The sequence below is a fragment of the Leopardus geoffroyi genome, chromosome A1, assembly GCF_018350155.1.
Source record: "Leopardus geoffroyi isolate Oge1 chromosome A1, O.geoffroyi_Oge1_pat1.0, whole genome shotgun sequence".
Lineage (NCBI taxonomy): Eukaryota > Metazoa > Chordata > Mammalia > Carnivora > Felidae > Leopardus > Leopardus geoffroyi.
Window position 1 is genome coordinate 200,046,888 of NC_059326.1, and position 288,358 is coordinate 200,335,245.

The 288,358-nt window shown below is 37.0% G+C and overlaps 2 protein-coding genes and 1 long non-coding RNA gene across 4 annotated transcripts; 1 reads left to right on the forward strand and 2 right to left on the reverse strand.

Moving 5' to 3' along the window:
- Positions 1 to 11,793: 11,793 nt before the first annotated feature.
- Positions 11,794 to 176,171, reverse strand: ITGA1 (integrin subunit alpha 1). Of its 2 annotated transcripts, none has more exons than XM_045438298.1 (29): positions 175,458 to 176,171; positions 117,685 to 117,805; positions 104,168 to 104,280; positions 101,464 to 101,552; positions 101,247 to 101,358; positions 100,502 to 100,629; positions 84,163 to 84,311; positions 80,694 to 80,844; positions 71,982 to 72,147; positions 67,198 to 67,271; positions 66,350 to 66,494; positions 61,329 to 61,471; positions 58,320 to 58,463; positions 56,836 to 57,093; positions 54,104 to 54,234; positions 49,411 to 49,577; positions 47,848 to 47,984; positions 45,823 to 45,933; positions 43,773 to 43,982; positions 41,936 to 42,016; positions 37,518 to 37,594; positions 34,557 to 34,646; positions 33,095 to 33,197; positions 29,591 to 29,704; positions 27,670 to 27,774; positions 27,404 to 27,508; positions 26,166 to 26,258; positions 23,127 to 23,243; positions 11,794 to 17,338 (listed from the first exon to the last, which is right to left on the reverse strand). In XM_045438298.1, the coding sequence occupies exons 1-29, from the start codon at positions 175,516 to 175,518 to the stop codon at positions 17,294 to 17,296; spliced, it is 3,540 nt and encodes a 1,179-aa protein (XP_045294254.1). In that variant the 5' UTR covers positions 175,519 to 176,171; the 3' UTR covers positions 11,794 to 17,293. The 2 variants fall into 2 exon arrangements, with proteins under 2 accessions (XP_045294254.1, XP_045294244.1); XM_045438288.1 differs by lacking the exon at positions 175,458 to 176,171 and adding an exon at positions 158,078 to 158,173.
- PELO (pelota mRNA surveillance and ribosome rescue factor) lies at positions 157,367 to 161,991 on the reverse strand. The gene is made up of 2 exons (XM_045438314.1): positions 160,734 to 161,991; positions 157,367 to 160,437 (listed from the first exon to the last, which is right to left on the reverse strand). The coding sequence occupies exons 1-2, from the start codon at positions 161,457 to 161,459 to the stop codon at positions 160,006 to 160,008; spliced, it is 1,158 nt and encodes a 385-aa protein (XP_045294270.1). The 5' UTR covers positions 161,460 to 161,991; the 3' UTR covers positions 157,367 to 160,005.
- A 50,622-nt stretch (positions 176,172 to 226,793) lies between the features above and the next one.
- On the forward strand, positions 226,794 to 229,365 carry LOC123576861. The gene is made up of 4 exons (XR_006701614.1): positions 226,794 to 226,907; positions 227,256 to 227,326; positions 228,959 to 229,077; positions 229,175 to 229,365. It is a non-coding gene; the product is annotated as an uncharacterized LOC123576861 (long non-coding RNA).
- Positions 229,366 to 288,358: the final 58,993 nt, after the last annotated feature.

Genomic DNA, 288,358 nt, shown 5'->3' on the forward strand with positions numbered 1-288,358 from the left:
AAGTTACCACATTAAATCCAGAAATACTATTTCCTTTTGACCTTTGGCTCTGTTTTTGAGTCTGGCTCAGAATTTTTTCCACCATATTTCCTTGCAAGTTGGCTTCTGTTCTTTTCCATTCTCCACTTTCTCCTTCTCTAGCTACCTAATTCCACATGACATATATGACTAAATCTCAGCTCCAGCCCCAGCACAAACTTCTTCCATACATCTATGTAAACATTTTTAAGTATAAGATTTTAGAAGGGATTATAGTTGTGTTTTCTTTAACAGCTACACTGAGATATAACTAACATACAGTAAACTGTACAACTTTAAGTTGTTCAATTTGATAAGTCAGCATTACATATTTATATTTTTAATGCACTTTTAAATAATATTAGAAGATTTTTGAAAATATGTTGTGTATGGGTATGTGTGTATGTACTCACACATGCATGAATATTTGTATGTCCTCCAACTAGAGGGCCCAGAGGAGGCACTCATAGAAGGCAAGCTAACTTAAGATCCCAGACAGAGACTGGAGGGCTAGTCTGGCAGACCCATACATCTATTTGACCTATGAGACATCCATGGAAGGAATTACCCCTAGGAGACAGTAAGGTGTAAAACATTAACCCAAGAAACAAGAGGTTTTCAAGGGGCAAGGTTAATTTGAGTAAAGCAAGGTGTCAGTTCTAAATCATGGAGGGCAGTGTGGATAGTAAAAGGATTATAAAACAAAATGGTAAACATGGTTCTATCATCCCAGTGATAGAGTAAAAGATAGTGCTATATTTTGGGCTAAGTTATGACATAAATGTAGTGGTAAATATTCTTCTCATTTAAATTGAAACATTACTGGATCATGAACCAGAAGAGGGACTGACTACAAGTCACTGAAAGGGTTCCAAGTACACCACCCCAAAATACGCTACTTTGATATAAGGATCATTTTGAGCTAAAGGCCATAGAGAATAAGCAGAAACAAGAAAGTCTCTCTAGTTTTTCCTTTCTACCAGGAAAGGCAGGACAATTCTTAATCACCAGAGACAACTCTAGACTCTTATCAGCCTGGAGAGGGCACCAGAGAAATCTATATAACCAACCTTCTTCATTAGCCCTTAACTTTTATGAGTTTCTCCATATATTTACCTTTCCATTATTTGCCCCCTGCTACAAGCCCAAACCATTTTTCGTCTATCTTGTCATTTGTCTACAAAATTGTTGTTCTTTGTTAAGGTGCTATATAATCCCCAAATTCTAACCAGCCCTTTGAGTTACCATAATGAGTTTCCCATGTGTACATGGATATACGTGTTAATAAACTTGTTTTTCTTGGTAATCTGTTCTTTGCCCCTCTAACTCATGGGGCCCTAGTCATAGCACCTAGGAGAGTAGAGGGAAAAAGTTTTTTCCTCCCCCAAACCACCAAACCTGTTCAGGTGATCAACAAGAGAAGACAACAATGATAGGGGCGCCATGTCATGCAGTCTGGGTTGAAAGTTGGGACCACCATGGTAGTTAGAGCAATCAAAGAAATGACATGAGGACAGTGTTGCTAATTGATATCTGTGAGATACACATTCTGGTAATCCACAGAAGATCAGGAAGAAAGATTTGGCCCAGAGTTCCTATACATCTCCAAGTAGCACTTGAGTCAGAGAAATCTTACTGTAATACTATAAGCTAACTACTGCATGCTTCAGGCTGAGAATCCAAGATATACACACATCTTCTTGGTATGTTATACATTATTGTGTATAAGTTGCCTTTTATTTTTATTGATAGTATATTTCCATCCCTACCTCCGAAATTAAGGTTACCTTATATGTTCCTCTTATTGGTTCTCCATATTTGTAGCAAAGCAGCAGAACTTCCTGTATTTATCATCTTTGGCTTGTAGGCTGCAGAGATGAATTGGTGGATGAAGAAGAAGATAAGCGACAAACACCAGAGCTGATAAGAAAAGCTTAGGTCAACCAGTTCTGGAGTCACTTGTCTATACATTAATATATAACTTAATTGGAACCAAAATAAAACCCAGCTATTGCCATTTTACATGGTTACAATAAGGATGCATGTTCTATAAACTGTGGCAAAAAGAAAATGTGCAAATTTTTTACTAAAAAATAATCATATTTGTTATTGCCAACCACAGTGAGAATTACAATGAACCATTTCAGATAGTTTAAATATGTTACTTGGAACTTAAAGGAAAAGCCCTAAATTGTTGCCCTAAATTATGACAAATTACAAATCTATATATATCAAAAAGACTACTCAGGATAGGGAGCTGAGAAGAAGGTAGTAAGATAACAATTTACTATCTAGCAAGTGCCAAGAATGCTACGAGTATTATTATTTTACGCTTGTCTTATTTTGACTTCTCATCACAATTTATGGGCGTGAAGAAGCTCACTTTTAGAAAGCCAAGGTCAGGACACTTGTCCAAGCAAGTGCAGCTAGCAATGGCAGAGCGGGCATGTGGGCCCAAGTCTCCTTGACTCCAAGGTTCATTCTTTTTTCCACCACATTATGTGGCCAAATTATACTTTGAGATACAGACTTTCAGATCACACTCTTCAAAGCTGTTTTTTGTATGGAAAAGAATCACATACGTTTATTAGGTTGTTTATATAGTCTATAAAATTTGAGTGCGTTCATTCAGTACTAGGCATGATTCTCTTTCAAGGCCATATTGTCTCATAGGAATACAAAATGAAAACAGCCAACTATAATATAATCACAATCCCTTCCTGCCCACCACACATGTAATTTTCAAAGACAAGGAAAACTAACTAGTAAATATATCATTATCACAAAATATATCCATACAATGGAATTCTCTTCAGCAATAAAAAGGAATGCACTGATATATAAGCAACATATAACTGGCAAACATGCTGAATGAGAAAAAGCAGATACTTTATGAATCCTTTGATACGACCTTCTGGAAAAAGCAAAACTAAAGGGACAGGAATCAGATCCGTTGAGGAGGCTGGGGATGAGGAGAGGAAAAGTGACTATAAGGGGCATGAGGAAATATTTAGGGTGATAGAAATATTTTATATCTTTTTAAAAATTTTTTAATGTTTATTTTTTTTGACGAGGGATACAGAGAGAGGGAGACACAGCATCCCAAGCAGGCTCCAGGCTCTGAGCTGTCAGCACGGAGCCTGATGCAGGGCTTGAACTCATGAGCCATGAGATCATGACCTGAACTGAAGTTGGACACTTAACCAACTGAGCCACCCAGGCACCCCAGAAATATTTTATATCTTGATTGTGGTGGTGGTTACTTGACTTTGTTCATTGTTCACAACCTGTAGCACTATTTACTTGAAATGGATAAACTGCTGCATGTAAATTATATCTCAATCATCACGACTTAAAGACCTTTAAAATCCAAATTAGAGAGAGACTATAAGTTTTTAGAAAGGGAGACAGATGGGGTGAAGTCTGGGCTACAGAAATGCCACCTGAGGAAGGAGCCTTGGTGGAAGTGAACTTAGGATGTGAATTAAGGAAATGAAATGCCAATGTTTATGCCACAATGTCTACGAAAGGAAAGAAGAGAGACTAATCCTTCATATTTAATTACATCTTTAAAAGGCATTTTCAGTGTAAGCACATTTGCCTGCCTTGACTAAAAATTGATTGAAGAGAATGGATGTTTCCTTTTATAGTCAGTGGAAATAATGCTTAACCATAATGCAAATGCCTCATTGGAGAGCTAGGTAGTCCTAGGATGTCTGAGCAGTCCCTCTTCGTCTATTATTTCTGTCAGTTCAAGGCTGCCTCCCTGATAATGCCATCAAATGCAATTCAAGCAACATTTTGGGGAAAATCTTGCATTCATTTTCGTTTTTGTTTCAGCTAACTTCTGAACTCTGCAGTGAGAAAAGTTACTCTCTTCATGCTAAATAGGTCCTGTCACATTCAAGCACAGGTTTACTGGGTACCTGTTGTGGCTCACTAGCGCACAGAAAATAGGCAGAGCAACACAGAAGTATAATGCATCCTGCCCTCAAGAAGCTCATGGGCCGCTTGCAGGGTCAGAGGTACTCACCCAATAAAGGGCCCCTGCTTTGACTTTGCTTGTGCAGGTCTGGAGGACCGATGGGAGAATTCACTGGGCGTTATTTTGCATTCAGGTTTGAGGAGCTTTATAAATGAAGTTAGCCTAATGGAGGAGGTAGATAAAACAAGACCTGGCATCTCAAAGGAGGGCAACTTTGATTATGGAAAAGTGTCTCTCCTGGCTCCTGTTGGTGGGTTAAAATAAAAAGCGTGTTTTTGTTTGTTTTGCTTTGTTTTTATTTTGGGGGGCTTTTTTTTTAGGAGTGAGAGGACAAGGGCATCTGAGAGAAGGTATTCTCATCCCCATTTCAGAAGAGAAGACAGCAGAGCACCTTTGTATTGAGGATGCCATCAGCAAAAGATGCCACCATCAAGAACTAGAGGAAGAAAATGGCAGACACCACTGGACAACCAGGAAGTTGTGCTCATGAGCATGAGACAGCCCCTTTGGGGATTCCAGAAAGAATTGGAGGGGGACTATTTTTAAGGGCCTGGACTAGGTAGACTGTAGGTCAAAGAACAAAGGGTTCAATTCATCGAAGGATATTTGTAACTGTTAATGTGAGCCCAGTTTTATCCTCAGAAGGGCCTGGAATAGGTATAGATGGGTAAATGTGTATGTATAAAATTAAAATGTCATTTAGTGTCATATGAACTGGGACAGACTATAAATTACTGTAGGAATTTAGAGAAAGGAGAAATCATAGTGTGGCATACAGTAGGACTTCCTTGGAAAAGAGAGACTGGAGCTTGAGAATAAACATATTTAATTCACAACTCTGCTGAAAACACTTGCCAAAGAATTGTCAGAAAACAATTAGCCTCAGATTAAAAAGTATCTTTTGATATCTCTTTGAGAGAAGGGTGACTGCTTCTCAGTTTTCAGGTGTAAAATTACTTGCATACAGTAGATACTTAATACATGTCTGTTAATTTAACATTTTGATAAATGAATAAATATTAAATATTTTACATATTTTAAAAATTTTAAATATTTTAAAACAATGTACAGTTTTAGAATTCTAAATGTCAGATAAGTCTTACAAAGACAATGTACAGATTCATGATATATTGTGAGGAACATCTGTTAAATCATCTTTAAAAATATTTTAAAGTTTTCCCTTGTACTTTCATAGAATTTTGGAGTTGGAAAGGCTCTCAGAGATCTTTCCTGGTCTGAGGTTCCATTCATATAAGAATAAGCTTGATAGTATTCACGTTGATTATATTTGAAATACCATTTGAGTGGACATTACAAATTTAATTACTTAATACCCTATCCCACCCACTCATCTCTTGCTTCTGTTATAGAGGCTGGAAGTTAAATATTCTATTTCCCTTGCCATTAGGAATGGTCATGTAACACTGTTAGGATGGACAAGGTGTAAGTGGAAGTCTGCTGGGAATCTTTTGTAATTCTAATTTAAAAAAAAATTTTTTTAAACAAAGACAGAATGGCCTTCTACCTAACTTCTTCCAGCTTAGGACACAGATATCATTCTGTAGGGGGCAACAGACTGGCTTGTGACCAAGGCCAGCAAAAAGGCCAAGAGAATCAGAATTTCCAAGAACTGACCATTATATCTAAGAAGTAAAATAAGTGGTACTAATTTTTTTTTACCTATGGCAGTGCCATACATCAGCTAATATGTTCTTTGTAAAACGCATTCTTTCATTTTATAAACTTTCATAATTCTATCAAGAACCCACTTGTATTGTCAATATGAGAAAAGATTGTTAGATGCAAAATGCATTGTAGCTGTGTTGTATTTTATGTTTGCATTGCCATATGTTGTCTTGATTTTTAAAAAAAAATTTTTTTTTACTGTTTGTTTTATTTTTCAGAGAGAGAGAGAGAGAGAGAGAGAGAGAGAGAGACAGAGCACGAGCGGGGGAGGGGCAGAGAGGGAGGGAGATACAGAATCCGAAGCAGGCTCCAGGCTCCGAGCTCCGAGCTCTCCGCACGGATCCCGACGCTGGGCTGGAACTCACAGACTGCGAGATCATGACCTGAGCCAAAGTCGGACGCCCAACCGACTGAGCCACCCAGGCGCCCCAATTTTTAAAATAGTTTATCATATAGTAATGATCTTAATATCATAATATCCAATTTTATAGATTGGACTTTTTAAATTTTTGGATAAGTTAAAACATTCGTCTAAGGGTCCTGACAGTTGGTAGAAGGAAAATACATTGAAAGACATTAACTAGAGAGGCAATTTTAGATATTGAAATAATATGGAGACAGAAAAATTAAATTAAGTATTGCACTGCACAAGAGTAGTAAGTTTATGGGAATCATTACTCTAAGATATAATTAATAGGTTAAAGGAGATTTAGATAAATGCACCCATGCTGTTGTTAATACAGAATTAATATCAGAATTTGAGATATAAGGGCATGCTTTCAAGCAATTAACACCTCTCAGAACCCAGAGCAGGGTTTCCAGATGGAATAGTGAAAACCTCACTCTTGGAAGAGTCTGAGCTAGGCTGGATCATACTATCAAGGATGTAAAGAAATATCCAGTACTGGATGATTTTTAATTTTTTTCCAAATATATGAGTCTATTATTACTAGTGATCATACTATATCTTCATGGTTTTCCTCCCAGAGAGATATAATAGCTGTGTAAGTAAAACTTTACTCAGTTTATCAATTCTTGCATTCAGTCAATAATAAAGAAGTACCTACTATGTGTTAGGTACTACAAAGATAGATGTGTGCTCTCCTGCACCTCTGTGTTTTCATTTTTCTTACCATGACCTCCTCTGAAGTCTTTGCTGTTGGGGGGAATGACTTTGAAGCCAGATAGAGCATGGTTCCTATGTCAGCATTACCACTTGCTAGCTTTATAACCTTGAAGTAGCCCCTGAACTCCTTTGAGTCTGTTATAGCACCTGTAAAACAAAAACAATAATAGTATCACCACAGTGTTATTGATAAGATTAAACAACATGTTAGGAAATTGCCTGGCACGTGGAATGTAGACAATAAATCTTCCTTTTTTTCCCCCTCTTGTAGAAAATTGGGAGATTTAACCCAGCCCCATCAGTTCCATTCAAAAGTACCTGCTTCACATGTGCCAATTCTTATAGCTCTTGTAGAATACAAATGACTCTTCATTTAAACATACAATCTTCATTTATGAAGATATGGCCCATCCTAGAAGGTGAACAACTGCTGTGATGTGAAATAACACACTAATTGGAATCTTTGCAGAATTACCCACATTATAATGATGAGGTATGCCGAATGGGCAGGAATGAAAGACGGGTTTGAAAAGTGTATGAAAAGGAATAGCAGATGGTACTTGGGTGCTAATAGAATAGAAAAGTCTGAAAGTAAAGGAAGGAAGAAAATAGAAAATGAGAAACTAGGCATGTGAAACTAAAGAGCCCTGGGCATTTCATCAAGGACGGTTAGAGTCTCTGGCATGGCTAACTTCCAGCTCCACTAATTACAGTCTGATGACCAATTCTGGATACTATTCTTTATTTACCAGGTTGAGGCATTTCCACTCTTGCCTTTGGAATGCCATTCGGGATTGTGGTATCTAAGTGAATTCATGCCACACATGCTCGGTTGAAAGATACTACAAAAACAAAAAAATAGCTGAGCAAAGTGGAAGTTAAAGACCAAACCTGCAGATGTTTCAATGATGCTTTTATTAATTCAAGCCAGTTCTTGCCAGTCAAGTTACTAAATGGAGCACTGGCAAATGACCAAACTGCATTCATCTGTGAAGTGGCTGGCAGCCTGGGTGCCTACAGACAATGGTGCTTGCCCTATTATTCCTGCCATAAGGGAGCAATTGGGCCATTGTAACTGGAATTTGTGCAGGTCAGGGACCCTATACATTGATTTAAGACTCAACTCTCAGAGTGGGATGACTCCATGATTCTGCTCTAATCCACACAGAAGTTTCATTTCAGCCACCAATGAGTCCTTAAAAACCTGCAAGACATCAAAGTCAACTCAAGTATAAATTTGGATTTCTGTATACTTAGAAGAATTCCAGGGGTCTCCTTCTTTCTTACAAGATAAGAATCTTCCCAAGTCTGGAATTGCACACACCTCTTTTTTTTAAATTTTTTTTTTTTTTTGAGGGAGGGAGAGAGAGAGAAAGACAGACAGACAGACAGATGGAATGTGAGCAGGGGAGGGGCAGAAGGAGAGGAGACACAGGATCTGAAGCAGGCTCCAAACTCTGAACTGTCAGCACAGAGCCTGACTCTGGGCTTGAACTCATGAACTGCAAGATCATGATCTGAGCCGAAGTCAGACTCTTAACCAACTGGGTCAATTCCAGCACAACTGGTATTACACACATCTTAAAGTTCATTCAGTTTGATAGTAATATAGCTACCTCCAGCTCTCTTATGGTAACTGCATGGCATATCTTTTTTTCTATCATTTTCCTTTCAACTTATTTGTGCCTTTGAAGCTAAAGTCTGTCTCTTTTAGAGGGCATATAAATGGACCTTATTTATCCACCTGAAAATCTCTGCTTTTTGACTTGAGAGTTTAGACCATTCACCTGTAACATAATTACTGATACGGTTGGAGTTACTTTTGTCATATTTGCTATGTGTTTCTATATGTCGCCTGTTTTCTTACTTCTGTTTTCCCTTTGCTGAATTCATTTTGTTAATGCTTATAATGTAATGATTACAAGTCTTATTTTTGGCAAAAAATTCTTTCTTTTTCAAGACTGTTAATAAAATAACCCAGTTGATTTTGCATAATCAATAGGGCCACACTTGCTTTTATTCTTAGTGATGCTACCTTTCCCATCTTTCCTCATCCACTCCTTGCTGTCTGGCCATCCCACCCCTGCTTGAAGAAGTAGGTAAAAAAAGTAAGTATTTGACATCTGGACAATGGAGAATTCTAGTTCACATGTATATGTGTGTATAATGGTTATTAACATAGAGAGAATGGGGGAGGGGATAATTTTTCTTATTGTCAGCTCCAGAGTAAGGGGAGGAATTTGATAGATATCACTACTTTAATACTAAAGAAAAATTAAAAATATAATGTCACATTTTTAGAAGATACAGGGTACCATGTTCTCTGTGATTTGAAGTATGTCAAAATAGAAATGTGTAAAAAAATAAGCATGTATGCCCAGAAAAAGGACAATTTGAAGTTGGTAATTTCTGGTGCCAATGTTATGATTGTTTTTAAATTATTTCTCTGTTTTGCAAATTTTCTACAATGTGTATATATTACCTTTTACTCTAATTTTTTCCTGATTTAAAAATTGATACTCATGTATTTAAAAACAATTCAAATAATATAACTATTCCAAAGAATAAAATAGAAGTCACCTCCAGTCCTCCTTGATCACTTCTATTTGGTGAACTCTTCGTGACATCTGCTTGTGGATGATCAAATGAATTTTACAAAAGTAAAAAAAGACACCACAAAGGATAGGAAAGTGAAAATTGTGCCTATGCTCTATACCTGAAAATAAAAAATTCCATTGTATGCCATTTATTTTATAGTGAATATATCCAGATTTTTTTCTAGTAACTTCACCGTGTATTCTCATCCTGGGTAAAGGGTAAGTGGGAGAAACACTACTTATCTCACAATAGAGAGAAAAGACAGGGCATTGGAGACTGTGCTGACACAAATTAGTACAGGACCTTGTAAACAGCCTCTTTGTAACTCAGTCGGTTTCTTCTGTAAAAATACCTCCTCAGTCCTCCTGCAGCATGGTTTGAGGATGAACCCTTTTACAAGATGAACATGTGTGACTGCTACTAACACTCCTTCCTACATTTTTCTTCTAGCCCTTATATATTAAGTAATTTTATTACTTATTAAATAAATAAAATAACTTTTTTCACTTCTTAGTATTTTTTTCTCACTATGTGGTCCAATATGTTGTTATACAACAGGTAATTCATTATTAAAACATCTCATCAGAAGAAGATATACAGTAATATGGATTCTGTGGTTTTTGTGTCAAGTTTGCAAAAGACTAATCACATTGCTATACTGTGCACAGGAAACACCACAGACACACTTAATTTGTTTTTGTTTTTTCTTTTTAGACCATCAAAGTGAAAAACTGCGAAGGAGCTAAAAAAAAAAAAGTTGGAGCTCTGGGAAAAATACTAATCTTGGATAAAACTAATGTACTTAAAATTACAACAATCACATTCTTCTTTGAGTCATTTTTTAAAAAGTTAATAGACAAGACAGGATGCTCCTTTACCTTGACGTAAGATACACAGCTGATGCACAGGATAAGATAAGAATTAGACCAAAAATACCAAACCTCTGACCTCAAATCAGTGTACAGGATACACCATATGTTGGATATTCAAAATACTCTTTTACTCTCTCAGCTATTTCTAATTATATCAGGTTAATAACTGTTACCTGAAAAAAAAAAAACGGGTTTAAGTTAGGCACCTATAAAATTATTAGTGTCAACAAAGGTTGTGCTTTTTTGTTCTTGAAGGTGATTAGAACATTTTCTTCTAATGAGTTTGTCCAATAAAAGTCTTGCAGAAATGCATACACCCTTAAGCTATTCATTTTAATAAGTTTATTCTGAGGTAAGTAAAAAAACAAGCAATGCAATATACGTTATGTTAGGTGATGCAAAAACTTTATTGGAGTGATATGATACATGTTTCAGGGCAGTAATTATATACAGCATTTTTCTTTTTAATCAAATGTTTACGATTCTTCACACTGTCTGTTAACAATTTTAAAACCTCACAGTAGTAAAATACAGTACACCATTCTCTTCACAGGCCAATGTTTCCTAATGAAGAACACAGAGAGACAGCTGTTGCATCCTGAAATAAGGCCAGGAGGTGTCAGGATTACATGCTAAGTATCAGGATGTCCTGTGTGAAATGATTCTGGTATGAAGAAGATCTGATGTGCTGCTGCTTCAAATGATTGTTTTTACTTGAGACAGTGTATCAAACTTGGAAATTCGCCCCAGCTAAAAGACAAGTAAGAATATACTTAAAAAAAATTTTTTTAATGTTTATTTACTTTTGACAGAGAGAGAGAGAGAGAGAGAGAGAGAGAGAATGAACGGGGGAGGAGCAGAGAGAGAGGGAGACACAGAATCTGAAACAGGCTCCAGGCTCTGAACTGTCAGCACAGAGCACGACGTAAGGCTTGAACTCACAAACCGCAAAATTATGACCTGAGCCAAAGTCGGAGGCTCAACCGACTGAGCCACCCAGGCACCCCAAGAATATACTTTTATTTAATCAACAATTCACTTGTGCAAAGAACATGTGTTAGTATTGTGTGTGGGTACAATGTGGTCTAAGGGAGCTTGTGGTATTTTAAGGAGGAAGGATGCATATATAAAAGATAAAGAACTTCATTTCCTCTCCCCTTCCCCCCCCAATTTTTTTCTTTCTGTCTTTCAAGATGCAAGATGCCTGAGGGGCATGACAGGAAGATGGCCGCCTGGCATTGGACCTACCATGCAGCTATCTCCCAGAAAGCCATCATTAGCTTTTGTGTGGGGCTTCCCTTTTGCTTGGCTACTCTGTGGAGGAACAATTATGTCACTCAGTTTTCCTCATTCAATCTCTCTCTTAAAAAATGGGGGTGGGAACAGGTAATGTCAACTGGGAATTGTTCAAGAGGATACCTGGCTTTCAGTCGTTATTATTTGGAAGATTCCTTTAAAATTTTTTTTTCCCCAGTCTATACGCACAGATCAAGCATTGAGTCTCAGTATTTTGCAGAAGAGCTTGTAAGATTCCGCTTAGTCTTTTTTTTTTTTTTTTCATAAAGATGTGACTTGAAATATGGTAAAATCAAATATCATCATAGTTAGGAGTGTCACCAGTCCCTAGTTTACTGCCATGCTTTCCATGATGTGTCAGGTAATTAAAGGATTTCTGAGTGTCAACTCATCAGAAAGAACATGCAACTACTCAAGGACCTGCCAGGGGCACAAGACTTACAGTGGCCTTGCCAAGGAAGTTCCAAATCGAAACTAAACATCCCCACTGTGCAGAAGAAACCAACTGGAAGGCAGAAGGCAGAGACATCCTGCAAATGGACTCCGGCTCATTTCAATGCCCAGTCCTTAAGGCATTCAAATTCGCCAGCTTGTGGCAGGAGAGAAATGCAAGGAAGTCTTACATCAAGTTCTGAATTCATTGGTCATGGTAGAAAGGTTTTGATATATTTAAAAAGGCAAAAAAAAAAAAAAAAAAAGAAAGAAAGAAAGAAAGGAAGAAAGAAAAAAAAGAAAAGAAAGGCTGACCTCAAAGCAGAGTACATTTGAAGTGATAACTCACCCTTGTGTATTTTTCAGTATGGTAAATTTTCAGCAAGAAGTGCTTCTGTGTATATCTGATATGAGGTGGGGCCAGGCTGATCCTGGGGTGTAGTGGATTCAGGGGTTAAACTCAGTCCTTTTAGCCTTTTTTAGAGGCAGAAGCATCCATTCCCATCAGTTGAGAAATGGACCTCTTGGTGCCAGATGTCGTCGGGGACAAGGGGGCTGGGGCTTAAGGGCCAACATAGGGTCCTTTAGATTTCCTCAAGCTTAATGGTTACAGGCTGTTACTTGGAATTTCTAAATTCAAGGTTACATTTTAATATGAGGATCAAAGATACTGACTTGTTCACCAGATTACAAGGTCAGTTGTTAGCTCTATTTTTATTTTACATAAGATGTTGCACAATAGTGCTTCCATTTGGGAGACAGCAGAATATAGCCTTTTGTAATGTACTACAGAGTTAACTTCTTGGGATGGTTTCAGAAGTTCTACATTGGAGAGGTTTAGCGACAGCAGTTTAACATTAAAAGGGGTTGCCCAGTGGACTCACCTTAAAGATGTGTTTGCATTAAAAAATCTGCTGTTAACAAATTAAGCTAAAAATAGCATCAGTCTGAAGATTTTAGAGTCTTCTTTTTAATTTTTTGGATTATTATGTCCATGGGTGAGGATGGGGATTGTGGGGTGCTGATAGCTATATCCTAGAAGCCCTTCCTTCAACCCTTGGCATAGTTGCTGATGGTGTCCCATAAAGGTTTGTAAATCTGTTAAAGATGTCCCATCTCTGAAGTACAAGGCATTTTGTCCCTATTACATTATACCTATACCATGTCATCCCTTGATTGTGTCACAGAAGAACCGAGGACTGAAATTCTATATAAATGATCAGTTCACTGAAGCTGGTATTCACAGCAAACAGAGAGCACATGTTTTGAACAGATTTTTCTCCAATAGTCCTCTAGAAAATCTCCCTTGGTGGGGGCTGGGACGGGTAACTAATGAGGAGAACTTGAGAACTGCCGAAAATAAATGAAGGATGCAGAGGATACTATTTTTTAAAAATAACTTTCCAGAAGTCTCTCTCTGGACAACAACGTGATTGCACCTAGCACATGAACCATGTTCTGAGCCTGGGTCTTCCCTAGTTTTCTCAGTGTTGTGCAAAGCACGATAGTTAATTCACACAGAACAGATTACAACATGTTTGATAAAGACATTACCCCCTACGAAGGCACACTGTACGGAATGGCGGGGCAGCCATTCACACTGTACAAGCTGTGGCCCTTCCAGAGAATGCCTAGAGAGATGTGCGCACGGCTTCTCACAGCCGCTACAACCCAGCTCTACTCCAGCACTGTGCAGCCACCTTTGCTTTTGGCGCAGATTTGTTTTCCAATTGAGTCTACATACTGGTTTCGTAAAAGGAAAAGAGAATATATATACATATATATACATATATGTGTGTGTGTGTATATATATATATATATATGTATATATATACACATATATTTATAGGTATTTGCATATATAGGTACATTTATCATGGTTGAGTAAGCATCAAATTTTGCAAAAAATTCTCCCCCACAAGACTCATTTCAAGTGTATTTATGACATGGAAATATTCAGATTAAACTGCCCATGACTTTACAGCTCAGAGAAAATAAGTGAATAAATTGGACCACTGAATTTCAAATTGGATCATAGAAATTACAAATATTTGCAAAGGATGAACTTTCACACTATTGCTCCAGGGCAATGGACTCCTAGAGAAGGTGAAGCAGCTTCTTAGTGGTTTTGAAGTTCCGATTTTCACTGTGTCACCCTTCAGATTTTCTTGGTTTCAATTCTTGCTTCTTCTGAAAGTTTATATAATTTTAATAATATTAAAGGAAGGCTATAATTTTAGAAGTTGAAGTTAAAGAATGGGAAACCATGTAGCATTATGTCTGCTTGAGATGAGCATTTTAAGGATAATTTGAAATATGATGATATTGTGTGTATTTGTGTATCTATCTATATATATATATTCAACATGTTATATCTCTGTATATCTATATCTATTTATCTATCATCTATCTATTGCCTATTATTGTCATCTAATCTATTTCAATGGTGTGCTGAAGCCAGTTCATACTGGTTCACGGGACCTGACAGATTAATTTTCAGGAGTTTTGTTAAGATGGTAGGGTTATATCAGTAGCTTGAAAATGGCCATGACAAGACTATTTAGGTCATGGAAATTGGCAAATGACACAAATCAGGGAATTTGTTTTCCTCCTGGAGAGCCAGTTATTGAATAATTTACCAATATACTTTTCTAACTTTAGTCTGGAAAGGGACTTCATACATATGTAAGTTCACAATGGAAGAAATAGTCAATTTTATAAAATACCAAAGTTAAAAAAAGTTTCTGGAATAAACTCATAGTTTTAAAAAGCACTCACTTTTCTTATTAAGTGCTTTAGAATAAAATGGTAGAGGTTAGTATATTTCTTGATCATTGACTATGTTTTAGAACATATGTACTGCTGACTTATTCTAATCAGAACCTCCACATTTGCATCTTTTACATAGTTGCAGAACTGTACATTAAAGTTAAATATTAATAAAAATGAAAACTACATGCAAAGTGGATGAATCAAACTTTCCTTGGTGGTGTAGCTTTTGTGTTTATTTTTTGTCCTTTTTGTCAAACCCTGTCATTTGGTATTATTGAGATATTTTGTATTTGATTTATGTTTGCACATTCATGTGGGTGTGTGTACATGTGTGTTTACACACACAGATGCTCACACACATAAAGCTCAACAAGTTATAGTATTAGGGATGATGGATATCTGGTCCATTAAATTCTATTTAAAAACTGGGAATGATTGATGTTAAAAACTGTGCCATGATTATAAGTACCTATTTGATCTGGCCCAGCAGTTCTCCCTGTCTTTTCTAAAAAATTCAAAATGACATGGTTTCCATCTTTTCCCTCTGGGTCAACACCATATTTAGTTAAGATGTACACACTCCTGGTTTGGTGAATGCTTTGCCTAGCAGTCATGGAGGCCACGTGTGAATTTAAGTTTACCTGCTAGATTTATTTCTGAGAATGTGTTGAGATTGGAGCAGAGCTGCTGAATAGGCTATGCACAGGAGTTGTGCAGCATGGTGACTGAACAAGAGAGACCTGAGTTTTATTGGGCAAAGAAATAATAGGTGGAAAGCATGATTTCTGAACCCGAGATAGATAGTGGGAATGAAGGAAATTCCCAAAGTAGACTTTTCTCAACAATGACAGGCCAGCAGGAGGCTATCAAACCTCTGGAAAGATTGCGCTTTTCTTAGGGTACTGATGACCTGGGCACTCCCCAGGTGCAAGGTTTTGATCGTCAGGATCTTAGATGTAGATGTGGAGCACCACGAGGCAGGCCGATGTTGAGTTCTCAGATAATTCCTTGGAAATTATATTAAAAAATTAAATCTATGGCATTTAATTTCTCCCTTGATTTGATGTTTTTTGAGAAAAGTAGAGTCCAGAACTTTCTGAATAAGGTTCTGGACAGATGCTGGTCTTGTGATGGTCAGCCAGGTGGAGAGATGGAGTTGTTGCAGAAGAATCAGCTAATTTTACAGCAGTAGTTCACACATGCGGCTACGATACATTCATTCATTGTTATTTTCCTAAGCAACGGAGCAACCCAGGAGCTTATGCTACAGTAGAGTCCAAGGCACCGTGATAATTACTTCAGGAGCAAAGAAGCTCATAAAGAGGTGTGATCTCTTTCTGTCGGTGCGAGGTTTCAAAGCTAAAGTTCTTTAAAATTCATTTCTGGAGTTCTATTTAAATATTGATATGCCACACTTATAAAGCAGTGTCTTCTTGGTAAAATGCAATATTGAAATGGAATACTGCCTTTCATAAACGTAAGAAATGTGTTTCAAAAGTTAAATACCTTTTAAAAAATGAAAAATAAACATACTTTCACAGCTTGAGGGTTTAAATGAACCATGTACCAAGGAGCTGAGAAAACTCCTACTTTTGGTACATCCTGGAACCCCTAACGTTCAAAAGTTGCCCAGCAATGATGACTTCAGCATTTCCGTGGCATCTGCCTAAGCTGCCATGTTCCGTTCAGAAGCCATCTTATTATATCCCATACACAACATGGCTTTTCATGACAAATCGCGGGTATGCCACACAAAACTGCCGTGAAGCGTTGTTTTCGGCATAAAGTTTTGAGTTTTAGGGCTCAATATCAAAATGAAACATGTTCTGTGAAAGCTTAAATTAAGCCATTCAGTGCACTGCTTTTAATCAAGTCACTCTTGGTTTTCCTTCAGCTCAAAGTTTCCAAACACTTTGGAAAACAAATTTTTTTCCAAGTACAGAACCCAACACAAAGATGCTAACGTATTCTCTGTGATTTAATTATATTTTCAGTCCATATTTTATATATACTTTACCCAGGAAAAATTTCTCATTTGAATAGGGGGAAGTTATCTTTTTCAGTTAACTCTTTTCTTGTCATTTACAAATGTTGACTATCATGCTGAATGTGAATATCCATCAGGAATCAATGGAAAAAAGCTTAACTTATCAATGATCATAAAAGTCTTTTTATGCATTCCTTAAATACTCTGAATGCTGATTTAATATGTAAACATATTTGTACAGGTTAATCTTCATCTTCAAAACACTTTGTAATTTTACTTAAATAATACACATGAGTAATTATTTTAAAATATTTTTCATCATTTTATAAAATATATTTTTATGGTATTGTTTTTGGATCTTCTTTGACTTATCACTTTCCAAGTGATTAATCCCTGATGGATTACATAAAGTTATGTGACTATGTCTTTAATTGTATCTATACATTTCTTGTCACATATTTGAGGCAAACCTGAGGATAGATCATCAAATAATTATTATTATTTTTCTCCTGTAAAATATGTCATTTTTCCATTTTCTTCTTTAGTGGTCTTTTGAAGAATCCAATCTGTTAAGAAAATATCAAACACAATACAATTAATTATTTCAATTTAAGTAATAAATACTAAAGCCCTTGGATAAAATTTAATACTATGCTAGGGATTTGGGGCAGGCAAATAATTAATAATACAAATAATTAATAAAATTGAGAAAGGTTTTTTTTTGATTGACCTATTAAGTAATATTGAATGTCAAGAAATGACATTTATTAAGTTGTTATTTCATTTTAAACTTTTTTTGTTGGTTAAATATATCATGTCTCCCAGTAAGAACTAGTACATGTGGTGAATTAACTTAAAAATGTTTTGGGAAAATATTTGGGAAGCATGCAAACTACAGTCAGCTGGCACTAAATGGCATTTTGCCGTCATCTTTTTTTTTCAGGGATGTGGCAGAGAAATTCCATCAAATAACCTCATAAATTGAGGTCTTTAGAGCTGGTGGGGAATCTGGTACATGCATTATGACTGAGAGGTTAGGGAGATATGAATTGTCTGGATAACTTTAAATGTGTCAGGACATCTGCCTTTATAGACTTGACAGGAAATACCTCTTGAAAACATGCTGGATAATTTGGATATAAGAAACATATTTCTGAACATATAAGAAATTTCACATAGGGGTGAATGTGGGTAACTTTTCATTATACCTTGTAATTTGGGACATTATAAAAATTATAAGTACTTTATATATTTCCTATTGTATATTATAATAAAAGTAAGTATAGGGGCTGGAAGGGACCTTTGTAATAATCTAATCCAAAATGTGGGTATTGTATTTTATTTTTAAAGTTTATTTATTTAGGGGCGCCTGGGTGGCGCAGTCGGTTAAGCGTCCGACTTCAGCCAGGTCACGATCTCGCGGTCCGTGAGTTCGAGCCCCGCGTCGGGCTCTGGGCTGATGGCTCAGAGCCTGGAGCCTGTTTCCGATTCTGTGTCTCCCTCTCTCTCTGCCCCTCCCCTTTCATGCTCTGTCTCTCTCTGTCCCAAAAATAAATAAACGTTGAAAAAAAAAATAAAAAAAAATAAAGTTTATTTATTTATTTTGAGAGAGCGCTAGTGAGCATGACTGGGCGAAGGGCAGAGAGAAAGAGAGGGAGAGAGAAAATCCCAAGAAGACTCCCCACTGTCAGCACAGAGCCCAATGCAGGGCTCAATCCCACGAACTGTGAGATCATGACTTGAACAGAAATAGAGTTGGATGCTTAACCGAGTGAGCCACCCAGGCACCCCACATGTGGACATTTTAAATAAGAGGAAATTGGGGTGCCTGGGTCAGTCGGTTGAGCATCTGACTTCAGCTCAGGTCGTGATCTCATGGTCTGTGTGTTCGAGCCCCGAATCGGGCTCTGTGCTGACGGCTTAGAGCCTGGAGCCTGCTTTGGATTCTGTGTCCCTCTCTCGCTCTGCTTCTCCCCTGCTCATGCTCTGTCTCTCTCTCTCTCTCAAGAATAAATAAAAACATTTTTTTTTTAAAAAGGAAATTAAGGGTCTTTCTATTTTTTTGTAAATTTCAGAGTAGATTATAATAGTTCAAGCAGACAACAAGTTAGTTCTTTGAAAGTGTGATACGCTCATATTATTTTAATCAGGAAGTTATGGTAAATTTGCAAGGGAATGATATATTCAAAAATAATTATTGAATAACTGAGGGCTTACAAGGCATAAATGGTCAAAAGTATGCATTTTTAAGTGAGAGAAGTTAACTTTTTTATGTTTTCCATCATGCCAGAATCTAGTTGAGGCATCTAGTGGTAGATGAGGCAAAGACAACAGAACAAATAAGCACGAGAAAAAACCAATGAATCTGTCCCTCTTCTAATGGCAGTTCTATATGTCTCAGGTTTTTTCTTTGAGCCAACAATAAAAGTACTGGATTCACAAACCATCAGGCCCCTTAACTTGTGCCCGCATGTCCTAAGTCAAAAATTAACCAGATGAGGCTTTCACAGAAATAGGTGGTGAATTGTAAGACTTTTCTCTCTCCTGCTCTACCCTGCTCTTTATCTCCTGTCCTTTCCCTCTTAAGTCTTTTTGCATCTTTCCAACTTTCCTTTGCTTTCACACACTAAATGCTCTGTTTTAAAACTTAATTGTGCTATCTGAACTTTTCCACCCAACGAATTCTATTAAGTTGGGTCCTTAGTGGAAGTTGGGTCATAGGAGTGGAGAGTAGGTGAATATAGAACATAGCTTCAAACCAGTGAAGGTTAATACTAGCCAAGGTTAAAAACAAGTTAAGTTTGTTTTCAGTGTCCAGACTTACAACTTTCACTTTCCTTCTTTGTCTTTTCATATTTACTTATCAGTAAGTGCTAGATCTTATTTATGCTTCCCTAGTTCAAAACCCTATGGCAAAGGGTCAAAGTAAATAGTACCCGGTAGAAAGTATGTGCTTATTGGCTATAATATGCAATAAATGTTGAATGGATAAATTGATACTAATATACCAAAAACTAAAAAATTGTAGTGCTATTCCCTATCCACATCCACCAAAGATAGGAATATTGGATGAGGAACAAAGCTTTAGGACTTGTAAATAAATCATCAGTGATGGAACCTCAGGCATTGCTATGAAATCAAGCTAAGAGAGAGATGTTCTTCTTTCTTAGGGTTCCTCTGTGGGCTGAGTCTCATTCCATTCTATTGGTTATATTGGCCTGACTGAGTTTCCCCCTCAACATGTGGTACTATATTCCAGGACATGTTTCTCAGTCTATTTAGATCTGTGCCCCCTAAAAGCCTTCTCTCTTCAATATTAAGTGTCTTAAGCTGTTTACTAAGATTTTGTCAAATTTCTATTTCTGCCATGTGTACTATAGGGATAAATTATATAAAGACTGTGCCTTTTGAAATAGATTCACAGATCCAGTAAGAATCTTTGGCCTGTCTCCTGTATGGAGCCAGGAAGTTCCCATGAACTTCTAGAGTGCTCAGATTTGGAAGGAGGAGAAAGAAGGGACAGTCCTGGGGTTTCTGCTCAAGGTATAATTAGTATAAAAAGATCCCTGGGAATAACAGTAGCTTTTCTGAGTCTACTATAGACCAAATACATGCTTCAGGGATGTTCAAAATGGCTTTAAAACAGGAGGAGGGGCAATTAATCTTTTTAGCATAATGGATCTGCTGAAAGACTGAATCCAACTAGAGACTCTCATTCTAAAACAAAATATTTTTATACATTTCAGAGAGTTCATGACCTTCTTGAACAAAACCCAATTCCTGGAGCTCCAGAATGAAGAGCCCTGCCTCATAGCCTGCAGCAGTGGGATGTATTGGAAAAAGGATGGGTGTTGCTGAAAGATCATTGCTTGAATCCGGTCCCTTAGTAGCTGATAATCTTGGGAGATTTACTTAACCTCTCTTTGCTTTAATGTTATCAAGTATAAAATGTAGTCAAAGTACTCAGTTGAAAAGGTTGTAAGGACAACAGAGTGAACAAAAGACAGAGAGAACATAGAGCAAGGGGTTCATAGTGTTGGCAATGAAGTGAAATGGTCTGGGTTGAGGTCCTTACTATGAACCTGATAAACCATGTGGCCTCGGGAACATATGTATGCCTCAAATTTCTCATTAAGAAAATGAGGTTCACAGTAGTGTCTTTCTCAAGGGTTGATGTTAATATTACAGTGGAAAAGCTGAAAACAGTTCCTGGCACGCAGAAAGCTCTCAGGAAGTCCTAATTCCTTTGTTTCTGTGGAGTCACAGTTCTCATTGAGGCATCTCCCACTGAACTGGTTGAACTAAATGTACCTACTGGTTACAGCAGTCCAAAGGTTGCTAAATTACCTTCCTTCCTGGGCCTAAAAAGATCTAAGAAGCCAGAAGAATGTATCAAAAAAGCGCTGACTGTATGGAAGGATGTGTTTATTTTTACTTTTATGCTTTTTCAGATTGGTGGCCAAAAAACCAAATAAGTGGATAAAACTTATTTGTTTTAAGCAGACATGCCACCGGAGAAAACCTATCCAAATATCAGCTCTGGCTTTCCTTTTCTCTTGTCAGCCAGGTCCTAAGTCTATATGGGCAAGTGCAGTGCTCAGAATAGATCACACTGGAAGAAATCAACAATAAAACACTCTCTGTAACAGAGGTGCATGTAAATGAAGAAACCACATTCTAGGTTTCAAGCACAACCTCAGCACCACTAAGTCAGGTCTTGGGTACCACAGTGTGGCAAAGCCAGGTATTACAGACACAGCACTGGTAACGCCTAAGAGCTGGAGGTTTGAGAAAGCAAGGAATTAATCCTGTCTTAGAGACTTTGCTGGAAATGCTACAGGTCTACATCTCTAACATGGTTTTGTTTGTCATCCCCTCTCAGTGTAAACCACCCCCCAAAAGAGGAAGTTATTTATTTTAAGAGAGTCAAAAGGATAGGAACAGCTGGAAATTTGATAGGACAGAAATTTATTATTTGAACTGTTTGATTAAAAGAGAATTCTAATGCTCAGGGATTAGAAAAAGGAATATATAGCCATATCCTGCATTTTTAACAGAGTTTAGCGATTTAATAAAACAATTTGATAAAATATAGGGTGATACTATGTTAGAATAAATACCAATTTGATGTTTAATTGGAAGAACATTAAATTCAACTTTTCTACGGGATTTTATTCTCTATTAAATTTGGTGCAAATGCTGTCATCTAAGTTCTGCTTAATTTTATTTTATTTATTTAACTTTTCAAAATTTTATTTATTTCTTTTGAGAGAGACAGAGCACACACAGGGGAGGGGTGGAGAGAGAGAGAGACAGAGACAGAGACAGAGAATCCAAAGCAGGCTCTGTGCTGACAGCAGAGAGCCTGATGCGGGGCTCGAACCCACGAACCATGAGATCATGACCTGAGCCGAAGTCAGATGCTTAACCAACTGAGCCACCCAGGCACCCCTCAGTTCTGCTTAATTTTAAAATGATGCAACTAAGAGTTTGAAAAATCTCACATACCTCAGTATAAGCAAACATCTATGTAAATATGCAGATTTATCCAACAGAAATAGTTTCACAAGAGGATATGAAATAGGAGTCAGTGAAACAGTAATCTTTCTCTTTCCATCAACTAATTAATAAATTTCTCATCTCTTACTCAGGCACACAACTATTGCATAAAATGTGGTATATTTCTTTATATATTAAAGAAATCTTAGTTTTTAAGATGCATAGAGGTATGTGATTAGGATAATGCTCATCCTAACTATTCTATTGCTTATATATTCTTAAACTGATAGAGGAATTCATTCTTTTCTTTTATTTTTTTTTAATAAAAGAGAGGTTTCATTCTTCTTTCCTTATAAACATTTACAATTCCCAATATTATAGACATATAAAGGTCCCTTATAAGCCCAACCTCTAGAGAGATCCATCATGATTTTTGGATTTTTTTTTCTTTTACAAAACTGAGATTAAATTGTGCATAGTGTTTGAGATACACATTTTAAAAAAATTTGTCTTGGTCCCATCATTTCAATATTTTTATTTCCTTTTTATTTTAGAGAGAGAGAGAGAGACAGCACTAGTGAGGGAGAGAGGCAGAGGAAGAGAGAGAGAATCTTAAACAGGCTCCATGTTCCACATGGAGCCCAACGCAGGGCTCTATCCCATGACCCTGGGATTATGAACTGAGCCGAAACCAAAAGTTGGACACCCAGCCGACTGAGCCACCCAGATGTCCCTCAGTATTTTTAATGGCTGTCTAATTAATATTGTATTGCACAGCACGGATAAATCATAATTCATTTCACCAATTTGCTGTTGGTAGTTGAAATAGGAAATCAAAGGAACTTCGGTGCTTACCTTCCACAGTGCTAATATGAGCAGCATTAACAGCAACAATCCAGCAAAGGCACTCAACAGGATGACCCATAATGGCACTCTGCCTGGTAGTCCATCTTTGGATATTTGAATAGCAAACTGAAAATCATTAAACAAGACTGTTAACATCAATAAACACCTATTATAACTCCTGGTACATTGAGTTCTTACAGGGTATAATTTTATACCAAACAATGTACTCAATCTGATTACTACATACAGAAAAAACATTGAGTTTACATTTAGAAATGCCCTTCCTCTATTCAACACCTCTAACCGTGTCAAATTTATTGTTACCAAAAATATTTATAATATCATGCTTTAGAAATTTATATATACAGAGTAAATTGCCTATGAATCAGAATGTTCAGGAGCAGAGGTGAATTTAACTCAGTGAGAACAATAAGTATTATTGATTCATTGATTCATTGATCGACTTTAGTGCATGGTCACAGTCGTAAAAATTTAGGCTGAAATGTCACCACAGGTTGACATAAAATCCTGAGTAGGTCTTCTTCTAATTTTAATTCTAATGTGATTTTTTTTTGTCTACAAATTTATATATAACTTTCATATAGCAAAATGCATAAATCTCAAGTGTACAAATAAATTAATTTTTGCACATATATTCACCTTCATGTACATTTTATTATACCACACTGTCTCTCCCAGTACTTATCTTTAGTCAATATCTATAAATCAGTTCTTTTTAAATTTTTTTATGTTTGTTATTGAGAGAGAAAAAGAGAGAGAGAAAGAGAGACAGAGCTTGAGTGGGGAAGGGGTAGAGAGAGAAGAAGGCACAGAATATGAAGCAGGTTCCAGGCTCCGAGCTGTCAGCAGAGAGCCCAATGCAGGGCTCGAACTCAAACTGTGAGATCATGACCTGAACCAAAATGGGAAGTTTAACCGACTGAACCACTTAGGTGTCCCAATATAAATCAGGCCTTAATTGAAAGAAAACTTTGAAGAAACGGCTTTTAATGTTCCAGCTACTCAATGTGGCAGTCAAACTGCTATGAAACTTGTCTGCCCTGTGTCTCATCCCTAGGCTTCTGAGAAAAAAAACTATTTCAGAGTAGGTGTCAATAACTAATAATAGCTCAAGTTTCTGTATTTGCTTGTCACAGGGAATGTCTCAATTCCTTAAGCTAGAGGGAAGACTGGAGGTAAAAGGAGGAAACTAACAGGGGCGATATTTACATATTTTAGAGACTGATGTAAACTCTTCAGATTGCTCCCTGTGGGTCCCTGCTGACACCTTGGGAATACAGAGCTTGCAACAGTATACATATGTACAGAGTAAGACGGTTTAAGACAGATTTTAAAAACATCTAAAACAATTCCCTCAACTTACAAATACAGAAACTGAAATCTGGATGGGATCGGTGACTAAGATCACACAATTACAAAATGATCATTTTGTAATTTAACAATGCAGGTATAGTTTTCCTTTAGGATGAGCTATTGAATAAAAAGCTTCATAGGGAATTTTAAACTAACACCTAGGGGAAATAAAACTAATTATAAAATTTTAACAAACTATATCTAGGAATCAAATGTACTCTTTTCCAATATAATATATACTCATTTTGGGGGCTTGGTGCTGACTGGTAATATTTTGGCTTCTCTGAATGTGGAGCAACTTTGCATTTATCAGTGCTCTTTATTTTATTTTATTTTATTTTATTTTATTTTATTTTATTTATTAAACAACTTTTTATGTTTATTCATTTTTTTTTTTTTGAGAGAGAGAGAGAGAGAGAGAGAGAGCGCGAGCTGGGGAGGGGCAGAGAGAGAGAGGGAGACACAGAGTCCTAAGTAGGCTCCAGGCTCTGAGCCGTCAGTGCAGAGCCCGATGCGAGGCTTGAACTTGTGAACCGCGACATCATGACCTGAGCTGAAGTGGGATGCTTAACCAACAGAGCCACCCAGATGCCCTTGTCAGTACTCTTTATAACATAAGTAAACATTATATGTATATGTTGTATACATTATATGCATATATTCCTTAAAGGTGAATACTTACTAGAGTTCATTGGGATTATTTGAAATACATATTAGTGGGAAATAATTTTTTAAAAATGTTTATTTATTTATTTTTGAGAGACAGAGAGAGAGACAGACAGACAGAGAGAGAGTGTGAGCAGAAGAGGAGCAGAGAGAGAGAGGGAGAGAGAGAATCCCAAGCAGGTTCCATATTCAGTGTGGAGCCTGATGTGGGGCTCGATCCCACAATCCACCATGAGATTATGACCTGAGGTGAAACCAAGAGTTGGACTCTTAATTGACTGAGCCACCCAGGCGCCCCTGAAATAAGAAATTTTTAAGCAACATCTGAATGTTAGGTAGCTCTTAAATAAAATTTAAAGATTTATGACTCACACTATCCACATGGGATATTTAAACTCTCCATGAGAAGAGGAGAAATCATGCTTATATATCCACATCTATAATTAGTATTCTGGCCTTATTTTAAATTAATACAGTAGGAAAAAACTCAAACCATTTTATTTTTACCAATGACTAAAGTGTGAATTTGTATGAGGGAATAATATCTCATTTTTGCTTCATATTTCCCAATGACTAAATGAAGAAAACCTTTAAAAATTTACATTTATTTCTGTACAGTGTACCATTACTTTCTGTAAAGCATTTTTCAAGTTTGCTCTTCAAATGTCAATTGCATTTTATAACGTTGGTTTTTAAGGAGGTAAATTACAAATGCATCATTTGTTATCAAGGTGAAAGTAAAAACATCAATTTATTGTGATAGTTACTTACAAGCAGTAAAGTCAAACGTGGCATGTTAATTGTAAATATCATGGCTTTTTCCCAGTTTCTTACAAAGAAGACTGAAATCACACTTGAAGCTGATTAAGTATAATTTGAAGCCAAAAGTGTCTGTTACTCAGTGACTAGCTAGTCACTGTTTTAGGGACTATAAGCAATTACAAAACGTTGTGTCACAAAATCCAGAGTGAAATGTATAAGGCTTTCAAAACTTAGAGTTGTACTTACCTCTCTTTTTTGATTGCCAGTACTTAAAATCAGTAATGTATTTTCACTCTGAAGGTCTGCCCTTACAGTAAGATTTAAGCTGGAAAAACGTGCCTGAAAAGCAAACAGGATTTATTTTCAATACATTATGCTAATCACAGTGAGAGCGAGTCATGCTTGAGCTAGTGCGATTTTTAAAATTGAGATTTTCCTGAGAGACTAAAAACACTGGTTTTGTTAACATCCAGATGGGAATGGCGGTTTCAAATGATCACCCTCCCCTCCTCTCTGCACTCGAACTGTCACTTAGATCCTTGTTATAGAATGAAAAATTTTCAAAATCATTTTCTTCAGATTTATCCTTAGCAAAACCAAATCTCAAACCATGCCCCACTTTCATGTAGCTAGCTAGGTATGAAACAGCTATGCTCTGGTAACAAAGTTTATACAGAAGCTTTTTAGGATTAAACGTGAAATTGCCAATACCCAATAGTTTGTGATTTACAAAATAGCAACTTAATATGGTCAAACCTAAAAATGGAAATTTTATATAATTCACCACTTATAATAGAGACACAAATCACACAAAATACAATGGATTAAGTTTTAAAGTAGTTTGTTGCCAGACAGATTTGACTACTAGGAGCTAAAAAATGTCCTAAATATAAATATATTTATATTTATATATGTCATATTATATAAATATAATATATACATAAATTACATAAATGTATCAATACATATAAAATATATATAATATAAAAATAAATATATATATGTAAGTATATATACATAGTACATATAAATGTGTATGCATGTGTGTGTGTGTATATATATATGTAAAGTCTGATCTAATACAATGAATCCATAATACATGTTAGATCTATTTGTTGTTAATGGTGTCAAGGATTGTCCCTTTATAATTCCTTGTCCCTTAACTGAGTTCTAAAGTAGAAAGATAAATTCAAACTTTAATACTGCATAGGTATTTATTTCTAGATGTGCAAAAAAAAAAAATAATAAGAGAGACTGATAAAAGAGTATATATCTGAAAGGGTACCTTTGAGATAACTTAGTTGCTAACAGACAAGGAAAAATGAGACCCAAATCGTTGGTTCAATAGAGCTGGAGCTTGGACCACATTTTAAAAAATATTTCTAGTTCTTTCTACAGAAGCACTCTGCCTTGCACATACTAAGTAATGAACAAATATTTGTTAAAATAATTCAATAATGGCAGAGAACAATGCAATCACTTACTTTTATAAAAGTTGGTTTCCATAAGATAAGTGAAACATTCACTTGGCTCATGTCAGAAGGAATCAAATTACATGTGATTGTAGCAAATTTACATGTGCTGCAGTCCTGTTTAAATGTCCAGAGGTATATATTAGTATCTTTGCCATTTAATAAAAAGATAACATATTAAAATATTCTAAAAGATAGTAATTTTTAGATTGATATTGAATTTGTTCACTTAAAAAGCATGAGATAAAAGTAGCACTTGTCTTGTTATCTGAATTTACCAGAATTGTGCCTCGTTTGAGATCTTCAGATTTTGATATAATCATTTGCTTCCCAGAGTTGATACCAAGCGGGTCCTGAAGGCTACTGGGTCTGCAGTTTGCATTCTAAGAAATGAAAGTATTTCTTTTATCAGACAATGCCAGATGTCAGAGGGAAAAATGACTTAGTACAATAATGTGAAGAATCTGTGAATGACAGCCATTGTCAGAGATGAAAGATGCATCTTCGTAAATGTGCAATATGGAAGAAGCTATTCTGTAGCAGCCATATACACCCACTCCCAGATAATAATTATGCTAGCATGCTACTTTTGAATTTTGATAGATATCACTGAGGTTGTTTTGGAAACAGAAGGATGTTAGTAGAAAGCACTATTGCATAATTCATACACTCATTAAATTATTTTTTTTCATGGGTGGCTCAGTCGGTTGGGTGTCTGACTTCCTTGCCTAGCTCAGGTCATGATCTTGTGGTTTGTGGGTTCGAGCCCTGTGTCGGGCTCCGTGCTGACAGCTCGGAGCCTGGAGCCTGCTTCAGATTCTGTGTTTCCCTGTCTTTCTGCTCTGTTTCTCTCTCTCTCTCTCTCTCTCTCTCTCTCTCAAAAATAAATACACATTAGAAAAAATTTTTAAAAAATTATTGTTTTCATCAAACATTAGTTTGTAAATTCCCATAATACAAAGGGAGAAAAGAACTTAAAAACTCTACTGAAAAAAAAAGGGGTTAGCATTTGTTATTCAATATGATGGCTCATATGGTGGTTTGTGAAACAAACAAAAAAGAGAGGAACTTTTGTCTGTATTTATGTATCCATCCAATAATATTTTGTGAGTCTCTAAACACCAAGAACAAGACACTTGGTCTATGTGGGAGGAAGATGTAAGTAACCTATAAAGGTTAAAATGGCAGGTTTACAAGACAGCTAGTGCTTGGATTGGTTTTCTAGACTTGCTCTAATAAAGCTCTTGCTCATCAAGACTCTCTACATCCTTGATAAAAGGTAGTAAGGATAAAGGTTCATAAGTAATAGGAAAGGTACAATTTTAATTTTTCCACATGCTCACAAATCTTCTTTTTTGGGATTAGAGAGAAATGGTAGAGCTTTAATTTTTCCTTGCTTATAGGAGAGCATTTAAATATTATAATCCAACTATCACTATTGCTATTTTTTGATTTCTGAGAACAATTTAACTTAAATCTCTGTAAAGAAGACAGATTGTTAAATGTTGAAAATATGCATGCATTACTTGAATATTTATTACAATTCTCTATGTCTTAGAGACTGAACCATAACAATTTACCGCATTGACTCATTCGAAGCTATGGGTACAAAGTGGGTGTGATATTGCTACTGTTCGGGATAAGTGAGTAAATAGTACTGTGCTGTTTTATGTGCAGCTGTGTGTGTTCTTAGGAGCAATCAAGAAGTCTTCTTACAAAGCTGTTTGATCACCTCAAACAAATAAAAGCTATAACAATATAACACACATTTTAAGGCACAAGTCAACAAGTAGTTATCTAAAATCTACTCTGGTGGATATGATTTCAAAAACATATGCCCAAGTCCTAGCACCTGGAACCTGTGAATGTGACCTTGTTTGGAAACAGGGTCCTTGCAGGGGGAACGAACATTGTTGACACCTTGATTTTAGACACTGGCCTCCAGAACCGTGCGAAAATAAATTTCTGTTGTTTCTAGCCACCCAATTGGGGTAATTTGTTACCACAGCAGTTGTAGGAAACTAACATACCTACTAAGTAGTCAATGGAAGTCATTATTATTATTTAAAATTTTCTAACTGCTTCTCCATGTTACTTTGGTAAATTCTTTATCAGAAATGGCACGCAAAACAAAAGGCTTTAAATACATACTGAAAAGGATAACAATAATGATGTAATTCCAAGGCACACATGACTTACATTAGAAGATGACCATCCACTTGGGTATAGCACAGGATAACCGTCTGATGTCAAGTTGGGAAATGAAATTGACAGCTTAAGTTCTGGCATCGGAAAATGTCCACTTTTTCTAATCTACAGGAAAAAAAATAGAAAGGTAATCCTCTCTTCCTCTTCCAATAGCACCCTTTCTGTATTATGCAGAATGCCTGTTCTTAATTGATGAATTAAATTGTGAAATATTTTGAACCCGAAAGTGAATTCAGACAGTTGATGGCACTGGACAGAGAACTGAAATAACTAAGCAAAAAATAGGGATGTTCAATAGTGGCCATATGTATCAGCTACAAATATATATTGTTCCTTCATGCTCCCGCTCCCACTCCCAAAATAGGACTGGGATTAAGGAAATTCAGAATTAATTTTTTTTTTGTCAATTTACCATCCTTATCATCTTTTTGGACATACTAGTTAGACTTTTGGAGGTGGGAAGGAAGGAGAACATTTATTTACTCGATCGACTCAGAACAAGAGAGCATATTTTGTTTGCTTCAATGTGCTTGCCATAATTTCCTAAGACCACAAATCGTCCCTCAGCCCAGCTACATGGGATCTGTCACCACTGCACAGGCAAACCAGATATGCACCTGCTTCCTTGCATAACTGTATCCCCAGCTATGGCTACTGGGTCAATAACAATCGATAATCTGGTTGGATGAGAGTCACATTGCCTCTCCTCTCAACGCCCCTCTATTTTTATCCATTAAGCTGAAATTCAAACTTACTATCACAGCATGCCACCAAAGGTGAGTGTAGCCCATAGAGAGGGGTGCTCAAAGTTGGGCAGGATGAGGTTCAGCAGGAACCTGAATTTACTGTTCAAAAGTCCTCACAGGTAGAAGAGGTGCAATCGAATTGGAGCAACCAGGTGCTATAGCCCTCTCTTCTTCCATGCAAGCATAATTTCCAGGATCTATGCCTTCTTCACAGCCTTCCTGGGCCAAATCCTTAGGGGAGTAGGAAGCTTCTTAATCTACAGATGCCAGGAAATCCAACTGATCTACCTAACTGAAACTTCTAGACTGAGAGCTACACAGATCTGAAACAATTCCCTGTGGTTGCCAAATCTAAATGCATCCCTTAATCTTGGAATTCTAGAAATTCCTGACCAGCAGTGCCTGGCTTCTTAACCATGCTCTTTGACACTTGCCTTCTTATTGTAATATGCCCTGAACTTCCCTGCCATGGCCTCCCAGTCTAATTCCATCTGTTTTCTTCCAAAATGTAAAAAAAAATCATGTAATTTGTAATTAACATTCATTTTCTCTGATTAAAAACAAAGTTCTTTACAGAAATATTGGAAAATATTGAAAATAAACAGAAGTTTCCTACAGTTGTACTACATTGGTGACATTTTAGTGTACAATTTACCTATCATTTACATTTATGCATATATTATAAAATTTGTATCATATAAAATATAAAATTTGGCATCTCACTTGTAAAATGTATTGTCATGGTATTTTCCTATAAACTTAAAGAATATTTAAGAATATGACTTTTATTAGCTGCTTAATAATAATCACAGTATCAATATTTATTTATGTTAAACATTTATTTATATTCCGGGCACTGCTTGCATTATTGCCTTTAACCCTTTAACAGCCCTATGAGGTAGATTCTCTTATTACCCCTATTTTACCTATGAGGAAACAAGGTTAGAATGAGAATAAAGAACTTCCATGATCACAGAGCTTATAGATAGCAGAATCAAGATTTCTTTAACCTAAAATATGCCCTCTGTGGGGCATCTGGGTGGCTCAGTTGATGGAGCATCCAACTCCTGATTTCACTCAGGTCATGATTCCAGGGTCCTGGGATGGCACCATGTGTTAGGTGTGGGGCCTTCTTAACATTCTTTCTCTCTCTCTCTCTCTCTCTCTCTCTCTCCCCTGCTTATATGCTCTCTCTCTCTAAAATAAAAAAATTAAATTAAATTAAATTGGCCCTCTGAACTATTATTAATAGCTGTCTCTCCATTGAATATATGATAATTTATTTAAGCAATTTCATGTGGTTAAGCTTTTAGATTGTGCCCAGGTTTCAATTTTTAAACTACTATAAATGACACTGATAAGAGTATCTCCCAGGGGTGCTTGGCTGGTTCAGTCAGAAGAGCATGTGACTCTTGATCTTGGGGTTGTGAGCTTGAGCCCCATGTTGGGTGTAGACATTACTTAAAAATAAATAAATAAACTAAAAAAAAAAAAAGAATATCTCTGAGAATAAATCTTTCTACCACCAGTAATTTCCTATAGTAAATTTCTAGCAGTAAATTCACTGGCTCTCACCTAAGAAAATGTTCACATTATTTTTTATTCCATTACTCCAATTTTAGATTTTATTCAAGAAAAAATAATCAGACATACAAAAGATTATGCTCAAGGATATTCTTAACAATGTTATTTCTATCAACATTATTTACAATAGTTTGAGAGTACATGTTTCAAGTTTGGTCCCTAATAAGTAACAACATATGAAGATCTATAATATTAAAAATTCCTCTCTTTTTTCTCTCCTTCCTTGTGTTTTGCTGAATTCTTTAATCTGGGAATAGCAAATGGAGTTAGAAGAACTTGGCAGCCTAAATTTCAAAGATTTATCTCAGTAATGAAGTGACTGGCATTCATGCTAATTTCTAGAATATGGCTTGTCATAGGAATTTCAGCAAGGAGCACAGATAAAAACAATGGAACGCATCTTGAGAGTATACAATTATTTCACTTTGTAAGAGAACTTCCTGTCTCACTGGAAAGAGATTGAGACCATTTTCACCTATAATAACATTGCATTATTCATACTTCTGAATATATATTTAAATTCATCATTTGAATTGGACCCTCTTTTACTTGAATAACATACTTGAGTCTGTGTCTGTAAGTAGGCATTACCTAAAATGCAAGTCTGGCTCAATTCCGTAATTGTTTGCTATAGTGGTTAGGAAAGTTCATTATGATGAATTCAAAGAGAAAAATAAATGTAACAGAAAACATCACTTAAGGATGTGGTACAAGGAACATATGAAAGGTAGCAATGAGCTGAAGGAGATACATATTTATTTGTTGAGTAAAGGAAAATATTACCAAGACATCTGAAGTAATCAATTTTCTGAAATAGTCATAATTATTTTTTAAAGTGTTTTTTTCACTCACACTTGCAATGCAAATAAAGTCTACAGGTTTATAGGTAGTATCTCTTTGGTTTTAGAAGTTTAGTTTTTCTAGGAAGTCATCTAACTGTGTCTTAGGAGGAAATTAGAAATTTAGATTTTTAAAATTGCTTCAAAGTATAATTATCAATAATTATTTAAATAAAATTACTTCAAAATAGTGAAATTATAAAAAAATATTCTGGAATATAGGGATTAACTGTTGAATCAGCAGGTTTCTATGTGTCTGTTAATACTTTAATTTATAAACTTACAAATTATTCCTTTACTATACTAATTTAGAGGTAATTTCTTACCAAGTAGAAGACATTAATTTCATTTCCAATGTCCTCAGTAGAATTAATAACTTCAGGGACTGTCTCATTGGCCGCAATTGAAATATGGTATTCACTCGCAGAGCTGAGAATTAATTGAAAGAAGAAAAACAAAACACAACAAAGCTTAACTTTTATTTGACCTCATTCTTTTTCTTTATACTAGGTAATCCCACAAAAAGTACTTGTAGAAATTTCAAATTGGAGGCAAATTCTTCTACTCTGAAACCTAAAATTAAATCTTTGAGGGGGATGAGAAAGATTATATAATTTCACTCAATAATCACTAATGTTTATTTGGTCTTAAAGTGCTAAAATATATACAGTTTTTAAACTGAAAGTTTCATTGTTACCAAGTAAAAAGTTTCCACTAATTCACTAATATCATTTACATTTAATGAATAATGAGACTAAAAGTTGGTCTTTTTCATAGTGCTGAAATTTAAATAGATTTAAAAAATTGTTAACCTTTTCACATTAAAGTCTTTTATTACTGCCAAACTTAAAAATTCAATCTTTTCCATAAAATTCTCCATGTTCTTTGGATGAACTTGGTGGAATTTAGTACAATAAAACAAATAGGTATTTGCCAAAATTCTATTTCAATAAAATGAAAAATTCTTGGAAAATCATTGTACCAAGAGAAGTGGTAACAGCAAGATAGAAAACAGCAAATAGAATTTGGAGGCTAAGTAATATACACAAAATTTATGTGTATATCCTATACTCCTCACATTTTTGTTGTTTGTTATCAGAAAAAGCAAAGTGCCATAGAAAATAAATTAATAAAATGATCAGACTTTCACACTAAACTGTGAAAGTATAAGAATCATATACTTACACTTTCTGTATACATTGCACATATTTATTTAACAGGAGCTTGGAATCTTGCTTAAGCAAGAGAAATTATAGTGGGAAATTTTGCCAATACGATTTGTGTTTGGATAGATCAGAAGTTCTTAGGGGAAAGGACAGTTTAGAATAATGCAAGAAATAAACAGCTCTGGTCAATGAGAAATGATTTAATCTTGTGTGTCCAGAATGGGCAGGCTGACTAGATCCCTCACAATGAGAATGATGGTCAAGAAACATGCTGGTGCCCTCTAAGAACAGTGCCATTTGTGATGTACTTCTAGATCTGCAGCTTGCATTTATGACAGAAGACTGGACTGCTAATGTAATCCAGGATCATTAGCACCTCACATTTAAAATTATTTAGTAGGCTTGGCCTCTGACTTTTGAGTGCAGGAGAATTACCCGGGGGGCTTGTTTGACACAGATTTCTGGGCCCCAGAGTTTCTGATTCAGTGGATTGGGGTGGGGCTAAGAATCTGCCTTTCTAACAAGTTTCCAGGTGCTTCTGATGCCCTTGGCCAGAGACCACACTTTGAGAACCATTGGGTTTATAGACTGACATCAACATAAAAATGCAGTTTCCTCCTACCTGTAAAACTGAAGTCCAACTTCATATTTTACTGGGATAGAAATATTAACTTCATTATCAAAAAGGGCTTCAGGAGGCTCTTCACTGTCACTAGGAAATACACAGCACATTTGGACAAATCATTAAACCATTGACTATTTAGAGACATTTCTGAGCATTTGAAAGGGAAGTTTATTTTGGCAACTAAATAAAAGGATAAACAGGTAGAATTCTTAAAAAAATTTTTTTAACGTTTATTCATTTTTTAGAGACAGGAAGAGACAGAGTGCAAGTGGGGGAGGGTCAGGAGAGAGGGAGACACAGAATCTGAAGCAAGCTCCAGGCTCTGATCTGTCAGCACAGAGCCCGACGCGGGGCTTGAACTCATGGACCGTGAGATCATGACCTGAGCCGAAGTCGGACGCTTAACTGACTGAGCCACCCAGGCGCCCCAAGGATAGAATTCTTGTTTCTGTTGTTGTTGTCATTTTTAAACCAGGGTGGGGAGGGGGGTGGGTATTATTAAATTTTCTAAGCTGATTCTGAGCTGCAGCTTGGGTTGAAAACTACATCAATTTAGTCCAAGGTTTCTCAAACTTCTTTAGAAGGATTATGATAAATATCCTTGGGTCAATTGTTAAATACAGATTATTGGGTTTCTCTTCTTGAAATACAGATTTAGTAGATCTGAGTTGGGGCCTAGGAATTTGTGTTTTTAACACAAATCATACAAGTGATTCTTATTTATTCTTTATAGACAAGGACCTCACCAAAAGACTCAACTAGGGTCACATGGTGGAGAGTCAATATAAAATCTTTGATCTTCTTGTTTTAATAGTCTTTCTGTGCTTATTGCTTGATGCTTATGTTATTTGTTCAGAATATATTTATTCCCTTGATTTAAGTTGTCATTTCAATTATGTATTATGTAAACACATATGTATGTTTATACATACATATGCGTATCTCATACTCCCCTCTATTAAAAAAAAACACACATGTGAGGTGAGGTATGTAACAGTTACCAACACTGGCTCTGGGGCCAGAGTGCATGGGATTGTTCTTAAACATTGACACACTTTAATCTCTCTTTGCCAAGGTTTCTTAAAATTATTTAATCTTTCTTTGCCAAGGTTTCTTAATCTATAAAACAGGGATTTATCAATAAATAAATGATTATAATAAGTGCCAAGTGTTTAACATTGTGCCTAGATGTAAGAAATATCTAATGAGAGTTAGATTTCATTATTTTTATCACATACCCCCTCCACCGAGTGACCAAGCACCTAGCATCTGGTCCCACAGAATGGACAACAAGGACATTTTAATGGCTCTGCTATTCCCAAGTGTATTAAGTGGCTTTGTGCAAGCTAAAGGGCAGTGAAGACAGCACCTTGCTTTGGGTGATAGATATTTATGTGACTGGGCTTTTGCTATGGATGGTCTTCTCTTCTCCCACCTGTTCCCTGCTGTAGCTAAATTAATCTTCCTAAGAAACAGCTCTGTATATATGACTTCACCCCTCAAAAACTTTTCTGGCTTCTTAGGACTTGCTCAGTTAAGAAAAAATGCCTCATCCTGACATTTCAATACATTTCAACACACATTACCACAACATGGTAAAATGTACACCTTCTGTTTATCTTCTGTTACTCCTTTATGTATTCTCTATATGTGAGCTACAATGGATTATCTAGTATTCCACCAATAGATCTAATGGTTCATCTTTGAGTTTTTGCTCAAGCTCTATATTTTGTCTAAAATGTTCTACCTAATTCTATTTACCAACCTCTCTGTGAATTGCTACCCACCCCTTAAGGTCTTTCTCAATTACAATCATCTTGATAAAGTTTTCTTGGGGTCTCATTGCCCAGTAGATATAATTTCAACCTCTGTTTAAAATTTCTGATACATGGTTTACATTTTTTGAATGAATTTTCCTTGTTCTACCCTATATTATAATAATTTATATACTAGTCTCAGTGCCCTGCTATAATTTTCACCCTATGAGGAGGTTCATGCCCATATTAATTTTTATATTCCCTATTGTGGACTAATTCAATGCCTTGTCCATAGATGTCAAATAAATATTTGTTGAGTTAAACTGAGCATACAGAATTCATTTACACATTATTTTCTCACTTATTCATTCACTCTATATTAATTCAGTATGAGGGATCATGCTAGTTACTGGGGAGTAAAGCAACAAAAGATAGAACTTTATCTCAAGTTTATGGTCCAGTGGATGATTACACTTAGAAGAAAGTTAAGACACTATTTCAATTTCCTCATGAGCCTTTCATTTTTAGTCTGGGTATTCTATGATATCTTTCAGAAGCTCTGACTTCTTTGTATAAAATATATTAAACTATAAAAAGGTATCATAAAACTTTAAGTCTAGGTGTGCCTGGGTGATTCAGTCGGTTAAACGTCTGATTCTTGATTTCAGTTCAGGTCATGATCTGATGGTTTGTAGGATCAACCCCTGTGTCGGGCTCCAAGCTGACAGCATGGAGCCTGCTTGGGGTTCTCTCTCTCGCTCTCTCTCTGCCCCTTCCCCATTCATGTGCTCTCTCTCTAAACAAATAAAATAAACTTAAAAAAAAAAGAGCCTTTAAGGACATCTAACGATTCAGTTGACTCTATGGGCTGCCAGTAAAAATTAAATTAGCAATCCTGTAAACTTCTAAATAAATTTAAATGAAATTTGGCAGATATAAGTGATGTATGATTACAATATGTTTTACAGCTCCTAGACCAATGGCTTAATCTAGTTAGGTATATTAGTTCCATTAAATAAAAATTTCTTTATTTTTAATTATTCATAAGGATGTTTTTGTTAACTAAAGGGGTTCATTGCCTTCTACTTTTACTGATCCTCATAAAAGTTGTAAGTTCCAGTGAATCTATAAAGCAAAATATTCTAAATAAATGGAAGAAATTATATACTTATAACACAGTCATGCATACATATCGACCAACCTTGTTGCACTTAAATGAATGGTCACATTTTCCATGAGATAAGATGTGTTAAACTGAAATAATATTTTGAAAGTAACCTATGAAATAAAAATATTTTTAGTTTAGTAGCAGATAAAGAAGTAGAATGTTTACATTGATTAAAATATTTAATTACATTAATGATATTACTTAGACTCAAATTATAAAGTTATTTACAAAATCTTACCTTATAAAATAAAACCTCATCACATCTCAAAAATTGAACAAGATATACATGTACTTTTAAACTTTGATTTTAAAGCTCTTTTAATCAATTTAGGCTCATTCATAGAAGGGATGACTAGAATTCAGGTGTCATGAGATTTGTATGGTTGTACCATATATGTGTGGAGTTTTCTTCTGTATTTTCTTCTCTCACATATATTTTGAGCTACATTAAAAAACATTTTTTTAAAGAATCTTCAGCTCTGCTGTTTTCTTCTTGCTTTGAAGTAGCAATCATAATTCCAATAGAAGCTTTATTGGGTGGGCTTGAACTACAATACTTCACAAAGGGTCAAACTGCCAGAGTCTCTCAGTGAGCTCCTTTTTGTTCTGCTTTTCCTGAGCTCCCTGACTGGTGTGCACATATAAGTCTTGGAATTTTTTATGAGTCTTCAGAACTAGGAAAGATGCTAGCAGAAAAGTAAGGCTAAAGAAGGTGCCCATTCCATTTTGACCTGATACTGAAATGCTTAAACTATAAATATAGATTTTGAAATCAAAGTATATTCTAAGTGCAAAGCCCATGCAAAAATTACTTGAAAATTATCTTCCCATTTCTCTATTGATGGCATGAGAAACTTTGATTTGAGCTTTTAGCAAGGAATTTCTAAAGAAAGAAAAAAAATGCTTGAGAAATAATTAAGATTGCAATCAATATCTCTAAATGGCTGAAATGTAACATTTTTATTTCCATGTCATTATTCTTTAAGAAATGGACATAATTCTATGGTTAATTAAAGTGGTCAGGGGAAAGTGTAGACATGAGTCGACATTCACTATTTCCATGTAAAAATGGAAATTATGGGTGTACTTTTTCAAATATGATATATGCTTTATGGATTGATAGGGAAGAAATGCAATTTCACAGTAAATTTTATTTGGGATAGTGAAGAAATAGATTCCAAAAGTAAACTGGCACATCTAGTTAGTTTCATAGCTAAACTGATTTATTGAATTCAATGATAATTACAGTCATTTGTAGTTTCTTCAATCACCAGTAGCCATGCCACATGTGTCAAGGGAAAAGGCCTTTCATAATTCTCATTTGCAAAAGAAAAGCTAAGTGACTTCGTTATATATGTGTCATTTCCAGATGTCCAACTCCGTTTATCAACTTCTTAGGATGTGCGATGAAGATGACAAAGATCTGTTTTGAAGTCTTATATTACAAAATATTATAATGTAAAGAAGCTGAAATAAGTATTTGGGATAGTATTTCTCTCTCTCTCCCTTTTTAAAGACTAAGGCATGTAAGTAAAGTATCTTCTTATCTCAATCACTTTGACTAAATATTTCCCTCATTAACTCCATATGAATGGAGGAGGAAATATTCATACTGAAAAGCAACATATATGCAAATATGTTGTTTATCATTAAATGAAATAATTATTCTCTGTTTTTCATGGAAATGAATATGGTCTTTAAAAAGACATGAAGGCACTCTCCTCACTTGTGTTCAACTACTACTGTAGGTTCTAGCCAGGGCATTTAGGTAAGAAAAAAAAGAGTGCTTCTATTTGCAGATGACATGATCTTGTATACAGAATATCCTATGGAATCCTCTAAAGAACTATTAGAACTAATAAATAATTTCAGCAAGATTTCAGGATAAAAGATTAGTATTAAAAATCATTCATATTTCTATACATTAGCAATAAATAATCTGAAGACAAATTTAAGAAAAGAATTTCATCCAAAACAGCATTAAAAAGAATAAAATGCTTAGAAATATATTTAACAAAGGAAGTGCAAAAGTTGTATTTTGAAAAATAGAAAGCATTTTTGAAAATAATTAAATATCTAAATAAATAGAAAGACATCCCATGGTAATGGATCAAAGACTTAATATTTTTAAGATGGCAATACTTCCCAAATTGATACACAGATTCAATGTAATTCCTATCAAACTCCTAGCTGGCTTTTTTTTTTTTTTTTGTAGAAAATGACAAGCTGACCCTCAATTCCAAATGAAAATACAGGGGACTGGAACAGCAAAACAATTTTGAAAAAGAGAACATAGCTAAAAGACTTACATTTTCAGGTTTCAAAACTTACCAAGAAGTTATAGTAATAAAAACAGTGTGCACTAACAAGGGTGCCTAGGTGGGGTGCCTCAGTTGGTTAAGCGTCTGACTCTTGATTTTGGCTCAGGTGGTGATCTCATGGTCAGTTGTGAGAACCAGCCTCCCATCAGGCTCTGTGCTGAGCTTAAAGCCTGCTTGGCATTCTCTGTCTCCCTCTCTCTCTGCCCCTCCCCCACTCACACACACATGCACATGCTCTCTCTCTCTTTCTCTCTCTCAGAATAAATAAATAAACATTCAAAAACAAAACAAAATGGGGCACTTGGGTGGCTCAGTCAGTTGAGCGTCCAGCTCTTGATTTCGGCTCAGGTCAAGATCTCACGGTATGTGAGGTTGAGCCCTGCGTCAGGCTGACAGCACAAAACCTGCTTGGGATTCTCTCTCTCCCTCTCTCTGCCCCTCCCCTGCTGATGCTCTTTCTCTCAAAATAAAAATAAATAAATAAATAAATAAATAAATAAATAAATAAAAACAAAACATGTGTACTGACATAAAGATAGACATATAGATCAATGAATACAATTGAGTCAAAAAATAAACAGACTTTCAATAAAAGTGCCAAGACAATGGGGGAATGAATAACCTTTTCAACAGATGGTGTGGGGCAATTTAATACACACACACACAAAATGAAGTTGGACTCTTTCTTACACCATACACAGAAATTCATCAAAATGGATCATAGACCAAAATGTAAGAGCTAAAAGTATACAGCTCCTGGAAAGAAACATAGGAGTAAATCTTTTGATCTTGGGTTAGCAAAGCACAAGTGACAAAAGAATAAATACATTAATTGGACTTCATCAAGGTTAAAAACTTCTGTGTTTCAAAAGACATCATCAAGAAAGTGAAAAGACAACAGAATGGGAGAAAATATTTACAAATCATATATCTGATAAGTGACTTGAATGCAGAATACATGAAGAGCTCTTATAACTCAGTAATAAAAAAAGACATCCCAATTGAAATATAAGTAAAGGATCTGAATAGATATCTGTCCAAAGAAGATATATGCACAGTCAGTAAGCACATGAAAAGATGCTCAACATCATTAGCCATTAAGCAAATGCAGATCAAAACGACAATGAGATACTACGTCACACCCACTAGGAGGGCTATAATCAAAAAGATAGGCGATAACAATGTTGAGAAACACATACATCGCTGATAGGAATGAAAAATGGTGCGGTCACTTTGGAAAACAGTTTTCCAGTTTCTCAAAATGTTATATGTAATTATCATATAACCCAGGAATTCCACCCAAAGAGAACTGAAAAACATATGTCCACACCACAATCTGTGCACAAATATTCATAGTATTATTCATAGTAGCCAAAAAGTAGAAACAAATGCCCATCACCTGATAGATGACTAAATAAAATAGGATACATCCATAAAATGGAATATTATTTGGAAATGAAAAGGAACTACTGATACATGGATGAGCCTTGAAAACATCATGCTAAGTGAAAAAAGCCAGTCACAAATGACCACAGAATATATGATTCTATTTATAAGAAATGTCCAGGACAGACAAATCCATAAAGAAAGTAGGTTAGTGGTTGCCTGAGGTTGGGGGAAGGACTGGAGGAGAAGAAAGACAAGTAATTGGTAAGGTGTACAGAGTTTCTTTTGGAGATGTGAAATGTTTTAACAATGATTGTGGTGATGGCTGTACAATTCACTATCTGGTGAATATATAAAAACACACTGAATTGTGCACTTGAATGAGTGAATTTTATGGTACGTGAATTATATCTCAGTGAGGATATTATTAAAAAAGAGAGAGAAATGAAAAAAAAATTCTATACAAAGTTCTAAACCAACCTGTTTGAAAGATTCGTCTTTTCTACAGGCCAGAAAAGCCTACTACTATCAGATAAATTATTAAGTATAAATGTTTAATTTGGTTTTAATATTTGAGTTTGACTCATGCCATAATTGACTTTTGATTCCAATATCTCAATATTGTGAACTCAAACTTCTCATCTATATCAGGCTAAAATACCATTAGAGGGATTTATATATTTAACTTTGAACACGGTATTTTTCATATCAAATTGCCACATGTATGTTTTATAATCTGCTTACCTCTTCTTCTCTTCTCAGGAAGGGATATCTAATTTTACATGTGAGATTATGATTGGATTCACAACTGTCTTTTTGGATAGCCTTGGAAGAAAGAGTAAACATAATTAGAGCAGACACACAGGTGAAATACTGGAACTTGGTTTTCTAGAATTTTTCCAGGTATGCCTTGGATTCTGCCTTGCTAAGATCTGTCCCTCAATTTAGTTGGGAGAGTCACATTATTCTGTGATCACCTGTCTCACCATCCATGGAAAATCTGAAAACATCATGTAAGTTAAGGGAAACTGAGGGACAATGCACATCACATCTTATCCTGTCTAGACTTTCCAATGTAAAATGGAGGTACTAACAGCATGTACTGCACAGGTGACTAAATAATCCACACATATTACTCAGCCACATGGAAGCCCACAGTGAATACCTATCATAAGAAGAGTTCAGTGAAGTGGTAAGACCATGAGCTCTGATGTGAGACCCCCAGAATTTAAATTCTGACTCCATCACTGTTAGCTTTCTCCTTGCCAAGACTCCTCACTTCTCTGAGCCTGATTTTCTGTCAGGTGAGGCTAGTGATACTCTATTTCATCAAATCGAAAATGCCACTGAGACTCACCATTATTTTGTGTACCAATAAGAAGGAAAAATAATGCTGCCAGCTAAATAAACATATCAACTGTAAAATGCAGTTATAGAAAGGTTAAAACATGACAGAAAGAGATTTTATTAGAATCTCTGTAGTATAATAATACCTATTTGCTTAATGAGAATTGAATAAGTGGGACCCTGAGAACAGTGTCTGGAATATAATATGACTCAAGAAAAGACTGTCATTATTATTATTATTGTTGTTACTGTTAAAAGATGTAGAGGCCTCTCTACCGAGGCCATGAAGTCAGTTGAAGAGAATACTGGCAATAATTTTTAATATAGTCCCCTTTCCAGAAAAAAATTCAGTGGTAATATTTTCCCAGTATCACTTTGCACATTTGGATTTATAATTAACATTCTTGACTGAATCTAAAATATGTGGTAGTAATGAAGGACATATTTTTAAGCTCTGTTAGTCATCATGTCCTTAAATGATATCCTAATAAATGGAGAGACATATCAGTGAAAGTCTGAATTTACAGAAATTAGACAATGGAGTTTTAATATTATATTAATAAGGGTACTGGTTTTTAATATGAATCACATATATTACTAATTCATACATAAACAGAATCTTAAATAAAGGGGATTAATTCAGAGATAAGAATTAAAAGAAAAGTTCAAATTTGGAAGTGTTCATTATTATTCCTGATATAGCATCTTATGCAGCTATGTTATTGCCAAGATAAATATTCTGTCATGACAATGAGACATTACAAGTTAACACCTCTTTTAACAATGTAAGGATTTTACATAGAAAATGAAAAATGGTATCTTGATGCTTCTTTATGTAAACATGGGGTTTTTTTTGTTCCATGCATGCGTTACTCTCTCTGTACGTCTATTAAACTATTTGACTTTGATTGTTATTTTGATATTTTTCCTTGACTTCGTCTCAATTTCACTGCATAATGCCTCCATGAAACATGATTTTGCTGCATCACAGTGATCCTCGCCTCATACTGAATCTGAAAAGAGTCACAGATCTCTACAGAAATCTATCAAAACAAAACCTTTTTAAAAAAAGTTTGGCACTTTCACCATTTGTGAGTACTAATTTTTACAAAATGCTCTCTGTTCTTCTAAACCCAATTATTAGTTCTTCTAAAACAATTAGTTCAGTAGCAGGAAAAGTAGACTTAATAAATAATGATTATATGAATAGACAAACATAAAACTAAAAGTTTACCTCAATTCCTGAAAAAATTAGGTTTGGAGAATAATGCACTATGGTTCTGGTGTTATAGGCACTGTCCTTTTTGTTTTTGACTGTGAGACTAACATTGAATTTGTCATTGTGGGACCTGACAATAAGCAGGCCCTTTGCTGTGGTGGATACTTGCAGGGCGAGGTCCGAGATACATTTTTCCTTGTTTCCACAATCTTTGGCAAAGGGAATCTGAAATGGTCACAGAAAAGTATTTTTTGAAATTTAGTTAAGCATGATTGAAGATTAATTATTAACTTGCTGAGAAGAGAAAACATATTGCCAAACTTAGTTAAGCAAGTCACAAAGAGGACAGATTCCACTGTAGAAATCATAAGGAATTTTAGATTTATTCCTATAATTTATAGGGAAAAATAATAAACTTCTGGATATAAATTCTTCTAGTCCTTTAAATAATGCAGTTTTCACAGATGTTTTTCACTGGCTTTAGTCTGCCAGACTAGAACAGTTTCAAGAAAATCAAGTCAAGTACTCTAAGATCCAAATCTATGAGAGAATACTTTAATGCTCAACTCTGATTATGAGATTTCCTATTGAAAAGAATCAAATACTTAGGAATGTAACAGAGCTCAGTCAGAGGGTAGAAAATGGTCAAGCCACATAACTGGGAGCTTTCCCCGACTCCTCTTCTCATTAGTCACACGCCGTTATCCAAACCTTCATTAAGAGCTATCCATTCTACCTTTCTTCTAAGCATCTTCCAACTATCTTCTCACCTCTAGTTACCATCACCTCTAGTCTAGTCATCCTTATTTCCTCCCTGAACTAATGCAACAGCTTCCTAAGTGGTCTCCTGCACCCACTCTAATTCCAATCATTTCCCTTCAATCATTTTCCACACTGCAGCTGGAGTAATCCTGAAAAAAATACAAATCCAGTGCTATCACTGAACAAATTAAAGGCATCCATAGCATTCTATTGCTCTTCAAAATATCTGTGCAGTAGCACAAAGTCCTGAATGATCTGGTTCCTGCCTATGCCTCCCACCTCATCCCATATCACCTTCCCCCCTTGCTCTTTAGCTTCAGCCACACTAGAGAGTTTAGTTTAGTTCCTTTATGCCTCAGAACTTTTACACATATCCCTGTGCATGAAACACTGCTCCCTCCACTCCTCTGAATAGGATGGAAAATCCTCCTATGCTTCAGATCTCAATTTAAATATCACAACTTCAGGAGAGCACCCCCTGGCTCTCTGCCTAGGCAAAAGTTCCCAGAGAACAATGAAGTTCTCCTCCAGAGCACATGCTTTACTTCCCACCTAATACTTGTTTCCTGGGTTGGTCTGTAAGCTCTGAAATCTGGTACATGTAAGACACACAGTAAATATATTTGAAAGGAAGAAAGGGACAGTGAAAGATACGGGTATGGGGAAAACTAATTCCCCATCCTTAATGTCTCCTCCATTGGTGCTACCCCATCCTTCTACTTGCTCACTTACTCCTTCTCAGGGGTGGGACACCAGATTTTGTGAATTTGGAAGCAGGAACATGGTGAACACAGCTCAGTCCCTTCCCGTCTCTCCTGCTCTTGGGGCAGCAGTGTGCCCATGGAAAGCATACATTCTTGCTCTATATCTCCATTCTGCAAGTTTTATGAGGTGAGCCCACAAGAAAAAGGCCTGAGATTGATGAGCACTGCTGATGATATATTTGGTAATCTGTGGTCTAAGCCTTGTTCAGTAGGAAGACACCCAGTATGCTGAAACCAAGCCCTGCCACTCAGTGTTTGTTGGTAACAAAGGGAGTTCCAGTAGGCCAACCCATGTCTTTCTTTCTATTGGTCTTAAATTCAGGAGAGATAAAAAAAAAAATAGGTGGTATTTATAAGTTTCCTTGAGTTCCAACAATAGGAAGTAGAAGAGTTGAGAAAAGTCTAGAAGAGTCTCATTCTTTTTGTAAAAAAAAAAAAAAAATGATTTAGGGTTGTGTGTGTATGTCTGTGTGTTACAGGTTTCTCTCCCCAAGTATATTTACATATACGTATTCTGAATTTTAAAAAATCTGACTTACATATTCATGTACTGAATTTGGTAGGGAATCATCAAGAACAGGCCCGTTTTCTGGATCAGTAAGATTAAAATCCAAAGTTATCCTCACAGAGTCCCGAAAGTCATGCTTGTCCTACAGGTTGAAACATAAAATACTTTATCATTGGTATCACATTACTGGATGCTCTGACCTTGTCATGGCTTCTTTCCTGTTGCTTCACTGGAGAGAGGTGGCCTTCTGCCTTGATAAGGGACATGGCTGGAATGCACAGGCTTCAGAGTATGACCAGTTGATTCACCTCTAGCTTCTTAGGGAGCCCTGCTGGAGTGATCGGGTGTGCCGTACTTTGCATAACAATATCTTTTCTCTTGAGACCTTAGGCTAAAAATTGCCATGTAATACTTCCAGGAAAGTCTCCCAACTTCAAAAGAGCAAACTTTATTTAAATTGAGTTGAATTTAATTAGCATAATATATGCATGGAGTTGTAAGAATTTCATAATATAAAGTGATATGTAAGTAGTATGAATGCAATCAATATTGTTTTATACTATCATCAGCAATGGCCATTATTTATGGCATGTCCAGAATTATGAACTTTACAGACATTATTGAGAAGTATTTCAACATCCTCCAAGATGAATGACTCTTACAGTCATTATTTTACATTTGAAAAACTGGGCCTCTAAGAGACTAAACAAGTTGGTGAAAATCACTTGGAATGTGAGGAAGCCTTGCTATAAATTCCATCCTGCCTGACTCTGGAATAAATGTTAAAGTATCCATTTAAATGCAAAAAATTTTTGGAAATTTTGAAACTGGTTCACACATAGTGCACAGACATAGCTAGATTCTAAATTTTGGAGAAATATATACTACAGTTACTTCTATTAGGTTGGAGGCGGTGCCACATCTGGTTTCACGCCCTTTCGGATTTTATACAAGTTCGAACTCCTAAACGCTCAGTTCTGATGAAATAGATAGGAGGATAACTCCAATTGTTTTTTCTGATTATAGATTGATGTTAGTGTTGACAGATAAATTAATTTCAATGTATGTTGTGGGGAATATTAACTTGAAAATCACTGAGGAGAAATACAGTACACCAGCAGGGCATGTTTTCTGTCACTTCCCTACCCCAACTATAATATTTTAAACATGTAGAATATGAATACATCAATAATACAGAAATAAGTCAAAGGTGGGAGAAACCTGGCCTGTTTCCTTTAAAATTCCAAGATCATGTACAAGCTCCAGGTCTGTCTCAGTCACTAAAATCAGTGTCTTCTCATAATATCCATTCTTCTCTCACTCTGTCTCTCTCTCTTTTTTTAAGTACCATGTACATTATAAGAAAATGTTTAAGAAACTCCTGCCCTTATTGGGAATGTTCCCCATTTACACAATGACTCAATAAAATGCATTTTAAATGGTTCAAAAGGGTTTCCTAGCCATCTCTGGAGATTAAGAATTTGCTTTCTAAGGCTCCCTCATCACTGTAATAGAAAGAAACTTAGGTATCATAAAGAAACTTAGGTTATCATGAAATAAAAAATAACAGATTTTTTCCTCTTCAATTTAAAGTCAAAGAGCAACATACAAAATTCAGTGGATAAGAAGGGACCCGGGAAAGCATATGGCCCAAAAGTTTTCAGGGCATGTAGCCACTTATCTACATTTGACAGATGAGGCCCACAAAAGTTAAATGATGTTTTCAAGTTGAAAGAATAAATGAATGGATACAAGAAATGAGTAAGTGAATGAAGGCAGAAGGTCTCTTATCAACCAGTGCACTGTGCCTTTTGCTATTCCATAATATATGGGTATCTGATAACATACACACAGGGAAGATGAAAGATAGTCTTATGAAATGTATTTGGAAATGAGAAGATCAGGTCTGTGATTTTCTGATAAAAGTGACCAAATAAAATGAAGGTTACTTTGTGATGTGCACTCCAAAATGAAATAATATGGGTGACTTGAAATAAGACATCTGTGCTTTATTCTTGATTTGGAATAAAGCAACTATAACATATGATTTACTTGCCAACATGTAGAAGGAAAGCTTAGTGCATTCTGATTCTTGAACTGTGATGTTTCTTTGAATCTTTCTTTCTTGAGTTCCAGAGAAAAAACTTCGTGATATCTGTCTTAGTGAATCTAGTGTGACACGGTACTGTATATCTGGGGAAAAAAAATGACAAGAAACATTTACTTGGGGTAACTTTCATATGGTCCAGTTCATTAAATTAGTGTTATAGAAAAACCTTGTGAGCAATCAATCAACAAATAGTTTCTATTATTCAGCTTATCCCCATTACTGTAGTACAATGGTACTCACAGTCATAAAGATAATCTTTAGGAACTCTACAGAACCACCTTCAGAGTTCACTCTGCTTTTAATGTTTAATTACACTTATTTCATAATGTATATGTACATATGCACACACACATACGTGTACACCTACATATCAACTAATTTCCTGACCATGCATGTGTTTACTGGGTTTTCACTTAAATTAGTATTATTATTTTTAGTTTAACAATGTTGAAGTCCTGCTTAGAATATTGAATATGTTTCAAAAGACACACACAAAAAATACACTATTGAATTTTTACCTATTTTGTGAAAAGGTCATTTTAGATTATGTTCAAAGCACATAGTAAAATAAGTTTAAGAAAATAGGTGTACCAAAATAAAAAAACAAGTTAAACCTTACACTTTCTAAAAAGGCAACAATCCTACTCATTTGAACCCTCAGTTACTGTACAGAAATCAAATGAGACTGAAATAATATTGTATGTGAAAATGTAAATCATTATTTTACACTCCTATAGCTAATTATCTTCTAATCAGAGGACCATTGCAGAGCATAATTATGCACATGTAGAGCAAACTAAGAAAAACAGATTTTAAGGATTAATGATTTTTCGTATTTCACTTACCCTTGGTTTGTAGAGTAAACTACTCTTTTGCAGCCAATGGCCTCCACAGTTTTGAATCTAACACGTTTTAATATCTTTAAAAAAACACCTTAGGAAGTGTGCGTGTAGGGAGGAGGAGACACCCAGGCTGTGCCTGAGAACTCACACATGGAGCATGTCTGATTCTCAAAAGCCAGGGTCACCTTCTGAGTAGAGCAAAGAAACCTCAGTCAGGTGGGGGTGGCAAAGCATTCAGGTCCCCTGCAATATCAGTCTTACCAAAGAGGGGGCAGAAGAAGGAAGAGAGGGTTTGTGAAAACCCACAGGAAGGAAAACTGGGCTCCTCTGGAGCCCAGTTTCCAAACTCTAATCTCCAAACTTGTATTATTATTATTGTTTTTAGTACCTGGTTGTTTGCGGTAAAGGGGAGAGCCAGAGGGGAACCATGGACTGTTGAGGCCATTGCATATAACCATACAGTGTCTGCTACAGAACTTACTGGGTTCCATAACATATTCTTTCTTCAGTAGATTTTTTTTTTCAAGGTTCAGCATGTTCACAGGGGCAAGGGTGAAATGCAGATCCCTATCACAGAGGAAATACAATATCTTACTGGATTTCCTGATGTGGGAGAAAATGTATTGTCCTCCTGCCCCAAAGTACTTGGTATACATATTATACTCACCAGCTGTGTAAATTCTGTCTTCTTTGGACTTTAATTTCACATCAAAACACACTGTAGCATTTATGCATACTGTTTCCTTTCCTTCCACATGGCAGTTTTTCTTTTGGATATTCACTTTATTGGGTTCAAAATTCATGGTCACTTTAACTACAGCCACATCTCGGGACCTACAAACATAAACGGTGATGACTGCTCACATACTGTCACATTTAATGAATGCCGTCACTATGCCAGTGCAGTGTGAATGCACTGATGGGGATTCTTCTTTGTGTATGGTTGGCCTCTCAGGACTCCATTTCTTTGGTGAGTTTTCGATACAGAATAGGTGGTATATGAGGTTCCGAGGACACCCAGGATGTTTTGGAACCATCTTCAACTTCTGGTGCTAAATGGTAGGAGAATATGCCACCCCAAAATGTGATTACAGGAGTTTAGGACATGTCACCCCAAAACATATCACTTTGGTATATTGATTATTTTGAGCTATAGGCACTTGATAAACAGTAAATACAGGAAGAAGCTTTCTCTGAAATTTCCTTCTACCTAAAGATAGATACTCCAAAAGGGACTCAACTCGAGTTCATCAACCAGAGAGGACTGACTCTTATCACAACGTAAGAGACACCACACTGGTCACAGTGTGAACTTGGTCACAAACTATCATATCACCCATTTATTTTTTTCCAAGGCCCACTCATTTTTCTTAAAAATCATTTACTGTCCCCGTAGAGGCCTACATACCTTCTCTCTTGTCTCTATTAAAATGATATTTAAGTCTGGGGTTCCTGGGTGGCTCAGTTGGTTAAGCGTCTGACTCTTGATTTCAACTCAGGTCATGATCTCATGGTTCATGAGTTCCAGCCCCACATCGGGCTCCATGTTTACAGTGCAGAACCTGCTTGGGATTCTGTCTCTCTCCTTCTCTCTCTGCCCCTCCTATAATCTCTCTCTCAAAATAAATAAACTTAAAAAATAAACAAAATGGATTTAAGTCTGAATTCTAAACCACCTCAAGGAATTACTCATTTTTCTTTGGGTATCTCCCATGTATACATGAGATATACAAATTTATAAATCTCCATTTTTCTCTTGTTAATCTTTTATAACAGGGATCTCAGCCAAGAACTTAGAAGGTTGAAGGAAAATTATTTTTCATTCCTTACAGTTCATAAGCCAAAAATCTGTTTTCTTGTGATGGAAAAAAGATGGAACCAAGTGCTCAGATGCAACTTCAGAACCAAAACCATATTTTGGGAATTTTCAAGTTTGTTTCCAATCTGGAAAGAGTCCAAAGGCCCATGGACAGCTTCTGTCCACTGTGATACTTGTACAGACAAGTACAGGTCCTGTAGCTAGGTAGCTTGTGAATACATAGGTCCCCGATTTGATTTTGCATTAAAAAAAACTATAGTTACTTTTCTTTTAAAACATTTTACCCAAAGAAAACATGGAAACATAAAAAAGGAAACAAAGAAAACAGAAATCACTTGTAATTTTACTACTCAGCCATAATCACCATTAACATTTGATATGCTTTTTTTCTTTGCAGAAGAATATATTATCTATAGATATGGATATGTGTGTGTGCGTATGTGAGTGGGAAAAAGAGACATACACACACATGCATGTACATATGTATCCATACATACTTTTAAAACTTATCATGATATAATGAACAGCCTTATAATATTTGTATTTTTCTGGGAACATTATTTTTAATGACAATAAATTATTCCAGCATACACATGTATTGTAACCTATTTACTCAATCCTTTCTTATGGTACATTTGTGTTAATTTGTTTTTTATTAAAAAAGCTTTTTTAACGTTTATTTTTATCTTTGAAAGAGAAAGAGAGACAGAGAGTGAGCAGGGGAGGAGCAGAGAGAGAAGGAGATACAGAATTTGAAGCAGGAGCCAGGATCCATGCTGTCAGCACAGAGCCCAACGGGGGGCTCAAACTCACAAACCAGGAGAACGTGACCTGAGCCCAAGTTGGGCGCTGAAAAAACTGAGCCACCCAGGCACTCCTGTACTAATTTGTTTTTTAAAAAGTTGCTAGCACAGTGCTGTGATGGCTCTAAAGATTATATATCTTAGATAAAGATTAGAGTTTTAAAAATTTTTCAGAAATTGGGACGCCTGGGTGGCTCAGTCAGTTAAGCGTCTGACTTTGGCTCAGGTCAGGATCTTGCAGTTCCTGAATTCAAGCCCTGCATTGTGCTCTGTGCTGACAGATCGGAGCCTGGAGCCTGCTTTGGATTCTTTGTCTCTCTCTCTCTCTGCCCCTCCCCCACTCACGCCCTATCTCTCTCTGTCTCTCAAAACTAAATAAACACTAAAAACTTCTTTTTTTTTTAAATTTTAGGAACTAAATTCTGTGTTAAAAAGTGTAAATATTTTAAGGCTTTTTAACACTTATTGGCAAATACCTTCTAATGTGTTTTAACCAGTTTACTCTTTCATCAGCAATGAATGAGCATGTCTAATTTCCTGCATAGTAGTTTGGATACTCCAAGAATGAAGCTCCCCACTGCACATCTCTCTGCCCCAACCAGGTCTTTAAAGGGGTTATGGTGCAATCTATTCCACATGATAGGGCTCTCAATATCTGTTCCTGGACGTCCCTGACTGCTGGTGGGCCTGTTTATTGCCTGCCATCTATATCCACTCTCAATCCCTCCTTCAGCATTGTGAAGTCTTGGTCTTTGTGTCCCTGTATGCTGGTTTGGTCCATTCTGCTGGGAGTGACAGGGACCCAACTCTGTCATTTTGGCCCATTAATGATAAAGCACTGACCGGCAGCAAAAGAGGTCATAAGTTAGTCTTCAGAGCTTTGTAAGAAGGCTTTGAAACAAAACTGGAGAGTAAAAATTGCCCTTATTGTATGTACGTATGTGTATATATATATGTAGCATATATACATATATATGTGCATATTGCATATATATTCATATTGCATATACATAAAAATAGATACATATATTTAATATGAGAGTGAATACAATAAATATGTTTGAGTTAAGGTTATAATAAATTAATTCATGATTACCAGTTCATACAAAAAGTAAATATACCCTTTGTTGCTGACACTGGTGATTTCAGCTGGTTTTGGGTCTGTCATCCCCAAAGTCACAGCTACTTGCTGCCTGGCATTCTCCTTTCCTAGGCATCACCTTACAGTTTTCTTTCTCCCTCTCACCCCCCACCCCCGCACTGTACAGTTAAAACATTTCTTAACATAATAGTTATTATCTGCGTACAGTTTGATATGCAATTTGTATTTGGCCATTAGTTCTTAAACAGTATCTTTTTTTAAAATGTTTCTTTTCCTTGAGTTTTTTAAGGTGAACTATAGTTGGCATATAATTTTATATTATAAATGTGTAACATAGTGATTCAACAATTATATTCATCACCTTACGCTCACTACAATAAGTACAATTGCCATCTGTCACCATACAATGCTATTACAATGTTATAAATTGTAATTATAGTTGCAATTAGTTATCTTAAATTATGAAAAAGTCATCTAGTTTCAGGTCTCTATCTTCACTACTTTTCTAGATAATATTTTTGGGGAAAAGACCATTGATATTTGTTTCCATCTAAATTACTTTAAACTAATGATTGATTTGGAAGAATCAATATATGGACTTGCCATCAAAGCACATGGCATAAATATAAATATATTTTTATATTAAATATTTCCATTGTATGTATTTTTAATTTCTTTTTTTTTAAGTTTATTTATTTTGAGAGAGAGAGAGAGACAGAGAGAGCGCCACAAGCAGGGGAGAGGGGCAGAGAGGAGAGACAGAATCCCAAGCAGGCTCCATGCCATCAGTGCAGAGCCTGATGTGGGGCTCAAACTCACAAACTGGGAGATAATGACCTGAGCTGAGATGAAGAGTCAGATGCTTAGCCAGCTGAGCCACCCAGGTGCCCTTTTAATTATATTTCTTAATGAAGTTTGAAACACTTAAAAAAATTATCACATGAAATTTATCTTGATTATCCTTGATTTTTTAGTCACTTTTCCTCCCAAAAGAACCCTTTTTGAAATTGTGATTTTTAACTAGTTAAAATGGGGTTATTAATGACATTACCCAATAAATTATTTTATTAATAAATAAGTTAATAAGTAAAATGGTATTAATATATATATCTGACCATTGACTAGAATTTTAGAATGAACTGAAATTAATTTGAGGATTCAGACATTTTAAAGGCTGAGTAGAGATATCATTGAAGATGCTTCTATGCTTGACCAACAATGTATATACAGACAATGACGTACAATTGTCTAATTACATGTATTAGGTAAATGAAGAATGAAGAATCAATTACCATAAAAGTCTGTGAACAACTCAAAGTTAGGGATGGTTTCTTATTTATATAATTCTCTATGAGGCCCTCTTTCTCTCCTATGCTGCTCCCTAAAACAGAATACCTACCTTCGTGCTGAGCACATAATAGATACCCCAAATTAAGGGTTGATTCTACTTGTTTCTTTAATATGGTTTCTTTATTTTTAAGATTTATTGACTTCTCCAGCTTCTTGAACTACATAACTTTTATCTAAATAACAGAGCATAAAGGAAAATATTTGGTATGAATGAGCTCTAGTCATACCGAGCTCTGGAACTATTTGTGAAATGTTATGACTAATAGGATGTTATTAAAATACATACCAGAAGAGGGCAGCACCACCAAGGCCCCCAATAGTCACATCAGTCAGACCGTCCCCATTTAGATCCATTTCTCCATGGATAGACTGGCCAAAAAATTTCAGTGTCTTGCCATCTCCACCTGATGCAATACGCTGTGAAAGTACCAACAGAGAGGTTTTATGCCAGAAGAGTATATTCAAAAACAGTTTTAAATAAATCTGAGAACTTGGATTGGTTAACATAATATTAAATTTAAAGACCTTTTGGAAAACTGCCCAAGAAGCCCCTCATGTGGAGACAAGATGAATTACTCAGATGTTACCAAAAGTTATTCTTTTTATAGTACAGACAAAATAATTTCAGGGTCACTGACACCAGAGAGAAAAAAATTATATAACGTCATCTTGTCTAATGCTCAAGGAAAACATTAGTGAGTAACTGGCTCTTCCTTTCTAGTTTCCACTCAGTCCCATAACACAGAGTTATTTGAAGATACTGGAACCTTGAAAACACATCATACAAGCAAGAGGGGGAGTAGAAGTTTGTCCTAGGGGTCAGTTTAGGGGTCAATGAATTGGGGGGCTGGGTATAAATAGCACATTCCATCAGATACATTTTCCAATATATGATCTTCTTTGTTAAAGGTCAAGGGCACTATAAAATCGATAGGCACAAATGAATATGGAGTTCTTGAACATTGATTTGTGCACACTGTGTACACCCATACATAGTGTGTTTAAAAGTTGTACTTCCTGGTTTAGCTTTGACTCAAGCTGATAACATATATATTTTTAATTTTAGAGAGAGGGAGAGTGAGAGAGAGACAGAGGAGATTCCTGAGCAGGCTACACACTTAGGGAGGAGCCTGACACGGAGCTTAATCCCACAACCCTGGGATCATGACCTGAGCTAAAATGGAGAGTTGGACGCTCAACCATCCAGAGGCCCCTAAGCTGATAATATTTTCATAGAACTGATAGCAAGAAGAAAGGACTGACAGACGCTCCCTAAACGTGGGGGTCTTCTTATCCTCTTGTTTTTCACTTAAAAACCATAAATTCAGAAGCCAAACAAGGCAAACCAATAGAAACATTTTTCATGCTTAAATATTTGTGGCTCATTGGGAAATATTTCCTTATGTTTTCAGGAAACAAATCAGGAGATATCAGCCTCATTGGTTCTGGAGGAGTTCATTCAGTTTGATTCTGGATTATTCCCCACACAAGCAGCACCTCTGGTTACCATGGAAACAGGTGAGCACGTCCTCACCTATCCTTGGGAAAGCGTTTTTCCAATAATTAAGCAAAATCAACTCTAATATTCTTTCTTGTGGTTATTTAAAGCTGCATCTTGAGTTAGCCACCATTTTACAAAATAAATTTCTTATGACAGTCTATTCCTATTATTAGTGATTTAAATATCCTCTTGTTTCTACTGCAAATGCCATTCCACTGAATTTTCAGGATTAGTAGTGAAGGAATAAAGTGGTAGGACACAAGAAAGAAACTCCTTCCTGCAATTCCTAATTGCGTCACATTCCCGCGGTTAATATTGTCTGTTTTCAGTTAAGTAATACCATGAAATATTTGCTTTGAAAGAAACAAATAATTTACTGAATGGATGGAAGTGTTGTTACTGAAACATGCCCTTTATTGTTTCATTAATGTCATTATGGCTTTATGAAAAATTAAGTACAACTTCACAATACATGAATGGATTTTGAGAATTCTCTTGACTACAGTATGGAGAGAACAGTCAAATATAAAAAGAAATAATTGATGACCCAATTTTCTTTTCATGTTATATAAGTAGTTCAATGCCTAACTACCATGGTTACTTAAAAATCAATTACATTAGAAGAATTCCTTTAAACTCTTCTGTAAATTTGTATTTTGCTCATGTAGGAAAAAATTACATTTATGGATTAGAATCATTAACTGACAATAAATTTAAACAAGAACAACAGAAAATCCCTTGTAGGTTAAGCTTAGTTATTCAGATTTTTTTCCAGGAGGGATTACTTGTGAGGAAATTATAAACCTTTAGGAACACAAATTCATTTGATGAAAATATACTAATTTAATTCATAAATATAAATGTAATGCAATTTCATTACAACAGCATGGATACTGAATATAAATACAATAATCTCATCTTCTTTATTGGCTAAATTATATCATTATTGTTCTTTTATTTAGAAAGTGGTATCCTCTGGGGTGCCTCAGTGGCTCAGTCGGTTGGGCATCCAACTCTTGATTTTGGCTCGGGTCATGATCTCACGGTTCATGGGTTTAAGCCTCGTGTTGGGCACCATGTTGACAGCACAGAGTCTGCTTTGGATTCCCTCTCTTTCCCTCGCTCTCTGCCCCTCACCTGCTTGCTTTCTCTCTCTCTCTCTCTCAAAATAAATAAATAAGCTTTTAAAAAATAAATAAAAAGAAAGTGGTAACCTCTGTTTAGGATCAGGCACATTGCAAATGTTAAATAGTGTCATCATAAAGTGTTCTTTTGTTTTTTACCATTTTGAAAGCTCAGATCATGGAGCCATGGCAAAAGAAAAAGCAGAAAAAAATAGAAAAGAGGATAAAATACAAAAAAATGCTTCTATAAAGAAAACTTAAAAAGGAATTAAATCTAGTTTTCCAATAGAGTCAGAAGAAAAAAAAAATAACTCATGAAGCAAGACAAGAAGCAAGCCTAGCATTGAACCCGCTTAATGTTTAAGGGTGGGAATAGTAGGTTGAACTTCTTACTTGTGCATACTCTTGCCTTATAGTCTTTCCACTCCCATGATAAATGTACACGGCTCCCCCATGATCATCTTCCAGGGGAGCTCCTATCACAATGTCATCAAATCCATCAAGATTGAGGTCTCTCACAGCAGCAATAGCTGTTCCAAAACGAGCCCCACACGGCTCATTTTTGTTTTCTTTTGTGCATGAATTGTGCTTCAGAGATGAACAACAAGTCTGCTTAATGGGTTCCAGGCTCATTTGATATTCAAACCTTGTCTGGAAGAAAGATAAACAGGATACTTATGAATTTCTATCGTTATGACAGCACAGTGAAATTTTTAAGTACGTACTAAATCAGAGCTATTAAAAACCATTTGTACATCAACAGTAAAGTTTGTAAAATTTCTTAAAAATTGTGGTTATCTGAGAGCAAAGTTAAAGATTTTAAAGAACAGATTGTAGAAATGTGGGGAAGAAGACATATTGAGCATTTTAATGGATTCTCTTTTTAATGCAATCAAGTGACTATATAACTCACAGCATGCTTTTAAAACCAAATAACTGAATTTTTAAACCCTCAGTTCAGGTTGTTATCCTTTCTTCATCCAATATTTGCTTCTTTGAAAAGTCTCTATACAGTCTCCTCCACAGGGTAAAGAGAAAATTTACTCTATTCAAAAAGTAAGCGTTTCCCAAAGCTATCTAGGGCAACCCCCGTGAGCCCCCCCCCCCCCCAAACTCAGTAAAGGTCAGAAAGTACTAGTAATGATGGACAGGAACACACTTTCTAGGAAAACAAGGAAAAACAGCAAGGACCAAAGAAATTTATGGGAGGAAGCAAACAAAATGATAGGAAGAAAGGTATACAATTTATGAATTAAAATAATTAATATGGAGAGACTCTAAGAATTTAAAAAGCTAAAGAGATAAGTACCGACTTTGCTGTAAAAAGCAAAAACCCTTCTAACAAAGACATCAAGAATTATTTCATCTACAAATGATGTGGAAAGTCAGGAGTGGAAAACAAAACCTCACTCCAGCCCAATGAAGTATTCCAAAGACCAAAGTAGTTTACTGTAACTGTCTGATGTCACTGCCTTAAAATTCACTACTCCACAGTCTCTCTGCTTCCCCAGCTTTTTTGGACAGCTAATGCAGTTTTAACTGCTAATGTTCCCAACACCTCCAGGCCAGAGCCTTGAATGGTTGCCCTGTGAGTTTATTTAGCAGTTTAGTGAGATTTATATTTATCTCTATATATTCTGCTAAAAAAGGATAGTTCACATTTCCAAGCAGAAAGCATCCAATGGTTTGAACTACTTTATTAGAACTGTAAAATATTCATTTAGAAATGGAGGAGTTGGTGACGGTAAAGGGGTCCTGAAAGATTCTTTGCTCCTTTTTCCAAAGTGAGTACAAAATTAGAACTGCATTATTTATTTGAAATTGAAAAAAAGGAAGAGATATTCACGAATTTCTACCAAATGCAGAGTGATCATTACCTGATTCAGGGCATACACATACACTTTTCCTTGTTCCTCTTTCTCTGTTCCCATGTACATGGGAGCCCCAACCAGAAGAATGTCAGTATTAGAATCTTTATCAACATCAAGTGTGGTTAAAACACTGCCAAAGTAGGAACCAATCTAAGGTACAAAACAAAACAAAATAGTGTGATGAACATCAGAAATTCTCAAGAGAGCTAAAGGCTGCATGCCTTTTACTTATAGTAATCTAGAAGAGTATTTGAAATTCAGATATACATAGAAATAGAAATAAAATACAGAAACAGATTCTACCTGGAAGCTCTTTATTGGTTCTTGTGGGAGGCTAATAAATAGACCCATCCCTGAGGATGAGCAGCTGTCATAGATTCTGCAGCTTGAGAGTAAGAGAAATGGCTTCCTTTAGATTTCATCCTAAACACTCTTTCTTCTCCAAAAAGCAGAAAAGATCAGTAATGCCACCATGATTTTGTTAAAGAAAATAAAATGAGAAAAACAATAAAAGGCATTCTGGGATGGCTTCAATATGTTTATTTACAGTAATACGAAAATGTGAAAAATATACAGTATGAAGAACTGATTTGTCTTGGAACACTGATGTAGCATTTCACCTTGTAGATTTAGAAAGTTGTTTATTCGACAAAATGGCTAAGTCTTGTCCTAGCACTTGTGGAAGATAGAGAAATATAAAAGGATTGCAGAGGGACCATCTTTTAAAGATACGGATGTATTTTAGGGAAATGCAGGAGACTTACACTTCATTATCTAAATGCAATAACCTTCCCAAATATTGACCTGGGTTTAATATTTGATGCTCTTGATAATTCTCTTACTGAAACTTCCTGTCTTGGCTTCTATGATTTTAATTTTGGTCTCTTGATTCTGCCACTGTATCATAGGCCACCCTTTGTTTTCATCTTTGCTGTCTCCTTTTCCTCCTCCCATGCCCTAGATTTTGGCTTCCCAAAAGCTATGACCTGCATTCCTCCCCCACCCCCACCACTCACCCTGCCATCTCTTATCCTAGACGGCCAATCCTTCCAAACACTTCCATTACTGAAAATTGCAAATTTCTTTCTATCTTCCTTCTCAAGGCTCCAGTGCTACATTCCCAGACATTGGTAGACACTTAGAGAACTGCTAGACATTGACTTTCGAATGTCCTTTTCTCATAGGTTGTGAAGGGCTTAAAAGGTTTTTTTTTTTTTTTTAAGTTGAATAATTACAAACATAAATAAAATGCTGTAAGATCTGGCAACCTTGGGCCTTTATTCCCACAGGGCGATAGCCGTCTGGAGCTGAGTGGGAACTAAATGTTTAGATGGCTCAGGAACTGTCTAGGCCATGGTTCCCACCATTTCCTGTTGTCCTCTGTGCAATAGCTTTATTTATTTACTTTACCTTCCTGGCACCCATAATCATTTGAATTTGTGCTCACTGTTACAGGAAACATGTAAAACCAAATACCATTAAAAACATACCTAAACCACTTGAGTTGCTGACATTCTAATCATGGTGCCACCTTTCTCCCGGATTCCCAGGCTTGAAACTTAAACCATTCATAATACAAATCATTTGTGACTTTCACAAGCAATTCTTCACTTCCTGTCTCGTAAACCATTAATAGAGTAATATCAGACGTACGATGTCATACAGGATGCGTCATTTTAGAGTCCTGTCAGTTCCTCCTCATTTGTGTCTACTCTAGTCCTTCCTTTTCCATTTTTATTGGTGATACATCATTTTAGGCTCTCCTCACCTTATCCTTGAGCGACAATAATAGCCTTGTTTTTATTGTTGATGCATTTTCTGATTACAAATGTGGGCAAAGTGCTAATAAAACCCTTTAACAAGACATATATATATATATATATATATATATGAATCTAGATATGAGATTCTGACTTTTGGTTTACTCTCTGCTCCCCCAGACATCTGATGGGGAAAGGATTTCAATTATATTATTAAGCAATCCTGAGTGTGGTAAAAATAATCTCTGATCGGGGATGCCGCATTTAGGCTGTGGGGAACTATAAATGCCTGATGGGCTTCCCAGGATGCAGTGACTATCACAACTACGTGCCCTCAGCAGGAGCCCTGGAAGCTGTATCTATGGTGTTGTTATAAAAGATATTGGCTCCTATAAAGAGAGGGTAGCTCTGCGCCTGCCTGACATGTCTGTCTCCTCACACCAAAGCGGTTCTGCTAGGCTGGGCAGCTATGAGCGTGCCTGCAGGAGAGGCAGGCTCACACTGCCCTGCCTTTTGGAGTGGTTGGTGATGGCAGGAGGGTGGCCGGGGCGTCTAGTAAGCTGGGATACTTAGCAAAGCCCAAGTGATTGCTGTGCAATAATAACCAACAGCGTAGATGTTTCTTTTAGTTTAACAATATTTGCACATATTTATGTTTGCATATTGTGTGAATAACTTCTTAAACTACTTTTGGTATTTAATATCATCTAACAAGAAGTTTTTGATTTTACATGTTATCACTTTCCACTACCTCCAGGAGAAAATCCAAATTCTTTAGTTTGCCATTCAGAACCTCAACAATCAGGGTCCACATTATCTTTTTAACTGGCTCTTCTGCTCTTTCTACTTATCTACGGTCTACCTTTCCCTCTAGACAAGCACAAATGTTACCTGGTATTAAGACTTCTGGCACCAATCCTAGAGTAAAACAATCTTTCCATCTTTAAGATGTACTGTCTGTGCCACAGGCATTTTCATGCTTCTTAATGTTTTAGAACTTTTTTCCTGTATGTATATATCTATCCATTTGTAGCTACAGCATCATCTCTACGTTTTACCTCCATTTCCGTGCAACTGAAATGTTCCGGAAGCCAAATATGCAGATATTTTACATTCCTACAAGGAACCCAACACGGGGCCCTGTTTAAGTTTGATGTTGAATATGACAGGACTTTTTGAAGTTTAGGACAATAGATGGGTAATTTAAATTTACATAGAGTGTAAATGGATTAAAACAATACTTTTTCAAGCTTACCTGCTCTCCACTGAGTGTCTGGAGAATCCTGATGTCTCCATCTTCCATCCTGTAGATGACAACCTGGCCCGTGTGATTGTACCGTGGCTGTCCGGCAATGTAGAGCACATCTCCCGAAACCGTGGCGGAGTTCACTGTGTAACCTAACAAAAGAGAGATGTCAGATATACTATCTGACTCCTTAATGTCTACACAGAATAAATTAAGATCCACTTTAAAGGGCTGGGAGGATCATTTGTGTATTTTTACAGACTTCTCTTTTTTTAAAAAATGATTTTTTTTAAGGCAGGTAAGTTTGTCTTGGTGGAAGCTTTTAGCATGCTCTCTGATTATCTACAGCAACTGCTTTGTCCACCCCCCACCTCAGGTTTTCATTGTTTAAAGGCACAAATGATATAACAATCGTGACAGAAGAAGAAAATAAAAAAAAAAAAAACCTTCATAAACTCAATTCACCACTTTGTAATAAATCAATTGTGCTTCATTTGGACAGATATGTCTGTGCTACAGAAATTAAACATTTTATATAGGGGAATCATAGCAAATGTAAGCCTTTTCTGCATTATTGCTGTAGATTTTTAAGCAGTAATGTGAAGTAACTGAAGTTTATCACTCCTAGTTAAGGCATAAAGGCATTGAGTTTCTACCGCAGGACCATTCCGCAATAGAGTAGTAGAATTTTTAGGTGGTTTTTAATTTTCTGATATTATACTTACGCCTGCAAAGACATCCTTGAACACTTAACATTTTTACTTCTTTTGGATTTTCTTTGATGATAAATTTCAAGGAATAGATTACTGGATCAAATTTTCAGTTCTTTCAGTGTCTGGCAAATTGTTTCCAGAACATTTGTACTAATTTATTCCATGCACAGCCAAAGGACAGACTAGTTTCATCAAACTCTCCCAAACATTGGGTATCATTACTATTATTCAAATTTGTGGATGTTCTAATAGATATTAAGCATAATGTAACAATAATACTTCACTGTGATTTTAACTTGTATTTGTTTGATTACAAAGAGGTGTAGGGTGGGTGGGTTACACAGGTGATGAGGATTAAGGACGGCAATTGTTGTGATGAGGACCAGGTGCTGTAGGGAAGTGTGGAATCACTATATTGTACACCTGAAACTAAAATTACACTGTTTGTTAGCTAACTGGAATTTAAATTTAAAAAGTGAGCTTCGACATTCCTCTTTTTTAATTGGGTTTTCTTGCCCATTACATTTTTTTGTGTCTTGAAGGGAAACTATTGTTAATTTTTGAGTGAAGAGTTAGATTTATTCCTTGTGCTTGTAGGGAACAGTGCTAAATCAGTGAATAACAATTCTCCTGGGCTGATTTCAACTTTACAGAAGGAAGAAGTGTTCTTATAACCAGATCTGTCCATCAGTGGATCAGAGGGCAGATTATTTTTCCAAAGGCCACAGAACCGCATTTCTTACTAAGAAAAAAGATTACATTGATAATTTATTTTCCAAGTGTTTTCCTGCAAGGCAATAGTTTCACTTTCTTACAGAACTTTTGAGGAGGAACAGAGGTTTTTGTACTAAAATATGTTTAATCTTACAAGTGCAAAAGGAACACAATTCCTCAGGCATATTTTCCTTCAGGCATATTTTCTCCCATTCTCATTTCTTCATCTTTCTTTTAGCTTCTAAAAAAATTATACATAATAAATTGTAGACTGTTCTTTTTCAAACAATTAATGTGTCATAATTCTTCTGTTACTAACCACAATATTGCTTAAAAAATAAAAACTTTAAGGTCATGTTTATATATAAATAAAATAAAGAAGAATGTGCAAAGCAAAGGCTGTTTTATTTCATGTCATTCTACTAAGAAATATTAAGCAAGGATTGGCCTAAGAGAGTTAGTACACTTTGTTTTTGTTTTTTGTTTTTGTTTTTGTTTTTTTGTTTTTTTGTTTTACCTTACAGAGCTATGAATGCAAACTGATAAAAGAACCTTTAAAAAAATTAAAAATTATGTTTGAGGTTTGGAGTTGTGTGATAATTTAGTTAGTTTTGATAACTTGATAACTAAAACTATTAGCTGAAATCTTCCCAGAGACAGTACCTACTGGTCAGGTAGTTACTGGGTGGAAGCTTAGGAATCCAAAGACAATAAAGAGGGAGAAAAAAAGGAGGCCATGTAAATAAAGTCTAGTTTTCATGAAAGGAAAATGATTATACACAACTAAGTTTAATGTTGTTTTCTGAAAGAAAAAAAGAATTGAAGAGAAAGGAAAATTCATGGCATAGCCTGCTGCATGGATTTATAAAGAATAAATCCTGTCAGCTTTCACAATTCACTTCCTGGGAAAAGTGCTAGGACCTAGTGAGGTAATGGGAAACAGGTATGCTCTGCTTTGATGTCATGTGTTTGTTTGCCTCACATCTTTACATTTTTTTTTAATTTGTCTGGCATGATTAGAAGTGGGAAGACTGTAGGTGGAGGAGGCAGGGAACTTCGACTGTATTCTCACCATCAAAAACACTTGCTAAGCGCATACTGGCCTAAAGCAGTTCCTGGATGAGTGACTATATCCTGAGAGGTTCGACAACTTCTGTTCCTACTTCTTTCTGGTCATTATTAGTATGAGATTTTTTTGTTTTCTCCATAAGATTTTCCATTGCCTAATGACTTACAATCCACATAGATTTCAGACTAACACATTCAAGCTCTTTTTATTTTTCTTTAAAAAAAATGTCTATTTATTTAGTTTTGGAGAGGGAGAGAGAGAGTGTGTGAGCGGGTGAGGGGCAGAGAAAGAGGGTGAGAGAATCCCAAGCAGACTATAGGTGTGCTGTCAGCAAAGAGCCTGACTTGGGGCTTGATCTTACAAATCCTGAGATCATGAACTGAGATGAAATCAAGAGTCTGATCTGACTCTTAAGTTACTGAGCCACCCAGGCACCTTCAAACACTTCCTAATTCGTAATCCACACAGGCAGACATTTTGAAATTCTCATTTCAGATTTAGATTAATATTTGGGGTACAAAGCTATTTTTCTCCCCTATCCCCTTTCTGGGTGCTTTTCTATTTTAAAATAAATTTTATATATCTTAAATGTTATGTTGGCAAAATATCTTATGTGCTAACCTGTGATTAATCTAATGAAATGAATTCTAAAATATAAAAACATCATCTTAGTACACTGTAGACAAAGTACCCCCAAATTTCCTTTTTTGGGAAGAAAGGAATCATATGTTATAAATACTGTGGTCAGGAATGAAGGTTCTCTTAATTTTGTCTTGCTCCAGTGATATCTTTAAGTCTTGAATTCTCCAAGTCTGCTTTAAGCACCATGAATCCAAGCTTTTGGGGGATAATGGATTTAGGCTTCCTAAGACTACTTGGTTTTAAGGAATTTCATCACATAACAAGAAGTCAGAATATAAAAAAATACTACAGTATTATTAAAATGTGTGAACTTAAGATCTGTGGACTTCATGCTGTATCTTTAGTTTTTTAAATGTTGTTAATTTTGAAATGAACACTGGAATAAGAATCAAGATACCTAGATTCTAGTTTCAGGCATGTCATAGGTAGCTGTGACATCATTTTTCAATTCCTTAATATCTTAATTTGGAAAATTGGATATTAACCATATGCTAAGATTTCTTTTAATGCATATGAATTTTAGGCCCACCCTCTTTGTGTTACAGCACAATCCTCCAAATATTTAAAAGATATGCAGTGTATATTTTGTTTCCTAACCATCAATTTCTTCAAATTTTGCAGACATTGGGGAAGGAAAGAAAGGAATCTTTTCTAGATCAGTATCCTTTAGATAATCATTTATTGGCACATCCTAGTTTAGCATTTTCTTTTGTAATATGTGATGTTTAGAACAATGGAATGCTCTAGCTGCTCTCTGACCAGGACAGAATGTAATAGGAATTTTATGAGAAATAAACTAGACTTTCATGAATGCAGTTCAGCATGTGTTAAGGGGTTTAACACTCACATTGTATGTACTGCTTACCACTGTAGTTTTAATTATCTAAATCCCTCAGGCCTTTCATTTTTAAGTCCTACCTGCCTCTACAGTTTTAAGATGTGTCTTTGAATAAGGAAATGTATGGACCTACCAGTAAAGACCTCCTACCTTCCTCATAAAATAGAAAGAAGCTGGATAGAGAGAAAAAGACTTGCCTCCAGGACAGAAAGATCCCAGAGAGGAATGCTAACATACTAAAATATGAACACTGAAAAGTATTTGTTTCCTTAACCGCTGCACCTCCAGCACCAAGAAAATACCTGGGGCAAAACAGGTGTCCCTCAAACATTTGTTGAGTGAGTAAAGTGTTGGGAAACCATATTCTGAGGGTTCTTTTCATCCTAGGCCCTAATTGTTTACTGAGATCATTTAGTGATAGAACACTTCCCTGGTATCCCCTAGGCAGCTCAGTACAGATGGAGAATAAGGTGATAACAGACACATACCTCCTCATTCCAGAAAAGTCTTTGAAAAATAAGATGACATTACATCACTGGGCTTAAGTTCAATATTTGTCTGGTTGTGAATAGAACTATTAAAGAAGAAGCTATATGACAAGACAAATTAAAATTTTATTTCCAAAATTAGGACTTATAGAAAGAAATGATATAGGATGTTTTAGAAAATATGGGAGTCTGATCTGCAGGATATTAGCTGTGTCAAGGTTTCTCTTTTTACCATCATTTCCTGTCCACCAGGTGCAAAGCTCTTCTTGAAGTTAATGAGAATACCAGACACAGGGAGACTTCAAAAAGTGCACATATCAGCCTAAATCATTCCTGCACTAGGGAGCCCTTCTGAGAAAGTGTGATCTCCATGTTCTAAGACTGCTCAGAAATTAAGGCTGCTTGGGAACTTTCAGGGCTCCTACAAAATGTCTAGCTCTTGGACGTTATCAGTCTTCACATGGTTATAAGTAAACCTATGTAAATATAAGCAAATAATGCTAAAAATAAAAACAAAACCAAAAATAAACCACAATAATTTTCTATCAATTACATCTAAACTTTACCTAAATAAGAAGCAAGAGGTTCATTCTTTTTGGTAGACTCAACATTAAAGGTTGTGTTTTGAGGGATTATGATTCGATTAGCTTTCTGCATGACGACTGTTCCATTCCAATCATAGGCTCCTACTGCTCCAAGCATGACCCAGTCCTTATATCCAAATAGAAAAAACAAATGACATTTAACAAAGTAGCAAGAACACAGCATTAACAATATGATAGATTCTATTCAAAGTGCTTTACATATATTAACTTAGAATCCTCACAGTAATACTATGGTAACCTGGTAGAGTAACTTGCTCTCGGTTATACAGTACAATTGCCCACTGAAATGTCAATATTCCTTTGCAGGGAATATTGCATTTTGTTTTCATCAGATGCATTTTTTTTTCATCAGCTCAGATGCATTTTTTTTTAATCAGCTACAAATGATATATTTCCTAATCTTGTCTTTCTGTTTAATTCTGGGTGACAAGAATCCTAGGTCTTGAATATGGTATTCTAATAAGATCTTTAAATACAATGAGATTGAGAAAAAGATACAATTCATATCATTAGCAACCATTTTAAATTAAGTATTTCATTTAGCCAGATGTATAATTACATAAGGCAGACCTCAAAATGTTTGATTCACAATTATTAGTACGATATAGTGAACTGTGGGATATAACATGTTTTCTTAATATGCTTGTGAAATGCCATTTTCCTATTTCGATTAGAAACATCATCACAGTCTGAATAACTGGGCAAGCCATGAACTGCTAGTTGCACTTATAATGGTGATGCCTGGCATTGTTTTTGGGAGCAGAAACCTTAAAAAAAATATTTCATTTTCTACCAAGTGGTCAATATACCTGTGAATAATGAGCACTGAAGCCAGTCTGAGACATTTCCATTTCAAATGAAGCTGCTGACTGGTCAGCTGTAGCTATAACAGAAAAATAAATGACTTTTAGCACACTTGATTTGGAGAAGACAGAAACAAATTACAGACTGGGCTCTTTACCAACCAGAATTTCCAACATCTTTTGGGTATGTTCAGCCACACATTTCTCAACCCCAAATTCCTATGTAGGGCTGGGTAAAGGACAGAGAAGGTTAGCAGAAGGGCCGTGGCTAGATTCTTGACCATTGGCTTCCCCACCCTTGCTGGAGAAGTTGAGAAATCTCCATTCATGCTTCTCTTCCTATACTCTAGCATACTTGTGGATGATATGGCACTTTGGATCCATGTGGTTAAATTCAAAAGTACTGAAGTTGAAAACCTCCTTCTTCTTCTCACATTGTGGGAATCCTGTTCAGACATTAGCCTAAACTTACCCGATATGTTACAGGGCTAAAAAATCTTTATTCACATATTTAAAGAAGTCTCTTGACTACCAGGTCCACTTGCATTTCCAGGTACAGATCCTCTTGGAATTCCATGATGTGATAAAGACTGTAGGGATTCTGGGATTGTGTTTTCTCTAATTTCTGGTGGTAGGTATCACTCACAAATTCGAAGGGGACTTTTTGATGGGTTTTTGGCCACATACCATTCAATCACATATTTTTTAAAGAATCTGTGCCCTCTTTCTTTCTTTCTTTCTTTCTTTCTTTCTTTCTTTCTTTCTTTCTTTCTTAATGCTATGTAAAAGTTTCAGGAGCAAGCATTAGGTATTTAAGCTCTTTACTGAAATACAGAGATAGTCCAGAGCATTCCATGGAAAAATATGCTACTCTCAAAATATTTACCGACCCAAAGCCACAACCTCCTAAGGGGATCGAGGGAATGTTGATTCATTTGCTTTCAGTGGGGAGTTACTGATTTATTTGGCTTTGAAAATAAGTTAAAAATAGTGCATAATTTTAAGAAAGTCAGTCTGCCTTCTCATTGAGGCATGAGAATAATTAAATTTGTGAAATCAAACTTATTTACTAGTTATTTCCTGGCATAAATTTGTTAACAAATATATCAGTGATTGCTTTTTTATAGGACTAGGTTAAATGGGGATATCAATCAAGAATTCCAATACATCATTTTTTTAAATTTTTTTTTTCAACGTTTATTCATTTTTGGGACAGAGAGAGACAGAGCATGAACGGGGGAGGGGCAGAGAGAGAGGGAGACACAGAATCGGAAACAGGCTCCAGGCTCTGAGCCATCAGCCCAGAGCCCGACGCGGGGCTCGAACTCACGGACCGCGAGATCGTGACCTGGCTGAAGTCGGACGCTTAACCGACTGCGCCACCCAGGCGCCCCCCAATACATCATTTTAATCTCACGTATGAATTATCCCCTAATTTAAATGACAGAGGTGCACTTTAACTTTATTTTAAATCTGATTTATTTATTTTAAATAAATATTTATTTATTTATTTATTTTAAGTCCACAGTACTTTATGGTGCCTTCTTATTTATCTGTGCAAGCCTATTGCAAGAGCACAGCAGTGAATACCTTCATGCTTCCAGTACCTTCTCCTGCTGCTGTTCTGCTTATAGCTGAGAATAGAGAGAAGGGAGTTTTGTGACAATCCTCCTGCTGAATCATTATCATGGTAATAGCCCTTGAGCATCCCTGAACTTCTTGCTGTCAACTCCTCCCCGAACTGTTCATAAGTACTGACATAACCACTCTCCCACTGTGCAGGTTAGGCATTTTAGCATTTCTCCCACGTGCTGGGAAAGGAAGACATGGAACCTTTCTGAGTTCATTGGGCAAGTTGGTGACCTGTTCTCTTCACTAGGTGGCACTGTCGTTGGCAAGGAGGAATTTCATAATTGCTGCTCTTTACCATCTAAAGATAAATGTTGATAGGAAATGGACACTTCCCAAGTAACAAGGAAATGAAATCCTTTCTGATCCCAGTTATGAAGAAAATCAGTCAAAACACTGCATTTGATTAGCACTGAAAGTGTATCAGTAAAGATGTGGTAGACATTTTAATCCGAGGACATTTTTTAAAAAATTCACTTTATGTATTTAGTTTTATTTATTTATTTATTTATTTATTTATTTATTTATTTTGAGAGAGAAAGAGAGTCAGCACGAGCATGTGCATGTGAGTGGGGGATGGGTAGAGGGAGAGAGAATCTTAAGCAGGCTCCACGCCTAGTGCAGAACCCAATGCAGGTTCAATCTCATGAATGTGAGATCATGACCTGAATTGAAATCAAGAGTCAGAGGCTTAACTGACTGACCCACACAGATGCCCCCCCAGATAATTTTGCTTTTAAATATACAGACTTCTTAAAGTGTCTGGGCATTCCAACATGTAACCTTTAATTCATGGTATGGTTAGTTTAGAAGCAACACAAAAATGTCATTTAAGGTAAATTGGGCCCTTCTTCCCCCAGTAGCTGATGTAGGTAGACTTCATTTATAGAAGTCCTACCAGGTTATACTTACTTGCTTACTTAAGATGAGTTTAAAAATGAGACTGTATTGTACTTAACTATTAATGTAACTAAGTAATTTTTCATTTAAATGGTCTTTACAGATTGTTTATATCACATCTTAAAACTTATTACAATTATTAAAAATTAAAAGTGCACAATGACTTGGAAAACTTTGTATATTTCCTTCCTTAAGGCCAGCAAAGCTTATGGTCTGGCCTATTAGTAAATGCCACTGGGAGCTGCTGTGAGACCAAAGCCACTTAAAACTGACTTGTGCACAGAATGCAGGACAGCCAAGTTCTTCAGAAGCAGCTGTGACTTCAGACAGATAAGTAATTCAAGAGGTCTGTTTCTAAAGGCACAGGGGAAAAGCAGCCAGGGCAGAAGGGAAGAGAATGAAGTCTGCATGGGCTATAGCTGTTCATCAAATCTAACCCAAATCTCCTACTTACTAGTCGTGATCCAGTCATGAAATCGGCTGGGTGAGTCACCACCAGCATTTTTTTAATTAAAAGAGAAGAGAAAATGAAAACGAGAACCTATCAGAGTGCTTTGCATATAATAAGGGTTATTCTGTTAAAGGTTGTTTTATTTTTATATGTATACATGTATGTGCACTGGGTCATGCAGAAGTGGAAAAATTTTCCCTTCTTCTCTTCTAGATTCCGTGGCTGGTTTAATAATTAAATTGAGCTAAAAAATTAGTCAATTTAATTTTTAGAGGAAAATTTAATTTCATATGGGAACCCCCAAACTATGAGACTGAAGGGCAAGTGGGGGTGGTGGAGACTTATATGATGCCATCCTGACCTACGGAATGGGGTAGGGGCCTGGGGCCTCGAAGGGAGGAGCACAGTTCACAGTATATAAGAAGAACAGATGTTTGGTAAGTAGAAGTTTGCCCTGCTATGCAGATAGGTCTTTAAAAAGTTCTCTCTGGTTATACCTTTTATTCTGGACCAGGCCACCTATGTGAATTCTTTTAGGTTGTTAAGGGGGAGGTAAAAGTTCTTCCTGAATGGGCTGGAACTTGATTGCCTTCAGCTCAAAATAATCTACATGCCAAAGCAACATATTTTGGGATGGCCTATTTTGCTCCCCTTTAGTCACAAGGAAAAGTGTATTTATTATCATGGGTCACTGTCATATAAAGCTTGAAAGTCATTACTCTAAAACATTTTCCTTCCTTTCTATACATTTGAATATTCTGTCTGTTGGTCACTTTTCTGCATTTTCCTGGTCACTTGATGCTCAAAATGGTCCACCTTGTTTCAGTTATCTCTCTTTCTCATTTTATTTCTCTGTTTCCCAGTATCAGGTCATGTTTCTCATTATCAGGTCACATCAGGGTGACTGAGAAAGTGCTCATGAATTTCTATGTTTAAGATACAAAACAATAGTTCTTCAGTGTGTCCTCACAAGGAGAGAGTCCACTGGATTCAGATAAGGGCATAAAAACAGAACTCTCTGGAGGTTTCTCATCCTAGGTTGAGGGAAAGACGCACGTTCTCTTAGTCTCCAGTTAACACAGAATATGAAGGAGGAGGCTTTTTTCAGTTTGTCTGGCATAACAATTCCAAAAACTTTTTTTTTTCTTTTTTTTGGTCAGGCAAGGGCCAGTTCCAAAAGAATTTGATACTTGACCTCTTCCACCTAAGGCAGGGGAAGGAATGCCATGATTTATTTTCTTCAGTAGCCAATCACCATTGCAACATCCAAGAAAAGAAATCCACAAAAAAGTAATATGACTTAGACAAATATAGTGAACCAATGTTTTACTGCCATGGGAGTTAAGGCAGAGTTCCATGAAGACCTTTAAAATGGGCAAGAAGCAAAACAGGAGAAAATAAATGAACAATGAAGTTACTGCAAATAAGGACAGTTCTATAGAAGGCCCAAATAAAAAAACAAATTAAAAAAGAAAACTTGAGCTAGCTCCTCCATTTTCTAAACCCGTGTCACAGAAAAGGACTAAAACACGTGGGCACATTTTTGTTCTTGTGAGTGTACACTGATCATTGCCTTCTTTCAGCCCTCACATTAGCCCTGCCATGTCCTTACAAAGAGAGATGCCAACAGACACAGGGCTATGTGAGACAGCCATCTTGGTGACAGATTTACAGAAAAGGGCATTGTTCCATGCTGGTTATTGTACACAGTAAAAATGCATTAGCCGTGTAGAAGAAATAAACACCAAAAGGCCATTACATTAAATTGAATTGTAGAGAAAACATGCGGGAGTATGAGAAATAGTCATACCTTCCAGGGCAAATATTCTTTCTCCAAGAGCTTCAACAATAGTGACTAGAGCTAATTCATCAGAGACATTGAAGAAATGCTTTTCAGTGGGTTCGCTTGCAATTGATTTTATTTCTTCCACAAACTTTTCAGTGCTTAAATTTCCTCTGTTATAGCTCCCAAGAATCTAAGACATGACAAAAATGGCAAGGTTATATTTTAAATTCTGTATATTAATTAAGGATCTCAAGCGTTTTGTCAACAAACAAGAGAGTGTATAGTACTTTAATATAATGAAATTTTATGTACTTCCACATTCTTGGAAGAATAATTTTCAAATGTGAGATTTCCTAAAATTAACTGTTACATACTGTAATTGGTAGAGAAAACTACAAAGGACAATCTTGTATGTTTCTTCTCTTGCATTACTGTGTGCCTGTTTATGAACAGCTATATCTTTAAAGTCTGACAGTTCAACAGTAATGTTATAGTTTCTGAATGTCTCTGGTATTATTCCAGCCTATGCCACCACCATTTGCTGGTAAAAGCAGTTAGCAAGTGAGTTACTTGATCTTGAGTAGGCAGTTCTTCCTGATACTCTTACCAAGAGCCAGTCCCACACATATATTTTGAAAACAGATATTGAACTAAATAGAAATCTTACTTGGCAATTTCTGTTTAAAACCAAATTCTCAAGACACGGACATCTTGTTTATATATATACATATATATATATATATATATATATATATATATATATATATATGTATATATACACACACACACACACACACACACACACACACACACAGAAGAGAGAGAGGCAAGAATTATCTGTTATAGTTAACTGTAATTATTTAAATGTCTTAGCAGATTTTCTCAAACATCTATTTTATTTTTTAGAGTAAGTTTTATTGAGATATAATTCATATACAGTAAAACTCACCCTTTTTAGATACACAATTCTGAGTTTTGACAAGTCCACACAGTTGGGTTACTACCACTTCAAAATTTAGAACTTTTCTATCAGTGTTCCTCTTGCCCCCTGTGGTTCATCCCTTCCTCTGCCTGACCCTTGCAACCAATGATATATTTTCTGTCCTTAAGGCTTTGCTTTTTCCAGAATGTCATATTTAAGAAGTCATATATATAGCATGTAGCCTTTTGTGTCTGACTTCTTTCACTTTGCATAATGCTTTTGAGTCATTCATGTTGCCCCATGAATCAGAAGTTCAGTTTTTTTTTAATTGCATCCAAACTGGAAACAACTCAAATGTCCATAAACAATAAAGTATAGAACAAATCATGGTATATTCAAACAATGTATTATAGAACATGAACCACTGATGTACAAATATCATGGGTAATCATTATGTTGAGTGAAAAGCTAAACACAAAAGAGTACATACTGTATGATTTCATTTACATAAATAGAACAGGCAACTTAAGTGATGGTGATATAAGTCACAACATGGTTACTATAGAAGTGGGTATTAAACATAATAGGAAGTATAGCGAACTCTCTAAGGGTGATGGAAATGTTATATATCTTGATCGAGGTGTCAGTTACATGGGTGTATGTGACTATCTAAAGTCATCAAATTGTTCACTTTGTACATAATTTTCACATTGAAATCTTGTATTTCACTGTATGTAATTATTACTTTAAAAAAAACCGAATGAACTATAATGACTTGAAATAATATGGATTAATTAATTAATTTACTTAATTAATTTTGAGAGTCAGAGTGCAAGAGGGGGAGGGTCAGACAGAGAGGAAGACACAGAATCTGAAGCAGGCTTCAAGCTCTGAGCTGTCATCCCAGAGCCCAACGTAGGGCCTGAATCCATGAACCGTGAGATCATGATCTGAGCTGAAGTCAGATTATTAACTGAATGAGTCACCCAGGAGCCCCTTTTTTATTTTAGAGAGAAAGAGAGAATGGAGAGGAGCAGAGGGAGAGAAAGAGAGAGAAAGAGAGAGAGAAAGAGAGTGAGAGAGCGAGAATGTCAAACAGGTCCATGCCCCAACTCAGGACTCCATCCCACAGCCCTGGGATCATGATTTGAGCCAAAATCAAGAGTCAGACACTCAACCGACTGAGCCACTCAGGCACCTCAATCTGGATGAATCTTAACAACATTAAATTTTAAAAGTTTCAAAATACTATATGCAACATGACACCTTTTTATAGAGTTAAAAAAAGGAACACTTCTAGATATGTATAGATACCAAAAGATTAGAAAAGGAGAGAAATAGATGAGCATAGATTTGGGCCTATGGTTACCAGGTGGAGGGAACCCAGGTGGTGAATGTGGTCAGGTCCATAGATGTTTATAGTGCATACTTACAATAAGTATGCAGGTACAATAATAAACACAAAAACCTATAAAGTGGCCCATGCTTCCACAAATGATGAGGTTTCCTGAACAAAGGATCATGATTAATTCAGTTCTATGCTAGTGGAATCTAAAAAATGAAGATAAGATTCTGAGCTCTGTACTAATGCTTGATTTTTAGAATATCCTGCTCCTTGGGGACCAGAAATAACGATGAAGATACCAGAATTTTCTAACTTCACATTAGATTTTTAAATCATAGACATAGATTTGTCTGGTATCATTAAACTGAGCCTATGGTGCCTTCAAAGTTCTGTTGGAAAACAGATATGCAATAGTCCCCAAGCACAATTCAGCGTTGCATACTGGGCAGATCGTAGACACGTGGGTGGGCAGGCACAGGTGGAGACGTCAGTCTCGGTCTCCACTGGGTCTTCTGGCCACAGACCCCTGTCCCTCTCCTCTGAACACCCGGCTGCCCAAACTCTCCTTTGGCTGCCTGTTCTAGGCATCTGTGTGTATTTTTTTTTTAAATGTGAGATTCAAAATGGTAGGTTTAAAAACTGATATTTTGGGGGCACCTGGGTGGCTCAGTCGGTTAAGCATCGACTTTGGCTCAGGTCATGATCTCACAGTCTGTGAGTTCGACCCCTGCATGGGGCTCTGTGCTGACAGCTCAGAGCCTGGAGCCTGCTTCTGATTCTGTGTCTCCTTCTCTCTGCCCCTCCTCCACTCATGCTCGCTCGCTCTCTCTCTCTCTCTGTCAAAAATAAACTTACAAAAAAACTGATATTTTTATTAAGAAGGGTACAGCTTTTCACTTATAGTTAGAAAAGAGCTAAAATTACTGTTTTTAAGTGTTGCTACTTATGATCTACAGCATACTTGTTTATTAGCATCATAAAACGAATGAGGGTTTAGATTAGTAAATGAATCATTAAAATGTTAACGGTAGGAATGCAGTTGTGTGACAGCTAGTCAGACAGGCCATGCAGCAGTTCTAGAGTTTTCCCTCCTAGTGAGAGGCGCTGGGAGACTCATTCTTGACCCCTTCCTCCTGCTTGAGTCACACCCTCACCCCTTTCCCACAGCATCCCCGGGAAGGGTTCTGAGGAGTTCGCATTTTTACATGCAGGTCTTCATCCACTTCCTTGTTCCTTCCTTAGGCTCTGTGTTTATCTGTAAAATGTGTGGGTGAGGCATAAAGCCCTCATGTCTGTGAAGAACTTTGTGCTGCTTTGAAGACGTGTGCAATTTAGGAATACTAGAGCTGGCTCTAAGGAAATCAGCAGACTAGTTGGGCAGCTTTTTGATTTTTGAACTTAACTCTTTACTACTTGTCAAGATTTCAGTAGGAAGGGCACTAAGAGGAGTTTGCAAAATTGTACCCGAACACAAAAATTCAGTACCTGTCTACTTGGCTGAAAAGCAAATGCAAACAACAGAAATAGTTTAAATCTGTGCTTTTCCCCACTTTAGCTACTTGATGGGGGAAGAGAATTAGTGGAAATGAATGTTGAGAACTGTCCAGATAGGGAGAGAAAACCCAAGGCCCACGTGCTCTTATTACATTGAAGAAATTCTAAGATGCCTTTCTTAAAGTTGAGTATTTCCCCACAGCGAGATGGGCATGCCCCAGAGAAAGCATGGCAAAGGCAGAGAGTGTCCAGCTTCCAGAGTGTCCATCATAACCGTGTGTCAGTTTCAGGATCGGAGTTTGGCTCAACACCTCACTCTACACCTGCTATTCTTCTCTGGACACACTGTTGGGTTTCTTCTTTGTCAGCAGTTTTGCTACACACGTATTTCTTTTAGATTCATACAAATCCTACATCACATGAAGAACCCTGAGTCCCCAATGTTTTACCTAATTTATCCTATAAGTCATATGACATCCTTGGCAGAAAAGTCACCATCTTTCCTCCTTAATTCCTATTGAACATATTGTAGATTCACTTTTGCATTGATGTGTTCACTTCCATTTCACTTATAAAGTGATACAGTTGAAGATATATATAAAAATTATAAAGACGTTTGGACCATGCATGGTTCGAGGTTTGACCTTGCATGGTCGAGGTTCATAGTTGTAATGTAAATGTCAGACATTTAGTGCTCTATGTGACAGAGACAACTGGATAAAGTTCAGTGAGGAAAATGCTCAACTGACATACTTAAAGAATAAAAATAAAACAGATTCAACATGAGAATATCTATTTAGAAGAAAGTGTAAAACAAAAAAATTCCCAGGAATTATTGTGACTTGCATCCAGTTTGAACTATTTGTATTACAGAATAAAAACAAAAATAGAAATGTGTTTTGATCCTTCACCCAAGGATCTGGTAGCTTGTAGAAACATTATTTTCTATTAATGAGAAGAAATACAAAATAACACTTATAAATTACTTCTGTTTCACTTTATACAAATATGTCAAGCCCAGGCATTTGGTATTCTGCTAATATTTACCTGAAGTAGACATCCAGAATTGAACCTCCCTTGAGGCAGATGTGTCAAATGTAAGGTGTACAATTCATTTACATGTACTGTAGGGCCTTTTGTGTGCAAATGAATGGAATGCTAAGATACTTTCTAACTTCTCTGATTTTCATTTGAATGCTGTAGATAATACACATTTCACAGCCATTATAATCCCAGCCATTATCATCCAGTATTAGAATATGAATGTAAAGCGGGTTCCTGCTACCAGTGTCTAATATCCACAAGTGACAGAATACAAACCTTGGAACAGAATACTCACACCAGCTCAGGACCCTCATCAAATCTAAGAGTTTAATGGGACATGTTTGCTGTTTTATCATAGAGTGCTTAAATTTTCTTTTTTTAAAAAAAAATTTTAATGTTTGTTTAATTATTTTTGAGAGAGAGACAGAGAGAGTGCATGTAGGGGAGGGGCAGAGAGAGAGGGAGACACAGAATTCGAAGCAGGGTCCAGGCTCTGAGCTGTCAGCACAGAGCCTGATGCGGGGCTCGAACTCATGAACTGGGAGATCATGACCTGAGCTGAAGTTGGCTGCTTAACTGACTGAGTCACCCAGGCGCCCCTAGAGTGCTTAAATTTTCAACGGTCAATTATTTTGGGGTCATTGTCTCCCATAAAACATGTCTGTGGTGTTCAAGATCAAATGGAGGGTAAAAAAAATGGAGTAGGAGAAACAGTCCAGGTGATAACAGTGGCAGACCCTCAACTATATTTGATCATGTGAAGCATGAATGCAGCTGTAGAAATGCCCAAGAATGCACAAGAAGAGGCAGTAAAATAACTGTCTTATTTCATAGTTCAGCACAAACTGAAAAATACAAGGTTCACTGGGGACAAGAAATATGAATTGGGAAAATAACAATTCTTGAAGTGAAATTTTCTCATACATTATTTATAACATTTTGAAGAGCAATTTTATAATAATTCATTGATTAAAACAGGAAAGGAACTCATGATTTTATTATTCTCCTGGAAGATTAATGCAATTATGGGTAATATCTTATTCTCACTTACCGTAAATAAAAGAGATTTTGTGAAAACCAATTTAGGCTAAGCAGTTAGAGTTCTGAGATGTTTGTTTCCTGCCTTAATTAAAAAAAAAACAATTTATATTAAGAAGACTCCTTAAAGGGCACATGCTATTGAATCAAGAGTGAACGATTAGAAAGGAAGGCGGGACACAGTCGTTAGTTAAGGTTCAGAAGCTGAGAATAGGGTTGACAGTGCATGGGGGAGTCTCTGAAGGCTTCTGTGCAAGAGGGCAACACAGTTTATCTATAAAATTCCTTCTAGTTCTAAAGCACTATAATTTTATTACTTCATGGTTGTAAACTGCTTGAGTTAAAGATCCTTAAGAAAAATAGTATTTATTGGTTCCCTAGCCTGCCATTGTGCTAGATGGTTTCATAGTCATTATCTCACTGGTTCTTTATCTGAAAGAGAGAGAAATAATATTACCCTACTTTATAGATAAAGAAGCTGAAGCTCAGAGTATTAAGTGACTTATTCACTCTCACAAAGGCAGAATTTGAACAAAGGTCTTTCTGGCTCCAAAATATACTGTCCTCTATCCCTCCCCCCCACCCACCTTTTTTAGACTTACTTCTGGAAAATGTCCATGGGTCTTTTGTTGCTTAAAGTTATCACATTATGGGACATGCTTAGCATTTCTGTGCTGAGTCCTTTTGCTCTGGTACAAAAAGCAGGAGGTGGAGAGAACAATGGTGCTCTTTGGAAGTTAGAGGAAGTGAGTGAAAACAGGTTAGGATAGTCCTGTAGCACCTTCCAGAGACCCGAGGCAGAAGAAAGAAAGATTGGGGCATGGGGAAGAACAGCCCAGGGCAGTGTTGTTCATGTGGTCAGTCAAGGGGGATGTGGAGACCTGGCCATGTGACCTACAGTCATGGGGACTGCTATCCCTTGGTTTTCTCATTCATAAAATGGGGAAAATAAAGGTTGCCCTCCTCTCTTTGGGGTGCCATGAAGGGCAAAGAAAGGTATCTAGGACACAGAAAAAAAAACACTGTAGATTATAGAGTGCTATATGAGTGACAATTTAAATTATTTTCCATGTTTGAAATGTAGAAGTTTTATTTCTCTTTTTCTGAATGTCCCTCTCCATGGGGTCACACCATGAAAATTGAGTTATCTTCTCAATTTGAACTCAATTGAGTTCATGGAACTATTAGAAGTTGATTTAGAAAAAAATCACTAATAAGAGCTATAAAGCACTCTGACTCTCTCTCTCTCTCTCTCTCTCTCTCTCTCCCTCTCCCCTTTTTGTTTTTTATATTTGAAAGACACTTGTTATTAATAATGGATTGCTGTTGTATTAATCCAGATTTGCTCACAAAGAGCTAAAGTACTTTATATGTAATATCTTCTACATCATCAAGAGCAGGCTAGGCTTTTCCTTGGAACTAAAGGAAATTTCTTCTTCTGTAATCCTTTTTCTCTTCTTGCCCAGCTTAAATGCAATTATAGGAAAACATTTTATAGCTGCTGGCTGCTTCACTTTGGCTGCACAGTGAGGGGTTATGAAATGGGATGAAATGGCTCTGCACAGAGTGCATAAGTAATAAGTCAGTCTCCTGATCCCTCCTCATTCCACCAGTAATGCCAAGAAAGTGGCTTGTACAGAGGAATAACTGTAACTACAAAACCACATAAGAAAGTCTTGCTGGGACGCCTGGGTGGCTCAGTTGGTTAAGTGGCCGACTTTGGCTCAGGTCATGATCTCATGGTCTGTGAGTTCAAGCCTTGCGTTGGGCTCTGTGCTGACAGCTCAGAGCCTGGAGCCTGCTTTGGATTCTGTGTCTCTCACTTTCTCTGCCCCTCCCCTGCTCATGCTCTGTCTCTCTCTGTCTCTCAAAAATAAGTAAATGTGAAAAAAAAAAAAAAAAAGAAAGTCTTGCCATCACAGGGACTCTTCTTCTTCTTTTTTTTTTTTTTTTTTTCAACGTTTATTTATTTTTGGGACAGAGAGAGACAGAGCATGAACGGGGGAGGGGCAGAGAGAGAGGGAGACACAGAATCGGAAACAGGCTCCAGGCTCCGAGCCATCAGCCCAGAGCCCGACGCGGGGCTCAAACTCACGGACCGGGAGATCGTGACCTGGCTGAAGTCGGACGCTTAACCGACTGCGCCACCCAGGCGCCCCAACAGGGACTCTTCTTCTAAGTCCTGGTGTAGACTGTCCAGAGTAGACAAAAAAATTAGGTGACCTTTTGCTTCTTTCCTGTAACTCATAGAGTTGTAGGTGTGGAAATACCATTGTTCACTTTTAGCAGATTATTAGGAGCTTTGTCCTGATTTTCCACCTTCCCAAATCGTGGGAAGAATTATTAATTAGCAGGCACTGTATTTCTTACCTAGCACACCTTCAGTTCCCTCCTTTCCTACCTCCCTTCCTTTTTCCTTCCACCCTTCCATCTCCTCCTTCCCTTCCTCTTTCCTGCCCTTCCTCCGTTCCTCTCTCCATCTGCCCCGCCCCCCCCCCCCCCACAGTTCCTCTTCCTACCTTCTTCTCCTTTTCTTCTCTTCTTTTTCCTTCCCTATTTCTGTCTCTTTCTTTCTCTTGCCCTCTCTTCCTGGGGACACAAAGGGAGCAAAAACCCTATTTTGCCTCCACAGAGTTTACTTTCAAGTGGAGAACTTTTCCTTTCTCAACCTTGTCTGTGTCACTTTCATAACATAACCATGATGGGTATATATATATATATGTATATACATATATATATATATATCCATATATATATATGTATATACATATATATATATATATGTATATGTATATACATATACACACACACACACACACACACACACACACACATACACACCCCTCTTGTCTTCACAACAGAATATGAAAGCCATTTCTAGCCCTGTACTTACAGCTATGGAAAATCGCTGAATGTTTTCATCCTCACAGTCTTGGATGACCTTATTCAGTTGATGGTTATCATGGGACTCCCCATCAGTCACAATTACCATAACTTTTTTAACTCCCCTTCGGGCACCCCGGGCTTCAGTGAAAGCCTCCTTCCTGAAGAAATCAAAGAGAAAAGAGAAGGCAAATAAAACACCACCCCAAGTTAGGCAAAGTGATAAACAAAAGAAAAACAGTGACAACTGTAGCTAGACTAGTGCTGTCCTTCCAAGATCAACACTGACACCCATTGTTCAAGCTGGGAGGCACGATGATCATTATTTGTAATAGTTTTAGATTTATTCCAGATGATGGAGAGGTCACCATTTTGCTGATCATCACATATCCCATATACAAAGGGCAGCAGTATTTCATTCTTTGGAAACTTGTCAGGGAAGATGTCACTGGAGCACACATCAGATCTAGAGAAGGTCAGATCTCAAATACACTCTCAGCCACTCCTTTCTCTATAAACACTCCTCTTTTCTTCTGCTTTTGGCAGAAACTTTTGCTCTGTCCTCACTTCCCCCACATCTACTCTGACATTTATAGAACAGTATGGAAATCCTCTGAGCTGAGGAGGGGAGCTGGGGGAAAACAGGAGTATGGGGGAAAATCAGACATGGTCATAAAAGACTGCAGACAGTTGTGGTCTGACTCAGTGATAAAGCAGGGCTATGGAGGACAAAAGGGGCTGGAGTAGCTATGAAAAATTTGGTCTGAACTAGGTTTTAGGACACATGCTGCTGGGGATGGGGTGGGAGAAGGTGGCACGGAGAGAAAGGGAAATGCTATGCCCTAACTGCAAAGAAAGGAGTTTTTATTTAATTCAAAAAGCATTTATGGAAAGAGCTGAAAGAGAAGGGAACTTAAATTCTTGTTTGTTTTGTGCTTCTCCACAGGCGCGTGCGCGCACACACACACACACACACACACACAGGCACACTTTCCCTGTATTATTTTCTTTTACTCAACTCACTTCCCTCTCTTGAGTCAAGTAAGTTTATTTGGAATGAAACAATGAAAGGGTTTCATATAATATTTTTTTTGATTTTGGTATAAAATGCAGCAATTGTTGTACTGAATGCTCCTTTTAAATATTTTAGTTTGGTCGTGAGGGCAAATACCTGCAGTTTGGAATATGCCAAAAAACATTTCTCTTAAACCAACCTTCCAAATGGTTTGCACAATACACATTAGTTGTACCTTAGGTACACAGTAAATGCACAATAGTAGGTATCTTGTGAGCAGGAGAGAAAATCTCAGTGATGTGGGCAAAGGGATTTTTATCTCTGATTATTTCTCTTTAAAAAGACTGAAGGCAAATATGAGAAGATATTAACAACTGTTGATTTGTTTGGTGAGTACATAGGATTTTGTTGTTTGCTTTCTTTTACATTTTTGATTTTTCTTAAAAATTTCAAAATAAAGGAGAAGCTATTAAAAAAACAACAACTGATCACTAAGGAACTGCATATTTCTGCCCTCTACACTAAACAGGTAGATGTCCAACTTCTTTATATGTACAAAGGTGAAAACAGATGTTAAAGACTAGTCTTTAAATGAAGTTCAGACATGGATATCACATATGATTCAACCCTTTTTGTGGTCTTAATTCTCTAGAGGATCACCAAAACTTCCTACTTCTTACAAAGATACAGGTCATTACTGAATGAACCTCAGCTGATGGAGATAATTAAAAGACATTTCTTAAAGAAAATCTGCTAGATCTAAACAAGGGTTGGTTTTATATAATGTAAAACTAGCCACTGGCAGAACTCTTGAGTAGACTCTTTCTGTTTCAAATATCTTCAGCAAATTGCCCTTGACCCCCAAATACTACCATCCAATGAAAATAGAAGTAAAGGATTCTAAAAAATTAAAAATATTGTTTGCAATTGGCCCTGCTAGAAAGGAATAAACAGCAATTAAAAATATGCTTCAATGTGAAAAAAGAATGTACAAGGATACTGAGTAATACCGCTATGGAGTTTTATTTATATACAAAACTCATTAAACTGTGTGCCCTACAGCTAGACCCTTTGTGAAACATGTAGGCAAAAACCATATAGGGTTATGGTATTTAGAGTGGTATTTACGCAGGAGCAAAGCAGCCAGAATATTTCTTCAGTTAGTTTTCAGGGATGAATATTCATTCTTAAGTGGTTGCCTTTAGAAAATACACAGCTCCCTACAGACTCAGAGCTTTCAAAGAAAACTTTGATTTACTTTGAATGTGCAGTCACATTTAGTCAATTATTTAAGAAGGTGCATTCAGCACACCTCAACATGTGCACTCTCTGTGCATGCAAATTGGTGATCTGAAAGGCAGGTAAATGTAAAATTACCCCATCTGTTTGTGGTTATTTTCTCTTGAGTCCCATATAACTAGAACCACATGCTTCTCTAACACTTAGGGGCCTAATGCTGCACATAAAATCTCAGTTCTTCAGAATATCCATATTAACTATTTTAACCCCCTTAAAATACTGATCTTAGCAGACAAGTGAAGTGAGAGAATGGGTAATTAGTTCTTTAAAATCAGATGAGGGTCCAGAAGTTGAAGACACGTAACAGAAGGATCCTTATTACTTATTAGATTACTTATTAGATCTCCTGTGATTTTGGTATTGTTTAGTTTTTGATCAGAACCTTACTAGCTTTAAAGGCAACTCATGAATAAAACAACAAAAGATGGGAGTTGCATGCAATTGGGAACGATATAGAAAATAAAATGTTCTACATTGTGATCAAAGGACAGTTCTGTAGCTTCTCATAGAATGAAGTTCAACCACAGAGTGGATTATGTGCTCTCCGTGGAGGTGCAGGAGGAAGGAAGAGATATGAATTAGAGGAAATTTGGAGAACAGAAGAAAGAAAGAGTGCACAAATGATGAAGTTCTTTCCACTTCTTTCAGTCTTTGCACTGAAAATGATTTCAAAGACAGCGCTATTGAATTTGGCTTCTTAAAAACTCTTACTTGAGAGCTTCAATAACCCTAAATTAGGTACTGTAAAATTATGGACATACTAGGATATAAATACATATTGAGTAGAAGTGGATGAATATTAATCCTCTTTTTTAAAAAATGGGGTTCCTAGAAGCTGTAAACAAAGAACAAAGGGAAAATATATTCACTAATATTTTGTCTTAGCACCCAAGAACATGATGCATTAGACTACAGTAGTTTTTATGACTGATTTTCCATGACTTAAACCTTTAGAATAACAGGAAAGACAAGAAGGGCAGGGAGACTATATTGTAGAAAAACTCGATCCTATAACTATTAGCTGACTGGTGGAATCCAGTTTTTTAAAAAGATGACTTTAAATATTGCCAAGATAAATGCTCAATCAACACTCGAAAGGGCTTAATTGTGAACAGTTGGTCATGTGTAGTTTTTTTTACCTTGGTCTATTTTTTAATCCACATACCTGGCTGTGTCTATCCCAAGGGCTGTCATAGTCTGGCGGCCACCTCTCTGGATTATTTTATTTGCTGCAACAAGTACCTCTTCCGTTGATGAGTACTTATTGAGGTTGAACTCATGGGTTACATTTTCTCCATACTGTACAATTCCAACCTGAAATACCAAGCCATTGTGAGTTAACCATCTAGCAATATTCCATTTCAATTTTCTTTAGTTTAAACATGTAGATCAGATGTCATACATTTTTGTCTTTTAGATAGTTCAAAAATTCATCAGTATACAAATCCTTCTGACAGAAATAACCACTGCCACTTGTGGATATTCGTAGCCCAAGGAACAAGAATGACAGTACTGTTGTTAAACTTCTTAAACAATTGGTTTATCTCTGCAATAGTTTCTACTGAATGACTCTGGCAAGCCTTGAGGGGTAGAAGATACAATGCACTGACATGCTCTCTGCCTTCATGGAGCTTCTAAATGAGAGAGAGAGAGAGAGAGAGAGAGAGAGAGAGAGAGGAAATCAGAGAGAGAGAGAGAATCAGAGAGAGAGGGAGATTCAACACACAATCATTCCAATGCATGTTCAATTGCAAACTATGGAGAGAGGGCTGAAATGGAAAAGCGGTTTAGCAAGTAAACCTAGGGCCCTACTTCAAAATGGGGGGTTAGGGAAGGCCTCTTCGAAGTGATATTCAAATTGATACTGAAAGGTGCAAGGAGGGTGGAGACCTGTCCTGGACGGAGACAGAGTGAGAGGATGGATCCACACAAGGGCAATTGGTATGTGAAGAAGCTGAGATGAGAAAAAAGTAGGGATGTCCTGAGAACAGAAAGTCAGTAAGCCTGGACTAGGCTGTGAGGGGAAGTGAAACCAGATGAGGCTGGATGAGTAGTAAGTGGGGCATGTATCTGGGGAGGGCACACATGTGCGTCAGGCTTTATCTAGCTCAGGCATAGCTTCCATTTCTCTCACACCAGCCCTTCTCCCCACCACCCCTTTTCTTGTTCAGTCTTCCCTTCTTTCTACCTTCCTCCTTTCGTTCCCTCCTTTGCACAGATAGGATAACGTGGGCAGCTAACTGCAGAGCCATCATGGAGCAAAATGATACATAGGGTAAAGTGACACCAGATTGGATTTCCCTTGCTCTGTATTCCTCCCCTCTCCCTTACAGATGCCCATTTTTCTTATCCTTTTTCTATACCTTCTTTTAAATATTGATGTGAACCAATAGATCAATCTACATCAAGAATTGTGAGTGAAGATAACTTTTTGTTTAATTTCCCACCCCAAAATGAGAAATTCAGAAATTCTATACCCAAATGAATGTCTTTTTAATGTAGAAATTCTGGGCACTTCATTTCTTGGGTCCTGGGGAAGCAATTTGAGACAAGACTGCCTTCTTGCTAAGGCAATTGCCTAGTTTGCTCAGTGGTAAAGTTGCCTCTAGTGCTTTTTTCATACCCATCCTATTTCCAATTCTGATCTTACTTCCAAGTGGCATGAAGGTTCAGCATCTACTTCCAGCCTCCCTTGAGGATGTTACAGTTGTCAGAAATCTTTAATTACATGTCTGACTCATAGATACATTTCCACAGCTGGGTCTTCTTTGAAACCAGAAGCATACTCTGGCATTTGCAGAAACCAACAAGACTACCTTCTAATTTAAAATAATCTTTATCGGGGCGCCTGGGTGGCGCAGTCGGTTAAGCGTCCGACTTCAGCCAGGTCACGATCTCGCGGTCCGTGAGTTCGAGCCCCGCGTCAGGCTCTGGGCTGATGGCTCAGAGCCTGGAGCCTGTTTCCGATTCTGTGTCTCCCTCTCTCTCTGCCCCTCCCCCGTTCATGCTCTGTCTCTCTCTGTCCCAAAAATAAATAAACGTTGAAAAAAAATTAAAAAAATAATAATCTTTATCATCTTTGAGCCACCTTCTAGAGTACACTAGACGTCTTGAAGCAATTACACCATTATGCTTAAATAAGAATAGTATCCTATATATATTTTTTAATTTTTTTTCAACGTTTATTTATTTTTGGGACAGAGAGAGACAGAGCATGAACGGGGGAGAGGCAGAGAGAGAGGGAGACACAGAATCGGAAACAGGCTCCAGGCTCTGAGCCATCAGCCCAGAGCCCGATGCGGGGCTCGAACTCATGGACCGCGAGATCGTGACCTGGCTGAAGTCGGACGCTTAACCGACTGCGCCACCCAGGCGCCCCTAGTATCCTATATTTTTAATGCCTTTTGAAAAGCTTTCCCCTAATTTATTCAGATTATAATAACATTAATTGGCATCGCATTTTATAAATGAGAAATTTAAGTTTAAAATATTCCTCACAGTGAAAGGGCAGAAAAGAGTCTAGTCTAAGATGTGAATCTTTTATCCCAGGGCTTTTTCCATCAGTCTACTTCCTCTCTACAGAAATACACCTCCCTGAGCTCCCTGCATTCTGTGTCGCCTCATCCTACTAGTTTCTGCTAAATGCTGCTGCCATTGATGAATTGTTACTTGATGAATTCAATGAGCTATCTAGCTAATTGAGATCTACTGGAGAATATAATACAAGTAAAGCAAACAAACAAGCATCATATTTTAAAAATAGAAACAGAACACATTAATCATTCCTTAGAGTTGTTTAGTTGGGTATAGGATAAATAAGAAAAAGACAGCATACGTAAGTGTAAGATAAGGTATATAATAAGCTGACTGAACATGCAATCCCTCAATCTATGTCCAGGATAGCCCTGCTCTTCTATGAATATATCTTTCACTGAATATCTGTCACCATCAGTCCCAAAGCCATGTGCTCTTATAATTGGAATAAAGATGACCAAAAGTCCTTTTGGAAATATAAGCAGGCTACAACCAACTAATTATGCTAAATAAATAAATAAATAAATAAATAAATAAATAAATAAATGGATGAGGATACACTCAAAATCCAATTCAGGTTATTTCCTTGAATCATAATTAAGTGTTATGGATAGTTATCTATTACTCTCAACACAGATTTAAAATTATTCTCCCAATGACCCTCATAGGTTTTAATTAGTAATCTAGGGAGACACTATATAATTATTAAGGGAAACCATGAAGGTTCAACATTGTCTTTGTGTATAGAAATGTTCAGTATAAATAAAAGTAAAATGATTTTGCAACTTAGATAAACATTATGCTTATTTTTTGGTACCAAGGTGAATAAATGCTGCTGTGGAAGTTAATTGCTCATCTATTCAGGACATCTTACAGAGTTTCTTTGTTTTTATTTCCCTTTGTTTTTGTTTGATCAGGCAGGAGGCTAAAGAACTTTGAAAACTGTCATTCCTGTCATTATTCTTGGACATTTTACTACTTGAGTGAGTCTACTGAACACTGTAGTCTCTCATTTGGATAAAATCTTGAACAATCTAGTCTTATTTCTTTGACTTCCTCATCTTTAGTAATCTTTTCCTCTACATCACCTATGTCATCCACTCTCAAGGTCTTATCCTTGACCTTGTCAACTGGAAAAACTGAAGCACCTCAATCTCAATTTCAAGTGTTTTACCATTAACTTGAGCTCATTTATGTCTGTCACCAATTCCTTCACCATATCAAGACTTGCAATTAATTCAGAGATCCTACTTTTTTTTTTTGTCCCTAGCTTAGATTCCATGGTCCATCACCACAATCATTTACTTGCAAACTTTAACTCCTTTAACCTTTTTTCCCCTCCATTAATTCACATGGCTAACCTCCAACTCTGGTTAAGTCCAAATATCTCCTTTACTTTCTGTGCTTCTGTGACTTCAAATGTTTCTACACAAAAATCACACAAATTGTAGACTGGTCTCACTTTAAAGTTATGGCCATGAATCTCAAATGTGGTTGCACATAACACTGCTCGACAGTCCTACTCCTTTGTACTAATGAGCGTATTTTGCTCCCATTTATTGAGTGCAATCAAATTCTGGTCATAAACTATTAACTCTTCAGGAAAAAGACAGTATCACATTGATACATGGGGAGGAGTTCACACGAGAAGAGGAAGAATTTATGCCAATTAAACAAGGCTGCTTTGTGCCATAATATTTGACATTTCAAAATACTTTACATATTTTATAAAACCTACTATGGACTATTGGATTATCTGGACACCAGGAACAGCAGAAAAATTTTAGCCTCTTGGTAAGTCAGAAATCAGTGCTTTATACCTTCTCTCTCTCTCTCTCTCTCTCCCTGTCTGTCTTTCTCTACCTACTTAACATATATCTCACTTCTATAAGTTTATTCTTTGGATAACTTGTAACTGTCAGTTGCCTCACCCTTTCTTTATACTTTGCTTCTAACACTCCACATGAGTCTCTTCAGATGACCGTCTGCCCTTGGATTGCTAGATCTGCTTTGTTCCAAAGGTTCAAAGAGCGAGGAGTGCCTGGAAATTTTTTCCTTTATCGCCTTTTGCCAAGCTCCACAGGCAATGCCTGAGTACAGACAGTGAAAGACCAGCCCCTTGACTCAGATTAGCTGAAGGCCTTGATTTCACCTGAAATCACACCCTTGGTTCTTCTCAGTTGTTACTCTGTTTTGATCCCCCAAATCTCTTACTATTTTCTTTTAAAAGCACTCTCTTAGTAAATCACTGTCACTTGGCTCATTTTCTCAGGGTTTGCTTCTGGGAAACCAGACTTAAGGCAGCTATTATCTGTGTTTCTGCATTTCTTCCTTGGCTCAGGCCAGACCTCACTTCACTCAACCTGGACCGTGGCAATAGTTGGTCTTTCCGCTGTTGGTCTTCCTCCTATTTTCATTCTCCTCAGCTCCATCTCCTCAGCTCTTACATAAATAAATGTAAGGCTAACTGCCTTGAAATTCTGCTTACATAACATCCTTATTCAAAAATCTCTACTAACTCTCCATTGCCTACATCAACGACTTTAAAATACACTCTAAATGGAATTTTTATTCTACTTAAAACAGAAAACAGATAAAACTTGAAGCTGCTCCTTGGAAATACAAGACCGGTAAGGTAAACTTCAGTTTTCTTCCCCTGACCTGCAGTCACTCAACAGCCTTTCTAGTTCTCCCACGTCTTTAGGACTCCCCAGTATGAACCCTGTCCCTACCAAGTGCCTTTCCTCATCCCTCCAACAAAGCTAAGTTCTATCCATTCTGGAAGATCCAGTACAAAGAGTCACTTTCTCTGCAAAACTTTTCCCACCTAGTCGCCAGTCTAGCTTACTGATCTTCCCCTTCTCTAACCCCTGAAGCAAACTTGTCTGTTTTGCTCCTGGGAGTACTGTATTCTTCTGAACTTCTTTGTATGCATGCTTTATCTCCCAACTGCATTATATATAGGAGCAAGCAGGGCTAAGGAGCATGGACTATGTCATAGCTTTTGGTACTCTCTTATCCCATGCTGCTGTTTTGCTTTGCTTATGATTGACCCTCATACATTCTTACTAGATGACTGTAACATTTCACATAAGACTGAGATAGCAGGGAAATAATGATAAGCAGAAAAAGAGAGACATAAAGATGTGTGGGAAATGAGAAGACTGGGGGCAGTGGAATCTCAAATCTCAGGGAAATGACGCTCAGTGTAGGTCTCTGGCTGATAGTGGGCTGCATATTTCCTTACGAATCAGACAGAATAAGGCCTGCTGTGTCTTTTCCAGAAAAGGGTGGCATTCATTGATTTTCATCACAGGAAAATGGTCAAATCACAAAGCAAACACATGTAACACTTCGCTGAGTATTAACGGGACCCAGTTAATAAACCAGGTTTAGTCCCAGCTTAGGGTATAAGTTAAGGCAGGTAAAACAGATTTATACTTGATACTATATGCAACAGAATCAAATAAGGATGATAATGAAATAACAAGATAAAAAGTTAGCCAAGTGAGGCATACAGATTTTGAGGAGGCAGGAGGACAGAAGTACATTTATTGTCTCACAGTGAAAGGGCTTGTGGAGGGAGGAAGATGCAGTCCCCTTAGTAGGTACCCAGGTAAAGAACAGACGGTGGGTTTACAAATGTAGAACAGAGGAAGCAAAGCAGTCTTGAGTGGAGAACATGTCAAAAATTATAAGGAACTGAAATCATTCTAGGAACTGAGAAAAAGAAAAATGGCCAATAATCATCATATTTGACTTGAGGCAGCCAGTTGTGTTGGAATGATACAAAAACCAGAGCGTAGAAGTTAAGTAGAGACTGCTGAGGAGTAATGGAGATGGAAAGACTCTAGGCATGTTTGCTGAATGGAAATAAATAAGCAGGGATGGCAGCTAAAAGAAGCAACCAGCTAGATGTGGGCTTTCTTGAAGAGAAAATGGAAAAAGAGCAGCTTAGGGCATTAGTAAAACAGCATGGGAAGATAGGAAAAAAATATTCTTATAAAGAGTAGAACAAGGAGAGCCTGGGTGGCTCAGTCATTTAAGCATCTGACTTGGGCTCAGGTCATGATCTCGTGACTCCTGAGTTCGAGCCCCACGTCTGAGCCCCGCGTCGGGCACTGTGCTGACAGCTCAGAGCCTGGAGCCTGCTTCAGATTCTGTGTCTCCCTCTTTCTCCCGCTCCCCCACTTGCGAGCGCACGCGCGCGCGCGTTCTCTCTCTCTCAAAAATAAACATTTAAAAAAAGAGAGTAGAACAAGTAGAACAGTCACTTTTCAGAGACAACTGGAAAGGAAGCCTGTACTTCCTAGGGAGACACAGTTTGAACTTCCTGATTAAGTAGAACAAAAGATATAGGTATGTAATTAAATCTAAGACCAAAGAGAACTAAGATTCAGGCTATCACATAAATCAGGCACACAACTGATAGAGGATTCTGTTATATGAACCAGAGGTTTGTAACATTTATTCAAAACCACTTAAGCATGAGATTTACAATCCTTCTTCAGCTAAGCCATGAGCTAATATTCCCTGACCCCTTTTCTAGGGAGTACTAGAACCCTCTGTATGTTACTCGCTATGATTTTTAAAGAATTCCATGGTCAAGTAATCTTGAAAAACAATGGGTAACACAAAGTTAACATGTATCTTTACAGCACGGGGTCCCTTCTCTCTCTCTCTCTCTCTCTCTCTCTCTCTCTCTCTCTCTCTCGGTCTCTCCCTTTATCTCTTTGTCTGCCTCTCTTTCTCCTTCTGCTATTTATATTAAGTAAAAAAAAAAAAAAATGCCACAAATTTCAAATGCAAAAGGCCAAGGCTTTCTTTTCTGTTCCCAGTTGCTCTACTCTGATTCATAAGCAAATTTTTTTGAAAATGCTCTGAGTCTTTAATATGAAAATATGCATTGTGAATCATGAATTGAAAGACCTGATATATTTTATTCCTATTTAAGGGAATATTTTGGGGGAAGGACATATTTAACACCTCAAGCAACATAATTTAGAAAACATTGCTTTACAACATTGAGCTACCTCCTCGTAAAGATCAAATAATTGTTCTGCCTCATTCACCTTTGTTATATTCATGATACACTATCATTATAGTATTCATCCAAAAATAAGATTTTACCTCATTTCTAAGTTGGAAGTATTTTGGGCTCAGGGACAAAGTTACAGTTTTTTTTTAATTGCCCATGACACCTAGCTTAATACTTAATCAAGAATATATATCTGCTGAGTTACAGATATATATATATATCTTCATATATATCTGCTGAGTTACAATGAATTTATTACATGGATGGTTTTCATTTCTTTTAGGGGGTAGAGAAGAAAGAGGAAGAAAGTGAATGTGAGAAATATAAATGAAATCACTGAAAGGAGGGCCTTCTGATTTTTTTTCATGAAGTTCAAGTAACAACAGAATGACAAAGAAGTTTAAGAAAGAGAAGTATGTAAAATAGCTATTAAGTATATTGAGTCAAAGAGTTATGAAGAAGTGGAATTATTTCCTCATTTAGAATTATATTCTAATACCTTGTATTGTTAAGTTAAAGTTATAACAGCAGTTGCTAAATTTTAATTCATTTAAAAAAATTTTTTTTTAATGTTTTATTTATTTTTGACAGAGAGACAGAACAAGAGCAGGGGAGGGGCAGAGAGAGAGGGAGACACAGGATCCGAAGCAGGCTCCAGGCTCTGAGCTGTCAGCACAGAGCCCGACACAGGGCTCGGACTCACAGACAGCGAGATCATGACCTAAACCAAAATCGGATGCTCAACGAACTGAGCCACCCAGGCGCCCCTTTAAATTTTAATTTCTAAAGCACAAACTAAGTTTCTGGGCTTTCCATTCAACAATTAACATTATCAACCCAGTGTCTTCTTTAGGGGGATAATGATAGGGTAAAACAATGAAGTGTTCTGTGGGAGATCCCCCATTGCTGAACATGAAAAGAGCTCAGGCTTTGTGTCCGGCCAATTTATATTTCCTTTAACCAAACTATGGTGCAAAGCCTGCCCCCTACCACATGCTTCTAATGTGATTAAGTTGGAGTAAGAATGCAGTAATAATACAGACTGTAATCCCGGTGAACTGTCAGCATGGGCCATTCTGAGGCTATGTTAGCTGGAACCAGGCTTCACTGTTTGTCACTGTGAAGGGAGGCATAAGTGAGACTGGATCATAAGGAAATGAAATGAGTCCTCAGAAACATAAAGTTGATAGATGATAGATATAGGTCCTAGGAAAATGGTGTCTTAAGCTGCCTTCTTGGATGATGCTGTAATGAAATTGATCCAAGTTCAAAAATGCAAGGATAAGGGAGTACAAGTAAAGTTCTGAGAAGACTGTGGGAGCAATCAGGATGAGAGGTGAATGGGGCTGGGGCGGGAACACCTGCAAAGAAAAGTCTGGAACCTAACGTAAAGGGTGTCTGGGGGAGGTCCCCCACAAAGAATCACTTCTAGCTCAATGACTTCATGAAGTAGACTGAGAGAAAGAGGTCATTACGACAATGATTTTTAACACAAGGAGAAATGAAAAGTCCCAGCAATGAGATTTTTCCAACCCAAATGATCTACCTCCTATATGCTCAGCAACACATAAAACTCTAAACTGTATCCCATAAATAAAAGGATTAAGGCACAATGCTGTCAAAGTGGAATTCACAGTCTGCCAGGAGAGACAGACACAGAAGCAAAAGATAGTGCTACTGAGTGATGAGAGCTGTAAGTGAAGAGTGAGTAGAACTTATGGGGACAGAGGGGAGGGGATTGTTTGTGGGAAGATGGGTGGAAAGATCATGGAACATGACAGAGACAGTGACACTGGAACTAAGTCACCTAGCACCTAGGGCTTGGGATAGAGAAGGGCACTCTGGGGAGGGGCTCCTGTGGACACTGGAGATGTGTTTAGGGAAAGCGAGGGGAGGAGTGGCTGCAGAGCCAGAAGAGAGGCAAGAAGGCACCAGGGAGGCAGGCGGCAGTGGGAATGAGTGGCGCCAGGTGACAGACGCTTTCCAATCCACTGGGGAGCTTGGATATTACTCAGCAGGCAAAGGCAGGAGATTTTTACCCAGGGAAATGCTATGACCTGAATTTTACCTTGGAAAGATAGCTCAGGGATGGAGGTAGGGGAGAATGCAGATTGGGTGGCTAGTGACAGAGAAGATTCACCTTATTCACAGTACCGCTGTCAGACACTATAGCCTGATTGACAAGGATTCAGCTGCAAGGTGCCTTCAGGCTTCTATTTAGACTTCAAAACAACAAATAAGGCTTCAGGGGAAATGGCCATAAAACGTGCAGTAAAAAGAAAGATAAATAATATTCCTAAAATTTAATTAATCTCTCTCTTTCATTTTGCCTGGTTTAATGCTATGCTGTGCTTTTGATAGCAACAATCTAGACATTGTTCCATTAGTATATTTCACTTTTATATCAAGCCTCACAATTTACTAGTTTTATTTAGTGTAATGCACTCGTATTTGGCATATTTATATCATTCTCATTTATTATTAAAAGCAGTGTTATGTTTAGGTATTGAGGATCGATAAGACCTCCACAATGTTTATACCATCATATCTTTTATGGCAAGCTCAGAGTGTTTCAGGTTTGTTTTTATAGGTGGTTTTTTTTTAAAGGCAATTTTATAGCCTTTACTCTGTCTTGGGTAAAAAAATTGGTTGACAAAAATTCCTTCACTATGTTTGCAAAAGTCTTAATGGGACCACACAGAAACCTGTACGAACCTTTGAGTAGCTATTTGGAGTTGATGTTTTTGTCACTTATGCTGCGTCCCCTAATGTACACTGATTGTCATGTGGAAACTTCAATGCAAGTTTAAGTTTTCTGTCTTTCTCCCTTCCTCTCTGTTTGTTTGTTTTTTCCTTTGTGGAGTTGACAATTCCTTTCATTTCTTTGCAACTATCTTTCAATACATGCAATTACTAAATGACAAATCTATGGATGCAGACAATAGGCCATCATATTTTATCTTTACCTGTTGTACTAAGTGTATAGCCGTAATCAATACAGTACACAAGAATTCATGAGGTGCAGTCAGAATGACGTGATTTTTTTTTTGGCCCGTGATCCCTTTAAAATTTATTTAGGGTGAAGTTCTTCTATTCTCCCTGGATAGAAAGATAAGTGCCTTAATAGTTTTAAGATATCTATTAAAAAAGAAAAGACCTATATAATTGATCCTTGAACAACACGGGTTTGAACTGTGCGGGTCCACTTAGATGTGAATTTTTTGGGTAAATACAGTGTAGTACTGTAAATGTATTCTCTCTTGATGATTTTCTTTTTTAAAAGTTTATTTGTTTTCGAGACAGAGAGAGAAAGAGAGAGAGAGCAAGACAGTGAATGGGGGAGGGGCAGAGAGAGAGGGAATACAGAGGATCCCAAGTAGGCTCTAAGCTGTCAGCACAAAGCCCAATGTGGCTAGATCTCCCTAATAGTAAGGTCATCACCTGAGCCAAAATCAACAGTCAGAAGCTTAGCTGACTGAGCCACCCAAGTGCCCCTTCTTTATGATTTTCATAATAGCATTTTCTTTTCTCTAGCTTACTTTATTGTAGAATATGGCATATAATCCATAAAACATACAATATGTGTTAATCCACTGCTATGTTATTGGCAGGGCTTTCAGTCAACAGTAGGCTATTAGTAGTTAAGTTCTGGGGGAGTCAAAGTTATATGCAGATTTTTGACTGCACAGCAAGTCAGTGCCCCAACCTTCACATTATCCTAGAGTCAACTGTATTTTTTTTTTTTAATTTTTAATGTTTATTTATTTTTGGGAGCTAGAGAGAGAGAGTGAGCAGGGGAAAGGCAGAGAGAGAGGGAGACACAGAATCCAAAGGAAGCTGCAGGCTCTGTGCTGGCAGCACAGAGCCCAACATGGGGCTCGAAATCACGAGCCATGAGATCATGACCTGAACCGAAGCTGGAAACTCAACCGACTGAGCCACCGAGGCACCCCGAGTCAATTGTATTTTAATGTAGGTCATACCACATGAAATTGCTGTATTTGTAGGTCAAAAATGATCAAATAGCAACAATTTCATATGGTTCAACCTAGATTAAAACACACTCTAGGAGACAAAATATCAAAGTTGATTCATAGTACGTCTTCTCCCCTCACTAAGCCTTTCAGGAGATGAGAAGCATGTAGTTGAGAAAGCGCATAGGTGGCTGTTTCTTTCTTTGTTTCTTTACTCATCTCCCCTTAGATTGTTAACTGTAGTCTCTGACCTCTCCGGGGACAGGGGTAACGGAGATAAATAAAGGGTATAGGAATTTTTACTTGACCAGTGCTATCCTGAGATGGATCAGGTGCTACCAGGTGCTAACAACTTTCTTGTGGGTTCTCTGCAGATTTCTCTTCACCTACTTCCTTGTCCAAGTGAATACATGTCACTACTGCCCTCATCAGGGATATCTTCCGCTTTTTCGTGCAGAAGTCTCTGCTCACCTCCAGAAGAGTCTGAGGGCAGGACCTAACATGACTCTGTGATGATCCATGAATATACACATTCTTTGTAATGACAGACCTTGGGACTGCAGGGAAATCTGACTGCAGCTCCCTCTCATCTGACTTGCCTGTCAGCAGCTAGACAGCTGCTATCTTGCCCTTTAGGTATTTCAGGCAGGAGTGAAGCACTAGTCAACTGTGTGTCCCAACTTTAGAGAACACATCAAGCTCATTGTGAACCCACCGAAGCCTTTCTCACTAGGCTCTGCTTGCAGAGAAATCTTCTTCAGAAATCCTCTTAACTCCATTCTGAATTCCTTTATACCCTTGATATGGGTGAAGAGTCCTCCATCCATGTCTTAGCTTTCTATCTTGGCAGCTCCTTCTGGGTATTCCCCCTCACAGTTTGTTTTTACATCTTTCCCTTTCAGGAATGGAGGTAGGGAGGATAAGTTATGGGGAGAAAAAAATCCAGAAGCAGATTCTGCCAATCTTAGGGCAGAATTGGGTGTTGTAATTGAAAACAAACAAAAACAAAAGACATACACTCCCCCCCACACACACACCCACCCACCCACACACACACACACACACACACACACACACACATACACAAAACCTATTTAAATTATATTATAGTCAGTCAGGGAGGAAAATGGTTGTTAAAATAAATTGTGTTTTTGGAGAGAATTACTATAAGACCACATGAATGATAACCATGCTTTTCAGTACACATTTCTTTGAAGAGTATTTTTCCAAAAGTAAATATTTTTCCAAAATTTATATGAACAAATTTCTTTTCTGAATCCACTAAAGGAAGATCAAACTTTAAAGGGAATTTAAAGGTGTTAAGACCCTTTTCACCACTTCAGCAAAAGTGATGGCTTAGTAGTAAATATGTCCTTTTCAATCCCCTTCACTTAGAGAATAACTTATGAAACTAGTCATTAACACAACTTAAGTCAAAATAGAAAAGATTAGAAAATACTAAAGTATAAACACTAAAGCCCAAATATAAAAGTGTTTAATAGAATATTAAAATGCCAGTTATAGAAAAAAAGTCTCATTAAATGTTCACCTATCAGAAAAAAATTTTAAAAAGCATTAATTATGATATACACACTTATTCAACAGGGTCTCATTAAGAACCCACTCTGTCACAGCAAAGCACTGTCTGGCCAATGACAAGAATTAAAAGATGATATAAAGTCTGTATCTAGAGATGCAGCAGAAACACACACACACATCAATATGTAATAATGCATTAGTCCTGTGTTTCTCAAACTTTAATGTGTTTAAGAATCATGTAGGTTGCTTACTTAAAATGCAGGCTCTATAGTCCCACTCTGAGAGACTGATTCTGAAATCCGGGGTACAGCCCAAGCACCTCAGGGATTTGGGAAGAGAAGTTCTATAAGCCTCTTTTGGAGAAACACTGCATTACAGCAGAAGCTCTATGAGGGCAGTGGCTGTGTCTGTCTTGTCTCCATGATTATCCAAGCCCCAGCACAGAGCCGAGTACATTGTAAACCCTCAGGAAACATACTTGAATAAATGAATGAAGGAGTATGGCTAAACTCCACAATGAATGATACAAGCAAAATGTGACATAAAAATTCAGCCATTTAAGCAGCTCCTCTCTCTTTAGGAAGCAGGTTTCCCTGGGTGAAGTCAGTGGATACTACAAATGACTCAGTGCACAGGGTTGCATTTTGAAATCTTGCCCTTTGTGGAATCGGGTCCTGGAAACAAGTAACCCGACTCTTCTGCCTCAGAGTATGTTCGTTTCCCTCCCCTAGTCTGGTAGCATCTGAACTCTAAGGGCTGGCCCCCATTCCTCTGAATAAAGTGATTGTTCTCCCCCTGCCGCCAAGAAAGGTATACAACCCTGGCAGGCTAGACTTGAACTGGTGGCTGGCAGAATAGCTCCTCTATTAGGACTTTCACTACAGAAATAGAAAATTAATTACAGTTCTAGTAGACAGAAACATCAAAACTATAGCAGAACAGGTTGAGCATATAAACAATTGATTGTTTACAAAACTGAGGTCTTTACAAAACTGAGTCATGGGCACAGAACCCCACTGAAGCGGTGATTATTTTTGTAAGATAGCCTTGTAGATTTCCTTCCAGGAGTTGTAGAGTAACTCCAAACATGTCACTGCTGCACTAATGTCCACAGATAGCTACAAATAAATAAACTTTTTTTTTACATTGAAATAGATAAATTAAAAGTAAAATAAAATTTCCAGATGACTAAAAATATTAGAAATAACAAGAAAACATTCCAAGACTATTCTTAGCTTTGGAAAGAAAGGCTTGGATAAGGAAGTAGAATGGGGTGGACAAAACAGGTGGAAGGGAAGATTGGACATTATGGGGAAAGGCAGTAAAAGAGGGGAGAGCTGTGATCCAGCCATCTGGTCACAGGTATGTCAGTGCAGAGGACAGAGTGCCAAGGGGTCTGGCCAAGGAAGCTATGGGCAACCATGATGAGATAAAAAGGACCAGAAACCTACTATTTAGGGACATCAGACTGGACCAGCCCTGAAACTTCTCCAAACAGCTGAACTGCAGCTGGAAAGCTATGGTTTCTGATCTGTTATCAACAAGCAACTTACTTTATTTAACAAGTTACTTAGCCTCTCCTATCTCCTCCATAAATTGAGATTTGGGGCTAAAAGTCCTCTACAATTCCATCCAGCTTTAATTTTATAGCCCTATGAAACTGTATTTACCAAGGAGAGAAAGGATTGGGGAAGAGGGCAAAAGAGGAAGGGAGAGGTCCTCAGCAGGGGGCAAAAAAAGGGTCCACGTGAAACATGTACCAGATGGAAGAGCAAGTCACAATTCTAGAATGGTCTTTTTTTTTTAAGTTTATTTATTTATTTTGAGAGAGACAGAGACAGTGCAAGTTGGGGAGGGGCAGAGAGACAATAAAGAGAATCCCAAGCTGGCTCTGCAGGGCCACATAGAGCCTGATGGGGAGCTTAAACCCACAAAGCCATGAGATCATGACTTGAGCTTGACTCTGATCATGACATGATCAAGAGTCAGATGCCTAACCAACTGAGCCATTCAGGCACCCTTCGAATGGTCTTTGAAAGGATGCAGGCTGCCTTATGCCCTGTATCAAGAAGAGATACCAAACTTCTGGTAATTCACTTGGGAAGACTAATTGCAGATGAGAAACTTGCATCCAGGAAAATTTACCTTTTGTGATGCATAAAAGTCTATTTTTCAAATAATTTTATACTGATTTCAAGATGTTCTTTATTGTCCAGAAGGATATACAAAGCCTTACTCCTCATCTAGCTCTCACCTATTCATCCTTGGAACACAGCCATATGACATTTCACTTTGAGGTTTGCATCTACTTTGCAATTTTTAACTACCACCCTTTTGGGGAAATTCATTTTGTAAATGTGTGTGTGTGTGTGTGTGTGTGTGTGTGTGTGTGTGTATGTATGTATCTATCTATACATACATTTATAGGCATATATATATACAGAAGCATATACAAGCATATCATATGTGTGTGTGTGTGTGTGTGTGTGTGTGTGTGTGTGTGTGTGTAGTCATGTCCTGTACCAGGTGTGGGTGTGGCAAACAATGCAGTCAGACCACTTTTTTCAGTGCCTCAGAAATTTCTCCAAAGTAGAGCTTCAGAGAGAAAAGGAAAGACACTGGTCTGCAGGTGCAGATCTAACATCTTCTTTGCTCTCCTGCAGTCCCCAAACCATGCAACAACCATTTGACTCCAGTGCTAATTCCTATTCTCAAGGCACTGACCTCACTCTGACATTTAATTTGCCTGTTATCCACTGTCTTCTCTGTATTTTAAGCCATATGGCTGTATAAGTTTAATCAGCATTAGATTAATTAAACCCAAATTCAGTGTCTGAAGTGGGAGAACCATGTGAGAAGCTTCACTTCATTTAATGGCAATAAAGGGAATGTGTTCAGAAACAGATACTCATGGGGAGAAAAAAAATATCCAGCTTAATGTAGCTAAAGCATCGAGCACTTGGATTTTGCTTAAGAAATTATTAAAGATGAGAAAAAATGGTCTTTAAGCGATATCCTGTGATCACTTACTAATTTACTTGTATAATATAAGAGAAGGGATTTAATGTGATGTGTTCTTTGGGATGTCAGATTAGTTTCCACAAATCCTGAAACCCTGTTCTGATATTACCGAAGCTGGCTACACTTACTTTATAAGTAAGAATTCAATTATGATTTATAGGGGATATTTTTCAAGAGCATCAGAAATGGCAGCTTTCATTATATTTTCTGTTTAGAAGATAACAGGGTCTGCCAGTAATGTCCCTTTCATCAGGAGGAAAAAACAGGGATATGGAATATAAAATTCATCCTGAATGTTAGCTTTATTGATTAATTTATGTTCAGAATATTTTGTTTTATTAAAAATCTATGCATTTTTATCTTTAGAACAACAGAAATCAAAATGCATAGTCACATACCTGTGTCTGTTTAGGACCAATATCCATTCTTTCAAGAAGGTCATTTAAAAAAGCTGTAACACTCTCCCAGGGATAAATACTGTTGGAGCCATCCAGCACGATGACTATGTCCAGTTGAGTGCTGCATTCTGCAATAAAAGGAGTCAACTGTGCAAATTTCGAGTTTATCTTTTTAGATAGTATGAAAGTGTATGAAGTGTTTTCATGGCTGAAATAGGCTCATTTTAAAAAAAGATAAGCTGGTAGTCTACATGGTGGACACATTGCTTCTATAATCAGAAAGAAGTAGTTTTACAAAAATAACGTTGATAAATACCATTACATTCAATAGCAATGGGTTTGGGATTCTTATCAAGTAAAACATCTCTACTGAATTGTAATTAACATTGTATGAATTATCTTTGGAAGTTTTCTCAGTATGAATTTATGTAACTGTTCTCATTCTGTGTGTATTTCAAGTGAGATTACTTTCTTCAAAGAGACTCATTCTTTAAATAAAAACAATGTGACAGCTTTAGCTATGATGTTTAAACAAGACTTTGTTAAAGGTTATTTACACTAATATCAAGTCCAAAAATAGCAGTGGGGTTTGGTTATATATTGGCAAAGCAAACATTTACCTAAATTGGTAATGCTGGTAGCTGAGAAAATACTTCAAGCTTTTTGGTATGCTCCTGTGTATATATATGTCTCATTCACTGCTTACACTTTTCAAACATGTAAGAACATCACATAAAATCTGTACCTTGTACAGGAGCAATGGAGTTCACGACTTGAAATGTGGAGCTAACATCAGAACAGATTCCAGTTGTGTAATGTAAATGTCCACATCTATAGGCATACAAGGGCCCACATGCCTTTTAAAAAATTAAAACCATAAGATTAAAAATTATATAACAAATTTTATAAAGACTTACAATGACGGCATTCTTGGCTCATTAACTAACTCCTTGCTTTCTTACCAGAAACCCTCCATTTGGGTTGGTGACTAAAGTTGATCCAAACGTCATGTTCTCCTTTACTTCCGTGACATTGGGAATTGATGTATTAACTAAAAATAGAAACAAACTTTTATGAGGGTGGAAAACAAAGTAAAATTAAGTGCCTTCTCGTTAGGACATTCTATTTGCTTTGTTCATATCATAGCACATTTTTCTTTTGATTCAACTAAATAGTCTTCAAAGTATTATTAAGGAATATAATGAACAAGCTAAGGCTGAAAACCTGGCTTATGTCCCAGAAATGTTGTCTGGATAACTGTCTCAAATACTTCTGCTGAACTGTAAAAGAATGCAGAGCTAGTGGGGCAATGAGAAAATGTGGGACAGCCTTTCACACATTTTTGCTAATTAAAACAAATAGAATACTTAACCTCATAATATTGTAGATATACAAAGGAAACTTAAACACTTACCTTGCATGCTCTATCTGTATGTTATAGATGGCCAATGATATAGCATCACTTCTGACAAGAAGAGGGAAAATGGGTAGTAGAGCAGAAAAAAACCCCACCCATATATATTTTGAACATCGATTTCACCATCATGGGGACATCATGAAGTTTACAAAGAAAACTAGAGCAAGAAGGAGTAGTGGTCAGGAAGTTCGGGTAAAAGAAACAATGAAGGGATGCCATTTGTCATTCCAGATGGGAATGTTGGGTCTTGAAGCAGGCCAACCTGGCAAAAGTGGCAGGAAGTTCCACTTATTCATATTGAAAAAAGACAAAAAAAAGACTGGGCAGGAAAATCAAAATTTTCTAAACCCTGCTTAGCAGAGTGCTGAAATATTTGAAAGTGGCAAAACTCAGGTTCAAGAAAGATTTACCTCACTCTTCATGCCCAAAAGTTTTTCCTACCTTAAGACCATTATAGATGCAGAGTGAGGAATGGAAGCAGAGATTCCTGAATGGTCACACTGTCTTCCTAATGTGAGTATATTGGTCTTTGTCCCAGAGTTTAGTCTGGTTTGCCTTGAAAGCACCTGGAACTGGACCATTATCTACACTGGTCTTGAATAATCTGGATTAGAGTTTTTTATACTAGAGTTGATCCAGGATGAGCTGGGACATTGGGATGTTAGGGACCACAGCAGAAATGTCTCCACTGTTGTCGATGCAGCTAAAATCTCCATGCTAATGTTAAAACTCCATTATAGTTTTTGGTAATGAAGGAGTAGCTCCTATTAGAACAAGTCTTTTGCAAATAACTCTAGGAAAAGGAAAAAAAAAAAAAAAGAAAAAAGAGACAACCATCTGAAGGCACTAGAAAGCAACCAAAAGCAGACAGAAAGTGGAGGGAAGTCTATACTTGTAAGAAGAGATTAGCACTGGCTGAGTTTCCTGTTTATGTGCTTGCTTTCCCCCAAGGGAAGGTCCTAGCTATGGCTAAACCTCAAACAGTAGTCAAAGTCTTACTGTTTTGAATAAACAGAGGACAGAAATTAGGGTAATGACAGAAGCTGTAAAGTGAAGGCGTATATCTTGGAAAGTAGAGCCACAAAAAGAGAGTTCTAACATACACACGTATGCTCTGTCCAAATATCTGAAGCACTTGAAATGTATATATATGCAGAGTAAACTTCAAACAGCTCAGCTACAATAAGAAGAACTGAATGGAGATTTTAACTGCTTCCCACTGCAGTTCAGAAATTGAGTTCAGCCAAGTAAACTGTCTGCTAAAACAAAAAGTTAAGACTATTCAAAGGCAAATAATAGATCTAGAACCTCTACACCTATAACTCAAAAGTATAATCCAGGACATAATCCAAAATTACTAAACATAAGAAAAAAAAGGAAATGTGACTCAATCTCAAGAGAAAGGTAATAAATGGAAAGCGATGTTGAGATATTCCACATGTTGTAATTATCAGGCAAGGATATTAAAGCAGCTATTATAACTATGTTCATAAATGTAAAGGAAAATGTTCATAATAAACAGGAAATTGAAAAAAAAGAACTGAAAAATAGAATATTTGAAATAAACCGTTAAAGTATGTGTTATTTTAATACATTTAATACTGTATAGAACACTGAATTGTAAGTCTTGGATAATTCTAGCAGGAATTTTCTAGTTATGTTCTAATTATAGTGATATTTCTATCAAATATATCCATTTCTACATAAATTTACCTTGTGCTATTCTCTTTAAAAGAATTCATGTACTACAATTCCTTCTCTGTTATTTTATTAAAAAAATTTTTTTAATGTTTATTTATTTTTGAGAGAGAGAGAGAGAGAAAGAGAGGAAGAGAGAGAGAGGGAGACACAGAATCTGAAGCAGGCTCCAGGCTCTGAGCTGTCACCACAGAGCCCAACGCGGGGCTCAAACTCACGAGCCATGAGATCATGACCTAAACCAAAGTCGAACACTTAACCAACTGAGCCACCCAAATGCCCCTGCTATTTTCTTTACAAACAAACAAACAAACAAACAAACAAACAAACAAACAATTAAATTTTGTGGAAGCAATGTAATGGGCCAGGTTTTCGGAAAGTTCTTTTATTTCTAAAGTTCGGAATCAAAAATGTCATTTTATGTGAATTTTAATGATAAGAATTGAAGAACATTTATAGATTCTTCTCATATTTTATTGAGTTAAAATTATTTTTAATGCAACTACTGAGTATAATTTAGGATCAGACTTTAATGTAAAGTCTTTACATACCAGGCAGATCCAACTTTACGCAAGGTAATGGTTTGCTTCTCCCAACTGGACACTTATAGACATCTCCAGTTCTGTTCTTGGGTTGACCAACTAAAGGAGAGCCAATAAGCACCCTGGAAGTTAAATAACTCAGTTAGCATTTTTGAACAAAGAGAAACATTTATTTTAGTTATTTCATGACTAGTTCTAAGACAATGACAGTAGTTCTCATAGACATAATTATAGTTACCCTATGTTAGTAATGCAATGTTATTGAAAATAAGCTGAGTTTCTTCCCCAAATTGCAGGTGATGTGAATTAAAAAATCATAAAATACATAGAAGAGAGATCTCAGAATATTTTATTTATTGTATTATATATCACTTTATTATATTTTTTATTTGGGGGCTGAAACAATACTTGTTGGTTAAGTCTGCTGCTATATTAGTTTATAAAACACACATGGTAGCATAAGTGACTTTTTCCTAGGAAGAACTAAGAATTTCACAGGGAAATTAAATATTTGATTATCATAAGATTTAATATTAGTATGTACTAATTTGTAAGCACTTAAAAAATATGGATAGTTATGAGACCCCAGGTTAAAATCACTTACTGTTTTTTCAGCAGAATTATAAAATCAATTTAATAATAAGTAATGAAAAAATATAATCATGATTTATTTTAGTCCTAGGAAGCCATTTAACAAGGTCTCCTATGATATCTTCAGGAATAGGATGAATGAATGTAGTTGAGTGTTAAGGCACTTGGGTGGATTCACAGCTGCTGATTTGCTGCTGGCTGAAAAGCCATATACAAAGATGCTGATCACTGCAAACCAAAGGACGTTAATTATGTACATAAGACTGTACTTGGGATTGTCTTAGCATATATCTTTATTTATGACTTTTGTGAAGATACAGAAAGCATAAAGGTATGCGTCAAGGAAATCAATATACCTATTTGGACAATCAGAAGTGTCACAACATTCTGGAACAAGAAACTTAATAAACTAGTTAAAGTTTAGTAAGAACCTATGTAAATAACTTCACTTAACTACATCAATACAGGATGTGGGCAATGTGATTTAATAGGAATTCATGTAAAAAAGACATGAGGGATTTGTTGATAGGAAGTAAGCATGAGCCAACCGTGTATTTCAGTACCAAAAAATGCTAATGTGACCTTAGGCTGCATTGCTGGAAATAGATGCCCTGGTCAAGGAAAGTGATCACCCCTCTGTGCTCTGCACTGTCAGACCATGTCTGTAATCTCCAAATTAAGAGGGACATAGGCACAATGGAATGTATTTAGGAGACTATGACTCAGATGGTTAAGAGCCTGGTAATTTTGTCAGACCAGAGATGCTTGAGGGAAAGTTGGGGATGTTTACTATACAAAAAAAAAATATCTGAAGGAGAGTCGAGAGGTTCTGTCAACTAAGCGTAGGTACTTAGGGAATATATTTTTTAAAATATATAAATATTTGAAACTCTGTCATATTGAAAGGGATGGGGCTTATTTTGTGTAAATCCTTTGGGTAAAGCTAGTACGAATAGAAGTGTTTTATAACAATTGCAAATACTGAATTATTGAACAGACTCCCTAAAACATAGTTATTGTAATGCCTTTGTAAAGCCATTCTTTATATGCATAAATAACCATAAAAACGTTTAAACCTTTTAATGCATAATTCTTACTTCTGGAAATCTATCCTTAAAAAATGGCCTAAATTAAGGGAAAAAAGGCTAATGCATAAAAATAATGCTCATAGTGTTATATATAATATGAAAGATTAAAAGAAATATGGTCAACAGCAAGAACTAATTATTGCAGAGACATTCTATACAATATTTCAGTCATAAAACACAACAGCTAATAAGATTGCATGGTAGTATTAAAAATATTTATGACCCAATTCAAAGTAAAAACCTACCTAATTTAGTGAAAAACTATGACAATTCAAAGTGAAAGATACCAAATTACATTCAATATATTCATCATAATAGCAATGATAATTATAGCTAGCATTTATTAAATTTATACCTTATGCCAGATATTGTTCTAAGTGCTTTCCATATACCAAATAACTTAATCCTCTCCATTAAATATAGCATGAACTTTGGAGCCAGACTTCACAAATTCAAATCATGTTTTTGTCATTTACTTAGTTGTATGATTTAGGACAAATCACTTATCTTAGTTTCTTCATCTGTAAAATAGAAATAACAAGAGTACCTACCTCACAGTATCATCACAAAATCTGAATGAGTTAATGTATATAAAATTTAGCTCATTGTATATGCTATTTAAATGTTGGTTGTTGATGATGATGATGACTTTTTCAGCTGACAGAACTACTCAATCTATGTAAAACATAGATTAGGGGTGCCTGGGTGGCTCAGTCGGTTAAGCATCTGACTCCTGATTTTGCCTCAGGTAATGATCTCACAGTTTGTGAGATCGAGCCCCACATTGGGCTCTATGCTGACAGTGCTGGGTCAGCTTGGGATTCTCTCTCTCCCTCTCTCTCTGCCCCTTCCCCACTTGCACTCTCTCTCTCTCTCTCAAAATAAATAAACTTAAAAAAAATCCACATAGGTTAAAAAGGAGTTCACCAAAAACCAAATTACATTAAGGACGTTATGGTTAGTGTTCTTTCTCCGAAATTTTTAAAGATTTTTATAACATGATTGATTAAATTAGTTTTAGAGTTAAAACAATTTGAAGAAAAGTAGTGAGCCTACTATTTGAAAGTATTTAAGTTGAGGCTACATAGATTGATCAATGCTTATTAAGAACATTCTATACACCCAGCATTTACATCAGGCCCTGTGGATATGAAATGGATCAAATACAATGGTTTTTAGATTGTTTAAAACCTAGGGGGGGTGGGGCGCCTGGGTGGCGCAGTCGGTTAAGCGTCCGACTTCAGCCAGGTCACGATCTCGCGGTCCATGAGTTCGAGCCCCGCGTCGGGCTCTGGGCTGATGGCTCAGAGCCTGGAGCCTGTTTCCGATTCTGTGTCTCCTTCTCTCTCTGCCCCTCCCCCGTTCATGCTCTGTCTCTCTCTGTCCCAAAAATAAATAAACGTTGAAAAAAAAAATTAAAAAAAAAATAAAACTTAGGGGGGGAAGCAAAACCATAAATGGATTATTATAATACTCAATAGTTCAGAACTTGGTGCGACTTCAGCAAGGTATTAGAAGCAAGGAGAAACAGCTCCTTTGATAATTCAAATAGCTCAGGGTAGCTGGAGTAGAAGTCAAAACTGTCAAGCTAAATAGAGTCTAGATCAGGAATGTTCTGATAGTCTAGTTTAAGAATTTTAGATTTATTATATGAAGGGGAGAGTTGGGAACCACCAGTGCTTTAAAGAGGGATGTGATATGATCAACTGCTTTATGAAGCTTGTTTGCTTGCAGTGTCATGAATACATTTTTGGGAAAGGGGCAAATTAGACTCAGAGAGTGAAAGTAGGGGTTTCTCAACCCAGATGAGAAAGGAGGATCTGAATTTAGGAAGTGGAGAGGAAAGGAGAACCAATTCTACAAATACTTAGACTATCAGCTGTCTTAGTTTGAGTTCCCCCAAAAGCAGACCCTCGACAAGGACGTTGGTGCAGGTAGGTTTAGGGGAGTCAATTCAAAGCACAAACAAATGTGTTGATAGGGAAAATGATAGAGGGAAGGAAGAAAGGCCAATAGAGTGCACTGATAATGTGTTACTTCTGTAGGCTTCTGGGCTCAGTCTTGCTGGGGACCATCTCAGAAACTACATGGAACATATGTGAGCATTCTATGAGCATGGTTCAGGCGCTAAGAGTAAATGCTATTGCCTTAAGAGAGTACAGAGTAAGAGAGCTAAAGGAAAAAAAATAGCACTTAAGATTTTAATGAGCAAAGGAAGAAAACTAGTAGCAGTGTCCAGAGAAGGAGAGAGACAATCAGAAAACAGCGGCATCACAAAAGCCAAAGAGGGAAGAAAATAAAGAATGGGAGTGTAGAGCAGACTTCATTTCAAGAGTTTTGCTAAAAATGAGGGAGATGGGTCATGCCAATGTGTGTGGGTTTCTTTTTTTCAGGCAAACCATTAAGGGTTTGAGGTGGATTTAAATTTATTATGGAAGGCATCTGGATATGGATAAATGATGTTGAGAAAAAGCTAGTAACAAGAGAAAGGCCAATATTACAGAAGAGAAAAGAGATCCCCTGAGCTGGGAGAAAGTGTGGATCCAGAAGGACAAATTTGTCTTAGAAATGAGGAAAGGCCATGGATTCCCTAGGCAGGGATCTGGGTGGCCCAGTATCCAGAGGTTTGAAACTGTGGTAGATTGCTTGGAATTTTTTACACTTTTGCAATGTGACATTGTCCTTCACTGCCCTTCATTAATGCAGGATCTGTTTTGCCTCTCGTTGGAACTGGGACTTAGTTGATAAATAGAAGGCAGTCGAAATAGAGACACTGTGACTCCAAAGGCATGAGTAATGTATAGAATTGTGAAATCAACACATTGTACACCTGAAGCTAATGTAACATTACATGTCAACCATACTTCAATAATTTTAAAGAATGTATTACAGATTCCACTTCACTCTTTTTGGAAATCTAAGACCACACACTGTGAAGAAGCCCAGTTTAGCCTAATGGAGGAGGAGGAGAGGCAACATGGAGGAGAAGCAATGTTTCAGCTGACAGCACGGACTGCCAGGCATGTGAGTTAAATCGTCTTGGGCCCTCCAGCCCCAAGTGAGGTACCAGATGAGCACTCATGCAGTTCCCACCTATGCAGTCCTCAAAATCTTGAGAAACAATATAAATTATTGTTTTAACTCATTAAGTTTTGAGATGATTTGCTATGAGCAAGAGATAAGTGAAACAGGAAGGGAGGATAAAGTTTTAACCTTGGGCCCGTCCCTCCCTTCCTTCCTCCCTTCCTGCTTCCTTCCTTCCTTCCTTCCTTCCTTCCTTCCTTCCTCCCTCCCTCCCTGCTTCCTTCCTTCCTTCCTTCCTTCCTCCCTCCCTCCCACCCTGCTTCCTTCCTTCCTTCCTTCCTTCCTCCCTCCCTCCCTCCCTGCTTCCTTCCTCTCTTCCCTTCCTTCCTCCCTTCTTTCTTTGGAAAATAGTAGAAACATGAAATTTAGGGACAGAGGTAGTAGGGTGGTGGGCTTGTGAAGAGTAATGAAGATTTAAACTGTCAGGGCATACGTAGGCCAGTCATGCAGCCCCTCAGGCCAAGATAAGGTCAGGGATGTTCTGGAAGTTGTTTCTAGTGTAGTTGTAGGACAGGCCTCCAAAGACACTTCCAACTCTAAGATTCCATCATCCAAATAGAGCAAATTATTAGTGTGTAGAGGAGTGCTGACTAGTTTAGAAAATGTACCATTAAGTGGGGGAAATTTAGGACAATTGATGAAAAGTGAATTCTTTTTTAATTTTTTTTTATTTTTTAAAGTTCATTTTTGACAGAGAGAAAGAGCGTGCATGCACAAGCTGGGGAGGAGCAGAGAGAGATGGAGACAGAGAATGTCAGGCTGTCAGCACAGAGGCTGACAGGGGCTTAAACCCCACAGACCGTGAGATAATCACCTGAGCAGAAATCAAGAGTGGGACGCATAACTGACTGAGCCTCCCAGGTGTCCCAGTGAAAAGTGAGTTCTGAACAGCATGTTAATAATAAAGTTACTGTGAACTCTAAAACAGGAGAGAGATCATGGATAGCTCAGGAAAAAAAGGTGGAGACAGAAGAGTGACGGCTTTTAAAACCAAGGTGATGAGGAAGCACAGGTGGTTGGAACACAGTGTGAAGCTGCTGCATAAACCGGAGCAGAGAGGCTGAGAGTGGCAAGCAGCAGACTTTAAAGATAAGGCTCTGTGGTTTATATTTGATGTCTGAGGCAACAGAAAGCTCCTAGAGTATGGTGATCCCTGGAAATAACAACTGGAAACATGTCCTATTGTGTATTCTGGATAAGCAAGCGCTGAGGAGTGAGAGCTCAGAAAGTGGTTGTGTAGAAGGCCAGCATTCAGACAGGGGGTGTGAAAGCTGGGATGCAGGGTGAAGAATGGGTTAGCAGGAATAGGATATAAAACAAGTTTGTGTGTTTTCCTAGGAGCTATTTGTTCTGACATCAAGCTTGCAGCTCTATTCACTACTTAATCCTAAATTAAGTCTCACTTTTCCCACGCTGTATAAAAATAACAAGATCCTAGAAAAGTATCAGCATAGTGTTTATGGAATTTCAGGAATCTCCAGCCTTCTCAATTCCCATTATCTTGCTATATTTTTTTTCTTGCATACTTATCACATTCTGACCTACCTGTTTATTAAGTTTATGATTTATGTTTTGCTTCTTCCTTCCCCAACAGAATACAACCTTTACAACAGCAGGAACTGTCATCTTATTTTGTTCACTTATATACCCTTAATGCCTATAACAGTTCCAGAAACAAAATAGCACTCAAGTGAAGTGAACAAATAAGACTGTATCAAAAGCTCTAAGAATCTGAATAAGGCAGACCTGGCAATTTATGACTCATGTAACAGGCCAAGAAGTCCTAATTGTGAAGTCTTCTCCATTTTACAGGCTGAATATTTTGCACAGGCAGAATGCCATAGATGCCTTTGCACGAGACAGGGGGCATTTCTACAGGTCAAGGTTCCAGAGAATCCTTGTTGTTACAGGACAGAATTGGCTGAAAGTCAGAAGGCTGTAGTTCTACATCCTGGCCCTGACACATACTTGCTATATAAAACCTTTGGCAGTTCGTTCTCAGAGTGCCAGTTTCCTGTCTAGAAAATGAGGATGGTAACAATGATATCTGCTGAAACCCACAGGGTCACATGTGAAGACTCAAAGCACATTGTATCATGAACTATGGATATTGTTATTTTAAATTTTAATGCAAGTTTGCTTTAGCTCATTATATTTTATTTCTATTAGATTTTTGCTTTTTTCATGGCAAATGCATTTCCATTGTAATGATTTGTGTGCAGAGTAAGAGGACTAAAATTAAAGAATGTTCTGGATCTCATTACTGACCTCTAGAGAAACACCTCGTCAACTCGAAGATCATCAAAGTGTGGGAAATAATTCTCTCTACACTCACTCTACAATGACTAATTCTAATTCTCATTCACTCATTCTAAAAGTTCACTCTATACTCTGTTCTTCTCCATGAAAAAGGTCCAATCGTAATAAAATTTAGTAACCTGAGAAATGTTTGCTATTCATATAGTCATTCTTGTCATTATGATCATTATTTTATTTATTTGAAGAGTAGCTGGTCTGTGACATCTCTGCTCCATATTTATTTTTTTTCTCTGTAAAAGATAGTTTTCTAGAGATTGTTGTCTCATATTTACATTATTTCATGAACACTCCTTTCACCTAACTCTTTTTTGATGTCCAAGCCAAAGCAACTATCAGAGTGCCAAGTACCCACCAGGCTTTTTTTTTTTTTTTTTTTAATGAATGGAGTGTTTGGTCATCTTAGAGAATGAAGTTATATAGTGGACCCATTATCTGCAGTGCTTTCAGTCATGAAAGGTAGAGGGGTGGAAATGGGGTGAGCCAAAGAAATGACAAGTTTAGCAAGGAGAAAAATTCAACTTCAGAAGATATTATAAACAATGCAAAAATAAATATTAGATTAAAGTTGTAAGAGAAAACGTGATAGAACCTTTGAAAAGTCTTTTTACGCCAAGCCTGAATAGGCTTTACTTAAAACACACATACAACAGAAACAACATCAATCACACGAGTTCCTTGTAAACCTTACCTGGCATCATAGGGGAAAGGCACAAAGCCAACATATTTTGATATATATTGGATGGAGGATTGGCTAGGAAGGAATCTTCTTCATGAAAGCCTACTTTGAGAGAGAGGCCCACTGAGGTCACTGAAGCCCCCACTGAAGCCACTGAATGGTTGCTGGAACAGCAGTTAAAAGGGCTGATGCACATATTAAAAGGAATGAAGCAAAGGAGCCACAGAGTTGAAAGCCCTGAGACCCAACATCTTGTATTTTCCCATTTGGCAGAAACTTTGCCATACTGGTGATTACCACTAAATCTGGAAAGCTTGTGCAATGCGGAGCACATTTAAGTTTCTTCTCTTCAAAGAAAATTATTAAACTAATTGTGTTCTTTGTGAATTTTTGTGAACCACATTGCAATTACTTGGATGTTTCATCTCATAATGAACAACGGCTGATCTTAATCAGAGATATAATGTGTTCTGCTACTGAGAAAACATGTGGTTTTCTGAGCCAAAGATAAAGTAAATTACATGTCACGGTTAACTTCTGAAAGGTAAAGAGGGCATAAGGCTGCCTTTCCTGTTAACTGTTAATTCTTTCCAAGGATTAAAGTAAGGCTTTCACATGCACAGACTGCACTTATAATGTACCAACAAGTCTTCCTTCTTTAGGCATACTTCAACCAAGATGTAATATGGGTCAGGGTGATTTTTTTAAAAATCTGAGGTTGATGGGCTTCCAAAACCTGAGTAGTAAATATGATTTATGAAGGTGCCCACCTCCGGAGAAAAACTGAATAACAAAACTCATATTCTCCCAAATATGACATTTATTCCATAGTCCATTTCTTAAAGTAAGTATGCACCCTGTCTGATTTTATAAACGTTTACAGAATATCCAAAGATGTTTCTAAAATTTATTTCACATTACCAATGCCTGGATCCCTTTAGAACAATAGGCTGCTACAATGCCATCCTTCAAGGTTTGGACATTTAGATTTTTGTAGTTTGCTTACTTTTAAATTCAGTTGGCCACACTGCTTTTGTTACTCTGGTATTTCACACCTTTTATATAAGATCATTGTAGACATGGAATGTCAAAGTGGAATTAAATTATCTGACATTCTTATACATTCAAACGCTCACAAACTCTCACATGTATACTAATACATAAAGTCTAAAACTGCAAAGATTGTTATTATCAGCACTTACTTTTTAATATAGTTCTAATAAAGAAAAAAAAAAAAGCACCAGCCTAGGAGTGGAGAGACAGGAGTTCTATTTTCAGCTCTGGCCCTGAGTAGTTACATTTCCCTGTGGAAGTCACTTACAAAAAACAAAAACAAATCCTTTATTGAAGTATGGTTGACATATTAAAAGTTGTACGTACTTAATGTATACAACTTGATGAGTTTGGAGACAAGTATACACCTGTAAAACTATCACCACAGTCTATGGCATAAACATATCCATAGCCTCCAAAAGTTTCCTCCAACCCTCTTTAGTTATTATCATTATTAGTATTTTGTGATAAGAACACTTAACCTAAAATCTACCTTCTTAGCCAATTTTTAAGTATATAATACAGTATTGCTAACTACAGGCACTGTGTTTTACAGTAAATCTCTAGTATTTATTCATCTTGCATAACTGAAACTTTGTACCCTTTGACAAATACTTTGTTTTCCCCTCCTCTAAGCTCCTGGTAGCCACCATTCTACACTCGACTTCTAGGAGTCTGACCATTTTAGATTCCTCATAAAAATGTGATTATGTAGTATTTGTTCTGTGTCTGGTTTATCTCACTTAGCAAAATGTCCTCCAAGTTCATCCATGTTGTCTTAAATGGCAAGATTTCCTTCTTTTTTTAAGGCTGAATAATATTCAATTGTATGTATATGACACATCTCAAAAATCTATTCATCCATCAATGGACTTTTAGATTGCTTTCAAGTCTTAATTATTGCAAATAATGCTGCAATGAACATAGGTGTGCAGATATCTTTTCAAGATCCTGATTCCATTTATTTTGTATATTTACCCAGACAGCTGGATCATAGCGTGGTTCTATTTTTAATTTTCTGAGGAACCTCTATACTATTTTCCATAGTGGCTGCAATTTACATTCCCACCAACAGTGCACAAATATTCCCTTTTCCCCACTTCCTTGCCAACACTTATCTTTTGTGTTTTTGATAACAGTCTTAAGAGAGCTATTTTTGACATTATTTTTGCATGCGTGTGTGTGTTTGTTTTTTCATTAATGATAACAGGGAGTTATACTAGATTAAGTTGTTCAGCCAACAAATAACCATTGAATGTATATGATGTTTAAGGCCCTGTGCTAGATGCTGGGTAATGCACAGAGTTGCAAGTGGGAAGCAAAACCAGTCCTTGCTCTCTAAATATTTCCTCCAATATATTAACTTCTCCCTCTTATCTATATTCCATTTCAAGTTTCCAATGACATTACTCAAACTGTTTAAAACCATACTTACCAACTTCCTGACAAAACTTATTTTCCCTTTTGTGTACATTTGTCTCTGAATGACTACCCATTTTCCAACCATCCAGTGTAGAAATATTGGAATATGTTTGATTCCTCCTACACCTTCATTGGACACTTCCAAACTTCCACCAGGCTTTGATGGTTCATCTAAATTTATCTTGCCTACACTTTTCTTTCATTCCAGTTCTCTCTAACCTAGCTTGGGACCTCATCTGTTAAGCACCAGATTGCTATTCTTGCTTGCCTATAGATTCCCCAGCTTTCAGGCACTTTTTTTCTCCAATTCAATTATTTAAATATAATATTATGTGATTTCCTAAACCAAGTTTCATAAATGGTTCTTTTTTTGCCCTTTTTAAATATAATTTATTGTCAAATTGGCTTATATACAACGTCCAGCGCTCATCCCAACAAGTGCCCTCCTCAACGCCCATCGTAAATGATTCTTAATGCCTGCACTTAGGTCCAAGTTTCTTCGTCTGGCTTCTAAGGTCTGTCATTACCCTTTCCCCTCTACTCTCCCAATGTCAGTCCTTTTTGCTTACCAACACACTCACTTCTCAAATCTATGTCCCTGCTTATGTGGCTTCCCAGATTAGAGTGGCATTGCTTCTTCTCTTATTAAAAGTTAAATCATCTTTCAAGACTCAGCTCAACAGTCAAGAATCACTTCCTCCTTCTTTTAACTCCCACTGATTTTACAGTCTTTATTATACTGATTAGCACTATTCTTTATTTCTAGTTATTAAATATGAGCCCTCTATTAGGTTATAAACTTTGTATTTGTCTTATATCTCCATAGAATGTAGCATAAGCTAGACACATGGGATGTATTACATAAATACTTGTTGCTTGATTGGCCCATAGTTTATGCTATGGCTAAAGAAAAACTCTAAATAACCCACCAACAAACATTTGTACATAGACAAGCTATATTTCATCAAGAAAGCAAAATGTATAAGGCACGATCTCTAACCTAAAAAAAAGTTAATATATTATTATTAACATTATCTCACATGCGTGTACAAAATTCTGAATGGTTTGTCTAAAATTCAATTCAGTGTAGGCTCATTCAGAAAGGCCATTAGCAACATCTCCCCCCCACCCCAAGTCCCCCGCCCCAACCTTATTTTCCTATCTACTCTGTGCACTCTTGTTTCTTTCCAAATGATGGTTTGGCTGTCTTCCTTTACTCATCTACACATTCACCTTCTTCAAAGACAAATTCATGACATCAGGCCTCCATTCAGCCTGATTTTGCATTTTCCTGTTTTTTTATTTTACAGGTATCTTGAAAGAGATTCAAGAATTTAGAAGGCAGAAAACTCACAATAGGATGGGCTTATAATAAGGGACAGAAAGAAACTAAAGAGATCAACTGGGTGTACCATTTGATGAACTCTTTATTACTGGGGAGAAATATGAACCTTTATTACTCTACTAAGATTCATTCAGGTAACTAAGGACTGCTGATAACACATTGCCCTAAAATCAGGGAGCCTGGACTAGATAATAGAGTAAGTTTAAGGGATTTCCTCACATCAGAACATGAAAATCAGACTTTCATAAAACAGGTTAAAAAATTTTGAGTCTCCTTAAGTTCATTTTAAGTAAGTTGTTTAAGTCTTTAAGGCTTGTTATTTGTTATATTTCTCTTTATTTAAAAACAATTGTTAATGTTTATTTATTTTTCAGACAGAGAGAGAGAGAGAGAGAGAGAGAGACAGAGAGAGAGACAGAGAGAGAGACAGAGAGACAGTCAGAGTGTGAGTGGGGGAGGGGCAGAGAGAGAGGGAGACACAGAATCTGAAGCAGGCTCCAGGCTTTGAGTTGTCAGCACAGAGCCTGATGCGGGGCTTGACAAACCCTTGACAAACCTTGACAAACCCACCTCACAAACCACGAGATCATGACCTGAGATGAAGTTGGACATTTAACTAACCGAGCCACCCAGGTGCCCCTGTTATATTTCTCTTTAAAATTTATGTGACTAATAGTAATTACTGAAAAGTAACTTTCATATATATTTTATTTAAAAGTTAAGCTTTTTAAAGAAAAATACATACTGAGTTTCAGTTTGTTATAGCTTATGTCCAAGGAGAAGCTCCACCCGCTCACATTAATCTCTGAGAAGCAGAGCTCCTGGAATTGCAGGCATAATGCCAGCAGAATAAAATTGGTGTCTAGAGCGATGACTTTTCCCATTTAACCTTAGAAGGGGTGGGGATGGAGTGGTAAGTGAGAGTACAGGATGGAAGGACAGAGAACATATAATTCATACTCTATTATTAGATTTCTCACCTAAGATATTTGTAAGGAAAGTAGAGACTGAAATGCTTCCAAGAATTCTAGTTTGTACCTAGGATATAATATTTGTACATAGAAAATGTGAGAACTCAAGTTCTTACTATTGATCATTTTGGGGAAATTATGATCAAATTAACTGTAAAAGATAAAGTGAAACATCAAAAATCCATATCTTTTTATTTGTGAAATATAGTAGAGTGATTGATTACTGTTTTCCTAGGAGATATAAATCCCTTTTTGTTTATTCTTTTAGTTACTAGAATAATTTAATTTACTTTAAGTTATTAAACTGAAGCAAAGTTTACCAAATTCTTGGTCTTTTTTTCCTATAAGTTCCAATTTAAAAAGGAACACTAAAAATTACATTAAGTATACAGCAAAAAGAGCTTTAATATTAATTTTGTGTAATTTTCAACAAGTTAAATGTGGTTTAAAAGTCATACCTAAAGTGAAATGAACTATTATCAAAGGGTTTAAAAGTGTATAAAAGAAATTCAGTAAAGTTCATTATAAACCATAAATCAAACTCAGTAGGTCAGTAAATCACCAAAAAATTAGTCCAATAATATTTTGTGATATTAACCCTTTCGATCTCATTGGGATCTCATCTGGCTCCCAATACTTGCAGCTGAATTTTAGCTATTCTAAAATGAGAACAATCAAAGAACTCTTGTCAGAATAACATAATTACAGAACAATGACTATTTTGGACAAGGACCTTCTTTGAGGTCAACACAGGCTTAGAAATCACTAACCACTTCCTTTAATATTGCCAAGGAATTTTCCTTTTTTTTTTTTTTAACTGGGTCAGTTTCCATTACCGCATGATTAAGACTGCATTTTCTACCATACATAATTCATTCTGTTGAAGTCTCATTCATAAAACAGACTGTAGCTAAATAAGATTTTCCATTATCTTAGAAGAAAATTAAAAAACAACACAACAAATTCAACCAGCTTACCATTTTCCTTCTTCATTTTCATATTGTTGAACAGTATATCCAAACATGTCTTCCACTGGGCCACTGAAGGTCATTGAATTTTTCACATCAACATTGAATGATACGCAGAAGCCTAAAACAACTTTAAGAGGGAAAAAAAAGTCCAGTTACACAGAGTTAACTAAGATTCCATCATGTTTTGAATTATGGAAGACATGATTAAAAACTGTGCTCTTATTAAAAAGAGCGATGATGTTCAAAAAAATGAGAACTGCAAGAAAGGTCTATGATATTAACTGCATTACTGACTTTAAACCAATATCATGGCTAAAGAATTCAAGTACTGACATTCGAACAAAATCCTATAGTAATTCAGTAGCTATACCATTCCCAAAGCTTGTGATTTCAGGATGTGTGAGAGAGCTGGCAGAAAGTCATGGTTATTTGTGCCTAATGGGAGTTACGGATAGCTTTCCAGTAATGAGCCCTACAGGGAATCATGGCCACTAATGAAATGTAAACAACTTCATTTTCCTGTTTTGACTACGCAAGTATCACCATTTAAATCCTCAGGACAGGAAGCTTTCTCCTTGCTGCTTCCAAAGGAAAAGCAAGCTGATTGTCTTCACCCAGAAATGGCTTCCTAAACAGGCCTGAGATTTGCTCTGCATCCCTCTCAATCAATATGCTAGAATGTCCTTAAAGTGTTGTCGGTGGTGATAAACACATAGGTTGCTGTCGATGATATATCTAAATCAGATGACATAGCTAGAGTTTACTCAGTGCCTGGCACATATTAGATATTCAATGAGGGCTAATTCTCTTCCATTTCCTTGTAGTTCAGGTAATGAAAACACTTTACAAGTGAGACTCTCTCCTAAAAAGAGTTCTGAATGGTGCCAAATTCCATGTTTGGTACTAGTTTTTAAAGTATACTTGTGAAATCACAAAGTATTCCCCTCCTAGATGAAATTAAGAATTCTTTCCAAAGAGCACTCCCTTATAAAATTACAAAGCATCATAAGATACATTCAGAGGTGATTAAATTCACTGTCCTTTGTTAAAATCATGATATAGCTACACATATCCTGAAAAATTCTCTTTCCTTACTCATTATAAAGTCTTCCATAAATATAGTCTAAATTCAGACTCAAACTCATTCTATACTCTAATTTATTATCTTCAAATTTTAACATTATTAAGTTCTTTTTTTGCCCAGGGTTGTACCTAATGTATAGAAAATTTTGTCCTTAAAAAAAAGATATTTATATATACTTATTTATGAAAAAGGATACTTATGTATACCTATTTATAAAGTTGTCCTTGATTTTTCCAACTGGAAATAATCTTTTAACTACTAAACCATTCTCTTTCATCTTTTAAATATCTCTCATGAAAATAATTATTAAATACTATTTTATTTACATTGTAATTATCTGTGTGTGGTTTTCTTCCCCAAGATTGGAAAATTCTTAAAAGCAGAGACTCTCTTACTCATCTTTCTTATCCCTTCCCCCAATCTAGCACAGTTCCTTGTACACAGATGGGCAATAACATATTTGTAGAATGAACACATTGAAGGAGAAAGTGTACCAGTTGAAGTTAGAAGTGAACTGGCAACTGCTTCATTTTAGTTCAGAAAGACTTAATGGAGATGGAAATTTTCCAGTTAGATTTTTAAAGGGAGGGAGAAAGTCAACTTGGCAGTGTGAAGAAAATATGTCCCAAGGATTTGGGAGGGTCTCTGCAAGTAGTAAGAAGCAAAATGGGACAAATATGGTTACAATATCATAGAGAGATTTGCCTGGCTGGCGTGGAAAATGCAGAAAAAGAATGGATGGGTAGCATAGGTCCATTTATGTACATTTCCTGCTCATACTTCAAGTGTGATGAAGAACAGCTGGTTACCATCTTCTGCATAATTGCCTTTCATATATTTGAAGACAGTTTTAAACACAGTTCACTCTACTCCAGACTATTTAGTCTCCTACCTATCTCTCACTGGTTTATTTATTTTTTAAATTTTTAATAGATCATTTTTTTAAATTTTTAAATATTTATTTATATTTGAGAAAGAGAGTGAGATACAGACTCCAAGTGGGGGAGAGACAGAGAGAGAGAGAGAGAGAGAGAATCTGAAGTAGACTCCAAGGCTCTGATCTGTCAGCATACAGCCCGACGTGTGGCTTGAACTCATGAGCTATGAGATCATGACCTGAACCAAAGTCGACTGAGCCACCCACGTGCCCTAAGATTATTTTTGATATGAGAGATACACAAAGTAGTATGTCTACAACAGGATTTCTCACCTCTAGTGTTATTGACATTTAGAGTCAGAAAATTCTTTGTTATGAAAGTCTATCCTGTGTATTGTAGCAGCATGTGTGGTCCTTGTCCACATGATGCCAGTAGTACTGCTTGCATTGTGAAGATCAAGTGTCTCCAGACACTGCCAAATTCCCCTGGGACCAAAATTGTCCTGGGTGAAACTCACTCTTCCGTAGATAAGGACCAGAACACCACCACCAACAATGTTGTTGAAGATGATGGAGAAACAATTGGCCTGCAGACCAGTAGCATTTGTATCACCCAGAGCTTGTGAGGGATCCAGAATCTCAGGTTCCACTCAGATTTCCTGAATCACTGTCTCCATCCCCACAAGATCCCCAGAAAGTCCGATTCCTGTGAAGGTTTGAGAGGAACAAGTCTGTAATATGGTACCCCTCTTTCATAATGTTGATACAGGTAACATAATTTACCTAACTTAAAAGTATTCACCATCCTTTAGACAAAAGGCGGGGGTGGGGGAGATTATCTTTAATCAGGGTCAAGTTCACCCCTCTTGAAGTATTTTTCCAGAAGTTTATTATCCTTACTGTATGTTCTCCCAAAGGCCATTCATGATACTCCTCACTATAAGACCAAGAGCTTTTGGTTTCCTTTTTAGGCCTGTTTATTCCACATGTTGTGTGGAATGTCCGGGGGTGTGTGCTGCACTTTTTTTTTTCTTCATTTCCTGTCCTCAGAATTCTACAGGCAATTTGCCCAAAGTGATCATAAATCAGTCTCTTTCAAGTTTGCTAAGTCACAAAGGAGCCTGAAGCACAGGAGATGACATAAAAAAAATAGTTTACATCTTGTTCTTTTGATTTAAAGGAGCACATAAACAGTGAAAGCTTCTCGTGACTTTGAGTTCGATGTTCATTTTGTTATACTAAGTTGTCTTGGAACTTTCTGTACCAGAGGTAAAGCAAAAATCATACTTATTCTTCATCAAAGCCAAAAAACAAAAACAAAAACAAAACAAAACTGAGGTGGCTTAAGCAGTCATATAAGATGAAAATGATGGGAAATAAAACATAGACAATAGTCAGATGTCAAAATGAAATTCTGATTTCCATGCAGCAGCAAAAGGGGGATTTTTCCCTTAATAAGCACAACATTGCATACTTATTATGTGTTGCTCTTCACATGCTCCTTCTCATATAATTTGTCCCAGGCCCTACAATGAAATAGTGTTATTATCACCACTGTACAAATGGAGAGTCAGAGGCTCAGGATAGCAGAGAAATTTGCCCACGTTTCCCCAGGATTCCCAAACATTCACCTGAATTCAATATCTACATCTTATCCCTAAAACTGAAAAGGGATAGTAGAAGGTGATGCAAAGATGGGTCTAGAAGAGAGGCTACTATTAGTTCATGTAATTACATCTCCTGAGGGGCAAAATTGGGGAAGAGTCCCTTCTAGAGTGGTCATAGCTAGGGAACTGGGGATAAGGAGAAAGATTGGAATGAGGAGAGAAGTCATGGCTACAGAGCTCTAGATAAAGCATCATGAGGGACTTCAGTCAAAACATTCATGTTTAGGTAGAAAAGAAATAGAAAGGCTTGCTCTCTTTCAAATATGGCTGTATGTGTTATATATCTAATATATCTAAGGACTATGAGAAGGAAGAAAGATGAGGAAGAAGATGAGATTGTTAGTTTTGAAGGGTACCTCTTGTTAAAAAAAATCATTTTGCACAATTTCTTTGCCCTAGGATGGAATTTGATTTGTAAGACAACTAAATGAGAGAAAGAGAAAAAAGAGAGGAAGAGAGGGAGAAGTAACCTACAATCGTATGGTATTTTCTGCTTATAAACATTTTGCCACTTAGAAACATTTTCATATAAAAAAGGTATTGAGCTAGACAATAAACTGTGAAGGTTAGGCAAAACAGCAGTGACTATTCTTTTCTCGTGTGTTAGGAAACTGGAGCTTAGAGGGGTAAAGTGATTGGCCTAATATTAGGCTGTGTTAGTGGCAGAGACAGGACTTCAACATTTGTCTTCTGAGGTCAAATCACAGACTTTCCATGACAACAGTGCTATTGAGGTGGTCAGATTAATAAAAGTAAAAATAATAATCGAGGTCAAGAGAACTCTCAAATGGGCCATGAGGGCTCTTAATCATCTTGTAGCTTTGGATTATTTGAGGATAAGGACTGGCAGGAAAAGCTGAATGAAGGGGGCAAAGTCTGGGCATCTCCCAAGGGCATTGACTCTCTGGTCAAAGAAGACCTTCTTCCTCCACACATCCTCTGAGTTCCAAGAAAAGTCACTGCAGCCTGTTTGATTTTTTTGCTTCTTAATGAAAAAAGTCTGTCTTTCACAGGGTGGTCCAGAAATTCTGATCTAGTAATATCCAGACTGAAGCATTTAATAGCTAATGGAATTTTGAATATTTAAAATTCTAAGCCGAAGGGAAAATCAAATCAATGGTGACTAGGGATAGATATTAAAATGCTATTGCCTTTTTCAACAACTTCTTATACATTTATCCAATCTGGAAATAGGAGAAATCATGGTATTAGCATTATATTTATTGTTTTTAAAGAGGGAAATGCCATAATATTAAGATAGGAAATAGTAATAATTGTGTTATTATAGTTGATGGTTTTTAGAGCCAATTCTTTGATTGTATAGAAAGATGCTAATCTTTAGAGATAGATGAACCTAGTCTTAAACACAGCCCTTTCGTTTATACTCTGTATGTAATTATTCACATTTATTCAACTACTCCACAAATAGTCATCAAAATTTTACTTTAGGTTGAATATATACTTTAGGTTGAATATATGACTCTACCTAGAGGTAGAGTCATAAAAGATAGTGCTTCTGCTTTCAAAATACAGTAAGTGATTTAATTTCTATGAGCCTCAGCTTATATTTAAAATGAGCTTATACATGCTTTATAGGTATTGGTTGCTGTGAGAAATACACCTTATGTATGTAGCAATAGAGAATGCTCAATAAATGAGTTAATTGTGTTTGTAAGTAGAATCCAAAGAATCAGTTTACCATGTGGCAGTTGAATTTTCTTTTGGAAGAGGATTCCCCACCCCAATCCTGATTACAATTTGTACCTTGAAAAATGACACAGATGTGTTATATCAGCGGGGCAGGACATTGGGTTCATTGACTCATTTCCAAAAACAATTTCCTGTTTCCAAACTGGCTGCAATGACATGTGCAAATAAAATCTAAGATGAGGGCATCAAGCCTTCCAGGTGAAAGAGCTGGCCGAGGAGGAAGAGTGCAGATGATTCTTGTCCTTCCAGTCAGAGCTCTTGGATTCTCATCTCAGACCCTCAAGAATATTTATGATACCACCCAGGTTTTGAGCCAACAGCAAGTCAAGAATTCTCTTACATCAATGCCAATCTACTCTCCTCTAACCTATTTCAAAGATTACAAGTGTATTCCAAGGACAGGATAAGCCTAAAGTGACTCTTTCAGTATACTCAAGCCATACTAATAGTCACAGCCTTGAGCCACCTGAGAATCAGATGATATACCTAGCCAGTGCAACCTGTGTGTGCAGAGCTGCAGAGGCCCCATCCTCCCCAAACCTCAATGTTGGTACATCCTGGGTCCTTCTTGTATCTCTTGCTGTGCCACAGCCTCTTGGCGGAAAGAGTTTATCCACCCCAGCTCAAGTGGATATAAACTCCGAAAATTATATATGCTCACTGTAACTAATGATGTGATACAATAGGTATTTCATATCACTTCAAATTTACTTTTCTTTCTCCCTAAATTCAAATAAAATATAGTCAACTTTGAGACACTTCAGGGGGTTGGAGGAAAAACACTTTAATGATAAATTTAGTGGAAAAGTTGAAAGCCTTTTTCCTCACTTGTAATATATAATGAAACATCTTTATAATATCTGTGCTATAAATCTGAAATTTTTATTAGTGCATGCTCTTGGTGGCTAAGCGAGTTGGATCTCAATTTTGGTGTACATGATTACCTTAAAAGATAAAATTTAATTAGTAGTGTAACTGGATCTGTCCAAAAATATTATAGTACAACATAATTCTAGTTGATTTGAAATATGAGATGATTATTTTTACAGCACTGCAATATGGAGAAGGACAAGACAAAGAACTCCAATGGTGAAGACACAGAAAATAAAAATAGAATGAAACAAACAACATTAGAGCCTTGATATAGAATCAACACAAGTGTTTGGAAATGGCATCATGGTCTCAAATACAGGAATCCATATTTTCTGGAAAAAATATCAGATCTAATTCACTGCCTCCAAGTAATTGAAACTTCCCTATACAGTTATGTAAGAAGAAAGTCTGGCTCCATCAGTCCCACCATTCAGAGCTCTTTCATCAGAAATGATGCAACATGTCAGAAAGATATCTACCAGTATCAGCAAGTCCAGAAAAGCCAATCCAAATAAACACCTCGAGGTTCAAGCATTTTCCAAGTTTCATCCCGGGGGGCTGCTTTTTAACTTCAGCTTGCTGTAGTGAGTGAATTGTTTTGACTTTAGTGCTAACGTCCTGTGGGCCTCCAGTTAATACAAATGGTATTTGAACTTCAAAGTGAGTGTGTGTTTATGTGTATCTGTATATGGCTGGTGGGAAGGAGACAAGGAGGGCTAATTCTTGGCACATAGTAGGTGTTTAATACAAGTTTGTTAAACGAAACAGGATGGAATAAACAGCGAAATGAAGATTTCTCATATAAAGGTCATTCTGGCTGTAAGAACTTATACCCTTTTGTAAGTGCTGCCCAGAATATTAAAACTCCAATGGAGTGTTTCCCAAACATTCTTTGTTAAAAATCCCCCTTTTAAATTTTTCTACATAAGTTTGTTCTTCCACAGTGTTTATTTTCCTTTGTAGTATCTACAGACATCTGCTCTTTTCCCATATCCTCCCACCACAAATAATTGCCTGCTCTGCCAGCTCCTCTCAGACTGTCCCTTCTCCTGAAATTCTTAAACAGTCTTAGTCTCCCAACGCCTCCACCCTATCAGCATCATCTTCTGGCTCTGTGTTTTACAGGATAAAAAAGCTGCAGGACCTCAGGGGTCCCTGGACCTCACTGTGGGAAACAAGGCTCATGTGTTTGTGCAAGCAACGTGAGCACAGAACTCTTCTCCAGCTGCCCTGGCATCCTGGGAGCTGAACTCATGAATTTCTGTGGCTACACAGCATGCAGCGCTGCATGGGGAAAGGCGTACTACACTTCAGAGCGAGCAGGGTTGCATACTATTCAAGTATTTACTCAGAAATGGGAGATACAAAGTCTTTGGATGCATAAAAGTATGAATGAAAGTTGCACTTTTGTTCATGAAAACTTTTAAGTGGATTTTATTAGCTTACATATAATTTCTTCTCAGTGAGACAGTAAGGTTGTTTTTGTTAGGATGTACAACAGATACTTTTGAGGGCCAGGAAAGCAAAGAGGTAGTACGTACCGTAAAATAAATAGTTTTCAATTTACCTAGTAGTTTTAACTGGCAATTTCCAAATCCAGGCACTATCAGGTTCCATTATTGATTCTCCTACAGATTCAACAGGACAATTTTTCTGGATGGCTTAGGTGTTGGCTTCTCAAATCCATACACATGTCTATTGGCTTCTCAAATCTTTACACATGTATAAATGTGAGAGATGTGGTTACTACTTCAGGTACTTTTATTGCTTCACTGAGACAGTGAATTCTACTTTGTTTGTTTGTGTGTTTAATAACTCCAATGTCAGTTAGGAAGTTTAAAATAATTCATTTCACTGTGTACACTACCTCTTTGCTTTCCCAATCTATGAAACTACATCTTGCGCACACTAGCAAAAATAACCTCAGGACCGGCAATGTGGCATTGGCTCATATATATCACAGGGAAGAAACTATATGTAAGTTAATATAATGCATTGATAAAATCTGTAAATAAAAGTACAACTTTTTATTCAGGTTTTCTCCTCAGGCATCGATAGACACAATGCATATGGTATCTGGGAAAGATGTGATTCTGAGATTGAACCAACAGCATCTCAAAACGTGAAAAAGGATTATCCAGTTACCTAATGTATGTATGGTATAAAAAGAACCAAAAGCCATTCTCTCTTAATTGCACAACTTGTATTTTGGCAATAAAATAGTTTAAGTGAAAACACACTGTATGTGTAACAAAAAAATGAAATAGAAATGAATGGAAAAATTCCAGTATGTGAAAAAAATCAGTTAAATTAAGTTGTGATTATTTAGATTGGAAAATAATTACTGGCACTTTGAATCGACTGTAGTATTTTTTCAAAGAGGGAGCATGCCTGGCCTTTCAAAAATGTCTTGATTTTTACGCAAGGATTTTAAGAACACAGTCAACACATAAAATGAGGTCGGCCCATATTTTATTTTGCTGTAGACAACAAAGGGGTATTAGATTTAACTTGCCTTACCCTTTCATTTTTTTGTTTGCCATATTGCTCAGAAGCAGGAGGCAAAGTATACAGATTTATAACATTTCTCTTTTGATGGAATAAGGTTATCTAAATACTTTCTGGTTTAACACACAAGTAGTCAACCATTACCATTAATAAATTAAGGGCTTCATGAAGCTAAGTAACAAAATTAAAAACTATGCAAACTCTAACAGTATACCCCGACCAAAAACAAAGTCTATTAAGAAAACAATTGCTCATCGTAGAGTTACCCAGTTGTTTTAATTGGCAATTTCAAATTGTAGGCACTAAGAGATGCATTATTGATTCTCACGTACTATGTAGGCTCATTTTTCTAGATGTCCCTAATAATACACTATCACTTAAACAAAAGTGATTCTTTACAATTTTTCTCTCCATTCCTAGCTAATTATTATAACTAGTTTTCATTTAATCATTCATTACCAAACATTCTCTTTATTCAAAAGCCTTTTGGTACCTGCGCTCAATTTAAAACTTGTTCAGTTTATCAAGAGAAAATAATGGAAGCCAAATGCATATTATTTGTTACTTGCCTGAAAAAAAATTGGAAAATAAATCAGAAAGTATTTTAAAGGACACTGGGTTTGTTTATAAGAGATGAAGAAAAATCTCAGTAGCCTTGGAATGTTGAAATATTTCAGAAGGCAAGGGTCAATAGAATGCATGTTTTCTTTTCAGAGGGAAGAGATAACTTAATGATGCTTTCTTTTCTGTTTTGAGATAGCTCTAAATTTTGTTTCCTTAGTTATAATTGTTGTTGCTAACACCATGATGATCTTTCAGCACTGAGAACATTAGTTGAGCAGTAACGTCCTTGAATCCAAACTCTATTCCTATCTAGCAGCAGCATCTTTTACATTCTTTCCATTAGTCTCCTAGAATATCTTGTAATTGAAATAAATACAGATGTTATAATCAAAATCCCCAAGAACTGGCAGCCAATATTTTCCTAAAATGGAAGCATGTTGGTACTTAGAATCGCAATTCTGGCGACTAAGTACTTGTTACATACAAGGATCCTGAAATTCAGGTAAAGGTTACCTCTGGGCTGGGGGCAAGAGAAGGAAGAGAATAGGATCCAAAAGGAAATAAAATTTGGTTTTAACTTTATATATTTTTAGAAGAAAATGCTTACTTCCCAATCCTGATGTTTTCTTCTATGTGGAGGGACTTCCATGACCTGTAAACTTCTTGTCTGTATCTATATATCTCACCCTCCTTTCACATTTGAATAATTGGTGAGTTTGAAAAGAGAAGCTATATGGGTGGTCCAGTCTTCTCTTACTCATTTTCTCTTTGAAGTGAACCTTCCCCACAGAAAAACAAAAACAAAAACTAAACAATGCTTTCTTCTATTTGTCAGGCTCTGAGCTGGTGGTGGAGGGTAAGTGAGCTTTGTCTAAGGGTTAATAGGAATTTCATTCATCAGCTATGCTCCATTCCCATTCTTTGTCATTTCCCAGTTAGTTCTAACTTCAAGTGAGGAAGAGATTTCCTCATTTGGGGGCTCTAAAAAAATCCTAATAGGGTTTTATTTCTTATGAAGAATAAACAATTATGGGACAATGTTTAGATTTTACAAATCTGGGTATTGGGCACATTTGTGTTTGTTGTTATTCCTTTAATTTTAAAGGATTTTAAAGTATTTTACGATAAAAGAATTTATATTTTTTTCTATATAATTATCATTATATATTTGAAGATATGTTGTCATGATATAACTTTTCTAATTCTTTTTAATTTTATTGATTTTTAAAATTTCATTATCTTTTAACAAAGAGTTAGAAGAAACACAATGGTGTTCTCATTTATAGGAACTGCAAGGAGACACAAAATAAAATTACTTGAATGGATACTGTTAATTAGTTTTTACCATTTCCTATTTTCCACCATCCCTTCACTATCAATGACACTGAGAATAAGGGGTGGGGGTCAACAGAAGATATAAGAAGGCATCATTACGATAAGGGGGAGATATGATAATTTCAGAGGCAGGCAAGTTGAACAAGGGCATGGTGGAGATCTGGCTAAAGATGGTTTGCTATGGCAGTTGCCTCTTACATTCACACTCTGGTGGACATCACTGACAGTTGACCTCAAGGGCAAAAAAAAAAAAAAAAAAAAAAAGAAAAAAGAAAAAAAATCAAAGATTTTAGAAATGAGATTAATACTGGGATACCTGGATGGCCCAGCCAGTTAAATGTCCAACTCTTGATTTTGGCTCAGGTCATAATCTCATGTTTAGTGAGATCGAGCTGTCATTGTGGAGTCTGCTTGGGATTCTCTCTCTCTCTCTCTCTCTCTGTCCCTCCCCCACTCACCAGGGGCACGAGGGTGGCTCAGTCAGTTGAGCATCCAACTCTTGATTTTGCTCAGGTCATAGTCTCTTGGTTCGTGAAATCAAGTTCCCCATTCAGGCTCTGCACTGGTGGTGTGGAGCCCACCTGGGATTCTTTCTCTACTTCTCTCTCTCTGCCCCTCTCCAGCTCAAGCTCTCTCTCAAATAAAGAAATAAACTTAAAAAAAAAAAAGAAATGAGATTAATACTATAATTAGCCAAAGTTCACAATCTGCTTAACAAACACATTGGCCTGAAAAGGAACTAACTGACTGCTAGAATTTTCACTATTTCCTTTCCAGTACTTGTCCGCAGTCTAGTTTCTAGGACTGTGCTATTTATATGGATGTCTCTTCCTCTTCAGAGAACTGCAGACAGTTCAAATCATGAAACTGAGAGTGATATTAAGAAAGAAACACATGTGCTGCTCCAGGAACTCATAATTCCTTACTCTGGGAGAAGTTTAACTAAGAAGTATGGAAGGCAGTTAGGTAACACTGACTTTCCACTGGCGATTTTTGTTTCTTTAAACACTAGGCTCTCAGGGAAGACGTAAAAGAAACAAGTCATCATCCAGTTTAGAACTGTTCAGCGTGCCAGAGGTGTATTTGACATTACTTCTGAGAATATGAACACATAAAGATGGAAAGAAAAATGGCCAAGGAGTTGTACACTTAGCAAGTTTACACAGGATACAGCAGAACCATGGCAGATGAATGATAATGCATATTTGACAACTTTCCTCAAGTACTGCAACTTTAGGAAGCTTGCTGACTTCATCATTTCTCATGATTCCATGTCTTCTTGAAACTCTCTATTCTTAAGTTATTGTTTGGATCTTTAAAGGGACAGAGATTAGCACAACTGAATCAACAGCAACAACAAAGACCACACCCTCTGTCATCAATGGAATCCAATACTACATTTCCTCAGAAGGGAGCCATAATATACTACAGAATGTTATGAGGAGATTTTTTTTTAAGGCCTTAGAGTTAATGAAAATTTGTATCTTATAAAAATATAAAGCTAATTAAGTGGCATTAGACTGGATACATCCTTTTATGAGGGAAGAGTCAGGATCCTGAGGGTTTTATATAGTTTATCCTAGTAAATGTCCATTTTAATGTCTTTTCCAAGATGGTCTTTTCCATCTAGTGATACAACACAAAGGTAACGTTCTCATTTTATTTATTTTTTATTTTATTTTATTTAAAAAAATTTTTTTTTAACGTTTATTTATTTTTGAGACAGAGAGAGACAGAGCATGAACAGGGGAGGGGCAGAGAGAGAGGGAGACACAGAATCCGAAACAGGCTCCAGGCTCTGAGCTGTCAGCACAGAGCCCGACGCGGGGCTCGAACTCACGGACCGTGAGATCATGACCTGAGCCGAAGTCGGGCACTTAACCGACCGAGCCACCCAGGTGCCCCAACATTCTCATTTTAATGCTTTTGATGGCTTACCAAAACTAAACAAAAAAGTTTAAGAAAAACAGCCAAACAAAACTAAACTCTTTGAGCAATGGGATCAGGAAAAAACAACAACAAATATATATATATATATGTATATATATAGTATATGTAATATAACATATATATTATATATATTTATATATATAAGTGTATATAGAAATATATATGTATATATTTAGATATAAATATAATTATATATTTGTACAAATATATATATATATATATTTAGATATTTCTGTTATAATAAAAAGTGTCTTCTTAATACCTAAAATATTTTTCAGTATTTAAACATGCTTCCAGGTTTCTAGTGATAGCGTTTATTCTCTATTCTGATATAGTGTATATAGTAAGTGGTTATATATTGTATTTCCTGCTAGAAAAATCTGTTCGATCCTTGATCAAGCTGTTGAGTTCAGGGGAACCTGCACAGAATTAATTATGACTTTCTAATATTTGACTGCTATAGTGATAAATCAAAATATATAGTTGGTAGGTATGAGACACCTTACCTATCATTTAATTTGGCCCTTCCGTTTCACCATAAGCAACTACCTTCTTTTGGCACCTATCTTACTCCAACCAAGGATTTCAGAAGGTGCTACCATGTTTTTCAGTGACACTGACATTGGCACCATCGCTGACTGGTCCAAGAATGAACATCAGATTTAAAATGAACCATCTAGGAGCGCCTGGGTGGCTCAGTCATTTGAGCATCTGACTTCAGCTCAGGTCATGTTCTAGCCCCCCGTCAGGCCCTGTGCTGAAAACTCAGAGCCTGGAGCCTACTTCCGATTCTATGTGTGTGTTTCTCTCTGTCCCTCCTCACTCCTGCTCTGTCTCTCTCTCAAAAATAAATATTTAAATTAACCATCTAATGTCCCAGCCTCCTGGCCACAGTTGATTAATTCAATAGGGGCCAATCTGAGTATTCGACTCAGCTTGGCACCTTTTGTAGACTCTTGTCCTGGTGGAGAAGACTATGGAACAGGACACTCAGGAACAGATACAGATTAGATTCTTGCCAGGAAGCTAGTTTATAGTGTGAGAGAGTGAAATCTAGATGAGGGAAAGAGAGAGTTCTAAAATACAGAAGCAAACTGAGAGATTGTCTAGTTTCCCTTCAGCTTCATTGTTCCACTGTGGCTGGGAGAAAAATAGGGAAGAAGAATGAGACATGGTAGCTAAGAAAAGCAGATGGCTACTATGGCCTGACTCAAATAATTTCCTTCTTACTTTTCCCCCTTAAAGCCATTAAAAACTTTAAAAAGAGTAAGAGAGAAAAAGCTACCAGGCCTGCTCTGTATGTAGATGACAAGTATGTTAATAAATGTCTCTATGTGACAACATTCTGCATGTATTACATGCATTCAGCACACACTAATAAATGCCTATCAAGTGCAAGGTAGTGTGGAAGAGCTATGAGAGATTAAAAGATGAAATAAACATTAGCCTTGCCCTCAAAGAGCTTTAGTTACTTGTGAGACATAAGGACATAAGACATAATCAAATAATCTTATGAGGTTCAAAAAGAAAAAAAAATCCCAAGGGCCGAAAGTGGTTGCTGCAACTGTGAATCCTGTAATCTGGATTCCAATTTTATAAATTCCAACAATCCTAGTTTTATTTTTTCTTTTCTATTTAAACATTGAAAACGTCTGTGCCATCTCCAAGAGAATAGGGAATAGATATCTTGGGACTTAATTTGGGTAATCCTTTATGTACTATGAAAAATTGTGACACTTTTTAGTTGATTAGGCAGGTGATTAATTCCCTGGGAGGACTCGACATTTCATGTTAGAAAATGCTTTCAGTACTCTAGGTCTGTGTTCGAAGCATCACCAAAAGGTAAAAAAAAAAAAAAAAAAAAAAAAAAAAAAAAGCCAGATGAAAACATGACACAGAACTCACACTGACTTTCATTGCCCAGACTTGAAGTTGAAATCTCCCATTATACAACATAAGAATAACTCATTTAAATACAGGCAAAAGGGCAGGGTGGTAGTGATGTCACTACAGAATAATTGCAGCTTTGTGTCAGGCTGATCTTATTAGGAGGGCAGAGCTGAATGAGGCACCAGCTTGCCCCTCCACAGACTGACACCCTGCCTGGCGCCCACAGTGAAAAACTAGGGTGAGTGATTCTGTTGTATGTCAGTTATTTCCCAGCCAAACCCTGAAGCATATTTTTCCTTCATGTCTTGAGTGTAACTACTATTCCATGCTATGATGAAAGATCAGTAATAGAATTTGTGTGGACACTTTATAAAATACTTGGCCTTTTACTACTTTAAAAGTATAAAAAGAACTTTGTGAAAAATTTCAAAAGTTGGATTTACTTAATTTTTAACTTTTTTCCAAGTAATGATTTTCTGGATGAACTCCAATCAATTTAAAAATGACTTAAATTACTTTTTTAATGCCCATCAAAGAAAGCACAGAAAAAAATGCTTTTTTTTTTTTTAAAGATATACTCCCTGGTGAATAATTAGGACTTATTCAAAATGTTCATGCAACTGGGCGTATAAAAGCTTCCAAAATTTATTTTTGAAGACATGTTTTATATAGTGGAAACAATTTGAGAAGGTGATGAATCAAAGCTTTGCCATCTATTTCTTAACAGATAGCACTATCCAAGGAGAGAGAGGGAAAAAAAAGAAAGGTTGCAGAATAGCATTAGGGTCCAGAAAATAGGCTTCTAAGAAGCTTTTAGTCTTCTGAATAAAGCTATTGTCTGAATTCTTAAATTTGTATGTTCTCCTATCAGAACAGCTTTTCACAGAACTATTACAACTTATCAGGCCTTTTTATACTTGGGAACTCAAATAACTTTTAATATATTGAGTCAAGCGTCATTCTTAAGAAGAAAGGATTACTTCATTTACATGTTTACTTAACTGATGCATGAAATGAGACCCCAATAAAGTTGCTCATAAGCTACATGTCATACTAAAACACAAAGGTGCCAGGGCCAAGTGTTAGGTATAATATGCCTTTTATGACCTGGATGCTCAGCCAATTGCAAACCAGAACAAAGTTGAGAATCACAGTGGTCCCAAGGCCCAAATCTCAATAATAGCAATGATTTAATTTTGATAATTGACAAAAGCAAACAAACCCCCAGAGATTACCATGTGTAACAGTGTGAATGAACACACAAAATATGTTTTTCGATATTTTAATAGAGTCCTGCATTTGGAAATACCAAAAAAAAAAACAAAAACCTCTTTAGTTTTTTAAAAGGTACTCTCTCTATACATGAATATGACACTCTTCTCATTAGCTTCCTCTCAACAAAAGAAAACAAAACCATTCAAATGTCCTTTGAAAACCTTATTTGAAAAAATTTTTTCAGAATCATAATTAGTGAAGACATTTTTCAAGACTGATCAAGAATTTCTCCCTCACAGGGTGGCAAATTTGTACAATTTTTTTTCTCTCCCTAATCTATAGAACTTTTGTCATAAAAACTCAGACCCCACAAAAACCCCATTAAAAAATTATTTACCATTTCTTTTCTTAAAAACTTAAAAAAATTAGGGGCGCCTGGGTGGCGCAGTCGGTTAAGCGTCCGACTTCAGCCAGGTCACGATCTCGCGGTCCGTGAGTTCGAGCCCCGCGTCGGGCTCTGGGCTGATGGCTCAGAGCCTGGAGCCTGTTTCCGATTCTGTGTCTCCCTCTCTCTCTGCCCCTCCCCCGTTCATGCTCTGTCTCTCTCTATCCCAAAAATAAATAAACGTTGAAAAAAAAATTAAAAAAAAAAAAACTTAAAAAAATTAAATCATGACACATATTCATGCGCAATTCATCCATGAATTGTGTACCCTCAAAAATATGTCCAAAGTCCCAACCCCTGGTTTCTGTGAATGTGATCTTATTTGGAAGGAGGATCTTTGCAGATGTAATGAAGTTAAGAATCTTGAGATGAGATCATCTTGTATTTTGAGTGGATCTAAAATTCAGTGATTGTTATCCTCATAAAAGAATGAAGAGGAAGATTTGGGACACTGGAACTGGAAACACAGAGAAGAAAACCATGTGAAGACAGGTAGAGACTAAAGAAATGTGTCTACAAACCATGAAATACCAAGAAAATCCAGGAGGTACCAGAAACTAGAAAAGTCAAGTCAAGAGTCTTCCCTAAAGCCTTCAGAGGGAGTATAGCTTGATTTTGGACTGTGAGAGAATAAATTTCTGGGTTTTTGTTTTTGTTTTTACTTTTTTTCCTTTCTAGTTTTACTGACATATGATTGACACACAACATTGTATAAGTTCAAGCTGTATAGCATAATGATTTGACTTATATATGTCATGAAATGAGTACACGTTTAGTTAACATTCATCATATATATCATATTTTATATATATGTATACACACACACACACAAACATATATATATATATGTATATAAAGAGAGAGAGAAAAGAAAAAGATGTTTTCGTTGTGATGAGAACTTACAGGATTTGATTTACTCTCTTAACAACTGTCATTTATACCATACAGCAATGTTACCTACAGTCATCACGTTGCATATTGCCTCCAGAGTACTTATTTAACTTATAACTAGACTTTGTACCTTTTGACTATTTTCATCCAATTCTGTCTCCCTCTACTCCTTACCTCTGGTCTCTTTTTGTCTGAGTTAGGTTTTATTTGGTTTTGTTTTTTAAATATTCCACATACAAGTGAGAGCCTACAGTGTTTGTCTTCCTCTGTCTGACTTACTTCACTTAGCATAATGCCCTCCGGATCTATCTATGTTGTCATAAATGGCACAATTTTGGGGGCACCTGGCTGGCTCAGACGGTTAAGCATCTGACTTCGGCTCAGGTCATAATCTCCCAGAGTCTGGAGCCTGTTTTGGATTCTATGTCTCTTGGTCTGTCTGTCTGTCTGTCTCTCTCTCCCTCCCTCAAAAATAAACAAACATTAAAAATATTTTTTTAAATGGCAGAATTTTCTTCTTTTATGGTTTATGATATTTCAGTGTGTGTGTGTGTGTGTGTGTGTGTGTGTGTGTGTGTGCGTGTATCATATCTTTATCCATTCCTCCATATGGATGCTTAGGTTATTTCCATGCTTTGGCTATTGTAGATTATGGACATGGAGGTGCAGATATCTCTTTGACATCGTGTTTTCATTTTCTCCGGATATACTCCCAGATGTAGGATTGCTGTATCATATGGTAGTTCTATAGTTTTTAATTTCTTGAGTACCCTCCATACTGTTTTCCATATTGACTCTACCAGTTTATATTCCCACCAACAGTACACAAATGTTCCCTTTTCTCCATAGCCTCACCAGAATTAATTATCTCTCATCATTTTGAAGCTAGCCAAAATTTCTGTTTTTTTTTTTAAGCCACTATATTTGTGATAACTTGTTACAGTAACCCTGGGAAACAAATTCATTCAAAAAAGGGCACACATCCTCATTTTTCACAAATGTACATAGGGTACAAAGTAGCACATCTGTGTAACTGCCACCCAAATCCAGAAAAGGTACATTTCCAGCACAACTGCAGCCCCTTTGGGTCCATTTCCTTTACAAATAAGAAGCAACTCAACAACAAAGAGGCAAATAACCCAATTAAAAAAATGGGTAAAAGGCTTTAATGTTTCTTTTTGAGAAAGAGAGAGAATGAGCACGGGAGGGGCAGAGAGAGGGAAACACAGAATCCAAAGCAGGATCCAGGCTCTGAGCTGTCAGCACAGAGCCTGACACGGGGCTCAAACTCACGAACCATGAGATCATGACCTGAGCCGAAGTTGGAGGCTTAACCGACAGAGCCACCCAGGTGCCCAAGGACAGAAAGGCTTTAATAGATATTTCTCTAAATAACCAATACAAGTGGCCAATAAACACATATAAAAAGATGCTAAGCATCATTAATTGTTAGGGAAAAGTAAATCAAAACCACAATGGGATACCACTTCACACTCAGTAGAAGGGTTATTATAAAAAATACAAAACAGAAAATAAGTTTTGGCGGAGATTTGTAGTAATTGGAATCATCACATATTGCTGATGGAAAGCTACCAGTTCACACAAAAACTTGCATACAATTGTTCAGAGCAGTACTATTCACGACAGCTAAAAAGTGGAAACCCGAATGTCTATAGCTAGTGAATAGATAAGGAAAATGTGATTATCCATACAAGAGAATATTATTCAGCTATAAAAAGGAATGGAGTACCGTTACAAACTACAACATGAATCGACTTTGTAAACAATATGCTAAGTGAAAGAAGCCAGTCAAAAAAGCCCCCATATTGTATGATTCCATTCATGTGAAATATAAAGAACTGGCATATTCATAGAAACGTAAAACATATTTGTGGTTTCTAGGGCCTGAGGGGAGTGAGGGGAGGGAGGAATAGGAGTGATTGCTTCATGGATGTGAGGTTTCTATTTGGGGTAGTGAGAAAGTTCTTGAACTGGGTAGACTGTGGTAACAGTTGTGCAACATCGTAAATGTACTTAATGCCTATATATATATATATATATATATATATATATATATAACCACAATAAACAAAATACAAAGCATCTCAATTACCCAACCTAAACATACAACATATGGTTTTTTAAATAAAACTTTTTATTTTTAAATGCTTGTAGATTCATATACCATTGTAAAAATACATAAGAGTTCCCATGTACCTTTTATCCAATGTGCTTTTTAAAAACTCTTCAATTGTTATTTTTCCTATTTAAAACAATAAAATGCAAATACTTCTCCTTGGTGGCTACTACAGCATTGTGTAATTGAGCATTCTGCAAATTGGGCTTCCTGCCATTACAGTAGGTAGAAGTACAGTATGTTTTACTTAGTTACTTATCAGCCCATTAGGAGAGAACAACTTTCCCAGGTATTTTATCTTTAATGGGAGACAAAAGGAAACACCAATAAGGATAGATATCAAAATTTGGATGATTTGTGTACATACTCAAATGTATTTTGAAGAGTGATTTATAGGTGTGTGTGTGTGTGTGTGTGTGTGTGTGTGTGTGTGTAATTTCTTTTTAACAGATAGAACAAAGCATGGTCAGGGCTGAAAGAAATTAGGTCACAGACCATTAAGTATGAAAATATAAAAACAAATACAGCACTTAAGGCAGGGTACATTTTCTTCAAGCTATAACTCTTCAAACATCTGACATACCATCTATCTGGGAAGTGTAGAACGTGTTAATGATATTTTATATACTTGTGAAACAAATTGGTAAGTGCTGATGATCTGTTTAATTTCTTTGTAAAGCTACTTCAGGCATAGAAAATATATTCTATTTTCTAAGCACACGAGAGAAATGAAAAAAGGAATGATGAAAGCACTCTTCAGCCTTTCCCCTTCCTTTTCCCATGTTTTCTCCTGATCTCCAATAATTTCTCTTCCTTTGCCTTGTTTCACCATTCTGTGTTGCTTTCTCAGTGTCCATTGGGATACAAATGCCCAACCACAAGCTAAACATTGACCAAGTAAATAAACACTTAACTGGTTGTGGGTTCTGCCTAAGCAGGATCACGGGATCAAAACTACAATAGAAGAGATCTCTGGAGTTAGGTGACCTCAGTTTTCCTAAAGCAGGAAAAGACTGGGCTGTCAGAGAGAATAAAATAGCCTTCAGTGTCACTGTAACTATAAATGCATACAGTTAAATGCTTATTTGTGATTAAGTATCTTTATTCAAGTAATGGAAATGATAGTCTTATGAATATTACCTATAGGCTTCTCATTATTATTGAAAATGATGGTCTTCTCTAATATTTCATTGATCAAAAATAATTTGAACCGGTCTCAAAAATATTTATCCTCTTTATTAATATCTGTATTTTAAACAACTCTGTACTTTCTACCATATTTTTTAATGTTTTTAAACATTTTATGATAATTTAAATTGCTTAAATAGAAATATCAAATGATTATGCTGTACACCTGAAACCAATATAATATTATATGCCAATGATACCTCAATAAATAATAGTATAATAAAATGCTTAAATACTCCATGGAAATACTCCATGCCACTTTGATCATTCAGTCTGTATCTAGCTCTAAGGTTTGTCTAAGACTCAGAAGGATCTCAGGAAAGCACCACTGAGAGGCCTCACCTACCATAAAGTTCTTTGGACCTGGCTTCTTGGAGCCTCCTTTGAACACACACTGAATAAACTCCAGTGTGCCCTTGAGGAATCTCAGAGGGCCACAGCTGGAAAAAGCCTTATTTAGATCACCTAATCAGCATCCTGAAAGGATGAGAACACGGAGTCACAAGTGATTGAAATAACTTGCCTAAGACACCATGGCTAGCTTAATGATAGAACCCAGAGATGACAATCTCCTTGCTCTTCATGGAGTTCCCAGCTCTGTATCTCACACTATGGAGCACATGAAGCAATGATAAGCCATCTTCACTATGCACCCCTGGGATGTACTTACAGCTCCCACTAAGCAGAAAGATTAGAGAAAACAGGCCTTCTTCAGACTTGCAGCTGTGTTTCCAGTGGGTAAAACAATGTCACGGTTAGAGGCTAGAATAGGGGAGGGACTGGCAAGGGAGCAGAATCAAGTGACAGACTTCCAGTTGGCAACAGGCTCAGGCCTGTTGGCCAGGAGCCATCCAAATGTCCCACATCCCTGTCTACAGCAGCCAGGGTACTGAGCTGCCAGCTAGTCTAGGAAACTAGCAAGGCTGTTGCCTCTCTGGAATGGAGTAAGTTGCCTGGTCCCACCCAGCCCAAGCTGAAAAGAGTCCCTACATCAATCGGAGGAAAAAGGGAGAAAGCTGGCTGGAGGAGGACTGGGTATTTATCTGTATCTCCAGTGTCTTGCATAAAATAGGTGCTCAAAATATTTTTATTTGAATAGAATAACTAATTAGAGCCAGAATTTTGTTACCAGTCTACCTTAGGCAAAACATTTCTCTCTTCTGAGCCTCAGTTTCCAACTCTGTCAAGTAGAAATGCTAATAATGATCCTTGCATTATTGTTCTGGGATTGAAATGAGATTCTGTATGTGAACGCCATTTGGGAACTCCAAAGCACTCTAAAATACAAAGGATAAATGACCGGAAAACTGCTTCCATATGGAAACTTCTCAAATAGGCCTGGAGCCAATTTATTGACATTCTACTATTCCACAAAATGTATGCAGTTGGAGTTGTAAGAATACAGGCATGTCTATTATAATGTGATACAGCCATTCCTGAAAGCAACCTCATGCTTTCTACAAAGTCACTTGTCAAATAACAGAGCTTGTGGTAAAAATAGATTTGGAGCAGCCTACTCAAAACCTACACAACTTTTTAGCCAATAACAACCCAAATAAAAATAGCAGCATGGTTCTAAAGGCATGTTAAATTCCTAACAAATAGGGGTTCCTGGGTAGCTCAGTCAGTCAAGTATCAAACTCTCATTTTTTTAATTTTATTTTTTATTTTTTAAAATTTACATCCAAATTAGTTAGCATATAGTGCAACAATGATTTCAGGAATCGATTCCTTAATGCCCCTTACCCATTTAGCCCATCCCCCCTCCCACAACCCCTCCAGTAATCCTCAGTTTGTTGTCCAAATGTATGAGTCTCTTCTGTTTTGTCCCCCTCCCTGTTTTTATGTTATTTTTGTTTCCCTTCCCTTATGTTCATCTGTTTTGTCTCTTAAAGTCCTCATATGAGTGAAGTCATAGGATTTTTGTCTTTCTCTGACTAATTTCACTTAGCATAATACCCTCCAGCCCATCCACGTAGTTGCAAATGGCAAGATTTCACTCTTTTTGATTGCCAAGTAGTACTCCATTGTATACATATACCATATCTTCTTTATCCATTCATCCATCGATGGCCATTTGGGCTCTTTCCATACTTTGGCTATGTTGATAGTGCTGCTATAAACGTGGGGGGGGGGCATGTGTCCCTTCGAAACAGCACATCTGTATCCCGTGGATAAATGCCTAGTAGTGCGATTGCTGGATCATAGGGTAGTTCTATTTTTAGTTTTTTGAGGAACCTCCATACTGTTTTCCAGAGTGTCTGCACCAGCTTGCATTCCCATCCAACTCTTCTCGATCTTGGCTCAGGTAATGATCTCAGTTCGTGATTGTGGAGTCGAGCCCCGCCATCAGGCTCTGGGCTGACCTGCACAAAGCCCCTTGGGGTTCTCTCTCTCCTCTCTCTGCCCCTCCCTCCCTCCCTCTCTCTCAAAATAAATAAATAAACATTAAAAACATTCCTAACAAATAAATGTTATGCTAATTACAAGGGCTTCAATGGAGGGGCCTAAGAAAATGTTGAGGTTGTAGACTGATGGGGACAAGGGGGAAATTTTCCTATAAAATAAAGAGTAACTGAGTGTGGAGCTGACCATTAATAAGCCCTTCCAAGAAATCACACCTATGGCAAAAGTAAGCCAAGAGGGAGAACGGAAGGAGAATGGATGTGGCAACTTGCTCTGTCCAACTCTAGGACTACTTGGCATTCAGGTGCTGGTACTAAGTGGCATACACATTTAAGGTGCTGGGGAACTTGCATTATAGTGACATGTCTTATAGTGACACCATTGCCTTATTTATCAATGATGTATGAGCTAATGTGCTTAGAGCAAGATGTACCTGAACAAAATAACTTTATTCTTCTTTTAAGAGTTTTAATAGGGCCATTTTCACTCAGAATGCAGGGGGAGGAAGATCAGCCTGAACACCTAAGTTTTTGAATGAAGGTTTCTGGACCTCACAACAGACTTTCCAGTTTGGTCCGTTGGACATACTTTGAGGAACACTGATCCAAACTAAAATCCCTAAGCAGTTTCAAAATGCAAAATAAAAGCAGTCACTTGTAACTTTCATGCTATTGAATACTACCAAAGTTCACTGAACAGAAGTCTTCAAATTCACCAGTGTATATAAATAGACTTTATTTATCAACCAACATTTATTTATTGAATACACATTGATATGCAATTGTTTTCCTGCAATGACTGTAATTGGAGAAACAAGACACACACACACACACACACACACACACACACACACACACACACAAAGTAGGCTATCAAAACAAAGGAATATATGTCATGATACAGATGTTAAGGATTACATAGTTAGACAAGAGTTTCACCTGACCATTGTCCATTAAGAAAGGGCAGAGAATTTCAAACACAACTACCTCAAACAAGGGAAACAAGAAGCATGTAGCAAATATCCTATCGGTATATGTTCTTGTCACAACCAAGTGAATGAAAACTGAGATAATACTGCAAATTTCTTATTAGTTCTTATCTGATTGATTTTTGGACTCAGCTCAAAATTCAATGCTTTAAATGTTTTTCTGTGGCAGGGCTCACCAATTATCATCAAACGTCTATGTGGTCCTCCATATTTGCCAGACTTTCTTGCACTTAGGTGGCAGCCATGCAGGCCATTTCTGGTCAATGAATGCTAAGCAGAAGTGATAATGTGTCACCTCCCACCAAGGCAGTGCTGTTTCCTCCCTACACCTCTCTCTTCTCTTTTGCTGTGATCTTAGAGGTATGTGTTCCCGATAGCATGGTACAAGATTGAGTGGGACCATCCAACCCACACTGGACTGAGACATATGGAAGAAATAAAGTCACTGCTAAGCCACTGATATTTTGGGGTCTTCTGACAGCTAACTGTGTTCACCCTATTGTTACTCTTGCATAGAGCTTCTGATTACTAGATACTCTCAAAATACAATGTAATTAGAATTTATAAAATTAGAATTAGAATCTCTAAATGATGAGAGAGATTGGATGCCCTTCTAATGTGCATGTAAATGCTGAATGCTTTATTAAGACACTGAAGACTGAGTTGGTTTCTTATATTATTATGGCAAAAAAAAAATGCAGTGGCCTTCTCTAATTCTTAAAATTCTCTAATGGTCTAGGCATTTTATTACTTTCAATTTCTGCCTGGAGAAGGGAATCATGCAAAAAACATTCTTAAAAGGCATTGTTTAAGGTGAATGTGGGAAATAGTTATAAAACACCAAGGTCTAAACCTAACCAGTTTAATCTCTGCAGGAAATTCCTTAGGACACAATGGCTCAGATGCTGTCAGGTAAGCCACACTTGAATGCCCTTCCCAGGAAATTCACAAAATATTCTTGTGCAGCAGAAGGAAATCCTGTGCTGGATGTTCATGTAATGGGTTTGAGTACAATTTCAAAATTTGTCTACCACAGAAAAATAATAAAGCCTACTGTGCATATACATATGGCTCTATGTTAGAACTTCAAAAAATACTAGTGAAATGATAGCTGATTACAGTGTGATTTACCTACTAGCATCTCAATTGCATATACTTAGAAAACCACACTATTTTTTTAAACTGAGCCAGTTATGATGCTAAAGGAATAAGTGTATATACTAAGGTTATTTTTATGCAACTGTTGATTAATAACTTATGAATATATATTCATAAATTTTTCCCATTAATAAGATAACTTAATTGCACCTAATTAGTAAATATACTCTGTATCATGCCCTAGGCCAGAGGTCAGCAAACTGTCCTATGAGCCAAATGCCACACATCATCGATTTTTGTAAATGAAGTTTTTTTGGAACACAGCCATGCCCTTTAGTTTACTATTATCTATAGCTGCTTTTGCACTACAATGGCAGAGTTAAGTAATCACTAAAGAGACTGTTTCCTGCAAAGCCTAACAAATTTACTATCTTAACCCCTTACAGAAAAAGAGGTTGTTGACGTCTGCTATAAATAAAGCTGAAACATTTTATAATGTAAATAGTACAGTTTGCATATTTACAAATATTTTCTATATTCATGTTTGTACAGCTTAATCTCCTATACTTAAACAAATCAAAGGCAAAGAAGTAGGGTAAAATTCTGTCAGATGAAGTAAATGCTATTCTGACTTTGCATTGCTTTTGATCCTTGGTGCATTAAAGCACAATTGCATATTTCTGCAGATTTCTATTATTAGCCTAAAATGATATCTTCCTTCTCAAACCATTTTAGTTTCTTTGAGAAAAAGATAATCCCTGTTTGGTCAGGACATAAAAACTTTAAGGCTCATTTTGTATTTAACTAAAGAAGCAGCTCTAACAAAGCTTGTGACTCAACCCCCCTATAGCCACGGATTTAACATTTATTGAACATCTACTATGTGAACTGAGTGCTTACATAGTTTCATAATTTAATCATCCCCAGATTTCCGGGTGGTATTATCCTCACTTTTCAGATGAGGCTCACAATAGCTTAGTGATGCCCAAGGTCACAGAATCACTTAGTTTCAGAATCCAGGTTTGGACCTGGTTCTTCTGAAACCAAGTGCACAGCAATTTTAACCTCCCCCGACCTTCAGCAATTCTGGCATATTAAACTGATTGACGTTTACAAAATGTAAGAAGGCCAAGTAAGGGAAAACGAGTTTTGAAAAGATTAGCATCTTATGAGGTTTGAATCAGACTAAATGTTTAATGGAAAAAATTCCACAGACATGATTTGTTAGGGGGTAGTATTTTAAAGCTTTAGGATGTGTTAGGTTTGAGAGAGATTTTAAACTGTTCTAAACTGATTCCACCCCAAGTATTTGTATCTCTTTTTGCGTTTAGGGTGCCAGTTCTGTCCAAAGAAAGGAATCCAGCTGCTAGGTGATGCTACTTGAAAACATTATTTCGAAGAAAACCCCCATCTGCTGTAGCCAGTGATAATACATATATTTACTATTATTATTTTTCCTGTGATTTAGAATAAAAGTGAAAAGACCTGAGAAGGAGTAAACATTGTTCAGAAATATGGAGTATTAGAAAAGAACTTTGCTATATCTCTAGGAGTGTTATGCTTTCAAGACTCTAGGAGGTGAGGTGCAAGGCAAGGTTCTGAGGACCTGCTCCTTCATTCTGTGCATGGCCAAGTGGTGCTCCATTACCAGGACCCTAGTCCCTAAGAAAAGAATGACAGAAGAATGACAGGGACCCTGGTCCCTAAGAGAAGAAGAAGAGAAGAATGGCTGATGATAGGCCTACTTAACTCTCTTTCAGCTTTTTTTTTAAATATGTGAAACTTATTGTCAAATTTGTTTCCATACAACACCCAGTGCTCATCCCAAAAGATGCCCTCTTCAATACCCATCACCTGCCCTCCCCTCCCTCCCACCCCCCATCAACCCTCAGTTTGTTCGCAGTTTTTAAGAGTCTCTTATGCTTTGGCTCTCTCCCACTCTAACCTCTTTTTTTATTTTTTTATTTTTATTTCTTTTTATTTTTTTATTTTTCTTTCAGCTCTTAATTGCTTACCTAATTCATGGAACGGTCCATTCAATAGACCACTCCCCCACCCCCGCCATTCTCTATCTCTCTATGAATGACAGTTTCTAGTCTGTTTATGTGGGGTGGGAGGCAATATGAAAAGTTTATGCCATGGTTCAGGAACAATTCTTTTAGATTAATAGAATAAACACTAACTTCATGGTTTAAGCTCCCACATATGAGTGGCTGATATGTTTAACTGTCTGTAAGACATCATTGATTTTCATTTTTCCTATAAAGAAATTGTCTTTACTTGAAAGCAAGGTATCTGTTTTTGTTTCTGCTGGCAGATTGATTTCCTTTCAGAACTGAAAATGTGCTCAGTGTCCATGGATATTTATTGAGTCCCAAGGAGATACATTTTAGGTACACCACACAAAACAGGTAAACTGTCTTCAGCATTTACTCTGGACCAAGCATTATAAAAAGTGTCAATAACCTCACTTAATTTTCAGAAAACCCTATTAGGTTAGCACTTAGTTTGCAGGTGAGGAAACTGAAGTCAGTCACTGAAGTAGTCAGTATTAGAGATACTAAACCTTGGAGTTTTCACCCCTAACCACTCCTTAATATGTCTCCCTATTATATGTTATTCCTGCTCTTACAAAGTTGTAGCGACTTAGTTTCCATTTAGTGATACATTAAAAAATTTTTTCTCCATGTTTATTTTTGAGAGACAGAGAGTGAGTGGAGGAGGGGCAGAGAGAGAGACAGTTAATCCAAAGGAGGCTCCAGGCTCTGAGCTGTCAGCACAGAGCCGGAGGTGGGGCTGGAACTCATGAACTGTGAGATCATGACCTGAGCCAAAGTTGGACGCTTAATGGACTGAGCCACTCAGGCGCCCCTATTTAGTGATAAATTTAAAATTAATCCTCAATTTGTCAAGAGTATAAGCCCACTTGTAATTAGTAATTTTATTTTGTAGGAGAACCTCACATTACTAGATTGCATCATTAACATAACTACTACTGTACAGATGCCTTGCATTGAGAGACCACCTTGGAGTAACAGTCTCAGATGACTGAATTGAGAAAGGTGATGACCTTGTTATTTTAGGATATAAAATTCAGTTGGAAAAGATGATTGCCAAGTAGACATTTATTTACATTCAAAGCTATTTTTGAAAGCTTTAGATCAGTGTTTCCCAAACACAGAAGAAGAGATCAGCCCTTGTCCATTCTTCCAAAAAATGCTCGAAAACTAGAGCCAAGACCAATCCTGGACAGGAATATATTTACCAGTGCTTCTCCCAACATCCACCCAAACAAGGATCTCTTCTACCCAAGCCAGCCGTGGCCAGCGGTGCTAAAGGGATGAACGTGAGAGTGCAGGGTTGTTGGGACACCCAGTTAAATTTGAATTTCAGATAACCGATGAATAGTTAGTGCAATGCAAGCACATTGCATTTGTGAATTTTAGAGTAAGTATGTCTCATTCAATGTTCTGCCTACTCCCTAAGTCTGGCAATCTTAGAAAGGTAGAAGATGATGCGTGTTTTATATTTTTAATTTTGGCTCACCTCCAAGTTTAGCGTTAACTGTAGGAAAGTAAAGAACCTGTTCTTTTAAATTTTTGTGACCTACTCTCCTTAGTATTTGGTGCCTAACATGAAATCTGGATGTATTTGGTAACTCCTTCTCTTCCATGGTTGAATTTTGACAGTTGGGTTGTAAAACACTGTGAAGGCTAAGGGCAAGTGTGTGTTGGAGGTAGGGAGGTAAAACATCACCGTTCTCTTTCCTGGATTCCATTTCCGCCCAGAACCAAATATTAGCTAGGGGAACACAAAGAGGTGTAAGTGGCCTGAGGTGATCTCAAGAACACCCGGGACCATACAGGTCAAGCATTCTCTGAGTCTCTTGCACTTCCATCATGCCTCAGGACTAATGCTGAATCTTGCTGAGAATTTCCCAGGCTGAAAATTTAGAGAGATTGATTTTGAGTACTTAAATGATTCACCATTTTAAATTCACCAGTAAGGCTTGTATCAGTAAGGCTCGCGAATCAGATATCCATGCTAGTATCAGGAGCCCAGGAGAAAACTGAAGTCAAGACTTAGGATTAAAAAAAAAAAAAAAAAAGTATGTAAAAGGGGAAACATGTGTCAATTATACAACTAACTTATATGATTTGGCGATTTTGTTTTCTAAGCAGACATGAACCCTGAAAAGGATGCTAAGATTTTCCTATCAAACTGGCATCTTTGTTCTGATGCAGAACATAAGGATTAAAAAATTATCTAACCAGAATGAGTGAACTGGTGATGGAGCCTCAGCTCCAAATCAGACTGACATAGCTTCTAGGCTCAGCACCAGCAAAGGGGCTGCTTATTCCAGCAAGTGGCTGGGCGAGGGTTTGAACAATCCCAGTCTGGCTGCAGGGTCTGTATCCCTACCACCAGTATAGCAGTTGCCTTGGTAAGGGATTTACTAGATGTTTGTTCTCTTACTTCCACTGTTCTGCAGTGGTTAGTGGATATTTTTTTTTTGTTTTGGCTCTCAACACACTCTTCCTAGCTGAGGAAAGGGACAGGGTTCCAGGGTACATAGGAGATGGGGATGGAAATGTACAATAGCCCTTTATCCTGCCTTCTGATCCACAGATTGTGGACATGTGACCCGTGAACAACCCATATGTTGTTCCTGTCCACTACAGATTATTCTCTGAAGCTCTGGTTGAGTTTTAAGTCCAGTGGATTTGTGGTGGCTGTCTGGGGGTGGCAATTTCATCAGCTGCATTGTCCTACACAGACAATTTCTGTAGCAGGGGTTTGACAGTGGCTTCCTCTCTTTCTTCCTGAGTTTCCTCATCTTCCAAAATCTTCCACTATTATTTACATTATCAGAACTGCTTTCTGTTGTTTGCAACTGACTTAGAAATCGTAAGAGAACTGTGGTTTGTTTTTAACTTATGCGTGGCTGAAATCCCCAGATAAAGAAAGCTGAGCACTTGAAGAATGATATTCAAATAATGAATATGTACCATAGGAATTAAGGTGCTTAAATGGAGGAAACACAATACATTGTTTAACCTAAGAATTAGCATTAATTTAACTTGATTGGAAGTACTAATGATGTGTCATGGCTGCTAGAGAACCAGCCCGAGCATCACAGAACTGCATAGCTGCTATGGTTCCTGCAGACAGAGACGGGACTGCCTCGCTGGGTAGTTGGCATTCTCTGTATGTACATAGTGGTAGCCTTGAGGAGTTACCATTCCTGGCATAAACTTCAAAACTGAAACGTGCTTTTCTGTGTTCCTCTTCTTTATTGGCTTCTAACAGTTACAAAAGTGAGGTTTTCACCTTCATTGTCTGTGCACTAAGGTGGGACATGCATATGTATCTGAATAGGAAGAAATGAAAATATTATGAAGGCCAGGCATGATCTGGCTAGCCCATCTCTTGTTGAGGATAGCTCTGGAGGAAGTGAATCCACTTTTTCTGGTTTTAACACCATCTTTCACAGATGGTAGGGATTTATTATAGGAAAGGACATGAGGCATTTCCTTTGCATTAAACCTCCACAGCTGATCTGGTGCCCAGGTAATACATATGGTAAAAAGATGCAGTAGGAAGGAGGAATTAAACTAAGTTAAATACAGCTCTTAATAATTTCCAGGTATTTTTATTAAATCATATCGCTTATGCCTTGCAACTCAATAAGGAAAGTTTTATCATTTTTCCCATTTTACAGGTTGAAGCTCATAAATCTAAATTTGAGGATCATAAAGATAACATAACTTGCCCAAGGTCGCAGAGCTCGTCTGTGATAAAGATTTTCTAGTTCAGGGCCAATGTTCTGACCACTGCTGCCTGCCAACCGAGTGAAAGAAGACATTCAGGAGGTGGCCCATACTCAGATACCGTTTTCCCAAGTGAGTCTAGCCAACAGTGATATCTTCCTGTTATCAACAATTTTAGCTTTTACTCTCTGTACAATATATGATTTTTCAGTCTTGGTTCTGTCTTACATAATTCTTGCATCACAAGATTTATAAGTTCCCTCCTTCCATAACTAGGAAGCAGGTTCTCTACTTTTTTGTACCTTCTCCCACTATACCTAACAACATATGCACATGTAAAAGGCATCAATAAATACTCACAAAATGGTCAACATTAGTCCCAATTGTGGATTTATTATAGCAAGTCAATACACAAAGGTATAGATAGATCCCACAATTAGGCACTAAAGCCAAAGAAATCCCCTCATCAACTTTCTGAAGTTGCCTTTTCAGTAGTGGAGATAATTAATCTACAATTTCACATTTTTCTCTGTGCCCCATGTCTTTTTCTTAGCCAGGCAGCTGACTGGTATTGCGGCCACAGAACATATTAAAGACAACTGGCTTACTTGGTGAATGATGCCTTGGTTTCACAAGGCTGCAGATAAGAAACATCTGCTGGGGGGCTTTTTCAATGCACGCATGCCTGGGGTCCTTTCCCAAGTATTCTGACTTAATCGTCTTGGAGTGGGACCCAGTCATCAGTGTGATTTTAAAACTCCCTAATTGATTTTAATGGGTAGCCTAGTTTGAGAACCACTGGCCAAACAGAAAGAACATTCCAGAAGAAACAAAGACCTGTGTTTTCTCATTGTCCAGTTCTCTGGGACAGCAAGCAGTTGATAGGGAAGGAAAATAACAAGGAGGAAAGTGGCAGGACTATGCAGCCTGGCATGCCATTGGTATGTCGCAAACTATTCAAAAATATTTGTAAACTTCAAAATTTTTGTGCACCTATTGAAAAAAATGTTTTAAACAACTGTTTCTCCTCTGATGCTCCAGTTTAAAGGCCCCAACAACTTTGAAAATATGGGACTATTTGGCAAAGCATTCCAAATAAATGACCCTCAGCTCTGGAATTTGCTCCTAGAGGCAGCTCTCTTTAGCAGTCAGCCAAACCCAAAATTTGGCAGCTTTTGGAATATGGTGCAAAATAGATTCTTTCTAAACCTGAGAATCACTGAAGATTTATTTTGCTGGAAAGATACAACTTTTAAAAATAACAAGCACTTATTGCTACTGTACTAAGTAGAATCAGAGATCTGCAAGAGTGACTATGAAATCAAGGACCACCTGTCTTTTCTCATTCTATTGATGAAAAAACAGAGGCTCAAAAGAATGAAATGATTTCCTCAAGTCACACAACCTAATGGTAGGGCCTGGGCACATCCTGATCTCCTGACTCACAGGCTAGTTCTCATGTTTGCCCTCCCACAGCCACAGAGTCCTCTGAGATGATTTCTTCTGCCGTGATTCATTTTGGTTATTCACAAATGCAATGTGCTTGCAAATGCTTATATATACTCTTCGGTAACTATAGCAAATAGTATGCAAATTACATTGTAATTTTTAGCATGCAACATCCTTTTCATAGTCTCAACTATAAAATCTGGTTGTACTGCACTCTTGATTCTGACAAAGTTTCTAATTCACCTAGGATATATGTGAACCCATGCATCAAATGTAAATCTAAGAGCTTTAAACCCACAACAAAGCATTACCAAAAGGTCTTGCCTTTCTCTGTATTTCCTGTCTACTCACCCCATTCCCCACTATATTTTGTTGAGACTTAGTGCAAGTATGGGAGTTAGGGATGTGGGTGAAATGATTTCCAGAAAGACAAGAGACATTCTAACACTTAATTAAGCTCTGTTAAGTTCTAGGCAAGGAGTTAGGCCCAGAATGAGAAATTTACTATCCAAGTCTCAGTGATAACAGACTAATTATTTTTAAAAATATGACTACATTTAATGAGGTAGATAATTTTGCCTCTCAGCCCTTCCGACTTCCCCACATTCCACATGTTATTCCATTTCCTTTAACCCAGCTGAGAATACCATTGAGACACAAAGGGTCAGAGAACTGTTCCCAGAGTCATTCTTGCTCATATATTGTTCTTTTCTCTCATCTGCAGAAAACTTCCTTTCTTTCCACCACACCCCATCCATGTCGGCCATTTAGTGAAAAGCACTACTTAAGAGAGAAGTTGTTGTTATTTATTAAGGGAGTTTCCTGAATTTTTAGCTGAGGATAAAATGCTGAATAAAGACTCTAGTGGGTCTTCCTACTGTCCGGTCTCTGGGCCCTCCCCGCAAGCCCAAGCAAGCTGTCACTTCTTTCTTGACAGCTGGCCCAGCAGTCAGATTTCTTTTCCCTGAGGTAGCTGCCGTCACCCTCTCTCTCCTAGACATCCTCTTTTCCAAGAATGGCTGTGGAGTAGGACATAACGTCCCATGCTCCCCCTCTCACCATCCCTTTCTTTTCTGTTCTCAGAAAAACAAAGTCACTTTTCCGGATTAACTGATTTGCTGTTGCTTGTGACAGAGAAACAGGAGATAACAAAAACATGGAAGATATAAAGGTCCCAGAATCTCAAAGTTGTTTCAGTCATGGTCCCTAACCCGTATTTCTCATACCACTTGTACAGTTTTCACTGTTTTGAGGTTAGGAGGTGATGTAATCTCCTTCCTCCATGATGTTTCTTCTTCTTAGGTTTGTTGACTCTTCACTATAAATATTTAACATCTAGAGAGCTTAGGGATTACAGGGACCACTCCGTTGAAGAAGAAAAAGGTACCAAATAAATTTGAGAGGCTTTCAAAGAGAAATGCTCTCAGTTTCCTTTGCCTCATCTCTCTAGAGAATAATGGAAGATCAATGTGACTTCTGGAATTGATCACTTTAAGTTCAGATAGCAGCTCCTTAGTGAAGCCAGACTGAGTTAAGAGCACCCTGTGTGCACCTACATTCCTCCACATTTATTCCCGCACCTACTGCGGGGCTACAATAGCTTGTTTACTGACTGGCTTTTCTGTACAGGGACTGTGACCTTCTCTACCCACCTCGTATTGCTGGGGGCTAGCAGAGTGCCTGGCACATGGCAGGTACTTAGTAAATGGTTGTCAGAAGAATGAAATGCTTCTCAGAAGAGGAAAGGCAGGAGGCAGAGTCTTTCTCTAGCAGAAGACTCTCCTCCAAGAAGTGAATAACTGAACTTCAAAGCTAAATTTGGGTCTGAATGATGCTGCTGAGAGAGAAATTGCCTTGCCCCAGATGAAGTTATTTGATAAATAAGAAGGGTTTAAAGCATTCTAAGATCCCATTTTGTCCCTTGTTTCTCAACCCCAACCACCTTCCAATAAGCATTGGTGACAATAAAAGTGGGTAAGAAATAGGAACAGGATGGATCAAACAGGAATGTGGACCCTATGAAAAACTCCTGTTCATGCGACTTTGAACAAGTTACCAACCTTCTCTGGGCCTCAGTTACATCTATATCATGAAGTGAGTGGGTCAGATGATATATAAGGTTCCTCACAGCATTAACCTTTATGATTCTAAATGATTTAGAGGCATGTCCTGCAATTTTTTTTTTTTTTTTTTTTTTTTTTTTTAATTTTAGAGAGAGGGGGTGGGCAGAGGGAGAGAGAATCATAACTGAGTATAGAGCCCAACTTGGGACTTGACCCCACGGCCCTGGGATCATGACCTGAGCTGAAATCAAGAGTTGGGTGTTCCACCAACTAAGCCACCCAGGCTCCCCCACCCTTTTTTGCAATGTCTTTTCAATCTTCCTCTCCTCCACCTCAAACGCCACCCCCATCACCCCCCCCCCCCAAGTGACTCATACCACTGCCAACAGTACACTTGGAAAAGAAAAAAAAAAATACAAATTATGGTCACAGGATCAATGAGGTGAAACACAAGATTAAAATATGTTTTATATTCACAGAGCAATTTTTTACAACAGTGTCGAACAAAAAGTTCTAGTCAATGTTTACACTAGGACTTGATGAAAAATTCCAGACATAAAACTTCTGGAACTTGGACTTGAACTCCGAGGACCTCCCATCTCTGATAAATTTTACAACTAAGATCTATTGGATTAGTTTTCCCTTAAGGAGAATTCACCTTTAAAGTCTGGTTATCTGGAACTGTCATTCTAGGTTTAATAGGTAGCTAAAGATTTTTTAAGTACCACGGTCTTTTAATAATTTTGGAGGAAAATACTTACGGAAGACACTATATTTCCTTGATTTCTTTAACAGAATACACTGAGTGTAATTCAGTGTTTTCCTCCATATGAACGTCAGTCACCATGGATGTCCTCAGGACCCAGTGAGATACTCTAAGCCCTAGACTTTTTTTCTTCTGATGGGGCTTCAGGAGCCACCTGAGCTGTCACCTCCCTGTCAGCTTGGCCACATGTCATCATCTCTCCCTCATATTTAATTTGCTGATTAAAGTCAGGGAAAAATTCCTAATTAATTTTTGCACACCCAAGAGTAGCATAGTTCCTGCTACTTAAGATGCTTAGTAAATGTATAAATAAATGAGTGAATTAACATAGGTTTAAAAATGTTTTTAAAAACAAGCTTGCTAAAACTAGGTGTGAAATAATAATAGATGCTAAGTAAAGGCTTGAGGGGCTTGGTTTAATACATACACTTGCAACAGTTTCTATACACTTTCTGATTCTCATATTCTAGATAGATTGCCATAGGATTGAGTTCCTGGTATTTATGAAGAGATGAAAAATAATTGTGGTAGGTAAATAAAAAACATATAAACTTTGGCCAATAAATTTCAGTGTTATCAAATAGTTTTTCTATTTCTAGGCACATCTGACCTACTCCAAATAGAAAATGAACTGGCATTCTTGCATTTTTTAGGGTATTGCTTGATCAGACACCTCTTCACACCCACTAGCTATGTGATTTGGGGCAAATGATTTAACCTCCTTTAATTTCAGTTTATCTGAAAATAATGACAAAAATCTTTCTCAGAGGACTCTTAAAATAATTAAATAATTCATTCTAAAGTACTTTACCGTAGACCTGGCCCTTAGTAAACATGTAATACGTTGTCCATTCCTGGATTTGGGACAGTGGAGCCAACCCTGTGCATGGCCAGGCAATGTGTCTGCAAAGACATTTTTTCTCTTGTGTTTGCAGCCTGGCAGATATTGCTCTCTCAGGCTTGGGTATTCTGAACCTAATGTGGCTCCCTAAACTGAAATAAGCTTTAAGTCCTTTACCTCTCCTACTATATAGAAAACAGGCACATTTCTGTTACACTGGTGTTCTAAGTGATGGGATTTTATTTATTTATTTTTATTATTTTTTTAATATATGTAATTTATTGTCAAATTGGTTTCCATACAACACCCAGTGCTCATCCCAAAAGATGCCCTCTTCAATGCCCAAGTGATGGGATTTTAAAGTGGGTAATGTTAAAGGCTGAAGAAAGGGAACTGAAGACAGCACTTCAAGTCCCCACAATTTATCATAAATGTCACAATCTTTAGTAACTGGCACCTTTCCTATATTGATACTACTTATTACAGAATTGAAATATTCACTATCAGGACCAAAAATGATAGCCTCAAATTCATTTTCAACCACAGTATTGCACACAGAAATAGATTTTCCTCGAGTAAATGCAGGATTTTCACCTCAATTTAAGTGAACAAATTCACAATATCCCAGTTTGCTTCCCAGTGTTATTTATCACAACAGAATATACTGACATGTTTCTTAAAATAGAGAAATTAAATACTGCCATATAAATGGACTATCTTACAAATTATTATACTCAGAAATCTATAAAGCACACTCTAAAATACGGATAAAAATACAGATGGTGATGCTATATATCAAACACCTCCTAAAAAGGAAGAATTCTTGGTATATAAAGAAAAATGACAAATGAGACTTTATCATTTCTACTTCAGCTTAACAAGTATCTTTTGTCGATGCTTTTCTTCTTCATCTAACTAGCTCCTTACTGAAATCGGCCAATTTATTTTTCATTTTTAGAGACATTTACCCACTACCTGAAGACTACGTTAAGTAAGTCCTCAGATGGTTCTTGCTAAATTCCAAGACCATTACTATAGATCTTATTTCCCAACATCTTAACCAACTGCACTGTTGACTTTTGAGTCTCTTCTAAATAAGGCATCCTTAATACACACAAATATTATACTTGCATCTCAACTCCTTTAGAAACCATTATGAATTTTCAGTGACACTTTTGCACTAAACTTCTAAAGTCCCAGTTGATCAGCAGTACACATAATGTATGAAGAAAATCTCAAAAAGCACTTGTCTAAAATACTGAATCTCTTAGAATCCATACACTGAGGCTCTGCACAAAGCTTAAATATACTGACATCAATATGAAGACAACTTTTATTTAGGGTTCTGAAAACTTCATCTGAAATTGTGATTCATTTTTTAGTTGCCCTTCAAATCCTCACTTTTTGCTCTTCACTACTTGGAAATTCATTTTACTAAAAAATATTTACAAGAAAATTATGGGCAGGTCAAAATCAATTTCTAAAATAAGTATAAGTATAAAAAAATGTTGCAAAATTTATGCCACAGTTCTGCCACTTGTGGCCTTTTTTGCAGGGAGTAAAAGAGGAAGCATAGTGATGGAAATCAAAGATGCCATGTTAGGACAGGAGCCCACGGGCTAAGGGTCCAATAGCAGCAACACTGCTACAAACCTGGCCTGAAAGAGATAGAACTTGGTAATAATTTCTGTGCTATGGTAATCTTGAAAAAAATCTCTTAATAAATTCAACTTTGATCCCCTAACACATCTTTTTTTTAACTGGAACTTTCATATACTAAATCTGTAAATGAACGTATATTAAGACCCACTTAAAAATCATATACAAAAGTAATTTGGCTTTAGCCCCCAAATTTAGAATTTTTATCTTAAGAACTTTTAAAACTCAACTTCTATGAAATCAACACTTTGGCTCTTCTATGTGTGTATCTCTAGAATACTACAGAGCGCAATAGGAGAAAAAGGATTATTTGACCATATTATTGAAATACAGGAAACACCTCTGCTTTGAATGATTTCAATAGATAATGGAGTCAAGGAGCATTTATTTAAACAGATTAAATATCTATTTGCCTATGCTTTTGTCTCTGGCCTTTTTTTCTTAGCTTTACTAATTTCTTAGCTCACTTTTTTTTCTCTGATTTCAGGTTTACTTATACGCTGACAAATCCTGTAACATTAACCTCAGCCAACTGCTTTTTCCTGAACTTTAGACCTGTGAGCACAATTAACTAAGGGACCTTCTTAATTAAGGGACTGAATGAATTCAGTCATTCATTTACCCCCCAAGTTTTTGAGCCTCTGTTGTTAGAGAGCATTCTTAGCATTAGAATGAACCTAACAGACAATAGTCTCTGTCCTTATGGAGCTTACATGATAGACATATAAGAAAACTAAATGAAATAAGCATTATAGAAAAGAATAAGATAAAGAAGGGCTTGGAAGGAAATCTTGGAGAAGTTATCTTTTTTTTTTTTTTTTTTAAAGACTAGCTTGGAAGACCTCACTGAGATGACATTTTAGCAAAAACCTGAAGGGAGTGAGGATGTGAGCATCCAAGAGCATTTTAGATGTCCTGCAGCCACCTTCTAGATTCAAAACTGAACTGTTTTTCCATGCAAGCTAGCCTTTCTTCCTAGATTTCCTGTTTTTGTTTTAATTTTGCCATTATTGCTCTTACATTAAAAAAAAAAAAAAAAAAGTTTGACTTACCCCTACAGTCTACTCTTCGACTCTGAACAACTGCAGCCCATGTCCTTTTGATACTATCTCTTCATGTTGCCTACTGACTTCTTTTCCTTCCTTATTTCACAGATTATTGTTACTGTCCTTGTTCACACCAACATTGTTTTCCCTGGGGATTTTTCTACTATGCATTCTCTTAACCAGTCTTCTTGCCTCTTCCAATTCATCGTTGATACTGCTGAACAGTTACCTTTCTGAAATGCAAAGTTTACCATACCATTCTCCTGCCTAAACCTGTCAGTGGTTTCTCATTATTGTCAAACCGACTCTTTATTGTGGCATGGAGGGTCTAATGTGATTAGCACACTTACCCTTCTCCTCCTTCTGATAACCTCTCCAGGTTTCTTCTCACTATTTTACGTAAAGTTACTGGCTCTAGTTCTATAAAGTTCATCCTGAAAGTGACCCCTTCCAACACTGTGCCCTCTTACAGTTTCTATGTTACTTTTGTACAGTGATTTGTTTACATGTTGTCTTTCCTAAACCCAGCTAAGTGCTTGGATCAAAGTAGGCACTAAAAACAAATGGATAAAATTAAATGTATCACCCTCAATGACTGGTGTAATATAAATATAGATGCTCCATTTCTAAGCTCTGACCATAGGCAAAAGGGTTTCTTTCTCCTCAAACCCTCAGAATCACCTCAGAAACCCCTATTCAACATGCAATTCAACATACTCTGGAACTGAACACAAACATTCAATCTTATTTGCTTGGGAAACCATTGGATTTAAAAGCACAATACTTCTTTCCCAACTAACAGCTTTACTTTGGGGAATTCACATATATATAATTCACCTGTGTACTTTTATTTTTAGCAATGAAGAATATTTCAGTTCCAGAAATACATGAATTGCAGAAATTATGAGTCACTTTTGTTAAAGATAATTAGAGGTTAAGAGAACTGGTCACAGGGATTAAAAAAGGAAAATAAAATTAATAACAGAAAATAGGTAGAGATAAAGGAAAATTAGCTTTACAAAGCTACTCTAATGACATCTGGGAGGGAAAAGATCCAACTTGTATGTAAGAGGGTAATGAAAATGCAATCTAGAATCAATAATCCAGACGTAAAATTAGCAAAACTTAACATATAAATGGGGGACCAGGAATAGCAGAATAAACTTGATAATATATATATATATATATATATATACACACACACACACACACACACACACACACATATATATGTATATATATATAATATCTAGAGTAAAATGAAACATTCTGCACACTTCTTACTTATTGTGTCCAGGAGGGGCAGCAAATCTTTGCTTGTAAGTGCCTGATAGTAAAAGGAAATTTACAGTACAAAATTTCATTGAGAGGTATGTTTCCATTTGTAACCAGTTATTCCCTGTTAATGAATAGCAATTAGAATTAAACTACTATATATGATTTCCAAGACTTATCATTCATTTTGCTTTTTAGAGAATAGTAACAAATAAATTATAATTTTTAAATTCTATATGCTATCACTACTTTTTTCACTTCTACAAAGCCCATTTATTTTATTAAGATAAACAAAAAAGTTTTACTGCTTAGTACATATACTATCACTATTTTGATAGTTCACCCTATACGTATATGTTTATATTCTTGATAATGGTATAAAATCTAACTTTTAAAAAATAGAAATTTTTGAAGATATTTTAAGCACTTTACAGACAAAAATATATGCTTTTATTTTGAAAAGTCTTATTGATAGTTAAGCTGAATACTGGCCAATTAACTCTCTCGAAAGACCTTGAAACTCAAATGTTTTAAAAACAAAAACAAAAACAAAACAAAACAAAATTCAAATGTTTTTCTCCGTATCTGGCAACCCCAGCCATAGATTTATTAGCACAGGGAGAATAAACTATTGCCTATGTTTATCAGATTGTATCATACACAGTAATCAACTGGAGATGTTAAGATACAGATTGAAACTCACAAGGTCCAGGGTAGGTCCTGGACTCTATTTTCCCACAAGCTCTCAGGGTCCTGGGTCCAGTCTGCTGGTGGTCCATAGACCAATAGCAAGACATGAATCAATGGTTCTCAGCATTGATACCCAATGGAATCACCTGGGGATTAAATCAAAACAAAACACAACACAACAAAACAAAACATCACTTCTAGGGTGAAGGTTATTTAGGCTGGGATGCAGTCTGGGTATTGAGTTTCAAAAGCTCTCAAGGTCAGGCTAACAACCAGCTAGTTTGAGAACCTATGACCTAAAATGTATTGGTCAGATTTATGGGTAGGTTTTATTTCTCCTGATTTCTATCATTGTAGATAACAGACCTAGGAATAACCAATACTGCATAGATTATGAGAGTAATATATGCCCCAAATCTTTAAATTCTTACTGAGAATATGAGTCATTATCAATCAGACATTAAATAAGACATTAAAAGTCTTAGCAATTTCATTTCTATACTACCAAGTGATTTAATAACATGTTTTTCATATATTGTAAAGTTAAATATCCACTGACATAATCACAATCCAAATTATGTGTAGATTAGGAGGTAGATATGTAACAATGTAATTTTAAAGTACATGGAGGTGTCTATTCCTAATTACAGATAAAAAAAAAAAAGCTCACAATAGTCAGAAATTATGAAAAAATCCCAACCTGGGATCTATCCCAGGAGAAAGGCCCAGAGACAAAAAGGACAAGCAACAATTTACTTAGTATCTGTACTTGAAGTAGATACTCATCAGTTGCAAACTGAATTATCATTTTTTCTTTATAGTGACTTTCCTAATTATTTTGCTAAGGCTGAGGTTTGTAAAAGGTCAGGATGCAATTACACTTCAGGGCCCCTTCCTAATTCTTAAAAATGCACATCAAAGATACTTAATGAAAATAATACTTTAAAGTCACATATTTGCAGAAATTCCATCATTACAGTAAAAAGTATTGGACTACAAGTCAGCTACCACATACTACTAAAGATGTGACTTAACCAAACTTTCTGAACAGGTGTTCTCACTCCAACTTAAGGTCTAGGGAAAGTCCAATAAGAATGTGCAAGCACAGACTAATGCCACATAGAAATATAAGATAGCACTATACATATTTATGATAAGCCAACTAAATACATAGTGTGGTAGCACAAAGAAATGGGAGTCTAGACTGGGGACTACTTTCAGCTTTGGCACTAATTAGCCACATAACAAGTAAATCACACACTTTAATTGCATTTTAAAAATAAAAATACTTCGAATAGCTTATCTTGAAATCCCTAGCAGGTCAAAGCTCTATGATCCCAAAGTAACTATGTGGTCCTCCAAAGCAAATATTAATTGTAACAACAACAACAAAAATTCACCAAGAGCTTAACAAGTTTCTTAAGAAAAATACCATTTTAAATTTGTTTTCTAGAAAAGTCTACAATTATTTGGCCATCACTTAAAATAGCAAATTTAAAACTTAAAAAAGTGCAGAAAGGGATCATTAAACAGCGCAAGAACACTATGTAGAATTAAGATAAACAGTGTAACTGAGGATAATGAAATACCAAACAGCTTTTCCTAAAGGACAAGGGAAAAACATCTGGGATTTTATGATCTATCCCAAAGAATATATAGGTACTCTTATTAAATACACAAAATGCTTTTTGAGTACTGCAAATAACTCACAGTTTCTATATAAATTATCCTATTTAATAAAGATGGTAGTACGTGGAGATTATTTCCTTTTAATTTATTGTTTGGTTTGAATACATGTCCTGCCAATCACACAATACCTAGTGTGACCAAAGACATGAGAAATTCCTGTAAGAATCACAAAGTGCCTTGCAGCTTTCTGCCAGGATGCTAAGGAAATGTAACAATGGAGACACAGATTGTCTAAGTTAGAAGTTCCAATCATTAATCTTCCTCAGAACTGGAATCATCCTCTTGGTCAGAGAGTTCAGGGACAGGGAAGCGGAGAATGGCAGCCACTCCAGTCAACTGACTGAGCTGTTCTCCAGATACATGAAGACTAGAGAATATCCTAACAGTGCCCGCATTCTCTTTCACACTGTCCACCAGCTTCACATATCGGCTCCGTGTGGCTACATCCTGGTGCCTGAAAAGCTCATCACTGATGAGCAATGTGTCGATTGCCATAGCCTCATTGGCCTTCTCTACCTGCTTGAGTCCATAAAAAGCTCGGTCAGGTTCATGTTGTAACATTTTATAGAAGTCATCCAAAGCCTTTACTTCCCCAGCGGCTTTAGTGTCTGAAAGGCGGCTAGCTACAGAAGGGTCACAAAGGGCCTCTTTCAGGGAGTACTTGTGTCCAGAGGAGGCATGTACCTGGAATCACAATTATGAAAGTTAGGCAAAACAATCTTAGAGTACCCATTCATCAGCCTGCAATGACCTAAAGCCAAAAGCACTAATAAAACTTTATTAAGTTTGAGAACTTAAAGCAAAGTTTACTATGTAAATACCCTATTTAACAATTCTCTTTTTCATTTCATTAGCTCGCTTACAATCACAGTCCAGTAAACACTTTCTCCTCTTGTACTTTTCCCAGTCCTAAAACCTAAGAGTAGTTTATACAAATCCCTCTGCCCATTCTTAATTACCCTTGGATAAGACTGTTTTACCTGAAGGAATTTGGACCGGTTTTCCAGGAGCACTTTGTTGTCGGTCTTCACTGCTTGTTGAAACATGTAGTCGCAGAACTGCTCCCTCACGAATCCTGGGCTGGCCACCAGGATGCACTTCACAACATCAAAGTTTATGTGGCGCTGGATACCCTGGACCACCTGTTCGTAGAATCGCTCCAAGGCCCGGTCATGCTGGGAACAGTTGCCTTTCCGTTTCCTAGGGATGTTCACCTCCACCTTGGCCCGAGTGAGGGTCATGCTGGGAGTGACTAAGCAGATATGGGCGAGGCCTTCCTGCATGACCACAGCCGCCACATCTGCGCTCCAGGCTGGGTCACAGGCCTGCTCGATGCGCTCCAGAACCACACTGTCCCACTGTTTCTTGGCCAGCGTGAACTGGCGGTTGGGCTCCAGCTCGATGGTGTGGTAAGCCCCCATCTTGACATACTCATTCTCTTGGATGTTGGTCCCCTTAACCCGCAGCTGGCAAGCTTGAGAGTCAAAATCGATGGCCTCCACGCAGAGAGTGAGAGTAGTGCGGACCCGGTTGCTTCCTACGCTGCCTGTGGAGGACTCAGTCTGTACCTTGCGGATGGTGGAGGCACGCAAGCTGTCGCCCACCTGCACTAGATTGTAGGTGTGCCACATGTCCTCAGGTTCTTCGGGGACCAGGGTCACCTGGCCCGCATTGTCTTTCTCAATGTCCTTCCTCACGAGCTTCATGACTTTGGCGGGGATTCGCAGGCAGAACAAGAGGAAATGAGGGGGTACCCGGTGGGAAAGGGGCAGGGAGGGAAAGGGAGTCTAGGCCGGGAAGGGGGCGGGGTCTGGTCCCTATAGCCACTGGCCTGACGGGAAGGAAATACTATAGTACCGACTCGAGCGGCCGAGGGGAACACTTACTCTAGCCCTTCTTTTCTTAGTTTCCGGGCGCACGGCACCACACCGGCGCGAGAGACACCGCAGCAAACGCAGTCTTCTCGGTTCCAGCCGCCAGCACGGACCCAGCAGCTGATGCAATGAGCACGCATGCGTAGCCCGCGTCCCGCCTCCCGGCGCATGTTTTACGTCCCCAAAGAGGAGGCGGGGTGGGGGTGGGGAAATCACAGTTCGCGCGGGCGCAGGCGCACTAAGCGTGAAGCGCGTCCGAGGACTAAACCGACGGAGGAACGTGGTTGGAATCTTTGGTGGCAGATCGTTTAATGCTGAACTTGGACCTCCTAAGTTTTCTCTTCCACAAGTGTTTGTGCAGAATCTGAGGAATATGTAGTTCAAATTATTTTTTTCAGCTGCGTGCAACTGCCACTGAACACCTTCTCTTCCCCGGGTAAATCCAGTGTTAAAACTTAACTAAAAGTAAAAGGAATTCTCAAAAGTGCAGACTTGGCCCCACAGTCCTAAAATGTGCTCGGCTTTGCACCTGCCTTATCCACACTCAAGCGCTGCACGCCTTTTGAAGCTGGTATTTCCAGAAGCGGTTTCTAAGAACGACTCGTCACGGTGGGTGTGGGCTCAGAGCAACGTGCCCAGCTGTTTTCTGCGCTTAGTTACCGTGTCTGCATGATCTGACTAACCCAGATGTTAAAGCACTGACCCCACACAGAGAAGAAACCATCCGTGGAATTTACCCCTGGGTGGACCTCTCAGTTGCTTGTCCCGATGTCCTGGGAATCCCAGATTCCAAAATTGGCAGTCTCCGCTTTCTGCAGCTCAATAGCCCGTGAAATGTTTAGGTTAGGGATTGGGTCGCAAAAGCTTAGGGCGGGATCATCACTGCCAAAGCTGAGAATATGGGAAGTGGGGAAAATCTGATGTAGTAGGACCAACACGACCGAAAGGCTATGGAATTTATTTTAAAGAAAATCCTTAAGTCACACAGCATTTTTATAGTGTGGGGGTGTTGAGAATTGGGGACTGCTTCTTAACAAGATCAGTAAATAGAAAAAGCCCATCAGATTTTCTTGAGGGTTAAGATGGGGTGGAGAGCAGAGGAGTCCTACCATATATCTTCCCATTCTCTTTCTTAACTTGTGTATGGTACTGAAAGGGAAGCTTGAACTGGTGAGACCAGGATGAAAGAGAGGAATCTGACTCTGGCACAAGTCTTGAATTTCACATCTCAGTTATCTTCCTCAGAGATTCTAAGGGGACACAAAATTCCCCTCTACAGCTCTAGTACAAATTAGAGTCATTGTTTTTGTGGCCTCTCCTCTTCCTCTCTGTTCTTAACCTCCTTTCCCTCTTCCTTTCACACCTTCCTGTCATAGTGAGTGCCCTCACAGTTTCTAACTCAGACTTCCTTCTTCCACTTCCAAGTAAACCCAGTGACTTTTGAGTGAGTAAGGAACTGATCACGCTAAAGTGTAAAGATGGCTTGCCTCTCTCCAACGGAGATTTCCTAACTAGGAGAGAGATAAATACTTTGAGTTGCTCCTTGATCACCTTTCTAAGTACAATTTACCTCTCTCTAAAGTCTGCCAAAGATTAAAAACCACAGAATCACAGCGGCAGGCATACCGTAGGACCTTAATAAATGTTAGGTTTTTAATGAAGAGCTATCATTTATTGAATATTCACCAGGTACTTTCCTATATACTCTTCTAATCTTCATCTATAAATATTTGTTATCCTCATTTTGTAGATTAAGAAAATGAATTACAGAGACATAAAGAAATGTATTAAAGATCACATAACCAGCTTTTAAATTCAGACATGCTTAACTCTCCATCCTCTCCTCTGTTCAGTGGTGCAAGATTATATATATTATGGATGCTTGAAATCTCTGCAACCGTAAGTTATGTGCTGTCATCCACTGCCACTTCCCCTTAATTGTCACCTTTACCAGTTAAAGACCCACAGCTTAGGAAACAACTGAGAAGATTTGAAAGGCATCAGTCCCTTCCTTGCTTCTATTACTAAAAAAAAAAAAAAAATCTTTATATTCTTCTGCTCAACATACTTTTACTTCTGCCCAGCCTAGGTCACCATTATAATCCTTGAGAAAAATCCAGTGTTCTACTTAAGGAAAATACGCATATATTTCTACATTTAAAAACTGTAGGAAACCCACACTGACTGCTAATTCTGTGGTTATTTTAAAGAGTTTATTTAAATTATGAGGCAAACTGCTTTGGGGTGTCTTTTTAAACATAAACTTGCTTCAGTGAACATACTACAAAATTTTTCATAGAATTACTATTTGATCTGAAATAGAATTATTTTTTAGTAACTGGAGCTTACTTTTGAATGATCAGATGTTTTCTCTCAGGCTTTGTGTTGTAACTTAGTATTTCCAGATTAATCATTACATTTTTATTTTGAATTATTTAGAATTCTCATTCCCTACTAATTAAAATCCAATTCTGTGATGTTCAGGGCCTCCATGATTTGGCTTTACAAGCTTTATTTTCCACTTGCCCCCTCCAGCACCCTATATTCCACCACAGGAGTAATTTTTGTTCCCCATACATCCTGGGAACTGTCTACTTTGCTGCCCTTAACTCATGATGTTTTCTATTTAAAATGTCACTGCTTCTCAGTCCTTCCTCCATAAATACTACTTCTTTTTTAAGCCCAGCTTAAATGTTTCGTCACATTTGAAAACCTGCATATGTAAATATTTTTAATATTTTTTAAATGTTTATTTATCTTTGAGAGAGAGACCGAGTGTAAGTGGGGGAGGGGTAGAGAGGGAAATACAGAATCCAAAGCAGGCTCCAGGCTCTGGGCTGTCTGCACAGAGGCTGAAGTGGGTCTTGAACCCTCGAACCGAGACATCATGACCCGAGCTGAAGTCGGACGCTCAACCGACTGAGTCACCCAGGCGCCCCTGAAACCATGCATATAGTAATTGGAATACCTATCTTTTCTTTCTTGTTGAACTCTGAGTAGATTAATCCTTTTACTTCTCCACTGACCCTTGAAAAGTCCCTGGCACATAGTAGGCACTTATACATGGATAATAACCTGAGTGTATCAGATGTGAAGTGTGGCAGCTATATGAACATTATCACAGACAGTTCTTAAGGCAGGATATTGTAATTAACGATAGTTCACTTAACTTAATAATGGTATATAAAAAAGTAATTCCTCTTATTTTAAAGCTGTTGTAGTTACAGCAGTTAAGTAATATATAGCAGTATATGGTATTTTCATTTTTTTACCAAAATATGCAAAATCATGAGAAAAAAACATTTACCTTTGTTACTTTAAATTCTAATTTTCTATTTATTGGCTTTTTGAAAATAGAAACCTTTATATCAGCAACTTTATATCTATTTTTTTCTATTTATATTAATCTCTCTAGAATAAAAAAAAGTTTTCATTTTGTTTTTTTTTGATGTAATTCCAGTGTCTCAGAAAGAGAACTGGGCTAGAAGTCAAACATCCTGGATTGTAATTCTTACCCTGTCAATTGTTTTTACTCTTAACTTTTGGCAGCCCTCAGTGTCTTAGAAACTCAAGTTTCTTTTTCTTAAGAATTGAGGGCATTGAATTCAATAATTAAAATTGTCTGAATTGTAAAGATTATGCTGCAAAAATGTTTAAAAAACTGAAACAGTACTCATAATCTCACTCTATCACATTTATATTCATTTTTGCATAGTACCTTTTGAATTTGATTCTTTCTAAGGCCCACTGTAGTGGTAAAAGATCAATACCAAGTTTAATCCTTGCACACCAAGAGTTGGCAGACAGGAGTCATGATCTTTCTAGTAGGTTATAACAACTTTAGATGAGGCCCCTAACTTACAAACCTGAACTTTTCAGTCTAAATTGTAAGTAAGATTATTGGTCCTGCCTCTCTTATTTGATAACCCTTATGAGATTCTAATGAGATTATGACACTTGTTAACTGTAGAGTTGTATAAACATGTGAGATATATGGTAAATCTCCAAGAATGCCTGACCTGAAGCTAGAAATCTGGATCAGACATAGCAAGGATCAAGGGCTCACTTTAACATGATCATACTCAGTCTTGGAAAAATAACTGGTTCAGTAAAGCTGACTGATGAATAATCTGTTGGGCACCATTATTTATACTAGTATCCCTTCTGCAAGCTTAGGTCAGTCCTACTGCATGAGTTCATGCACTTCATTGGTGAATTGGATTACAGTCCTTCTTCCTGTTATAATAGTATGTTAGAATGCTAGAAATGGTTTGTATGACAGCTGCAGGGCTAATGGGCTCCTGAGGATGGATTTCTTATTTGGATACCCTGGGCTTAGCACAGTATAGGGGCTGTATAATTGTTCTTGTTTCTTGTATTTTTTTGTTTGCAAGACTTAACTTTTTTCTTTTTTTTAATGTTTATTTATTTTTAAGAGAGAGAGAGAAAGAGAAGTGGCGGGGGGGGGGTGGCGAGGGAAGGCAGAGAGAGAGAGAGACACAGAACTTGAAGCAGGCTCCACTCTTGGTTCGAGCTTACAGCAGTAAACCCAATGAGGGGCTCCAACTCACAAGCCATGAGATCATGACCTGAGCCAAAGTTGGACACTTAACCAAGACTAAGCCACCAGGCATCCCAAGACTTAGCTTCCCTGCAACACCTACTAATTTTTTTCCTTCCTCTGCTTACAGCACCATGGAGGCTCTTCCCATCATTACTTCCTTGCTTGTCTATTGCCTTTTTCAGAGTGTGAACTTCTTTAAGGACAGAGACTACCTTTTATTTGCCTGTGTTCCTGAAACTCAGCACAGCAACTGTTACATAATCATAGTTATTATATGAAAGAATATGTGATCGTTAGTTCTCCTTTAATACAGAGTTTTTAACTTGTCTATCTTTGGTGTCTTAAAATTATGAAAACATTCTGTTTTATAATGTCACTATAATTTTAAAGAGAAGATTATTCTTAAGGTAAGTTTCTAAAAACCTATTTCAATTTTTGAGATACCCATGCTTCGGTAAGAAAATGATTATTTTAAACACATCATACTGAGGAAAAGATCTTAAAATGTAAATAATATATAATAACAGTTTTATTATGCATGTTTAGAAAATGATCTTTGCAGAGTAAACCAGAGCTCTGATTATGAATATCTAATAATAAATGCAATCATTTACGGAAGGAGAATGTGCTAACCTGGGATTGTACAGAGATGCCCACGTGACCTCCACAAGCAAAGCTAAGAGGACAACTGGGAGAAGTATTCAGCTAATTCAGGCAAAAGGGGAAAAGAGAAAGTTTTTGGTTTGTTTGTTTGTCTGTTTTGAAGGAACTTTTACTCAGTTACTGTCTAAAGTTTCTGTGATTAAAAGCAGTTACTTGCAGTTGTCACAAAATAATATGAAACCTCCTACCAGATAAGCAAAAATCTTATCAACAAAAGCCTCTGTGAGTGGTGTGTTTCTGTTTGTACGTATACCTGTACAAGATCATTTTACGAAAAATATAACAATAAAATGTACAATTTTAAAGACTGGTCAGTATCCATGTGTTTTCAAACTTTAGTATTTGGCAAACTAAAATTATACCTAACAAAATGATTTTGAAAGTACACAGTAGGGGGTGTCTGTGTGGCTCAGTTGGTTGAATGTCTGACTTTGGCTCAGGTCATGATCTCACGGTTCATGAGTTCAAGCCCCCGTGCTGGGCTCTGTGCTGACAGTTCAAACTGGAGCCTGCTTCAGATTCTGTGTCTCCCTGTCTCTCTGCGCCTCCCCTGCTCATGCTGTCTCTCTCTGTCTCTCAAAAATAAATAAACATTGGGGCGCCTGGGTGGCGCAGTCGGTTAAGTGTCCGACTTCAGCCAGGTCACGATCTCGCGGTCCGTGAGTTCGAGCCCCACGTCGGGCTCTGGGCTGATGGCTCAGAGCCTGGAGCCTGTTTCCGATTCTGTGTCTCCCTCTCTCTCTGCCCCTCCCCCGTTCATGCTCTGTCTCTCTCTGTCCCAAAAATAAATAAACGTTGAAAAAAAAAAAAATTAAAATAAATAAATAAATAAATAAATAAATAAATAAACATTAAAAAAACAAAGTACACTGTAATTTGTATTAGGAGTATAGGATTTATAATAAAATATGTGGTTCATTAATCTTTTTTATTTAAAAATTTTTTAAATGTTTATTTCATTTTTGAGAGAGAGACAGAGAGAGACAGAGTGCAAGCAGGGGAGGGGCAGAGAGAGAGGGAGACAGAATCCAAAGCAGGCTCCAGACTCTGAGCTGTCAGCACAGAGCCCTATGTGGGGCTCAAACTCACAAACTGTAAGAACATGACCTGAGCTGAAGTCAGATGCTTACCGACTGAGCTATTCGCCCCCCCCCCCATTAATCTTCATCATTTGATGTTCTAATGTGAGTTAGATATCCTATTCAAATTTCAGAATTTGCATTTATTACAGCAGATCCCATATAATTCATGCAAAAAGCATATGTTGTCACCCCTTTTAATATTTGAATTACAATGATTTTTCAAATTAGATTTCTCATTTGTTGTATTTATAGAGATCTGTTTGGATAAAACAATATTAATGTTTTTGCACATAAAGTGAATTCTTAACACCAACCAGTGCATGTATTTTAATCTCCTTTTAAGACTTACTTGACTTTCTAATCTTCCTTTTATTTATTTTATTTTATTTTTTAATTTATTTTTGAGACAGAGAGAGACAGAGCATGAACGGGGGAGGGTCAGAGAGAGAGGGAGACACAGAATCGGAAGCAGGCTCCAGGCTCTGGACCATCAGCCCAGAGCCCGACGCGGGGCTCGAACTCACGGACCGCGAGATCGTGACCTGGCTGAAGTCGGACGCTTAACCGACTGCGCCACCCAGGCGCCCCTCTAATCTTCCTTTTAAATTACAGAAGGCATTAAATAAAAATCAAGTCCCTTCATATCTGTGTTAGCCCTAGCGCTAACCACCAATATGACAAAAATTTAGGGTTTGCCAAAACTAGTCATTGATCCTATGCAGCTGGATCAATGTTTACTTTATTGTCACCTTTCTCCTGAGGGAGAGTATTCAGAGGAAGCTCAGTTCTTGGGATCTGGTGAGGCTACTGATGCCAGAGGAGCAATTATCCCTTGCATCAGATAGAAAAGAACTAAGAAGAGGGACAATGTTCATATCTTTGTAACCAGAAGGAGTGTCATTTGTATCCAGGAGTATGTTTGAAATTTTATGATACAGTTTTTAAAAATACAACGAAATGTGATAGAAAATTACCATGTAGATTTACTGTTTGTTATTTTTGTGATTTTCAGATGCACATTTTCCCACTTTTCAACATCTCTGAAACTAGTAGGCATCTAACAATCTAATTGATTATAATTGGAATGGCAGCACTTTTATTTCTCAGTAGTGCATAAAATAATGGTGCATCATTCAATTGATGGTGTCTTTTATTCAGTTAGATATAAATGTGGGTAGATATATATATTCCAGGTAAGGACATATGCATCAAAAAGAGACAATCTGATCTTTTAAGTATTTTATGGCTTTGTCTATAGTCTATTCAATAACAGATTTCAAGTGCCTATTATTTTAGATGCTAAGGATAATGAAGAGTCTACCCTCATAGAGCATATAGCAAGCTGGGAAGACAGACAGTCAGATATTTAATTACCCTATCATGTGGTATGTTATAGAAGCACCAGGGGCTTACATGTTTCTGGTAGAGGGCGACCTATATACTCCAGTGGGTTTCTTGGCAATGACATTCATGTGGGGACTTGAGGTTAGCAAGCAGTGTGAGTAACTGCTTATGCAAAGGCCTGGAGACTTCAGAGGAGTTGGCACAACGGAAGAGCTAAAAGAGACTCAATAATCTTGACAGGAATATATTCAGCTCATTTACATCTCTTGATACTCTTCTGTACTTGCTTTGAGAGTGAATACAATTCTCCAGTCACAGAGCACTCTGGATAGGCAGTATATTCTGATTTGAGCATTGTGGCAACAATTCCAAATATCTTTCATCTCAATTTTATAACATGAATTCAAATACACTATTTTGTGTTTCATACAACAGAAGGATTGTGTAGGTAAAGAATAGCACTTTGATCCCTAATTTTCTGAATATGTTTTAAACATGAGTTATTTTATGAAGTATTTTAAGGAGAATATGAAAATTTAGCAAGTTCTAAATCTAATGAGAAGTTTTTGGGGTTTGAGGTGGAGGCACATATGCAGAGGAGCATCCATCTGAGGAAGTAAAATCAATAGTTATCAGCTGTGCCCAAGTTTATGCATCAAAAGAGCATCACGACAGCAGGGACGACAAATAGGCAAACTGGTGAAATGTGAAATATATATATATATATATATATATATATATATATATATATATATATATTTCACTTCTACTCTCAGTGCCTATGTATTAAACAAACAAACGAACAAAAATCTTATGAATGTATTGCTGCCTTTACTGATATCATAATGACTAAAGAGTTTCCCCATGTTCAGTAATTCCTGACAGTCCACTGTGTGCCACTGGAGGTCATTTCTTTGTTATGAGTAAGTGTCTGATTTCCATGTTCAGCCGTCACCTCACTGGATTTCATACACACACACATATATTTTTTTCTTTTTAGAGAGGGAAGGGGTGGGAAGGGAAAGAGGGAGAGAATCCCAAGCAGAGGATTAGACGCAGAGCTAGATTCTACGACTGACCACGATATCATGACCTTAGCCAAAATCAAGAGTCAGACACTTCTTTTTTTTTTTTAATTTTTTTTCTTTTTTTTTTTTCAACGTTTTATTTATTTTTGGGACAGAGAGAGAGAGACAGAGCATGAACGGGGGAGGGGCAGAGAGAGAGGGAGACACAGAATCGGAAACAGGCTCCAGGCTCTGAGCGTCAGCCCAGAGCCTGACGCGGGGCTCGAACTCACGGACCGCGAGATCGTGACCTGGCTGAAGTCGGACGCTTAACCGACTGCGCCACCCAGGCGCCCCAAGAGTCAGACACTTCTAATGAGCCACTCAGGTGCCTCTGGACTTCATTTTGAATAGGAAATATTGACTGAAGAAAGTCACAAAGGAAGACACCTTGCTTTTAGGCTAAGTAAAATATTTCTAGGGGGAGAGACATACAACTCAATTAGGCATCATTCTATATATTCTTAATATCCAGAGATAGTAGTCTTATTTGGGTTATGATTAATGTAGGGTAGACATCATCTAATTTCACTGTATACCTAAAAGTCATGAAAATAACAGACTTGCATCATTGATTAGGTCCTTATGAAAGTCTTTTAGACAGGTATGCTTGGATTTAACATTTAGAGGGTTGAGCAAGAGGGAAATGGAGTTGCATTTAGATAGCCTGTATGGCATATTATCTCACAGCATGAGATCTGAGATCAGAGATCAAAGCTGAGCATAGGCTTTGCCATTTACTAGTTGTGTGACTTTGCACAAATTAATCTCTTAGCATTTTGGTTTCTTCATCTCCAATATATGGATAATAGTTCTGAATTTTTTCGTTTCTCAGATTAAAATGAAATAATATATGGAACGTTTTTGGCACAAGGCCTCACACAGAATATGTTCTCAATAAATATGTGCCTTTCAGCATTAAGTTGTGCCAGTTTTTCTCTGTTATTGTATGTCTTGATCTTTTTCCCCCGGAGGTTTAATTCTGCCATTTGGATATGGCCAATGAGAGGTTGGGCAAGAAATGAGAGGGTGGGAGGAAAAGAAGGGGTATTCATTTCCCCTGCTCCCTCCTGGTGGGGCTTCAGTTTGGGCTCTGGCTGCATTCCTCTTCCTATGCCCCAGCCCCTGTCCAACAGTCCCTCTCCCATAGCTAGAGTTCACAGTCAACCTGACAATGCTCCCTTTTCATGCCTAGGATTAGTAATGGCTTTTCTTCCCACTGTTACTTCAGATGCTTTCTTCTCATTATTGTTTGTCCTTAGGTGCTCCACCATCTTTTGTCAGTTCCTTTAAATGCCTCTGTAAACAGTCCCTTTATTAAACTTTCTTCAGTTAAATCCTTTATATGTGTCACTAGTTTTTGCTGGGACTTTGACATACATAAAATAATAATCTGTTGACAAATCATTTTAAAATATCGTTAAAAGCTAATACAAGACAATTCTTAATCCAACGGGAAGTTTATTGGGATGGTGGTGGTTTGTTGTGGTGATATAAGCCTACATTTATAAATTTTTTTAATGCTTATTTACTTTTGAGAGACAGAGCATGAGTGGGGAAGGAGCAGAGACAGAGGGAGACACAGAATCAGAAGGAGGCTCCAGGCTCTGAGCTGTCAGCACAGAGTCCTGAACCTTGATATCATGACTTAGGCTCAAGTTGGAAGCTTAACCCACTAAGCCACCCCAGGCCCCCCAAACCCACATTTAGGTAGCCTACCTGGCATATTATTTCACAGCATGAGATTCAAGATCAGAGATCTAAGCTGAGCACAGGCTCAACAGGGGGTGGTGGAGGGAAAGGTAGAGTTCTCTTCCACATGCATAAAACAAGATCATATCCACAGTATCAAAATGAGCGTGAGGATTACGGAGAAAGTAAGGAAACGTGATTGGCTATCATGGGAAGTGTACGTTTTGGGGTTTTGGTAGGCAGAATAATGGTCTCCCAAAGATGTCATGTCCTAATCCCTAGAACCTGTGAATGTTACCTTATATGGCACAAAGGACTTGCCATGTGTGATTAAATTAAGGATCTCAAGACAGGGAGATTATCCTGCATTATGTAAGTGGGTCCAATGTAATTAGAAGGATCTTTATAAGAAAGACTCAACAGGGTCAGAGTCAGAGAAAGAAATGGATGATGAAGCAGTCAGAGAGAAAAATTTGAAGATGCTATACTGCTGGCTTTGAAAATGTAGGATGGACCCACAAGCTAAGGAATGCAGGTGGCCTCTAGAAGCTGGAAAAGGCAAGGAAATGGATTTTCCCTGATAGCCTCCAGAAGACATGTAGCTCTGTCTGCACCTTGATTTTAGCCTAGAGATACTTCTTACAGAACTGTAAGATAGTAAATTTGTCTTATTTTTTTTTTTTAATTTTTTTTTAATTTTTTTTTTCCAACGTTTATTTTTGGTACAGAGAGAGGCAGAGCATGAACGGGGGAGGGGCAGAGAGAGAGGGAGACACAGAATCAGAAACAGGCTCCAGGCTCTGAGCCATCAGCCCAGAGCCTGACGCGGGGCTCGAACTCCCGGACCGTGAGATCGTGACCTGGCTGAAGTCGGACGCTTAACCGACTGCGCCACCCAGGCGCCCCATAATTTGTCTTATTTTAAACGAATTAATCTGTGGCAATTTGTTACAACAGAAACAGGAAACCAATACGGGCGTAGTAGGAGAGAGAGGGTGCTGGATTAGAGCAGACCCTGAATGGTCAGTTGAGAATTTTGGATTTTATCTGAAGACAATAAAGAACCATCAAAGTATTTTTGTTTGTTTTACTAAAGACTAAGATATAATGAAAATTACTTATTAGGAAGACAGATTAGAGGTTGGGTTCAGATTGGCAGCAAGAGCACTCTACAGGAGTGTGCACTGGTAGGGATGGTGATGAGACCCCAGGTTAGGTGTGGACTCTGAACTGACGAGAAGTTTCCAGGAAAGCTGAACTATGATGACTCACTGGAAGACCAGCAAAGGAGAGGAAGAAGTCAAATTTCAGATCCTTGTAAAATGGGCATATTATAGCACATATGAGGAACTGACTGATTCTGACACAATAAATTCTAATTTAAATATGATTGAATTTTAGGTACATGCACGTATACACATACACAAAAAAGGACTTAAGTATTATAATTTAGAAATACCTAAGGGCGCCTGGGTGGCTCAGTCACTTAAGCGTCCAACTTCAGCTCAGGTCATGATCTTGCGTTCTGGTCTGTGAGTTCAAGCCCCACGTCGGGCTCTGTGCTGACAGCTCAGAGCCCAGAGCCTGCTTTGGATTCTGTGTCTCCCTCTCTCTCTGCCCCTCCCCCGCTTATGCTCTGTCTCTCTCTCTCTCTGTCAAAAATAAATAAACTTTAAAAAAATTTTAGAAATATCTATATGTTATTCTTCTTTAAGTCCCTTTCTGCCTTAATATGCCTTACCAACAATTGCAGAAAACCCACAGCATGCAACTTGTGACTGTTTTAGGCATGGGTAAATAAAGCAGTTAAAACTAAAAGATCTTCAGTATACGAAATCATAACTTTTTGACCTCTATTTTTTTAAAGTTTCATTTTAAAGTTTATTTATTTTGAGAGAGAGAGAGAGAGAGAGAGAGAGAAGATGTGAGCAGGGGAGGGGCAGAGAGAGCGAGGGAGAAAGAAAATCCCAAGCAGGCTCCAGGTGCAGAGGCTGAGAACAGGGCTGAAACTCACAAACAGTGAGATCATGGATCATGACCTGAGTTGAAATCAAGAGTCAGCTGCTTAACCTACTGAGCCACCCAGGGCCCTCATTCTTTTTTTTTTTTTTTTTTTTTTTTTGGCGGAGGGGGGATGCGCAAACTTCATTTGATCCTTTCTGCACTACTGACTGCCTTTTTGGTAAGTTGAAAAAGGTACAACTTGAATAGTCAGACAACTTCAGATTTTACACAACAACAAAAGGCAAACAACCTCTAAAAAGTTTGAGCTGGAGAGACATCACATAGGTCAAATAAGTGTAAAGGGCAGTGACAGTAGGTGGTAAGTTAAACCATTCACTGGCTGTAAAGCTGTTCAGAAGTCTCTACTGTTTGGATTACTGGACACTTCCTGAGTAGTAGAGAATGTTTGGATGAAAAGTCAGTAGCTCATAATTAACTCTCTTAATACCACCTCACTATGTAAAAAGTTTTGCTTACTAACAATCCATTTCTCAGAGATCTTCATAAGAGGTAACCAGGCTTGAACATCCAAATCAGGGTAAACCGGCCAGGTAATTCCCGTTTTTAATGGCAAAATGCTGAATTAACTAGTACTCAGAAGCATGCCAGCAAAAAAGACACTGAACACTGAATATTGATGATATGCTAAACCCAACCATTAACCAAACCATTAATCAGGTCACTTTCTTTCCAGTTTTCACCACTACAACTTCTCCCCTCAGTCAGTAACTGGTAAAAAAGATCTGACTGTGGGTTAATCATTTGGAAAATCTTAGGAATGATATGATTCAACATTTTTCTGAATTGGATATAACTTTGTATTTCCAGTGTTTTTTTTAAGTCCTCATGAAAAATACCTTTTATACACACGTAACAACACTATACTTTGCATTAAAAAATGGTCTGCTCTGTGACAGTTACAGAGTAAAGGTTCACTATCCCTTTCTCCATTTCAAAAAGTTCCTCCTCATCCTCGACAGCAACAAAATGCAAAAATGCCCACTCTTGTGTAACCTGAGGGTAGGAACTTTGCATATAAATCAGGCGCCCTCTAGTTTCTTCCCTCCCGAGGAGGGGGGTTAGGAGGGGAAAGGCCATTCAGTAAAGTCCTAAAATACAGTGTAAACTGTCAAAACAAGTCTGTAGAGTCGCATCTACCTTGTCAAGTTTTCAGCGCTGTCTCCCTGCTACCACCGAGGGGGAAGGTTTTGAAACACATCAAAACGAATAACGAAAACGAAACGCAGAAACCCCTTTCTGTACTCAGACCTGCCCAGACTACCTGAGCGCCCCAAACTGGACCAGCGCTCCATCCACCCCTCTGGGCCAGAGCTCTCCGTCTCCCTCTACCCAACAACCACAACAAGCTCGGAGCCCCGAGCGCAGATGCCCAGAGACAAGCAGGGTCGCTCACCGGTGAGGAGCCAGCAGCGGGCGACAGCCAGCCCTGGGCTGGCTTGGCGTCGGGGGGCCATGGCCCGAGAGCCCGCAGAGCCCGGGGACGCGCTGGATCGGCGGGCAGGACTCGGCGGGACTGGGAACGGAGCCGCGCGCTCAGGGCCACTCTACCGCCGCAGGTCTGCGTCCGGCCCCGGCCAGTCGCGGCGCGCAGAAGCCGAAGAGTGAATTTCCTGTGTTTTGGACGAATGCCTCTGAGTCCTCTCCACGCTCCTCATATCCCAGACTTACTGCCCCATCGCCCGCCCCTTCGCGTGCTCGGTTTCTGAAATCCCACTGGCAGTCTCCCAGGCTCTGTCCGAGACATGGACAAATAAAGCCAGCTTCGCGGGTTCGTGTTTAGGCTAAAGTCCACCAGCTACAAAGCAAACCTTAAAGGGATATCTGCCTTTCATTGAGAGGGTGATGCCGCCCTCCGGCTAACTCCCTACGGTGGCAGGAAGGCGGGCGAGGGCTGGACCTTCGGAGGGTGTCGCCAGTGCAGTGGCCCCGCCTTCACACCCCTAACTTCTCCCCTGGGTCTGCTCCGGGAGAGTACTTTCAACGTGCTCGGGCTTCTCGGCCCTTAAGGGGAGGCTGCTTCCCTGGGGCCCGATTGCGCAGAAGGAATTCGACGGTCTCTGAGAGAGAGCAGGTCTGGTCTCCCCACCTCGCTTCCTGCGGACACTTGAACTTCGCCGTGCTGTGGTCTGGCACTAAACGTGTGGATGTGGGAGGGGAGGGGGCGTCTACTCCCGCACGCCCCCACTGAAAGGGTTTTGCTTTCGCTTATGGAGGGTTTGCTTCGTTTGATCGTGGTTAAACGGTGGTTGCAGATAAACTTTTCTTTGGGAAGACTGATAAGTTGGAGAAAAGGAGAAGGAAACAAGAATGGGAGAAAAAAGAAAAGAAACAGAAATGCAAGAGGGAAGAGGGAGGTTAAAGAAGGGAGGAAGACAGTCTCTTCAGAAACGGTATGTGTGTGGGCTATTTTGTTTAAGTTGAATGAGAATGTTTGTACACTGGGAACCGAATCTAATAAAGAACCTGGGGACTGTTTTATTTCTTCTTGCTGAAGACTTTTATAACTAGGAGTGCGTTAAATCATGTTCATGGTACTCCATCCTCTCCCCCTCCCACTACTCCAGGGAACTAAAAATCGGGAAGTTAAGTTGACGGGTCAAAACGCTGGAGAATGTTACCCCACCCTGGGATACCCAGGCCAGTAAAAGCACTTAAGAATTTGCAATGATTCCCTTGCTTATCCTGTGAGTTGTACAGCCTCCCTGTTAAGAGCCACATCCACATGTTAGCTTCACTTGCTTTTTTTTTTTTTTTTTTTTTTTTTTAAAGCAGCCCTGTCTTAATGGTTTTGAGAATTTCAAAGAAAGGGAAGGAGTGGATGAGTGGATTTGTGTTTACACCTGGTGCCTGGAATCCATTCTATTCCATTCCATTCAATTCAAAGCAGCTACCAATTGAGTATCTCTCTCTAGCAGGACTAGGGCTAGGCAGGACTAGAGTGCCACCCAAAGGAGGACTCTGCCTAGGACACAATACAGGTGACAGTATAGGTAACCCGAGAGAAGGGAAGGGAGAAGCCACAGGGATGATTGGATAGAGTGCCACCAAACAGGATGACAGGGACTAACAGCTGGAAAAGACAATAAAGAAATTTAATGAAGATCAAAAAGATGGTCAGCCCTGAGATGATGAAAGCCATCAAATGTCAGTAACATGACCCATCAGCTAAGGAATTTTTCTCTAATTTATTTATATGAAATGATTACCTAGTGGAATATGTTAAAAATACTGCTTTTCCCTGTTTCCAACTTTCATATTTTCATTTCTTAGTCCTATTTTCAAAAATATTTATTTATTGCACAAATCAGTCTCTGGACAAAACCTCATGTTGGATCACAGTTCAAACTCAACAGATATTACTGAGGCTCCATTGCCTATATTCAGTGTTCTCGTATCCCAGTTGGGCTTTCCAGCCTATCTTCATTAACTGGTATCATCAACCTGCCTCCTTTTCCTGGGAAAGCCTTGCCAAGTAATCTCTACATTTCATCTCCCTGTCTATAGTCTTAGTTATGTCTTCTGCCTCAGTATGGCCCGTGAGGATTTGCACAATAATCAGTAAATACTGCTTAACTGATTAACCGATAAAAAACTGATAAGTGATTAATGTTTAGACATTTAAAAATCATGATACATACTTTCCCCAAAATATCTCTTCAAATTGTTCTGTTTTCATAAACAATAGTGTGTGTATATATATGTAAACATATGTATATACACACATATATATATGTGTATAGACATATACACATTTGGAGCTCTAGAAAATTACAATATTTATTTTTAAATGAATTTTTTATTCATTTTTGAAAGAGAGAGAGAGAGAGGGAGAGAGCACAGGTAGGGGAGAGGCAGACAGAGAGGAACACAGAATCCGAAGCAGGCTCCAGTCTCTGAGCTGTCAGCACAGAGCCGGATGCAGGGCTCGAACCCAGGAACCCTGAGATCATGACCTGAGCCAAAGTCACACACCTATCCGACTGAGCTACCGCACCCTGAAAATTATAATATTATTGAATTAGAAAGAAATAAAAAGAGAAATTATAAAATTCTATCTTATTGAAATAAAGTAGGGTTAAAACATGCTTTGATAAGCTATAATTATTGGGAACTTTAACTTTCTTTGGGGGTTAAAAAATACTTTGAATTAAAAAATTTTTTATAAAGTTTATTTATTTTTAAGAGAGACAGAGGCAGCATGAGTGGGGGAGGGGCAGAGAGAGAGGGAGAGAGAGAATCCCAAGCAGGTTCTGCACTGTCTGCACATAGCCCCATGCGGGCTTGAACTCACAAAACCATGAGATCATGACCTAAACCAAAACTAAGAGTCAGATGCTTAACTGATTGAACCACCCAGGCACCCCTTGAATTTAAATTTTTGAAAATCTTCTCTAAGACTTACAAACTAATGGTGATAACCAGCACTACCAGTGCTGTGGTTAGTTTACTTCCATATGTGTTAGGCATCTTACGACAATATTTATTAATCTTCCTCATTTCACATCAATGCAAATATAGAGACTGAGAAAGTAGTTATTGCTGGAGAATTAAATTTAGATTCAGTGCTCATTTTCTGAACTTCAATAAATCTTAACACAAATCAATTTCAGGCAAGCTATTTTCTTAACTTATTTTATCCTGACAGGAAGACATGTTATTGAGTAAACTGAGGCTTAGAAAAGATTAAAAACTAGGGTCACAAACTAGTCATTACATGGGGTCACTTGACAGCAAATGCTAAGCTCTAGACTTTGTACAATATACTCTTCTATTTTAAATGAGATCTAATATGATTAGATCCCTGTGACAATTTGGAAATATGGGTGAAAATTAGAAGTACCCTGAGAGGTTAGAGACTGAACTGATTAAGAATTTAGAACACAGAGTCTATGAAATAAAGCAAAGTAATTGGGATTACTGGTTAGTATCTCAAAAAGAAAAACTTATACTTCATACAAAAGTATTCTCCTTAGAGGTAATCTAATATATTAAGTATAATTACTGGAGTAAGTAGGTTCTTGAGTTAAACTCCCTAGATTCATGCCCAAGAACCACCATGTGGTAGCTGTGTGATCTAGGAAAAGTTATGTAGTTTCTGTGAGCCTCAGTTTTCTCAAACATAAAATGGGGATAAAATACTGCTTTTCTCTGAAGAATGTTATGAGGATTATATGAGATGAGCCCATGAAACATTTAGCAAAAATGCCTGGATTACAGTAAATAGAAATGAATCATTCTTCTTCTTCCCAGTTGTAGGAGAATTAGAATTAGACAATGGGAACACAGGGCAGGGCCTGTGTGGGACGGGCCCTAAGGAAGTGATACCATTTGCTAGGCATCAAAAGGGAAGGTTAGTGTTTGGCCAAAATCATCTCTATCAACTCTTATCATTATTTCTGGAATGTTTACCTGAAATACTTACTTTGTATTAGGGAATTATCTTGAACATATCCCTATAAAATGGGTATACATTAAGAAATTAAAGCCCATTATGATATTAACAAGGATTTGCTTTTCAAATTAGCTACGTGTCAAGGGGACTTTTTAAAACAAGAAAAGAATATTTCACTAAGGAGTTGGAAATAGGAGAGGGTCTAGAGTTCTGCTTCTGATATAGGTCAGTGTTCTTTGGTAGTTAGATCATGGGTTCTGAAAGCCACAGGATAAATAAGGTACTCCCACCCAGATAGAAGAGCAGTGTCAATTTTTATTCAATCATAAATACTTTTTAAGTTGTTTTATGTTAAAATAACAGATTTTTATAAGAAAAATATAAAATTACATTTTTAAAAAGTTAAATATGAGGTTTAAAATACATTTTAGCATTGGGGCACCTGGGTGGCTCAGTTGGTTAAGCTTCCGACTATGGCTCAGGTCATGATCTCACAGTTCCTGAGTTCAAACCCTGCATCATGCTCTCTGCTGTCAGTGCAGAGCCCTTTTAAGATCCTCTGTCCCCTCTCTCTCTGCCCCTTCCCTGCTCACGGGCTTTCTCTTCCTCTCAAAAATAAACAAACATTTAAAAATACATACATACATACATACATACATACATACATACATTTTAGAGTAGCATCAAATTGTACTTTCTTCCCTCCTTTCCACCTCAGAGGTGTTAAGGGTAGGTGGTATTTACAAAGATTTCATAAAGATTCAGACTTTAAAAATTTTACTATGTATGTATTCAGGGAGTTGCTTTCCAAGACAGTGATGCTAACTGACATGGGGAGCTTAGTTTATTTAGCTGAATAAGTTTTAAGTTCCTGTTGTGTACTGGACTCCAGCACTACGTTCTGCAGAGGCAAAAATTGGTAGAACACTTGTTTTTCTACTGAAAATCTGCTGTCCATTAATTTCTTTCACTTGTAACTAGGGACAGAAAACAAGCAGTTTTGGTCTCAATTATAACATTGCCATATTTCATCTTAAGCCTGTTAAATTAAACAGTCCAGTGAAATTACCATATTAGTTGTTGTTACTTCAACTTGAGAACCCATGATTGCTTCTTCTGTGACCAAAACAAAGTCACAGTGATGGGGAGCTTAAACTTCACCACGAACCAAACTTTTTCTTTTTTTTTTGGTTATTGCATAATGTTCTAGTGTGAATGTTTTTTCACTTAAAATATAAAATAGGTGTTCCTCCCACCCTATTTCCTGAACAAGTCTATGCCAGAAACTTGGTCCAAAGACATTTGGGCAACTGGTACTTAGGAAAAAAAAAAAAAAAAGGACTTTAGAATCCTGGTGAAGGGCAGTTCTTAACACTGTAGGAAATTTCCCTAAAACTTATTGGCAGACTTCAACATGAGTGACATACGATGGCTGCCCTGGGGGAGGGGGTGTCAGGGTGGAGCCCTGGCAAGAATATTTAATTCATGGCACTCTGACTCAAAATAACCATCACTGATGAACAGTAGTATTTTAGCTGCATAGCTGGATTTCTTAATTTGCAATGTGAGTTAATTACTTTTTAAGCTATTAGGCAATTCTGGGATTATTTGGTTGATTTAATTACTTTCCCTGCACCAATATCTAAAGAGTTAAATCAGGTAGGTGGGCTCTAAAAATCTCAGAACTGAAACAAATAGAATATTAGTTAGTAGTCAAAACCAAGTAGATTGATATTTCTTGTAATATGACTGGGTCACTAAATATACACATGAGAAAATACTCTAATAAAAAATAAACACATCAAGAGATGTATCTAATAAAAAATAAATACATCAAGAGAAAAGGAGTCCATTATTTGGCTCTGAAATAATAACACTTAAATAGCTTGTTTTTTAAATCATGTGGCTATTTTTCATCTGCTCTACTAGACCATAGTCTATACCAAGAGAGTCAATCACTCATTTTTATTGCCTGCAGCTTCTGCCCCATGTAATTCATTCATTCAAACATTCAAACATTATGGTATGACTTCTGTGCAGTAGGAAGTCTTCTAGGCCTCTCAGGATTGAGAGATGTTGAAATGCTTGGTCCAATCCTCAAGAACATTCACAAGATACCCAGAGATATGCATAGAATGATCTTCCTAATTGTGTCTGTTGAGGCCTTGAATAGAGCATACAGTCAACAGGAAGAAAAAGACAGGGTTTCATAGAGATGGTGGTCCTGAAATGTGGCCTTGCAGGAAATGGGGAGGGGGTTTCACAGGTGGAGAAAAAGGATTATGGGCGTTCTAGGCAGAGGCAGCATGAAATGGATGAGTAGAATGGAATAAAATTTAGGAAAGGCAAGTGAAGTTGTGACCAGATATGAAAGGATCTTAGAAGGATGCCACGGTGTTTGGACTTCTTATAAGCATAGAATATTTTCATAGTTCTGAGTGACATATTCAACCATGTTTTTTACTCTGTTTTAACTTTTTCCTCTCATATGTTTTCCGAAGTGGCATAATTTACTCTAGTTTTTATAGTGCAGGAAATGAAATATATCAAAGCCATAAGGCATACTGTGAAATTTCTATTCCCTGAATTTTATGCAGTGCCTTCTTTAAGGAAATTTATCATTATTTATTATCAATAAATACGATCATATGTACTACTAAAACAAAGGTGGAAGTTTTGACATTTGTCTCTGACCAAAGACTAAAAATAGTCTGGAAGAATAATCTTTGGTGGTCCTTCTAAAATTTGAAGAAGATGAAAATGAAACCACTATCATGATTCCTGAAGAACCTTTAGATACTCCAAATGGACACCATAGAGTAGATATGTAAACATTAAAGATACACTGCCAATATTGGACATTTTAAGCTTTTTGGTCCCAAAGTTGGGGTGAAGGCAACCATGAACTCATAATCATCCAAGTCTTTGTTCTGTGGGTTGAGGACTGATTTTAAAGGCCCTGCACTGGGCACTTGGATGACTCAGTTGGTTAAGTGTTCAACTCTTGGTTTTGGCTTAGGTCCTGATCTCGAGGCTTTGTGGGTTTGAGCCTTTGCACTGGGCTCTGTGCTGGTAGTGTGGAGCCTGCTTGGGATTCTCTCTCTCTCTTCCTCTCTCTCTGCCCCCACCCCCCACCCTGCACTGTCTTCATCTCTCTTAAAATAGATGAAAAAAACTTAGAGAAAAAAAAAAAGTATTAAAGGCCCTGCATTGAAAAAGGAGATCCTGGGGCTTGTCATGAAAGAGAGCCATAATTAGGTGATTCCTCTCCAGGAAAGGAAAATGTAGGCAGCCAAGAAGATAGAGCCAGAGACTGGTAGTCAAAAGCCCACTAAAGCTGCCAGGGTAAAGCAAGAATGAAAAGCTAAGTGTGAGCAGGCAATGAAGATGGAAGCATTGTGGAACAAGGTTTGAACCAGAAGTCTCGGAAAACTCAAAAACAGAGACCATAAATACCATAAATATCTGCTTGAGTTTTTCTTTTATGTGGGCTCAGAAGTGCTATAAGGGAAACAAGAGAAGAGTTTAAAGTACCTCCTATTTATCTGAGCCATACAAAGTAATAGGATGGAGCATCTGAGTGGCTCTGACTCTTGATTTCAGCTCAGGTCATCATCTCACAGTTCATGGGATCAAGTCCCACATCAGGCTCTGCACTGACAGCATGGAGCCTCTTGGGATTCTCTCTTTCTCTCCTTCTCTGCCCCACCCCTGCTCTCTCTCAAATAAATAAACTTAAAAAAGTAATGGGACAAGTAATTGGAATATTAGTGTATCAGTAAGGTTAATAAAAATGATAATAATAATTAAACAATTATATATTTATATTGCAGGGAAGAATTTCAGTCACAAAAATAAGAAATATAAAAAAGGAAAACTATTTTTATGAGAATACATTTCTCTCTCAAGATCTCAATATATAAAGATACAATTCAGTGTTTCCCTCTCCTCTACCCCCATCCCCTGAGACTATTTTTTTTAATTTAATTTAATTCCTGCTGAGAAGAAAAGAAAAATGGAAGAATATATGACCAAAAGAATGAGTTTTCATTTTCACAGGAACTATAGAAAGTTGTTGAATTCCATGGGTGCAAAAAGAGTCATACAGGATATAAGAATGGAGAGAAAGTGGTGGATCCTGAGATGGAGAAACTGGACTTAGAGCTACTAAAAAGATAAGGGTGGAAAGCATTCAGACATGGCCCAATCCATATTTAAAGCAGCACTTCAGCAGCTGCGCAGGAGCCTATTCAGTGCCTCTCTATTATCCATGGACCTAGTTGCTGTTGAGTAAGCAGAATGTATCATCCATACCAGGACCACCAACCATAGCCAGCTATTGTGCTCGTCTGGGGATGACCTGAGTCAATCCACATGTGACTACCTATGAACACAACATCATTGTCAATAGGAGAAACATTTGTGGAACTATGAAGTACTGCACCTCCAAATATCCACTCCCCCATATAAGTCATGAGAACATTGGCAAAAATGGTCAAAATCAACTTTTTCAAAATTCTGAAATTAAACAAAGAGTTGCAAGAATTTTTTTTTAAGTTGAGAAAGATAGCTAAATTTCAAAAAACAGCAAATTCTTTGAGAAAGATAAATAAGAGGTTCAGAGACCTGTGGGACACCATCAAGTGTACCAACATATATACATGATGAAAACCCTAGAGAAGAGAGAGAAAAGGGCCCAAAAAGCATATTTGTGGAAATAATGTTTGGAACCGTTCCAAATTTGGTGAAAACTATTAATATTCATATCCAAGAAGCTTAATAACCCAAAGTAAGACAAATCCAAAGAGTGCCGCACCTTGACTCATCATAGTCAAACTGTCAAAAGCCAAAGAGAAAGAGAGCATAATGAAAGCGGGAGGAGAAAAGTACACATCATGTACAAAGGATTCTCAATAATATGTACTGCTGACTTCTCTTCAGAAATGGTGAAGACCAAAATGGAGTAGGATGACATATTCTAATTACTGAAAGAAAAGAGACTATTAATCATACCCAGCAAGACTATCATTCAAAAATGAAAGAGAAATTTAGATATTCTCACTTACAGAAATACTGAGACAAGTCGTTGCTAGCAGAGCTACCTTACAAGATATACTAAAGGAGTCCTTCATTCTGAAATGAAAAGATACTACACAGGAACTCAAGTTTATATGAAGAAATAAAGAACACCAGTAAGGATAATTACGTATGTAACTGCGAAAGAAAATATAAACACATTACAATTTTTTTAATGTTTATTTATTTTTGAAATAACGAGACAGAGCACAAGTGGGGGAGGGGAAGAGAGAGAGAGGGGAAGACACAGAATCTGAAGCAGGCTCTAGGCTCTGAGCTGCCGGCACAGAGTCTGATGTGGGGCTCAAACCCAGAACTGTGAGATCATGACATGAGCCAAAGTTGGATGCTCAAGGGACTTAGGCACTCAGGTGCCCCTCCTTTCTTTTATCATTTTCAAAAGATAATTATGTGAGAGCAATAATTATAAAACTATACTGATGGGCTTGTAATTAATAAGATGACATTTGTATAACAATAGTAGCACAAAAGACCGGAGGAAGTGGGAATATATTGGAGCAAAGTTTTGTATACTACTGAAATTGATTTCAACTAGATTGTTTTAAGATGCTAATTTATTTTTATTATTATTTTTTAAGTTTGTTTGAGTGAGGAGAGAGCATGCTCATAAGCCAGCAAGGCAGGGGCAGAGAGAGACAATTCCAAGCATGCTCCTGGCTGTCAGGGAAAAGCCCTCAATGCTGGGCTCAGGGCTTGATCCCACGAACTGTGAGCCACCCAGGCTTCCTGTGAAGATGCTAACTGTAATCATCAGGGAAACTGAAGAAAATAATTTAAAAAAAAAGTAAAAGGAAACACAAGGGAATTACCATGGTATGGTATAAAATATCTTTAACAACAACAACAAAGGCAGTAATGGAATAATGAGGGAAGTTTCCTTACATCATATAGAAATTAACTTAAAAGAAATCAGAAGCCTAAATGTACAAGCTAAAATTGTAAAACATACAGGAGAAATATAGCAGTAAATCTTTATGACCTTGAGTTAAGTGACGGTTTCTTAGATATAACACCAATAGCACAAGAAATAAAAGAAAAAAATAGATAAACTGGATGTTATTAAGTTTTAAAACTTTTGTGCTGCAAATGACACTATCAAGAATATAAGAAGACAACCTACAAGATAGGAGAAAATATTTATCAATCATAAATCTGATAAAGATCTAGTACCCAGAGTATATAAAGAACTCTTACAGCTCAACAATAAAAAAAAAAAAAAAAAAAACACAAGAAATAACCCAATTAAAAAATAGACAAAGTCTATAAATACGCATTTATATAAAGAAGAGATTAACATAATCAATAAGCACATGAAACGATGGTAAACATTAGTTACTGGAAAACACAAGGAAGATACTATCTTACACCCACCAAGATGATTATGTTAGCTAAGTGTTAGCAAGGACATGGAAAAATTAACACTCTCATGGCCTGTAAAATGGTGCAGTCAGTTTGGAAAATAGGAATTTCCTCAAAGAAGTTAAACACAGAGGGGTGTCTGAGTGGCTCAGTCTGTTGAGCGTCTGACTTCAGCTCAGGTCATGATCTCACGGTCTGTGGGTTCGAGCCCCGCGTGGGGCTCTGTGCTGACAGCTCGGAGCCTAGAGCCTGCTTCCGAACCTGTGTTTCCTCTCTCTCTGCCATCTCTTCCACTCTCATTTTGTCTCACTCTGTCTCTCAAAAATAAATAAATGTAAAAAAAATTTAATAAAAAAAGAAGTTAAACATAGAGTTCCCTTATGATTCAACAATGTTACTCCTCAGTGTGTGTGTGTGTGTGTGTGTGTGTGTGTACCCAAGATAATGGAAAACATATATTCACAGAAAAACCTGTACATAAATGTTCACAGTAGCACTGTCAGAATAATCAAACAGTGGAAAAAACTCAAATGCCCACCAATTGATAAATGGATAAATAAAATGTGATATATCCATACATGGGGATATTATTCAGCCATAAAAAAGAATAAACTACTAACACATGATTCAACATGAATGAATCTCAAGAACACTCCAGTTGAGAGAATCTAGACACAAAAGGCCACATGTTGTGTGTGATTCCTTTTATATTGAGATGTCTGGAATAGACAAATACATAAAGAAAGAAAGTAGATTAGTAGTTGCCAGGACCTGGAGGGACACAAGAATCAGAAATGACTGCTAACCTAAGGAGATTTTTTTTAGGGTGCTGAAACATTCTAAAACTAGATAGTATTGATGGTTGCACAACTCTGTGAATATATTAGAAGCCACTAGAATTGTATACTTCAAAAGGGTGAATTTTATGTTACTGTAATAAAGGTATTATTTAAAAAACAATACCGTGCTAATAAACAACAGGAGGTAAGTTGAGATCAAGAAGCCTAGTCTACATGCACAGAAGTAGAATTAATGAAGAGTAGTTTCATCTTTAACTTTTGGTAAAAATCGATTAGTCTATGTATCTACTTTGGAGTATAAGGAATAATCAGTGACTCACAATCACTGCTTGTTATGGTTTCGGGTAGTGTATAGAGATTTTACAGTAGAATATCTTGATTGTAAATTGTAGTCTCAAATATTCTGCAGCAATTTTTTGACAATGCATGTAGATGCGGGACAAATGAAAAATAATATGTTCTTTCTCAATTCTCAACTTGTTACATGTCAAAGTTCTAGAAAGCAACATAAAGTACAATGTTGACAATGATTACAAACAGAAAAAACAAACTGCCAGCTTCTTCAAAATAAATACTGTTTAAATGTCAGTAGCTGGTTTACTATTTGTTGAAGTACTGATTCAATAATGTCTACTAATGAGAACAATGTGTTAAGCAATATAAAATTCACCAAGATTATCTCTGTTTTTTGCAAAATGTTAAGGCATTTGCATGAAGTAGAAGAGAAAACAGAGTGCAGAGTATATTTATTCAGTGGGAAAGATCTCTAGATATCAACATGAGACCATGGGGAAGATGAGCATTACAGAGATTCTCTCTCCGTTTGCTCTCAGCCCTGTCATTGAATCCATGCTCATAACTCTTCTAATAAAGTTAGATGTCCTAAAATTGAAAACAGGAAGAAATACTGGAAATAAAATCCCAACAAGTAAGCAACTTCCAGTGATCTTTAATGAACTCCTGTTGCTTATTTTAAAAATTATTCCAACTCTTATTTATAAAACATAAGATGGAATTCAAAGTTGACAAAATGAAATAGAAGAGACTTGAACTGACTCTGTATTCTACAGGGGTTTTAAGGGATTTCTTACAATGGTTTTTAAAAAAAGGAAGCCTTTTTTTTTTTTTAACTGTTTTCACTGTTCTTCAGTCAAAAACTAATCAAGTCAGTAAATTAAGCAAGTCTAGTTATAGCCTAACATTTAAAACACATGCACGACTGTGAATGTACATGTAAGCACACACATAAACACACACAAACACACACACACACATACATACATTCTAGAAAATCCTTCACAATAGGACACTAGTCTATGCAGAAACACTAGCTAAGGTTAAGAATGCTCAACTACTTAGTTATATGTGGCTCTTTGCAATATTTTATCCTTTTGCTTCCTTTATTGACTTTACATTATAGCCTTATAAGCATCTGAGCCATATTATCATCATTCGCCATTGGTTTTAAAACTTTAATCTCTTTCTCAATTTAAGGATCCATCATAACCATTCACAGAAAAGATCTTACATGTTAGCTAAATTATTATTGAGAATTGTTCCATTTATTATTATAATTTGTTTTCACAATGTCCCCATTAGGAAGGCTGGGTAGGTATCTATAATTTACTTTAGTTTTCAGAAATCCAAAGCCATACAATAAATGGAATTGCCAAAACTTAAACCTGACCCTGGAGGTTTTGTTTTTTATTTTTAAATTCTGTGTATCCACAATCTGGGAACATTTTAAAAAGAATTTTTTAGAGAATTTACTTTATGTTAAACTGGTATTTTGATTCTTGTCTGTTTGCAGTAAATACACACAAAATATTTGAATAAATCTCTAGGACACATCTGTTTCCTGTTCATTGTGCACATCATGTTATAAGCTTTTGGAATGAAAAGTGGCATTTAAAAACCGCAAGAAATGACAATAGCAGCAGTGATGATGTTTTTCGGCCCTTACTGATAATGTGGGAACTGATTATTTATCTCAAAAAGCTCTTTATAAAATAAAGCAAACTATGGAACATATTCAGTTAGAAAATAAACCTTGAAATGATAAACCTTGAAAGCAATAGTGATAAAGAAGAGTTTCAACAAACATGTCTGTGATTTTTTAAACATGCTAATATTTCTTAAATACTTGCTTAGGTTGTTTCATTAATTTTATAATGCTGTCACAAGTTGATGCCTGTGTGGTATAGGTATTATTCTTTTAGGTAACACAGGTGGTTGACGCACCAGAGCATTTTTTTTTAAATCTAAATAGGTACACAGCTTTTAAATAGTCCTATTTTGGGCAGGCTACTAACTTTGATTTGGAAGAGAATTTATTTTAGCTTGCTTTTGGTCTCAATTTTCTAAATTAATAAATCTTAGTTTAGACCTTAAAGATATAAGTGATTTAAGAATTAAAATTTCTTTGATGAGGGGCGCCTGGGTAGCGCAGTCGGTTGGGCGTCCGACTTCAGCCAGGTCACGATCTCGCGGTCCGTGAGTTCGAGCCCCGCGTCAGGCTCTGGGCTGATGGCTCAGAGCCTGGAGCCTGTTTCCGATTCTGTGTCTCCCTCTCTCTCTGCCCCTCCCCCGTTCATGCTCTGTCTCTCTCTGTCCCAAAAATAAATAAACGTTGAAAAAAAAAATTTAAAATTTCTTTGATGAGAAAACATGCCTAACTTTACCTTATTTGAAGTAGGATCTATTTGTTATTTAAATATACATCGAATATCAGTAACTAAAAAAATTGTACTAAAGCAAAAAAGAAATTGCCTCTCCCTCCTTTCCTTTCCCTTAATTCCATTTCTTACCTCCTTTAAGGGAAGGTTTCTGCAGTCTGGTTCATATCTATAGAAATCAAGGGTCCCTCACTAGGGATGAGGCCTCTCTGGTCACATACAAAAATATATGTCTGTCTGTTTGTATATATGTGTGTATTTATCTCCCACTCTGTCAGCCATGACCCAGCAGATAACAGAAGTTATAGCCAGCTGGGAGTTTGAACACAGTTCACTAGAGGGGCTGTTTACAGAGATGTAGTTAGGGCTAGGGGAACCAGCAAGGCATGTGGGGTCAGGAACTATTCCCGCCCCTAGGCCTCTAGGTATAAGGGAAAGAGATGGCATTACTAGGAGATGGCATTTCCAAAAGTCTTGGAAGGGAGTGGGTGTCCAATAAAAGCTGTCCTTTTAGAAGGAGGCAGCCTGTGGTGTGGAGTAGGGATGCGGATAGAACCTAGGGTGAGAAGGAGCCAGGAGGGGCAGCAGGAAACATCTAGCTTGTCCCTTCTGCTCTCTCCAACACCCTGCCTGAGGCTAATCCTCCAGAAGACAAGGGGGCATGGTTGGTGCCATCCATAGGGGTCAGTCTCCCCTGGGACACACAGCAAAGTGGAAAAGGGCAAAGAATGGATGGGGGTGGGTAGCAAATGGAGAATAACCAAACCCCCATCTTCAGTGTGTCATTCTCTTAGTCTGGCTGCCTAACTTGCTAGGTGAGTTGACCTCTCACATCTTTGTGTTCTTACTTAAGTGAGAATTTCTTCCCCAAAGGCTGGGACAATGCATTATCTATGGGGCCACCTGACAAAAGCAGGCAAGGCCTCCCTCTCCTCCTGCTCTCAAGCCCTAGGCTCCAAATTATTGGTGGTGGTGCTTTGGGGTGATGAATTTTCTAATAGGTCTCCCTAATTTCAGGCTTCCCATGTCCCAGACTTAATTTATGAGGATGATTCAAAGTCAGAGCCATGATCTTGAGGTAGAGTTACTGGGGGGTTCTTATACAGAGTTTGATTTGCTCTGATGTGCTACAGCTCTTTCAGGCAACTTCATTTAGATCAGGACTTTGATGATCATATTGGCCCATACCTTGAGACTGATAGTTCCTCAGAGGTTCCCAGAGACTCTGGTTGTGCTCAAAGCACCAGTAAGCATATTACACTTGGATGAAAGTGTATAGACCAGAAGGCCCTTGTCTAAAACTCTGAAATATATTTATATAAAATAAAAATGTTTTGAAACCAAATTCAATATTCAGTCTTGTTTAACACTGAAGTTCAGACCATATACACTCTTCAATATGGTGAAAAAAATATATTTGAAATCAACTTTCCTGTATTACATTTCTGTGCAGCTCTGGTTCTCATTTTAGGAAAGAAAACTTCTTGCCTAAAGGCACTGGAATCACCCTTAAAATGCATCTGTTTGGTATCATGTAAACAAGAAATAATATGAAGATAATTAAACATTATTAATGAATCTTATTTTCCCATGTTTAAAGGTTTTTTAAATTCACTTCTTTAGGAGGTCAGGGAGAATATTGTGGCCAACACAAGGAATTAACTGATACATTCTACTGAATGACACCATTAATCTAATGAGACTCTAGAAGAATTAAATAGTTTCAAAATATGAAGACAATTATGACCAGTGCTATGATTGCTATTACTACAAAATGTCCTTCTGTAGTCTTCTCCTTATATCAAAAATATAATGAAAAAGTTGGAGAGGGAAATACAATAAGAGAATGCTTCAAAAGAAAATTTGAAACTTAGAAATAAAGGAAATAAGGATATTAGATTGTTCTGCTATTGAATGAACCTCCCTTGAGATTTTTGCTACTTGATGGATTAGTGTACCAAAAATAATCTTGTCTGTTCAAGATATACACAGGGAAGGATCACAGAATCTCTGCAGAAAGTCTCTTGTCTTTAAATTTAGATTTTTGTTGGTTCATGTATCAACACAAACTGTGACACCTTCTTTTAAGTGCTGGAGTAGGGACAGGGTTGGGGGAAATAGAGACTAAGAGTGGGGACATGTTAGGAGGAGATCTGGTTGGTTAGCAGACAAATCAAGGGAAGTGAGAGAGATCAGTGCTACCTAACAGCCTCACAACCTGCTATCTCATAACATAAGATAATGGAGAAAACAATGAGTACGTTTTCTAAGCATCTGAACAAGTGGGGTTATGAAATATTCACATGCAGGAATAGTTATCTGAGGCTACTGATTCAATTGTGCAAAATCTGGGGGTAGGCAAGGAGAATACAGATCTGTGCTTTTGATAAGGCTAATAAAAAGCTACATTACCAATAGAAGAACACAGCAAGTCAGAGGGTCGGGGCAGAAGTCTTCTAGTGACAGAGAGAAGCTGGTGGTAGAAGGGGGTCTTTGTTTAAATTTAGCTTGCAACTATAATTTTAAACTGATTATATATCTCAACAAATCCTTTAAATCTGCCTATCAGTAGGATCTGCCACATCTGTTAAAAAAATATTTATTATTCAGGAACTTACAAGAAGTCTTAAGAATTTAGCAGAGTATATGGGAAGCTTGTGCTTTAATTTCTTGACTTAGTGGTTTAATAAATATTTATGAAGCACCTACTATATGAAAAGCATTATAAGCCACCATAAAAATATTTGTCACTTAATATCAATTTTTTTCTCTAGTATAGAACCTTTAATTGAATAAGTCTTTTATGCTATGTGTGTATGTGCTAAGTGTGTATGTGTTTTAGATTTTTTGTTATATAAAAATGGAAAGACTTATCAATGTGTTTTATAAAGATAACTTTTCTAGAAAAAAGTTAGGACCTGCTGAAAAACTTTTGGACAGCCACACATTAACGCAAAAAGTCAGCCTTGTAAACAAGGATTTCTGGAAGTTTGATTTACAAGGTCCTCCACCCATTTTCCTGTCACACAGGATATAATGGCTTTTGTTGAAGTGTAGCGTGACACTAAACTGGCAGTCACCAAATGCACTGCTTATTATTTAGATCACTCTATGGAGCTACATTTACAGGAAATCAAATAGCTTTTATTTATTTGGTATTTATGTCAAATAATAAAATTAAGGTTTTTATAAACTATTCAGGCATGGAGATTAATATTTCATATATGCCAAGGATAATTTTATTTTTAAAAAATTCTGTATTCAGGGGCGCCTGGGTGGCGCAGTCGGTTAAGCGTCCGACTTCAGCCAGGTCACGATCTCGCGGTCCGTGAGTTCGAGCCCCGCGTCGGGCTCTGTGCTGACCACTCAGCCTGGAGCCTGTTTCAGATTCTGTGTCTCCCTCTCTCTCTGCCCCTCCCCCGTTCATGCTCTGTCTCTCTCTGTCCCAAAAATAAATAAACGTTGAAAAAAAAATTAAAAAAAAATTAAAAAAAAAATTCTGTATTCATAGTCTATAGGTGCATAGTTAGTTACCTTCTATGAATCAGAATTCAGACCCACGATCCGTCTTCGTTTAACCATTGCCTCCTAACAAGTTCCGCTAGAATGAACTGTCAGGTATTAGTGGACATTCTTCAGGGTGCTGATGACTTATTGGGAGTACAATAATACATTTTAACCTAATAGCTTACCAAAGTCACATTTTGCTGTTATTTTATTGAATTTTATATTTGGTACCAAATATTTTATATGCTGTTTATGGATATGTCTGCTGTATTCCATGTTATGATGGAGTTTTGTTTTTTGGACCATAAGTTACTAAAAGTGATTAATCATATCTATCTTCCTGTTTTGTTTTGTTTTTTTTTTTTTGACTGAGTCCACAATTGTAGGGCAAGTTTGATTACAGATTGAAGATTATTTAACTGTATGTGCTATATTCATTGAATACTATTCTATTCAATGACTGCTGCTCTCAGGTAGGAAGGCTTGTACGCATATTCATTCATTCATTCATTCATTCATCCATTCATTTAATTTTCAGAATTTTTTGAGCACCTAGTATAACCCAAGTAATTTTTTAGGAAGTAAATAAAAGAGATACAGTCCCCGCATTAAGGAAGCTTATCATTTGTTGGAAGGAGATAAACAATAAGCAATAAATATATAAGTGAGAAAACATGTCACATAGGAATAAATATTACACAGATAATTATAATACAGTGGCTGGTGGCTACTTTCATTGACAGAACAGACCTGAGAAAATGACATTTAATGTGTCTTTTGAATGAAGACAACTTTGTGAAGTTCACATAGGTATCATCTAAGTTTATATGAGAAGCAAAGATAAAAGAAAACTTAAACAAAATCTTCTTGTGCCACAAAATTTTCCTTACTCATTACTGCATGAATATACACACCTTTGGTCAAGAGACTGGTCAGTGTGTGTAGATATGGAACAAAAGTGGTATTGGAAAAATACATCCAGGAGTAAGTTGCATTGAATGGGGTTATTTGCAGAGTTGGATATAAAGAATGAACCATGCATGGCATGAATACATTGAGGCTGTAGAAAGAAGGAGAACTTGAGAACAACAAGAAAATTAAACAGCAATTCCCTTTTATTTCCCATGTGTCTACCCACTGGGCCTAGAGATGTAGAGGATTAGCAAAAGGATGCCCTGACTGAGTAGCATGGGCTATTTGTGTAGGGATAGGAAGGGACTGCTTAGAGATTCAAGTCATTCGTATCCATGTTTAGTAACAACATTTTATTTAGAATCAGAATTCAGAATTCTACATTATAAAAAAGTAACTTTAAAAGATCACATTAAGTATGTGTATCTAAGAGTTAAACAATCTTTAAACCACAAGAATAGTAACAATTTAGTTATCTACATCCTGACGCTCTTTTTTTGGGCAGAAGCAGGGGGAAGTATTAGTACTGATATGAAAATACCAGTTTTTCTTTCAAACTGTGACTTCTCTATCTTTTGTACTAGTCTAAATGTGGAGCCCCAAGCATATTAGGAAGCATTTTGTTTTGTTTTGTTTTGTTTTTTAATCTCAGAGTCGAGTCTAAATGGCTCTCTGTAACTGTAAAAAAATAAAAATAAAAATGTGTAAACAAATTTGGTCATTAAATGGAATGCCTGAGACTCAAGTAAGAAAATCCATGAACTGACTCATTTCCAATTTCTTGTTTGTGGTACATAAACTGAAGTTGCAAAAAAATTAACCGGGTGAAGCTGGGTTGTGCTCAAGAGTTCAGCATCATGCCAGGCAGAATTCAAAACACTAATGTGAAGTGTCCAGAAAAAACCCCAACACATATCTGGCCTTTAGAAATGGAATGTGGAATTCATTTATTAATTTTGATAATGTGTTGGTTCAATTTAAAATGTCTGTTTATGATAATTACCTTTAATCTAGCCTTCCCTAGAAGGAAGAGGAAAGGGAAAGACATTGCATTATGCTGAGCAGAAAACAAAAATCTTGTGATAATCCATTATAAAACGTGCTACATCCAGAGTGACAGGTAGTAAAGCAGCTTTATGTGCTGTTATTGAATGTATCGTGTTTTGTTGTTTAAATCACCAATATTTTTTTCAGGGACTGTTTAATAACCTTTATTGTGCCCCTCATGAAAAAAGAAATCTATGCAAATTAAAAAATAAATACATATTATTATAAAAATTAGACAGTAAGTAAATAACCATACAAATTAAGCAATAATAAAAATAAAATAATACATAGTCTTGCCATTAAGTGATAACTTGTTGGTAACGTTTAGAACCCTTAAAACTGATTCTGAGGTACATGTGCATATGCAGATATTGATAAAACTATGATCATGCTATGCATACCATATTCTTATAATCTATTTTTCCTTATGTAATTTCACTGTATAATCTATTTTTCCTTATGAACATATTTTCACACCCTTGAATATATACTGACATCATCAGTTTTAATATGACATTGCGTGAAATGAAATACACATCATTTTCCATTAGTCACCTAAGTGACTTCTGTTATTAAAACCAGTGTTCTAATGGACCTAGTCAGGGGTAAGCAGTGCAATAAGACATACATGATGCACACTTAACTCAGTCCAGGAGTTTGGTGAAAACTTCTCAGAAGCTTAAACCTCTAAGCCGACACAAAACGCTGAGATCTGAGAAACCCATTTGTAAATGATGAAGAAAGATATACCCTAGGTTGAAGATCCTTTCTCTTTATTCTTAATATTCTTTAATCATTAATTTAGTAGAATGTTCTTTAAATGCCTTCTTGCTCTCACTGACTTTCAGAATTCAGAAAGAAGTTATTTTACTCTTTTCTCTCTCCCCCTCTCTCTGCCATATATATAGTTATTTGTATAGGTCCAATAAAAATGGTCTTCCTTCTCTCGGATATAACTGAACAAACTGATTTTGTAACCAAATTATGTGCATTTCCTGGAGTCCCATATATGAGAGTAGTCTCATTTAATAAGGCACAGAAAGTTCATAATTAATTAATAAGGGTTATACTTTATATGTGGAATCAATGTCTAAACCCTATCAGGAAACCGATCAGGTATCTGTTGTATGGCTGATAAAGCCTTTGAGGTGATAAATGAGGTTACTTCCTGTCAGCCTAGGAAACCTGCAGATTTGAGATATCTTGAAAACAGACAAGTCAAATCTACATTTGCCTCATCTTTGCTCTTTAGAATCTTAAAGTCCATTCCCAAGTCATCTTCTAAATAGAAGTGACTGTGCGTTAGCAGAATTATAAACTATGCCCCTGAGCTGGGCCCAGTGGTTAGGAGAACCCAAGTGATAGCAAACACCAAAAGATAACATAGTAAAAATACTCACAAGATGAAAATTAAACATTTTGTTTTAATCTAGAGACAGGAAAAGTAGTAAAAGATTAAGTTAAGGATGCAACATAGAAGATACATTTCTACATTATAACACAGATGTGGAGAAGGCCCATGTCATGAGCCAGAGAAAATACAGGGATCAGAATTTCTAGATCACACATAGCAATATACAGCTGAGCTGGTTTAAAATTTTTTTTTAATATTTATTTATTTGAGAGAGAGAGAAATGAGACAGAGCATGCACAAGTCGGGGAGGGGCAGAGAGAGTGGGAGAGAGAGAGAATCCCAAGCAGGCTCCACACTGTCAGTGAAGAGCCCAACGTGGGGCCTGAACCCATGAACTGTGAGATCATGATCTGAGCTGAAATCAAGAGTCAGATGCTTAACTGACTGAGCCATCCGGGTGACCCACAGTTGAGCTTGTTTTAAAATAGTGTTTTTGCTGTCACTTCAGTCATTAATCAAATTGGGATTGTGGGCAAAGCTGTATTAATATTTGTTTAATTTAAGTTGCTTAAGATTTGGTCAACGGTTTTGTGTGGGTTATAGGAAATTATTGGTATATGACGTATCACTTTTGTCTGTTGCTTCTATTTTGGGTGAGGTAGGTAGGTGACATATTGTGGCAAATAAGAATTGCAGCATGCAAGAAACTGGTCCTTAACAGCTGTGGGAAATAAGAGGAACTAGAGGTTGGAAAGAAATATTCTAAGTCAGATCATCTGTGGCCACCTGACTCCCTCTGAAGACTGTGTGAAATTTTTAGCAATATTTTAAGAACAGGAGAATGATAAGATTTCATGCTTTTTTGATCACTGAGTAATATTCCATTGTAAAATCTTGCCATTTGCAGCAACATGCATGGAATTACAGTGTGTTATGTTAAGTGAAACTAGAGGGGAGATGGGTGGGAGGATGGGCTAAATGGGTGATGGGCATTAAGGAGGGCACTTGTTGAGATGAACACCGGGTGTTATATGTAAGTGATGAATCACTGGGTTCTACTCCTGAAACCAATACTACACTGTATGTTAACTAACTTGAATTTAAATAAACAAATTAAAAAAAAAAGGGAATAGGATAATGAAATAAGTATTTGCCAGCAAAAAGCTGATAGGTTTGATCAAACTTTGAAACATTGTTTTTACTTCCTTCAGATGGAACATTGTGATGAAAGAGACCAAAGAAGCTTTCATTGGTTTATTTATGTTCCAAAAGAATGTTAGTATGCCTAGTGTCCACATTCATCAGAAAAGTATTGAGGTGAACTTTCCAAGCTGGGTTCACTTTCTAACATGACAAAGGAAATTACCAACATTATAGTTTTTATACTCATGACCATACCTTTCCAGTGTATGCAGGAATTACAAGCAAAATATGGACAATTTGTTTATTTTTGTACAGTCAGCTGGATAGGAGGTGAAAATGTGTTGAAGAGAATTTAAACTACATGTTGATATCATGGAGTTTTTGGAGTTAAGGATAGATGGAAGAACCAATTTGTCAGAACCCTCAGGAATCATGGTATGCTGGTTGCTTACTGATATTAGAAAATAATACAAATTGAATTTAGTTGTAAAGAAAAAACAAGATAAATACAGCTCTACTTTCTTTAAGAAAGTAAAATATTCAGATTCAAACCAGACTTGTGAGTTGAGTAAATGTAGGTTAATTTCTTTTTTCTAACATTCCCTGAGTTTCCTAGAGTTGTAGATTGCCCAAATTTGCAGATATGTTGGTGTAAATGAAGGTCTAATTCCAATTAAGAGGAAGTTCTTAAGTTACAGTAATATGAAAGCCTCTTTAAGTTTTGGCAGAAATCCTTGGAAGATAAACCTCAAGATCCTTCTAGATAATCACAAATATGACATACCTACATGCCTCAATATACAAAGAAACTGATGAAGTTTTAAGTGAACGTTTCTCAACAAGTTAACACAGAAACCCCAGAATTATTGAGATGTGTATATAAATCTTAAAACTAGTAAAATATTTAGCTCTGAGACCAAACTGAGCAAACACTTAGCATAAACTACACAAATATATCTGAAAATCCCCATTGATGATGTTAACCTAGGTTCAGAATTGGGAGGAGCCCTGAAAAAAGTTCTTTAGCCATTCTTTAAATGCCAACACTGTGTTCCAACTACTTGTTCAAAATTGATCAGTTAGAAGCACTGAGTCAATTAAAACCAACCAACCAACCAACCAAACAAACAAGCATGTTTGTATTTAAGAAATTGATTATATCATTCTCCGATTACTTTGACTTCTTTTGCTTATGACTTGGCTTATATTTTAACACTTATCATTAAAAGACTCATGAAGCTCATTTTTATGGATCCTATCTAGTGGATCACATGACCTGCTATAGAAAAACACCTGAGGGGCACCTGGGTGACTCAGTCAGTAAAGCATTCTACTTCGGCTCAGATCATGATCGCACAGTTTTTGAGTTCAAGCCCTGTGTTGGGCTCTGTGCTGACAGCTCAGAGCCTGGAACCTGCTTCAGATTCTGTATCTCCCTCTCTCTCTGCCCCTCTCCTGCTCATGCTCTGTCTCTCTCTGTCTCTCAATAATAAATAAACATTAAAAAAAAAAAAAGAAAAACACATGAAACAAGGTGGCTATTGAGTCAGGAGGAGTTGCCTGTCTTAAAACAGTTCCCTGAGATGTAAAAAAAGTAAATGAGGCTCTTTTGATTATAACAATATCATCAAATTTTGGCTAATACATATATTCTGAAAGGAAACAATCAGTTGGTCACAGAGGCAACTTTAAGGAGTACTAATAGCTTTTCTTTTCTTTTTAAAAAAATTTTTTTAATGTTTTTATTTATTTTTTGAGACAGAGAGAGACAGAGCATGAGCAGGGGAGGGGCAGAGAGAGAGGGAGACACAGAATCTGAAGCAGGCTCCAGGCTCCAAGCGGTCAGCACAGAGCCTGATGTGGGGCTCGAACTCACATACTGTGAGATCATGACCTGAGCCGAAGTCAGACTCTCAACGGACTGAGCCACCCAGACGCCCCTAATAGCTTTTCTTACGGGCCCACATGGTCTCATCTTACTTCTCTGTTTCTCTCTGGCTGTTTCTTCTATTCTCATTATTATCTGGCCAGTCTCATAAAATTAAAAACTGAAATTTTACAAATATAAAAATAAAAATCTTTTGGGGAGCCTGGGTGGCTCAGTTGGTTAAGCATCTGACTCTTGATATTGGCTCAAGTCATGATCTCACGGTTTGTCAGATGGAGCCACACGTTGGGCTCTGCACTGAACAGTGCAGAGCCTGCTTGGAATTCTCTGTCTCCCTCTCTCTCTGCCCCTCCCTGGCTCTTTCTCTCTCTTGCTCTCAAAAATAAATAAATCAACATATTTAAAAAATTAAAATCTTTTAGAAAGCAAACATTTGGAAGGGAGCAATTCTGGTTGTCTTAGTGAAAGCCAGACCACTTCATGGCTCAGAGATTAATCCAAATTATAGTGCCCTTGGGTTAAGTGCTCAGGAATGTCCTCAAGAATGACTATTTCTCTGCAAAGGACAGCTTAGAGCTATTTTATTGGACATGTAGTTTATGGGTGTTTGTGTGTGTTTATGAGGTGGGTTAGTGGTGACCAAGGAAGTTTCTGAGACATTAGGCATGACACATATGTCTACTATGGGTTAGTAGTCTTAGTAATAAATACTCTTCAGAAGAAAAAGCAAACAGGAAGCTAGTGGGTTTCTGTTACTATCTATGAAGTAAGTTAGTAATCGCGACTATAAGACAGAAATCACAAACTCAAATAAGGCCATGGAGTGGAGTAATAGAAGAAATCCATCTGAAGTTGTTTTCTCACAGATACACATCATGTGCATATTAAAACATATAAGAATATTCTTCATTTCCTTAAAAGAAATGTGATTCTTCTAATTTTTTTCTTGAATTCATTACATCTCAGTTTTTCTTATTTTTGATGGTGACATGGGACAGAAATACTTTGCTATAATAAAATAAAAATGTAGATCCAATTAGATGATGAATGAAAGTTCACATGTGTTGGTGAAAAGGGTAGAGAGAATTGGGGGTGAACAGGAAACTCTAGGCTTTGTATGAAGGGAATAGTGCTATGTAGATTTCATAATTGTTATTCAAGATTAGTGTAGCAATCATTATCTTCCAGTGTTTTAAAAGAAGTCAGAAATTCAGAATATTTAAGAATTAGAAATCATCTAATTTTTATATGTTGGCTCCTCCTGTCTCCCTTTTAATTCTTCAGCAGAAATTCTTCAAGGAAAACCTATCTGGAGGCTGGAAAGCATCCATAGGTGTCTAGCTTGTTATCATGTCTAGAAGAAGATGAGGTAAAAATTTTCCTTTCTTTTTATATTTTTAATTACTTTAATAATGTTCTCTCTTAAAAGAAAATTGTATTCCTTACATAGTGATTAGGAAAATTGTTTGGGGATAGAAAGGAAGTTGGGTGGCAAAGAACCTCCACCCTACTCAACAGACAGATTTTGGGGTAGATATTCCCTACATAATAAAGTAAATTTTGAGAACTTAAAAAAAAAAGTGGTTTGAATCCTTGAGAGTTGGAATACAGAAGAAAGAGATAAGCAGAAAAAATTTATCAAGTATCTATTTTTGTCACTAACTATATGGCTTTGAGCCAGTCACTTCTCTTGTATATAAACTGTTGATTCTGTGGAATTAAAGTGCTAGACTAGATCAGAAGTTCTCGAACTTGTTTGACATTAGAGAACCTGAAATTAAAATTCTGATTTCCAGATCCCCTATGTTTTTTAAATACTGTCTTTTACTTTTAAGCTAGGAGAAATTACACTAGTAGAAAATGAAGTTAGATAGAGGTAAAATATAATCATGTCCAATTGCCGGTGGCCATGATAAATCAAACTGTTGCAATGACTGTTTCTGGGCTTTTATATTTTTATCTGTTTGCTTCTTGCATATTGATTTTTGACATATGTTGGTACTTGCTAATGTATAGATGATTGTGGTGCCAATACTTAAGAGAAATTATGAGAAAAAATTTAATTGAGAATATTTTCTCTATTAACTTTCTGTTTCTGCAAATTGGAAAAAAACTATTGCATTATTCAATTTTATAGTGGGAAATCTTGGTCTATCCATTGTGGGAACATAATTTAGGACACCGGAGTAGGCCCCTACCAGCTGTAACATTCCATGCATCTACATTTTTCAAATGTGGCCAAGTAAGATCTTATTTGGAAAGAAATTTTCTTAAAAATGAAATATAGCTGTGGGCTACTTTCTGCTGACTGAAATTGAGAAAACAGACATTTGAGGGAAAGTGAAATAGTTTTAATGCATGCAAATTGTGTTCCAACAATAAACTTTTAAGCGTTTATCCAACTTTTCTTTAATCAAATCTCCATCTAGAAAGCTCCATTAATTCATTTTATTAATTTATTTCAGTGGCTACTTCCTACTGGGACATTTTCGATGGGCTGGGGATATAGCAATGAACAAAACAAAAGAAAATTCCCATCTTAATGAAGCTACATTAATGGAGAGAAATATGAAATAAATAAAATGCTAAAAATAGTATATTAGATAGTGATAAGTTTTATGAAGAAAAATGAAGCATAAATAGAGAAAAAGTATGTAATAGGGGCTGTGGTAGGGGAGCAAATTTAAGGTAAGATAGTCAGGAAAGGCTTCACTGTGAAGATGACTTTTGAGCAAAGGTGGGAAGAAGGTCTGTGCTGGAATCCAGAGTAAGAGAATTAGAGTACAAGGGTCCTGAACAAGGAACATCCCTGCGATGTTCAGACATCCAGTCTGTTTGGAGTGGATTGACCGAGGCTGAGGGCAGTAAAAGATGAGATCAAGTAATGTAAGAACTTACAGGCCATTTAGAAAATTTGGCTTTTATTCAGAGATGAAAGCCAGTGAAGGATTTTGAGTAGAGTGGCATCAACTGACTTATTTTTTAAAATATATGCTTTTCTGAGATGAGACTAAAATGGGGCAAGAGTGGGAGGGAAATGAGTGTTGAGAAGGCAATGCAATAATCTAGGTGTTAAAGGATGTTGGCTTAGACCAATATGGAGGTGATGAGAAGTGGTTAGATTCTGGATATATTGTAAAGATAGAGTTAATAGCATCTGCTGAAGAGATCAGATGTGTGATATGAGAGAGAGGAATCAAATATGACTACAAAGCCACCAAAGACAAGCTCTTCCTCATTTGCAAATATTCTTATCTCAACCCCAATAGCTTGTGATTATAATGCAGTACATTCCTTAAAGTTTATTGTCAATTGCTCATTTTCTTCCTTCCTTTCAGAGGATGCCAACATCATTAAAGCGAAGACTGGGACCCACATCAAGATCATCTACAATCTGTAGATGCAAGGGGGCTACTAACTCTTATAAGCCCACCACCTTCATTTGGTCCATAATACCATCTCTGATTTGTACTATCCTTGCATAGGATTTTCCATCTGGTCCTCTGAGCTCCTCCATCAGTACTTCTACCAACTGATGTGCTTTATTCTCCTGGGTCATTATATTTATCACTGAGTAATTGCTTCTATCAAGAGTAGTCTTGATAGCATCTTATCAAGAGTAAATCTACCAACACCCTGGGCTGGGTGATGGTGGGAATTGGCTCTGTGAGGAATAAAGTAAAGCTCTAAGTGCTTAATAAATAAATAAATAAAGTAAAGCTCTAAGTGCTTAATAAATGTTAGGTATTTATTATTATTATTACTAATTGATATTATTATTATAGATGTTTGTTCAAGGAGTAGTATTCCTTGTAGAGGAATTGTAGAGATGTGCTGTTCATTGTAGTAGCCATAGTTCATTTGCATGTAACTACGTAAATTTAAATTGTAGTTAATTAAAATGAAATAAAATTAAAAATTCAGTTCCTTAGTCCCAGGAAATTTCAATTACTCCTTGGGTGGCTAGTGGCTACTGTATTGGACACTGAAGAATGGAGAAATTGACATTTATTATAGATAGTTCTATTCGTGAGTACAGCTCTAGAGAATTGCCTCCTATCCTACTAGTGATTACAGAGGAGAGGACATCACTATACCATCCATATAAGTTTCACCATAGGTGAATTGTCCTTCCTAAACTACTTGGAAATATTTGGGGATTTTTTATACTACTGACTATGCTCTAGGCCTCTAATGTCTTTCGGATTACCTTTGTTCCTTAATTCACCTTTTAAAGGCAAACAGTACAATTACAATATTGTACACATATGTTCACACTGGAAAATAAAAACCTCTTACCACAACCCCATGAGGTTCTTGTACATGAGGTTCTTGTACAAATTTTTGGCTTGGTGCAACTCTTAGAATTTTTCAAGACCTTTGCTTGAACTTAAAAAGTTAATGTACATTTAAAAAGAAATGAATCCCACATGCTTTGATTTATTTATGCTTATTTTTCCAGCTTCTGGTTTGAAGAAGACTTGTGTCTAAAAAATCTTTGGGGATTTTCAAAAGAGGATTAATATTAATTTTTCCCTCCCAAGTAGGAAGTTAGGTTTGGTCATGGGTAAATGATCACAAAATCACAAATGTTTTAGTTTGCCTTCAAAGCTCAGATTTATCAATTTAGAGTGGGTGTCAAACTTGGCAGGAGATGTTCTTTCATTCATGGGATTTACTTAGTCTATTAATGAGTTCTTTTCACAAGATAAAGGGCAGTATTGGATCATTTACATTAAAAACATTCAATTGTGAATTATGATGCAAACAGGAAACCACACACACTGTTGAGGCCCTCTACAAAGGAATAAAAGGAACTGGGCAAGTTTGCTGCCAGTGTCTTTGCAGATGCTGCACTGAACTGGCAAAAGTACATACCAGTGCCAATGCGCTTTAGATAACATCTGAAACTTTCCAGAACTTTGTTAAGTAGCCCAGTTAGACAGTCATTGCTAGCACAGTGCATTTCATTATTCTACTACTCTGGACACAGTTGATAGGCCTACATTGGTCCAAAAGTTGGCTAATAATCTGTGAGATATCCAGGCATATAGCACTCACCCCTTGTACTAGATGATATTTGGCCAAGAATACCAGATCCAAAAAAAGAGTAAAAAAAATAAGTGATACTACACATTGTAATCTTGGCTTTTGCCAAGTACTACGCAAAAAGTTTAACAAAGTCATACCTAATGTGTACGACAATTCTTCATGATAAACATTAATATACCAATTTTTAGTTGAATAAATTGAAGCTCAGTTTACTGAAAATAATGTCTAGGAGCAGGATCGCATAGAATTTTTTGATCCCAACACCAGATCTATTTTCAATAAATTATACTGTTCCCTACTTTTTCTTTGAGTTTGAATTTAAAAATTTAGCAAAGGAGACATAGAAACAGCAACAAGGTATATGTGAGTCATCATAATGGGAGACCAAACAGAACCTGCTGCAGAGGTGGACGAGCTAACAGCGTAGCTGGAAGAGTTTTGGTCATCTCAAGGCCTGGTTGTAGATATATAGCAATGTCCTGGATATGTCCTTCAAAATGTCTGGCCATAGACTGTCAAAAGTATTTGCTGTTATTTATCCCTGCATCCCCTTTTGATCAATCCATTTGCTGGGGAACATTGCTGCTGGGCCTTCAAACCTGAAATCCCCTACCTGTTTAATGATTGTACCATTGTGAGTTCTAACTTAAATGCCTGAAGTAAAATGGTCTAAAACACTGATCTGTAGTAAGGTTTAAACAGAGTTTAGGATTTTAGATCTGTTCTATTACCTCCTTTGTATTTATTTGCACTTAAAAATAAGTTGGAGTTTTCTGATTTTCATCCTAGTCCAATGCTCTGTGTGAGTTTCTTTCCCTAATGATAAATTCCATTTCATAACAATTGCAAATTCCAAGGAGTGCATTTCAGGGAAGTTCATTTGAGGATAAAATCATTGGCATTTGACCTCATGTTGCCATTTGTAGCATGCTAGAGCTTCTCAGAAATATATTGCCTTGTCAAGTCTTCTTACTTAATTAAATCTTCCTGTAAATTTCTTGAAAGCAAAGTAAAAAGTAGCTATTGATGTGGTAATAATTATTTAATATTCAGTAGAATATTGAAATAATCAACATCCTGTGATAATGCAAAATAGGAACAATGAATTTAATGGAGAAGTATCTTCCTTCTCTCTCTCTTTTTTAAATGTTTATTTTAAGAGGGAGAGTGAGAGAGAGAGCATGAGCAAGGGAGGGGCAGAGAGAGAGAGCAAGACAGAGAATCTAAAGCAGGCTCTGTGCTGTGAGAGTGCAGAACTTGATGCAGGGCTGGAACTAATAAACCTTGAGATTGTGACCTGAGCCAGACACTTAACTGACTGAGCCACCCAGGTGCCCCTTCTTTCTTTTTTTAAAACCAACCCTCATCCTTTTCTGTCATCTCAGATCTGCTGGTGCTCAAAAAGAAACATATCTACTACTCTCCCTGCCAACCTGACACCTGAGCTGTGGGGGCATACAGCCCAACCACAATTGAGAACTTGGATCAAATTCATCCCTAAATATTATTCTTTTTAAAAAATTAATTAACTAATTAATTTTTAAATTTACATCCAAATTAGGTAGCATATAGTGCAACAATGATTTCAGGAGTAGATTCCTTAATGCCCCTTGCCCTCCTAGCCCATCCCCCCACTCACAACCCCTCCAGCAACCCTCTGTTTGTTCTCTATATTTAGGAGTCTCTTATGGTTTGTCCCCCTCCCTGTTTTTATATTATTTTTGCTTCCCTTTCCTTATGTTCAGCTGTTTTGTATCTTAAATTCCTCATATGAGTGAAGTCATATGATATTTGTCTTTCTCTGACTAATTTCACTTAGCATCATACCCTCTAGTTCCATCCATGCAGTTGCAAATGGCAAGATTTCATTCTTTTTGATTGCTGAGTAATATTCCGTTGTGTGTGTGTGTGTGTGTGTGTGTGTGTGTGTGTGTGTGTGTATGTGTTCTTTATCCATTCATCAGTCAATGGACATTTGGGTTCTTTCTATACTTTGGCTATTGTTGATAGCACTGCTATAAACATGGGGGTGCATGTGTCCCTTCGAAACAGCACACCTGTATCCCTTGGATAAATACCTAGTAATGCAATTGCTGGGTCATAGGGCAGTTCTATTTTTAATTTTTTGAGGAACCTCCATACTGCTTTCCAGAGTGGCTGCACCAGTTTGCATTCCCACCAGCAGTGAAAAAGAGATCCTCTTTCTCTGCATCCTCGCCAACAGCCGTTGTTGCCTGAGTTGTTAATGTTAGCCATTCTGACAGGTGTAAGGTGGTATCTCATTGTGGTTTTGATTTGTATTTCCCTGATGATGAGTGATGTTGAGCATTTTTTCATGTGTTGGTTGGCCATCTGGCTGTCTTCTTTGGAGAAGTGTCTATTCATGTCTTTTGCCCATTTCTTCACTGGATTATTTGTTTTTTGGGTGTTGAGTTTGATAAGTTCTTTATAGATTTTGGATACTAACCCTTTGTCTGATATGTCATTTGCAAATATCTTCTCCCATTCCATCAGTTGCCTTTTAGCTTTGCTGATTGTTTCCTTCACTCTGCAGAAGCTCGTTATTTTGATGAGGTCCCAATAGTTCATTTTTGCTTTTGTTTCCCTTGCCTCTGGAGATGTGTTGAGTAAGAAGTTGCTGTGGCCGAGGTCAGAGAGGTCTTTGTCTGCTTTCTCCTCCAAGATTTCGATGGCTTCCTGTCTTACATTGAGGTCTTTCATCCATTTTGAGTTTATTTTTGTGTATGGTGTAAGAAAGTGTTCCAGGTTCATTTTTCTGCATGTTGCTGTCTAGTTTTCCCAGCACCATTTGCGGAAGAGACTGTCTTTATTCCATTGGATATTCTTTCCTGCTTTGTCAAAGATTAGCTGGCCATATGTTTGTGGGTCCTATTCTGTTCCATTGATCCAAGTGTCTGTTTTGTGCCAGTACCATGTTGTCTTGATGATTACAGCTTTGTAATACACCTTGAAATCTGGGATTGTAATGCCTCCAGCTTGGGTTTTCTTTTTCAGGATTGTTTTGGCTATTCGGGGTCTTTTCCGGTTCCATACAAATTTTAGAATTGTTTGTTCTAGCTCTGTGAAGAATGCTGGTGTTATGTTGATAGGGATTGCCCTAAATATTATTCTTGAAACACTATCTCCACTGCATAGTACCACCCTTAGACCTGGGAAAGTGGGAGCCCTGGGCCTCAGGGAGGCCCCACTTTAGAATGATTCCTCAAGATGTTTAAAGTTTCCTCCAATGCCTGGGATGAGATGAGGCCAGAAATGCCATCAGGGAAGATCTCCCTGAGCCTGGATAAAGACTAGCTGGGGCTTTTCTTCCCTCTGTAACACAGTATCAACAAGTATATATTGTCACCCTTGCATCACTGAGGATAGGTTTCAGTAAGAGAAATATTAGGTCAGTTGATGTGAGAGTCCAGGGAGTGAGAGAGCTGTAGACAGACCCATTTTGGCCTGACTCCACTGAGGAAATTTCAGGATAATGGGAGGGACTTTGTGGATATTTCTTTCACATTTCTACAGAATTAAACACTCCCTTCTCCAGTACTGTATGCATGGTTCCATTGTTACAGAGATTAAAATGAATCTAAATGTATTTGTGTATATATCTATTCTCACCACTAGGATGTAAGGTGCTTACCAATTTCTGAAACTCTGTACTGAGCAGATTTTCTAGAAAATAGTAGGAACATATTAAATATGGAAAATGATTATTTTCTGATTGAGTTAAAGTGCAAATTTACTCATGGATTATAAGAAAATTAATAAAGGATCATTTTTTATTCCTATTATTTATTTTCTCTAAAACAAGACCTTCAGTGTCTAGTTGCTTTGCAGAAAACAGTACCATTCTCTAATAATTATAAGCCTGTTAACATTCTTTCTTATGGGTCACAGACTATTCTAGCACTTACTTGTGAGCTTTGAGGTTGGAAAATGAGGGAAGAGCATTCACTAGTTCAATTATGAATTATTTCAAAGGTCAGAGCACAAGAGCACAAACTACACTAGTGCCTTTCAGAGAATGGAAAGTGATGAACATCTATTTGATGAAATAAATACTGTAATGAGGAGAGCAAAAATAGCCAAAAAGCTATAGCAAACATTTTTTGAATAAATGAATGATAAGGCGATGTTAAATGTCTTCTATGATTTCCTGATCTTGTATATTTAAAAAATACTGTAACATAAAAATGATTAGAGAATGGGCTGTGCATAGATATTAGTTCATTTATTTACATTGAAATTAAGTACATTACGTGCAGTCCATACAGAGGCAAGATTATTTCCATACATTCTAACTCCACCTTCTTCTTTTTCTGAAATGAGGTTAAAGATAGAAGTTGTCTTTTGGATTTTGGCTCATGACCCTTCCTAGTGATCATCTGTCAAGCTGCTTTACTGGCTGCACAACCCAAAGCTGGGAACTATGGCAGCCATAGACAGGCTAACAGAATGCATAGTTAATATTTAAATGTCTGGCTGGGTACAAATCCTGGTCCTGGAATGTCTTAAGAGTTCTTTGTAAGACTAACGATGATCCAGAGATCCTTTGATCCTTTATTATCTTCTGAATCTGTTTTTATCTGGACACCTACAGTTCTCATGAAATTCCCCAAAAGGTTAATTGCTATTATTATCTGTTTTGATTCTAGTCATCCTAGTGGTGTAAAGTAGTATCTCATTCTGGTTTTGATTTATGATTTCCTAATGACTAATGACATTGAACATCTTATTGTGTGCTTATTGGGCATCTGTATATTTTCTTGGAGAAATGTCTATTTAAGTCTTTGGCCCACTTTTAAATTGAGTTTTCTTTTTATTGTTTAGTTGTAAGAATTCTTTATATTTTGGGTACTAGTCCTATATCACAGATGTGATTTACAATTATTTTCTTCCATTCTATGAGTTGCCTTTTCACTATCTTGATAGTCTCCTTTGAAGCACAAAAGTTTGTGATTTTGATGAAGACCAATTTACCTATTTTCCTTTGGTTGTTGGGCTTGTAGTGTAATATTTTAAAAAACGTGGTGATCCAAAGTCATGTAGATTTATGTTTTATTCTAAGAGTTTTATAGTTTTAAATTTTGTTTAAGGCTATGATTCATTTTGAGTTATTTTTTGTATATGGTGTGAGGTACAACTTCATTCTTTCAAATGTGGATATCCAGTTTTCCCAGCACTATTTGTTGTAAAGACTATTTTACCCCCCATGAATGGTCTTGACAATCTTATTGAAAATTAATTGACCATACATGTATGGGTTTATTTCTGGATGCTTAATTTTGTTCCATTGGTCTATATATGTTTGTCCTTATCATACTATCTTGATTACTGTAGATTTGTATTAAGTTTAGAAATCAGGAAATTTCTAAAAAGTCTTCCCTTGTATTATTTTTCAGATTGGTTTGGCTATTCTGGATCCCTTGCCTTTCCATATTAATTTTAGGATCAATTTGGTCATTTATGCAAAAACAAAAACAAAAACAAAAAACAGCTGGGATTTTTATAGGGCTGGTATTGCATTTGTAGATCAATTTGGGAAGTATTGCTATCCTACCAATATAAAGCCTTAACAATCCATCAACATAGGATGTCTTTCCATATTTTATATCTTCATTAATTACTTTCAGCAATGTTTTGTAGTTTCTCCTTCTTGAATTCTTCTATACCACTGCCCTTATGGCCAACTTCAGAACATGCTGCTGCTTGTCCTGAAAATGTAAAAATCATTCATCTGTTATATAATCAGTTTTGGGGTCTAAAAGTAGTGGTGGAAGAAGTGCAGGTGTTGAGAAGCTGAACAGAGAAATGGTGAAAAGAAAAGGAAATTTCAAGTAAAAACCAAGAGATAGGACAAGGAATTGTACTTATGATGGAAACAACTTAAGTGGTTCATGAATAAATAATTCATGACATCTTAACTGCTTGAAAGTAACATGTTCTTGAACCAACAACCATCCATTTTATACAATCACTCTTGGAAATTAAAGGCAATGATAACACTGGCATTGCTCAGATACTTTATTAAACTTTTTGTTTCAGAACTGCATTCAGGGACCCTGGTATGGTCCTAGAAATGCTTTCATGGTGGTTGTGTCTTTTTAATATCATTACTACTTTATTAAAAGAAATGAAATGTAATTATAATGTAACAATGTTACTTTCTTTTTTTTTTTAATTTTTTTTTCAACGTTTATTTATTTTTTTTTGCGACAGAGAGAGACAGCATGAACGGGGGAGGGGCAGAGAGAGAGGGAGACACAGAATCAGAAACAGGCTCCAGGCTCTGAGCCATCAGCCCAGAGCCCGACGCGGGGCTCGAACTCCCAGACCGTGAGATCGTGACCTGGCTGAAGTCGGATGCTTAACCGACTGCGCCACCCAGGCGCCCCTCAATGTTACTTTCTTAAAGGACATTGGAAATTGTAGTTATGATTTCTTGAGGGATGAATTTGTGTTTGGTTCTAGGGATATTTTTTTCTCTCCAGTTCCTAGAAAGTGGACAGGCTCTTCTTATTCTTTTGTTCTAGGAGAACAAATTCCTCATGGAACACAATTTCCTGTGCACAAACTCTTTTTTTAGCTTTGGTATATTTGTGTTTTCTGAAAGCATGGGCTACTTAATGATATCAAAGGGTACTGGTGATGAAGAGGCAGGAGAAAAAACTAGAAGAATGTTCTAGAGGCAGGAGAAAGAACAAAGAATGGATGAAAAGTTCAGATTTTTCTGGGAGTTGGGACCTATGATCTATGTAACTAACGGTAACCCAGAGAGTTGGCCAAGTCCTCTCTGATATCAGAAGAAGGGGTAGTTTCACAGTGTGCATATGGAGACTGGATCATGGATATTGGTGATTCCAGCCTTGGTCAAGATTCTTGTGCCCAGTGAAAACACAGAGATGTTGGATATTAAGGGACCATGAGTGTTTGGTCAAAGATAGTATGGTTATCAGTATGCTCCAAAGACCTGAGAAAGCCTACAAATATTTGTTCTACGTAGGATTTCTAAGTTCTACATATGATTGTGGTAGGCAGTAGGGAACGGTATGGGAAGAAACCTCCAATAATAACTAATATTGATTTTCACATCAGCCCATACAGGTAGGTATTCCAGTTAGAATTTTGTCTTGTGACTTTATTTTCTTTAAATTTAATTAGAATTGATTAGAATTAATTAAATCTAAATAAAGTCATGAGACATTTTTGGCATACCTGAGTACTTCAGAGAATAAGATTTACCCTTGGGATACGATTTCTGATATGTTCCAATGTAGGATCTCCTCAATTATACTGAATTACTTATTGTGAAATAAAACAGCTCCTTCAGAGGATGACTTTGAAGTGCAAACTTCATTTAGATATAACTTTTCAACAATGCACCATTAATCTATAATGGATGTGGGGACAGGACTACACGTAGTTTAGAGTGTGGTGCAGTGTGAGAGATGTTGGTGAATAAGGGTCATGATTCCTTTAGGTCTGGCTTTCCTGCTATGTGAAGCCACACAAAGTTGTTCTCGGACACAGAACATGCAAATTGTGATTATTTCTTCCTTGTTTTTATCACTTAAGGCAAAAATTAACTTCAGGGGCACCTGGGTGGCTCAGTTGGTTAAGCGCCTGACTTCAGCTCAGGTCATGATCTCATGCTTTGTAAGTTCGAGCCCTGCATTGGGCTTTGTGCTGACAGCTCAGACCCTGGAGCCTATTTCGGATTCTCTATCTCCCTCTCTCTCTCTGCCCCTCCTCTGCTTACACTCTGTCTCTCTCAAAAGTAAACATGAAAAAAAAATAATTTCAGATAGTTTTATATAATATATATAATATTTTCAAATATTACATTGATATGAATATAATAAATATCACAGGTGAACAGAAAAATGATTATTGTTATGCCCCTTAGTCTAAGCCTTTTAAATCTATCTAATCTACCCATACCTCAGGCCACAGGGAGCACATAAAGTACAAGGGTAGGTAATAGGTTGACACTGAGGTATTTCCTCATAGGCTCTCTGACTTGCTTACTTATCCTGGTGCTTTCTGGTCTCTTCTCACTGGATCTTGAGTGCTTTTGCTTTTTAATTTTGTCCCATGTATCAGTTTTAGGCCCTCCTCTTTGATTTTTATGATATTTGATGTTTGATAGATGAAATCCTCTGCTATTGGACTCTTTTCCTTTCTCAATTCACTTGATTCAAAAATTCACATTTTTCTTAGCTTTTAATGTTTTCATCAAGGATACAAGCTCTACTAGTTTTGGTACCTAAGTCCTCATACTATCTTCTGGGCTGTGGAACAATACATTTCTGTTATTTAAGCCCCCATTTTGTGGGGGTTTATAATGGCAGCCCTGGCAAACTAATATATATTCTTAACCATGAAATCTGTATTCCTAATTAAAAGACCACTGCTCTTTTTCAAAATTATATTTTGACCTTGAGTGGTTGTGTCTTGTGTGACAGAATTTTATACATTTTTTGACCATTCAATTTGGATAATGAATACGTTACCACTTTTGTATATTTTAAAATAGCAACCAGTGGGGTGCCTGCATGGCTCACTTGGTTAAGCCTTCAACTTCAGCTCAACTCATGATTTCGTGGGTTCATGGGTTCAAGCCCCATGTAGGGCTCTGTGCTAACAGCTCAGAGCCTGGAGCCTACTTTGAATTCTGTGTCTCCTCCTCTCTCTACCCTTCCCCCCCCCCACTCATGCTCTCTCTCTCTCTCTCTCTCTCTCTCTCCCTGTGTGTGTCTCTCTCTGTCTCAAAAATAAATAAACATGAACAAAAATTTTAAACAGCAACCAGAGTGACATATATGGAGTATGGAATTGCCCTCTTTCATAAGCTCCACTCCCACCATACACAAAATGCTTAGCAAATTAAATTCACAGAAATACCACCTCAAACTACTTTTATTCTCATTTCCCTTTATTAGAGGTTTGACCTTGACTTTACCCTGGTTTGCATTTCTTAAAAGGGAGAAAACCTGGCATTGCTGCCAGTTATATTTGGCCGTTTGCATGTTGAGTCTGTCTCATAACTTCCTTCCTCTCTTCCTCCCCATTCCTTTCAGTTAATTCAGCTATAGCTTATTAACTATGATTTCTGCAATCTTAGTACATTTTCCTGTATATTTTCAACTACTCCTAAGGAACCCATGTTAACCAGGCACCATGCTACTAGGCACTGGAAATAAAAGAGTCAACAAGGGTGGGGGGGGGGGTACTTGTAAAGGACCGTTTGGCATATATGTAGAAGTTGACAAGAGTTAAAATATAACATTTTTGTGTTCTGAATTTCTGTACTATCTTCTTTTTGCTGTAAAACTATCATAGCAACTTTAATAATGCCCCGACCCAGACATGATTACATATCTCCTACACATATACCAAAGGGATCCTGATATTCTAGGTATATAAAAATGTGGAATCAAGGTTTCTTCCAGGTGAATATCTCTATCTCTAGTATGTTGGCAACCCAAGGAATTCCTTTTCTTTTTAAATTGTTTTTATTATTTTTTCCAAGTAATAAATGCACATGGTTTAAGAAATCATATAAAGCTAAAGTTTCTGGTTGAAAAGCTGTCATCCTTTCTCTTACTCCACCCACTCTACCCAATGCTCCAGAAGCAACAACTTTCAACTCCTGTAATTCTTTCCCCATGCTACTTTTTCTATATTTATAAATATATTCCTGATACATTAATTTTAGGTATGGTTTATTGACTTCCTGTTACAGTGGTTATGAATGTCATCCTTCCCAGCACTCCCTGTTATCATCACACCCTTGCTTCATTTCTCTTCAGCCTCCTAACATAGTTTTACTACACGCTTTAGTAAACAGGCATGTTAACATCGTTGTGATTATGTAAATAATAACCACTGCTGTTCTAATTTCTTTTTTCAGACAACTTTTGGCTTTTCCTATAATTAATAATTGCTTATTTGAAAGATCCCTCTGTTTAGCGTGTGGACTTTATTTTTTTTTTCAACGTTTATTTATTTATTTTTTTGGGGACAGAGAGAGACAGAGCATGAATGGGGGAGGAGCAGAGAGAGAGGGAGACACAGAATCGGAAACAGGCTCCAGGCTCTGAGCCATCAGCCCAGAGCCCGACGCGGGGCTCGAACTCACAGACCGCGAGATCGTGACCTGGCTGAAGTCGGACGCTTAACCGACTGCGCCACCCAGGCGCCCCTCGCATGTGGACTTTAAATCATCCCCTTGTTTTCAGCCTGGTGTCTCTCCAAGGGCTTTGCTTGCCCTGATGCCCAGTGGTCCTACCCCTGACCCCTAAGGGTTCTGTACAGTGACCTAACTTTCTTTGAGGCTTCACCCTTGCAGATACTTAGTTTATCATGTCCTCTGCTCTATCCAGTCAGTAACCAGGGCTATATCTACTTGGTAGCATCAATACTGTTTCTTCTACATTATAATTTTAAAAAGGTTTAGGAAAGAGAAGAAATGTAACATGCATATTTAGAAGTTCAAAATTCCTCTCAATGAATTATATATTTCTCTCCTGTGGACTTGAGAGTAACAGGCTTCTTTCCCCAACCTACCCCCAAGGAAGGCTGATTCATTCTCATCTCAAGCATCTGATAAAATAGTCCACTATTTTCCTTCTTCACTTTCTCTGTATCTCTCCCTCTCTCCTAACCTCTTCCATTTTACCAGCGACCCTTAGCTTGAGGGGAAAATGCCAAATGGTATAATGTTGTCCAATGGATACATATTCTTCCACATATGAATTGCACTTACTTTAACACAAAATTAGAGTCCATCATCTACATGATAATAACTTTCCTTAGCTCAATACATCTGTGACACATGAAATATTTTCTGTTGGTAAAGCAGAGAAATTACCTCAGGAAGAGAAAGGGCTTTCAAAGTTCAGACTGTGGAGGGATTAATTTATCATCTCACTTCATTCTTACCAATGGCCTGAATTTATATATCAAAATATGTGAATAATTAAATGAGACACCTATTTTAGTCCAGGTGCTATAAGAGTAGAGATGGAGACTAAATTGGTAATCTTCTGTAAAATTTAACTTACTGATAGACATGGCAGCCTTCTGCAGTTGATATTCCCAGATTGCTTCATCTGTAATTTCATTGATGGCTTGGTATGTATTTCACATATCAGTGTTCTGTTAAGTAAAATACAGGAAAATAAACTTGTGATGGGATAGTGTTGATTCATAATTCATTATTAATGGAAAAAGAAATAGCATCAAGACCACTAGGATTCATGCTCTGAGTATTTTGAGACATGTTGGCTTTAGGAGGACAAGGACAATATTTTTCTTATTCATAACATAGGGCTTGAGAGATATTATTCCAAAGATTCCCCCAAAGTATTCCACCACTGGAACTGCCTGATTTAACCCAGGCAGGAAGCAGTCTCTAATAGCTGCCTTCTGGACCACTCTGATTCCACTTTCTAGGAGAGCAAGATTATATCATCTAGAAGTTGCCCTGCCTCATGTATATGCAGGGAATGAAAAGATCCATGATATTCCTACAAGCATTTTCTGTTGTAAATACATCTTATCTGAGAGAAAAAGCATGTTGTTTATGTTAAGATGCAATGTTGGGCAAAGCAGACATAAGAGCTTACACATGTAAGCTGTCACAGTATCCCAAATGTGTAGCATAGAATGGATTCTCAACAAATATCTGATAATTGGCATTGTGTCTTTGCCATAATAGAATTTATAGTCCAGCTGGAAAATAAAGCATATAACAAGAAATTACAGTGAAATATTATGAGTACAGAGGAAAAGGGGCCACTTAACCCAAATTTGGGGAGTCAGTGAAGAGCTCTTAAGAAAATGATGTCAGTGAGAACTGAGGATAAGTGGGATGTATCTATGTGGGTAATAGAGAGAATATGGGGGGAGGGGAACATTGAAGCTGGGACTGTTCCAGCAAGAAGGAATAGCATGAGCCAAGGCTTGGAGAAGAGACAGAATTTGGAAAGAAATAGATTATGACTGGCCAGTAGAATGAGTGGAGTGATTAAAAATAAAGAAGAGGAGGCCTAAAGAATAAAATAAAGAAGAGGAGGAAGAGGCATAAAATCTGCATTTAAGAGTTTGAGTTTTATCCTGAAAGCCATGGCAACCATTAAAGGGTTTTACACCAGGGAGTGACAGAACCTAGTATGTTAGCTGGCATGATATTCTCATAGAGATTTGGATTCTTGAATTCAGTGGAAAGGCTGAAGGGCAAAAACATCATTCCTTTCCTTGGCCATATTCCAAGGTATATTTTTGAATACTGGCAAACTGAAATTCATACCTCCTACCAAAACCAAAATAACTCCTTGGATCTGATCCTGGATATTCTTAATTACTCTCCAGATTTGTGTAAAATTGACAACCGGTACTTATTAAGGTGGAATCCATTCTCAAGACTCCTGGATGTCAGGGCCTATCAAACGAGTTGCTCAAGCTCAAAATGTTATTTCTCTTTCCAGCTGTCCCCAACAACGTGTGTACAACAATTCCTAATCTTCTGGGGGTTGAAATTTCTTACAAAAATCCATGCTGGATGGATTTAATACACAAATTAGGATATATAATTTCAATAAGACAGTATCCCAAATTGATCTTTATTCTTTTCCAGGATCACCAGAACTTTGTGGCAGGATATTTTGTTCTACCCACCAGGTTGATGAAGTAGGTCCCTGAGCTCTTCTCTGGTACAATTGAACCTGGTGATTATATCATAAGAGTTTATTGTACTGTTTTCCCATTCTTTCCCATCAAGCATGTGTTCATTAGTGCTGGCACAGCATTGCCTATCGTTCTCCTAACAGTGAAAACCTACCATGCAGTAGTGCCAAGTTGGCTCCCATGGTGTTTCCTTCCTGAGTACTCTGTGTAATGACTCTGACTTTCTTTGGCCCCCTATTTCTGCCTCTATTATCCCTGGACTCTGGTAATAGAATCCAGTGATGGCAGAAGCATAGAAAAATCTTGGTAATCAGATGGACCTGGGTTTAAATCTTGATTTTATTATCTACTCATTATATTACCAGGGGCATCATATCAATTTTCTCAGCTTCATGGTCTTCTTATAAAACAATATACAAGATTGTTGTAAGGATGAAACGAGACGATTATGAATCAAGTACCTAGCCCAATGCCTGGTACATTTAATGCTAATAAATGGCAGATGCTGCTACATTCATGAACAAAGTGTAAACTTTTGGCATTTGCCATTATGAAAACCAAGTCTGGGCTTCAAAATTAGCCAGCACTTCAGCCTAGAGGAACATATACAAATCATATGCAGATGTAGCCTTTACCCCGGGGAAAATCCCAAAAGACAGTTGCTTTACGTCATCAACAAGAAAATGCCACAGGGATTGAAGAAGGAATGGTCAATGTGAGACTTGACATATTGTTTCATATTACTGATACTTAGTTTCCTCATTTGTAAAATTAATATTTTAGATTAAATGACTTCTAAGTAGTTTCAAATCCATATTTCTCAAGTGCCAGGGATATGTTTTAACCATATTGTAATTTTTAGGGTTGAGACCATTAAACATCTATGTACAGCTAAGAAAACAGTTGTACAGTGTTGTGTGTGTGTGGCGAGGTGGTATCCAGAGTCCATAAAATTCAAAGATATTTATTTTTGGTTCTTTACGTTGTCCAAAAATTTCAATCCCAATCACCAGAAGGATTTTAATAAATACTTACTTCTAATACTATCCATGTTTATGATGACTTGACTTTGCCTTTTTCCTCAACAGTCTTGTATAAATCTGCCATATTTTTTTATGGGTATAAGTAATTCAAGTGGTTGGTATAATTCATGTGTGTGTGTGGTGTTAGAGACAGACCCTTTGACTTCAAAGAGTTGGCCTTGATTTTAGGGAGATCACGAAAGTCTCTGCTTATTCAAAATTTATCTCACTAACTCCACATGGATTTTTTAAAATGTCTTATAGAGAGTGTCTCTTAGAAATATTATCAAACCCCATGACGTCAACTGCCACCTATATATTAGTAACTACCCAAACAATACTTCTAGCCCTCCAGAGAAAGCCTTGTCTCAAAAACATGTTTTTCAAAGGAAACCAGTGCATTCAGCAGACTACTAGCAAGGCAAGGGGACTGATTTTTTTTCTTCATTTATTCTGAGTGTAATTTGTTCCCTCATTGTTTTGAGTCGTTTATTTAATTGGAAGTGGCATCTTCTCTTCTACAGTCACTTTTTGTTTTGGCAGATAGCTAGTGGGAAGCATGGTGGGGGGTGTGAGGTATGGGGAGGTCTTTTTTGGCATGAATTGAAGGTCAGGCTAGATACTGTTAGGAAACGAAACAGCAATAAAATAAGCAGAATATGCACATAGGAATGTATTTATAATTAGGAAAGTTGGAAAGTACCTGGATTATTGCTGTCTGATAATTTTGTCTCACATTTAATGGTTAAAGAACATCACTATAGCAGACTCCTGGTTATGCTATATATGTATTTTTGAGACAGAAACATATATACGAACAAGTTTGAGTATTCTGATCAAATTGCCTACAAAAAATTGATTTAAAAAAACCCCACTAGTCAGTTAAATAATTAACTTTACTGTCTTTTTACTAGCTTGATATTTGTTTTTCCTAAAGAATAAATAAAAACAACTAAACTGGTTTATGCAAAAAAAAAAAAAAAGCCTCAATTTATTAGTGTGTGTAGCCTCCAGTTCTTAAAGCTGAATTCTAATTTATCTCGAGGTTCAATGTTAACATTCCTGCCAGGTTTACATATATTTCTCCTAGAAGACTCATATCTTAGTGGATCTCAGCTTCTGTCACTAGTAACTTCAATAGTCAGAGATTTATCAGGGAAATATAGGAAAAGTGGCAGGGGACACAAAGCTCAAGTTTAGAGTAGAATCTATAAGAAAAGGAAAGGATATTGTGAAGCTGAGGAGAGAAAGCATGAGAAAGTCTGTGTGGGGGTCAGGGTGGAGGAGAATTCGAAAGCAGGTGGTGGGCATGAGGCTGAGTCACAGGTAAGGATGCTGTAGGTATTTAAGACTGAAAACTTGTTAGCAGAGCCAGAATAATGGGGGGTAGACAAAACTGATGATCAAAAACACGAGGTTGTAGCTGAGTAAGAGGAACAAGAGAATAGGTGAAAAACAGAGGTTAGGTCCAGGTCACCTTTAGAAAAATTATCAGGGGAACAGCAGCAGACAAATGCCCAAGAGATAAGAAAGCTTTAAAACAAAGGGAGAGTCTATTCAGCAGGAAATCTCCTCTTTTCTTGCTGAGCAGGAAACAGATGATATAATTTACAGAGCAAGAGCATCCCAAGGCCTTGAGGGCTAACATCAATGCCAGATCCCAAGAGTGGGAGAGGGGGTCGGAGGGGCAGAAGGTCCTTCTGAGATCCTCAAATTAAATCAGTCATTTTTAAGCATGTATTGACTTTGTAATTCTATTTTCTGAAGAAAAATTGGTCATTGGTGGCTTGGCATTATGATATAAAGTCTGACGATAGAAGTATTTAACATTAGCACTATCTCAGAATATCCAGGCCAGACAGTTTCCATAGTTACTCTGGATTGGAAAAAGAGTGGGGGGGGGGGAGAGAAGAATGATTTTATATAGCATAAAGAATTATAAATATAAGCTTCAGTTTCCCACAAAAGTGATTAATGTGATTCGGGCTCCAACAACAACGTAAAAAAGTGTAACACTGAAATGCTTGGGTAGGCCATTGTGGCCATAAAAAAAATAGACTTTATTAGTCTAGTAATTTACTTTTTGTTTTATTTTATTTTATTATTTTATTTTATTTTATTTATTTTATTTTATTTTATACTTTTATTTATTTTATAGAAAATATCTATCTTTGAGTACTCAATGGATCATAGAGCAGTAAAATAAAAACCAGTAAGATTCAAAATTAAACATACATGGAAGAGTCATTTTTGATTCCTAAAAAAGTAGATTTGTCGGAGGCAAATTAATGCATCTTAACTCTGCTGGAGGAGAAAAGGAACTCATGAGGCCAGAGTTGAAAGGGAAAATCTATTCCAAGCAGTAAAACAAGATGGTCTTCTGGGTTTTTTTTTTTTTTTTTTGATTTTCAGTCAATAATGTACTGAGATTCTCACAAATATAAATGCATGGAAGCAGTCCATTGTACTTCAGGGGGTTTTACTAGCCAACTCTAAGGTCGTAGAGCAGTTACAAAATTTAGAAAGATGAGAGCTATCAGAAATGAGATATAGGACTGTCCAATTTTGTGTGTGTGATCTTACTTATTTGGAGGTAACTTTAAAAATCCTATTTCTAAAAATTTCCATTCAAATTAAATCAATAAATGTATTTAAAACTCAGTCTGCTGATTTGGACAAGTAGCATATAATTCCCCTCTAAAACATGTACTTACTAAAAATGTATGCTTAGATAGCTTGTTTTTATAGAGTGTTAAGAAATAATGGCTTTCAAAGTACAGTATTTCCTTGGATCTTTGAAGGCCATAATCTGATGAGTTTAGCAAAATTTCTGGCTTCAACAAGGAGAAAGCCTGCTAGTAATTGCACAGGTTGCTGGAAAAACCTTGAATTTTATCCTTTACCCAAGCACAAGCAACAATACTTGTGCTTGTTCCTTTTTTAGGAGGGGAGGGGAACCAAGATGTTTTGCATTCACCAAGACAACCTACACAGACAGCACATGAACAGAAATTCCTATAGCAATTTCTTATTTTTTTTAGAGTTTATTTATGTTGAGGGAGGGAGGAAGGGAGAGAAGAGATAGAGAGAGGGTGGGGAGGGGAGAGAGAGAGAGAGAGAGTCAGATGTGGGGCTCAATCCCATGAACTGTGAGGTCATGACCTGAGCTGAAATCAACAGTTGGATGCTTAACCAACTGAGCCACCCAGGCGCCCCTCCCACAGCAATTTCTAATGCACTGTTTCTCAAGGTGAGATTTAGGGCCCACATGCTTTGGAATCAGCCTAGACGCTAATGAAAAAATGTGGATCCCCGGGCCTCATTGTCAGATAATGAAATAGCATCCCTAGTGATTCCTAGTGGGAATCAAAATTCCCAACCAGCTCCCCAAGTGATTTTAATGCACGCTAAATAAGAGAGTTTCTGTTAGTGGCTCTTTTGCTCACTCTTTTGACAAATACCTTGCTTACCTTAATTATCATGGATCTGGGGAAAAGAACAAACTTTTCCTGTAAACCCTTTTGGTAATCTGAACCTGTAACAATTGCAGCCACCCGGTGAAGACCTTCTACTATAATCCGAGGTGCTCTCTCTGATGGAGTTTTGCAGTCTCGAGTTGAAGATTAAGTTGCTGTTCCATTATTTTGAGAATTTATAATATTCCTTTTCATAGTTTTTACTATCTGACCGTGAGAAAAAGACTTGGTCAGTACTTTCTGGTTTTATTTTTGAATCCCTTTTATTCAGTACCTGTTTCTAATTTCACTATTAGTTCAATTGAGGAATAAGTATATTTTTTGCCCATGTGATTTCTTCTTATGTTTTAGTACCCTTTCCTCTTCCTACTTGCTTTCTTTGATACTTTTTTTTTTTAAATGTAAACTGTAAGTAAGTGTGCTGATCAGTAACCTTTCTCTTAATGCAGTATCTCTTAAAAAATCTTCCTTCAGGGTAATTGTGTCTTTTCTCCTTTATAACTGGTGTTCTGGCTTCTGATTAGGGAAGGACCCTGGCCTTTGTTTCTGCTTTCTTTCACATTGGAGATAAGATAATGAAGAGGGACATCACTGTCCCAGATGGGTTCTGGCTCTGGCTTCTGATTCTGCAAATGTAGGATTTTCATACAATTTCTCGCCCTCTCGGACAAAACCTCACAGAAATAGAACTTCATAGCTCTTGTGGCTTTCTCCACTCCAGAAGGAGGAAAAAAAAATCTATCTCTCACTATTCTCTTCCTTCTTCTCACTTTTATTTTTTTCAAAGTTGATATACTTAGAAAGAAAATAATTTTACTATGTTTCTCCAGAATTTTCAAAGGAGATTAGAGAGAAGCAGAAGTTAGAGAGGAATTCTGGGGCATTGGTTTTCTAAACACTTGGTAACACAAACCCCATAAAAGAAGTAAAAATTTTATAATCTGAACCCTACTCTCTACTATGAAAGATATTATCTTGGAGAACTATAGCATTAGATTCTGAACATAATACTTGGGTTTACCTTCATTGGATATAGACAACTACTTCATCAATGTGACAGGGAATAAACACAGAATAATTAAAATTAACAAAGAGTTCTCAAACTTTTGTCGTAGTCAATGTGTCAAGTTTCTCCCTACTGTTTTTCTTACAAGTATAGTTCACAAGTAGATCTGATTTTCATCTTTTTTTTCCCCCTCCTAATCATATCTCATTCTCTTTAAAAGTTCCCTGAGTATGGGTGCTTGAGGCTATTGGGTGATAATACTGTTTTCAATAGAGCTGCTTTGGAGAGTTATGTGGGCTGCTGATAAAATCCATTTTCTAGAAAATAGATTCAGGTTTGCTTCCCCAAGATTGAATGACAGGGGTGCATCTATAGAGATTAAAGGATTGCAAAGTTTGGTAATTCTGGGTTAGATGAGTCAATCTCTTTGGTTTCCTTTTCCTTTGTATTAAGTACCTTTTTAAAGGTGATAATTTCACTATTACTAGTTCAATTGGGGAAAAATAGATTTAATTTTTAATTTTTTGTCTCCACTGTTGCTTTTGCTTTAGTACCCCCTCTCTTATACCAAATGCGCACGCACACACACACACACACACACACACACACACACACCACTCAGGAATTTGAATTGCTTTAGGATTCAGATATTCATTTTCTTTCATCCAATTCTATCATTTTTTTGGACCCTTCCAACTAGCAATGAGTGAGCCAAATATTTCAAAAATGCAGCTAGTAAAGTAAGACAGAAAAAAGAAACACCACCTTTTACTTATTTTTCCCCCATTTTCCACTTCCTGACAAATACAGGAGACCGTAGGAATGGTTAGGGAAATACATGCCGAATGTTATAATATTTGTATCATGTTATTTCTGTTCCCCTTGTGTTTGACAGGCTTTGTCATCTACTGGACTTCTCTTAGTTTTCACTCTTTCCACAGGAAGTTTTTCTGGTTTATTTTTTTAAAATTAATTCTACCTGACCTGACCTCAACACACCTTACTGGAAACATTCTTTTAGAGAAGAAAAAGAGGCAGCTTAGCTGGAGGCTGGTAGAAGTCACACTGAAATACCACTCGTTAAATCTGTATGGTTAAGAAGAGGCAGGAGTGGTCTTAGCTCACAACAGAACTTCCATATATTGCCATTTGTTTTTCCCACAAATCCAAATAAATTACTGTTTCCACTGTATATAATAGTTAACACTTCATTAGGCAACATATGCAGAGCGTATCTCAGAAATATGGCCACAGTAGTAAAGTTGCATCAGGTTAACTCCTAAAAGTGTATTCTATTTGTTTCAGGGTTAAAAAAAAAAAAATTAATACTAAGTCTTCCACAGTAGGGTATTTCTAGAGGCTTTTAAAAATTCATAATACACAATGCTTGAATAGTGGATATTAGATGTTACGAGGTACCTGTAATATTGAATAAATGCTAACCAGGATGTTTTATGATCAAATACAGAAGTCATATGATGAAATCGCTATTTTACACTTTGGCCAACCCAAAGTTTATACTTGGCAAGCATTTTAAAAAGATTTGCTTCTGGTTGAACACACTATTTTCTTGTTTTAACAATTATTCCAGAAGTCTGACTTATTTATATTAAGGCCATTAACCTGTTTAGTTGCTACCTCATTAAGAATTATATAAGTATTAAGTATCTTCACTTAGAATTATATAAGTATTGATAAATTTCAAATAAAGTAATTTAAGGAGAAACTAAGAAATTAAGGTACACAAGAATTGTACCTAAAACAGATACGGGCTCTGTTTGCATTCACAGGCAGTTTAAAAGAAGCAGGAAACACTACACATTTATCTGCTTGCTTGGGTTTCATCATGTGGTAAGTACAAGGTGAGTAATAACTGTCACAGATGAATAGGATTAGAACTAAAACAGCACTAGGTATCAGAGTGCACATACACATATTCACTAGGTGAGTGAGTAAAATTGTAATGTATTAGGTTGAAGCACATGAAATTGCCATTTTTATTGGTCAGAAGCAGCAGAGCATTGGCAATTTCATATGATTCACCCCTAGATCTTTCAGAACAAAAAAAGACCTTGAAAATAGTTCATTCCAAGTTTTCTTAGTCTGGGGTTAAATTCAGTTGATAGTTTGGGGGAGTCTATGATATGCCAAGTACTGTTATAGTAACTGGGAATATAGACATGGACAAGACTAGTCCTTTGCCCTCAAGGATATTACATTTCAGCAGGAAAGCCTGACAATGTAGAATACATTGTCACTACTGAATTGAATGCAGAGCTTTCTGTCTTATGTTCACATATGCATTTGTCTGGAGGGAGAGTTCACTGAATACATGGAAGTGGTTTATGATCAAGAGATTAAGAACCAGTAACCTATTCCACCAGCTCATGTGATAGATGGAGAAGCCAAAGCACAGACATTGACTGATTTGTTCATTGCCATGTAGTTCATTCATTAGTGGCTGACTTAGGATCAGCACCCAGGCATCCTGGGGTTGCTCTCAGTTGCTCCTGTACACTGTAGGGGAGATGATCTATGATTTTTCATTTATTTTCTGTATTTATTCTCTTTTTCAGAGTACCTACATACTATTTTCTAAAATATTTATTTATTTTTGAGAGAGAACAAGTGAGGGAGGGGCAGAGAGAGAGAGGGAGACAGAGAATCCTAATCTGACAGTGCAGAGCCGGACCTGGGGCTCAAACTCACAAGCCGTGAGATAATGACCTGAGCTGAAATCAAGAGTCGGATGCCTGACTGACTGAGCCACCCAGGTGCCCCTTACCTACCATTTTGACTCAACAAATTCATTTCAAAAGTTGAGTATCTGGTCTGAGAGATTTCAGTTTGCTTAAACCCTCAGGCTGCAGGTGCCACATCTGTAGAATGAGGAGAACAAGTCATAAATGACAGATTATTGTGAGGATTAAATGAGATCATTTACACACACATACCTCCTCCCTCTCCCATTACTTGCTATAATGGTTTTCAGATGATAAGCATGTCATCCATTATTATTAGTAGTAGTAGTATTAGTATTCTGTTTAAGATTTTATAAAGCATGGCCTTTATTGCCAGTTCCCAGGTTCTAAAAAAATCACTTCCTCTGTCTTCACCAGACTATTATGTAAATGGCAGCTATTAGGCTTTCCCTTAATTCTGAAGAGATGCAAAAGGGGATAGTGACTGACTATATAGAGCTCTATATAGTATACAGAGCTCTATTATAGTATAGAGCATGTTCTCTGGAGCTTGGTTGCCTGAGTTCAAATCCTGGCTCTATCACTTATGTGATCTGGGGCCAGTTACACAGATTTTCTGCATCTTGGTTTCCGCCTATGTAGAATGGTGTTAATCAAGTAGATACTTCATAGAGCTGTTATGAGGGTTAAATGGCTGAATATGTGTTACAGCAATGCTGCGAGGTGGAGATTATTACGCTTGTTTTAAAAAACTGGCTAAGACAATTTAAGAGGGTTGACTAAAGTTTGCATTGCTATGTGTGGCAGAGCTATTGTTTGAACTCAGAGTCAGCGCTTCTTCAATGTCTCCTCAAGGTCATTAAAAAAAACCAAGTAGATGGGGGAGGACCTAGTGTGTGCTCTCTCCTCAGCATGGTCTTCTACAAGTCTTTGTCCTCCTGGAGAGGAGTAAGAGATACTGCCCAGATTCCCTCTCTTCACTGGCATTCAGCCAACCCTATATTGACCCAACAAACACCTTGAGTGCTTAAATATGAACACCTAGTGATGTCTTTTGCTATCCTATTTGTGACTACCTCAAATGCCAGGTTTCTACAAAGTTATAAATTCCCTGAGAGCATGTTGTGTCTTTGTTACTACTAACAGTGTTTTACACAATGCCAGGCACATGGTAGATTCTTAAAAAACTATACAGCTGTTTCACATATTTTTTAAATACTTTCTTCTTTGTGCCTTTACATGTTGTCTAAATTTTGTATAATAAGCATGTGGTGATTTTTATTTATTTATTTTTGAGAGAGAGAGACAGAGTGCGAGCAGAGGAGGGGCAGAGAGGGGAAACACAGAATCTGAAACAGACTCCAGGCTCTGAGCTGTCAGCACAAAGTCTGATGCATGGCTCGAACTCATGAATCGAGAGATCATGACCTGAGCCTATGTCAGACACTTAACTGAGTGAGCCACTCAGATGCCCCAGCATATGGTAAGTTTTTAATTTAAAAAATAATTAAGCTTTTTTTTAACCTATAAAAAACGTAGATTGATTTGTTGGTGACTTGCCATATCTGTCACTTTGAAATCCATCCTTTGTCTTTGGCGAGCTGGGGTATGTGGCTGTCCTTGCCCAAGGGATCCTGATTGATCTTCTCTGGTGGCAACAGGGCTCAGCCCCCTCATTCCTGCAGGATAAAGGAAACCTTGGAAGAGAGGTAAGATCAGGAAGGCCCTGGAGGCCAGCTGTTTTCCCACAGTCTTTTCCTCAGTCTCTGACCCAGAGTGAAACTGGCCCTACTCTGGAATCCTCTCTGATCTCTACACCTAGTGTTCCAGAATTGTTTTCCAAACAAAGAACAGACCACATAAAGTCTGTGACCCCAGGTTTATTAATACTGAAGAGACAAGTAAAGGGAAACCAGGTTATCTGTGGCATTCTGTGAACAAAATATTTTGTAGAGAAAGCTATGTCTTGTATGAGAAGGTAGATAGTGAGGAAGGGCGCAAATTCCTTGTGATGTTTTTCTTACTCTATTCCTTTTGGAAACTCTCTCAACCTGCAGGCAGTGACAAGGTTGATGGCAAAAAGACCTCTAAGGATTTCAGAATAAATACTTAGACACCAACTTAGAATGTAAGTTATCTATATATTACTGAGGAAAAAGGGTATGTGCATTTTCTATTACCTTGGTCATTTTGTATTTCAAAGAAGAGATACTTTTAGATTTCCTTAGGCCTAGTCACTCAAATGTTTCCATTGAAGTGTCCCTACATGGCAGAGGAGTAAGAATGTATATTTTTAGTCTTTAGAGGAGCTAGCTTTGGGAGTATATTCTCAAGCAGCATATAGGAAATTTGAAAATTGTTTTGTGTTCTGTTATTTTAGAAACTCATATAAACTTTTATTTCAATCTTAAGACAGATGTTCCAGAAAGATGCATAAGGCTTTTTATTTGCCTTGGATTACCCTTTATTTTTTAGCATGTACCAATATGCATTTCTGTTTATTGCTGTTTAAGAAACATGGTCTTAGCTGATGGAGGTTTTGTTTTGTTTTGTTTTGTTTGCTTTTGTTTTGTTTTGATTTGTTTTTTGTTTCCTAGGATAAACAGGGACAAACCCCTCCCACAGAAGACTTATATATGGACTTGTTCCAGAGTCACTCTGGACCCTCTCTAGCTTGTGGAGTCCTAAATTATTTGACACTGACATGTTTTTAAAGAAGAAATTGCTTTCAGTCACTCTGCTCAGGAGGGGCTAATGTGCATTGTAAATATTTTATGGTGTTTTTATGTGCTGAATATCTAATTACTAGTATTTAACATATAATATTTACATCATTCTATATACTATCTGACAAATAATCGGAACTTAAAATGTTCAATGTGTTTGAATTATCCTCTAAATTGATAAGAATCATCATAATGTGAACTGATATGTGGAAGAAAGAAACAGGAGTGGTGGGTTTTATAATTAAAAGGGACTAACATCCCCATAAGAATAGACTCAAGACCAGGAAAAGAAAAACCCCGAGAAGATCTTGTCACTCCATCACATTAAGGAGGATTAAGAAGGCCTAGGAAAAAGGATAAGTCACATCATGGAGAAAACCCCTACCAGTGTGATGGGTCATTTCAGTTACATGTGCCCGTTTGGTTATTAGGCATATATTAAAAATATAATTTAAAGCAGAAAAGTCATGGAATTATCAATATGAGAGCTTCAAGCATCTATGATGTTTCATCATTGTACATATCATCTCCATATCATAGTTGGGCAACGGAGGTAAAGAAAGTTGCCCAAGTTCATGTGACTGACAAGTGGTAACACAGAGATCATCACCCAGGTTTCCCGAATCCTAGTGTAGAATTCTTCCAGTTTACACTCTATTGTTTCCCATGAGTCACACAGTTTTAGTGTGATTAGCATCTTCTGGGTGGTGACTCAAGCATTTTGTTTAAAAAAAAACAGACAACTTTAAGTATTATGGTCAATTTAACTAACGGAGACAGGAATATTGCAACCAGGATACTTATTACCACTTATTAACTATCTTAGGCTTCAATTTGGAGAGACTCATACTTTAAATGAATGAATCATCCAGGGCCCAATTTAATGAAAATGCTATAGTCCCAGAGAATATTTGCATATGGAATTATTTTAGTAGTCTAATTTTAAACAGCTGGGACTCATTTGTTAAGCTGTGGTCTATTCCACTTTTTGAAAAGAATGATACGTAGGGTTTTTTTTTTTTTTTTTCTTGCAGACATAGAACTTTCTAGAAGGTCTGAATGAATACACCCTCCCCTACTTGAAACTTCAGGACAGCTGGCAGCTTAGGCCTTTTGTCCTCCATCTGTGTCCAGCTATTAGAGTTGTGCTGTGGTAAGTAACTTTTTCAAGACTGAGGGCCTGGCTGCCTTCCAGGATCCCATTGTTTATGACCTTCCTTTTATTTAATGTTCTATTTTTATAATTACAGATGTTATTGAATTGAATCAAGAACCCAGGTGTGCTACCTCTTTCAGGCCCATGTCATCTTAAAGGTCCAAGATCTACAGGCTAGTTGGAACAGATGAGTAGAGGAAGAAGGAAAGAATATTTATTGTTTTGACTCCAAAATATGGTGGCAAAACTTTGCAAAATACAGAAGGTTAAAAGATTGCCACAATATCTTGACAGTTTCATTGTGGTTTGTTTTACATACCACTGCATGTTGTATGTAGACAGATTCATATTTATGAGAAGCAGAGAATGGCCCACCCTGACTCCTCACCTTGATCTTATCAGACAACATCTGACAAATGAAACAACAGGAAGTTTTGCTGGAAGCTGTTGCTGGCTGGGGTTAAACGCAAGCAGTGAGTGGTCTAGAAATGTTATAATACTTGGCATTGACCAATATTGCCACCACAGTGTGGTAAATTCCAGAATAAAATTAGGACACATATATATCAAAAGTAAACCTCTGGGTTTGGGTTTTTCTCTTACTCTATTCCTGGGAAAGTGTCCCTGGTCTGACATGGTACATTGTATTCCAGCTTATAATATTCAGGTGTACAACCAAATCCTTCTGCAGAGAGGGGGGGATAATGGAGTACAATGTAGTCATGGTTTAATGCAAGCAAGCTTTCACTAATAAATGTTTAGGCACAGATTAAAGTACAAATGAAGTTTTTTCAGGTGCTGTCTGCTATTCCTTTACTGTAAGACCTTGACTTTTAGGGCTTAGGTTTATCTGGATAGAACGAGCAGCTCTGAATCATTCATTCATCTGTTCATCAAGTCTTTACTGAATGCTATGCCCTGTGTCAGGCAACCAAAATTAGGAGAATGTGACAGAACTCCTGATGATATGGATCTTATAGAAAAGCTATTGATTTTAACCTTAATCTGCTCTCTAAAGCAATCTTTCTCAACCAGTTCCTTAAGAGAATTAACTGTACAGACAATGAGTTAAGTGACTATTAAAATTTTTTTTTAACGTTTATTCATTTTAGAGAAGAGAGAGACAAAGACAGAGACAGAGCATGAGCAGGGGAGGGACAGAGAGAGAAGGAGACACAGAATCTGAAGCAGGCTCCGAGCCGTCAGCACAGAGCCTAATGCAGGGCTCAAACTCACCAACCTCAAGATCATGACCTGAGCCAAAGTTGAACGCTTAAGCTACTGAGCCATCCAGCTGCCCCTGACTATTTTTATAATTCTTCCAAGGATGGAAGTAGTTGGTATCATTCCAGATGCATAGTAGATAACTTAATTCATCACATACAATGAATGCCTTAGGCATTAGCTTAATTGACCTTGGTTGATGAGAGTTTCTCAAAAGGAATAAGGTCTTGTCTTCTTAAAGCCCCCACTACAACATTGGTTGTATGAGGAGACAACATTACTAGTAATTAGAAGATTCACAATACTCTCTATACCGCCCCCCCCCCCCCAGACAACCAGCCTTGAGGAGAGAAAACACACACACACATACACACACACACACACACACACACACACACACAAAGTCAGTAGGTTATCTCAAGAAAAATAACTCCTAGTGTTGAGAAAGTTGGATAAATATTGAATGGGAGAAGAAGATGCCAATTTGTGATTGGTACTTGGGTAGTTTGCCTGGGAAGGAAGAACATAACGCAGCTGAGAGTTTCTGAGGACTAAAGAAAGGTGAGGACCAGGCATTTAATAGGAATGACTGTGAATGTACAATGTACAAGAATCCTTTGAATGTTTTTGAGACATGCAAGTAAAGATGTAAGTAAATGGAATCCCCATTTTGCTCATGCTTATTTGAAGACAACACCTTTCTTGGCCTAGACCACATGGATTTGGGTTTTGGTTGGGTTATATTCTTGTGATCTCAGGTACAACTTCTCACCAGTTGGCTGAAGTGTCTGTGATCTGACTCTTGGGTACTTGGACTTTATTCAGATGGGTTCCCTACCTCTTATATTTTAGACCCTGTATCCTGGATCCACCTCTTTATTTCTCCTTTCTGTTCCTTCAGTGTATTCATCAGCGTTCTTCTTAGAGACAGAACCAATAGGATATACATATATATAATTAAGCATTTAATACATTTTATATGTACATGTAAATTATACATATAATTTACATACACACATTTAACTATTACATATGTATATATACATATATCAGAAGTCCTATATCTATATCTTTATATATGTGTATATGGATATATATATTGAGATACATAGATTTATTGTAAGGAATCTGTGGTTCATGTAATTATGGAGGCTGAGAAGTCCACATGAGACACAAGAGAGCCAATGGTATACTTTCAGTCTCAGTTCAAAGCCTCGAGAAGCAGAAAAGTGTAATTTCTAGTCTGAGTCCAAATCCAAGGGTAGGAGACCAAAGTCTCAGCTCAAAAATAGTGAGGCGGAGAGTAAATTCTCGCTTACTCCTTTTGTTCTATTCAGGTGTCCAATGTATTGGATGATGCCCACCCACACTGGGGAGTCCAGCAACTCAAATGTTAATCTCATCTGTAAACACCCTCACAGAAACACCTGAATAACTAACCAAATATCTGGGTACAGTGTGAGCCAATCAAATTGACAAATAAAATTAACAGTCCCACTCTGTCAATTCTTTAAGTGGCTCTGTTGCCTATACTTGTACTTTTTTCTTCAGCCTTTCTATTCCATTTCCTTCTGATAAACCACCCCTCTGTCCCAAAAATACATGTGTATAAGACATATATGTTTCTCATATTTCTATTCTGAAGAAGCACTAAATTGAAAACTATGTTTATCTTTTTATCTTATTCAGGTACTCATATTATGTAGTTGATGATGAGCCCCATTGACTTACATTAAAATTTAAAAGTATTTTAGGCTGCATATTTATATGGTAACATAGACTCCACCCTCATTCTATCCCTTTTTCTCTCGCTCCTGCATATTATCAGGCTCTCTCCTAGTGTAACTCCTCAATTTATAGTGATTTTGGCCAGGGGCAAGAGACTTACCCACGCAGGACAAGAAGCATGTGTCTGTATGGACTGCTGTATACGATTAAACTGTTGGACCTTTTTCAGGGTCTTTATCTGTGCACTGCTGTGTCTGTGATCCTCAAAATCCTGACTTGTTTTGTGAATGAAAGAGAAAATATTTCAATTTTGTGTTTTACTTTTCCACCTTAAAAAGAACTAATAGCTTAATTATCCTTTACATTCATCTCCAAATTTTACACTGTTCATCTGCCTAAACTTGATGGATCTGTTTGCCACAGAAAATGTGAGAAAAGAAGAAACATTGATAATTTCTAAATAGGTTCTCAAACACTTATTAATTGTTGGGTGTGACCAGGGTCTTACCTTTGAGTGTAAAAAATGTAGGATAAAGAAGTGGAAAGTTTTCATCCAGAGTGGTTAAAATTATTACTGTGTATTAAAAAAACATACCACTCTGTTCTTCTATCTTATTAAATGAAAACAAGATCAATCATTTATTGGAAGTGATCACTATATTATCAAAACTCTTGAAGAACCTGCTCAACTAAGCATCAAATATATTAGGTAGAAGAACTTTATGACAGAAAATACTTTAAAAAGATGAGCATTTAATATCTCAGAAACCTTGGTTTCTGTGTTAGATTAAGACACATTTTGTTGGTTAGAATAAGTGAAAACAAATGTTCAAGGCATTTGTGTGTGTATGTGTGTGTATGTGTGTGTGTGCATGTGTATGTGTGCATGCACATATGTATTTTAACTGAACATAGGAATAAGCACATTCATTAGGAATTTGAACACTATCTCAAAGCTTTTAAATAAATTTATTCAAAAAGTAGATCCTTTGACTTTGTCAATTTCAATCATTTCCATCATTCAAACGAGGGCTATTTAAACTTAGTTATGGTCACCTGCTCCATGCAGATGTCCTTAGCTCATTGCTGCTTCTCTCCCAACAGTACCTCATCTCCAGTGCACAGGATCCTCTACTGCACTCTTCTTTTCCACTAGGAGTGGCCAGCAGTGTGTAAATCATACATATGTCTGAGATATTCAGGTTACTTAGACCTCTGATAAGATTATATTATATATAATTTTGTATGCATAAGCACAAAACCCCAGACTTCAAATTCAATTTAGAGACATTATAAAGTGGAAAGGGCCTTATATTGATTTGCCTAGGCATCAGAAAACCTATATTTAGTACTTTTCTAATACTAATTAGGTGGGTGACTGTTGAAAGTTAGTTCCCCCAGAAAGGAGATTTAGTGAGGCATGGAGTCAGAATCAGCAGAAATAAATGAAGTGGTGTAGGGCAGAGGGAAAACTTGGACCTCACTGAAGCCTCAGCAAAGGCCTCAGCCAATCCATTGGTGGCACTTGAACTGGGATGACTCTGCATAGCACTTCTGACTTGGGTAAGGGGTGACCAGGTCTTTATGCTCCTATGTGAACCACCTGTTGAATGTGTGTTGCTCTTGAGAAGGAGGAATCACATTGAACAACTTGGGTCTCTTCCCTTAAGGACAATCTCTGGAGCAGACTCAGCTTGCAGTGTCAGAATTTGTAGAAATAAAGGCTTCATTCCTGAAGAAAGACCTAGGTAGTTCACCATAGTCCACCAGTTGAACTACTCAGATACACCTAGATCATATGAATTTGGGGAACACCTCCTTTGGCATTCTGGTTAATGTTTCTACCATTGCAGTGAATCCTGAGACTCCAACTGATATTTTCCCCCTGTCTACTATTCATTCTAGATTCCTCTCATCCTTGGCTTGCATCTCTGCTACTCTATGTTGATTAACCAGTAGGGTTAGCCAGGCTCTCCTTCCTGACAGGTTTGAATGCTAGATCACTATGGTCCTTTCAGGCTGTTGCTGATACACTTGTCCAATTATCATCACAACTGCACAAGAGAATGCTAAAAGATGATCAGGATGGCTGGTTGATAAACACATTCTTTCCTGCCCTCATTGTGTAACAACAGTTCTTGTTGACTAGGATAAAATACCTCTGCAGGATGATGACTTATTTCCATGACTGCTGTGTCCTGAAAGCTGGAGTATGAGTGACCAGAAGGAAGCTGTAGTTTAAATTTTGATGAAGTGTTTTCTACAGAGCCCACATTAAGGGGACAAGAAGCACAAATTCTCCAAACAAATGACTGGAAGTGACAGTAAGTGATGGGGGGAGGCACTCCTCTTGTGACTTTAAGTCACTTCTAATGTGACTGCAATTGCTTGGCATTTCAACTGCCACATCTGTACAAATGGAGGCACTTGGTTGAGATGATCAATCCCTAACATTCTTTCCATTGCTGATAATCTATGATTCTCCATACAATCTAAGATGATTCATATTTTGGAAACTTTCAGCATATGTACAAGTCAACATCAAAAGGACTAAAAAAATAACTATCTGTGGTGAACATCCCTTTGCAAATGAAGCCCACTGTGAGGACTTGAATAATTCTGACCTCACTAAAATAATAATAGGCTAAGATAAGATAAATGCCAATGATATTATTATTTTTTGTCCTTTCAGGGACACCCTAAAAGACCAAACAGGCTACCATTGTTAGAATTATTATAGTTCTGGGCCTCAACCTGGTTTTCCATTTTGTTGTCGATGTTAATTTTCATTGCAATCTTGGTAAATTGGGTCACAAGATTTCTTTGGGTATCAGTCTCTCCATTTATGAAACAAGAGGATACAGTCAAGTATCTATCCACTCCTTCCCAAATCAAAGATTATTTATTTCTATGATTCATTTGTGAACTATTTTTTTTCCTAATGTGATATTGTAACTTGTTGTTTTGAAGGCCAACATGTCTTAAGTTACCATTAGAGATTATTACTGGTGCTTACAAGTGGGTGACAGAAATGTGAGGTTTACAATGGAACTTGATACATTATTTAAAACTCAAACTAGCATGAAAATAAAACTAAGAAATACAAAATTTACCCCCTTATTGAACAGCATTTTTTAAATTAGCAGGTTGCAAACAACAGGATTGTTATTCACTCCTCCCCAGTAGAAAAGGCACCCACCCTTGACTTAGAACAATGTGACATCTATTTTCATAGTTCACAGCACTGTCTGCCATATACATAAGTGAAACAAAGCTGATTATTTTTACTACTCTTTTGGTATAAATTCCTTTGATCTTTTGAAGTACAGACTTTACTTTGAAGTTTACAATGTTCAAGCCATTAGTTGCAAAGCACAAAGAAGGCTATTACATGACATCTATGAGAAGACATTATTTCCTGCCCTGTACTGGTTGCCATGTTTTTAGCTGTGTCTGTAGTCAATTAACAATGCCTAAGATCCTTTTCTATAATATTTGAATATAAATATAAAATAATATAATAGAGCAATATAAGTTTTTAGACAGGTAAAAAAATTTGCATATTAAATATGCATACTCATTTACACACACACACACACACACACACACACACATATACACATTTTTTCCTTCCATTTAGCAATGCTTTCCTGAAATTACATGTAGCAATGAAGGGAGCTTGAGATAGGATTTGAGGGACATTGATTATAGTTCAGACTCTACTACCTATTAAGTTATATGACCTTGGACAATTTCTTTAACACCCCCAGGGCTCAAATATGCCCTTTATAAAATAAATAGTGGTTCTTAATCTCTTTTTGACCTTGGGTCCCTTTATGAATGTGATGACATCTATGGATACTCCCCTGAAAACATCATGAACACACATTTATACTGAATTTTGATGCCCTTGAAAGAGGTCATTGACTTCCTGAAGTACATTCATGGGCTTGAGGGTAAGAACAACGAGACATAACAAGTTGTAAATTTTATATATCTAAGGTTTATAATTTATAAAATCACTGTAAGATCATGAATAATTATCAATAAGCTCTTTGTACTTAGACCTTTCCTTTTAATTCCTTCGGATGTATCTCAGGTTTGTCTCTTTCTGACACCAAACCTGTGGCTTGGGTTTCTAATAAGTACTCTTGTGGCTGGAGCTTAGTGCACAGTTTGTCAGAAGAAAATGATATGTGAGTCCAGCATATCTCTGGACCACCTGAAGGAAACAGAGTAATGACCCAAGTTTATAAAGAAGCCAGAAACCTGACTGAATAGCAGCTCACACAAAACAGGCTTGGGGATTTTACTTGACCACAACCTGTTCTGAGACAAGAGTGTAAGGTGGTTTCTAAAACTATCTGTATGAGCCCATGTACTTTTTAAAGAGTTGATTTTCCACATCCTGGATGGTCACATTCCAGGGCATACTACAGGTCATGCCGCATTTTCAGTTTCAGGGCATGTCATGGGGATTATAAAGCTTCATTGTTAGGGTGAAAAAAAATGAAAGGAAATGGGCAAGATGAAGAAGGACCTGGAAACTTGGCCATATGTGGAATGGTCACAAGGACCCCATTCTTATCAAGAAAGAGAAATCTAGGTTGTCTTCAAATATCCCATTTGGATGACATGACATGGTAAGTGAAGCCATCTTACTCTGGGTAATTCTAGAAGCCAGAACTAAGCCAGTAGCTAGATTGAATTCAGTGTGAGCAATGGCCTTCTAACAACATATATGCAATATATATGAGATGCACTCTTTTGTAAAGGGCTGAAAGGCAGCTGCAAGAGATGACGAAGTTGCATGACCACCTTTCCAGAGAGATTTTGCAAGAGATCCAGTTTGGGAGTTGGAGTGAGAAGAGCAGTAGTTGTTGAGAGAGAGAGAGAAGACTCAATGAAATCTGAAAAGAATTTCTTTTGTCTATGAGATTCTATCACTCTAGGTTTGTCTTTTTGTTGTTTGTTTTTTGCGGGGTTAGGTGGCTACTAGAAAGAAAATATAGTCCTTTCTGAATCTGTAACAGACAAAATGAAAGAGGCCTCCTGGTTAGTCATTGCTCCCAGAATGTACAAGTTAGTATGGCAGTTGAGGTGAAGAAGAATATGAGGCTGTCACTCATTGTAATGATTAGATTATCTAGTAAAATATTTGCCTACAGAACGGGAGGTTATAATAAACACATCCTGACCATATGCTGAGACTGTATTAAGTGAAAATAAGCAGAAACAGTAACAATATTGCCATACACACAATGTGTACAGTTGACCTTTAACAACATGGGTTTGAACGGTGTGGGTCCAATTATACACAATTTTTGTTTGTTTGAAGAGTTGACAGCAAAAGCCACAAGGCATTTCTTTACAACTGTTCATCCCAGTCTCCACTGGACCAAATTGAAGGCGACTGGCATAGAGATCATGCTGCTGGCCTCTGAGTACTTGAGGTGGTCTGCGAAGGCTGTCAGCAGTCCCTGGTGATCCTGGAATAGGTTAGAGCTGCAGGTTACCCCTTATGCCCCTTGGATCCAGCACCCAGGATTGGTATGCAGGAGAATTGCTAAGGAGCCCTGCACCCCCATGCAGCCCAACACCTTGTCCCGCCTCCACTCATCTGTGGGCCTGTGGGCTGCACCAGGGTGGCTGTGGGCCTTGGGCTCAGATTCCTCCCTGTGGCTATGCCCTGGCCCCATGGCTGCATTAATGTGTAGCTGTAGCTGCTGATGGCCACTGTTTGGGGGTACACCTCCAGCTGCACTTTGCCTCCAGGTCACTGTTGCCACCTGTGGGCCTGCCCAGCAGCTACCTCTGGGAAGGCAAGGCCACCAGGCTATGGAACATCACCATCCTGGGGCCAGGCCTGGCTTAGCCTGGCCTCTCTGTAAGTGGATTTTTGTCAGTAAGTACAGTACAGTACTGTAATGTTACTTCTTTTCCTTATGATTTTCTTAATAATATGTTCTTTCCTCTAGCTTATTGTAAGAATGCACAGCATATTATATATATATATATATATATATATATATATATATATATATATATATAAAATTCAAAATATGTGTTAATTGACTGTTTATGTTATCCATAAGGCTTCCAGTCGATAGTAAGCTATTAGTAATTAAGTTCTGGAGGAGTCAAAGTTTTATGTGGAGTTTTGACTGCATGTGTGTTTGCACTCACGTTGTTCAAAGGGTCAACCGTATTTCATGGAATCTTCACAACAACCCTGTAGGGGAAGCCCTAATAGCATCCTCATCCTCATTTCACAGAAAGAAAACAGGTCTAGATAGGTAACATAGCAGGTAGTCGTAGAACTGGAACTTGAACTCAATAGTCTGAGTTCATAGGCCATGTAGTTAACAATTATACCATACCACTGACTCAAACAAATGTGTTTTTGAAAGAGCTCCACAGTGTTATTTACTCTTTTTCGGGTTCATGGACCAAATGGTATACATCCACAGTGGTTTTCGGTATAAGATTATTTAAAAGTGTCCTTGAACAAATACTGATTGGGCACTCTTATAGGCCAGGCACTAGTCTAGGTGCTAGGGATACAGCGAGAAATAAAACAAACACAGACAGGGGTGCCTGGGTGGCTCAATTAAGCATCCAACTTAGGCTCAGGTTATGATCTCACGGTTGGTGAGTTCAAGCCCTGCATTGGGCTCTGTGCTGACAGCTCAGAGCCTGGAGACTGCTTCAGATTCTGTGTCTCCTCTCTCTGCTCCCCCACTCGCACTCTCTGTCTCTCTCTCTCAAAAATAAACATAAAAAATTAAAAATAAAACAGACACAGACATCCATGTCCCACTTATGTTCTAGTGGAGAGAAACAGTCAATAAACAAAAAGGACATATTACAACCTGTTAGGAAGCAATAAATATTAAAAAGGAAAATAAAATAGAGCAAGAAAGGAAGATACGAAATGCTAGGGTAGCAGCTTTAAATTGGGATGCAGGAAGAACCCCATTGAAAGGTAATATTTGAAAGATAGTAGGCTCTCCTTTGGGTCAGGTGAATTAGAATTTTCCAGGAGCTCTGCATGAAAATGCTTAAGGAACCTTGGAAAAACCCCTAAGAGCAGTGCAATTTGCTACTTTGACCCATAATATGTGCTTTAATGTGCCTGAAGGTAATGGATTAAGTAGAATGTGAAAATAAAAATGAGAAGGCAGTGACTGTGTTCAGTCCTGGAATCATTCATCAGTCCTGAAGGCCAAGATCCTTGGCTGCTGCATCCTCGCAGGTGAGCTGTGTGGGAAGAACGCGTCGTCTGCTCTGGCTCATGTAGCCGGAGGAAATGAACATTTCAGACCAGTCAATCAGTGACTTCCAGGGAAACACCACACCTCTCTGGAATAAACAGTATGCATTCTTATGAAGTTTGTAGTGAACTTTGTCAACAAGAAAGATCTGACAGGACGTCCCGGGTTTTGCTAACTACCTCTATTAAGTCATTTTTGCTTCTGCATAAAACAGTGTGAATTTTGTGGGAAACTTCCAAAGCTTTGAAGGGTCCAATGCTTTTTTTGTTACCTTCTTTACATGTATGTAATTTTAGGCCAGGAAATATATTTCTCGTCCTTAGAGACATTTTTTTTTTTTTTTTTTTTGCTTCAGGCTGCTGAAGAAAAGGCATAGGAAACATGGGACAATAAGGTCTATTGCCTAGACCGACAAACTCTGAGCTTCTAGACCTCAAGAATTATGGCTCATTCATATTTGTACCCAACCTAGAAGCTGTAACCATTACCCTTTCTTGAATCTTTTAATTAGGTAATAAAAAGCTGTTACAAGTAGAGAAGTGTGATTCTTCTACATGGCTATTTTAGAAACAGTGGACACAAAAAAAGATGTCAAGCCTCCTGGCCCAAACAAGTATAAAATTCAACAACTACAACTTTCATTTAAAAATAAGCAGGCAAATATTATATGCTAGATTATCTTTCATTTAATTTGTGAGAAGGATAAAAATAAACAAACAAACAGCAAGCAATACAGTTTGCTTCTTCAGAAAAAGGCTCATAGATATAGGAAATAAACTGTTGGTTACCATAGTGGAGAGGAGTTGGGGGGGGTGGTGAGTGGAAGAGGTAGAGAAGATTAACAGGCACAAACTTCCAGTTATAAAAAGAATAAGTCATGGTGATATAATATATAGCACAGGAAATATAGTCAATAATATTGTAATAACTTTGTATGGTGATAGATGGTAACTAGACTTACTGTGGGATTACTTTAATAATTTTAATAACTTTTAACTTTGATAATTTAATTTTATTATGTATAAAAATATCAAATCACTATGATATATCCCTGAAACTAACAGGATATTGTATGTTAATTATACTTCAGTTAGAAAGAAAGTTTACTTCTTGGCATTTTGACTCTTAATATTCATTTTCTTTTTTGAAAAAAAAAATTCTTTGTAGAATATGCAAGAAGATTAGCAGAAAATGATGTTTAAGGAGGAAATGAACACCAGCAAACCCAAACCAGAAAGTGTACTATGGTCTTTTTAAATAAACGATTTTGTTCAGCCCTCTTTGTAAGCCATTTGCTTTCACATTTTACAGTTTTTCTTTTTATTAATGTGCAAAGATTATAAATGTTGGAAAGGAAAACACAAAGTCTCACTGGTGTCTTGCTTTTTATAATGGGAATTTGAGAATGGAAAGTAAAATTACATGGCAGAGAATCATCACTTTGTCTGCCCTGATTCCTCTGAAACTTCCTGTAATTTTTGTTTTTCCAAGCACTGGATGAAGACTTCAATCTGACACCAGACAAGAACGTTACTTGCATAGGAGTGACACTAAAATACCCAGCTAACAATTCTCTGGTATTCTTGGCATTTTAAGTAGAATCTGGCAATAATTCACCTGTATCTGTGTCAAAAATGTCCATGTTGTAAGAAAAAGTGACTTTCTTAAATGTCATGTTTCCTTTTGCCTTTGAAAGACTGAATATCTTCACCATTACTGCTAATAAAATTAGTTTGTGACATTTCCTCCCTTATATAAATAGCCACTCTCACCTACTCTTGACTGGTCCTAGATGTCTTTTGATTCACTGCAAAATAGTTTCTATTGGAGAAACTCAGAGAGAGAGAGAGAGAGAGAGAGAGAGAGAGAGAGAGAGAGAAGAAAGAAAGAAAGAAAGAAAGAAAGAAAGAAAGAAAGAAAGAAAGAAAGACAGACCCAGGTTTCTGGGTCTTCTGATTAAGTTGAGAACATACAAAGGAGAAAATGATGCTGAGTTACCAGCAGATAATCTGCCACTGGGAAAAAAAGATTTTGCTGGATGTTAAAAAATAAGATAGTCCAAGACAAAATCCTAGACAGACTGATAAACTAAGGTTTTGGACACACTCCAAAAATAAAATATTAATTATCATAAGATCCATTCAACAGAAACCAAATCATGCTAAATAAACCTCACTTCAGAACAAACTGAGGGTTGATGGGGGGTGGGAGGGAGGGGAGGGTGGGTGATGGGTATTGAGGAGGGCACCTTTTGGGATGAGCACTGGGTGTTGTATGGAAACCAATTTGACAATAAATTTCATATATATAAAAAAATTAAAAAAAAAGAAACCAGTTTGACAATAAACTTCATATATTGGAAAAAAAAATAAATAAACCTCACTTCCTTTATTTGATAGGGCACTGTAACTGGATATTAAGAGAATGGCATTGTCATCGTATCTCTTTTTTTTTGGAGGAAGGATTTTATGCTATCCTGGTGCATAACTATGAACTGCTATTATTTTTAGGGAATTAATAACTAGTTAACCACCTTTCTTTAAAAAAGTCATTAGTGGATTAATATGAATCTGTCTAGAGGAAGTTCTCAAGTAGTGAGATACAATCTCAGAATTTACCTCTATCTTGGTCGAAATGTCCTGCAACGTAATCCTGAGAACTTCCTAAAATTATATGAACTGAAATCGAATTCTGCAACCAGCCACCGGAATACCATGTACAATTAAATATCATGTAGAAATGTAAACAATAAAACATCTATTTGCATCATTTTTTCTTCCTGAATAACAAAGGAGCTCCTGTTACAACAGATGTTTTTCTTGAGCCAATTGCATGGCTCCTTCTCACTTCTGGTTCTATGTAGCTAAATCCTACTTCTGGGCCAGGCATGTGAAAATAGTGAGGGAAAGACTGAATATAGTGCACTTGTATTTGTGTAAGTTAGCCCGTTCTCTTTTTTCCATTTCTCATTTATGCCAAGTAGTGAAATACTAATGGAGAGGGGTCAATTTGGACTTGCACTGAGGGGAATATGACACACATATTCAACCTCCTGTCAAAAAGCTGTCTCACAGTGACTTCAAAATATGTCCACCGTTATATTCTGACCTTGTGCAACCATTTACTCACTTGCCCATGCAAGAAAAATTACATCCTTGAAATCTGACCTCATTCACTATATCTAAGGCAATTGTCAGTTCCTGTCCATTTTACCTCCTAAACACCCCCCTCCCTCAAATCTAGTGATCTCCCTCCTTCTCTCTCACCACACTTTACTCTAGGTCACAATCTTAGTTCAACTGCTATAATGCAACTGCCTTATATTTGGGATTACACAGTTTCTCTTCATCTACATGGTCCAGTGTTTTTTTTTTTTTCCTTTTTATTCTTTTTCAGAAGGACCTTGCCAAAGTGCACATCAAATCACGTCTCCCTCTTTAACACCTGCCAATAGCTCTAAATGTCCTTGGAATAAAGTTAAAATGTAAACGTGATATAATTTTCAGTATGGAAAAAATAAATTTCATTACGGCATGATCCTGCTTATGTGTCAGGCTCACCTTTTTACACTTCAAACACACTATGTTACCTAAAACACTCCCATCTTGCCTAATTCTGCACTTTTCTTGCCTGTCCAATTTGTATGCATTCTTCAGTTCTTACTTAAATGTCACATATTAGGGGCAATCTCCTTCAATTCCCCAAGACTAAGGTTAATTTCTTGTGCCATCAAAGCATCCTGTAACACTTACCATGTCATATAAGTTATTAATACATTTCATAGAGAATGTACATTCTACATTTTCCTTAGCAGCATTTAGTCTAGTGTTTAGGATATGGGGAGACCAAAACAAAGACACATTGAATAAAAAATGAAAACTTGAGGTGTAAATATAACTCTAGTCACTGAATTTATAAATAAAGTCTCTCACCGTATACCATAAACTCCATGAATGCAGGAAATCATGACTATTTTATCTCTGGTGTTTATTATACTGCCTGATACATAGGAGCTAGTCCATAAAGAGGGATTTAATGAGTGGAGAAATTGACCATTTTTATATCAGTGCTTTAAGATAAGGAGTAAGAAAGAATAATTTTAAGTTTCATCAAGCCACCTCAAGTCCATTCTACGCGGACTGCCCAGATGTTATAGATTGGTTATTTTGCTATGAACTTTTTGCTTCTGTTTCTGACTTTTATATGACCTCAGTTAGATCAGATTTTCTCAGCGTTGGCACCAATGACATTTGGGACTGAATAGTTCTGTGTGTGTGTGTGTGTGTGTGTGTGTGTGTGTGTGTAACGGGGTGGGGATGGGAGGTGCTGTAGGATGTTTAGCAGCACCCCTAGACTCTACCAAGCAGATGTCAGTTACATCCCCCACCCACCTAGCTGTGATTACCAAAATTATCCCCAGATTTTGCAAAATGTCCCCGGGGGTTTAGGGAAAAACCTATTTGAGAACCACAGAGAGATCTATTTTTGCGTATAAGGATTTGTTGAGCAATACTTATTTGTATAAGAGGTGGTTTTGGTTTAGGGTGATAGTTTTTGTTTTTGTTTTAAGATAAAAAATCTCTATTTTTAGTTTTTTGAGGAACCTCCATACCGTTATCCAGAGTAGCTAATACCGGTTTGCATTCCCACCAAGTGCAAGAGGGTTCCCCTTTCTCTACATCTTCACCAACAACTGTCGTTTCTTGTGTTGTTAATTTTATTTTTAAAAAACTTTTTAATGTTTATTTATTTTTGAGACAGAGACAGAGTGTGAACAGGGGAGGGGCAGAGGGAGAGGGAGACACAGAATCTGAAACAGGCTCCAGTCTCTGAGCTATCAGCACAGAGCCCGACATGGGGCTCGAACCCACGAACCGTGAGATCATGACCTGAGCTGAAGTCTGACGCTTAACTGACTGAGCCACCCAGGTACCCCTTGTGTTGTTAATTTTTGCCATTCTGACAAGGCATGAGGTGGGATCTCATTGTGGTTTTGATTTGTATTTCCCTGATGATGAGTGATGCTGAGCATCTTTTCATGTGTCTGTTAGCCATCTGATGTCTTCTTTGGAAAAGTGTCCATTTATGTCTCTGCTCATTTCTTAACTGGGTTGTTTGCTTTTTGCATGTTGAGTTTGCTAAGTTCTTTACAGATTTTGGATACTAACCTTTTATCAGATATATTGTTTGCAAATATCTCCTCTCATTCCATAGGCTGCTTTTAGTTTTGCTGATTGTTTCCTTCACTGTGCAGAAGATTTGTGTCTTGATGAAGTCCCAGTAGTTCTTTTTTGCTTTTATTTCCCTTGCCTCTGGTGATGTGTCTAGTAAGAAGTTGCTCTGGCCAAGGACAAAGCAGTTGCTGCCTGTGTTCCCCTCTAGGATTTTGATGGTTTCCTGTCTTACATTTAGGTATTTCATCCATTTTGAATTTATTTTTGTGTATGGTGTAAGAAAGTGGTCCAGGTTCATTCTTCTGCATGCCACCGTCTAGTTTTCCCAGCACCATTTGTTGAAGAGACTGTCTTTTTTTTCCATTGGATATTGTTTCTTTCTTTGTTAAAGATTAGTTGAGCATATAGTTGTAGGTCCATTTCTGGGTTTTCTATTCTGTTTCATTGATCTATGTGTCTATTTTTGTGCCAGTACCCTACTATCTTGATTACCACAGCTTTCTAATATAGCTTGAAATCTGGAATTGTGATGCCTCCAGTTCTGGTTTTCTTTTTCAGGATTGCTTTGGCTATTTTGGCTTTTGTGGTTCTATACAAACTTTAGGATTATTTATTCTATCTCTGTGAAACATGCTGATGGTATTTTGATAGGGATTGCATTAAATGTATAGATTGCTTTGGGTAGTATAGACATTTTAACAATGTTTGTTCTTCCAATCCATGAGCATGAAATGCTTTTCCATTTCTCTGTGTCCCCTTCAATTTCTTTCATAAGTGTTCTGTAGTTTTCAGAGTACAGATCTTTTACCTTTTTAGTTAGGTTTTTTCCTAGGTATCATGTGATTGTACTATTAGGTATTTACCCAAAGGATACACAAATACAGATGTGAAGGGACACATGCACCCCAATGTTTATAGCAGCATTATCAACAATAGCCAAACTATGGAGAGAGCCCAAATGTCCATTGACTGAAGAATGAATAAAGAACATGTGGTATATAAATATAATGGAATATTACTCAGTCATCAAAAATAATGAAGTCTTGCCATTTGCAATGATGTGGATAGAGCTAGAATGTATTATGCTAAGTGAAATAAGTCAATAAGAGAAAGAAAAATACCATAAAATTTCCCTTATACGTGAAGTTTAAGAAACACAACAGATGAACATGGTGGGGGCGGGGCGAAGAGAAGAAAGGGAAACAAGCCACAAGAAACTCTTAACAATAGAGAACTGAAGACTGATGGAGGGAGATGGGTGGGAGATGGGCTAGATGGGTGATGGGCATTAAGGAGGGCACTTGTGATGAGCACTGGGTGTTGCATGTAAGTGATGAATCACTGAATTCTATTCCTGAAATCAATATTGCATTGTATGTTAAGTAACTAAAATTTAAATTGCTAAAAATATTTTAAAAATCTCTATACACCCTTTCCATCAGAAAACAACTGTCTTTCTAGCATTTGTCTACTGTCTCCTAAATATAGTGGCATCAGTAATGAACACACAATCTGTACCACTAAAGCTTCACAAACACTCTTAAATGGGTGGTTTGGGGTACTCTTTCTTGGTACTCTGTTGTTCAGAATGCCTTGTAACAAATAAAAGTCACAGGGATGAATCTGAAAACCCAGGAAGAACAAAAAAAATGTCAGTCCAGCACCACATATACCTCTGTTCCCACTTTCTCATCTGCTCTTGCCTTTCCCTCTTGACTAAACACATCAAAGTTTTTAAAAATTCTTCTTCACCTTTCTTATGTAATTGTCAGTAGTTTCTATGCAAAAAGTTTTCTAAATCTTCTCTGATGGAGTTCAACAACATGCTGGAAGAGTCAAGACTGATTCTTTATCACCTTTGTAATACTAGTTCACTACACATCTAGTCCTGAGATAAGTGTTTCATTGGCTTTACCTCATGTAACCCTCACAAAATCTGAATTAAGTCAATAGCTTTTTTTTTTTAACATTTATTTATTTTTGAGACAGAGAGAGAGAGAGCATGAACAGGGGAGGGTCAGAGAAAGAGGGAGACACAGAATCCGAAACAGGCTCCAGGCTCTGAGCTGTCAGCACAGAGCCTGACCCGGGGCTTGAACCCACGGACCGTGAGATTATGACCTGAGCCGGAGTCGGACGCTTAACCGACTGAACCACCCAGCCGCCCCTAAGTCAATAGCTTTAATTTTCCAGAGAAATTAAGTATGTCAGGTGGCTTGTTAAAGATCACACAGATAACAATAACAAACTGCATCTAAAACAGGGATCCACTGGGTGCCTGGTGGCTCAGTTGATTAAGCGTCTGACTCTTGGTTTCACTCAGGTCATGACCTCGTGGTGTGTGAGTTTGAGCCCCATATCGACCTTCGTGCTGACAGTGCAAAGCCTGCTTAGAATTCTCTCCCTCCCACTCTCTCTGCCCCACTCACTCTCTTTCTCTCTCTCTGAAAATAAATAAATAAACTTAAAAAAAAAAAAAAAAACAGGGGTCCATCAACTCTTTTGGTAAACAGCCAGATGGTAAACATATTGGGGTTTGTTGCCCATATAGTCTCTAAACTGATTTTGACTGTTGCAGTGTGAAAATAGGCATATAGATCATGTACATGAATACAGATGTGTTCTAATAAAGCTTTATTAATAAAAATAGGCTGTGGGCTTAATTTGGCCTGTAGGCTATCATTTGCTAACCCTAGGTCTAGAAGTGAGCATCAGAATTCCTTCTGATGCTATATTGATATTAAAGGTGAAATATATGAAAAAAAAAGGTGTCTCCAAGTTTTTCTGTAGCACTGTTGCCAAGTCAAGTATTACTAGAATACACTATGCAAGAGAAGGGATGCTCTTGAAATCAAACGATCTTGGTAGCATGAGTGTGTTAGGCTTTATTTTCCCTGTAAACATAAACGACATGGCCCAATCCACAGGCAAGCTAAAAACATAGTGTGCTAGGGGTTGCTTTAAATCTTTTCCATGTGCATTCTTATCATAAAATAATGTATTCTCTAACTTAGTGAACCACTGCATCTGTCAACCTATTATTGGAGAGATTTGACACAATTGCTTACATGCCTTTCAACATTCAACAGTTGTCTACCAGTCAACAACCTAAGTCAGAATGGAGAACAGAACAAAAAGAATGGTAATGCTTGTCGGACTACAGCTGTATGAAATTCTTATATAATTCACAGTGATTCTGTTATCAATAATGTATGTGGTAAAAATATTTGTCTCCAATAAAAAAAAAAAGCTATACATCCTAAGTCTTGACAAACACCAGGCCATTTTGTGATAGATGTTTTTTCTTTGTTTGTCAGACTTGTATATAGTTTATGAAGTTCAATATGCCTGAAAAGTGATATTTGGCACATAATGTTCATGTAGTCTCTACTAATCCTACATACATGACAGGTATTCTGTACCTTTCCTACTTTTCTCCTTTCTATTGCTCCTACTTTAGAAGAACAAGAGAATACTGATCTTTATTTTTAATTTTTTTTTAAGTTTCTTTATTTTTGACAGAGACAGAGTGCGGGCATGAGCTGGAGAGGGGCAGAGAGAGAGAGGAAGACACAAAATCCAAAGCAGGCTCCAGGCTCCAAGCTGTCAGCACGGAGCCCGACGCGGGGCTCAAACTCATGAACTGTGAGATCATGACCTGGGCCGAAGTCAGACGCTTAACCGACTGAGCCACCCAGGCGCCCCAAGAATATACTGATCTTACTAGTAGAAAACACCTTTAGAGTTTCTGACCTCCCTTACAAAATGGAACACTTAAAATTGTGGCAATATTTAAATCCAGCACCTGCTGAGTTGTTTTAGGCTCTGGGCATGTTAACCATCACAACAGTCAGGGCTGTGTATAAAAGGCAAAGCCTGCTTTATGGTTGTACACTTGGGTATGAAGCCAGTGTCAGAGAGGGAGGTGGGATGGAATTCTGCAGTTTGTATTACACCCATCACATCATGTGCCCTAGGATGCAAATGACTTTTCTTATAGGAAGGGCATCCTTTTCTCAATGTGTCATTCCTGGTGGAGGTACCTTTTCCATTACATTCCTCCAGAGGGGGAGATACATGCTAGCAGTGATCTTGGTTAGAATTCCTGTACCTTATTATCCTTTTGCTAAGTTATTGCTGTGCCTTTATGATTTCCAATGGTAAAACTTGGTTCTACTCTTCCATAGCTTCCTTTCATTAGAAACTTTATGATTTTCTATTTTTTTTTTTAATTTTTTTTTCAACGTTTATTTATTTTTGGGACAGAGAGAGACAGAGCATGAACGGGGGAGGGGCAGAGAGAGAGGGAGACACAGAATCGGAAACAGGCTCCAGGCTCTGAGCCATCAGCCCATAGCCCGACGCGGGGCTCGAACTCACGGACCGCGAGATCGTGACCTGGCTGAAGTCGGACGCTTAACCGACTGCGCCACCCAGGCGCCCCTTTCTATTTTTTTTTTAAGAGCAAAGACTAAGGTTTGTGTTTTTGACTTGCTATTTCTAATGGATTCAAAGAAACCTGCTAATAACCAGATAGGAACAGGGATTAGTATATTGAGTTGTATGTTCTGTATCCAACTTGGGTCCTTGGGCTTATTCATTGATATGATAATTATGTGATCATTTTGAGTAAGACTTAGATTAAACCTTTTATTTATTTATTAAAAAAAATTTTTAACATTTATTCATTGTTTGATAGAGAGAGACAGAGCGTGAGTCGGGGAGGGGCAGAGAGAGAGGGAGACACAGAATCCGAAGCAGGCTCCAGACTCTGAACTGACATCATAGAGCCTGACGCAGGGCTCGAACGCACAGGCCGTGAGATAATGACCTGAGCCGAAGTCGGACGCCCAACCGACTGAGCCACCCAGGTGCCCCTAGATTAAACCTTTTAAATATATGGGAACCTCTTGCTTTTTTATTGAATCTAGCTTATAGGTCAGGAAATAGCTTTCTGGGATACATTCCTCATAGCTCTTACAACATTTAGAGACTACAACTATGAAGACTATTAGGCTTTTGAAAAAGCTTCAGGTTCATTTGCTTTTGAGAAAGACCTCCAAACTGTGCTGACCTCTAAAAACATGCAACATGATGCTGAAAATAACACCAGAAAGGGAATCCTCAGGAGGTTTCTGATACTTCCTGCCCTCGTCAGGCCATAAATAACATAAAAGAGTCATGCCTTTGGTATTTGAGCACTTCCATATTCAGTCTTAAAGATAACTAACACAAAGTGCAGAGGTGTGAGAAAAATATAAAATTTCCATAATGAGAATGAGCTGGAGTTATTAGTTGAGATTTGTGGAAACTTTGGACTTTGCCATTAATACTCAAATTTTACATAATTTCCATAATGAGAATGAGCTTGAGTTATTATTTGAGATTTGTGTAAACTCTGGACTTTGCCATTAATACTCAAATTTTACATGTGATTCCACTGATGGCTTCTCCTCTAGATTTAGTTATTTGCTCTGTCATCTGAATAAGTGGAAATTTAAATAATTTAATAGAAACTAAGAAATTCACATATATAGAGACTTTAAGTTTCTCTAGGGCTTGTCTATTTCAAAAATATATGGCATTATTTACAAGGACGTTTAACAAGTGGTGTTTTAGCAAAAGGATGTTCTCAGTAGTTTCCTTAAGAAATACTCAGCTAGATGCACCTATATATCCCTAATGATGCAAAACCAAATCCCAGTGCTATTTCAGGTCTAAGAAAATGAAGGGAACAAAGAAAAAAATGTTGACATTTATTGGTTGATTTGTTTAAGTTGACTGATTTCTGGTTCTGATAAAATTTTAACATTAGTCCCAGTTTTTGAGACTGAGAATGAGTAACAGTTCTTTGTCCCTTAATAAGCATTGTGCCTAAAGCTGGGTTCTAATATGAGTCCATAATTAGAGGCTGACATTATCCAACAGATACTCTTTGTGAAGAAGAAATATCTGTTGAATTCATGTCAAAAATGTTTGCCTGTGTGTATTTGTGTGTGTGTGCATGGTTTAGTGTATATTTCTGACCTTGTACAAAAGATATTGACATCTTTGCAAAGTAAAGGATACAGTAAGCCTCTTTCACTGATAGCACCCCAGTCCTTTTCCTTATCCAGGATTCTCTCCTTCCTCTTAAGCTTCTACTTAAAGTTGAAAGTCCTACTCAAGGATACCTATTATAATTTTGCCCAAAGCATCTGCCAATAAAACTTTATATCACTGATATTAGGGACATAACTGTAGAAAGCCTTTTCATGGATAGCTTAGTGGTGAATTTGGTGTTTTGAACCAGAAAATGAAGAGTCAGGAGAACTGCCTGGTTCCCTACTAATCAGACTACAGATGATCTTGAGGTGGGGCCCTGTTTCTGGGAGCTGTTTTTGAGTCAAAGAATTAAATATTTGTTTGCCTTCCAAAATTGCTTCTGTGGATTTTTAGATATATTCCCTAATATTTTATAAAAAAAAATCAGCCAAAATATTCTTAAAAATAGTTACTGGATTCTTTGTCTATGTAAGTTATAATAGGTGGTGTTCATGTGGGAAAGAGAGACTCTTTATTCCCAGCCCACAGTTATAAAGACAGACAGAATGGAACCAGTTTGTAAGCTCCGGATGAAAGCAAATATCCATTCAGGAGAGGAAATCAGAAAATATGTCATATCTGATATCAGTTCTGAGATGTCTTCTTATTTTTTTTATTTATTTTTATTTTTTGTATTTTTAAGTGAAGCAAACAGTTTAGTGGTAGCTTACTTCAGAATAGTTTCCAGACATTGTTTGTTTCCTCTGACTCACTTAATTTCACTCTGCATCTTATTATCACTCAAACTATATTCTGGTCCAATATCTATCATTACTAACCTTGCTTTTCCAGAACTAAACTGTTCTGTATGATGCATCACGTACATTGTGAATGCCTTGAATGATAGTTGCCAAGGCCTTTCAAAATAGAGTATTAACCTATAATTACATAAGATCAAACAGTTAAGATGGGAACAGGCCTCCTAAGATATTCAAAATTATCATTGATGCAATCTTTTGATGATCAGTAGTTAAAAAAATAGCCCAAACCTCAGCCCACTCCAAATGTCAAGTAATAATTATGGCAGAACACAAGCACCTGAATTCTGGGCACAAAGGGAGAAACGGTATTGCCGATAACATTGAAAGGGCTTTCGGTCCTTTAGCTGTCAATCCTGTAGTATGTAATCAGTGTGTGCTCAGGTTCTGAAGCAATTACAACTTCCCTGAAAAATGTGGCACCCTAACATCCATTAAGATGAAGGAATAACAAGTAAAAATGAAAACGATAGTATAAATTACATTTATTTATAAGGGTACATTTTTGTATATGACTATATTCACATGGAGGGTTTTTGTTTTTAACTCTCTTCCCCAGTATGTTTTCCTAAACTTACTTGGAAAATATAACCTATGGTAATAATTTTAAAAGTTTGACCACCGTAGCCTCTTTCTTCACAGTCTTTTTCAGGGAGGTTGTGGGTCCACCCTGGACACAGCCTTTCTTTCAGATCCATCCTGATCTTCTCCTTGAAGAACTTTGTAATCCATTGGCCAGGAATAGGATAGGAGTTTCCTGCTATCTTTATTCATATGCCACATTGATCACTTTGGTGCTATAAATCCCTTACATTAGGTAATCAGGAACATATAGACTGATAATTTAGAATAAAATAAATTGCCTCCATTTGAGTCTTTTCTTTAGGTTAAGGTTATAGGAAGATATTGTTAAAATACACATATCTTGCCAGAGATAGATAAGCCAGAGACATATTTTGACCCACTATGAAGATGGTTTAGATAATTTTCTGATTGTTTTCATGAAAAACAGAAAGAAGGATCTACAGAGACTTGAAAAAAATTCACATTTTGTCAAGAGATGGGAAAAGGAAGGGAGAAAAAAAAGCCACATCATTGAAAGAGACTTTTTGGGTTTATCTGAGAGAGATCTGGAGGCCCTAGACATCCCGAGGATAATCTGAAGAGTTGGGGGAGGAGAGGAGTGCTGAGTTCAGCTTACCTAACTATGGGATTTTGTGTAGAGCTAGCAGAGCCTAAGGACAGGAAACTCTCTATGCAGTTAGCAACTCTAGATGTGTTAATGGAAAGAACTTGGTTTATTACTATGTAAGTAACAACAAAATGCCTTCTATTATCTAAGTTTACCTAGGTAGATATCTATATAGATCTACTATAAATGAGAATTTATAAGGTGGTCTCAAAATACTCTCAATTGAGTCTAGCAATGACTCTGGAAGGTGTTATTATACCTCTTATTGGGGGACAGAATGGGGAATAAAGAAAATTTAGCTATTCAAGTTTTTATAGCTAAGGAAAAATAAGACTTCTTAATTTAAAATGTTCTTATACATTAAATGTTTGCTACTTGATGAAACTAGTAGAAAAGAAGAAAAAAAATAAAGAATTTCACCGTGGAAAGGAAATGACTATTACCATGTTAGTTGTTTCCTTCCAACCCTTAAAAAATTTTTTTTAGGAACACCTGGGTGGCTCAGTCGGTTAAGTGTTTGATTTCGGCTCAGGTCATGATCTCGAGGTTCGTGAGTTCAAGCCCTACATCGGGCTCTGTTGCTGACAGTTTGGAGCCTGGAGCTTGCTTCAAATTCTGTGTCCCCTCTCTCTCTCTGCCCCTCCCCCACTCATGTGTGCGTGCTTGCATGCACTCTCTCTCTCTCTCTCAAGAATAAACATTAAACATTTTTTTGGTCTTGCATACCCATGTATTATTATAATTTGTCATTTTCCCCATCTAACTACAAATTCTTTGTGTACGTATTTTTTTTGTTTTAATTCCCTCCTGTTTGCCCCACTAGTAAGGGAAAGATTCCCACCCTAGGGTTATGGGGATGGATAACACACGATCCTCAATACTGAACAAATGAGATTGACAGTGTTTCTTTTAATTTTTTATTTTTAATTTTTTTTAATCTTAGAGAGAGAGAGTGCAAGCAGGGAGAGGGGCAGAGGGAGAGACAGAGAGAGAGAGAGAGAGAGAATCTTAAGAAGGTTCGATGCTCATCGAGGAGCCCAATGTGGGGCTAGATACTTCGACCCTGGGATCATGACCTGAGCTGAAATCAAGAGTAGGAAGCTCAACAGACTGAACCACACAAAAATCCAGAGATGGACAGTGTTTCTTAGTCACTTAAACTCACAGCCTGATGGAGGAGGACACTGTATCACACAAGGCCATATAAGGGATTCAGTCAAGAATAGAACGAACAACAGGAGGTATGGAAGATTGGCTTTGTACTATTAACGCAGGGTTCCTTTTGGTTTCTGAGGATGATGTGGCTGGCTTGTTTGACTAATGCTGCGGGCTGGCAGGGACCTAACTGAAACCAAGTGCTCAGGGCTAAGCAGGAACTACACCTGGTCCCCTTGGTGAAGAAGACTGTTTGGCTAGGACACCTTATGCGTGGGAGCAGAACAGGAAGGGGAACTTGTTGTTAGACCATTTGAGGCCCTCCTGGTTTCACCAGATGTCAAGGCAGTACATAATATTGGGCTTTAATTTTAGGCCTTACACCACATTTTAGGACAACACAATATTCTATCGTATCGGTTGAATTTTTACAGATATTTGCAATGTAAATAATACCTCAGTGGCTAGCTTTGTGCAAAAAGCTTAGTTTTAATATTACCTGATATTTTAATAGTTAAAAATAGGGCCCTAAGAGAAAAATACTAAGTCAAAGGATATGAATAGTTTGGTTATACTTGATACTTACTCCCAAATTTCTTTGAAACAAAACATTTGACTCTAACTTTAAAACTTTCTACTCTACCACATTGCTTCTGCCAATGATTGTGACAATGAAAAAATCTAAAAGAATTATCTTATTATTAAATCACTGTCCATGAGGGCTGCCTGGGTGGCTCAGTCGGTTAGGTGTCCGACTTTGGCTCGGGTCATGATCTCATGGCTCATGGGTTGGAGTCCTGCATCGGGCTCTGTGTTGACAGGTCAGAGCCTGGAGCCTGCTTCAGATTCTGTGTTTCCTTCTCTCTCGGCCCTGCCCCCCTCTTCTGCTCTGTCTCTTTGTCAAAAAAAATATAAAAATATTAAAACAATAAAATTAAAAAAATATCGCTGTCCATGAAATTTATGTAACAGCTTAGTTTGTCATCTTTCTGGAATGTAGGTGCCTTGATCTACCAGGTTTGAGTTTGCAGAGTGAAAACTAAGGCCAATTCTGTTCAACAATAAAAACATTTTAGTGAAGGACGAATGTAATTCTTAAAAGAAATCAAAAGTTGTAGTCAAAGCTCAACTATGAATATTAGCCAAAGTTCTTTAAAAAAAAAGATTCTTACTTATCTAGAACTAATCTCTTCACTAATATTAATGACCAATAGTTTTTATTTTAATTTGTGTGCTGTTGGAATTGTACATATTGAATTTTGAAAGAGAAGAACAAATACGGTCTCAAACTCCCAAGAGTGCAAAGGCATACTATATCTTAACATACATTTGAATATTAGTTTAAAAATATTGTGTACACAAAATACAATTTAGGGCTTAGTTTCATAAATCATAATAAAAATATTAAAATCACTTTAAAAAATATTAGTAAAATCATGAGTCAGCTTAGTAGAAATGAAATGAAGATTGAAAATACATAAAATGGCATTACTGTAATGAGAAAGCTGAGTTAAATTTTTGTGACTGTACAAAAAACATTTGTTTATATTTAGCTTAATTATTTAAATATGTAGAGCCTATGAGAAAAGGAAGTACATACATTAAAAATAGTACTTAGGCTAATCCCAATGGAACAGAGGAATATGTACATGGTTATATTTCAATAGTAATCATCATGGCCATATAATGTTTCCCATTCATTTCTTTAATGCTAAGTTAATTCAAATTTATACTTATAAATTACAGTACATTTGCTGAAAAGCCTGAATTGTAGAAAATTTAAATTAAATGCAGATTTATTACTTTAAAATAATGAATTTACATATCACTGGACTTTTAGTAACTTTGATCCTTGAGATAAATTAAACACACATGCACACACCCACACAAACACACATAAATAAATAAAGGGACACACAGTGACAAACTTAAAAGTTACAAAGTTCACACTCTTCCCAGGGATGAAACTTCAAGTCCTTAGGCCACATTCAATTAATTCAGAATTGGATATTAAGAGGAGATTTTGCAATTTAATATACTAGATTATCCAATAAAGAACACAGTAAAGCAGTACAATAGAAGATCTGTTATCAGGAATATCTGGAATTATGCTTTTATGGGTTTGTTTTACTTTTAGTATGGAGATGTTAAATCTGGGTCTCTTAATACTACAGGAAAAAGTTTTGCACACTTTATATTCCTCACTAATAGAGTATAAAACTTGATCTTCCAAATGATGACCTTGCATTATAAAGAAAATATTTTAAAATTATTTTTAAAATATTCTGTCTATAAGAGGGAGACTTGTGAACATGCTCTGGAAAATCTGGAAAATTTGTATGTATTAAATAATTTATTACCATATGATGTTTGAAAAATGGCTTTTCTGTATTGTACATATTTTAATATATATGTAATATGGATTTCAGTATAATTATTTAATAAATACAATATTTTATAATATATGCTATAAATATCAAAAGCCCATGTTAGGATATTCATTTCATATTATATATTAAATGAGAATCATGCATGCTATGGTTTGAATTGTGTTTCTCCCAAATTCTTATGTTGAATTCCTAATGCCCCATGCGGCAATATTTGGTTACAGGCCCTTTACAGAAGTAATGAAGGTTAAATGGGTTCATAAGGATGGGGCCCTTATCCAACATGTCCCTGTAAGAAGAGACACAAGAGAGTGCTCTCCCTTGCTCTCTCTCTCTCCTCTGCCACATGAGGATATAGCAAGAGTGAGTGTCTGCAAAGCCAAGAAGAGAGATTTCACCTAAACCTCATCATGCTGGCATACTGATCTTGGACTTACAGTCTCAGAACTGTGAGAAAATACATTTTTGTTTAAACCACACAGCCAATGGTATTTTATTACAGCAGCACAAGCTATGAAAATGCATATTGATTAGAAGTATGATAAGTTTTGAATTCAATGGTTTCAGACTAATTATTCTTTTAATCATTATAAATGACACATAAGAGTTTTCATAGACTTTTATAAATGGGATTTGTCCCACTTATGTCTTCCTGAAACTTTGTGATAATACCTCACTCCCAAGAAAGAAGCAGTTTACAGAAATTTTGTTTATTGGCTGACTCCTTCACTGGCTAAGTTATAGCTACAGGGCAGTGATCATTATAGAATATATCTGAACATATTACTAAAACTTATTGGACCTTGCCTAAATATCAGTACAGTTGAATGGTTCCATAACAAGTGTTTATATAATCCTATCCTTGCCATCGTACCTACAGTCATAGTTTCCCATATATATATGAAACCACAGAGTTCTCAGCTAGAAGCTGCTGCCCAGCCTATTTGTTAATTATAATGTCAAAATGTAAGTGCAAGAGTATAGAAAGCACAAGACATACACAGCTACAATGATGGGCCTTGTCTACTTTTGGAATGTACAGTTCACAATTTTAGCAGAATCTGAAGATGTTTCACTATTGCCACTTCTGCGGTCAAAGTATGATTTTTAAAATGGACCTCTTTTAAGGAAAAGACATTGTGACAAGCTGTAGAGCCCTCTGGGCCAGAAATTGGGAGACTTTAGTTTTTATTTATGCTGTATTAAAAATGAGTTCTGTGTACTTAGGTAAGGTATTTTAGCTCGTTTAGGCTTTAGTGTCCACACTTAAACACATTGAACAGGGTGCCTGGGTGGCTCAGTCAGTTAAAGCGTCCAACTTCGGCTCAGGTCATGATCTCGCAGTTGGTGAGTTTACGCCCCGTGTCGGGCTCTGTGCTGACAGCTCAGAGCCTGGACCCTGCTTCAGATTCTGTGTCTCCTTCTCCCTCTGCCCCTCCCAGCTTGTGTTCTCTCTCTCTAAAAAATAAGTAAATAAGCATTAAAAAAAATAAACATATTAAACTAGATCAGAAATTTTCAAACAAGTCTCCACAGGGATGGGTAGGATGGGGTGACTTAGAGAGTGGGACTCTGTTGTCTCCCACCCCATTCTTCCACCTGGAAACTATTTTGATCTTGTAAGAAGTTTTTTAAAGCAAGGACTCTCTTGTTTTGTTGATTAAAGTTTTAAATGACTGAGCTTGATGACCTCAGATGTCTCTTTTTTAATTTGTAAGCAACTCTATGATTCTGTAGTAAGATCACAACTTAACTGATTAGACACTGACCTTCTCATAAATGTCCATTTTGCCTCACATATTGTTGAAATTTAATAATTTGCTGCTTATTTTTGCATATTCTATTGTGTATCCAGCTCTGTGCTTGACAGCCTAGTATTGGGGGGGGGGGGAGTGGCATTTTCCCCCCTACTTTCAACTATGTAAATGCTATGATTTCCTAACTGGAGATTTTTCCTTGAACACCTTGGAATTTCTTATTCAGAGACCTTTTATTGCTGCTCTCTATCACCCACAATTTTGGTGCACGTGGATATAAATAATATGTTTAGCAAGAAGGATGTCTTAGGAGGAGCACTTTTTATAAAACCTCTGGAAAGAACTAGTAATCTTGGGAAATTAATTAATCTCTGGATTTTAGAAATTATAGTTTATCAATATTATCTGGACTTTTCCAAGAGTAACTTATTTATTTATTTTTAAAAGTTTTATTTATCTATTTTGAGAGAAAGAGAGAGAGACTACAAGCAGAGGAGGGGCAGAGAGAGCAGGAGGGAGAGAGAATCCCAAGCAGTCTCTGCACTGTCAACACAGAGCCTGATGTGGGGCTTGAACTCAGGAACTGCAAGCTCATGACCTGAGCCAAAACTGACTGAGCCACCCAGGTGCCCCCAAAGAGTAATTTAAATTGCCCACTAGTGAAGAAATATATTCTTTTAAACAACAACAACAACAACAACAACAACAACAACAACAACAACAAAAACAACAACATATATCTATTTAAGAGACGGGGGAGGGGCAGAGAGAGACTCCCAAACAGGATCTGTGCTGTTAGCAGAATCTGATGTGGGGCTTGATTTCATGAATGTGAGATTACGACTTGAGTGGGAATCAAAACTCAGATGCTTAACCCACTGAGCCACCTAGGCACCACAAGAAATACAATCTTTAAGAGTTTAAAGAACATTGACAGAACTGCTTCCTGTTGGAAAAGCTCATAGCTACCAATGACAATAGGCATTACCTTGAAGAGAGTCTTCTTTTAAGTTCCCGTCCTCCCCTCCATATATATTTGTGTGTATGTTGTAGGAAGATAGATAGATAGATAGACAGACAAGATGTACATGTTTCAGTCCTCTAAAGGAAAAGAAAAGACCAAAAAGCATGGAGCAAAATTCAGATTTTTGAATTTTTAAGTGATAGGATGGGTAAGCCAGAAAGATTTTTTTAAAATAATCATCTACAAGATGCTAACTCACAGCTTATGATGAAAAGCTGATTTAGCAGAAACACCAATGGATAAGAGGCACAGACATAGTCAGAGAAAGGTTGCAAACTACGTTCAAACACTGAGAAAACAGGAAAAGATGGTTAAATTGGAAATGAGAATATGGATGTGCCAGATGGCATTAGGCAGGCTGATGATGTGGCTTTCTTTAAAATAGCGAATATAAACTCATTGCTATCTGTCTCCCATATCTTACAAATCCATGTTTTGCTTAGTGAGTGGTTGGGTTGGCAAAAAGAGGAGGACAACAGGATTAAGTCAAACTTCCCAAATAGGACTCTGTCTGCCCTATGCATTGAAAAAAGGCCATGTGTTATGGGATTTTCCAGCTATTCTTAGGCTAGAATTGTGGGCAAAATAAGAAATGAAAAGAGGCAGATCTGGTGCATAAAATGGGGCCAGGATTGTGATATTTGGAAACCTCTAAGAGGGACACAGTGAATCACTGCTTTCAGTAGATTCCACTGATAAAAGTGAAAGGAAAGTCCTTAGAATAGGGAATAAGTAGTGCTCTTTTATTTTAAAAAAGAAAGCCAGTAGAGGTTAGGTGCAAAGAATGATACTAACCAGCACTGAGAAAAGAGATTAAGGAAAGTGAGATAAAAAGGGAACTTGCAAATCTTCTAGAACATTTTGACTCACCAAGCAGTCACAAATTTAGGTTTCTTAATATGTTCTGTCTAGTTATCTTTATTGAGTTTCTTTTATTATAGCCTTTTTGCTGGTTATTACATCTACCTCAGCAAATGAAGGATGAGAAGTGTTCTACATGAAATATTCATCGGGTTTATAGCCTTAATCTTAAAAGTAAAAGCTAAAGTAAAAAGCTGGAATAAAGAGTTTTAGTGTCCATTTTATGTATTTGAAAGCATGGTGAGAGGATAAAGTGAGATTCAGCACAGGGAGGAAAAAGCTAACAGGAAGGAAGTATATGGAAAGATCTTGAGAGCAAAGACCACTTTTAAAGTGGAAGTCTCAGGATATGAGGAGAAAAAAAAGAAAGAGACAAAAGAATCTGAAGAATTGAAAACTGTTAGAACGAAGCCAAGATGTGACTTCAGCGGGCCAGTGTGGGAAATTGCTGCTAAAGGAAATGGAGAGAGAGTTTCAAAGATTTTTGTCTGAATGGGGGAGAATAGCCCCTGGGCTTTATCACAGGGCATGACAGTTAGAAAAATCTAGCAAAGAAGGCCTCAACAAGGGTCAGAATTTATTTTAATTAGCAAGATAATTACAGTGGAGTAGAAGATGTCATTCATTGATTACCAATTCAGCACCAGGCACTTTACTCAAGTATATACAGTTCAGCTCTCACAAACAACTTTCACAAAAATCATTATCCCTATTTTACAAAAAGGGAAAGCAAGACTACAGAGACTCCCCCAAGGTCATAATATGGAGAAGAACTGAGATGTAAGGCAAGATGTATCTCCTCTTTAGAGCCCAGGCCTTTTCCCAATATTATGCTGCTTCCCATAGAATCTCTTATAGTCCAAACTATAAAGCACCTAGCAGTGGCCACCCCCATTCCCCAACACCACTCCTCCTGCTGCCCATTTTGAGTTAGAAACATTTACGTGCTCCAGATAAAGGCACTCTAAATGGGTTAAACAAAATACAGGAAAGAAACTACAGCCTATAATCTATGTGTTCAGGAAAGAAAAAGAAAATGTAAAGGTGAGAGAGACTCTGTCACTAAGAGCATTTAGGCTCTGACATAATAGATACCCTAAAGCAGCAGTTCTCAGGGTTCTCAATCTTGGGTTAACACTGGAATCATTAGGGAGCTTTAAAAAATCTTTATGTATGGATCCTACTTTAGAGATTCTGAATTTACTGATATGGGTCATTGGACTTTTTCATTGGAACTCCCAAGGTGGTTACAATATGTGGAAAAGATTATGACCCAGTGCTCTACAAGGTGACATTGATAACAAGGCTCATTCATTCCAGCCTCCAAACAAACAGCATTCATCTTTGCATCATCCTATTGGTCTAGTGTCTTATACATAATAGATGCTTAATACATGTTTGGAGAGTTAACTTGCTGAGCAGCAGAATAATGATATATGTACTGCCCTGGTCCTCTTACTTGGGTACCCCCTAATGCCTTTCTATCTTTAACATTCCTGGGAATCTTTTATGCTTCTTTCTAGAACAAACAAACCCCAGAAAAGGCAAGCATAAGGGAATTTCTCAATTGAGGGATATTTGTGTTCTCCCATCTGTTGCCAGTATTCTCCTTATGTGTAGGACCTCCATGCTAAAAACACATGGTAATCCCCAGGACTCTCCTCTGAGTCCCTTGGGAAAGTACCACCCCTCAGTAGATTTTGATTCCTTCAGGGAAGCTGCCCTCTGGTGGCCAGATAGGTAGCATACCTAATAGTTGAGAGCACAAACCTGGAATCAAGACTTCCTGAGTTCGAACCCTGCTGTTTACTGCTTTTGTAAGCTGGGGCAAGTTACTTGGCCTCTATGTACATTAGTTCTTTCATCTGTAAACATGAGGGTATAATTGTATCTACTTCACAGGGATGTGGTAAGCATGTGAAATACTTAGAACAGCGGCCGGTATGTAGAAAGTGCCAAATAATTTTATACTACTATTACAGAAAGAATATTTTCTTAAGTTTATAATGTCTGTAAGCTTCTTTCAATACGTTAGAAGAGGAAGACTTTTAACAAATGTTCATAAAACTGCTTGAATTTGTAGGACTAGGCTAAGAGGATTTTCGGTTGGTGAGAAGATGTTCAGATGTTGCTCAGAATAGGTGTGCGATTGCAGTGGAGATGGTTTGGTTCTACTACTTGTTCTCTACCTTGTCAATTTTACTTGAGGCCAACCTCACTGGACCCAATATGTGGCCAACATTCATATGAATAAAATACATAATCAGTTATTATGAGTCCAGTAGTAATACAGAAGGTTGGACATATTCATCTTTCAGTCCCTCATTTTCTTTGTTGTTCTTTTGCTTCCAAATAGAAATAAGGAAATAATGGCAGATGATTCAGCTTATGAAGAGAAGTTGGTTGATTGTGCAATGATTTTGAAGAAGTCTACATCTCATTTCCATTTCATCAGGCAAGAGGATGAGAGACAGAGTGGAGTCTTTTTGTTTGTTTGTTAATGTAGGCTCCATACCCAACCACAAGGGCTTGAACTCAATTACCTGAGATCAAGACCCGAGGGGAGATCAAGAGTTGGATGCTCAGCCAGCTGAACTTCCCAGGTGCCCCTGAGTGGAGTCTTTTTAAGTAGGGGGAAAAAAGTGAACTGATACATTTGTGCTGGGTGTGTAAAGGAGTGAAATTTATAATTCAGGAAAGCATCCAGGTTATACTTCACAAAGGTTTAATTTGACAAGGAGATGATAAAATTCAGGTTGTTGAAAGAGGATATAAATGGATAGGAATCATTTATATTAAATAGTTATAAGTAATATTATACTTTAAAGGTATAAAATAATCTTAATCCAAACAGTAGGGTTACCTCTAATTGGGACCCTGTGGTACAGATCAAAATGCCACTCCTTGCAAAGTTAAGGTCCTACTTTAGCTGTACTCTCAAAGAGATCATAGATCAAATGGTAGAATCTGAAGACTAACGATGGTTTATTTCGGGTTTCCAGCTGTGATTTTTCTGGATTTCAAAATGACTGCCTTTATATTTATTTTTTTCTCCTGGGAAAGAAGAGGAAAAAACCCTTTACTGCATTCCCACTGTCTAGTATATTAGCTGTTACAATTCCTATTGGCTGACCTTATGAAAGAGGACACTACATTTGACCAGCTCAGCTTTTCTTCCCCCTTTCTCACTATAGATGTTACTGTACAACACACACTGAGTATTGGATTAGTCTTTGAGAAGCATTGTAACATGATCTGCACAAAGAGACAAGTAACTCTACACCATTTCCTTCCAAGCTCCAATTGGCACAGATAAAAAATTCCATTATAAAATTATAATTACAGTTTGTGACTTTCTGGAAAATGCCTCATTTGGGTTTGGCTTAAAAGTTAATCTTCTGTTTTACTAAAAAAAGTAGAGCTGTTTTAACATTCCATTTTTCATGCAGTTATTAATCTATTGATTAAGTTCATAAGACCCCCCAAAATCTAAGAAGATTTGCCATCATAGTTTTATATTCATGAGTGATAAACTCATGCTTGGGATTGCTTAGAACATGATTAAAGGTATGCAGAAGAAAACCAAAGGTTTTCTTTGTTCAAAGAACAGACAATTCTCTACACATCTAACTGATTTAAAATCACCAACTCTTTTTCCTATGTTTGTTTTTGTGGACCACATGTGTAATTCAACTAAATTCTAGATGTGAAAAAGAAGAAGGAGGAGGAGGAGGAGGGGGTAGGGGAGGAGAAGCCCTGACACAAAGGGACACAAAATATTTCTATTTGAGGTTATTGCTGTGTCTCAGTTTGCTAACAGAGAATCACAGAGAGGCTATATAAGTTTGAGAGAGTTTGAAATATATTGACTAGGGCACTAATGTGGAATTAATGAGTCTCCAAAAGGAGACTGATAGCTTCCATGTCCTCTCTCTTTAAACCTTGGGCTTGGATGTTTGGAACCCTTCATTATTATGTGAGAAGGTAACCATCCTGGCATTTAGTGAATGGGTGCCAGGGATGCTAGACCTCCTGCAGCAATGGGGTGCTCATGCCAAACTGAAAATGGTTGCACATGTCTTTCAAAAGTACTATAAGGCATTCATGTATGTGAAAAAGCACATTCAAACTTTTCTAAGTTGTAGTTCTTAAAGTTTGGCCTCCAGACAAACAGCGGCAGTTATCATCTGAGAATTTGTTTTAAATGCGTATTTTGGGCCCCACTTTGGACCTACTGAATAAAACTTTCAGGGGTGGGAACAAGAAGTCTATGTTTTATCAAGCCTTCTGTTGAACGTTAATATTTGAGAACTGCTAATCTAGTTTAGAACTGAAAGTACATACTATTAACTTTGCCAATTTCCCAAGAATGTCAATGCTGTATATGTTGAGAGAAGATTGTCTAATGCCTTGTTCAGGCCTTTACCGAGAAATGTTAATCATTTAAAACTCACACTGCTTACGTTACTAGATAGTATTATGTGAACATATGCAGTTATGTTGGTCTCTGCATGTGTATCTATTTTATAGCTTAACTGGTTTAAGTAACTAAATACTTCCTTACATCTTCAAGTATAATAATGGCTATGTGTTTACATATTTAAATATATATTGTTTTATATTAAATTACTTTTATTTATTCTTCAGAGTATAGTTAGGGCATTATGTTGATTAAAAGAAACTGCATGAACTGGTGCAGCCACTCTGGAAAACAGTATGGAATTTACTCAAGAAATTAAAAATAGAGCTACCCTACGATCCACCAATTGCACTACTAGGTATTTATCCAAAGGATACAAAAATGCTGATTCAAAGGGGCACATGCACCCCAATGTTTATAGCAGCACTATCAACAATAGTGAAATTATGGAAAAAGCCCAAATGTCCATCAACTGACAAATGGATAAAGAAGATGTGATATATATATATATAATGGAATATTACTTAGCAATCAACAAGAATTAAATTGTGACCTTTGCAACAATGTGGGTGGAACTGGAATGCATTATGCTAAGCGAAATAAATCAGTCAGAGAAAGACAATTATATGACTTCACTCATATGTGGAATTTAAGAAACAAAACACATGACCATAGGAGAAGGGAAGGAAAAATAAGATAAAAACTGAGAGGGAGGCAAACCATAAGAGACTCTTAAATGCAAAGAACAAACTGAGGGTTGCTGGCAGTGTGTTGGGTAGGGGGATGGGCTAAATGGGTGATGGGCATGAAGGAGAGCATTTGTTGGGATGAGTACTGGGTGTTATATGTAAGTGATGAATCACTAAATTCTACTCCTGAAACCATTATTACACTATATGTTAAGTAACTTGGGTTTAAATAAAATTAAAAAAAAGTCACTGAGTGTAGACTAAAAGCATAGGTTCTGCCGTCAGAACCAAAGCTCCACTGGACTAGGCCACTCACCTTTGGAGTGCTTTAACAAATGATTTAAACTCACTGTGCTTTTGTTTGTTTATCTATAAGATGGGTATTTGTAAGTAATAATGCATCAAACATAAAAGAATATAATACAACTGACAGTGTTGAACTTTAACCTGAGTCCTGTGATCCTGGAAAACAGCAAAGATTAAGCTATACCCTTCCCTTTGTATTTGGGAAAACTGCTTTCTGCAAGGAACCTCCCTCACCCATATGGCATAGATAAGACTCACGGAAGCCCCTTTTTTTACCCATAACAAGACGAGACAAAGACCATCAAATTTCTGCCCCCCCCCTTTTTTCGGCTCATAACTGATTACCTAAACTGCTTTGTCACCACTGATCAATCAAAACATATTAATGCTTGTTCAACAAAGGGTGGTTAAGCTGATCTCCTTCCCCAGGCCTCTGAACTTTGGCCTACCCTTGGCCTGAGCCAGTCTACAGCCCCCCTTGGAGATTAGGCCAGCCTCAGGGTAAAAACACTTTCTGATTTGCTATTCAATCATACCAACTTTTCATCATACTTCCCCATACCTGAATCTCCTAGTCTAGCTCACTCCTCTCTATAAAAGATGTATTCTTTCCTAATCCTTGAGACACTTGCAGATTTTAAGGTCACTGCTCTCTCCCTGTTGGAACAGTTTCTTTCCTCTCTTTGCAAAAATCCTTTAAAATAAACTCCTTCCTAATCCCAAATTTGTTTTGTATTTGAAAATTTCCTAGCACATACTTAGCACTATGGAGTTGTTACTTATTATAATTTTTACTATGTGATATTTTTATCAGAAAAATAGAAACTTTGTAAACTAGGTTCATGGACTTTTAACCTAAGCTATTTAAGGTAAAATATGCAAATTTATGGAATATTTAAATTATTCAAAATAACATTACCTAAAATTTTAGGTAGAAAATAGTGAGAAAATATACAGGCATATCTTGAAGATACTGCAGATTTGGCTCCAGACCACTGCAATAAACTGAATATTGCAACAAAGTGAGTCAAGTGAATTTTTGGTTTCCCAGTGCATATACAAGTTATGTTTACACTGTACTGAAGTCTTTGTTGTATACCATAGTATTATGTCTAAAAAACAATGTGCATACCTTAATGAAAACATTTTATTTTTAAAAATAAATAAATAAACAAACAAACAAACAAACAAACAAACTGGATGAAGGAAGCTGTTTTTTTTTTTAACAGTTTGATTTTAGGCTAGCATATTGCACAATTATTTGTTTAAAAGATGGTGGAGAGTTGGGTCTAATAGAATTGAGAACCACTGTTGTAGGAGATTGATGAGAACCTGTAAAGTTAGTTACGGAATATTGGAGATACCCAAGATCACCATATTTATCTCAGAAAATATCTAGATTCCAGATTTCTGATCTGATATTCCCTTACCAGAAGAGTTGACGGAGAAGCATTTGAATCCTAGGCAGGAAACTTAATGCCTTATAAACTGAGCTACTACCCATAATGTAAAAGAAAAACAACAAAAAGAGGATTGTCCTATTTGCCTCATATTTTTAAAACAAAATAAACAGAACACTATTATTTATAGTGTTCTCTTTTTCCTTCTCTGAAATCCTCTTTTCTTCTCTTTCTCTCTTTCTTTCTACAGGAAAAGTATTATCATGAGTTAGGTGTTTAGACAATCTATGTGGTTATACGTTCGTTGCGTATATACACACTCGTAAACAATAGTTTTACATTTTTTATCTTTACTTAATACCATGTCATATATAACATCACACAATTTGTTCTTTTTGTTATGTTATGAAGATCTACTCATGATATTTACAGATCTCATCCATTTACTGAGTTTTCTGTGTATTACTCCATCCTATCAATATACAATTTATGGAACCTTCTCCTTTTAAAGGATAAATATCCTTAATCCATACAAACACATACAAAGATGTATGTGTGTGTGTGTGTGTGTGTGTGTCCCATTTCTGGACTAGTCTTTTACATGTTTTTGTAGTTTATTTGTCTTTTCAAAGACCAGCTTTTGTTGTATAATCACTATTACTCTTTTGTTTGGCTTTTTATATTATTAATATCTACTCTCATCTTTATCATTGTCTTCCTCCTCATTTGATTTACTTTTTCTATCTTCTTTAATGTGTAATTCATTGATTTAAATTTTTATATTAAAAATGTATTCAAGACAATAAAGTTATTTCTAGTTACATTAGCCCCATTATATAAGTTTCAAAACAGTATTTCTGTTATTAAGTTTAAATATTTCAAAATTTCCATTGCAGTTTTTTCTTTGATGAATTTGTTTTACAAGTGTGACTTCAGCTTACATATACACATTGCATTGGTGCTAATTTAACTGCATATTGGGCAGAGAACACTAACAATGTAATATTGACTCTTTGGGACTTGTCAAATAGAGCTTTCCAACCATAAATAGATTAAAGGTATGTAGAATGTGTTGATTTCATCAGCTCTTGGCACAGCAAGGTGGGGCTTGGGATGGACAGAGCCAGTCACTGCAGCCACAAGCATCGTCAAGGTTGTAAAGTTGGGAAGGACAGACACTATGGTATAATACAGGAGTAATTTCTGTAAATGTTCCGAGTACACTTAATACTTGATTTTCTGTAAAAATCAAGACTGTTAAATTTCTTGTTCAAATTCTGTCTATCCTTACTATTTCCTCTGATTTATCCATCAGTTTCTCAGAGAAGCATATTAAAAACTCTCACCAGTATTATGACCCTGGCCATTTTGCTTATACATCTGTCAGGTTTTGCTTTATCTATATTAGGAAAATGTTGTAGAAGGCTTACAGGTTAATGATTGATATCCTTGGTGAATTATTCCTTTTTGGTTTTATTAATGATTATATCTTAAATTTCATTTTGTTATTAATATTTCCATATCAGCATTCTTTTGTAAATATTTGTCTAGTCTACTTTTGTCTATTTTCAACCTACTTGTATAATGTTGCTTTTAGTGTGTCATTTGTCATCTGAACCAGGACTTTAGAGACTAAAGGGCATGTTACTAATATGTTAGCATAATTGGTGAAATTCACAATGGTCTGGAGCAAACTGGGTCATGTGAACTTACTCATAAGTAGCATATAACTGGATTTTATTTGCAATAAAATGTGATATTCTATTTGTATTTTTTTATTTTTAATGTTTATTTATTTATTTTGAGAGAGAGGGAGTGACTGTGAGCAGGGGAGGGGCAGAGAGAGAGAGAGAGACAGAGAGAGAGAGTGAAAGAGAGAGAGAGAATCCCAAGCAGGCTCTGTGCAGTCAGTGCAGAGACCAATGTGGTGCTTGATCCCACAAACCATGAGATCATGACCTGAGCTGAAATCAAGAGTCAGATGCACAATTGACTGAGCCACCTAGACACCCCTGATATTCTACTTTTAGAGCAGATGTAACCAATTCATAGTCTGCAATTATTGCCTTCTTGGATATTTATTTGGATATTTTTTTTGTTTGGATATTTTCAATATAATTTATTGAATTGCATAATTGTATAATGCTGCTTCCCTCCTTTTTTCTCCTTGGTTTCCTCCTTTTTTTTGTTTTTGATTGACAGAATTTCTCTCTTTTCCTGTTTTCTACCGGTTTTTAGGTTATCCATTTGATTTAACTTTTAAAATAATGGCTTATCTTAAATTTAACTTGTATATTTAACTGAATCTTTATGCCCTTCAATATCTATATAATACAAGGATCTCAGAAATATTTACTTTAATTTATCCCATATTACTGTTGTCTGGTATTTTAATTCTAACATGCTTTAACATTGAGTTGCATTTAATTATTAATATATTTTATAGGCAGTAGTTACATATTTACCAACAAACAAAAAAAGTTAATTCCTTGCATTCTTTCCTTCTGGTTTCAATTTTTTTTTCTTGTTGAATCACCTGTTTTAGTATCTCTTTTAACAAAGGCCTACCAAATCATGAACTGTTTATGTATATTTGAAAATATCTGGATTTCATTTTCTAAAGTAAGCACTATTGTTTTCTACTTTCATTTTATAAATGAGTAATCTGAGTCACTGGTTGGATAAATACATTTCTCAGACTGGGAAATTCTTAAAAGCTACCAACAGTGAAGGCCAAAGGCAATGGAAAATATGATCTGAAGGTAGAATAATTGCTTCTTTAACATTCTATTTTTAGCTGACATTCACGGATGAAAAATATGTTGTCTATTTTGCTCTATTGGATAATTAATCTCCTTTTTTTGTAAGTTTTTTTTAATGTTTATTTTTATTTTTGAGAGAGCACAAGCAGGGGAAGGGCAGAAAGAGGGGAACAGAGGATCCAAAGCAGGCTCTGTTTTGACAGCAGTGAACTTGAACCCACAAACTGAGATCATGACCTGAGCTGAAGTCAGATGCTCAACCGACTGAGCCACTCAGGTGCCTCCCTTTTTTTTGGTAAGTTGAAAGATTTTTATTTGATAGTCTGCAGGTTCATTTAGATGAGTCCGGGTATGGATTTGATTTTCTTTTCCTGCTGGTGACTTGGTGTGCTCCTGCAAGTTGAGATTCCATATATTTTGAATGAAAGCCTTTAATTCTATTTCTTCCTTCAATAACCCTTCCGAGTGGGCCACGGGACCTTCCCATTCTATCTTTCATGTCTCTACATTTGTCATTTTGTACTAAAATCTGGATGATTTCCTTCAGTCAGGTTTTCAATGTATTCATTTATATTTTCTTTGTGTCTATTCTTGTGTTCAACTCACTGATATTTCTAAAATTTTATAAATGTGTGCGGGGAAGGGTTATTTCTCCCAGTGTGAGTTGCTTAAACCCTCCACATTTCCAAGAAAGACCTGTTTTCAGAATTGGCCCTTGGACAGCTCCTGGTAGTTGAACTTTGAGTCCTTGGGCTATTCTTCCTGATAAGAGCATTTTTTGTATGCTTGGAGTGTTAGGCTCCACAATACCAATTTGATCAGAGAGTTCCTGCTAACAAATGTGATTCATGGTGAACCTCTGTTTTTGCTCTGTGGGGATGGGGTCTAAATAGCTGAAATGAGTCTACAGCATGCCTATGTGATTTGACATCCTAGAAAACCTCTGGAAACAAGGCTCAAGAGTGACATTTCACATGTGTTATTACACATTGTCATTGGCATAACTAAGTGCATCTTTGTGCACTGGGAGGGGACACCTGGAAGCTTGCATCTGTTTTCTCTTGGATTTCACCCCATCTGCCTTTTCCTTTGCTCATTTTTAGCTACAGCCTTTTGCAATAACAAACTGAAGCCATGAGTATAACTGTTTTTCTGAGTTCTGTGGGTCCTTCAAGTGAATTATTGAGCCTGCAGGAAGTGTTGGGGACTCCCCATTTAAATATATTTCTCTTTCTTACACGTTCCACTCCATATAGTCCATTTTCTAACTAGTCTTTTTTCACACTCTTAGTACCATGAAAAAAATTTGCTTCTATTTTTCTTGTAGACCATTTTAAACTTACTTATTTGAAGCTTCTCTCTGATTTAAAAAAATTATTTTAATGATTATTTTTGAGAGCTAGAGAGAGAGAGAGAGAGAGAGCACAAGTGGGGTAGGGGAAGAGAGAGACGGAGTCACAGAATCCGAAGCAGGTTCCAGGCTCTGAGCTGTCAGCACAGAGCCCCAGGTGGGGCTGGAATTCATGAGCTATTGAGATCATGACCTGAGCTGAAGTTGGCTGCTTAATGGACTGAGCCACCCAGGAGCCCCTTCTCTCTGATTTTTTTAAACTTAATTTTTCTCATTTGCCTGCAAAATTTTCTGTTGTTGATCCTACTGATCCCCTATCCCTCCCCATGATTGCCTAGAATGCAATCATTAGCAGTCAGCTACATATTCAGTTCCAACTGATTCCTTAGCACTGGTACCCAGTGCTGTAGAAACATCTCTAAAAGGTGGAATTAAATTTACCTACATTAGATATCCAGGAGTTTTTCTGATCATGGGCCAGTTTGTATAATACAATTTCTGTCTGATATGAATTAAAATTTAAATTCACATAGAAAATAGAATTAGAGTTCTGACATCATCTTATAAAAATCTTCCCCTTCTTTACTTCTCTGGGTTTCAGCAGACATTTTGACTACTTTTCCAGGCTAATGGGTAGCATTTAAAGCCTTTTCTAATCTTTGTTTCATTGGTTTAATGAAAGTTGGGAAAGAGTATGGAAGATCTTTTCACCTTCTTCCATGTTTAACTAAACTGTTTCAATGTTTAATGTACTGAGATAACTCTGCTATAAGTCATTTTCTTCTAGATTCAGCTGTCTTAAACCATAAAAATACTTACATCAAGAGTCCAGTATACTTTTTAAATCAGTTTTTTTACGTTTATTTATTTATTTTGAGAGAGAGAGAGAAAGAGAGAGACAGAGAAAATGAATGAATGAATCCCTGCACCTTCAATGCAGAGCCTGACATGGGGCTGAAACTCACGAACCATGAGATCATGACCTGAGTCAAAATCAAGAGGCAGGTGGTCAACCGAGTCACCCAAGTGCCTCTAAATCAGATTTTATGATTTTTTAAATTTTTCCTATATTATCTGAATGGCATCTTGTTTTAGTATCAACTTCCCCCCCTTTTTATTATCTGTTCAAAGTTTATGTTACACACATAGGTATAATTCTTTTGTGTGTAGGATAAGGAGAGCCAAAATTATTAAGAGATTATCAATTCATTACTATTATTGCTATTATTAGTGAGCTCACTCTTTGAATACCATTTTGTCTATCTTAGTTTCTTCTTTCTCTTCTTTCTTCTTTTTTTTTTTTAAATATTTATTTCTGAGAGAGAGGAGAAAGAGAGACAGAGCATGAGTGGGTGAGAAGCAGAGAGAGAGGGAGATACAGAATCCAAAGCAGGCTCCAGGCTCAGAGCTGTCAGTACAGAGCCTGATATGGGGCTTGAACTCACAAACCATGAGATCATGACCTGAGCTGAAGTCAGATGCTTAATTGAGCCACCCAGGTGCCCCCCAGATGCCACCACTTTAGATAAGCAGCAGAATGCCCTCTGGCACAGGTGGCACCACTCTAGACAACTAGTCTATATTAGTTGCTTATAAACCCTGGGTCCAATCTTGTTTTTATAAGAATTCTTTATTCATAGCTCAACAAAGAATATAAAGAGAGCACTATGCACTAGCTTCCAAAGAATTTGTATGTCTAATCTCTCAAAAATGTAAATAGTTAATTATAAATATGTTTGGAGGTCAGAAGTATGAATTGATAGAACTATTTCTAAAAAGGGAAAGAATATTAAAGAAAAAATGCATAAATGGATAAAATTTTAATAAATTCATTCTATCAGTTGCCATGGAGGATGGTATATGGGCAGAAAGTGGATAGATTTCCCAGGAAGGGATATCAAAATTCTTATACAGCAAGTATGTGAAATTGAAGAGGAAGTCAGAATATCTAAACATTACAAAAACCCTAGGGAATGGCATGGTTTCAGGGTTGTAAGTGGCCAAAAATATAAGCAAAACTTTAGAAATAAATCTGTAGTTTCATAAAGATGAAAAACATAGATCAAAAGAGCAAATGTTTGCTTTTGGTAAGATTTAGGGGTTATCACTAGTATTTAGATTCAAAGTTAGTATGGAAACAGGTTTATTTTGGAATTTTTTTCTATAAACATAACCCTTTTCCAATTCTTGTAGCCTTTTTATGGGTGATAGCAGTTATTACCTCTCAAGCATGTGAAAATAAAGGACAGAGACATTAATAAGACTTAGTAATCAAAATAGTATGGTACTGGCACAGAAAAATGGAACAGAACAGAAAACCCAGAAATAGACCCACAATTACATGGTCAATTAATCTTCAACAAAGCAGGAAAGAATAGCCAATGGGAAAAAGACAGTATCTTCAACAAATGGTTGTGGGAAAACTGGACAACAACATGCAAAAGAAGGAAACTGGACCACTTTCTTACACCATACACAATAATAAATTCAAAATGGATTAAAGACCTAAACATGAAATCTGAAGCCAAAAAAATCCTAGAAGAGAATACAGTAACTTCTTGACATTGGCCATAGTAGCATCTTTCCAGATATGTCGACTCCTGAGGCCAGGGAAACAAAAGCAAAAATAAACTATTAAAACCACATCAAAATATAAAGCTTCTGCACAGTGAAGGAAATAATCAATAGAACTAAAAGGCAACCTAAGGAATGGAAGAATATATTTGCAAATGACGTGTCTGATAAAGGGTTAGTATCCAAAATCTATAAAGAACTTATAAAACTCACTCCTCCCAAATAAAATAACCCAATTAAAAAATAGGCAGAAGACATGAACAGACATTTATTTAAAGAAGACATACAGATGGCTGACAGACACATAAAAAGATACTTATCACTTATCAAGGAAAACTATGATGAGATATCACATCACATCTATCAGACTGGGTAAAATCAACAACATAAGAAACAACAAATGTTGGTGAGGATGTGAAGAAAAAGGAACATTCATGCATTGTTGGTGGGAATCCAAACTGGTATAGCCATTACAGAAAACCGTACGGAGGTACAGAACTACCTTATGATCCAGTGATTGCACTACTGGGTATTTACCCAAAGAATACAAAAACACTAATTCAAAGGGATACATGCATCCTTATGCTTTTGGCAGCATTATTTACAATAGCCAAGATATGGAATCAGCCCAGATGTCCATCAACTGATGAAAGGTTAAAGAAGATGTGATATATATATATATATATATATATATATATATATATATATATAATGTAATATTATTCAGCCATAAAAAAGAAAAAAATTGCTATTTGCAGTGACATGGAGCTAGAGATTATCATGTTAAGTGAAATAAATCAGAGAAAGACAAATACCATATGATTTCACTCATATGTGGAATTTAAGAAACAAAACAAAGGAAAAATAATAACAGACAGAGTGAAAGAAACAGACTCTTAATTGTAGAGAACAATCTGATGGTTACCAGAGGGGAAGGGGAGGGAAGGGATGGGTTAAATAGATGATGGGGATTAAGGAGGGCACCTGTCATGGATGAGCATAGGATGATTAATGGAAGTGTTGAATCACTATATTGTACACCTGAAACTAATATAACACTGTATGCTAACTAACTGGAATTAAAATAAAAACTTAAAAAAAAATTCTTAATAATTTTAGGACATTGACATGATATATTTATTTTTCTACCTATCAGAGTAGATGCCAGTTCCAAATTTGTGTGTGTGTAAGAAAGAATAATTTTTAAAAAAGATAGAACTCATACATTTCATACTTATGAAATGTTACGCTTAGTTATTTAGTATGTCCAAAGGTTTTTCCAAGTCTTTAATAATGAATGTGGTGTGAAATTAAGAGAGACTATTGGGATAAGGAAGATGATAACATTGGAAAATATAAATAAAAAAATATATTCATATGTTTCTTTCATTGCCCTAAAATATTTCCCTTGATATTTTCCCATATTAACTACCATCTGGATGTGTTCCTATCTGTCCCACATTTTCATATTAGATTTTCCAGTGGATTCTATTTTGTATTATGCCCTTTACTCCTTCATGTGACCCTTACTAGCTTTTTTCCCTATGTATGTAATTCCAGGCAGTCTTCTTCCTGTTTGTATTTCCCTCAACTTATACTGTTGTAGACAGTCTAGCCCAAGGTTTTTTTGTTTGTTTGTTTGTTTGTTTGTTTGTTTTTTAATGTCTACTCATATATCTAGATCCTGTAGAAGACCCTCTGATTTCAGTCCTTTTCCTTCCACTTAAGGCCCATTTCACCTACTCTCTGGCAGAAATTTCTTTGAAATAAATTAAAACTGAATTAAAAAGAATAAAATACATCTAAGCATATCACATAAATCTACATATGTGATAAAATTGCATAAAACTAAACACACATACATATACAAATCAGTGTGTGTTTTTATAAGGGCATATATTTATAAGGCTGTTGGGTTGTATCAGTGTAACTTTCTTGGTTGTGATTTTGTACTATAGCTATATAAGACGTTACCATTGGAGGATGAAGGGTAAAGGATCCACAGAATCTCTGTGTATTACTTTTTACAACTACTTATGAGTCTAAAGTTATTTCTAAATTAGAAGTTTTCAAAAAGACATATATGTAAAACATAATTGAGTTTTAGAATTTTGCTTTGTATCTTCTGCTGAATTGGTTATCTCGGACAAGACTACAAATCATCATCTAGCACCTTCACTGCATCCCCGTCCTGTTTTCAAGTACAGCAAATTAAATGTTATAGGCATCTTGATCCTTCAACTGAATCCATTCATAAATCTTAAGTTACTTTTCAAGCACTCACCTATTCACTGTCAGTCAATAAATCTTTATTAAATCCACCTTTATGAACCAGGAACCCTTGTAGGCAGGCACTAGAATTATAAGCAATGAATTTTTTTCCTGGCATTAATGAAGTTTATTTTCCTGAATGAAAAGTATTTGTGGTATATGAAGATCTACTGAGTTTGTAGTTTCAGTTTGCTCTTATTTGCAGGCTACTTCATTGGCACTGTCTTAATTTATTCTATGATACATCCAAGTGCATCTTTTCAAACACAATCATTGTTTTCAGGTATAGAAATCTCAAGATTAAAAATAAGCATTGGGGAGCTTGAGTGGCTCAGTCGGTTAAGCAGCAGACTCTTGATTTCAGCTCAGGTCTTGGTGTCACGGTTTGTGAGTTCGAGCCCCACATTGGGCTCCACACATAGTGTATGGAGCCTGCTTCTGATTCTCTCTCCATCCTTCCCCAGCTCATGCCTGCTCTCTCTCAAAAATAAATAAATAAACTTTAAAAAAGAAATAAGCATCAAAACCCATAAAAATATCAGAAATTGAAGGGAAATATAGATCTAACTTGTAGTGGAGACAGAATACTGATGAACCAAGAAAAGTGTTTCATTTGAAAAGCCTGTTTGTGATAAACAAAATGACTCACCTCATCAAATAGAGATCTTTAGGCAAAGCTGCTTCCATAAACCACAACTGATAAGAGATAGAATTTCACTAAATTCTTAAGAGATTACAGACTGTTTTTAGCCTCAAATATACTCATTATTTCATCCCTGGATATATCCAACAACATTTTAATTTTTTTTTTTCAACGTTTATTTATTTTTTTGGGGACAGAGAGAGACAGAGCATGAACGGGGGAGGGGCAGAGAGAGAGGGAGACACAGAATCGGAAACAGGCTCCAGGCTCTGAGCCATCACCCCAGAGCCCGACGCGGGGCTCGAACTCACTGACCGCGAGATCGTGACCTGGCTGAAGTCGGACGCTTAACCGACTGCGCCACCCAGGCGCCCCTCCAACAACATTTTAAACTAAAATTGGATTACATGAGATAGGTTTAATTCTATTTTTATTTTGGAGTGTGTGTGGGGGAATAAAAAGGAAGAAAAATGAGAAAACAGCTTCTCTCTAATTGAATACATTTACTTATACTTCCATGTTTATGGATATATATCACTAAGTGAGACACTAAAACTTCAAAATTTGTAGTATGGCTCCAGTTGTGATGATGACTATCTCTGCTCTTTGGTGTTTATATTTTCTTAGGTCAACACAGGGCATTCCTTTCGGGATTTGTTTTCCAGGTGTTTTTCAGCCTCTGTTTTGTAAAGCATTTTTCTTGTGATAAAGAAAACTTATCTGTAAAATACAGTGATAACATTACTAGTCTCGCAGACATTGGCCCATCGAAAATACGGGATTTCATGAAAGCTACTAGGGGCAATAAATGACATATGATAGAATCCGTATGTGTTTCATTCATTGGAGTTTTTTTCTTTGATTACTATTATAGACTGTGGGTATGAGACTTGAAGTCAACTTTTATAGTCTCTATCTTTCCCTTTCTACCACAGAAAGACTCTGTAGACTAGCTGCTTGTGCTTAACATGGCTCATGGTAAAAGAACCTGAGCTAACATGCTGTAACTTGCACAGCCACTGCTCTTGGACCTCAAGACTCTTCCCCTTTTCACTCCATTTTATTCCATTTACAAACCTCAGCCTGGCTTATTTTCTATACTGGATTACATGGTCAGTTAGTTGTTTGTTGTTTGTTTTTTCACCAATTCCATCCTAACCCTGACCCTAACCCTAACCCTTTCCCCTTTGTCTTTCAACAAAATTCTTCCTATAGACCAACAACACTGTATCAATCCTTAAATCTGGTGGAGAAAAACATATAAACGATTGTATCATTGGCACCAGAAATTCAGTTTGCAGCCTCAGTGGTTTCTTTAACATCAAAATCTTTCATTTTTACTTTTCAAAACTATAGAATTATCTTCCAATCTTTCTAAGGGGATTTGACCATTATTGTGGCTCTCAGGACACATTTTTTGTTGTTGAATGGTATGGAACATTCCCACGTTTTGCTAGAGTGCATCTTGGAAGTTGCTTTGGAAAGCAAATATGGTAGAGATAGTTTAGCTTTTCTTTTCCCCCCAAAAAAGCCACTTTGTAAACTGCGGTCATTCTATTCTATCACCAAACTCTTGACTGCATTTACACCTGGGCTTTGAAGAACCAGCTGCTGAAAGTGATAAATCAGCAGTTGAAAATGATGAATGAGAGACCCATTGGAGTTCCAAGTGAAATATAGGTGCTTTTCAACAATGTTAGATTGGTAACTAGACATGGCAAGGAGTGGTGACTGCTGGTAAAATGTTTAAATAAATATATATTATAGTAGCAATTATACTTACTTATTTGAATTCTACTTGAAGTTCTCTTATTATTATAACATGTGGGGTTTTTATTTTGAGGAGCAGTACTAACAATAAATCAGAACTAACATTTATTGAGTGTCAATTATGTGCCAAGCCCAGTGCTAGGCTGGGGAGCATTAGCTATGAAATGCCTAGTTCATTAGCTATGAAATGCCACTTATGGAAAATTATGATCTGCTTTCTATACTATCGTACTATCTTTAGATATAACAGGCATTCTGGATTTTAAAACCTATCTATAATGTTTCCAGTGTGGTTTATGCTTACTCAAATGGAATATTTTTCAGCTTGTTCCTTTCCAACTGCTACTTATACACCTGTCATTCATGGCTCTTTCTACTCTGATTTTGATTTATTCAATTTGCCAGTGTTCCCTGGTTACTAGTCCATGTAATGGTCTGTTCATTTGTACATAAACATTTATACAAGATGGAAAAGTTGAAGTAATTTAAATTTGGACCATTTTTTTTTCCAGTGTGAATTGTGTGTCGCTACAGTACTTCAATGAAAGGTTATTCATTGGTTTACTCTCTGCTTTTTTATAGCTTCCAGGCATGTTTAATATCTGTGATTGACTGAATTTTTCAGGTTAACATCTGCATTTAATCACAAGTTATTACCCATTTCCTCAACTGGTCAGCGTAACATTTCAATCACTCCTTCCTTCTTTCTCCACCCGTGTAGTAAAAGATTCAAAGTCAGTTATACTTTCTCTCTTTCACAGCCATGGAGCTGCACTTAAATAATATTTAAGAAAGTTATATTTCTTTTGAAGTGGTCACAGGAAGCATATGCTTAGTGTATATAAACAGAGAGAGAGAGTTGAGGCACTGATTTGGAAGGCTTGGTTGATTTATAGAGCTCTTGTATCTACATAGAAACATTTTGCTTCAGCAAGAAATAAAAGGCTCTATTGGGCTCCACTAACCTCACAGCTCCTGTCCAACACACTGAGATTTAAAGAGTAAGGCTTCTTTCAACTTCTCATTGCCCTTACTTTTTTGGAATGGTTCAGCAAACTTCTGAGAGGTCTCTGTTTTAGTTTAAACACTTCTTGTCTCACTTTCCAAACTTTAATTTTTCAAAGTCATTTGATCATGGAGAACAAAACCTTAAGGATTAGCCATACTTCAGGTAAAAGGAACTCTTTCCAGTTCTTTTCCCCACTGAACAGGATCATTCAAACAGATTCTCCTATTTTTCTCTGAGTTCTCCATAAACCTGTCATAAATGATTCAATTTAAGGAAGAAAAATATTAAAGCTGAACAGCTAAACATGTGGTCATGTCTGGCCACTATATTTTTGGCAAAACTTGACCTAATCCAGGAATTTGCATGTCTTCCAAAGTTGAGTATTTTTTTGGGGGGAAGGAAAGAAGGGGGTAGGATGCGAACAACTATCCTGGGATTTTAATTGATTGAGAAGTAGGGCATGAGCAATATTCTCTCCCCCCCCCCCCCAAGTATGGAGGATACTGGACTATGATTAAAAACTATGAAGGGAATATGCAAAATTCATACATTTTATCTAATCAAATACATCTCACAATTATGTTATTCTGACATATTTAATAATGAGCATGGATCACTGTTGTTCTAGGAAGTTTTTAGGCACAATATACATAAAATTGTGCGTAATGATTGAAATTAACATCCCTTATATATAGTCAAAACCCTCATTATTTTTCCCAATTTACTTAGAAACAATGGAAAAAATTGTGTGAAAGACCTTAATTGCCTTAATTTCAGGAATGACATCTTGTTCATCATTTTATCACCAAAGTCAAATACATTGGCTGATGATCAGCAGATACTCAAAGTTCATACAAAAATGAATAGAGTATGGGGTATGTAACTGCTCTCTACCCTTCAAGGTTCAAGTGGCTGTGAATAGTGAGTGGAAAAAATGTCAACATTCTCCAGGTGGGGCCAGAGGTACCTGAGGCGGGGGAACTTGGAGAGCAAATGGGGATAAATTTTACCTTTAGACCATTTAGAAGTCTTGGAGCCCTGGAAAGTTGGGACATGAGCACCTGGGGAACTTGGTGAAGGAAGGAATAGAGCATGGCCTGCCAGTTACATGGACATGAGATGCTAGAGTACAATTTCCAGAAGCAGAATGTAAGCCCTGCTAGCACATGCATCCCAGGAGCAGGAGACCTTCTGGGGGAGAAAAGCCAAGAACCATTCTTTCTGGCTGTGACCACTGAGTTTCCTGGAATCAAATGTACCAGGTTCACATGTAGAGTTGACTTTCTGGTGACATTTCCATGTCCATGCAAAAATGCTCTTTATTTATGCACTCTTCCCTAATGAGTTCAGGTACAGCTTCAGAATCTCTTTCAACATAGGACTTCAGGCAGCAACTATCAATGCACTTGGATTTTAGAAATAAAACCAACCCTTGTCCTAATAACAGGGACAATAGGAAATACTTTCTGCTTCTACTTAATTTCCCCTTGCCTGTCCCCAACATAAGTTCCCTTAGTCAGTCTGCTCACTGAAATGTGAGATCACCTTCAACAATTAGAAAGTTAAGTCAATGCTTACACATCATTCCAACTTTCTTCCTGTCTGTTCCCTCTTCCTGCACTCTCTATGTCATCCCTTATGCTCATGCCTCCTCTAGGGCACTTATTTTAAAATAAATCCTCCCAAGTTATTTGCATAATTATTTGCATAATCTGCCTTCCTACTTCTCTGTCTTATTAAGGTCTGGTCTAGGCTTGCTGCATCCACATATGGACCACCTGTATTTTTCATCATTGTCAGCAGTCTGGCTTCTGTCCCTTCTGCACTCTACTCTTCCTGCTGCTGTTGCTATTTCCCCTTTACTGAGGACCAGAAAATTGTGGTCCAGAAATTGTGGCAAAATACATTCATAGTACCATGTAGTCCCTTAGAAAAGAACTCTAGGGGGTAAGTGCTAGTAATTGGGTATAAAGAGATTATGTAATTTACAAGAGGACACAGAGCTAGTAAATGGAATAGGGAGGAATTAACCCCAATCCAACTATAAAGTCAATGCTCTTAAATGCCTTCACAGACCACTTTCTTGTATACTTTTCTTTCAGTCTTTATATTACTCAACCTAACACTATCTAAAAGAACTTTCTGCCATGATGGGTTTGTTCTATATCTGCATTATTATTTTACAAACGCCACTTGCCACATAAGGTGTTAAACACTTGAAATGTGACTAATGCAATAGAGGAACTGCATTTAAATTTAGTTTAAATTCTACTTAAATAGGTATAGGTAGCTACCGGCTATCCTATTGGATAGCACAACTTCAATAACTCACTGTCATTAGATCCTGTCAATAGCTTCTTTATATGTATGCTTTGCTTTTCCTCCATTTCAATGGTCAAAGTTGTTTTCTTGTTTTCTGTTCTTCTGGGTTCGTTTCTTCTTCCAGTTTCCTATAGGTAAGTCATCCTCAGGTTTCTTTCTCAACCTCTTCTTTTCCTACATTTTATCCCTTGCATTAGTACTCATTCCTGTGTCTTTAAAATATCTTCTTTAGATGAAGGGAGAAACCTTTACTGTCAGGCACAATCTTTCTCTTATTTTTAGACAAACTTCCATTTGCTTACTGAACATCCCTTCTTCGTGTAGCACTTTCTCCAAGTATGTGACAGAAACAGAAGTAATCTTCCTTTTCAAAGTTCTTCTTCGTGTATTCCCTATTTTTATTAATGATACCACCATGCTTTCAAAATTCCCAGGTTTAAAACTTTTAATTGTTCTTGGGCAAGTATCTCTTTTATTTGGCTCTGTATGAAATCATTTGCTGTTTCATTGATCCTATCTTGCAAATATCCCAAGTTTCTTCCCACTTCTTCACTTTTTCCACCTGCAACTCCATTTCTGAGTTTCAAATATCAGGTCCCTCAGAATAGATTGTCTGGAATATTACTATAATTCTTTAAACGGCTTCTCTGCATCCAACTTTCAGTGATTCAATTTCTCCGACCTATTGCTATCAAATTAATCATTTTTAATCCTTTCTCTAAAAATTCATTTTCATGCTTACAAAACTTTGAGGATCGTGACTCATTCTAATTAAAGCCCATGCACTCTGGTCTGGATTTTGGCTTCATGATCCTCTTTTTTTTTCTTTTATATATTTATAATTTATTGTCAAGTTAGCTAACATATGGTGTATACAGTGTGCTCTTGGTTTTGGGGAGAGATTCCCATGATTCATCACTTGCAGACAACACCTAGTGCTCATTACAACAAGTGTCCTCCTCAACGCCCATCACCCATCCCTCCCCACCCCTATCAACCCTCAGTTTATTCTCTGTATTTAAGAGTCTTTTATGGTTTGCCTTCCTCTCTGTTTGAAACTATGTTTTCTCCTTACCTTCCCCCATGTTCATGATTCTCTTAATTTCCATATCCATTTTCTCTTCCCAATGAAGTCTTTCTAGTCTTTTTTGTTTTTAGAAAATAATATCTTCTTTCCCTGATTTACCACAGCAATATTGCTTCTTATCTTGCTATATTTTTATTTACATACACATCTCTGACTTCCATTAGATCCTTAAGTGTAGAACATTCTTTATTTGTATTTGCACCCCATAATAATTAGGATGACTTAAAAATGATAGAATTTATATAATTTTAATTCAGTTCTCAACTACTTTTAAATTTAATTTGTAATGCTTCTTTCCTACCAAACACTCTCTAAATCTTTGTGAATGCAAGGAAAAAAAGAACATTTTTCTCTGTTTTAAGGATTTCAAAGTCTAGTAGGGAAGGCATTCTAAAGATTATTTTAAAATAAAATGTTACACATACAGTATTAGAATCATTTTCTAGACAAAGTCTGGCACAAAGGAAAGAGTAATCAAGTCTCAGTGGGTGGCTTTAGGAAAATTTAGCAGAGCAAGAAATCTTGAGAGATCTGGGTGTGAAAGTACCTAAAGGAAGAGTTTACCTAAAGGTCTGAGGATGGTAGTATACCTAAAGAACATGTAGAATTCGAGCAGTGACCTACAGACTTATTGGAACTTATTGGAAAGCTACATGTATTTCTGAATGTCTAGAACACAAGGTGATTAATACATAAAGAAGGTAAGGGAGTGAAAAGAGAAGAGGTTAGACATGAATCCTTAACTTCAAGCATACATGGAAGACCTCGTATGTCATCCTAAGAAGTTTTGCCTTTCTTCTGGAAGGGAATCATTAAGAGTTTTAAGTAGAGTGAGTAACTTATTTAGATTTACTTTTCAGAAAGTTCTTTGGTAGAAAAATGAAAAGATTCAATATTGGAGATAGGAGAGTAATTTAAAAAGTTGTTGCAATATCCTAGACAAGAGAGTTAAAGTCCTAAGTTTCAATATTGGAGATAGGAGAGTAATTTAAAAAGTGGTTGCAATATCCTAGACAAGAGAGTTAAAGTCCTAAGTTAAAGCAATGGCAGAGAGGATGAGAAAGAACCCAATGCATGACTGGTCAATGGATGGTAATAGAATTAATGAAGAAAGGTATTCTGAAGAGGAGGTGCTTTAGCAAGAACACACATAAATTCATTCATTCCTTAAAGTTTTGGAGTCTCTAGACCATCCAGGCTGAGGTGTTCATGAGACAGCTGAACACAGACATATAGGTGTCAGGAAAGCAGTCTGACAACAGAGATAAAATCTGAGGTACACCAGCTTTTAGGCAAAGATATAATATGGCTTTGGGACAGGATACAAAGACAAACAGGCCCAACATCTTTTCAGTGATTTGTCATTTTTTTCTACTTTGTGAAGAAAAGGTTTATGCTTAAGGGAAACTAATTTCATCTTTCTTGCTCTAGGCTATAAAGGAAAGAAGGGAGAGTTATGAAGGAAGACAGATGTTGTTACATTTATTGGAGTAACTATGATATCTGTTAATCTTTCCTAAATATGAGTTGAAAATTGAAGACAATTTGTGTCAATATATATCTGAGGAATAATGTATTAAAAATGAAATGCTAATTTTGGGACATTTTTACATTTTACATTTAAAAACAGAATAAGAGGGGCGCCTGGGTGGCGCAGTCGGTTAAGCGTCCGACTTCAGCCAGGTCACGATCTCGCGGTCCGTGAGTTCGAGCCCCGCGTCGGGCTCCGGGCTGATGGCTCAGAGTCTGGAGCCTGTTTCCGATTCTGTGTCTCCCTCTCTCTCTGCCCCTCCCCCGTTCATGCTCTGTCTCTCTCTGTCCCAAAAATAAATAAACGTTGAAAAAAAAAATTAAAAAAATAAAAAATAAAAAATAAAATAAAAACAGAATAAGATCTTTTGGTACCTTACTTCCAACTGTGACTCTATAACTCTTCTTGTTTTATTTTTAGGAAATCAACTCTTTTCAGAGATCGAAATAAAAATGAAGATGAGTATAGTCATTCCAGGATTTATTTACTGAATTCCTAATTTGTTCCTAATATAGGTGCTGAGATTTACTCATCCTCACAAATAATTTTCAAAAACCTTTAGACTAAGAAAATATATTGCACCATTTCTCATTAGGTTGTACATTTTTAATACTTATGTCTCCAACTGCGGTATTACATATTCATTCTTACAGGACTATTTACAGTTTAGTATCTCTCTTTCATTAGCATTGACCAAGGCTAAATTTTTTGATTTAATACTTATTTTATTTCATTCCATAATTATAGCATATAGCACCAATATATCTTTTGAAGTATTTGACTTCTGCTAACAAATAGGTCCCATAAATGGTTTGCCACCTTCGCCATATCTATCTTTTCCTTTTCTTCTTTTGTACTGATCCTGGTGGGACACTTAATTTGTTGAGAGGCAACATAGCCAATGATGCATGAATTATAGCCTCACTTCGAATTCTGGGTAAAAGGAAGCAGGAAAGTTTTTGAGAAGGGCCCTTGGCCCTGAAACTCTTCCCCTGGCTGGGACTTCTGGTCTCAGGGCCACAGAGGAAGACCCATCTGTTTTCTCAGGCTCTGCCCTTGGGGAGAGATGTGAAGGAAGTTTTGCGAATCTCCAGAGACTGGATAGCATTCTTGAGACATGTTTATAATGCAGCTCTGTGAAGAATCATCCATGACTATTAAGATGAGACATTTTATTCTATTTTAAATATTCTTACAGAATATTTTATTACTAAAGTAGTTAATAAAAAAAAACCCTAACACAATATTCTCTTCCATTCTTAATGCTCATTCTGTAATTAAGCTACAAATTATAGAGACACATTCAAAATAATAAGAGCTGGGAATCATTTAGAAACACACAGATTTACATATATACCTATGTATCATTTTAATCTATAATGGCTTGAAAGTGGGGTTCTAATATTAATGACCATTATTATATTAGTAATTATTTACTTTGTGGTAAAATTTATAAACTTCTATATAATATTCCTTTTTGATGGACTATTAGAAATAATATATTTAAGCATTAAATTCTTAAAATTATTAAAAAAAATTTTAATGTTTATTTATTTTTGAGAGAGACAGAGACAGAATGTGAGTGGGTTAGAGCAGAGAGAGAGGGAGGCACAGAATCTGAAGTAGGCTCCAGGCTCCGAGCTGTCAGCACAGAGCCTGACGCAGGGCTCTAACTCACAAGCTGTGAGATCATGATCTGAGCTGAAGTCGGATGCTCAACAGACTGAGCCACCCAGGTGCCCCAAAATTATTTTAAAAATAGTTAATTTTATTTAATTTTATATTGTCCTGTATCACATTATAATCATATTTCTCACAAGTTTCCTGTTTTGTTTTAATCAGTTTCGGAATCTATTACCTAATGGGATGGAGCTCAAATTAAGTTATTCTGCTATCTTGTGGTTGCTATTGGAAATAGCAAAGTTGTATTCAAGAGTTATACTTCAAGCTTAGCTGTTGAGATAGGGGGAAAAAAATCAGATCACTAAGTACCCTGAGAGAACACTTGATTTTAATAAAAAAAATTTCAGTAGTTATCAAATCACTTTCCCTCAGTGTCCAGCCAGATTCTGGAAAGAAGTCAGTCACACTGCAAAGCCACTAGAGATGGATCCAGGGCAAAATAGCAGCCTAGCAGTAATAATTTAAATTATCTCTTAGTGGTCCTAAAGAATTAAAGCTCTTACTAATTTTCTCCCAGAAACCTAAACTCTGAAGACTCAAACCATATGATTTTCTAATGAAGAAATTAATTCACTGCAGCTATACTAAATTTTCTTTTCCTTTTCACATTCAAACTAGGGTTAGAGTTGGACACTGTAGGTACAAGCTTATGAAGATGGAAGAACCTCAGCCTTTGGGGTATTTTCCAGAGCAGTGCTTTATTTTGGGTCTAGCAGTCATTCCTGATAGGAAGAGGGAGGTGAGAATAGAAAAAAAACAATTTCCAGTGTTTCCAGAGATCTGCAGTTTTGCTCATTCCCTTATCCCCATCCCCAAGCACTGTGAGACCATTCCCAGGGCAGATTGTTAGGTGTGAGAAAGTACGGGGTTTTGTCCCCATGTTGCTGCTCTTTTCCCCCCAAGACAGTGAGCGTTGCAAAAGTTCCTGAGGTCACTCCATGTCACTACTATAAATCCTTAGGGCAGCCTACTTCCCATCTTGTGAAGGAAGGACTGACTTCTGTTTATAGTGTTTATTTTTCCCCTTAATTCAAAAATATGAAAACTATAAGTCTCATTTTATAGAAACCCTGAAGGCTGTCCTGATGGTTAAGTAATAACTTTTAATTACATCGTGTCAATTGCAGAGTGGGTACTGGAACCAAGTCTCTCTGAGTTGAATTGAATCCCTTCAAATTTCTTAGATAAATTGTGTTTGATCTATGTTGTTTATGACTGATCTTCAATTATTAAACCTTTATTCACTAAATTTCACTGTTGTGCCATCAGTGCATAGACACACATCTGCTTAGTCCTACTACCACCTTGAAAAAGCATCATGTCCTTTACAAAGCCCTCTATTTCCTCTGGCAGATGCTGAACATATTAATGGTGTCCAAGAGGCTTCTGTCTCTTAACGAGTAGCAGGTGTGGTCAGAACGCCTTATTATTTATCACTTCCTCACCCAGGATATTGTTCTATGCTCGTAAGACATTTACACAGTACTCCATCAATGGTCTCTTTATTTCATACAGAATACCTCTGTGACTAAAATGAGTATTACCCTTCTCAGTAAACCTTGACATTTGCTACCTCAGATACTCCTTCACCTACTGAGGACAGTGGTGGTGGTGGTGGTGGGAAATGGGGGTCAGCTGAAGAAGCTCTACTAATGTTTCCCAGATTTGGGGATTATTTGAGGTCATGAGGTAAAGTAGTGGGTGGATGGACGCAGTATGGAGGAAGGAGGCTTCCTTCCTTTTATGAGATGACTGTATTTTTTTGATACAGCTTTCATTTCTGATCTCAATTGTACTATTGAAACCTCTCCCATGGTCTGATCACTCCAGGTGGATTGGAATTAGTCCATTGTAGATTGCTGTGTTTGATGTTTTGCTATGAGATTAATCAGGAAAACACCTTTTTGGTTGCATGACAGTTTTTCATCTTAAGGTTGAATCCAAATGACTGTAGGTTTTAGAATTCATTAAATTAATGTATGATGAATTCTTTGATTGAGAATAGAGAGATTTAAAATTTTTTTTAATGTTTAATTATTTTTGAGAGAGAGACAGAGTGTGAGAGGGAAAGGGGCAGAGAGAGAGGGAGACACAGATTCCGAAGCAGGCTCCAGGCTCTGAGCTGTCAGCCCAGAGCCCGCCTCAGGGGCTCGAACCTACAAACTGTGAGATTATGACCTGAGCCGAAGTTCGATGCTCAACCGACTGAGCCACCCAGGTGCCCCAAGAATAAGAGAGATTTTAGATGTTGCTACTGACCTTTCTGAAATTCTTCTGCCACTATGCTTAGAGGTTCCTAGACTTATGTTTCAGTTTTTTCACTTATTCCGATTTTCTTAGGCCTCTTTGTTTTGGTCAGGATTGATAACAATGCTTGCATTTCCCACAGGCATAATTTCCTGGTTTAATTTTTAAAAGCATCTTGTTGCAGGGTTTCAATCTTATTGTGTAAAGGAAAGGTAAAAGTCTGGTGTCAGCCTTCTTCCTTAAACCTAGTTGGTTAATTGGTCCAACATGTCTGATTTCATTTGTCTTCTTTTTTACAGAACACTTGTCCATGGAGAGCCCAATAGACCTAGGTAGAAACCACCTATTAGCCGTGAGATATTTAAAGAGTCAACTGAAGAATAGAAGATCAAAGGGTTAATTAAAGGTTTTCATATATTTTCAGCATAGAGTTGTTACCAAACTTTATAAAAAATTACTCCCATATAATGTATGTATAACTGTAATTTAAATGTTTATATGAATCTATGCATATTTTTAACAACTAAAATAATTTTAAGCTTTTTTAGATGTCTCATGTGATTGCTCTCTGGCTTTCAGGATTCTTTGAGAATGA

Excerpts from the sequence above, each read along its gene's own strand:
- ITGA1 (XM_045438288.1), bottom strand. The coding sequence starts at position 158,171 with ATGTCTTGCTATTGGTCTATGGACCACCAGCAGACTGGACCCAGGACC. Across the intron at positions 84,312-100,501 it reads TTGGTCCTAAACAGACACAG|GTTGGAATTGTACAGTATGG; the intron begins GTATGTGACTAT and ends TTGGTATTTCAG. Across the intron at positions 17,339-23,126 it reads TCATATTAGCACTGTGGAAG|ATTGGATTCTTCAAAAGACC; the intron begins GTAAGCACCGAA and ends TTTTCTTAACAG.
- PELO (XM_045438314.1), bottom strand. The coding sequence starts at position 161,459 with ATGAAGCTCGTGAGGAAGGACATTGAGAAAGACAATGCGGGCCAGGTG. Across the intron at positions 160,438-160,733 it reads ACCGGTCCAAATTCCTTCAG|GTACATGCCTCCTCTGGACA; the intron begins GTAAAACAGTCT and ends TTGTGATTCCAG.